Genomic DNA, 287,500 nt, shown 5'->3' on the forward strand with positions numbered 1-287,500 from the left:
AGGCTTCAGTGTGTTAGTAGAACAGGTTAGTGAACTCAGGACCAGCTGGATGAGGGGACTGAGGCTTCAGTGTGTTAGTAGAACAGGTTTGTGAACTCAGCCCCAGGACCAGCTGGATGAGGGGACTGAGGCTTCAGTGTGTTAGTAGAACAGGTTTGTGAACTCAGCCCCAGGACCAGCTGGATGAGGGGACTGAGGCTTCAGTGTGTTAGTAGAACAGGTTAGTGAACTCAGCCCCAGGACCAGCTGGATGAGGGGACTGAGGCTTCAGTGTGTTAGTAGAACAGGTTTGTAAACTCAGCCCCAGGACCAGCTGGATGAGGGGACTGAGGCTTCAGTGTGTTAGTAGAACAGGTTTGTGAACTCAGCCCCAGGACCAGCTGGATGAGGGGACTCTTTTCTTTGCTCAGCTCTTGGCATTGCAGGGCTTGGTAATGATATGAGAGGGGGTCACTGTATTTTAGATGCTTCCAAAACTTAATTGCTCTTTTTTGAATTTGTATTATTAGTGGATATTGGCCTAATTCTGCCCTGCATGCATTGTTTGTAGTTTTCCTCTGGACATGTAGGAGAATCTTTTGAATTGGTTCAATGACACATTCAATTAGTTTTATTGTTGTGCAGTACTCTATATATTTTGTACCAATTGAGAACTTTGGTCTAATTCCCTGAGATCTGGATCTTCTCTGGAAAATCATTATTTTAGTCTTTTTGGGGTTTACTGCCAGGGCCCAGGTCTGGCAGTACTGCTCTAGTAGGTCCAGGTTCTGTTGTAGGCCATGTGCTGTGGGGGTTTACTGCCAGGGCCCAGGTCTGGCAGTACTGCTCTTGTAGGTCCAGGTTCTGTTGTAGGCCATGTGCTGTGGGGGTTTACTGCCAGGGCCCAGGTCTGGCAGTACTGCTCTAGTAGGTCCAGGTTCTGCTGTAGGCCATGTGCTGTGGGTGACAGCGGGCATAGGTCATCTGCGAAGAGTAGGCATTTAACCTCTGAATTGTGGAGACTAACACCATCTCTCTATCTCTCTCTCTCTCTATATTTCTCTCTCTATCTCTCTCTGTCTCTGTCTCTCTGTCTCTGTCTCTCTATCTCTCTCTGTCTCTGTCTCTGTCTCTGTCTGTCTCTGTCTCTCTCTCCTCTCTGTCTCTCTCTCTCTTTCTCTCTCTGTCTCTCTGTCTATCTCTGTCTCTCTCTCTCTCTCTCTCTCTCTCTCTCTCTGTCTCTCTCTCTCTGTCTCTCTCTCTCTGTCTCTCTCTCTCTCTGTCTCTCTCTCCTCTCTGTCTCTCTCTCTTTCTCTCTCTGTCTCTCTGTCTTTCTCTGTCTCTCTCTCTCTGTGTCTCTCTGTCTCCTCTCTCTCTCCTCTCTCTCTCTGTCTCTCTCTCCTCTCTGTCTCTCTGTCTCTCTCTCTCTCTCTGTCTCTCTCTCTCTGTCTCTCTCTCTCTGTCTCTCTCTCTCTCTGTCTCTCTCTCTCTCTCTGTCTCTCTCTCCTCTCTGTCTCTCTCTCTCTTTCTCTCTCTGTCTCTCTGTCTTTCTCTGTCTCTCTCTCTCTGTGTCTCTCTGTCTCCTCTCTCTCTCCTCTCTCTCTCTGTCTCTCTCTCCTCTGTCTCTCTCTCCTCTCTGTCTCTCTCTCTCTCTCTCTCTCTCTCTCTCTCTCTCTCTGTCTCTCTCTCTCTCTCTCTCTCTCTCTGTCTCTCTCTCTCTCTCTCTCTCTCTCTCTGTCTCTCTCTCTCTCTGTCTCTCTCTCTCTCTCTCTCTCTCTCTCTCTCTCTCTCTCTCTCTCTCTCTCTCTCTCTCTCTCTCTCTGTCTCTCTCTCTCTCTCTCTGTCTCTCTCTGTCTCTCTCTCTCTGTCTCTCTGTCTCTCTCTCTCCCCTCTCTCTCTCTCTCTCTCTGTCTCTCTCTCTCTCTGTCTCTCTCTCTCTCTCTCTCTCTCTCTGTCTCTCTCTCTCTCTCTGTCTCTCTCTCTCTCTGTCTCTCTGTCTCTCTCTCTCTCTCTCTCTCTGTCTCTCTCTCTCTCTGTCTCTCTCTCTCTCTCTCTCTCTGTCTCTCTCTCTCTCTGTCTCTCTGTCTCTCTCTCTCCCCTCTCTCTCTCTCTCTCTCTCTCTCTCTGTCTCTCTCTCTCTGTCTCTCTCTCTCTGTCTCTCTGTCTCTCTCTCTCCCCTCTCTCTCTCTCTCTCTCTGTCTCTCTCTCTCTCTCTCTCTCTCTCTCTCTCTCTCTCTCTCTCTCTCTCTCTCTGTCTCTCTCTCTCTCTCTCTCAAGTCACCTGAGCCTTGTGTATTCAAATACACTTCTAACTGCCATCTTTGAAATCTATTGTTCTCTTTTTCATTCTTTACAATCTCTCTCTTTCACAAAATAAATTTCCTCCCTCACAATTTATAATAATGCTTCTCTATTACTCTGTCTCGTTCTCCCTCCTCCTTCCACCTTGTCTTCTTTGTCTCCATTCTGACTGCGTTTGTCAGGCTTTTCTAGTCCAGTGTGGTCTGTCATCAGTCATCGGTGTCCTAGTGAACTGCACACTCTCACCCCCCAAAAAAAGCTCTACATTCTCTTTATTCAGATGATGCACCTGCTCCTCAACGTCTCAGAGGGCATCGTCCCAGCACCAGATTGGGACGTGTTCGTACCAGATCACCGGGCCCCCCGGGTCTTTAGCTGTATCAACAATAGAAGCTTTAGAGGAGACGGGGTTTTGAAATATTAATGTGTGATGACGTCATCGTTCCCAGACGGTACCTTTACATCCAGACAACATACAGTTTGTCATCATGTTAGGCTTTTTAGCTCACCAGGATAGCACAGTCTTTTGGTGCACAGTAGACCTGTGTTGAATCCCATTGGGGTACATTGGGCCACACAGCTGTAGGATCTTAATTTGATCACCCAGGGAAATATAAAACTTGTCGTGTATTTGAGGTTTGAAAAGGGTTCTGAAGTTTGTAATTTCAGACTTGATTTGCCCTCACAACAAATGTAGCAGAAAATGTCAGTTGATTATACTCCACACAATTACATCACATTTGCTGTTGCTGCAGGATTGTTTTCCTTCTGCAGCAAATCCGGATCAAATTAAGATCCTACACCTGTAGCCAATGTTATGACAGTGATTGAGAGATTTAGTTTTTTTAGTGGACAAATTGTTTACAGAAAGCGTAGGCCGTATGTGTGTATAGGGCTTCTGTATATCTATCAACACACACTCACAACATTCCAGCCCCTTAACAGTACAATAAGCTCACAACACTGGATTGGTTCTAAACCAGGGTGTTTATAGTCCTAGTTTATATAATCAGTTGACAGGGGATTTGGTTTATGTTTACCCAGAGACGGGTTCCCTTCCCTGGGCAGGACAGGAAAGCCCGGTGGTCTCCACTCATCCCCTCATACGTACATCAGTCTCAGTGTTAGTCAATGCGGATGTTGCCATATTTACCCAGGGTTCTCTGTTCAAACCTCTCAGCTTCAGCTCCTCCCACAGTGTCTGATGTCTAAAGGCGACCATTCGTTAAGAATGGGGCGGCAGGGTAGCCTAGTGGCTAGAGCGTTGGACTAGTAACCGAAAGGTTGCAAGTTCAAATCCCCGAGCTGACAAGGTACAAATCTGTCGTTCTGCCCCTGAACAGGCAGTTAACCCACTGTTCCTAGGTGGTCATTGAAAATAAGAATGTGTTCTTAACTGACTTGCCTAGTTAAATAAAGGTCAAATAAATTTAAAAAAAGTGTGTGACAAGACTATACTATACATAATTGTGGTTGTTTGCCCTTGTAATTGTGTATGATCACTGTTGAACCTCTGCACGTACGGTCATTATCCAATGTAGTACTTTCAATGTAACTGCCTACTTTTTGAATGTAAATGACGTTGAAATGAAACCCTTGTAAAATAAGCTGCTCGGCCTCCTTCCCACGCCCGCCCTCCCTCTCCAGCGAGGTGTGCTCGTCAGTGCTACCTGTCAGACTGGCTGTGGTGCCTCTGTGACTCTCTGTTCTACCAGCTTTGGATGGATTACACTTTACTCAGCCTGCCCAGCCTGTCTGGTGAGCGTGCAGCAACAAGGGGCAATAGTGATAGCATCATTCTCCATTAGTTTCTATTTGTAGGAGGCTAATGCTTATGCTAGCCAGATTAAGTATAGAACTGTGTGTGTGTGTGTGTGTGTGTGTGTGTGCGTGTGTGTGTGTGTGTGTGTGTGTGTGTGTGTGTGTGTGTGTGTGTGTGTGTGTGTGTGTGTGTGTGTGTGTGTGTGTGTGTGTGTGTGTGTGTGTGTGTGTGTGTGTGTGTGTGTGTGTGTGTATGATACAGACCTCTATAGGAACTCTGTCTTCCCCCAGCAGTCTCATTGAGAATAGCAGAACTACTCACCTGTGCAGGTACTTAAGGTGTATAAGCAGAGGAGTGATTAAGGACCATAAAAACCCCAGTCACTCTGTGAAGAAGTACTGCCTCATGTACAGCAGTAGCAGCCTGGTCCGATCACTGCATTCTGTCAGAGTGTAGGACGTTATCATTGGTGCCGGCTGGTGTATTTACGGACATATTCATTCTCCTCCCATCCCAGGCTGTTGTACCCACATGCTCCAAAACCCTGACAAACTTTTACAGATGCACAATCGAGAGCATCCTGTCGGGCTGTATCACCGCCTGGTACGACAACTGCACCGCCCTCAACCGTAAGGCTCTCCAGAGGGTAGTGAGGTCTGCACAACGCATCACCGGGGGCAAACTACCTGCCCTCCAGGACACCTACCCCACCCGATGTTACAGGAAGGCCATAAAGATCATCAAGGACAACAACCACCCGAGCCACTGCCTGTTCACCCCGCTACCATCCAGAAAGCGAGGTCAGTACAGGTGCATCAAAGCTGGGACCGAGAGACAGAAAAACAGCTTCTATCTCAAGGCCATCAGACTGTTAAACAGCCATCACTAACATAGAGAGGCTGCTGCCTACATACAGACTCAAATCACTGGACACTTTAATAAATGGATCACGAGTCACTTTAAACAATGCCACTTTAATCATGTTTAGATATCTTACATTACTCATATCACATGTATATACTGTATTTTATACCATCAATTGTACCTTGCCTATTCCGCTCTGCCATCACTCATCCATATATTTATATGTTCAGTGGGGCAAAAAAGTATTTAGTCAGCCACCAATTGTGCAAGTTCTCCCACTTAAAAAGATGAGAGAGGCCTGTAATTTTCATCATAGGTACACTTCAACTATGACAGACAAAATGAGAAGAAAAAATCCAGAAAATCACATTGTAGGATTTTTAATGAATTTATTTGCAAATTATGGTGGAAAATAAGTATTAAGTGAGTCATTTAGCAGACTCTCTTATCCAGAGAGACTACAGTAGTGAGTCATTTAGCAGACTCTTTTATCCAGAGAGACTTACAATAGTGAGTCTTTTAGCAGACTCTCTTATCCAGAGACACTACAGTAGAGAGACTTACCGAAGCAATTAGGGTAAAGTGCCTTGCTCAAGGGCACATCAACTGATTTTTCACTCGTCTCGGGATTCGAACCAGTGACCTTTAAGTTACTGGCCCAATACTCTTAAACGCTAGGATACCCGCTGCCCCTGTGCACTGGTAAAGGAGTCTCCTTCTGTCTAGACACTACAGCTTCCCAGCTTTGACCTGTGGGCTCTCTCCCTCTCTCTATTTCTCTCTCTCTCTCTCTCTCTATTTCTCTCTCTCTATTTCTCTCTCTCTCTCATATATATATATTTCTCTCTCTCTCTCTCTCTCTCTCTCTCTCTCTCTCATATATATATTTTTCTCTCTCTCTCTCTCTATTTCTCTCTCTCTATTTCTCTCTCTCTCTCTATTTCTCTCTCTCTCTCTATTTCTCTCTCTCTCTCTATTTCTCTCTCTCTCTCTCTCTCTCTCTATTTCTCTCTATTTCTCTCTCTGTCACTCTCTCTCTCTATTTCTCTCTCTCTCTCATATATATATTTTTTTCTCTCTCTCTCTCAATTCAAATTCAATTCATGTGCTTTATTGGCATGGGAAACGTGTTAACATTGTCAAAGCAAGTAAGGTAGATAACATATATAAAGTGAATATATAAAGTGAAAAACAATAAAAATTAACAGTAAACATTACACATACAGAAGTTTCAAAACAATAAAGACATTATAAATGTCATATTATATATATACAGTGTTTTTACAATGTACAAATGGTTAAAGGACACAAAATATATAAGCATACATATGGGTTGTATTTACAATGGTGTTTGTTCTTCACTGGTTGCCCTTTTCTTGTGGCAACAGGTCACAAATCTTGCTGCTGTGATGGCACACTGTGGTATTGAACCCAATAGATATGGGAGTTAATCAAAATTGGATTTGTTTTCGAATTCTTTGTGGATCTGTGTAATCTGAGGGAAATATGTCTCTCTAATATGGTCATACATTTGGCAGGAGGTTAGGAAGTGCAGCTCAGTTTCCACCTCATTTTGTGGGCAGTGAGCACATAGCCTGTCTTCTCTTGAGGGCCATGTCTGCCTACGGTGGCCTTTCTCAATAGCAAGGCTATGCTCACTGAGTCTGTACATAGTCAAAGCTTTCCTTAATTTTGGGTCAGTCACAGTGGTCAGGTATTCTGCTGCTGTGTACTCTCTGTGTAGGGCCAAATAGCATTCTAGTTTGCTCTGTTTTTTTGTTAATTCTTTCCAATGTGTCAAGTAATTATCTTTTTTCTCTCTCTCTCTCTCTCTGTATAAATCTCTCTCTGTATAACTCTCTCTATGTATAACTCTCTCTCTGTATAACTCTCTCTATGTATAACTCTCTCTATGTATAACTCTCTCTCTGTATAACTCTCTCTCTGTATAACTCTCTCTCTGTATAACTCTCTCTCTGTATAACTCTCTCTCTGTATAACTCTCTCTCTGTATAACTCTCTCTATGTATAACTCTCTCTATGTATAACTCTCTCTCTGTATAACTCTCTCTCTGTATAACTCTCTCTATGTATAACTCTCTCTCTGTATAACTCTCTCTCTGTATAACTCTCTCTATGTATAACTCTCTCTCTGTATAACTCTCTCTCTGTATAACTCTCTCTATGTATAACTCTCTCTCTGTATAACTCTCTCTCTGTATAACTCTCTCTATGTATAACTCTCTCTATGTATAACTCTCTCTATGTATAACTCTCTCTATGTATAACTCTCTCTATGTATAACTCTCTCTATGTATAACTCTCTCTATGTATAACTCTCTCTATGTATAACTCTCTCTATGTATAACTCTCTCTATGTATACCTCTCTCTATGTATAACTGACTGTGTGGTTATGTTCAAGTAAGCTGTATGAGAATGCAAAGAGATCAGACAACAAAGTATTCTATTCAAGTCTAGTCTATTCTGATGACCTGTATTGTATTTAACTTGCCTGCCTGTTGACCATCTGGTGAGATACAAACGAGATATTATTATACTGGAAGCTCTGGAAAAGTGTCAACTAAATGTACATTTAATAATATAATACAACAAAATACAGAGGCTTTAGATTTTGTCACCTCGCCAATCATGAGAGATGCAGAGACAGAGGGCGTAGGACATGAATCAACCACTGGGATATAGTGTAACAGACTGTAAGACACGAATCACCCAGAGGAATAGGATAGTACTGTCGTAGCCTATGACTAATGACCACTTCATCGAGTCAGTCACAACATGTCATAACCTTTATGAGTCTGTCGTGGGAAAGCCCATTTGTAGCACAAACTAAACCCACCGAGACTAACTCTCTGTGTATCAACAAACGCTCCTGTCAATGTCATCAATGTCTCTCACTGTTGGGAAAAGTGGTGTGTATGTGTGCGTGCGTGCGTGCGTATGTGTGTGTGTGTGTGTGTGTGTGCGTGTGCGTGTGCGCGCGTGCGTGTGCGTGTGTGCGTGCATGCACTAACTTGGAACAATGTCGGTTGTTTTGGTGGTGGCATCATGTCCTCACTTGCCCTTGCGCCACTTATCTAACGTGTGTCTTCTGTTTGTCACAACACACACACACACACATCCCCCAGTGTGAGAACATCACCCCCACCTGATTCCCAGACAAGGACACTCCCAATCTGGGATCTTCCAGCCAATCAGTTTTTCTCTGTCACAGGTATAGAGCTTTACTGTCCTGTCACAATAGCTCCCTATCCTCATCTCCTCATCACCTTTCCTTCATGACCTCTGGTTGAAATGGACAAGATGACTGAAATAGAAAACCATGGCGTAAAAGTGTGACCTTTGACCTACAGTAGCAGTGGTCATGGGAAGAACAAACGTCAAGGAAAGAAGTCCATTTCTGTAGTTTGGGAGAATTTGACATATAACATGGAGAACAATGGTGCTGCACAGACAACTGTTGATAACACAGTGGGAGGAGTCTTTCTCCTCATCAACAGCAATCAGTGTGTATCTGACACCTAGGTGATGATGAAGCAATGACCATCTGGTGTCAGGCTCTGGACAGAACACTCTCTCTCTCTCTGTCTCTCTCTCTCTGTCTCTCTCTGTCTCTCTGTCTCTCTCTGTCTCTCTCTGTCTCTCTCTGTCTCTCTCTCTCTCTCTCTTTCTCGCTCTCTCTGTCTCTCTCTCTCTCTCTCTCTCTCTCTCTCTCTGTCTCTCTCTCTCTGTCTCTCTCTCTGTCTCTCTCTCTGTCTCTCTCTCTCTCTCTCTCTGTCTCTCTCTTTCTCTCTCTCTCTGTCTCTCTCTCTTTCTCTCTCTTTCTCTCTCTGTGTCTCTCTCTCTTTCTCCAATTCCAATTCCAATTCAAGGGGCTTTATTGGCATGGGAAACATGTGTTAACATTGCCAAAGCAAGTAAGGTATATAATATATAAAGTGAAATAAACAATAAAAATTAACAGTAGACATCACACATACAGAAGTTTCAAAACAATAAAGACATTACAAATGTCATATTATATATATATACAGTGTTTTTACAATGTGCAAATGGTAAAGGACACAAGATAAAATAAATAAGCATAGATATGTGTTGTATTTACAATGGTGCGTGTTCTTCACTGGTTGCCCTTTTCTCGTGGCAACAGGTCACAAATCTTGCTGCTCTGATGGCACACTGTGGAATTTCACCCAGTAGATATGGGAGTTTTTCAAAATTGGATTTGTTTTCGAACTCTTTGTGGATCTGTGTAATCTGAGGGAAATATGTCTCTCTAATATGGTCATACATTGGGCAGGAGGTTAGGAAGTGCAGCTCAGTTTCCACCTCATTTTGTGGGCAGTGAGCACATAGCCTGTCTTCCCTTGCTCTCTCTGTGTCTCTCTCTCTGTGTCTCTCTCTCTGTGTCTCTCTCTCTGTGTCTCTCTCTCTGTGTCTCTCTCTCTGTGTCTCTCTCTCTCTATCTCTCTCTCTCTCTCTCTCTCTTTCTCTCTTTCTCTCTGTCTCTCTGTCTCTCTGTCTCTCTGTCTCTCTGTCTCTCTGTCTCTCTCTCTCTCTCTCTCTCTCTCATCACAATGTCAGTATTTACATTCAAACTCTGTTCACACGTCAGACTCCACTCCATCTGTTGTTAGAACAATATCTCTGTCCACACAGACGGAGACGGGCGTTCTTAGAGCTGGGTTTGTCTCTGACTCTCACACCTCGCTTTCTGAAGTGTCCGTAAGTCAACAATGACAACGATCGTTAATCAGTGATCTGCTCTGTAAAACATGTCGAGTGGTTTAAATGCGTCCTCTGGATTGGCTGATAGTAAAGGTGGTAATAATGGCGCTGCTTTGTATTCACCATATGTAACCATAACACTAAGGGATTCTCATCGTTATGTACTACCTGTTGTACATTGGACACATAGCACTGTACCATAGCATTATACCATAGCACTATACCATAGCACTATACCATAGCACTATACCATAGCACTATACCATAGCACTATACCATAGCACTATACCATAGCACTATACCATAGCACTATACCATAGCATTATACCATAGCACTATACCATAGCATTATACCATAGCACTATACCATAGCACTATACCATAGCATTATACCATAGCACTATACCATAGCATTATACCATACTACTATACCATAGCATTATACCATAGCATTATACCATAGCACTATACCATAGCACTATACCATAGCACTATACCATAGCACTATACCATAACACTGTACCATAGCATTATACCATAGCATTATACCATAGCACTATACCATAGCACTATACCATAGCACTATACCATAGCATTATACCATAGCATTATACCATACTACTATACCATAGCATTATACCATAGCATTATACCATAGCACTATACCATAGCACTATACCATAGCACTATACCATAGCACTATACCATAGCACTATACCATAGCACTATACCATAGCATTATACCATAGCATTATACCATAACATTATACCATAGCATTATACCATAGCACTATACCATAGCACTATACCATAGCATTATACCATAGCACTATACCATAGCATTATACCATAGCACTATACCATAGCACTATACCATAGCACTATACCATAGCACTATACCATAGCATTATACCATAGCATTATACCATAACATTATACCATAGCATTATACCATAGCACTATACCATAGCACTATACCATAGCATTATACCATAGCACTATACCATAGCATTATACCATAGCACTATACCATAGCACTATACCATAGCACTATACCATAGCACTATACCATAGCACTATACCATAGCACTATACCATAGCATTATACCATAGCATTATACCATAACATTATACCATAGCACTATACCATAGCATTATAATATCCATCCAAAATATATTCAAGTTGTTATTGTTAACCTAATATGTTCTGATGAGGGCTGCAGCAGACTGTCTGTGTATAGTACTGTAGTAGTCTGTCTGTATATAGTACTGGTGTATAGTACAGTAGTAGGCTGTCTGTATATAGTATTGGTGTATAGTACTGTAGTAGCCTGTCTGTATATAGTACTGTAGTAGTCTGTATGTGTATAGTACTGCAGCAGCCTGTCTGTGTATAGTACTGTAGTAGTCTGTATGTGTATAGTACTGTAGTAGTCTGTCTGTATATAGTACTGTAGTAGCCTGTCTGTATATAGTACTGGTGTATAGTACTGTAGTAGCCTGTCTGTATATAGTACTGTAGTAGTCTGTCTGTATATAGTACTGGTGAATAGTACTGCAGTAGCCTGTCTGTATATAGTATTGGTGTATAGTTCTGTAGTAGTCTGTCTGTGTATAGTACTGTAGTAGTCTGTCTGTATATAGTACTGGTGTATAGTACTGTAGTAGTCTGTCTGTATATAGTACTGTAGTATACTGTCTGTGTATAGTACTGTAGTAGCCTGTCTGTGTATAGTACTGTAGTGTCCTGTCTGTGTATAGTACTGTAGCAGTCTGTCTGTATATAGTACTGTTGTAGCCTGTCTGTATATAGTACTGTTGTAGTCTCTCTGTATATAGTACTGTAGTAGCCTGTCTGTATATAGTACTGTTGTAGTCTCTCTGTATATCGTACTGTATCAGTCTCTCTGTATATAGTACTGTATCAGTCTGTATGTATATAGTCCTGTAGCAGTCTGTCTGTATATAGTACTGTTGTAGTCTCTCTGTATATCGTACTGTATCAGTCTCTCTGTATATAGTACTGTATCAGTCTGTATGTATATAGTCCTGTAGCAGTCTGTCTGTATATAATACTGTAGTAGCCTGTCTGTGTATAGTACTGTAGTGTCCTGTCTGTGTATAGTACTGTATCAGTCTGTATGTATATAGTCCTGTAGCAGTCTGTCTGTATATAATACTGTAGTAGACTGTCTGTGTATAGTACTGTAGTAGACTGTCTGTATATAGTACTGTAGTAGCCTGTCTGTATATAGTACTGTAGTAGCCTGTCTGTATATAGTACTGGTGTATTGTACTGTAGTAGCCTGTCTGTGTATATTACTGTAGTAGCCTGTCTGTGTATAGTACTGTAGTAGCCTGTCTGTATATAGTACTGTAGTAGCCTGTCTGTATATAGTACTGTAGTAGCCTGTCTGTGTATAGTACTGTAGCAGTCTGTTTGTATATAGTACTGTAGTAGTCTGTCTGTATATAGTACTGTAGTAGTCTGTCTGTATATAGTACTATAGTGGCCTGTCTGTATATAGTACTGTAGTAGTCTGTCTGTTTATATTACTGTTGCAGTCTGTCTGTATGTAGTACTGTATCAGTCTGTCTGTATATAGTACTGTAGTAGCCTGTCTGTGTATAGTACTGTAGTAGCCTGTCTGTGTATAGTGCTGTAGTAGCCTGTCTCTTTATAGTACTGTAGTAGTCTGTCTGTGTATAGTACTGTAGTAGCCTGTCTGTATATAGTACTGTAGTAGCCAGGCTGTATATAGTACTGTAGTAGCCTGTCTGTGTATAGTACTGTAGTAGCCTGTCTGTATATAGTACTGTTGCAGTCTGTCTGTATATAGTACTGTAGTGGCCTGTATGTATATAGTACTGGTGTATAGTACTGTAGTAGCCTGTCTGTGTATAGTACTGTAGTAGCCTGTCTGTATATAGTACTCTACTGGCCTGTCTGTATATAGTACTGTAGTAGCCTGTCTGTGTATAGTACTGTATCAATCTGTCTGTATATAGTACTGTAGTAGCCTGTCTGTATATAGTACTGGTGTATTGTACTGTAGTAGCCTGTCTGTGTATAGTACTGTAGTAGTCTGTCTGTATATAGTACTGTAGTTGTCTGTCTGTATATAGTACTGTAGTAGCCTGTCTGTGTATAGTACTGTAGTAGCCTGTCTGTGTATAGTACTGTAGTAGTCTGTCGCTTTATAGTACTGTAGTAGCCTGTCTGTATATAGTACTGTAGTAGTCTGTCTGTATATAGTACTGTACTAGCCTGTCTGTATATAGTACTGTAGTAGCCTGTCTGTGTATAGTACTGTAGTAGCCTGTCTGTATATAGTACTGTAGTAGACTGTCTGTATATAGTACTGTAGTATACTGTCTGTGTATAGTACTGTAGTAGCCTGTCTGTATATAGTACTGTAGTATACTGTCTGTGTATAGTACTGTAGTAGTCTGTCTGTATATAGTACTGTAGTATACTGTCTGTGTATAGTACTGTAGTAGCCTGTCTCTTTATAGTACTGTAGTGGCCTGTCTGTATATAGTACTGGTGTGTAGTACTGTAGTAGACTGTCTGTATATAGTACTGTCGTAGCCTGTCTGTATATAGTATTGGAGTAGTCTGTCTGTATATAGTATTGGAGTAGTCTGTCTGTATATAGTACTGTAGTAGCCTGTCTGTATATAGTACTGTATCAGTCTGTCTGTATATAGTACTGCAGTATTCTGTCTGTATATAGTACTACAGTTGTCTGTCTGTGTATAGTACTGCAGGTTAATTTCATCACCTGGTAGCAGTATATACTTTATTTATTCCCTAAACGATGTCCTTCACAGCACCCTGTCCAAAACTATGATGAGTCGTGAAGTGCTGTGTGTGTGTGTGTGTGTGTGTGTGTGTGTGTGTGTGTGTGTGTGTGTGTGTGTGTGTGTGTGTGTGTGTGTGTGTGTGTGTGTGTGTGTGTGTGTGTGTGTGTGTGTTTCTGCGTGCCTCGTGAAGGGTTGATGTTGTCCTGAGTCCAGGCCAGGGTCGTCAGTGAGTGTGTGTAATGACTCTCTGATTGGTTGTTTGAAGTGGTAATCAGCTCATCAGCCTCTAGGTGTTAAATGTACTATAGGCAATCTTGGTTGGTGCCATACTTAGAATTACTCTAACACTCCAGCACGACTCTGTTAAATGGCCAAGTATATAGCTTAGATGGCGTAAATAACAAGATGACAGTCTAGCATGATTTTGATGGGCGGGGGGTGATTTGGGGGGGGGGGGGGTGATGATTCGAGGAAGGTGTTCCTAATGTTAGGTAAGGTCAGTGTATATTCCTCAACATTTTTAGAGTTGAGGGGAGATCTAAAGATGAAATAACTAGCGTGGGATGCTAATATAACTGAGACAAATCCTTTGGCTGCTGGACAACGAAATAAAAGTTGAAAGAAAACAATAGAACGTATAGGAGGAGGTCTTTGTGGAATATTTCCCTTGACATTTCTACGAAATGTGTGTGTGTGTGTGTGCGTGTGCGTGTGCGTGTGTGTGTGTGTGTTTGCCTGTGTGTGTGATTGTGATTTTGGCTTCAGGCTACTTTGAAGGCTACTTTCAGGCTACTTTTTTATTTAACTAGGCAAGTCAGTTAAGAACAAATTCTTATTTTCAATGACGGCCTAGGAACAGTGGGTAAACTGGTCTAGGAACAGTGGGTTAACTGGTCTAGGAACAGTGGGTTAACTGGTCTAGGAACAGTGGGTTAACTGGTCTAGGAACAGTGGGTTAACTGGTCTAGGAACAGTGGGTGAACTTGTGTAGGAACAGTGGGTTAACTGGTCTTGGAACAGTGGGTTAACTGGTCTAGGAACAGTGGGTTAACTGGTCTAGGAACAGTGGGTTAACTGGTCTAGGAACAGTGGGTTAACTGGTCTAGGAACAGTGGGTTAACTGGTCTAGGAACAGTGGGTTAACTGGTCTAGGAACAGTGGGTGAACTGGTCTAGGAACAGTGGGTTAACTGGTCTAGGAACAGTGGGGTTAACTGGTCTAGGAACAGTGGGTGAACTGGTCTAGGAACAGTGGGTCAACTGGTCTAGGAACAGTGGGTTAACTGGTCTAGGAACAGGGGGTTAACTGGTCTAGGAACAGTGGGTTAACTGCCTGTTCAGGGGCAGAACGACAGATTTGTATGCCTCATGATATGAAGAAAAATGGTCCAGGTTTCAAACAATATAGCTTTGGTAATGACCTAACTGTCTTCTGGTAGATGGAAAGGCTTTCCCAAAAACATTCTCTATTAGATGTTAACCAGCTAAAAAGTAGCCTATCAGATTGACCTGTCAGAATGATATCATGAATGATATCATCAATCCAGTGGCCTTTTGTTCTCATGTGTGTTACAGAAACACTGCTAACCCAACAACAGTACTAGGTGCCAGTACTACAGAAACACTGCTTACCCAACAACAGTACTAGGTGCCTGTACTACAGAAACACTGCTAACCCAACAACAGTACTAGGTCCCTGTACTACAGAAACACTGTTAACCCAACAACAGTACTAGGTGCCTGTACTACAGAAATACAGCTAACCCAACAACAGTACTCAAATCATGTAAAATCACACCCACTGACCTTGTTTATCACTTATCCAGAGTTCATGTGTGCATCATCCAAGTGTTGTGTCATCAATGTGTTATGTATGCTAGATTGAGATTTACATTTCATTGTTTTGTTTTGTTCGCATTAATCACACACACAAAAACTGTTCCCAGGTATTCATTCAAAGACACCACTTCAAAGACAACAGAAAACAACCGTTTTAAACCACACCACCCTCTGTCGAAACTCGGGTTCTGTTCATCACAGAGTGAGAGGGAGAGAGAGACAGAGGGAGAGAGAGACAGAGGGAGAGAGAGACAGAGGGAGAGAGAGACAGAGGGAGAGAGAGAGAGAGGGAGAGAGAGACAGAGGGAGAGAGAGAGAGAGGGAGAGAGAGAGAGGGAGAGAGAGAGAGGGAGAGAGAGACAGAGGGAGAGAGAGACAGAGGGAGAGAGAGAGAGAGAGAGAGAGAGAGAGACGTGTGTGGGAAAATAATGAGAAGTTATTGCCTTCACAGTATGTAGCAGTATGTCTTCAGTATGTAGCAGTATGTAGCAGTATGTCTTCAGTATGTAGCAGTATGTCTTCAGCATGTAGCAGTATGTCTTCAGTATGTAGCAGTATGTCTTCAGTATGTAGCAGTATGTCTTCAGTATGTAGCAGTATGTCTTCAGTATGTAGCAGTATGTCTTCAGTATGTAGCAGTATGTCTTCAGCATGTAGCAGTATGTCTTCAGTATGTAGCAGTATGTCTTCAGTATGTCTTCAGTATGTAGCAGTATGTAGCAGTATGTCTTCAGTATGTAGCAGTATGTCTTCAGTATGTAGCAGTATGTCTTCAGTATGTAGCAGTATGTCTTCAGTATGTAGCAGTATGTAGCAGTATGTCTTCAGTATGTAGCAGTATGTCTTCAGCATGTAGCAGTATGTCTTCAGTATGTAGCAGTATGTCTTCAGTATGTAGCAGTATGTCTTCAGTATGTAGCAGTATGTCTTCAGTATGTAGCAGTATGTCTTCAGTATGTAGCAGTATGTCTTCAGTATGTAGCAGTATGTCTTCAGTATGTAGCAGTATGTCTTCAGCATGTAGCAGTATGTCTTCAGTATGTAGCAGTATGTCTTCAGTATGTCTTCAGTATGTAGCAGTATGTAGCAGTATGTCTTCAGTATGTAGCAGTATGTCTTCAGTATGTAGCAGTATGTCTTCAGTATGTAGCAGTATGTCTTCAGTATGTCTTCAGTATGTCTTCAGTATGTCTTCAGCATGTAGCAGTATGTCTTCAGTATGTAGCAGTATGTCTTCAGTATGTAGCAGTATGTCTTCAGCATGTCTTCAGTATGTAGCAGTATGTCTTCAGTATGTCTTCAGTATGTAGCAGTATGTCTTCAGTATGTCTTCAGTATGTAGCAGTATGTCTTCAGTATGTAGCAGTATGTCTTCAGTATGTAGCAGTATGTCTTCAGTATGTAGCAGTATGTCTTCAGCATGTAGCAGTATGTCTTCAGTATGTAGCAGTATGTCTTCAGTATGTAGCAGTATGTCTTCAGCATGTAGCAGTATGTCTTCAGTATGTAGCAGTATGTCTTCAGTATGTAGCAGTATGTCTTCAGTATGTAGCAGTATGTCTTCAGTATGTAGCAGTATGTCTTCAGTATGTCTTCAGTATGTCTTCAGTATGTAGCAGTATGTCTTCAGTATGTAGCAGTATGTCTTCAGTATGTAGCAGTATGTCTTCAGTATGTCTTCAGTATGTAGCAGTATGTCTTCAGTATGTAGCAGTATGTCTTCAATATGTAGCAGTATGTCTTCAGTATGTAGCAGTATGTCATCAGTATGTAGCAGTATGTCTTCTGTATGTCTTCAGCATGTAGCAGTATGTCTTCAGTATGTAGCAGTATGTCTTCAGTATGTAGGAGTATGTCTTCAGTATGTAGCAGTATGTCTTCAGTATGTAGCAGTATGTCTTCAGTATGTAGCAGTATGTCTTCAGCATGTAGCAGTATGTCTTCAGTATGTCTTCAGTATGTCTTCAGTATGTCTTCAGTATGTAGCAGTATGTCTTCAGTATGTAGCAGTATGTCTTCAGTATGTCTTCAGTATGTAGCAGTATGTCTTCAGCATGTAGCAGTATGTCTTCAGTATGTCTTCAGCATGTAGCAGTATGTCTTCAGTATGTAGCAGTATGTCTTCAGTATGTAGCAGTATGTCTTCAGTATGTCTTCAGTATGTAGCAGTATGTCTTCAGTATGTAGCAGTATGTCTTCAGTATGTAGCACTATGTCTTCAGTATGTAGCAGTATGTCTTCAGTATGTAGCAGTATGTCTTCAGTATGTCTTCAGTATGTAGCAGTATGTCTTCAGAATGTAGCAGTATGTCTTCAGTATGTAGCAGTATGTCTTCAGTATGTCTTCAGTATGTAGCAGTATGTCTTCAGCATGTAGCAGTATGTCTTCAGCATGTAGCAGTATGTCTTCAGTATGTAGCAGTATGTCTTCAGTATGTCTTCAGTATGTAGCAGTATGTCTTCAGCATGTAGCAGTATGTCTTCAGTATGTAGCAGTATGTCTTCAGCATGTAGCAGTATGTCTTCAGCATGTAGCAGTATGTAGCAGTATGTCTTCAGTATGTAGCAGTATGTCTTCAGTATGTCTTCAGTATGTAGCAGTATGTCTTCAGTATGTAGCAGTATGTCTTCAGTATGTCTTCAGTATGTCTTCAGTATGTAGCAGTATGTCTTCAGTATGTAGCAGTATGTCTTCAGTATGTCTTCAGTATGTCTTCAGTATGTAGCAGTATGTAGCAGTATGTCTTCAGTATGTAGCAGTATGTCTTCAGTATGTAGCAGTATGTCTTCAGTATGTAGCAGTATGTCTTCAGTATGTAGCAGTATGTCTTCAGTATGTCTTCAGTATGTAGCATAATATAATAATATATAATAATATATAATATATCCCATTTAGCAGACGCTTTTGTCCAAAGCGACTTACAAGTCGGCTGGGGCCACTACTTTTTTTACATATGGGTGGCCCTAGCGGGAAGCGAACCCACGACGCTTGGCGTTGCAAGCACCATGCTCTACCGACTGAGCCACACAGGACCCTTCAGCATGTAGCAGTATGTCTTCAGTATGTAGCAGTATGTCTTCAGCATGTAGCAGTATGTCTTCAGTATGTAGCAGTATGTCTTCAGTATGTCTTCAGTATGTAGCAGTATGTCTTCAGTATGTCTTCAGTATGTCTTCAGTATGTAGCAGTATGTCTTCAGTATGTAGCAGTATGTCTTCAGTATGTCTTCAGTATGTAGCAGTATGTCTTCAGTATGTCTTCAGCATGTAGCAGTATGTCTTCAGTATGTAGCAGTATGTCTTCAGCATGTAGCAGTATGTCTTCAGTATGTAGCAGTATGTCTTCAGTATGTCTTCAGTATGTAGCAGTATGTCTTCAGTATGTAGCAGTATGTCTTCAGCATGTAGCAGTATGTCTTCAGTATGTCTTCAGTATGTAGCAGTATGTCTTCAGTATGTAGCAGTATGTCTTCAGTATGTCTTCAGTATGTAGCAGTATGTCTTCAGCATGTAGCAGTATGTCTTCAGTATGTAGCAGTATGTCTTCAGTATGTCTTCAGTATGTAGCAGTATGTCTTCAGCATGTAGCAGTATGTCTTCAGTATGTAGCAGTATGTCTTCAGTATGTAGCAGTATGTCTTCAGTATGTAGCAGTATGTCTTCAGCATGTAGCAGTATGTCTTCAGTATGTAGCAGTATGTCTTCAGTATGTCTTCAGTATGTAGCAGTATGTCTTCAGTATGTAGCAGTATGTCTTCAGTATGTCTTCAGTATGTAGCAGTATGTCTTCAGTAGGTAGCAGTATGTCTTCAGTATGTAGCAGTATGTCTTCAGTAGTTAGCAGTATGTCTTCAGTATGTAGCAGTATGTCTTCAGTATGTAGCAGTATGTCTTCAGTAGGTAGCAGTATGTCTTCAGTATGTAGCAGTATGTCTTCAGTATGTAGCAGTATGTCTTCAGTAGGTAGCAGTATGTCTTCAGTATGTAGCAGTATGTCTTCAGTAGGTAGCAGTATGTCTTCAGTATGTAGCAGTATGTCTTCCCATTGGGCAATTAGTCAGAGAGACAAAACTGACGGTTTACAGTTGACTCGTCTTCACGTTGCTACTACTGTAGATACAACAGATAGGATGGCTTGTTTTACGTCTTTGTTTGTTTGTTTTCCTGAAATAAAACTCTGGTGCAAATTTGAGTACATTTCAGATGTCTTTTTATAAGAATAGACACCTTTGTAACTTCCTAACATATCCCGTAGAGGTAACGTAACTGCACAGAAATGGCCCGAAACCTATCTCTACATCTGGGCAGGTAAACGTTCCACCCAAATTAGCAGTGAACCACTGTGGTCCCCTCCTCCCCTCAGTTAACGACACAAACAGTTACATCTTGCCAAAAAAAACAACAACATTGCAACGTCGGTTCGTTCGGTGTCTCTTTGTGAGAAAGTGACATTATAGGTGACAGCTAATGCCATGTCAAGTCAAGTCAAAACAGTGTCTATAGGGCATAACTGTAACGGTGGATTTGGACAGCTGGGTAGTGGTTTAGGTAAGAGGTATGAGCCAATCATCTGAAGCCATCTTTACATGTACTTGTTGTCTGGCAGACGATGACTGGAGTGAAACTAGAGTTTCACACACACATGCACACGAGTGAAACTGGCGTGTGGCCAGAGGATGCAATGAGCCCTGGGAATAGGAGAAAGAAGGATGGCCTCCCCTTGAGAAAGAGGGAGAGACTCATGGGAACGTAAAACCTGTCAGACTTGGCCTTGATTGCTCAATGCATATATGTCTGTAATAGTATTGTTACCGTCAACATTAAAGTATGAGTGTCATTATCAGAGTTGATATCTTATCAGTGTTGATATCTTCTCTGGAAAACTGTTGACCTACACTGACTATTCAACACATTAAGAACCACTGCTCTTTCCATGACACAGACTGACCAGGTGAATCCAGGTGAAAGATATGATCCCTCATTGATGTCACCTGTTAAATCCACTTCAATCAGTGTAGATGAAGGGGAGGAGAATTGAACACATGAATTGTGTATGTCTGCCATTCAGAGGGAGAATGGGCAAGACAAAATATTTGAGGGGTATGGTAGTAGGTGCCAGGCGCACCAGTTTGTTTCAAGAACTGCAAAGCTGCAGGATTTGTTTTGCATTCAACAGTTTCCCGTGTGTATTAAGGATGGTCCACCACCCAAAGGACATCCGGCCAACTTGACAGAACTGTAAGAAGTATTGGAGTCAACATGGACATACCCAGAAGGTGTTCCTAATGTTTTTGTATACTCCGTGTATGTTGTGTGTATGTTCTGTAGACGTGTGTCATTTCTGAACTGTGATTTGCAGCTGCGGTCCACTGGTCTTCTGTCTCTCCGTGACTCAGGGAACCTTTACTTTGTGTTTTGTATTTAATATCCTCTTCCCCTCCCTCCAAGAACCATTCAGCGGGACATCATTTACCCTCTCACCCCCTTCAGACAACAGGACATAGCTGTGCTACAATATCATTTACCCTCTCATCCTCTTCAGACAACAGGACATAGCTGTGCTACAATATCATTTACCCTCTCATCCTCTTCAGACAACAGGACATAGCTGTGCTACAATATCATTTACCCTCTCATCCTCTTCAGACAACAGGATATAGCTGTGCTACAATATCATTTACCCTCTCATCCTCTTCAGACAACAGGACATAGCTGTGCTACAATATCATTTACCCTCTCACCCCCTTCAGACAACAGGACATAGCTGTGCTACAATATCATTTACCCTCTCATCCCCTTCAGACAACAGGACATAGCTGTGCTACAATATCATTTACCCTCTCATCCTCTTCAGACAACAGGACATAGCTGTGCTACAATATCATTTACCCTCTCATCCTCTTCAGACAATAGACAATAGGATATAGCTGTGCTACAATATCATTTACCCTCTCATCCCCTTCAGACAATAGACAATAGGATATAGCTGTGCTACAATATCATTTACCCTCTCATCCCCTTCAGACAATAGACAATAGGATATAGCTGTGCTACAATATCATTTACCCTCTCATCCCCTTCAGACAATAGACAATAGGATATAGCTGTGCTACAATATCATTTACCCTCTCATCCCCTTCAGACAATAGACAATAGGATATAGCTGTGCTACAATATCATTTACCCTCTCATCCCCTTCAGACAATAGACAATAGGATATAGCTGTGCTACAATATCATTTACCCTCTCATCCCCTTCAGACAATAGACAATAGGATATAGCTGTGCTACAATATCATTTACCCTCTCATCCTCTTCAGACAACAGGACATAGCTGTGCTACAATATCATTTACCCTCTCATCCTCTTCAGACAACAGGACATAGCTGTGCTACAATATCATTTACCCTCTCATCCTCTTCAGACAACAGGACATAGCTGTGCTACAATATCATTTACCCTCTCATCCTCTTCAGACAATAGACAATAGGATATAGCTGTGCTACAATATCATTTACCCTCTCATCCCCTTCAGACAATAGACAATAGGATATAGCTGTGCTACAATATCATTTACCCTCTCATCCTCTTCAGACAACAGGACATAGCTGTGCTACAATATCATTTACCCTCTCATCCTCTTCAGACAACAGGACATAGCTGTGCTACAATATCATTTACCCTCTCATCCTCTTCAGACAACAGGACATAGCTGTGCTACAATATCATTTACCCTCTCATCCTCTTCAGACAACAGGACATAGCTGTGCTACAATATCATTTACCCTCTCATCCTCTTCAGACAACAGGACATAGCTGTGCTACAATATCATTTACCCTCTCATCCTCTTCAGACAATAGACAACAGGACATAGCTATGCTACAATATCATTTACCCTCTCATCCCCTTCAGACAACAGGACATAGCTGTCAGGGCTCCAGGCATAAACGACATCAATTACAATTGTATTTGTCAGGTGTGCTGAATACAACATGTGTAGACCTTAATTAACCAACAATGCAGTTCAAGAAATAGAAAATATTTACAAAATGAAATAAAAGTAACACAATAAAAGAACAATAATATACAGTGGGAAAAGGTGCCGAGTCAGTGTGCGGGTGTACAGGTTAGTCAAGGTACTGTGTACATGTAGGTGGGGGTGAAGTGACTTTGCATAGATAATAAACAGCGAGTAGCAGCAGTGTAAAAACAAAGGGGGGGGGGGGGGGGCAGGCAATGTAAATTTTCCAGGTGGTCATATGATTAGTTCTTCAGTTCGTCAGTCTTATGGCTGGGGGGGTAGAAGCTGTTAAGGAGCCTTTTGGTCCTCGACTTGGCTCTCCAGTACCGCTTGCCGTGCAGTTGGGGTGGCAGGGTAGCCTAGTGGTTAGAGCGTTGGACTAGTAACCGCAAGGTTGCAAGTTCAAATCCCTGAGCTGACAAGGTACAAATCTGTCGTTCTGCCCCTGAACAGGCAGTTAACCCACTGTTCCTAGGCCGTCATTGAAAATAAGAATTTGTTCTTAACTGACTTGCCTAGTTAAATAAAGGTAAAATAAAAAAAGTAGCAGAGAGAACAGTCTTTGACTTGGGTGACTGGAGTCTTTGACAATATTTTGGGCCTTCCTCTGACACCACCTAGTATAGAGGTCCTGGATGGCAATTAGCTTGGCCCTAATGATGTACTGGGGCCGTATGCACAACCCTCTGTAGCGCCTTACGGTTGGATGATGAGCGGTTGCCATACCAGGCGATGAGGAAACTGGTCAGGATGCTCTCGATGGTGGAGCTGTAGAACTTTTGAAGGATCTGGGGACCCATGCCATGACCCTTCAGTCATGGTCTCTTCACAACTGTCTTGGAGTGTTTGGACCATGATAGTTTGTTGGTCATGTGGACACCAAGGAACTACAGCCCCGTCGATGTGAATGAGGGAGTGTTTGGCCCTCCTTTTCCTGTAGTCCATGATTAGCTCTTGCTCACGTTGAGGGAGAGGTTGTTGTCCTGGCACCACACGGACAGGTCTCTGACCTCCTCCCTATAGGCTGTTTCATCATTTTTTTTCGGTGATCAGGCCTACCACTGTTGTGTCGTCAGCAAACGTAATGATGGTGTTGGAGTCGTGCTTGTCCACGCAATCGTGGGTTAACAGGGAGTACAGGAGGGGACTCAGCAAGCACCCCTGAGGGGTCCCCGTGTTGAGGATCAGCGTGCCAGATGTGTTGTTACCTACTCTTACCACCTGGGGGCGGCCCGTCAGGAAGTCCAGGATCCATTTGCAGAGGGAGGTGTCAGGTCTCAGGGTCCTTAGCTTAGTGATGAGCTTTGTGGGCACTGTGTTGAACGCTGAGCTGTAGTCAAATGAACAGCACTGTCACATAGGTGTTCCTTTTGTCCAGGTGAGAAAGGGCAGTGTGGAGTCTGTTGGAGGCGGTATGTGAATTGGAGTGGGTTTAGGATTTCTGGGATGATGGTGTTGATGTGAGCCATAACCAGCCTTTCAAAGCAGTTCATGGCTAACAACATGAGTGCTACAGGGCGATAGTCATTTAGACAGGTTACCTTCGCTTTCTTGGGCACAGGGACTATGGTGGTCTGCTTTAAACATGTAGTTATTACAGACTCGGTCAGGGAGAGGTTGAAAATGTCAGTGAAGATACTTGCCAGTTGGCCCCCACATGCTCTGAGTACATGTCCTGGTAATCCGTCTGGCCCTGTGGTCTTGTGAATGTTGACCTGTTTAAAGGTCATGCTCACATAAGCTACGGTGAGTGTGATCGCACAGTCATCCGGAACAGCTGGTGCTCTCATGCATGCTTCAGTGTTGCTTGCCTTGAAATGAGCATTAAAGGCATTTAGCTTGTCTGGTAGGCTAGCATCACTGGGCATCTCGCGGCTAGGTTTCCTTTTGTAGTCCGTAATAGTTTGCAAGCCCTGCCACATCCGACGAGTGTCAGAGCCAGTGTAGTAGGATTCAATCTTCAGTCCTGTATTGGCGCTTTGCCTGTTTGATGGACGGCTCCAAAAAATATAGATTAAAACTCTCTTGGTAGATAAGTGTGTTCGACAGCTTATCATCGTACTCTACCCCAGGCGAGACTTCCTTAAAATAATATTAGACATGGCGCACCAGCTAGCTGTTCTGTCCTGCCGATGTACGGAACCCAGCCAACTGTACATTATCCATGTCGTCATTCAGCCATGACACGGTGAAACAAGTTATTACAGTTTTTAATGTCCCGTTGGTAGGATAGTCTTGAACGGAGATCATCCCGTTTATTCTCCAGTGATTCCAAGTTGGCCAATAGAACGGATGGTAGAGGCGCGCGACCCACTCGCCCACAAGGCACCCCTAACTCCGCCCCTTGCATTTCCATCTTTTCTTCACGCGAATGACTGGGATTTGGGTCTTGTAGAAGCAGTATATATCCTTTATGTCTCATTAAAGAGAAAATCCTTGGTGAGTTCTGTTCTGATATCCAGAAGATCTTTTCGGTCTTAAGAGACGGTAGCAAGTACAGTTGGTTAGGAGCCCGTAAAATGGCAGCCATCCCCTCTGGCGCCATTATAAACATACACAGTTGATTAGGGTCCCTGACACCCACCCCCCCAAAAAAACAACCCTACTTTTACATTTTTATTTTTATTTTAGGAACTGTTGAGAGTAACAATAGTAGAATACAAGTTAAAAATATTGTTGTGCATCAGCAGTTTTTCCTCTTGCTTTGTCACTCGTCTCAGAAGGGTCGTTAAAAACCGGATATTCCGGTTTTCAAGGGAAAGGGAAGAGAGTCTGCGACGTGATTTCCATTTTTGGACGTTAGCGTCTTTTACTCCTCTTCATTTACTGGTTGAACACGAGAGAACCTTCCCCCGACAGAATGTGGATCTAGTTTCAGGTGTTTATTTTATGATTAGGTCACTGACAGTAACTCAATTAGCGATGTCAGCTAACAACATTTTTTTTTTTTATTGGTAAGGTAGTCTAGCCACTTTTCAAAATTTGTAGTAATCATATACGAATACTGACCCGGTGTGCAGGGCACATGCCCAGGGGGCCTGACGTCCAGGGTGGCCCTCATTTGATTTTGTTAGTCACTCTCAGATTTCATTAACATGGCAAACATACAGTACCAGTCAAAAGTTTGGACACACCTACTCATTCAAGGGTTTTTCTTTATTTTACATTGTAGAATAATAGTGAAGACATCAAAACTATGAAAAAACACATATGGAGTCATGTAGTAACCACAAAAGTGTTAAACAAATCTGTCAGAATCGTGTGTATAGGTGGCAGAGAAGTCAAGTGCAGGAGAATCAAACTGAATGAAATGGAGTTGTTTATTGACTGTAAACAAAACTCCAAAACTAAGAAAAATAATAAGACAAAGTGGGTACGAGGACCCGTCGCCCAGCAACACAAACAACCTCTGACAAAGACATGAGGGGAAACAGAGGGTTAAATACACAACAGGTAATGAATGGGATTGAAACCAGGTGTGTGGGAAGACAAGACAAAACCAATGGAAAATGAAAAATGGATCAATGATGGCTAGAAGACCGGTGACGTCTTCCGCCGAGCACCGCCCGAACAAGGAGAGGCAACGACTTCGGTAGAAGTCGTGACACAAATCAACATATATTTTACATTTGAAATTCTTCAAATAGCCACCCTTTGCCTTGGTGACAGCTTTGCACACTCTTGGCATTCTCTCAACAAGCATAATGAGGTAGTTACAATTAACAGGTGTGCCTTGTTAAAAGTTAATTTGTGGAATTTCTTTGCGTTTGAGCCAATCCGCTGTGTTGTGAAAAAGTGAAAAAAATATCTCAATTGAATACATTGTAAATTCAGGTTGTAACTTCAAGCAAAATGTGGAAAAGGTCAAGGGGTGTGAATACTTTCTGAAGGCTCTGTATCTCTCCATAAAATTCCCCCGAAGTTGTTTTTACAGTCTTATCTCCAACAATAAAAAAATACAATTCTTTAAAAACAAATTTTCATCAGAACTTCAGGTCCAAATAAAAGTGGCCCGCGGGCCACCAGTTGGGGAACCCTGTCCTAAGGTAATGTGATGGTCCAGGTATAAGGAATCTGGGGTGTTGGTACACAATACTCAGAACCCCCCAATGCTAAAAGCCCATCAGACTCCAGTAGGGTTCTCCCTAAACAGACCTTCATATCATTCAGAGGTGCAAGACATGGTTTTAAGAGTCTCTGGAGCCACACAATGGAATGTCAATATACATTTATTTTTTATTCAAATATATCAGTGATAAATGACAAAATAACATACATTTGGATTTGTTTAAATCATTTATTTCCATTGCTTCATTCCAACACAGTATGAAAAAGCAAAGTATTGACAGAGGGTTTGGTTAAAAAGATTAGTGACAGAAATATGTGATTCCCCAAAGGTGAACTGTTCACAGCTTTCAGAAGCATTATGGTGAAAATTCCTTGTAACCTGTAACATTGCAGACAAATAAAAAAAACGTTCAATGAACTGTTTAAAACAAACAGAAATATATCAAATTCACATTAGCTCTTCCACGAGAAGCATAACCAGCATATAGCCTGGATGCCAACCCTCATCTCTATAAACAAGCTAGGACTGACAGTCACCATCGGTCTGGCAATAACATCCCTGTCCAATAAACCACAGAGCTAGACGGGCACCCAGGCTATTTAAAGTGAGTGTTAACATTTAAGCAGGAGCTATTTAGCTTTACTATAATGTACACAGTGTATTCTATAGAGCAGTAGGGTTGAATCGGCTGGAGATAGAGTGAGGAGTACAATCAGACAGAGACAAGAGGGGTGTTTCATTCACTGGAGGTTAACGGAGCTGGGCGGTCTTGGGGTTTCTATTGCCTGGGGTTTTCTAGTCTCACTACCGATGTAAACAAACAAAGGCTAAAACAGAGACAGTGTGCTGGGGATTTCTCCTGGGCCAGGGTATGGTTGGATTACTCTCTAGCTTCTCTACCCTGCCTGCTGGCTTTACACTGACCAAGATGGGGGGGGGGGGAGATCTGGTTAAGAGGCATCTGCATGCTTCCCATCCGAAACAGTTTCTGCGTATACTATATTATGATGCCATTTTTTTGTCACGTTTTGATTATTTTTGGTCTTTGGCAATGTTTTTTTCCGTCTGTTCGTGCACACAACATTTTTCTTGAGGCAAGCCGAAGTTCGGTGGCCGAAGTCTACTCCTTTTTGTCGGTGATTGGTCAACAGTAGGGATTCTTCGATGTAGTGATGGTTGTCATTCAATGAGACGACTCATTTTCACATTAATTTCCTAGAGAAATACTGAACCAAACATCTTAGTTAAATGCAAAATTGCGTGACTCTAAGACCCCCCTCTGAAAAAAAAACCTGTCAATTTATTACAGATTTCTTCAATTAATTCTGATTATTTTGAGGAAGTATATACTGGATACGGTGTCTCAAGAGGGACAAAGAGTACTATTGCAGTTTTTCAAGAAAAGGTATTTTAAGGGAGTATGCGAGGCACAGTGGAGATCTGTTAGGCTGCAAACCCAACAGAACATTCTGCAGAGGCATTTAGGCTGCAAACCCAACAGAACATTCTGCAGAGGCATTTAGGCTGCAAACCCAACCGAACATTCTGCAGAGGCATTTAGGCTGCAAACCCAACAGAACATTCTGCAGAGGCATTTAGGCTGCAAACCCAACAGAACATTCTGCAGAGGCATTTAGGCTGCAAACCCAACAGAACATTCTGCAGAGGCATTTAGGCTGCAAACCCAACAGAACATTCTGCAGAGGCATTTAGGCTGCAAACCCAACAGAACATTCTGCAGAGGCATTTAGGCTGCAAACCCAACAGAACATTCTGCAGAGGCATTTAGGCTGCAAACCCAACAGAACATTCTGCAGAGGCATTTAGGCTGCAAACCCAACAGAACATTCTGCAGAGGCATTTAGGTTGCAAACCCAACAGAACATTCTGCAGAGGCATTTAGGCTGCAAACCCAACAGAACATTCTGCAGAGGCATTTAGGCTGCAAACCCAACAGAACATTCTGCAGAGGCATTTAGGCTGCAAACCCAACAGAACATTCTGCAGAGGCATTTAGGCTGCAAACCCAACAGAACATTCTGCAGAGGCATTTAGGCTGCAAACCCAACAGAACATTCTGCAGAGGCATTTAGGCTGCAAACCCAACAGAACATTCTGCAGAGGCATTTAGGCTGCAAACCCAACAGAACATTCTGCAGAGGCATTTAGGCTGCAAACCCAACAGAACATTCTGCAGAGGCATTTAGGCTGCAAACCCAACAGAACATTCTACAGAGGCATTTAGGCTGCAAACCCAACAGAACATTCTGCAGAGGCATTTAGGCTGCAAACCCAACCGAACATTCTGCAGAGGCATTTAGGCTGCAAACCCAACCGAACATTCTGCAGAGGCATTTAGGCTGCAAACCCAACAGAACATTCTGCAGAGGCATTTAGGCTGCAAACCCAACAGAACATTCTGCAGAGGCATTTAGGCTGCAAACCCAACAGAACATTCTGCAGAGGCATTTAGGCTGCAAGATAAGATGCCGCCTAAAGATAGAGCAGCCGCGCTTTTAGCACCTAAGCAACTTTGCAGAATTTTGTTCTTTTAATGTTATAATTATTTTATTTTTTTAAGCATTTCGCGACACCAGCAATAACATCTAGTAAACATGTGTATGTGACCAATAACATCTGCTAACCATGTGTATGTGACCAATAACATCTGCTAACCATGTGTATGTGATCATAAGATTTGATTTGAAGCCTCACACCTCAGGCTGGCGGATTATTATACTGTATACAATCATTACATTGAAAATATGTTTCCCAAGTTGCCTCAAGATTTATCATAGTTAAAGAATGAATCGACCAAATTCTTATTTTCAATGACGGCCTAGGAACAGCGGGTTAACTGCCTGTTTAGGGGCAGAACGACAGATTTTTACCTTGTCAGCTCGGGGGTTTGAACTTGCAACCTTCCGGTTACTAGTCCAACTCTCTAACCACTCGGCTACCCTGCCGCCCCGGCATCAAAGCTTAATAATTGAACTCATTAATTTGGTGGGGTGTTTATATTTGTCCTGTTTCCTATTAGTCCTATGTGGGTTTTTGGCACATCCCAACTCCCCCTGAGACACCCTCGGAGAGTGGGGTCGCGACCCTGGAGCAATTATGGCCTATTTATTGCCTTACCTCCTCACACCATTTGCACACACTGTATATAGACTTTTCTATTGTATTATTGACTGTACGCTTGTTTATTCCAGGTGTAACTCTGTTGTTTGTGTTGCACTGCTTTTGCTTTATCTTGGCCAGGTCCCAGTTGTAAATGACAACTTGTTCTCAACTGGCCTACCTGGTTAAATAAAGGCATTCTCAACTGCCCTACCTGGTTAAATAAAGGCATTCTCAACTGCCCTACCTGGTTAAATAAAGGCATTCTCAACTGGCCTACCTGGTTAAATAAAGGTGTTCTCAACTGGCCTACCTGGTTAAATAAAGGTGTTCTCAACTGGCCTACCTGGTTAAATAAAGGTGTTCTCAACTGGCCTACCTGGTTAAATAAAGGCGTTCTCAACTGGCCTACCTGGTTAAATAAAGGCGTTCTCAACTGGCCTACCTGGTTAAATAAAGGCGTTCTCAACTGGCCTACCTGGTTAAATAAAGGCGTTCTCAACTGGCCTACCTGGTTAAATAAAGGCGTTCTCAACTGGCCTACCTGGTTAAATAAACCGCTAGGCTACGTGCCGCCCTAACCGCTAGGATACGTGCCGCCCTAACCGCTGGGCTACGTGCCGCCCTCACCGCTAGGATACGTGCCGCCCTCACCGCTAGGATACGTGCCGCCCTCACCGCTAGGATACGTGCCGCCCTCACCGCTAGGCTACGTGCCGCCCTCACCGCTAGGATACGTGCCGCCCTCACCGCTAGGATACGTGCCGCCGTCACCGCTAGGATACGTGCCGCCCTAACCGCTAGGATACGTGCCGCCCTAACCACTAGGATACGTGCCGCCCTAACCGCTAGGATACGTGCCGCCCTAACCGCTAGGATACGTGCCGCCCTCACCGCTAGGCTACGTGCCGCCCTAACCGCTAGGCTACGTGCCACCCTCACCGCTAGGCTTCGTGCCGCCCTCACCAACACAATGGCCTGTGGACGCCATTCCCAGGTCACACACAGGTAAGAAGGTAGCACCTAGCCTAGCGCTGTGACTTCAGCCTACATACACTGTTGAATATGAATAGGCCTTGTTTTGTGTGGCTGGGCAGCAAAAATGCAAATGAGAAAAAGCTAACAACCAACACCTGACGACCTAAAAAATATCCTTCTCTCTCACAACCCACTGACTCTCTGACTATCACACAGAGGCAGCGCAGTAAGCTCTCGGGTTGGAGAAGGCACCAATCCAGACCATGCAAAGGAATTCACACCATTACCATGACAGCCTTGTCCCACTGACAAGATGTACTCAATGTCCTTGGTTTTGATTTTCTCTTGTCTTTATTACGCTTCAGTACCCGTTCTTACTTGGTTACCTGCAAGGGCTTGTGAAGTACGCTATACCACTGTCTTCAGTCCAGGACTACCAGTAGAACTCAGTTCATTTACCAATTCTGGGATGATTCCAAAGCTACAAGTTCTTAGTAAGTCTTCATAAGTTAATAAATAAAAATAGTCATTATTCTGTCCAGGACCCATGGAATCTCATCTCAGATAAAACAGAATAACTTCTTCCAGCTGCATTTAGAGAAGGCCTTGCTGCGTCTGTCCGACAGCTGCCTCTTCTCCTTCCTGGCCTTGTGTTTGATGGCAGCAAAGATGGCCGCGTCGAACGCCTCTTTTAAGTTCTTCTGTGTCAACGAAGAACATTCCACATAGTCCGCCGCTCTGATCTTCACCGCCACGCTCCGCGCCCGATTGGTCAGCACTGGTTTGACCCCGCAGCGGGCCAGGTTGATCAGGACGTTGACGTCCAGCAGGAGGTCGGACTGGGTGCCCACGAGGATGATGGGAGCTGAGGGGTTGCAGGCTCGGATCTCTGGGATCCACTTGTGGGTGACATTGTGGAAGGAGGTGGGGTTGACCACACTGAAGCAGAGCAGGAAGACATCCGTGTGGGAGTAGGAGAGGGAGCGGAAATCGTCAAACACCTCCTGGAAATGTCAAGGTAGAGAGAGAGAGGGGAGGGGCGGGGTAGGGGGCAAAGAGAAAGAGAGAGAGGGGTCAGCTTAGCTGATTCAGCAGTGTGTGAATGCTGTCTGGGGGCCTGAACAACAACAACAATGGACGCCGGTGACAGAGAGAGACGATGACTCACACAGTATGACATGTAGTGGCCTACCAAACTACTGCTGCTACATGTGAAAGACTGAATGCTTTCCTGTCAGCTACATATTTTTTTTTGTCACGTTTGTGACAGATTCTACAAAGCAGACGTGTCTAATTAATTTCAAAATTACATCCCAACATGTTTCAAACTGTTGTCATTGAATTGGACTGAAGAGATTCAAGAATAGACTATTCATTATGGATGATATAATGTTCATATATATATATATATATATATATATATTATTTTAAAGAGTCTGATATTGTTACCTGTCCAGCTGTGTCCAGTAGTTGTATTCTGACTGAGGCTCCTCCTACTTGGACCTGACCTGTTGAAGAAAACACAAGAATACAATTATTTCATAACTCAAGTTTGTTAATAGTTTGGGTTTGTAAATCAACAATACATGTAGTTGTTTAATTCTTATAAATAAGGATATTATACGGCTATAAACTTAGGCTATACAGTTATTTTTCTGAAATGTATTTCCAGTAATTGAAAGGTTCTCACCTGAAAAGACATCAAAGCCGGTCTGTTTGTATTCCGTGGGGTATCCATTGCTGGTGTAACTGACTATCATGCTTGTCTTTCCCACCGCCCCGTCCCCCACCAGCATACAGCTGATAGCCGCTGGCTCCCTCTCCAACCCCGGCGCTGACTCCCTGTCCAACCCCGGCGCTGACTCCCTGTCCAACCCCGGCGCGAACTCCCTCTCCAACCCCGGCGCTGACTCCCTCTCCAACCCCGGCGCGAACTCCCTCTCCAACCCGGCCTCTTCGTTTATCAATCCGCATGAAGAGGGGACGCGGGATTCTTCACGATAATAATCCATTTGAGGTGGCATGTCCGACGATTAAAGTTGAAGAGTAGTAACTTTCCCGTGCATAAAAGCTCAGTCTTATTTTAGGCTATTCCGAAGTGCGATTCTCTAGAAGAGTTTTTCTTCATTAATAAGCGATGTGTTCTGTAGTCTCACTTTGTCGGGTTGTGAATGACAGTGGCGTGAATCGGTTTTGAGGCAACTTTCCGCTCAGTCATGTTGTGATTTGCATAGCCCCGCCTCCACCAGCTGAAGGAAAGATGTGAACTATTTGCGGAGGATTGGCAGACACTATATATAGTAAGACCCTTGAATGGTTGGTTGTGTTCCTACATTGCAGGCTGTTTTGACATGTAAGCCACTTCCCAAAATATTTGCTGTGATGTTGTTATTTTTTTTGATAGTGACAATAATACAATTATTTATTTTATTAACTTTTTAGTGTTTGCATTGTCTCTATTATGCAACGAATCAGACGTGCAATAAATGATTTCCAGTTGTGTATTTTGACAACAGACAATTATAGGAAATATAATTAACGAAGGTCTTGTATTGGCCCTAAAAATGGTCAAAGACTCCAGCCACCTGTAGACTGTTCTCTCTACCACCGCACGGCAAACTGTACCAAAGTCTAGGTCCAAACGGCTCCTTAACAGCTTCTGCCCCCAAGCCATAAGACCGCTAAACAGTTAATAAAACGGCTACCCGGACTATTTGCATTGACCTCGTTTTTTTACGCTGCTGCTGCTGGCTATTTGTTATCTACGTATAGTTACTTTACCCCTACTTATGTATACTGAATAAAAATATAAACGCAACATGCAACAATTTAAAAGATTTTACTGAGTTACTGTTCATAAAAGGAAACCAATCAATTGAAATACATTCATTAGACCCTAATCTATAAATTTCACATGACTGGGCAGAGGAGCAGCCATGGGTGGGCCTGGGGGCATAGGCCCCCCACTGGGGAGCCAGGTCCAGCCAATCAGAATGAGTTTTTCCCCACAAAAGGGCTTTATTACAGACAAAAATAGTCCTCAGCTTTTTGTGCGTATGGAAAATGTCTGGGATATTTTTGTCAAGTATACATATTACCTTAATTACCTCGATTAACCTGAACCCTCACATGGACTCATTATTGGTACCCCCTGTATAAAGCCTCGTTATTGTTATTTGATTGTTACTTTGTCTCTTAATTATTATACATTTTTTATTAGCAAATATTTTCTTATTGTATTGTTGGTTCAGGGCTTACAAATAATAATTTACTTACAAGCGCATTATACCCTGATGAAGACAGCTTGTCTGTCGAAACGTTGGATATTAGCTTATTCAATTATTGCATGTAAGGTCCTAGTGTGCAGCTCTCGTTTTTCTTTTCGTTGCATTTGGCGCATGTGACAAATACAATTTGATATATTGTTTTGGGGAAGTGTATTTATTAGCCTCACATAAAAATAAATGTCAGTCGCTGTTTGAAAATTGGACAAAGTGCGCCTTCTCGTGCCAGACTATAGAACTACAATATTCTTCTCATCACGTGATTTTGGAACCAAGATCACCTGACTACACACGGGTCCTTTCCCTTTTTTTTGTGCGTTTGTAAATGTTCGGGGAAGTTGCACACAATTAGCATGTTTTGACTGTTTTTTATATGGCTTAGAGAATGCCGTTTTCTATCATGTAGAGTACGCTTCAGTTCCGAATCCTTTCTGACGAGACGCACGCAACAGAATGGGCTCCTTGTCGACTCCAGAAATCTAGCGGTACCTTGTTAGCTCATAGCCAGTCATTATGCCACCGCATGATCCGACCTTGTAGCAGTTCGCTGTTAGTTAGTTCCTCTGCTGTAGATCACCGCTACGTTTGGCAATGTCTTCTATCCTGGATGAATATGAAGACTCGCAGAACAGCAGGCACCCTGTGCAACATAGTAGCCGCCTGTCTGCTGCCAACATCGGCATAACGCATTCAGGTACTGGGGCAAGGCTATGGGCCTTTCAAATGGGTCTGTTTATACTAAGGCTCTATTGTTGGGACTATCTATATTGTTGAATTTATGCACCACATTACTTCAATATAGCTAGTAGAATTATATGTATTAATGTTCCTCTTGATACCGATTTGATAGAATGGAATTGACTGTAACCCATTCATAGACGCTAACTAGCGAACTCCCTCTAGCGCCTAATATTGACGAGTTTCCTCTGGCCTGGCCCTTGATCATGACTCTGAGATCCATTACGTTACACATACGATGTGCGTCTTCTGTTTTGGGGAGTTTGGTTTAGAGGGATATTTTATATCTGCGTCTCTGAACACTTGTGTGTAAACGGAAGTCGGATGCCACAAACGTGTTGCCATTAAAAAGTACTGTCTGTAACTGTGTTAAAACAATTATATTTTGCATTTGTTACATTATTTTGATGTGATATAAAAGTAGAGGACTTTATGTTTCTAGAACCGTACCGCAATAATATTGTCTGTTGTGGCTGCCATTGCCAATTCAAATCAAACTTTATTTGTCACCACGCCCCGAATACAAGTGTAAACCTTATGATGAAATGCTTATTTTACAAGCCCTTAACCAACAGTGCAGTTCAAGAAGAGTTAAAAAAATATTTACTAAATAGACTAAAATGAAAAGTAACACTGTACAGTGCTGGGGTACGGGTTAGTTAGGGGGTACTGAGTCATTGTGCTGGGGTGACGGGTTAGGGGGTACTGGTACTGAGTCATTGTGCTGGGGTACGGGTTAGTTAGGGGGTACTGAGTCATTGTGCTGGGGTACGGGTTAGTTAGGGGGTACTGAGTCATTGTGCTGGGGTACGGGTTAGTTAAGGTAATGTGTGCATGTAGGTAGAGGTGACTTCTCCTCTGAACAGAACATCCTTGGACTATAAGGAGTAACGTTAGGCTCTTTTAGTCCATTGGACTAGCGATGATGATGATGATTGACATGATAAGTGATTATATTAATGGTTGCTTCTGATCCGTTGCAGGGTTTGTGAATGTGCGACTCGAAGAGGAGAAGCCGATATTCAACAAACAGAGGATTGATTTCTCACCCCCAGAGAAGATCAACCACTTTGCTGTGTGCAACAATCAGCTATGCATGAGTTTAGGGAAGGACACTCTCCTGAGGTAAGGAGACACTTTTGAAATCTGCGATTTCATGGTGTTGTGAATAGCCCTTTCTGATGTTCCCTCTAAGCTGCGTGTGTGTGTGGCAGTCTTGGCTCCGGAGACGCACCAGGTTGAATTTCACTGAGTTCACCCTGTTAGTTTACTCTACATATTTATATCAACGTTTCCCTTCTGTGGGACTTGTGATCAAATCAACATAGTATCACCCTCCTTTGAATACGAAAAAAAATCTACCTTTGCATGATTGAGTTAGTGATTTTGCTGGAGGCATTGCACACCCAGAGAGGTGAAAGCGAGAGGCCAATATCTGTCCAAAAATAAGACCAATGCATTTCTATGGGCTTATATTGGACCTCAGCTTGTCGACTGCCTTTCTGCCTTTGGGACAACGACTCCTATTGTTAAGGCGACGACATGAGCAATTCCTAATTATATACAGACGTCTGGCGCGACGGAGGAGAATTTGCACCGGTAGCCTACAAGTGGGCTTTTTCCGGTGGTGTTTATCAGATCAAAGTGCGGAGTGGCGCGTTCACATTTGTTGATATTCTTTTTCTGAGTTATTAGCCCAGATATAATTAGCTATATAGCTAATTATTAGTCAGCAATGGGAGAGTGATTGTGTCCCACAAGAGGACATAACTTGTAGGCTAACATTTCTAGCATTGGGCCAGTAACCGAAAGGTTGCTGGATTGAATCCCCGAGCTGACAAGGTAACGATCTGTCATTCTGCCCCTGAACAAGGCAGTTAACCCGCTGTTCCCCTGTAGGCCGTAATTGTAAATAAGAATTTGTTCTTAACTAACTTGCCTAGTTAAATAAAGGTTATATTTAAAATGTAAAAATATCTGTCTGGTAAATAATTTTTAAAGGGGCAGTGTTGTATGTTGAGAGGCTGGAATGTGCAAAGAAACCAAAATGGCCGACATCTTTGTCTGATTCACTGCATGGTGATAATAATTTATTTTGTAAATCGATTTCTTGCATCAACACAACTTAATAAAATGCCTTTTTCAGGCTTCTATTTGACTCATGGTGTTAGACCAGTGAAGCATCAGTCCTCTATATTTGACTCATGGTGTTGCAGAACAGTGAAACATCAGGCCTCTATTTGACTCATGGTGTTACAGACCAGTGAAACATCAGGCCTCTATTTGACTCATGGTGTTACAGACCAGTGAAACATCAGGCCTAGATAAAGTGTATACAAGGTTCATATCCAGCCCCTCACGTGTTTAGAAAGTCTACATTTCATGAACCTTTCATTGAACACCATGTAGACTATATACTGTAGACTATATACTGTAGACTATATACTGTAGACTATATACTGTAGACTGTAGACTATATACTGTAGGCTGTAGGCTGTAGTGGTTTTGTTGGTAGGCCTCTACATTATGCTATATACTGTAGACTGTAGACTGTATGCTATATACTGTAGAACGTAGGCTGTAGTGGTTTTGTTGGTAGGCCTCTACATTATGCTATATACTGTAGACTGTAGACTATATACTGTAGGCTGTATTGGTTTTGTTGGTAGGCCTCTACATTATGCTATATACTGTAGACTATATACTGTAGACTGTAGGCTGTAGTGGTTTTGTTGGTAGGCCTCTACATTATGCTATATACTGTAGAACGTAGGCTGTATTGGTTTTGTTGGTAGGCCTCTACATTATGCTATATACTGTAGACTGTAGACTGTATGCTATATACTGTAGAACGTAGGCTGTAGTGGTTTTGTTGGTAGGCCTCTACATTATGCTATATACTGTAGACTGTAGACTATATACTGTAGGCTGTATTGGTTTTGTTGGTAGGCCTCTACATTATGCTATATACTGTAGACTATATACTGTAGACTGTAGGCTGTAGTGGTTTTGTTGGTAGGCCTCTACATTATGCTATATACTGTAGAACGTAGGCTGTATTGGTTTTGTTGGTAGGCCTCTACATTATGCTATATACTGTAGAACGTAGGCTGTATTGGTTTTGTTGGTAGGCCTCTACATTATGCTATATACTGTAGACTGTAGACTGTATGCTATATACTGTAGAACGTAGGCTGTAGTGGTTTTGTTGGTAGGCCTCTACATTATGCTATATACTGTAGACTGTAGACTGTATACTGTAGAACGTAGGCTGTATTGGTTTTGTTGGTAGGCCTCTACATTATGTTATATACTGTAGACTATATACTGTAGACTGTAGGCTGTATTGGTTTTGTTGGTAGGCCTCTACATTATGCTATATACTGTAGACTATATACTGTAGACTGTAGGCTGTAGTGGTTTTGTTGGTAGGCCTCTACATTATGCTATATACTGTAGAACGTAGGCTGTATTGGTTTTGTTGGTAGGCCTCTACATTATGCTATATACTGTAGACTATATACTGTAGACTGTAGGCTGTATTGGTTTTGTTGGTAGGCCTCTACATTATGCTATATACTGTAGACTATATACTGTAGGCTGTAGTGGTTTTGTTGGTGGGCCTCTACATTATGCTATATACTGTAGACTGTAGGCTGTAGTGGTTTTGTTGGTAGGCCTCTACATTATGCTATATACTGTAGGCTGTATTGGTTTTGTTGGTAGGCCACTCTACATTATGCTATATACTGTAGACTATATACTGTAGAACGTAGGCTGTAGTGGTTTTGTTGGTAGGCCTCTACATTATGCTATATACTGTAGACTGTAGGCTGTAGTGGTTTTGTTGGTAGGCCTCTACATTATGCTATATACTGTAGGCTGTATTGGTTTTGTTGGTAGGCCACTCTACATTATGCTATATACTGTAGACTATATACTGTAGAACGTAGGCTGTAGTGGTTTTGTTGGTAGGCCTCTACATTATGCTATATACTGTAGACTATATACTGTAGACTGTAGGCTGTATTGGTTTTGTTGGTAGGCCTCTACATTATGCTATATACTGTAGACTGTAGGCTGTAGTGGTTTTGTTGGTAGGCCTCTACATTATGCTATATACTGTAGAACGTAGGCTGTATTGGTTTTGTTGGTAGGCCTCTACATTATGCTATATACTGTAGACTATATACTGTAGAACGTAGGCTGTAGTGGTTTTGTTGGTAGGCCTCTACTTTATGCTATAGACTGTAGACTATAGACTGTATCATATTGTTTTGTTGGTAGGCCTCTACATTATGCTATATACTGTAGAACGTAGGCTGTATTGGTTTTGTTGGTAGGCCTCTACATTATGCTATATACTGTAGACTGTAGACTGTATCATATTTTTTTGTTGGTAGGCCTCTACATTATGCTATATACTGTAGAACGTAGGCTGTAGTGGTTTTGTTGGTAGGCCTCTACATTATGCTATAGACTGTAGACTGTATCATATTGTTTTGTTGGTAGGCCTCTACATTATGCTATATACTGTAGACTGTAGACTGTATTGGTTTTGTTGGTAGGCCTCTACATTATGCTATATACTGTAGAACGTAGGCTGTATCATATTGTTTTGTTGGTAGGCCTCTACATTATGCTATATACTGTAGACTGTAGACTAGACTGTATCATATTGTTTTGTTGGTAGGCCTCTACATTCTGCTCAAATATCCACAGGAGCCTATTTGGCCAGACTATAATAGTGTTTACTTCAGTGTTCACAGTAAACACGCGCTGGAAGTTGCTACAGAATACTCATAAGGTGAATTCACCAATTTGTATGTCGCTCTGGATAAGAGCGTCTGCCAAATGACTTAAATGTAAATGTGTAAATGTACTCACAACGTTCAAGTTTACGCCTCACAAGACCTGAAAATTTGCTCGGTGCCCCCAAAACATGTTGAAGGAGCAATTGGCCTTATCACCCATGCCTGTCCAAGCCTATCTGTGTGAGAAGAACCAAACGTGTGAATGGTGCAGTTTGGATCTTGATGTGATGGGATTTAAGGGGTAAGGGTTGATCTCAGCAGTCATTCAGGGTGATCTGGAAAGGACTATGATGGTATTGATTTGAATGCCTACTGTATAACATTGGATTGGTACAATGGTAATGATAATAAGCATGAATATTTCATGTCTTGTAAAAATAATAATTGTAAAATATATTCTGAAGTTGTGTGTTTGTGTGTTGCGTTTTCACATCAGATTGCATCTACCATATTGGTGTCTAAGATGAGTAAATTTGACTTTATAAAGGAGTTTATTAAGATTTCTCCTGTATGTTGTTCCAGGATTGACCTTGCCAAGCCAGACCGGCCCAACCAGATAGAACTGGGGAGGAAGGAGGACAGCAGAGTACACAAGCTCTTCCTGGACCCCACAGGTGAGAACGGTGGAGCTCTTCCTGGACCCCACAGGTGAGAACCGGGGAGCTCTTCCTGGACCCCACAGGTGAGAACCGGGGAGCTCTTCCTGGACCCCACAGGTGAGAACCGGGGAGCTCTTCCTGGACCCCACAGGTGAGAACCGGGGAGCTCTTCCTGGACCCCACAGGTGAGAACCGGGGAGCTCTTCCTGGACCCCACAGGTGAGAACCGGGAGCTCTTCCTGGACCCCACAGGTGAGAACCGGGAGCTCTTCCTGGACCCCACAGGTGAGAACCGGGAGCTCTTCCTGGACCCCACAGGTGAGAACCGGGGAGCTCTTCCTGGACCCCACAGGTGAGAACCGGGAGCTCTTCCTGGACCCCACAGGTGAGAACCGGGAGCTCTTCCTGGACCCCACAGGTGAGAACCGGGAGCTCTTCCTGGACCCCACAGGTGAGAACCGGGAGCTCTTCCTGGACCCCACAGGTGAGAACGGTGGAGCTCTTCCTGGACCCCACAGGTGAGAACCGGGAGCTCTTCCTGGACCCCACAGGTGAGAACCGGGGAGCTCTTCCTGGACCCCACAGGTGAGAACCGGGAGCTCTTCCTGGACCCCACAGGTGAGAACCGGGGAGCTCTTCCTGGACCCCACAGGTGAGTAACCGGGAGCTCTTCCTGGACCCCACAGGTGAGAACCGGGGAGCTCTTCCTGGACCCCACAGGTGAGAACGGGGGAGCTCTTCCTGGACCCCACAGGTGAGAACGGTGGAGCTCTTCCTGGACCCCACAGGTGAGAACGGTGGAGCTCTTCCTGGACCCCACAGGTGAGAACCGGGGAGCTCTTCCTGGACCCCACAGGTGAGAACCGGGGAGCTCTTCCTGGACCCCACAGGTGAGAACCGGGGAGCTCTTCCTGGACCCCACAGGTGAGAACGGTGGAGCTCTTCCTGGACCCCACAGGTGAGAACCGGGAGCTCTTCCTGGACCCCACAGGTGAGAACCGGGAGCTCTTCCTGGACCCCACAGGTGAGAACGGTGGAGCTCTTCCTGGACCCCACAGGTGAGAACCGGGAGCTCTTCCTGGACCCCACAGGTGAGAACGGTGGAGCTCTTCCTGGACCCCACAGGTGAGAACGGTGGAGCTCTTCCTGGACCCCACAGGTGAGAACGGTGGAGCTCTTCCTGGACCCCACAGGTGAGAACCGGGGAGCTCTTCCTGGACCCCACAGGTGAGAACCGGGGAGCTCTTCCTGGACCCCACAGGTGAGAACGGGGGAGCTCTTCCTGGACCCCACAGGTGAGAACCGGGGAGCTCTTCCTGGACCCCACAGGTGAGAACCGGGGAGCTCTTCCTGGACCCCACAGGTGAGAACGGTGGAGCTCTTCCTGGACCCCACAGGTGAGAACCGGGAGCTCTTCCTGGACCCCACAGGTGAGAACCGGGAGCTCTTCCTGGACCCCACAGGTGAGAACCGGGGAGCTCTTCCTGGACCCCACAGGTGAGAACCGGGGAGCTCTTCCTGGACCCCACAGGTGAGAACCGGGGAGCTCTTCCTGGACCCCACAGGTGAGAACCGGGAGCTCTTCCTGGACCCCACAGGTGAGAACCGGGAGCTCTTCCTGGACCCCACAGGTGAGAACCGGGAGCTCTTCCTGGACCCCACAGGTGAGAACCGGGGAGCCCTTCCTGGACCCCACAGGTGAGAACCGGGGAGCCCTTCCTGGACCCCACAGGTGAGAACCGGGGAGCCCTTCCTGGACCCCACAGGTGAGAACCGGGGAGCCCTTCCTGGACCCCACAGGTGAGAACCGGGAGCCCTTCCTGGACCCCACAGGTGAGAACCGGGAGCTCTTCCTGGACCCCACAGGTGAGAACCGGGGAGCTCTTCCTGGACCCCACAGGTGAGAACCGGGAGCTCTTCCTGGACCCCACAGGTGAGAACCGGGAGCTCTTCCTGGACCCCACAGGTGAGAACCGGGAGCTCTTCCTGGACCCCACAGGTGAGAACCGGGAGCTCTTCCTGGACCCCACAGGTGAGAACCGGGAGCTCTTCCTGGACCCCACAGGTGAGAACCGGGAGCTCTTCCTGGACCCCACAGGTGAGAACCGGGAGCTCTTCCTGGACCCCACAGGTGAGAACCGGGGAGCTCTTCCTGGACCCCACAGGTGAGAACCGGGGAGCTCTTCCTGGACCCCACAGGTGAGAACCGGGGAGCTCTTCCTGGACCCCACAGGTGAGAACCGGGGAGCTCTTCCTGGACCCCACAGGTGAGAACGGTGGAGCTCTTCCTGGACCCCACAGGTGAGAACCGGGGAGCTCTTCCTGGACCCCACAGGTGAGAACGGTGGAGCTCTTCCTGGACCCCACAGGTGAGAACGGTGGAGCTCTTCCTGGACCCCACAGGTGAGAACGGTGGAGCTCTTCCTGGACCCCACAGGTGAGAACGGTGGAGCTCTTCCTGGACCCCACAGCTGAGAACCGGGGAGCTCTTCCTGGACCCCACAGGTGAGAACGGTGGAGCTCTTCCTGGACCCCACAGGTGAGAACGGTGGAGCTCTTCCTGGACCCCACAGGTGAGAACGGTGGAGCTCTTCCTGGACCCCACAGGTGAGAACCGGGGAGCTTTTCCTGGACCCCACAGGTGAGAACCGGGGAGCTCTTCACAGGTGAGAAGTACTCCAAGAGATGGAATGGCATCAGGATCCTCCAATTCATTCATGTTTTACCTCATTGTCAGATTAGTATTTGTGCAAACTGATACATTTTCCATTGGGGTACTTCTCAGGTAAATTATCAACAGAGTTTGCCGTTTTAATTCATAACTAGTTAATGTGAGTAATCGGGGCAGCAGGGTAGCCTAGGTAGCCTTGGGGCAGCAGGGTAGCCTAGTGGTTAGAGCGTTGGACTAGTAACCGGAAGGTTGCAAGTTCAAATCCCCGAGCTGACGAGGTACAACTCTGTCGTTCTGCCCCTGAACAGGCAGTTAACCCACTGTTCCTCGGCTGTCATTGTAAATAAGAATTTGTTCTTAACTGACTTGCTTAGTTAAATAAAGGTAAAAAAAAAACCCCATTATGGTTAATCTAATTACTACCCCAAAGTAACAACAGTTAAGTCTGTACCAATTCAATTCCCAATATTCTTAGTTATTTTATTTTGGTGCATATTGAAATAGGCTGAATCTCAAACCGAGCACTCGATATGCTTGCTCACTCGTCAATCTCAAACACTAGTTGTCGAGTCATCGAGGGCTCCACTGCGTCCTTCGCAGGCCTAGTTTTATTGAGTGGCATCCTGTGCCGACGCCTTGCCCTTAGCAACGAGTTCTTCCCATGAATCTGTGTTACCAAGCAACAACATAGTTATTACTACTTCGCCCTAAAAAAAAATAATAAATCAATAAATGAGAAACTAATTTAGACGTTTGGCCGAGGAGGTCATTTTCCATCTAGCTAAGGAGTTTAGTGCCTGAAGAAGTTGTATTTCTGATGTTTCATAATGAGCATGGAGCCCTGTCCAGCATTATCTGGTTAGCATGAAGCCCTGTCCAGCATTATCTGTTTAGCATGAAGCCCTGTCCAGCATTATCTGGTTAGCATGAAGCCCTGTCCAGCATTATCTGTTTAGCATGAAGCCCTGTCCAGCATTATCTGGTTAGCATGAAGCCCTGTCCAGCATTATCTGGTTAGCATGAAGCCCTGTCCAGCATTATCTGGTTAGCATGAAGCCCTGTCCAGCATTATCTGGTTAGCATGAAGCCCTGTCCAGCATTATCTGGTTAGCATGAAGCCCTGCCCAGCATTATCTGGTTAGCATGAAGCCCTGCCTAGCATTATCCGGCTAGCATGAAGCCCTGCCCAGCATTATCCGGCTAGCATGAAGCCCTGCCCAGCATTATCTGTTTAGCTCTAAGCCTCAGCCAGTCATTAATATGAAGCCCTTTCCAGCATTATCTGGTAAGCCTGAAGCCCTGTCCAGCATTATCTGGTTAGCATGAAGCCCTGTCCAGAATGATCTGGTTAGCGTGAAGCCCTGTCCAGAATGATCTGGTTAGCGTGAAGCCCTGTCCAGAATGATCTGGTTAGCGTGAAGCCCTGTCCAGAATGATCTGGTTAGCGTGAAGCCCTGTCCAGAATGATCTGGTTAGCGTGAAGCCCTGTCCAGAATGATCTGGTTAGCGTGAAGCCCTGTCCAGAATGATCTGGTTAGCGTGAAGCCCTGTCCAGAATGATCTGGTTAGCGTGAAGCCCTGTCCAGAATGATCTGGTTAGCGTGAAGCCCTGTCCAGAATGATCTGGTTAGCGTGAAGCCCTGTCCAGAATGATCTGGTTAGCGTGAAGCCCTGTCCAGAATGATCTGGTTAGCGTGAAGCCCTGTCCAGAATGATCTGGTTAGCGTGAAGCCCTGTCCAGAATGATCTGGTTAGCGTGAAGCCCTGTCCAGAATGATCTGGTTAGCGTGAAGCCCTGTCCAGAATGATCTGGTTAGCGTGAAGCCCTGCCCAGAATGATCTGGTTAGCGTGAAGCCCTGCCCAGAATGATCTGGTTAGCGTGAAGCCCTGCCCAGAATGATCTGGTTAGCGTGAAGCCCTGCCCAGAATGATCTGGTTAGCGTGAAGCCCTGCCCAGAATGATCTGGTTAGCGTGAAGCCCTGCCCAGAATGATCTGGTTAGCGTGAAGCCCTGCCCAGAATGATCTGGTTAGCGTGAAGCCCTGCCCAGAATGATCTGGTTAGCGTGAAGCCCTGCCCAGAATGATCTGGTTAGCGTGAAGCCCTGCCCAGAATGATCTGGTTAGCGTGAAGCCCTGCCCAGAATGATCTGGTTAGCGTGAAGCCCTGCCCAGAATGATCTGGTTAGCGTGAAGCCCTGCCCAGAATGATCTGGTTAGCGTGAAGCCCTGCCCAGAATGATCTGGTTAGCGTGAAGCCCTGCCCAGAATGATCTGGTTAGCGTGAAGCCCTGCCCAGAATGATCTGGTTAGCGTGAAGCCCTGCCCAGAATGATCTGGTTAGCGTGAAGCCCTGCCCAGAATGATCTGGTTAGCGTGAAGCCCTGCCCAGAATGATCTGGTTAGCGTGAAGCCCTGCCCAGCATGATCTGGTTAGCGTGAAGCCCTGCCCAGCATGATCTGGTTAGCGTGAAGCCCTGCCCAGCATGATCTGGTTAGCGTGAAGCCCTGCCCAGCATGATCTGGTTAGCGTGAAGCCCTGCCCAGCATGATCTGGTTAGCGTGAAGCCCTGCCCAGCATGATCTGGTTAGCGTGAAGCCCTGCCCAGCATGATCTGGTTAGCGTGAAGCCCTGCCCAGCATGATCTGGTTAGCGTGAAGCCCTGCCCAGCATGATCTGGTTAGCGTGAAGCCCTGCCCAGCATGATCTGGTTAGCGTGAAGCCCTGCCCAGCATGATCTGGTTAGCGTGAAGCCCTGCCCAGCATGATCTGGTTAGCGTGAAGCCCTGCCCAGCATGATCTGGTTAGCGTGAAGCCCTGCCCAGCATGATCTGGTTAGCGTGAAGCCCTGCCCAGCATGATCTGGTTAGCGTGAAGCCCTGCCCAGCATGATCTGGTTAGCGTGAAGCCCTGCCCAGCATGATCTGGTTAGCGTGAAGCCCTGCCCAGCATGATCTGGTTAGCGTGAAGCCCTGCTCAGCATGATCTGGTTAGCGTGAAGCCCTGCCCAGCATGATCTGGTTAGCGTGAAGCCCTGCTCAGCATGATCTGGTTAGCGTTAAGCGCTGCCCAGCATGATCTGGTTAGCGTGAAGCCCTGCTCAGCATGATCTGGTTAGCATGAAGCCTCAGCCAGTCATTTATATGATGCGAAAGAGAAGCTTACCAACCAGCTAATGCAACAATCAATGCAATGCTCTTTTCATAAGCTAGTGCAACTAATAAGATATCTCTGTATTTCTGATTATTCAATAGTATTACAATGATTAAACACTGATCTGCCCTCTCGTCCCTCGCAGGGTCCCACCTGGTGATTTCTCTCAGTACCAGCGAGTGTCTGTATCTGAACAGAAACACCCAGAAGGTGAGGTCTCTGTCCCGCTGGAGAGGACACCTCATAGAGAGTGTAGGCTGGAACAAGCTGCTGGGGACAGAGACCAACACTGGGCCCATCCTAGTGGGAACCAGCCAGGGAATTATCTTCGAGGCTGAGATCTCCGCTTCAGAGGGAAGCCTGTTTAACACCAACCCTGACCAGTACTTCAAACAGGTGAGAACACACACACACAGTAGGCTACTTCAAACAGGTCAGTGATGGGATCTGAAAATAAACATTGAGTGACAAAATACAACATCTTGACATTCAAACTAATTCATGCTGATTTGGTTACTACTAGGGATGCACGATATATCGGAATCGGACGATATTAGCTCAAAAATTGCCAACATCGGCTCTACGTCTAGTTTAACGCCGCTGTCAAAGCTGACGTGCATAACCTGTATAATTTAGATAGGTGACGTAATGACGCCACGAATGAGACCGCTCTACACGTGCAAAGCAGCATTCCTAACCTGGCCCACAATGTCTACTGAGTGGATCTATTTTGAAGTTTCAAAGGAAGATAACGAAAAAGTCCATATGCAACATTTGTGCTGCTATTTATTTCCCGAGGGAGAAAGTGAAATCTTTCAATAGCACAAACCCTAATTCCTCAAAAGTGCATCACCCCCCCCCCCCCCCCAAGACGTTCAGTGACTTAGAACAAAAGAAGAAGAAAAAACTAAACAAGTTTAAGTTGAGCAGTCATCTGAAAGAGCAAGAACATTTCAGCGAGACAACTCAAAGACGAAATCTATTAACGCCAAGATAACGGAATTCATTTATTTATTTTTTATTTAACCTTTATTAAACGAGGCAAGTCAGTTAATTAAGAACATTCTTATTTTCAATGACTGCCTCAGAACAGTGGGTTAACTGCCTTGTTAAGGGGCAGAACGACAGATTTGTACCTTGTCAACTCGGGAATTCGATCTTACAACTTTTCGGTTACTAATCCAAAGCTCTAACCACTAGGCTACACTGCCGCCCCTATATCATTGCCCTTGACAACCAACCATTCTCCGCCGTGGATGATGTTGGCTTTTGCCGACTGGTCGAGCACCTCGAGCCCCGGTACACATTACCAAGTAGTCGCTATTTTTCAGATGTTGCCCTACCGGAGTTACAAAGTATTGTTGAAAAGCACATCCATGAGCTACTTGTTATGGGCGTCACTGCTATTAGCTTCACGACTGACATTTGGACCAGCGACGTCAGCCCCATGAGCATGCTGAGTCTGACAGCACAGTGGGGCGATGAGGATTTCGTACTGAGGAAAGCCATATTGCGTTGCTCAAGAATATGCTGGTTCTCATACCGCTGCAGCCATTTCAATGGCATTTGAGAACACGTTTGAAAGTTGGAAATTCCCCAAGGACAAAGTAGACACTGTGGAACGTGATAATGCACGGAACACGACAAAGGCTTTGGAAGAATACGGAGACGCCAGTTTGTGAACGAAGGTGTTTTGGCCCGACGCAGTGTAACAGTATAACTTTAGACCGTCCCCTCGTCCCATACCCGGGCGCGAACCAGGGACCCTCTGCACACATCACCGACAGTCACCCACGAAGCATCGTTACCCATCGCTCCACAAAAGCCGCGGCCCTTGCAGAGCAAGGGGAACCAACTACTTCAAGGTCTCAGAGCAAGTGACGTCTCCGATTGAAACGCTATTTAGCGCGCACCGCTAACTAAGCTAGCCGTTTCACATCCGTTACAGCAGCATATCTGACACAGTGGCAACAGGTAGGAAGATAGTGGGTCATTTTAAACACTGACAACATACAGCTTGGAGTGAAAACGAAAAGGCGTTAAGCAAGATGTTTCCACCAGATGGAACAGTACTTTTTATATGATGTAGAACCTGCCGGAACAAAAACGAGTGCTTGACGCGTACGCAGCGACAATCAGTACAAACCGGTGAACTATCATTGAAAACATGAACACACTCCTCGCTCCATTCGAAACAACTGACTGGAGAAATAAGCTCTTCAACTGTGTCTGCAGCAAGACGTGATTACCCTTCTGTCATGGCAAGATTGGATAGTCGGAAGAGCCACCTTTTTTAAGCATCTTTGTAATGCGGGGCAGCTAAAATATTTTGTCATGAATATCTGTCGTGCGATTTCAAATACATGCATGGATTTTATAAGTTTATTAAACAATCTGTTCCTCACTGAACAAATGAACATATGACACACTTTCACCTATTTAACTGAACTAGAATCCTTAAGGCCGCTCATATTTTTTCATATCGATTAGCGATATCCGTGTCGGGTTTTTTTGGCAAGGAAAATATTGGATATCTGTCATATCGCTGCATCCCTAGTTACTGTGCATCCCTAGTTACTGTGCATCCCCCGTTACTGTGCATCCCCCGTTACTGTGCATCCCCCGTTACTGTGCATCCCCCGTTACTGTGCATCCCCCGTTACTGTGCATCCCTAGTTACTGTGCATCCCTAGTTACTGTGCATCCCTAGTTACTGTGCATCCCCCGTTACTGTGCATCCCCAGTTACTGTGCATCCCCAGTTACTGTGCATCCCCAGTTACTGTGCATCCCCCGTTACTGTGCATCCCCGTTACTGTGCATCCCCGTTACTGTGCATCCCCGTTACTGTGCATCCGCCGTTACTGTGCATCCCCCGTTACTGTGCATCCCCCGTTACTGTGCATCCCCCGTTACTGTGCATCCCCCGTTACTGTGCATCCCCCGTTACTGTGCATCCCCCGTTACTGTGCATCCCCCGTTACTGTGCATCCCCAGTTACTGTGCATTCCTAGTTACTGTGCATCCCTAGTTACTGTGCATTCCTAGTTACTGTGCATTCCTAGTTACTGTGCATCCCTAGTTACTGTGCATCCCTAGTTACTGTGCATTCCTAGTTACTGTGCATCCCCCGTTACTGTGCATCCCCCGTTACTGTGCATCCCCCGTTACTGTGCATCCCCGTTACTGTGCATCCCCCGTTACTGTGCATCCCCCGTTACTGTGCATCCCCCGTTACTGTGCATTCCCCGTTACTGTGCATCCCCAGTTACTGTGCATCCCTAGTTACTGTGCATCCCCCGTTACTGTGCATCCCCCGTTACTGTGCATCCCCAGTTACTGTGCATCCCCAGTTACTGTGCATCCCCAGTTACTGTGCATTCCTAGCTACTGTGCATTCCCCGTTACTGTGCATCCCTAGTTACTGTGCATCCCCCGTTACTGTGCATTCCCCGTTACTGTGCATTCCCAGTTACTGTGCATCCCTAGTTACTGTGCATTCCCCGTTACTGTGCATCCCTAGTTACTGTGCATCCCCCGTTACTGTGCATCCCCCGTTACTGTGCATCCCCCGTTACTGTGCATCCCCCGTTACTGTGCATCCCCGTTACTGTGCATCCCCAGTTACTGTGCATCCCTAGTTACTGTGCATTCCCGTTACTGTGCATCCCCAGTTACTGTGCATCCCCGTTACTGTGCATCCCCCGTTACTGTGCATCCCCCGTTACTGTGCATCCCCCGTTACTGTGCATCCCCCGTTACTGTGCATCCCCCGTTACTGTGCATCCCCCGTTACTGTGCATCCCCGTTACTGTGCATCCCCGTTACTGTGCATCCCCGTTACTGTGCATCCCCGTTACTGTGCATCCCCGTTACTGTGCATCCCCCGTTACTGTGCATCCCCGTTACTGTGCATCCCCCGTTACTGTGCATTCCCCGTTACTGTGCATCCCCCGTTACTGTGCATCCCCGTTACTGTGCATCCCCCGTTACTGTGCATCCCCCGTTACTGTGCATCCCCAGTTACTGTGCATTCCCCGTTACTGTGCATCCCCAGTTACTGTGCATCCCCAGTTACTGTGCATTCCCCGTTACTGTGCATCCCCCGTTACTGTGCATCCCCCGTTACTGTGCATCCCCCGTTACTGTGCATTCCCCGTTACTGTGCATCCCCCGTTACTGTGCATTCCCCGTTACTGTGCATCCCTAGTTACTGTGCATCCCTAGTTACTGTGCATTCCCCGTTACTGTGCATCCCTAGTTACTGTGCATCCCTAGTTACTGTGCATTCATGTGAACTTATCCGCAGGCTACCAGCTTCTGTGACTGTATTTGATTTTAGCATTTTAAATTTGTATTTTTTTCTACCAAACCAGTCCCTATTATAATGTGTAATGTATGTAATTGAAACACAGGTCCACTCCCTGGAGGAGGACGGGAGGCCTGCTCCTGTGTGCTGTATAGAGGTGGAGAGAGGTCCGGAGTCGAAAGTCGTCATCATCGCCACCACCAGGAAGCGTTTGTTCCAGTTCGTAGGTCGTGTGGCGGAGGGATCCGAGCAGCAAGGCTTCAGCTCCGTCTTCTCACAGAACCAGGTCTGTTTGCAGCGGCTTTTTTTAAACAACAGGGCAAATGGCAACCTATTTACTATATAGTACATTTACACTCCCTACCTATTTACTATATAGTACATTTATACTCCCTACCTATTTACTATATAGTACATTTACACTCCCTACCTATTTACTATGTAGTACATTTACACTCCCTACCTATTTACTATGTAGTGTATTTATACTCCCTATTTACTATGTAGTGTATTTATACTCCCTATTTACTATGTAGTGCATTTACACTCCCTATTTACTATGTAGTGCATTTACACTCCCTCCCTATTTACTATGTAGTGCATTTACACTCCCGACCTATTTACTATGTAGTGCATTTACACTCCCTCCCTATTTACTATGTAGTGCATTTACACTCCCGACCTATTTACTATGTAGTGTATTTACACTCCCGACCTATTTACTATGTAGTGCATTTACACTCCCGACCTATTTACTATGTAGTGCATTTACACTCCCGACCTATTTACTATGTAGTGCATTTACACTCCCGACCTATTTACTATGTAGTGCATTTACACTCCCGACCTATTTACTATGTAGTGCATTTACACTCCCGACCTATTTACTATGTAGTGCATTTACACTCCCGACCTATTTACTATGTAGTGTATTTACACTCCCTATTTACTATGTAGTACATTTACACTCCCTATTTACTATGTAGTGCATTTACACTCCCTATTTACTATGTAGTGCATTTACACTCCCTATTTACTATGTAGTGTATTTATACTCCCTATTTACTATGTAGTACATTTACACTCCCTATTTACTATGTAGTACATTTATACTCCCTATTTACTATGTAGTACATTTATACTCCCTATTTACTATGTAGTGCATTTACACTCCCTATTTACTATGTAGTGCATTTACACTCCCTATTTACTATGTAGTGCATTTACACTCCCTATTTACTATGTAGTGCATTTACACTCCCGACCTATTTACTATGTACTGCATTTACACTCCCGACCTATTTACTATGTACTGCATTTACCCGACCTATTTACTATGTAGTACATTTACACTCCCTATTTACTTATGTAGTACATTTACACTCCCTATTTACTTATGTAGTACATTTACACTCCCTATTTACTTATGTAGTACATTTACACTCCCTATTTACTATGTAGTACATTTACACTCCCTATTTACTATGTAGTGCATTTACACTCCCTATTTACTATGTAGTGCATTTACACTCCCGACCTATTTACTATGTAGTGTATTTACACTCCCTATTTACTATGTAGTACATTTACACTCCCTATTTACTTATGTAGTACATTTACACTCCCTATTTACTTATGTAGTACATTTACACTCCCTATTTACTATGTAGTACATTTACACTCCCTATTTACTATGTAGTGTATTTACACTCCCTATTTACTATGTAGTGTATTTACACTCCCTATTTACTATGTAGTGTATTTACACTCCCTATTTACTATGTAGTACATTTACACTCCCTATTTACTATGTAGTACATTTACACTCCCTATTTACTATGTAGTACATTTACACTCCCTATTTACTATGTAGTACATTTACACTCCCTATTTACTATGTAGTGCATTTACACTCCCGACCTATTTACTATGTAGTGCATTTACACTCCCGACCTATTTACTATGTAGTGTATTTATACTCCCTATTTACTATGTAGTGTATTTATACTCCCTATTTACTATGTAGTGTATTTATACTCCCTATTTACTATGTAGTGTATTTACACTCCCTACCTATTTACTATGTAGTGTATTTACACTCCCTATTTACTATGTAGTACATTTACACTCCCTATTTACTATGTAGTGCATTTACACTCCCTATTTACTATGTAGTGCATTTACACTCCCGACCTATTTACTATGTAGTGCATTTACACTCCCGACCTATTTACTATGTAGTGCATTTACACTCCCGACCTATTTACTATGTAGTGCATTTACACTCCCGACCTATTTACTATGTAGTGCATTTACACTCCCGACCTATTTACTATGTAGTGCATTTACACTCCCGACCTATTTACTATGTAGTGCATTTACACTCCCGACCTATTTACTATGTAGTGCATTTACACTCCCGACCTATTTACTATGTAGTGCATTTACACTCCCGACCTATTTACTATGTAGTGTATTTACACTCCCTATTTACTATGTAGTACATTTACACTCCCTATTTACTTATGTAGTACATTTACACTCCCTATTTACTATGTAGTACATTTACACTCCCTATTTACTATGTAGTACATTTACACTCCCTATTTACTATGTAGTACATTTACACTCCCTATTTACTATGTAGTGCATTTACACTCCCTATTTACTATGTAGTGCATTTACACTCCCTATTTACTATGTAGTGCATTTACACCCCCTATTTACTATGTAGTGTATTTACACTCCCTATTTACTATGTAGTACATTTACACTCCCTGTTTACTATGTAGTACATTTACACTCCCTATTTACTATGTAGTGCATTTACACTCCCTATTTACTATGTAGTGCATTTACACTCCCTATTTACTATGTAGTGCATTTACACTCCCTATTTACTATGTAGTGCATTTACACTCCCTATTTACTATGTAGTGCATTTACACTCCCTATTTACTATGTAGTGCATTTACACTCCCTATTTACTATGTAGTGCATTTACACTCCCTATTTACTATGTAGTGCATTTACACTCCCTATTTACTATGTAGTGCATTTACACTCCCGACCTATTTACTATGTAGTGTATTTACACTCCCTATTTACTTATGTAGTACATTTACACTCCCTATTTACTTATGTAGTACATTTACACTCCCTATTTACTATGTAGTACATTTACACTCCCTATTTACTATGTAGTGCATTTACACTCCCGACCTATTTACTATGTAGTGTATTTACACTCCCTATTTACTATGTAGTACATTTACACTCCCTATTTACTTATGTAGTACATTTACACTCCCTATTTACTATGTAGTACATTTACACTCCCTATTTACTATGTAGTGTATTTACACTCCCTATTTACTTTGTAGTGTATTTACACTCCCTATTTACTATGTAGTGCATTTACACTCCCTATTTACTATGTAGTGCATTTACACTCCCTATTTACTATGTAGTGCATTTACACTCCCTATTTACTATGTAGTGCATTTACACTCCCTATTTACTATGTAGTGCATTTACACTCCCGACCTATTTACTATGTAGTGCATTTACACTCCCGACCTATTTACTATGTAGTGCATTTACACTCCCGACCTATTTACTATGTAGTGCATTTACACTCCCGACCTATTTACTATGTAGTGCATTTACACTCCCGACCTATTTACTATGTAGTGCATTTACACTCCCGACCTATTTACTATGTAGTGCATTTACACTCCCGACCTATTTACTATGTAGTGCATTTACACTCCCGACCTATTTACTATGTAGTGCATTTACACTCCCGACCTATTTACTATGTAGTGCATTTACACTCCCGACCTATTTACTATGTAGTGCATTTACACTCCCGACCTATTTACTATGTAGTGCATTTACACTCCCGACCTATTTACTATGTAGTGTATTTACACTCCCTATTTACTATGTAGTACATTTACACTCCCTATTTACTATGTAGTACATTTACACTCCCTATTTACTATGTAGTGCATTTACACTCCCTATTTACTATGTAGTGTATTTACACTCCCTATTTACTATGTAGTACATTTACACTCCCTATTTACTATGTAGTACATTTATACTCCCTATTTACTATGTAGTACATTTATACTCCCTATTTACTATGTAGTGCATTTACACTCCCTATTTACTATGTAGTGCATTTACACTCCCTATTTACTATGTAGTGCATTTACACTCCCTATTTACTATGTAGTGCATTTACACTCCCTATTTACTATGTAGTGCATTTACACTCCCTATTTACTATGTAGTGCATTTACACTCCCGACCTATTTACTATGTAGTACATTTACACTCCCTATTTACTTATGTAGTACATTTACACTCCCTATTTACTTATGTAGTACATTTACACTCCCTATTTACTTATGTAGTACATTTACACTCCCTATTTACTATGTAGTACATTTACACTCCCTATTTACTATGTAGTGCATTTACACTCCCTATTTACTATGTAGTGCATTTACACTCCCGACCTATTTACTATGTAGTGCATTTACACTCCCTATTTACTATGTAGTGCATTTACACTCCCTATTTACTTATGTAGTACATTTACACTCCCTATTTACTTATGTAGTACATTTACACTCCCTATTTACTTATGTAGTACATTTACACTCCCTATTTACTATGTAGTACATTTACACTCCCTATTTACTATGTAGTGTATTTACACTCCCTATTTACTATGTAGTGTATTTATACTCCCTATTTACTATGTAGTGTATTTACACTCCCTATTTACTATGTAGTGTATTTACACTCCCTATTTACTATGTAGTACATTTACACTCCCTATTTACTATGTAGTACATTTACACTCCCTATTTACTATGTAGTGCATTTACACTCCCGACCTATTTACTATGTAGTGCATTTACACTCCCGACCTATTTACTATGTAGTGTATTTATACTCCCTATTTACTATGTAGTGTATTTATACTCCCTATTTACTATGTAGTGTATTTATACTCCCTATTTACTATGTAGTGTATTTACACTCCCTACCTATTTACTATGTAGTGTATTTACACTCCCTATTTACTATGTAGTGCATTTACACTCCCTATTTACTATGTAGTGCATTTACACTCCCTATTTACTATGTAGTGCATTTACACTCCCTATTTACTATGTAGTGCATTTACACTCCCTATTTACTATGTAGTGCATTTACACTCCCGACCTATTTACTATGTAGTGCATTTACACTCCCGACCTATTTACTATGTAGTGCATTTACACTCCCGACCTATTTACTATGTAGTGCATTTACACTCCCGACCTATTTACTATGTAGTGCATTTACACTCCCGACCTATTTACTATGTAGTGTATTTACACTCCCTATTTACTATGTAGTACATTTACACTCCCTATTTACTTATGTAGTACATTTACACTCCCTATTTACTTATGTAGTACATTTACACTCCCTATTTACTATGTAGTACATTTACACTCCCTATTTACTATGTAGTGCATTTACACTCCCTATTTACTATGTAGTGCATTTACACCCCCTATTTACTATGTAGTGCATTTACACTCCCTATTTACTATGTAGTGTATTTACACTCCCTATTTACTATGTAGTACATTTACACTCCCTGTTTACTATGTAGTACATTTACACTCCCTATTTACTATGTAGTGCATTTACACTCCCTATTTACTATGTAGTGCATTTACACTCCCTATTTACTATGTAGTGCATTTACACTCCCTATTTACTATGTAGTGCATTTACACTCCCTATTTACTATGTACTGCATTTACACTCCCGACCTATTTACTATGTAGTGTATTTACACTCCCTATTTACTATGTAGTACATTTACACTCCCTATTTACTTATGTAGTACATTTACACTCCCTATTTACTTATGTAGTACATTTACACTCCCTATTTACTTATGTAGTACATTTACACTCCCTATTTACTATGTAGTGCATTTACACTCCCTATTTACTATGTAGTGCATTTACACTCCCTATTTACTATGTACTGCATTTACACTCCCGACCTATTTACTATGTAGTGCATTTACACTCCCGACCTATTTACTATGTAGTGTATTTACACTCCCTATTTACTATGTAGTACATTTACACTCCCTATTTACTTATGTAGTACATTTACACTCCCTATTTACTTATGTAGTACATTTACACTCCCTATTTACTATGTAGTACATTTACACTCCCTATTTACTATGTAGTGCATTTACACTCCCTATTTACTATGTAGTGCATTTACACCCCCTATTTACTATGTAGTGCATTTACACTCCCTATTTACTATGTAGTACATTTACACTCCCTATTTACTATGTAGTGCATTTACACTCCCTATTTACTATGTAGTGCATTTACACTCCCTATTTACTATGTACTGCATTTACACTCCCGACCTATTTACTATGTAGTGCATTTACACTCCCGACCTATTTACTATGTAGTGTATTTACACTCCCTATTTACTATGTAGTACATTTACACTCCCTATTTACTTATGTAGTACATTTACACTCCCTATTTACTTATGTAGTACATTTACACTCCCTATTTACTATGTAGTACATTTACACTCCCTATTTACTATGTAGTGCATTTACACTCCCTATTTACTATGTAGTGCATTTACACCCCCTATTTACTATGTAGTGCATTTACACTCCCTATTTACTATGTAGTACATTTACACTCCCTATTTACTATGTAGTACATTTACACTCCCTATTTACTATGTAGTACATTTACACTCCCTATTTACTATGTAGTGCATTTACACTCCCTATTTACTATGTAGTGCATTTACACCCCCTATTTACTATGTAGTGCATTTACACTCCCTATTTACTATGTAGTGTATTTACACTCCCTATTTACTATGTAGTACATTTACACTCCCTATTTACTTATGTAGTACATTTACACTCCCTATTTACTATGTAGTACATTTACACTCCCTATTTACTATGTAGTGCATTTACACTCCCTATTTACTATGTAGTGCATTTACACCCCCTATTTACTATGTAGTGCATTTACACTCCCTATTTACTATGTAGTGTATTTACACTCCCTATTTACTATGTAGTACATTTACACTCCCTGTTTACTATGTAGTACATTTACACTCCCTATTTACTATGTAGTGCATTTACACTCCCTATTTACTATGTAGTGCATTTACACTCCCTATTTACTTATGTAGTACATTTACACTCCCTATTTACTATGTAGTACATTTACACTCCCTATTTACTATGTAGTGTATTTACACTCCCTATTTACTATGTAGTGTATTTATACTCCCTATTTACTATGTAGTGTATTTACACTCCCTATTTACTTTGTAGTGTATTTATACTCCCTATTTACTATGTAGTGCATTTACACTCCCTATTTACTATGTAGTGCATTTACACTCCCTATTTACTATGTAGTGCATTTACACTCCCGACCTATTTACTATGTAGTGCATTTACACTCCCGACCTATTTACTATGTAGTGCATTTACACTCCCGACCTATTTACTATGTAGTGCATTTACACTCCCGACCTATTTACTATGTAGTGCATTTACACTCCCGACCTATTTACTATGTAGTGCATTTACACTCCCGACCTATTTACTATGTAGTGCATTTACACTCCCGACCTATTTACTATGTAGTGCATTTACACTCCCGACCTATTTACTATGTAGTGCATTTACACTCCCGACCTATTTACTATGTAGTGCATTTACACTCCCGACCTATTTACTATGTAGTGCATTTACACTCCCGACCTATTTACTATGTAGTGCATTTACACTCCCGACCTATTTACTATGTAGTGTATTTACACTCCCGACCTATTTACTATGTAGTGTATTTACACTCCCTATTTACTATGTAGTACATTTACACTCCCTATTTACTATGTAGTACATTTACACTCTATACTATATCTGAATATTTACACACTATATCTGAATATTTACACTCCATGCTATATCTGAATATTTACACATGCACTTTTCTCACTTCTCTAATGACCTCTAGCAACTATGCCATTTTTTTGTTATATTTGTTGTTTAGCTTGTTTTATAAACTGGGTGGTTCAAGCCCTGAATACTGATTGGCTGACAGAATCTTCATTTTTACTGCTCTAATTAAGTTGTTAACCAGTTTTATAATAGCAATGAGGCACATCGGGGGTTTGTGGTATATGTCCAATATACCATGGCTAAGGGCTGTATCCAGGCACTCAGCGTTGTGTCGTACATAAGAACAGCCCTTAGCCGTGGTATATTGTCCATATACCCCCCCCCTCGGGCCTTATTGCTTAAATATTAAGCTGCTGCCAAGTTTCCAGTATAAGGATTTATAATTTGTTATAAGCATGTATAAGCCTTTTAGAATATCTTATGACAATGCTTATAAGAGGTTATGCCTTTATTACTACTAGGAGCTGCTGCCCAGCTTCCAGGAGTTTCCGTTTAACATGGGCTACAGTGAGATCACCTTCTACACCTCCAAGCTCAGGTCCTGCCCCAAGGCCTTCGCATGGATGATGGGTAATGGAGTTCTCTACGGTCAGCTGGACTACATCAGGCCTGACTCAGTGCTCAGTGATGTGCAGGTACTGTTGTTATGCTATTATATAGTGCTTAGTATTTAGGCTGGTGTACTTTCAGGTTTGATGTGTTGTAGAGGTAAGCTCCCTTAAATACATTTTGTCAGTGGTCTTTCAAAATAATTATATTGTACTGAAATTCATATAGCTGAAGCACTGATAAATAAATAAAATGATACACTCTTCTCTCTCTCCATCAGGTGTGGGATTATACCCCAGACATAGACTTCAGTTTCAACAAGCCCATCTCCATCGTGTTGACTCAGTTCCACTTTCTACTCCTCCTCCCTGACCGCGTCAAGGCCATCTGCACCCTCAACGGACAGGTGGGGTCACACACGTACGCGCACACACGTACGCACGCACACGCACGCACACGTACGGACAGGTGGGCCTCTTGACTGCATCTGCTTAGTCTTTGGTTACAGGTCACTGTAAAAGGTGTAGGCCAGGTTACTGTAAAAGGTGTAGGCCAGGTTACTGTAAAAGGTGTAGGCCAGGTTACTGTAAAAGGTGTAGGCCAGGTTACTGTAAAAGGTGTAGGCCAGGTTACTGTAAAAGGTGTAGGCCAGGTTACTGTAAAAGGTGTAGGCCAGGTTACTGTAAAAGGTGTAGGCCAGGTTACTGTAAAAGGTGTAGGCCAGGTTACTGTAAAAGGTGTAGGCCAGGTCACTGTAAAAGGTGTAGGCCAGGTTACTGTAAAAGCATGTTTGTGAAAACTGCTGATGTAAAACAAAATGTTTTTTTAAACCATTGAAATCTTCCAAAATAGCGCCCTATTCCTCATTATTGTGCCTCTATCGCCCCGTAACACTATGAAGTACTGCACTACGATGAACTCTTGGTCTGACCAATCGGAATCTATGCTTCAAGATTGTTTTGATCACACGGGACAGGGATATGTTCCGGGTTGCCTCTGAGAATAGTATTGATGTTGGCATAGAGAATAGTGATGCACCGATATGACGTTTTTGGCCGATACTGATATCCGATATTTTCCTTGCCCCCCCCCCCCCCCCAAAAAAAAACGATACCGAAATGTAACATTTTTGCGGCCTTTTAAGCATTCTAATACAGTTAAATAGTTAACACACACACACATGGACGCAGTGCAAGAGGCGTCACTACAGTCCCTGGTTCAAATCCAAGCTGTATCACATCTGGCCGTGATTGGGATTCCCATAGGGCGGTGCACAGTTGGCCCAGCGTCGTCCGGGCCGTCATTGTAAATAAGAATTTGTTCTTAACTGACTTGCACACACACACAAGTTATTTTGTTGGCATTTAAGTATGTTCCCATTACCAGTAAAACATCATCAAAACCTATTTCTTTCATTTAGTTGCTGTGCTGTTTCGTTGTCAAGTCGTTTCATTCTCAACCAGGATTTCAATGGAACGCCATTTGTGTCTTTGTGTGTCAAAAAAGATACACGTTAAATAACACTATTTGATGTGTCATATAACACGACATAATCTGTTTCACTAGCTAACTTCATAGCTAGGTGTCATCATCTAAATTCACCCAATTTATAATACAATTCTTATTTGGTCGGACCCATCTATGTGAAGCTAGCCACAATAAGGATTAGCCACAATAGTGGACTTTTGGGTTCGCCTTCAAAATTAAAGTAAGGCATAATTCTACTATTTCTATTCAATTGCTTCACTGTCAATGACATATTTTACTTTGAAGCCAAACTGCAAATTCCACTACTGTATCTAATCCTTATTGTGGCTAGCTTCACAACACATAACCTGGTCCGGGTGTGCCTCAATAGCCAGATGAAGCTAGCTGGCTGCTTATAACGTTAGCTTTGGGCAACAGGGTTCAGTAGCTGGCTACCTATTGACGTTCAATTTCAATAGACGAACAACAAGTGTCAACCTAGCTAATACTTACTCACAAGGATTCCTAAATCATTGCGAAGAATAATGAAAATGACAGCAGTTTCTACTGATCATTGCTTTCAGGCTGGTTGTATTGGTGCTAGCTAGATACCAAGCTAAAGCTAGCGACCCCAGAAGTTGTGGTCAAACTTTGCTTTATTACCAAAGCGGTATTGTAAACACATCGTTCGTGGCCGCTGTAATGCTTGTTTGTAGACTTTTTTGTACAGCTTTGACATTGCTACTGTGTCTTTTTTGACACACCAAGACCCAAACGGCGTTCCATAGTATGTAAGTCATGAAGCTAATAGCAGTGACGCTATTACGTGTAACTCCATTAGGGCAACATCTGAACAACTACGCACTTGGTGGTGTTGTCCCGGTGCTCGACCAGTCGGCGACAGAGAACGGTTGATTGTCAAGGGCAATGAATACCATTATCTTGGCGTTAATCGATTTCGCCTTTTGAGTTGTCTCTCTGAAATGTTCTTACTCTTTCAAATGACTGCTGCACTTGTTGACTGCTCGATCCACACAGCAGACGTTGTGGACGAGGTTCGGAATGCTGTGTTGCACGTATAGCGCAACATTTTACGTGGCGTCATTACATCAAGTTCCTACATTATTTAAGCATGGTAAAGCTTGGTAGCTTTGACATCGATTTTTAACATTGCCGTTAAACTATACATCGGGCCGATACCGATGTTGACTTTTTTAGCGAATATCATCCGATTACGATACGTTCATCGATATATCGTGCATCCCTAATAGAGAATGTTGTTCCCACTGAGAAGATTAGGACTTATCCTTACCAAAAACTGTGACGGATGGAAATATTAGCATAAAACTGAAACAACCACATTTAACCACTGCAAGGTGACTGGGAACATGGATATGTACAAACAGCTATGACCTCGATAAGGCAATCAGTGGCAAAACAACAGTTCAGAAAAGTGCAGTCGCAATTCAACTGTTCAGACACGAGACGATTGTGGCAGGGACTCCAGACCAATGTTCCCTCTGAGCTGCGGGCGTGCGCAGCTCCCATTGGACTCTTTCCCTCTATCTCTCTCTCGCTCTCTTTCCCTCTCTCACTGCACCAAAATACATCTACTTTCTAGCCCAGTACACAGCCAGCAGGGCATGCTACTCATTTCTGCCGCAAATGTCTTCCTGGGAACTCAGAACATTGTGGTGAGCAATTCCCGACGAGCCCATGAAAGGGCAGAGAGCATTAAGTGTGTGAGATTGAACTTCACTTTTAGTTAACATACTCAACGTTTCCCTTTTACAGTGGGAATTGTGCTCGAATCAACGTATTATTAGCCACTTTCAATGTAACCTACCGAAACAAAACAAACTGTGCAGGACTCTGTATGCAAAACTAACTGCAAGAGGTTTTTGTTGTAGGCAGAACACATCAGAGTAGGATTCTATTGCATTGACAGATACTACTCAGGCCCATACTCTACACAATCCGTTGCGCCATAACCAATCATTTGTAGTCAACAATGGGGAGTGGTCACTTCCTACGAGAGTACAAACTCTGTACAGCTTTTCATGTCTTAAAGGGGCAGTGTTGGATTTTGAGACGGTCTTGAATATGCTAAGTAGCCAATAGGCAGAGGGTAGCATAATTTGTCTGTCTGTAATATTTGTTTTTTATTTTTATTTTTTATTTCACCTTTATTTAACCAGGTAGGCTAGTTGAGAACAAGTTCTCATTTACAATTGCGACCTGACCAAGATAAAGCATAGCAATTTGACACATACAACAACACAGAGTTACACATGGAATAAACAAAACAGTCAATAATACAGTGAGTGCAAATGAGGTGCGATAAGGGAGGTAAAGGCAATAAATAGGCCATGGTGGCGAAGTAATAACAATATAGCAATTAAACACTGGAATGGTAGATGTGCAGAAGATTAATGTGCAAGTAGAGATACTGGGGTGCAAAGGAGCTAGATAAATAAATAAATAGATACTGTATGGGGATGAGGGAGGTAGATAGATGGGCTGTTTACAGATGGGCTATGTACAGGTGCTGTAATCTGTGAGCTGCTCTGACAGCTGGTGCTTAAAGCTAGTGAGGGAGACATGAGTCTCCAGCTTCAGTGATTTTTGCTGTTCGTTCCAGTCATTGGCAGCAGAGAACTGGAAGGAAAGACGACCAAAGGAGGAATTGGCTTTGGGGGTGACCAGTGAGATATACCTGCTGTAGCGTGTGCTACGAGTGGGTGCTGAGATAAGGTGGGGCTTTACCTAGCAGGGACTTGTAGATAACCTGTAGCCAGTGGGTTTGGCGACGAGTATGAAGCGAGGGCCAACCAATGAGAGCGTACAGGTCGCAATGGTGGGTAGTATATGGGGCTTTGGTGACAAAACGAATGGCACTGTGATAGACTGCATCCAGTTTGTTGAGTAGAGTGTTGGAGGCTATTTTCTAGATGACATCACCGAAGTCAAGGATCGGTAGGATGGTCAGTTTTACGAGGGTATGTTTGGCAGCACGAGTGAAGGATGCTTTGTTGCGATATAGGAAGCCAATTCTAGATTAAATTTTGGATTGGAGATGCTTAATGTGAGTCTGGAAGGAGAGTTTACAGTCTAACCAAACACCTAGGTATTTAGTTGTCCACGTATTCTAAGTCCGAGCCGTCAAGAGTAGTGAAGCTGGACGGGCGAGTAGGTACGGTCAGTGATCGGTTGAATAGCATGCATTTAGTTTTACTTGCGTTTAAGAGCAGTTGGAGGCCACGGAAAGAGAGTTGTATGGCATTGAAGCTCGTCTTGAGGTTAGCTAACACAGTGTCCAAAGAGGGGCCAGAAGTATACAGAATGGTGTCGTCTGCGTAGAGGTGGATCAGAGACTCAACAGCAGCAAGAGCGACATCATCGATGTATACAGAGAAGAGTCGGCCCATGAATTGAACCCTGTGGCACCCCCATAGAGAGTGTCAGAGGTCCGGACAACAGGCCCTCCGATTTGACACACTGAACTCTATCAGAGAAGGAGTTGGTAAACCAGGCGAGGCAATCATTTGAGAAACCAAGGCTGTCCAGTCTGCCAATAAGAATGTTGTGATTGACAGAGTCGAAATCCTTGGCCAGGTCGATGAATACGGCTGCACAGTAATGTCTCTTATCGATGGCGGTTATGATGTCGTTTAGAACCTTGAACGTGGCTGAGGTGCACCCATGACCAGCTCTGAAACCAGATTCAAAATGGTCGGTAATCTGTTTGTTAACTTGGCTTTCGAAGACCTTAGAAAGACAGGGTAGGATAGATATAGGTCTGTAGCAGTTTGGGTCTCGAGTGTCACCCCCTTTGAAGAGGGAGATGACCGTGGCAGCTTTCCAATCTTTGGGAATCTCAGACGACATGAAAGAGGTTGAACAGGCTAGTAATAGGGGTTGCAACAATTTCGGCAGATAATTTTAGAAAGAGAGGGTCCAGATTGTCTAGCCCGGCTGATTTGTTGGGGTCCAGATTTTGCAGCTCTTTCAGAACATCAGCTATCTGGATTTGGGTGAAGGAGAAATGGTGGGGGCTTTGGCGGGTTGCTGTGGAGGGTGCCGGGCAGTTGACCCGGGTGGGGGCAGCCAGGTGGAAAACATGGCCAGCCGTAGAGAAATGCTTATTGAAATTCTCAATTATAGTGGATTTATCGGTGTGTTTCCTAGCCTCAGAGTAGTGGGCAGCTGGGAGGAGGTGCTCTTATTCTCCATGGATTTTAGTGTCCCAGAACTCTTGAGTTCGTACTACAGGGTACAAATTTATGTTTGAAAAAGCTAGACTTAGCTTTCCTAACTGCCTGTGTATATTTGTTCCTAACTTCCCTGAAAAGTTGCATTTCACGGGGGCTATTTGATGCTAATGCAGAACACCACAGGATGTTTTTGTGCTGGTCAAGGGCAGACCGGTCTGGAGTGAACCAAGGACTGTATCTAATTCCTAGTTCTAAATAATGGTATGGGAATAATAATTAATTTTGTAAAGTGGTTTCTTGCATCAAACAACACAACATTTTCAGTCACCTCCTTGTCTGAAGGACAATTGGATAAACAGGTTGAAGTCACACGCTGCATGTGTTCACAGTAACTTAAAGCAGGTACAGGCTCCGTGTTCACAGTAACTTAGTGGGTACAGGCTCAGTGTTCACAGTAACTTAGTGGGTACAGGCTCAGTGTTCACAGTAACTTAGTGGGTACAGGCTCAGTGTTCACAGTAACTTAGTGGGTACAGGCTCCGTGTTCACAGTAACTTAGTGGGTACAGGCTCAGTGTTCACAGTAACTTAGTGGGTACAGGCTCAGTGTTCACAGTAACTTAGTGGGTACAGGCTCAGTGTTCACAGTAACTTAGTGGGTACAGGCTCAGTGTTCACAGTAACTTAGTGGGTACAGGCTCCGTGTTCACAGTAACTTAGTGGGTACAGGCTCCGTGTTCACAGTAACTTAGTGGGTACAGGCTCCGTGTTCACAGTAACTTAGTGGGTACAGGCTCAGTGTTCACAGTAACTTAGTGGGTACAGTCTCAGTGTTCACAGTAAACGCGTGCCAGAAGTTGCACAGAATTGCACACAATGTTCCAGTTTGCGCTCAGCAGACCAGAAATATGCTCGGTGCTGAAAACAATTGGAGGGAACAATGTTCCAGACAATCCCGGATTATATAAAAAAAAACAGCCTCGGACACCTTTCTCCCGGCTAAACTAAACACCTTTGCCATCTTCAAGCAAAAAGGCCACCATCGCTCCCGAGGACTGTGAGCTCTCGTTCTCCATGAGTATCACATTTAAGTGTGTTAACCCTCGCAACGCTGCCGGCACAGACAGCGTCCCCAGCCATGTCCTCAGAGCATGTCCAGACCAGCTAGCTGGAGTGTTTATGGACATATTCAATCTGTCCCTATCCCAGTCTGTTGTCCCCACTTGCTTCAAGATGTCCACCATTGTTTCTGTACCTAAGAAAGCAAAGGTAACGGAACTAAATGACTATTGCCCCGTAGCACTCACTTAGGTCATCATGAAGTGCTTTGAGAGGCTAGTTAAGGAGCATACTGCCCCAACAGATCCACGGAAGACGCAATTGTCATCACACTGCACACTGCCCTATCCCATTTGGACAAGAGGAATACCTGTGTAAAAATGTTGTTCATCGAATACAGCTCATGATTCAACACCATAGCACCCTCCAAGCTCATCATTAAGCTTGAGGCCCTGGGTCTGAACCTTGCAAATGGGTCCTGGAGAGGTGGTCAGCCCAGCGCACCACCGGGGGCAAACTACCTGCCCTCCAGGACATCTATAGCACCCGGTGTCACAGGAAGGCCAAGATCATCAAGGACCTCAGCCACCAGAGCCAAGGCCTGTTCACCCCACTGCCATCTAGATTCTAGAAGGTTGAGACAGTACAGGTGCCTCAAAGCTGAGACTCAGAGACTGAAAAACAGCTTCCATCTCCAGGCCATCAGACTGTTAAACAGTCACCACTAGCGTCACAGGAAGACCAAGAATATCCTTTATGGTCAGCTACCCGAGCCACGGTTCACCCCGCTACCATCTAGAAGGCAGAGACGGTACAGGTGTATCAAAGCTGTGACCGACAAACTGAGAAACCGCTTCTATCTCCAGGCTGAATGTTAAATAGTCAAAACTAGCTGGCCTCCACCCAGTACCCTGCCCTGAACCTTAGAGACTACTGCCCTATGTACATAGTCATTGAACACTGGTCACTCGAATGTTTACATACAGATTTACCCACTTCATGTATATACTGTATTCTAGTCAAGGCTCATCCTATAGAACTACTGCTATACACACCTTTTATATTCATATACTGTCCATACTGTGTATACACAACATTATTTATATATATTAGTGCCTTCAGAAAAGTATTCAGACCCCTTGACTTTTCCCCCATTTTGTTAGGTTACAGCCTTATTCTAAAATTGATTAAATAGTTTTCTCCCCCTCCAATCGACACACAATACCCCTTAATGACAAAGCAAAAAGAGGTTTTTATAAATGTTTGCTAATTTATACTTATACGTAAAAATAAAAATATTCACACCCTTTGCTTAGTATGTTATTGAAGCACCTTTGGCAGCGATGACAGCCTAGAGTGTTCTTGGGTATGACACTACAAGCTTGGCACACCTGAATTTGGGGAGATTGTCCCATTATTTTCTGCAGATCCTCTCAAGCTCTGTCCGGTTGGATGGGGAGCATTGCTGCACAGCTATTTTCAGGTCTCTCCAGAGATGTTCGATTGGGTTCAAGTCCGAGCTCTGGCTGGGCCACTCAAGGACATTCAGAGACTTGTCCCGAAGTCACTCCTGGGTTGTCTTGGCTGTGTGCTTGGCATTGTTGTCCTGTTGGAAGGTGAACCTTCGCCCCAGTCTGAGAACCTGATCCAGAGCACTCAGGACTTCATCAAAGATCTCTCTGTGCTTGGCTTTGTTCGTCTTTCCCTCCATCCTGACTAGTCTCCCAGTCCCTGCTGCTGAAAAACATCCCCACAGCATAATGCTGCCACCACCATGCTTCACTGTAGGGACGGTGCCTGGTTTTCTCCAGACGGGACGCTTGGCATTCAGGCCAAAGAGTTCAATCTTGGTTTAATCAGACCAGAGAATCTTGTTTCTTATGGTCTGAGAGTCTTTAGATGCCTTTTGGCAAACTTCAAGAGGGCTGTCATCTGCCTTTTACTGAAGAGTGGCTTCCGTCTGGCCTTTCTCCCATAAAGGCCTGATTGGTGGGGTGCTGCAGAGATGGTTGTACTTCTCCACAGAGGAGCTCTGTCAGAGTGACCATCAGGTTTTTGGTCACCTCCCTAACCAAGGCCATTCTCCTCCGATTGCTTAGTTTGGCTGGGAGGCCAGCTCTAGGAAGAGTCTTGGTGGTTCCAAACTTCTTCCATTTAAGAATGATGGAGGCCATTGTGTTCTTGGGGACCTTCAATGTTGCAGAAATGTTTTGGTACCTTCCCCAGATCTGTGCCTCGACACAATCCTGTTTCGGAGCTCTACGGACAATTCCTTCAACCTCATGGCTTAGTTTTTTCTCTGACATGCACTGTCAACTGTGGGACCTTATATAGACAGGTGTGTTCCTTTCCTAATAAATTAAAACATTTTATATAACCTTTTTTTAAATCAGTGGAGTCAGTTAAGAACAAATTCTTATTTACAATGACCTTGGCAAACCCTGGATGTCGCTTGGCCAATTGTGTGCCGCCCTAATTGTGTATCACAGCCGGATGTGATACAGCTGGGATTCGAACCAGGGACTGTAGTGATGCCTCTTGCACTGAGATGGATTGCCTTAGCCCGCTGCGCCACTCGGGAGCATAAGCATGTCCAATCAATTGAATTTACCACAGGTGGGCTCCAGTGAAGTTGTAGAAACATCTCAAGAATGATCAATGGAAACAGAATGCCCCTGATCTCAATTTCGAGTCTCATAGCAAAGGGTCTGAATACTTATGGTAAATAAGGTATTTCTGTTTTTTATTTTTAATACATTTGCACAATTTTCTTAACCTGTTTTCACTTTGTCATTATGGGGTATTGGTGAGGATTTTTTATTTTGTATTAATACATTTATGAATAAGGCTGTAACGTAACAAAATGTGGAAAAAGTCAAGGAGCCTTTCTGAAGGCCGGTCAGAAGTTTTAGAACTGTAGAACCTAATCATTCAAGGGTTGTTCTTTATTTTGACTATTTTCTTCATATTAGAATAATAGTGAAGACATCAAAACTATGGAATCATGTTGTAACCAAAAAAAGTGTTAAACAAATCAAAATATATTTTAGATTTTAGATTCTTCAAAGTAGCCGCCCTTTGCCTTGATGACAGCTTTGCACACTCTTGGCATTCTCTCAACCAGCTTCACCTGGAATGCTTTCCAACAGTCTTGAAGAAGTTCCCACATATTCTGAGCACGTGTTGACTGCTTTTCCTTCACTCTGCGAATTATAGTCCCACTAAGCCCAAATCAGATGGGATGGCGTATCGCTGCAGTATGCTGTCGTAGCCATGCTGGTTAAGTGTGCCTTGCATTCTAAATAAATCACTGACAGTGTTACCAGCAAAGCACCATCACACCTCCTCCATGCTTCACGGTGGGAAATACATGCGGAGATCATCCCTTCATCTACTCAGCGTCTCAAAGAAACGGCAGTTGGAACCAAAAATCTCAAAATTGTACTCATCAGACCAAAGGACAGATTTTGACCAGTCTAATGTCCATTGCTTGTGTTTCTTGGCCCAAGTCTCTTCTTATTATTGGTGTCCTTTAGTAGTGGTTTCTTTGCAGCAATTCAACCTTGAAGGCCTGATTCACACAGTCTCTGAACAGTTGATGTTGATGTGTCTGTTACTTGAACTGCAATTTCTGAGACTGGTAACTCTAATGAACTTGTCCTCGGCAGCAGAGGTAACTCTGGGTCTTCCATTCCTGTGGCGGTCCTCATGAGAGACAGTTTCATTATAGCGCTTGGTTTTTGCGACTGCAAAAGATGAAACTTTAAATGTGAGGTATTGACAGATCTTCATGTCTTAAAGTTACGATGGACTGTCGTTTCTCTTTGCTTATTTGAGCTGTTCTTGCCATAATATGGACTTGGGTCTTTTACCAAAAATAGGCTATTTTCTGTATTGTGTGTGTGTATATATACCTTGTCACAACACAACTAAGTCTCAAACGCATTAAGAAGGAATGAAATTCCACAAATTAACTTTTAAGGTACACCTGTTAATTGAAATGCATTCCAGGTGACTACCTCATGAAACTGGTTGAGAGAATGCCAAGAGTGTGCAAAGCTGTCAAGGTAAAGTGTGGCTATTTGAAGAATCTCAAATATAAAATATATTTTGATTTTAATTTTTTTTTTAGTTACTACATGATTCCATATGAGTTATTTCATGGTTTTGATGTCTTCGCTATTATTATACAATGTAGAAAATAATAAAAAATAAATTACAACTCTTGAATGAGTCGGTGTGTACAGACTGATGGGTACTGTGTGTGTGTGTGTGTGTGTACACACACACACATCAGAACGAGCAATTTCAGAGTATGTAATATATATGTATATATCGTTCTGATAGGTCTTCATTTCTTTATTTTATATTTTGGGACTTGTTTGTATTGTTAGGTATTACTGCACTGTTGGAGCTAGAAAAATAAGCATTTCGCTGCCCCTGCGATAACATATGCAAAATATGTTTACGGGACCAATAAAATGTAGTATGATTTAGTGCACTGCTTTTGACTGAGCCCCCTTCTTTATGAATAGATGAAATGGATGGATTGATTGATTGATTGATTGATTGACAGGTGGTGTACGAGGATGTGTTCCCTGATAAGTTCGGCACTCTGAAGAAGATGATCAAAGACCCGGCAGGAGGCCTGGTGTGGATCTATACTGAGAAGGCTGTCTTCAGGTTCGTTTACATGACATTTAGTTTTTTAGTCATTTAACAGACACTCGTGCCCAGAGAGACTTACAGTTAGTGCATTCAATCAAGATCGACAAAATTTTCATCTGGCAGTCTTTGTTTAATTTTTTTTTTTACAATCGCCACAAATCTGTGGAATCAGACTAGCTCTGCTATTAGTGGCTGAACAAGGTTTAACTGTCATCTGTGGAATCAGACTAGCTCTGCTATTAGTGGCTGAACAAGGTTTAACTGTCATCTGTGGAATCCGACTACAAAGAACAGACAAAGTGAGTGTGACGGTAAGTATTTTTTTTTCCTCTTTTTTGTTTCTTCCTCAATCCAGATACCACATCCAGAGAGAAGCCAGGGATGTGTGGCAGATGTACATGAGCATGAACAAGTTTGACCTGGCTAAAGAGTACTGCCGGGACCGGCCAGAGTGCATGGACATGGTCCTGGCTAAGGAGGCAGAACACTGCTTCCAGAACAAACGCTACTTGGAGAGCGCTAAATGCTACGCTCTGACCCAGAACTACTTTGAAGAGATTGCTTTGAAGTTTATCGAGGCAAAACAGGACGAGGCTCTGAAAGAGTTCCTGCTGAAGAAACTCAATCATTTAAAACAGGTATATGATGCATTTTGTGACCTAAGTTTACAATTCAAAACCATACAACTTTATTGTCTGTAACAGTGAGCAACGGAAGCTTGTCTTCTGCTCACTTCTCAACCTGTTTGTCTTTTGTATGGTCTGTTTTCAACATATTTTATACTTTTCTTCATCATGTTACCCCTGTTTGCAAAGTAACATTTCTTCTGGGGACAATAAAGATTGATTGATTGATTGATTGAAACAGAGTGAGAAGACCCAGATCACCCTACTGGTCACTTGGCTGACTGAGCTTTACCTGAACCACCTGGGGCTTCTAGAATCAGACGAGGGGAAACATGGGGTGTTCCAGGAGACGCGTGATGAGTTCCGGAAGTTCCTCAGTAGTTCCAAACACAAGGAGTGTCTCTATAACAACCGAACGACCATCTATGACCTGCTGGCTAGCCACGGCAACGTGGACGACATGGTCTACTTCTCTGTCATCATGCAGGTATCTGTTGATGCTCTTTATCCAGGCTTGGGGCTAATTCATTTCCAGACAATTCAGAAATTGTCTGACAAATTCCAAATTCCAATTCAAAATGTTCCTAATTTAAAAAGCATTGAAGAGAATCGGAATTGGAATTTCAGTGTACTTCCTGAATTGTCTGCAATTGAAATACAATTGACCCCAGCCCTGCTATTCATGCGTGGTATTGTATTGTGCCATTTAGAGTGGTCTCTTTTGGTGGTCTCTAATGATGTGGCATGTTTAGGCCCCTTCATGGCTGCTGACTTTATTTTCAGTTTTCTAAAGTATGTATTTTTATCTGCTGCTGTTTGACATGAAAGAATCTGTCTATTTATCTCTCTAGGACTATGAGAGGGTGATCTCCCACCACTGTCAGCATGATGACTATAGCGCCGCCCTGGAGGTGCTCTCTAAGCACTGCGACGAGAAGCTCTTCTATAAGTTCTCCCCCATCCTCATGCAACACATACCTAAGAAGGTGATGCAATGATTTTATCTGCTTGCATTGAAATGTTTTTTTTTGTTGTTGTCTGTGTTCAAGTACATAACAATTTGTTCCTAACTGACTTGCCTAGTTAAAGTATTGTATTTTTTAAATTCAGTTTGATCGATTGTACATTTTTATGGCATGTGAAGTGCCTATGTGTATTTTTGAATGAATAATACATATTATTGCCAAGTTAAATAAAGGTTAAATAAAATGTAAATAAAATATAAATATACTTCAATCATTAGGTGGTGGACGCCTGGATCCAGATGGGATCCAGGCTGGAACCTAAGAAGCTGATCCCAGCCCTGGTCAACTACAGTCAGATGGGTTCAACACAACAGGTCAACGAGACCATCCGTTACATGGAGTTCTGTGTCTACCAGCTCACTGTGACGGAAGAGGCCATACACAACTACCTGCTGTCCCTCTACGCCAAGTACAAACCTGATAGTCTCTTGTTGTACCTGGAACGGGTAGGTTCAAGGCTGACTGTCCCAAATGGAATCCTGTTCCCTCTATAGTACACTACTGTTGACCAGGGCCCATAGGGACTCAGACCAAATGTTGATTGATAATTGTATAATATACAATTATTTTTAGTAATGTCACGTTTTGCCCTATATTTGCTGTTGTATACTTAGTTTCCTCTGGTAAGTGTTCTTGGGTATCTTGATCAAATATGCATGAATTGATAATTTATTATTATTTTATTTTTTAATGTTGTTTTTATTATTATTGACAGGCTGGTACCCACGCGTCATACATCCACTATGACTTAAAGTACACCCTGAGGCTGTGTGCTGAACATGGTTACCTCCAGGCCTGCGTCCTGGTCTATAAGATCATGGAGCTGTATGAGGAAGCTGTCGATCTGGCCCTACAAGTGAGGATCTTGGCTGGTGTTTTCATGAATACGTAGCTAATTGTTGACGATGTAATATTGGCAGGATGTTGTAACAGCCACACATGCAAGATTTAAAGTGGAAGTGAAAATAGTGAGCTTACCCCCCTCCCCCCTCCCCCCCCCTTATGCGTCATCTGAGAGTCAAAGTGCTAGTAGACAAAACAGTAGGGATACCTTCCTAAAATGGAGCCGCACCCCTTTCTGCCCTCTGAAAACCCTTGATTTCGTCGAGGCATGGAGTCTACAAGGTGTCGAAAGCGTTCCACAGAGATGCTGGCCCCATGTTGACTCCAAGGCTTCCACACAGTTGTGGATTTCTCTGATACAGAGCCGAATTCATGATTCCTTCTATTAAGGCAAGTCGTCCAGGTCCTGAGGCAGCAAAACATCCCCAAACCATCACACTACCACCACCGTGCTGGACCGTGCTGGACCGTGCTTGACTGTGCTTGACTGTGCTTGACTGTGCTTGACCGTGCTTGACCGTGCTTGACCGTGCTTGACCTTTGGTATAAGGTTCTTACTGTGGAATGCAGCATTAGGTTGTTTTTTTTTGCCAGGCATAATGGGACTCATGTCATCCAATGTTTGAGGGGTTATTTGTAAACTCAGGTCCCATGTATCTAATATTTGGTTTTGGTTGAAAATCTGATAACATTCAGTATTAAAAATGTGCAAAAATAGAGAAAATTAGAAGGGGGGGGGGGGGGCAAATCCTTTTTCAAGGCACTGTATGTTAAATCAGGGTCTGAAAGTGCATCTATGAAGCGTGCATGTTGTTATTTTGGCTACGTACAGTGGGGGGGGGGGGACAAAACCTTCCTAAACCAGCTGGTGTAACTTTCCTCCTGTGCTTTCCCTCTCCCAGCTGTGATGTGGAGATTCAAGATATATTTCCCGAAAGAGACACAGTAAATAATAATAATAATTTAATTTAACCTTTATTTTACTAGGCAAGTCAGTTAAGACTGCCGAGGGAACAGTGGGTTAACTGCCTGTTCAGGGGCAGAATGACAGATTTGTACCTTGTCAGCTCGGGGATTTGAACTTGCAACCTTTCGGTTACCAGTCCAACGCTCTAACCACTAGGCCACCCTGCCGCCTCTACACTCTAACCACTAGGCCACCCTGCCGCCTCTACACTCTAACCACTAGGCTACCCTGCCGCCTCTACACTCTAACCACTAGGCCACCCTGTCGACCCTCCACTCTAACCACTAGGCTACCCTGCCGCCTCTACACTCTAACCACTAGGCCACCCTGCCGCCCCTCCACTCTAACCACTAGGCTGCCCTGCCGCCCCTCCACTCTAACCACTAGGCTACCCTGCCGCCCCTCCACTCTAACCACTAGGCTACCCTGCCGCCCCTCCACTCTAACCACTAGGCTGCCCTGCCGCCCCTCCACTCTAACCACTAGGCCGCCCTGCCGCCCCTCCACTCTAACCACTAGGCCGCCCTGCCGCCCCTCCACTCTAACCACTAGGCCGCCCTGCCGCCCCTCCACTCTAACCACTAGGCCACCCTGCCGCCTCTACACTCTAACCACTAGGCTACCCTGCCGCCCCTCCACTCTAACCACTAGGCCACCCTGCCGCCTCTCCACTCTAACCACTAGGCTACCCTGCCGCCTCTACACTCTAACCACTAGGCTACCCTGCCGCCTCTACACTCTAACCACTAGGCTACCCTGCCGCCTCTACACTCTAACCACTAGGCCACCCTGCCGCCTCTACACTCTAACCACTAGGCCACCCTGCCGCCTCTACACTCTAACCACTAGGCTACCCTGCCGCCTCTACACTCTAACCACTAGGCCACCCTGCCGCCTCTACACTCTAACCACTAGGCCACCCTGCCGCCTCTACACTCTAACCACTAGGCCACCCTGTCGACCCTTAATTATTATTATTCCAGGTGGATGTGGACCTGGCCAAGTCATGTGCTGACCTGCCTGAGGATGACGAGGAGTTGAGGAAGAAGTTGTGGCTGAAGATCGCTCGTCACGTGGTGCAAGAGGAGAAGGACGTGAAGAAGGCCATGAACTGTCTGTCCAGCTGTAACCTGCTCAAGATCGAAGACATCCTGCCCTTCTTCCCGGACTTCGTCACCATAGACCACTTCAAGGTTGTAGTGTTTCTTAAGCCCAAAGAAACTTCTACACACAACAGAGTAGTAATCAGACCTTGGTCTAGTATACTACCTAGGTTATATACTTAAGTTCAGTGTTTTTTTGAGGTGTGTTTCATTTACCTCGGAGCACTTTTGTGACTTCCATTGGTTTCATTGTACCAGGCAAATCAAACGTATCACTAGCATATGTGTATATGATGAGTTGGAACCAAATGAATATCCCCATGTAGGAAAATGTTAAGTTGACAAAGCTATATGTCCTCCCTCCCTGCAGGAGGCTATCTGCAGCTCTTTAGAGGAGTACAACCAGCATATAGACGAGCTGAAGCAGGAGATGCAGGAGGCGACGGAGAGCGCCAAGCGGATCAGAGAGGACATCCAGGAGATGAGGAACAAGTACGGGGTGGTGGAGAACCAGGAGAAATGTGCTGCCTGCGACTTCCCCCTCCTCAACAGACCCTTCTATCTGTTCCTCTGTGGTCACATGTTCCACTACGACTGCCTCTTCCTGGAGGTCAGTGTGCAAATCTGTTTTATTTGACCCTTGACCCTATTTCATGAACAGTTGCCTAAAGATATATATATATACCAGTAGGTCAGTAGCACACCATTTTACCTTAACCTTTGACCCTATTTCATAAAGAGATGGCTAACAATGCAAACAAGAGTCATTGGGTAATTACTACATATATTTGTAAATTATGTACACTACATACAGAAGGAAAATTAGTTAGAGGGGGTATCCCCAAAAAACATCTTCTCTATCTATCTCTTCAGGAGATTCAATAGTTTAAATACCCATTTTATTATTCACCACCATATATGGAGCTCACATACTGTAACGGTGGATCTTTCCTCAGGTGTCTCCTCACCTGTCCACCTACAAGCAGACTAAACTGGGTGAGCTGCAGAAGAAGTTGGCTGCAGCCACTCAGACCTCCAAGTCTCGCCACCGCCCCGCCCCCAAGGAGAAGGAGGAGGGGGGCGACACCGCCAGCCTGGGCAAAGAGAGTGCTGGAGTCAGCCGTGAGCAAATCAAGTCAGACATCGATGACATCATCGCGTTTGAATGCGTGTACTGCGGCGAGCTGATGATCAAGTCGATCGACAAGCCGTTCATTGATCCACAGAAGTTGGAGGAGGAGAAGTCCAGCTGGCTCTGAGTTAAATGGTTGGCAGCAGGGAGCTGAAATGAGCTTGGTCTGAAATGGACTGCCTGATATGAGGTGGGAAAATTTGACTGAAAAAGGTCTGAAATTAGTGAAATGCGCTTTAACTGTCTGAACCGATGAGAGGTGAAATAGACTTGTGTGAAATGACTGAAATGTGCAGCGTGTGCTGTCTGAAATGGAACCGACCAGTGTGTACACTGTAGGCCAGGAAATCACCTGTTATTCTCTTTGATAATGGGATGTACAGCCACAGCTGCACAGTGCCGGGCGATGGATACTCACAGGAGTGGGGAAGAATGCAGGCGCTCATATATAAGCCCTATAAGTGTCTCTGTAACATGATATATTCTACAGACTGTCTCTCTGCGAAGTTTAGAAAAACTGCACTATGTCAGGATCACACACCTTGGTTTATTTAAACATTACAAGATCAGTTCACTATCTTTTACACTCATCTGTCTAAATTAACAAATTAACTTGTGAAATGTTCTCTGAAATTGAATGCCTATTTATAAATCTTCACTGGTATTAGTTAGTTCCACTGGCTATTGACATGAATAGGTCTATAAAAGGTATGTAAAAAAAAAACTACAGTTTTTGTTATTAGTGTCCTTTATGACATCATGAGAACTTTCTTCACACCCGTTTCATTGGCTGACAGTTTATTATGTTGTGACATCTGAGATCAGGTCAATGTAACCCACTTTGGTTTGCAAAATGCACCTATGAAAATTAAACACATCTTTAATTCTGTCTTTTGGAATTGTTATTTCAAGTGTTTTGAATGTTATGATGAATGTTATGATGAATGTTATGATGAATGTTATGATGAATGTTATGATGAATGTTATGAATTCCTCTGATGGGTTCCTGAGTGGCGTAGCAGTCTCAGTGCAAGAGGCGTCACTACAGTCCCTGGTTCGAATCCAGGCTGTATCACATCCGGCTGTGATTGGGAGTCCCATAGGGCGATGCACAATTGGCCCAGCATTGTCTGGGTTTGGCCGAAGCAGAACGTCGTTGAAAACAATCATTTATTTTTTTACTGACTTGCCTTGTTAAATAAAATGAGTCTTAGAATCTGAAAGCTGGGCTGGTGAATATGAAAATACAAAGTTACCGCGGCTAAGACACCTGGATGATTTTATTGTGGGTTAGGGGATTGAGTGAGATGCCTTCCTCTCATAAATATGCATAAACTGACAAGGACTGGCCAAGTAATTCAATGTTTACACTCATCAATGCATAGTAATCTATGAGATTGAAATATGAAGTTTGTTTGGGATAAAGTAAAGCATCATATGCACACAAGGCTTCTTAAGGAGGACCAGGATCGGGTACATATTGATTATGCTCTAACTTCTAAACAGTTCCATTGTAACACCTGTGTATTGTTTGCCATTTTTAGCTCATATCAAATCAGTCATGAAATCTACACAATTTTCCGGAAAATGTAACAGGCTCGCGATACTCGTAACGACTTTCCCCCCTGTGAGTGACGTAACATGTAGCTCGGTAATCTTCGGGATTAACAGACTCCACCAATGGAGTTCGGATCGCAAACGATAATATCGCATAAATCATTTGAACTACTACTTATGGGCAACTCTCGCCAGAACTGACTCTAAAATACTTGTTACAATGTTTGTGTTGCTATATTTCCGCAGCGATTCCTTTGAGGGGCAGATACGAAATCGTCACTCTCTCTGCATTCGATTAGTTTGCCTGTTCCCTGCTCTATCCTCGCCATGGCGCCGTGTCCCTGCTCCCTCAGTTACAGAAAGTGGCCGCCTCTCTGCTGCTGTCGACCCAAAGCTCACAGACTCACTCGTTGCCTAGACCCGCCATCTTGGAGTCAGAGAACTGAGAGTCGGCAGCAGCTACGAGAGAGCGCAAAAGGGGGACACGGGGCCAAGGTGAGAAAGTGTTTCGGAGGTAATATGGTGAGGGAGCAATGGGGTAAGATGGCCGGGAGGGAGAAAGAATTAGATCGCGGGGATCCGAGAACAGAGGCTTCTGACACGACCCTCGTGTCTATTCAAGGGGACGGATAGGTACTGGAAAGATTCCTAGGCCTCTCGCTGTAAACAAGCCAAAGTTGTGTATCACTCAAATGAATTGTATTACTAAAATACTCATATGTCCAGAGAAGGTTGGTAGCCTTAAAGGGGCAGAACCCATTTGAATAACTCAAAAAGAGTGAGTGGGAACTTCATACCTAATTAATTCAAAAATGATCAGAAACGTATCAAGATTGACAGTTAGCCATTCAAATGTAACAAAGGCCGGGTTAGCAGACAGTCAAACATGTCAAAGTTAACCTGCTCTTTGAATAGGAATTCAGCTGGCCAATGCCTGTTCTAACCACAACATATAATTACCTTGCTAACGTAGCTGCATACCTTGACCCTTGATATACATGTCATATCGTGTGTTGTGTAGGTAGCTAGCTAACGTTAGCCAGCTAGCTAACATGTCATACGAGGTTAGCTGGCCCACACAGCTAATGCTAAGTGCTAACAGGCTAAGGCTAGTAAGCTAAATTATGGTAGCATCGCAACTTGGAGGCTAAACGTTCATTTTAGCCTTAACTAGCCAGCTAATTCCCCGTTCAGTTAGACAGCAAGCTAGCTAATTTAGCTGAACATTCATTCATCAGTTGTGCTTTGCTCTGAGTGTTTTCTGGCAGGCTAGCAACATTGTAACTCAGGTTAGCTAGATTGTAGTACAGTGGCTTGATTCACTTTGCAGACACCTGATCTCATTATCACTCAATCATCTCTATGATTGAACCAGCCTACATAAGCCTACATTTTCCCACACCTGCAATAGACATACAAAGGATCTCTCTGAATAAAATATGTTTCTGTTTATAGAAGTTACCTAAAAGTCCCCATTTCTTTTTACAGGTTAGTGGGAATCAAAGTATTTACATCCAGATTGGTGTTATGTGGCGTGAATGTCATACTCCTGTGGACATTTCAAACGAGTTGTGACCATTTAACCCTTATTTCACTTTGGCAAGTCAGTTCTTATTTACAATGACGCCGGGCCAATTGTGATCCACCTTATTGTGAGCCACCAATCACGGCCGGTTGTGATACAGCCTGGATTCGAACCAGGGTGTCTGTAGTGACGCTTCTAGCACTGGGCACTCTAGCAGAGCCCTAGACCGCTGCGTCACCATTAATTAATGAGTCCATAGGTTTAGGTTCAGGATTGGGGTCATAGGTTAGGTTCAGGATTGGGGTCATAGGTTAGGTTCAGGATTGGGGTCAAAGAGCACCCCTAAGACTTTTCCCCAACCTCTGACTTAAGGTCTTGAAACATTAAAAACAAAACATGCCTGTACATACCTATTCAAGCATATTTAGACTCAATTTCCTCTATCGACAGTTCAACAAATGTTTATCAGTTCAACATAAGCTCTTTCAATCTGATACATGAAAGTGCTTGAAGGTCCACAGCTGGAATACGCTCATTAGTCCATTTTGACAGCTGTGATTGGTGTGGTGCAGTGTGTGACTTGTGGCTCTTTCTCTCTGTTTCAGGCCTTTCACATCTTCTGAACTGACAGTTGTGATTGGAGATAATGAGGATATCCATATCCCACATTAGAAAGGTTCCATTGTTTTGTTAATTTCTGCACAAACACATGTCAGTGTTATGTTGCATGCGGAGACTAGCTGTCAGGGAGACGACATGGAGGTCCTGACTGAAAAACACACAATCTTTAGCTGTAATATTACAACTTCTGCTCTACCCTCCACATTGGTTGCTTTCTCTTATCACTCTCTCTCTCTCCATCTAAACTCCGACCTCTCTCTTCCTCTCCCTCTCTCCCCCTTTCTCTTTTTGCCCTCCCCTTCTCTCGCCCAGTGAGTATCCCTACCTAGTAGGGCCTACAGGTCTCAGTCCTCCATGGCGTCTGGGGCTGGGCAGGCAGAGGCCGACGATGGGGCAGCATGGTCGTCATCAGGCCTGGCCAAGCCTCTTCACCTTCAGCACCTGGAGAGATCCCTACGCCTTGACAGCTTCCTCCGCCAGACCGCCTCAGTCTTCAACAGAGACCTATCCAGGTAAAGTACAGTTATAGAGCCCCACTCTGGAGTTGTCATGACTCATAGTTATGGTACTCTTATTTATAATGAACAGATACATATTCAGGTAATATACCAGTACCATTTTCGACAGACACACTTGGATACTCATGGATACCATTTGTATGTCTCTGCATGCGTTTTAAAGGCATACTGAGCACAAATATGAATGCAACACAGCATGCAGCAATTTAAAAGATTTTTTACTGAGTTACATTTCAAAGAAGGAACTCAATCAATTGAAATAAATAAATTAGGTCCTAATTTATGGATTTACAAAATGAGTGGGCAGGGGTGTAGCCATGGGTGGGCCTGGGAGGGCATAGGGGGAGTTCCTTACTAACTAGCGTTAGCACAATGACTGGTAGTCTATGGGAACAGCTAGCTGTTAGCAATTGCACTAAGTATAGTTAGCAACTTCATTCAAACTTAATGCAGAGACATACATTGTATCCATGAGTTCATCTGACTCTTAAAGCTGCAATATGTCACTTTATTTGGACGACTCATCCTAATTCACATAGAAATGTGAGCTATAGATCTGTCATTATTATTGAAAGCAAGTCGAAGAAGCGGTAGAGCTGTTCTATGTGCACTACTTCTATAGTTCGCGGTACGTTTCGTTTTTTGGTTCTTTTACTTTCGGTTTTGGTACAACAGCTGAAAATGCAATGATTCTCTACACCCCTCACACTCGAAGCCAGTTCCACTTCTTTATTTTTTTCTTTGTTCCCCTCTAATCAGGGTCTGATTTTAGATCTGGGAACCGGGTGGGTGCAATTAATTATCAGGTATAACAGAACCTGCAGGTGCCGGACCTCGTAGGGCAGGGATGTCACTCATTCCATGGAGAGACTGGTGTCTGCTGGTTTTTCCTTTCAGTTAAGACCTAGACAACCAGGTGAGGGGAGTTCCTTACTGAGACCTAGACAACCAGGTGAGGGGCGTTCCTTACTGAGACCTAGACAACCAGGTGAGGGGAGTTCCTTACTGAGACCTAGACAACCAGGTGAGGGGAGTTCCTTACTGAGACCTAGACAACCAGGTGAGGGGAGTTCCTTACTGAGACTGAGACAACCAGGTGAGGGGCGTTCCTTACTGAGACCTAGACAACCAGGTGAGGGGAGTTCCTTACTGAGACCTAGACAACCAGGTGAGGAGAGTTCCTTACTGAGACCTAGACAACCAGGTGAGGAGAGTTCCTTACTGAGACCTAGACAACCAGGTGAGGGGAGGTCCTTACTGAGACCTAGACAACCAGGTGAGGGGAGTTCCTTACTGAGACCTAGACAACCAGGTGAGGGGAGTTCCTTACTGAGACCTAGACAACCAGGTGAGGGGAGTTCCTTACTGAGACCTAGACAACCAGGTGAGGGGAGTTCCTTACTAATCGGGGACCTTCATCAATCAAGTACAAGGGAGGAGCGAAAACCAGCAGACACTCTGCCCATTGTGAACGTGTTTGACACGTGTTGTAGGGAAGGTTTTTCCTAAACTCGGTCCTGGGGGTCCTCCCTTGGTGAACCGTTTGTTTTTTTTGCACTAGCACCACACAGCTGATTCAAATAACCAACTCATCAAGCTCCACTCATTATTTGAATCAGCTGTGTAGTGCTAGCGCAAATTTGAAATGTAAACCAACTGTGGGCCCCAGGCCCCTGCTCTCTACTGTACTTGCATGTATTGTCACATAAACTGAAATTTGGCGAACTATTAGAATTTTAGCCACCTGGAAATGGCGGATTTGATTTGGTTTTGCATATTTCATCATTTTAATTGCCAAAATCTTGCACTAAACCTTTCTTTGTTAGAGAGTTACAACTTATATTTGTAGCAAACAGTGAGCAGTTGTGTGAATGAGAGCCACGGGCGCACAGCCACCACTTGTGCCTTATCAATAATAAAAAATAAAATAAAAGCCTGGAGTAGATGTCTGTTCTTTATGACGTGACTGGGATGACTCTGGGCTCATGTGTACATGTTTGTCATATCACAGTGATGACAGCGACGATGGCGGATTAGGGGAGGGGCCTTCTCTGAGGCCGGTCAATCAGCACGCAGCCTTGGCGATAAAAGAGGAGTCATGTGACCTGGATGAGGAGGGGCTTGTTACCGAGGGCACCACCCTCAACGGAACTCCATCACAAGGTGAAGGGGAGCTTAGGGAGAGTTTGCCTGCAACATTCGAATAGTTGCATGCACCTTTAACAGTGGTGTTCGCTCCCAGCTGTTGTGTATATATTCGGGTCTGGATTCCAAGGTCTTGGATTAATGTCCAACATTGACTCCATACCAAGTGCAATATCCTGGATCCATATACAAAATCTCACCCAGATCTTTATTCAAAGACCTTTGATTTTCCTTCACGCTCATTTTAATTCTCCACAGAACACAAGGAAGACAAAGCCAGTCTATACAACTTCTCCAAACTGAAGAAGAGCAGGAAATGGCTCAAGGTATTTTTCATTGATTCATGATTTAGTGTATTAACGTTCAGGACTACAAAGCCTAGTCCTGAACCGAAACAAATGATCATGTTTTTTTTAGTCCAGAACTAGACATAATCTGTGTCCAGGAAGCCAGTCTGTAGTGGTGAATATAGAGAGACAGCACCCCACTATATCTGAATTGACCCCCCCCCCCCCCCCCCATAGAGTATCCTGTTGAGCGACGACACCAGTGAGTCAGACACAGAGGACTCTGACTTCAGTCTGTCCAGAGAAGAGCTACAGGACATGCTCAGACTGCACCAGTTCACCAGGGAGCACCAGAACAAGTTCCACAACGACAGAGAGGTACACACACACACACGTCGAGACACACACACACACACACACACACACACACACACACACACACACGTCGAGACACACACACACACACACGTCGAGACACACACACACACGTCGAGACACACACACACACACACGTCGAGACACACACACACACACACACACACACACACACGTCGAGACACACACACACACGTCGAGACACACACACACACACGTCGAGACACACACACACACACACACACACACGTCGAGACATACACACACACACACACGTCGAGACACACACACACACACACGTCGAGACACACAAACACACACACAGGCATTCATGCGTGTGCATAACACTATGTTATTTGTTGATGTATAGTGACGACCACTGCAGCCACACGACCGTCACTACTATTGTGCTCGTTGTGATGGCATTGACTGAACAACGATGACTCTATAGCGATGCGTTTCGATTTGTTTTTGCATGGACATTACCATTGAGGACTTCCACTATTTTAAAGTAGTCAACTGGTTGGGAGGGATCAGCCAATGGGCAGAGCTTGAGAGGAGAAGAGAATATGGAGGACTACATCTATTATTGGAAACCAATGTGACATTTTTGGGACAGCAGGTAGCCTAGTGGTTGGAGGCAGGCGGCCTAGTGGTTGGAGGCAGGCGGCCTGGTGGTTGGAGGCAGGCGGCCTGGTGGTTGGAGGCAGGCGGCCTGGTGGTTGGAGGCAGGCGGCCTGGTGGTTGGAGGCAGGCGGCCTGGTGGTTGGAGGCAGGCGGCCTGGTGGTTGGAGGCAGGCGGCCTGGTGGTTGGAGGCAGGCGGCCTGGTGGTTGGCGCGTTGGGCCAGTAACTGAGAGGTTACTAGATCGAATCTCCGAGATGACATGGTACAAATCTGTCGTTCTGCCCCTGAACGAGGCAGTTAACCCACTGATCCTCGGCCAGTTAACCCACTGATCCTCGGCCGGCATTGAAAATAAGAACGTGTTCTTATTAACTGACTTGCCTAGTTAAATAAAGGTTAAATTAAAAATAGAAGAAAAAAAGTATGTTGTCTTCAAATTGGTTTGCTTAGTTTGTAAATTGGCATGTCTTAATTACCGCCATCTATTGGCCACAATAGATAAATGACATTCAAGACTCCAGACCTATTAGTGTTTTCAAACATCAAAAGAAGGAGAAAATTGACTACTTTTTTAAAAATGGCAATAGCCTGAATGGCACTGCCCATGTTGTCACAGTCACCACAAAGGCACAGATACAAACTTGACATCTCTACACGTCAGCTCCTCTAAATGCCAGTTTGTAACCCTTCCTCTCCTCTCAGCTGCAGCAGTATCAGTACTATAGTACTGGACTGCTCTCCTCCCATGACCCTTTCCACGAACAACAGCGCCACCTGCTGGGCCCCAAGAAGAAGAAGATCAAGGAGGAGAAGAAATTCAAGGGTAAGAAACGCAGTTTATTTACTTATTTCGGTCTTTCTTCGCTTTGTTTGAATGTGTCGTTTTTTTATGGATGATTGTTCCCACAAACCTATATAAAAAATTCTAGAGGGAATCGTATAGATTTTTAATACTGCTACTAGTGAACAGGTTTACTTACGTCCTGGAAAATGTCACGTTGGTCTCCAATAATGAATGTACCTGTCCATATTCCCTAATCTTCTCAGGCAAGTTGAAGAAGGGCAAGAGGAAAAAGAAGAGAGGGGAGGGGGAGTTCTCAGGCGAGGGGCGGCCGCATGTCACCAAGATCTTCGCCAAGTTTTCCCATGACGCCCCTCTTCCCATGTTGAAGAAGAAACACCTGACCGTAGAGCAGCTGAACGCACGACGACGCAAAGTCTGGCTCACCATCGCCAAGAAGGAGTGCCCCAAGGTACGCTGGGTAGTGTAGTCTGAGAGGTCTACAGGAGTCCGAATGGTAACTGTAGGAGTGGATGAATATCTTTGTAAATATGTGAGTTGTTGTTGTGAACTGAGTTCCCTTATCCATAAAGCGTCTCAGAGTAGGAGTGCTGATCTGGGATCAGTTTAGCCTTTTACATCATAGTGAATGAGATTATATGGACAGATCCTAGATCAGAATCAATATGATTATATGGACAGATCCTAGATCAGAATCAATAGGATTATATGGACAGATCCTAGATCAGAATCAATAGGGTTATATGGACAGATCCTAGATCAGAATCAATAGGGTTATATGGACAGATCCTAGATCAGAATCAATAGGATTATATGGACAGATCCTAGATCAGAATCAATAGGGTGATATGGACAGATCCTAGATCAGAATCAATAGGATTATATGGACAGATCCTAGATCAGAATCAATAGGATTGTATGGACAGATCCTAGATCAGAATCAATAGGATTGTATGGACAGATCCTAGATCAGAATCAATAGGATTCTATGGACAGATCCTAGATCAGAATCAATAGGATTATATGGACAGATCCAAGGGGCTCCCGAGTGGCGCAGCGGGTCTAAGGCACTGCATCTCGGTGCGAGAGGCGTCACTACAGACCCTGGTTCGATTCCAGGCTGAATCACTAGCGGTGGTGATTGCGAGTCCCATAAGGCGGCGCACAATTCATGGGTGTGAAGTGATGTATTCATCATCAGGGTTTGTCCGGTGTAGGCCGTCATTGTAAATGAGAATTTGTTCATAACCGAGTTGCCTAGTTAAATAAAATATACAATAAATCTTAGATCAGCACATGCACTTTGAGCTGCTTTGTTCTGCTCTGATCTCTGATTGAAGGATATCTGAGAGGGGCTAAAGTTGATAATGTGATTGGGTATGAAGTGACGTATTCGCGTGAATGGGTATGAAGTGATGTATTCATGGGTATGAAGTGATGTATTCACGTGAATGGGTATGAAGTGATGTATTCATGGGTATGAAGTGATGTATTCATGGGTATGAAGTGATGTATTCATGGGTATGAAGTGATGTATTCATGGGTATGAAGTGACGTATTCATGGGTATGAAGTGACGTATTCGAGTGAATGGGTATGAAGTGATGTATTTATGGGTATGAAGTGACGTATTTATGGGTATGAAGTGACGTATTCATGGGTATGAAGTGACGTATTCATGGGTATGAAGTGATGTATTCATGGGTATGAAGTGATGTATTCATGGGTATGCAGTGATGTATTCATGGGTATGAAGTGATGTATTCATGGGTATGAAGTGATGTATTTATGGGTATGAAGTGACGTATTCATGGGTATGAAGTGATGTATTCATGGGTATGAAGTGATGTATTCATGGGTATGCAGTGATGTATTCATGGGTATGAAGTGATGTATTCATGGGTATGAAGTGATGTATTCATGGGTATGAAGTGATGTATTCATGGGTATGAAGTGACGTATTCGCGTGAATGGGTATGAAGTGATGTATTCATGGGTATGAAGTGACGTATTCATGGGTATGAAGTGACGTATTCATGGGTATGCAGTGATGTATTCATGGGTATGAAGTGATGTATTCATGGGTATGAAGTGATGTATTCATGGGTATGAAGTGATGTATTCATGGGTATGAAGTGATGTATTCATGGGTATGAAGTGACGTATTCACGTGAATGGGTATGAAGTGACGTATTCATGGGTATGAAGTGATGTATTCACGTGAATGGGTATGAAGTGACGTATTCATGGGTATGAAGTGACGTATTCATGGGTATGAAGTGACGTATTCATGGGTATGAAGTGATGTATTCACGTGAATGGGTATGAAGTGATGTATTCATGGGTATGAAGTGACGTATTCATGGGTATGAAGTGATGTATTCACGTGAATGGGAATGAAGTGATATATTCATAATTACATAATCTTTCTTTAGGCATTCAAGCAAAAAGCATCAGCCAAGAACTTGGTCCTTACCAATGCCAAAAAGGTAAACTGGTTTTAAGCCTTTCCTGACCTATTAAAAGCTAGTCTGTTGGTGTCGATGTTTGAAAGAGTATCCCTGTGTAAAAGTTTCTGTGTTTTACCTGAGACAAATTCTGTGTCTAGTTTTTCTGTATATTTTACTTCAAACTAAATGTCTGTATGTGTTCTGTTTTCTTTGTGTGTGTGTGTTCTCGTCTCCAGCTGGCCCACCAGTGTATCTGTTATCTCTTCCTCGTCTCCAGCTGGCCCACCAGTGTCTGTCTGATCTTAACTCAGTACCATCTCATTAATCTGTTATCTCTTCCTCGTCTCCAGCTGGCCCACCAGTGTATCTGTTATCTCTTCCTCGTCTCCAGCTGGCCCACCAGTGTCTGTCTGATCTTAACTCAGTACCATCTCATTAATCTGTTATCTCTTCCTCGTCTCCAGCTGGCCCACCAGTGTATCTGTTATCTCTTCCTCGTCTCCAGCTGGCCCACCAGTGTCTGTCTGACCTTAACTCAGTACCATCTCATTAATCTGTTATCTCTTCCTCGTCTCCAGCTGGCCCACCAGTGTATCTGTTATCTCTTCCTCGTCTCCAGCTGGCCCACCAGTGTCTGTCTGACCTTAACTCAGTACCATCTCATTAATCTGTTATCTCTTCCTCGTCTCCAGCTGGCCCACCAGTGTCTGTCTGACCTTAACTCAGTACCATCTCATTAATCTGTTATCTCTTCCTCGTCTCCAGCTGGCCCACCAGTGTCTGTCTGACCTTAACTCAGTACCATCTCATTAATCTGTTATCTCTTCCTCGTCTCCAGCTGGCCCACCAGTGTATCTGTTATCTCTTCCTTGTCTCCAGCTGGCCCACCAGTGTCTGTCTGACCTTAACTCAGTACCATCTCATTAATCTGTTATCTCTTCCTCGTCTCCAGCTGGCCCACCAGTGTATGCGTGAAGTGCGCAGGGCGGCCATCCAAGCCCAGAAGAATTGTAAAGAAACCCTTCCCCGGGCCAGGAGATTGACCAAGGAGATGACGCTCTACTGGAAGAAATATGAGAAGGTGGAGAAGGAGCACAGGAAGAGAGCCGAGAAAGAGGCTCTGGAGCAACGCAAACTGGACGAGGAGCTGAGAGAGGTGAGACTGGGGATCACACACTGCTGTACCATCAGAAACATGATGAGAGAGGTGAGACTGGGGATCACACACTGCTGTACCATCAGAAACATGATGAGAGAGGTGAGACTGGGGATCACACACTGCTGTACCATCAGAAACATGAGGAGAGGTGAGACTGGGGATCACACACTGCTGAACCATCAGAAACATGATGAGGAGATGAGAGGTGAGACTGGGGATCACACACTGCTGAACCATCAGAAACATGACGAGGAGATGAGAGAGGTGAGACTGGGGATCACACACTGCTGAACCATCAGAAACATGATGAGAGGTGAGACTGGGGATCACACACTGCTGTACCATCAGAAACATGAGGAGAGGTGAGAGGTGAGACTGGGGATCACACACTGCTGTACCATCAGAAACATGATGAGAGGTGAGAGAGGTGAGACTGGGGATCACACACTGCTGTACCATCAGAAACATGATGAGGAGATGAGAGAGGTGAGACTGGGGATCACACACTGCTGAACCATCAGAAACATGATGAGAGGTGAGACTGGGGATCACACACTGCTGTACCATCAGAAACATGAGGAGAGGTGAGAGGTGAGACTGGGGATCACACACTGCTGTACCATCAGAAACATGATGAGAGGTGAGAGGTGAGACTGGGGATCACACACTGCTGTACCATCAGAAACATGATGAGGAGCTGAGAGAGGTGAGACTGGGGATCACACACTGCTGTACCATCAGAAACATGACGAGGAGATGAGAGAGGTGAGACTGAGGATCACACACTGCTGTACCATCAGAAACATGATGAGAGGTGAGAGAGGTGAGACTGGGGATCACACACTGCTGTACCATCAGAAACATGACGAGGAGATGAGAGAGGTGAGACTGAGGATCACACACTGCTGTACCATCAGAAACATGATGAGAGATGAGAGAGGTGAGACTGAGGATCACACACTGCTGTACCATCAGAAACATGATGAGAGGTGAGAGAGGTGAGACTGAGGATCACACACTGCTGTACCATCAGAAACATGATGAGAGGTGAGACTGGGGATCACACACTGCTGTACCATCAGAAACATGATGAGAGGTGAGAGGTGAGACTGGGGATCACACACTGCTGTACCATCAGAAACATGATGAGGAGATGAGACTGGGGATCACACACTGCTGTACCATCAGAAACATGATGAGAGGTGAGAGGTGAGACTGGGGATCACACACTGCTGTACCATCAGAAACATGATGAGAGGTGAGACTGAGGATCACACACTGCTGAACCATCAGAAACATGATGAGAGGTGAGACTGGGGATCACACACTGCTGTACCATCAGAAACATGATGAGAGGTGAGAGAGGTGAGACTGGGGATCACACACTGCTGAACCATCAGAAACATGATGAGAGAGGTGAGACTGAGGATCATACACTGCTGTACCATCAGAAACATGACGAGGAGATGAGAGAGGTGAGACTGGGGATCACACACTGCTGTACCATCAGAAACATGATGAGGAGCTGAGAGAGGTGAGACTGGGGATCACACACTGCTGTACCATCAGAAACATGATGAGGAGATGAGAGAGGTGAGACTGGGGATCACACACTGCTGTACCATCAGAAACATGACGAGGAGATGAGAGAGGTGAGACTGGGGATCACACACTGCTGTACCATCAGAAACATGATGAGAGAGGTGAGACTGGGGATCACACACTGCTGTACCATCAGAAACATGATGAGAGGTGAGACTGAGGATCACACACTGCTGTACCATCAGAAACATGATGAGAGAGGTGAGACTGGGGATCACACACTGCTGTACCATCAGAAACATGATGAGAGAGGTGAGACTGGGGATCACACACTGCTGTACCATCAGAAACATGATGAGGAGCTGAGAGAGGTGAGACTGGGGATCACACACTGCTGTACCATCAGAAACATGATGAGAGAGGTGAGAGGTGAGACTGGGGATCACACACTGCTGTACCATCAGAAACATGATGAGGAGCTGAGAGAGGTGAGACTGGGGATCACACACTGCTGTACCATCAGAAACATGATGAGGAGAGGTGAGAGGTGAGACTGAGGATCACACACTGCTGTACCATCAGAAACATGATGAGAGAGGTGAGAGAGGTGAGACTGGGCATCACACACTGCTGAACCGTCAGAAACATGATGAGAGAGGTGAGACTGGGGATCACACACTGCTGTACCATCAGAAACATGATGAGAGGTGAGACTGAGGATCACACACTGCTGTACCATCAGAAACATGATGAGAGGTGAGACTGGGGATCACACACTGCTGTACCATCAGAAACATGAGGAGAGGTGAGAGGTGAGACTGGGGATCACACACTGCTGTACCATCAGAAACATGAGGAGAGGTGAGAGGTGAGACTGGGGATCACACACTGCTGTACCATCAGATACATGAGGAGGAGATGAGAGAGGTGAGAGGTGAGACTGGGGATCACACACTGCTGTACCGTCAGAAACATGATGAGAGGTGAGAGAGGTGAGACTGGGGATCACACACTGCTGTACCATCAGAAACATGAGGAGAGGTGAGAGGTGAGACTGGGGATCACACACTGCTGTACCATCAGAAACATGATGAGGAGAGGTGAGAGGTGAGACTGGGGATCACACACTGCTGAACCATCAGAAACATGAGGAGGAGATGAGAGAGGTGAGACTGAGGATCACACACTGCTGTACCGTCAGAAACATGATGAGAGGTGAGAGAGGTGAGACTGGGGATCACACACTGCTGTACCATCAGAAACATGAGGAGAGGTGAGAGGTGAGACTGGGGATCACACACTGCTGTACCATCAGAAACATGATGAGAGGTGAGACTGGGGATCACACACTGCTGTACCATCAGAAACATGATGAGTTACCTTCCTGCCGTATAGTGCTCTGATGTCACACGCCTGATTCTACTTGTCACTTGGTTCGCTGAATCCAGTGTGTTACAGTAAAGTTGGAGTAAAAGCTTGCACATCCAGAAGCTCTCCAGTAGGGTTGGTCGCCCCTCCACCACGTAAACAAACGTCAAGGGATCTCCCTAAAATGAATTCAGATTATAAACAGATCAAAACGAATGCTGAAACTCTGTCAAGGATTTAACGCTCTCTCTCTCTACCTGTCTCTCTCTCTCTACCTGTCTCTCTCTCTCTACCTGTCTCTCTCTCTCTACCTGTCTCTCTCTCTCTACCTGTCTCTCTCTCTACCTGTCTCTCTCTCTCTACCTGTCTCTCTCTACCTGTCTCTCTCTCTACCTGTCTCTCTCTCTCTCTCTACCTGTCTCTCTCTCCCTGTCTCTCTCTCTACCTCTCTCCCTGTCTCTCTCTCTACCTGTCTCGATCTCTCTCTCTACCTGTCACTCTCTCTCTACCTGTCTCTCTCTCTCTCTACCTGTCTCTCTCTCTCTCTCTCTCTCTCTCTCTACCTGTCTCTCTCTCTCTCTACCTGTCTCTCTCTCTCTCTACCTGTCTCTCTCTCTCTCTACCTGTCTCTCTCTCTCTCTACCTCTCTCTCTCTACCTGTCTCTCTCTCTCTACATGTCTCTATCTCTTCCTGTCTCTCTACCTGTCTCTACCTGTCTCTCTCTCTACCTGTCTCGCTCTACCTCTCTCTCTCTACCTGTCTCTCTCTCTACCTTGTCTCGCTCTCTCTCTCTACCTTGTCTCGCTCTCTCTCTCTACCTGTCTCTCTCTCTCTCTACCTGTCTCTCTCTCTCTACCTCTCTCTCTCTCTACCTACCTCTCTCTACCTACCTGTGTCTCTCTCTCTCTCTCTCTACCTCTCTCTCTCTCTCTCTACCTCTCTCTCTCTCTCTCTACCTGTCTGTCTCTCTCTCTCTCTCTCTCTCTACCTGTCTCTCTCTCTCTCTCTCTACCTCTCTCTCTCTACCTCTCTCTCTCTCTCTACCTCTCTCTCTCTCTACCTCTCTCTCTCTCTCTCTCTTTACCTGTCTCTCTCTCCTAGGCGAAGCGTCAGCAGCGTAAGCTGAACTTCCTGATCACCCAGACAGAGCTGTACGCCCACTTCATGGGGGGCAAGGGTCCTGGGGAGGAGGATGGGGGAGAGGAGGACATTCTCAACAAGCTGGACGACACCAACTCTCACAGGCAGATGACCATCGGGGGAGGGCTGGCGGTCAACGTTGGACAGGAGGACTATGGTAATGGATGTTACTATACATATTCCGGTTACTTCATTTTAAATCTCAATCGCCAAATCCAATCGTGATTGATTATTGATTGGATCTCAAGCGTTTCCTCCTTTCTTTCTTTTTGCACTTGATTATGAAGAGAGGAACATTACCATTTTTTGTGCAGTTGTAACAGTGTTGAATTGTTGTTTGTCTCAGATAGTGAATACTACAAGTCTCAGGCCTTAAGGAAAGCTAAAGAAGCCTACGAGATACACCAGGCCAGAGTAAGTACCAGAAATACCTCCAGATATACCTCCAGATTTACCTCCAGATATACCTCACCTCCAGATTTACCTCCAGATATACCTCCAGATATACCATACCTCCAGAAATACTTCCAGATTTACCATACCTCCAGATATACCTCCAGATATACCATACCTCCAGAAATACTTCCAGATTTACCATACCTCCAGATATACCTCCAGATATACCATACCTCCAGATATACCTCCAGATTTACCTCCAGATATACCTCCAGATATACCATACCTCCAGATATACCTCCAGATATACCTCCAGATATACCTCCAGATATACCATACCTCCAGATATACCTCCAGATATACCTCCAGATATACCATACCTCCAGAAATACTTCCAGATTTACCATACCTCCAGATATACCTCCAGATATACCATACCTCCAGATATACCTCCAGATATACCTCCAGATATACCATACCTCCAGAAATACTTCCAGATTTACCATACCTCCAGATATACCATACCTCCAGAAATACCTCCAGATATACCATACCTCCAGATATACCATACCTACAGAAATACCTCCAGATATACCATACCTCCAGATATACCTCCAGATATACCATACCTCCAGATATACCTCCAGATTTACCATACCTCCAGATATACCATACCTACAGAAATACCTCCAGATATACCATACCTCCAGATATACCTCCAGATATACCATACCTCCAGAAATACCTCCAGATATACCATACCTCCAGATATACCATACCTACAGAAATACCTCCAGATATACCATACCTCCAGAAATACCTCCAGAAATACCTCCAGATTTACCATACCTCCAGATATACCTCCAGATATACCTACAGAAATACCTCCACATATACCATACCTCCAGATATACCTCCAGATTTACCTCCAGATATACCTCCAGATATACCATACCTCCAGATATACCATACCTCCAGATATACCATACCTCCAGATATACCTCCAGATATACCATACCTCCAGATATACCTCCAGATATACCATACCTCCAGATATACCATACCTCCAGATTTACCTCCAGATATACCTCCCCTCCAGATATACCATACCTCCAGATATACCTCCAGATTTACCATACCTCCAGATATACCTCCAGATATACCATACCTCCAGATTTACCTCCAGATATACCATACCTCCAGATATACCTCCAGATTTACCTCCAGATATACCTCCAGATATACCTCCAGATATACCTCCAGATATACCTCCAGATATACCTCCAGATATACCTCCAGATATACCATACCTCCAGATATACCATACCTCCAGATATACCATACCTCCAGATATACCTCCAGATTTACCATACCTCCAGATTTACCTCCAGATATACCTCCAGATTTACCTCCAGATATACCATACCTCCAGATATACCTCCAGATATACCATACCTCCAGATATACCTCCAGATTTACCTCCAGATATACCTCCAGATATACCTCCAGATATACCTCCAGATATACCATACCTCCAGATATACCTCCAGATATACCATACCTCCAGATATACCTCCAGATATACCATACCTCCAGATATACCTCCAGATTTACCATACCTCCAGATATACCTCCAGATATACCTCCAGATATACCATACCTCCAGATATACCTCCAGATATACCATACCTCCAGATATACCATACCTCCAGATATACCTCCAGATATACCATACCTCCAGATATACCTCCAGATATACCTCCAGATATACCTCCAGATATACCTCCAGATATACCATACCTCCAGATATACCTCCAGATATACCATACCTCCAGATATACCATACCTCCAGATTTACCTCCAGATATACCATACCTCCAGATATACCTCCAGATTTACCATACCTCCAGATATACCTCCAGATATACCATACCTCCAGATTTACCTCCAGATATACCTCCAGATATACCTCCAGATATACCTCCAGATATACCTCCAGATATACCTCCAGATATACCATACCTCCAGATATACCTCCAGATATACCTCACCTCCAGATATACCTCCAGATATACCTCCAGATATATCATACCTCCAGATATACCTCCAGATATACCTCCAGATATACCATACCTCCAGATTTACCTCCAGATATACCTCCAGATATACCTCCAGATATACCTCCAGATTTACCTCCAGATATACCTCGTGATATACCATACCTCCAGATATACCTCCAGATATACCTCCAGATATACCTCCAGATATACCATACCTCCAGATTTACCTCCAGATATACCATACCTCCAGATATACCTCCAGATATACCTCCAGATATACCATACCTCCAGATTTACCTCCAGATATACCTCCAGATATACCTCCAGATATACCTCCAGATATACCTCCAGATATACCTCCAGATATACCTCCAGATATACCTCCAGATTTACCTCCAGATATACCATACCTCCAGATATACCTCCAGATATACCTCCAGATATACCTCCAGATATACCTCCAGATATACCTCCAGATATACCATACCTACAGAAATACCTCCAGATATACCTCCAGATATACCTCCAGATATACCATACCTCCAGATATACCTCCAGATTTACCTCCAGATATACCATACCTCCAGATATACCATACCTCCAGATATACCATACCTCCAGATATACCTCCAGATTTACCTCCAGATATACCTCCCCTCCAGATATACCTCCAGAAATACCTCCAGAAATACCTCCAGCACCAATACCAATACCTCCAACACCCAGAGAGACATGTAGACTCAACATGGAACAATGATTCGATTCCCATCGTTCTCAAAATAAGACAGTCCACTTTTCCTCCCCCTCCCTTTAGACACGTCTCTTTGACGAGGAGGCTAAGGACAGTCGCTGTGCTTCCCTGCACCAGGCCAGTGGGGGGTCGGGGTCAGGGTTCGGGGAGAGCTACAGCCTGTCTAACCCTTCTATCCAGGCCGGAGAGGACATCCCCCAGCCAACCATCTTCAACGGGAAATTGAAGGGATACCAGTTGAAAGGCATGAACTGGCTGGCTAACCTCTACGAACAGGTAAACGCAAGCTTCAAAAGATCAACTTTTCATTGATTGCTGGTCTGTGCTGCTCCCTCCCACCCCCCTACCCCCTACCCCCCCGTATCACACACCTGTTATGGTCCCAGTACTGTCACATCCCGTCCTGTCTCCCTCTCTGTAGGGTATCAATGGTATCCTAGCAGATGAGATGGGCCTGGGGAAGACTGTTCAGAGCATCGCTCTGCTGGGTCACCTGGCTGAGGTAAGCAGCACACCTGAGTCAAATACTTGTTTTAGTTTACCTGGTCTCTTCCAAACCTTTGTACTTGGCATGCAGAAGTTGTAAAGTTTAATTGTCAAAGTCAAAAAATGTGTTTTATTATTGTAGTTTTTTTATTACGGGGGGCGATTGTTGATGAATCATGTGAATGGGAACAGTCCAGCTGTATCCATGAACCCCAAGGTGTTTTAAGTGACAAGGAGGGGAAATGGCAATTGTGTTTTGGGGATTTGAAGCCCTCTCTCTAGAACACCATGTCCCACAGGAAGACATGTTTCACAGCTTAGTGTTTCCTGTTTTTCACACACACACACACACACACACACACACACACACACACACACACACACACACACACACACACACACACACACTGTCTGTACAGCTGAACTTTTGGGGGGACACAATTCAGTCCCATTCCCTAACCCATACTCTTACCATCACACTATCCTTAACCTAACCCTAGCTACTAAACCTTAACCTAACCGTAGCTCTTAACCTAACCTCAGCTCTTAACCTAACCTTAGCTCTTAACCTAACCTTAGCTCTTAACCTAACCTTAGCTCTTAACCCTGTCTCCTAACCCTAGCTCCTAACCCTAGCTCCTAAACCCAACCCTAGCTCCTGAACCTAAGCCCCTAGAAATTGAATTTGACCTCGTGGGGACTAACAAAATGTCCCCAGTTTGTCGAATGTTTGTTAGTTTACTGTTGTTTTGGGTACTTCTGGTCCCCACAAGAATAGTTAAACACGTCCACAAGCATACATACCTGTCGTGATGACTGACTGACTGTGTGTCTCTGTCCTGTCTTCTGCAGCGGGACAACATCTGGGGTCCGTTCCTCATCATCTCTCCAGCCTCCACACTGAATAACTGGCACCAGGAGTTTACACGCTTTGTCCCCAAATTCAAGGTGAGACATCAGGATCCTACTGTTGCTCTGACACCGTCAGCTGTTCGGTCCGTCAGCTGTTCTGTCCATCAGCTGTTCTGTTCCATCAGCTGTTCCATCAGCTGTTCTGTTCCATCAGCTGTTCCATTAGCTGTTCTGTCCGTCAGCTGTTCGGTCCGTCAGCTGTTCCATCAGCTGTTCTGTCCATCAGCTGTTCCATCAGCTGTTCTGTCCATCAGCTGTTCTGTCCATCAGCTGTTCCATCAGCTTTTCTGTTCCATCAGCTGTTCCATCAGCTGTTCTGTTCCACCAGCTGTTCCATTAGCTGTTCTGTCCGTCAGCTGTTCGGTCCGTCAGCTGTTCGGTCCGTCAGCTGTTCGGTCCGTCAGCTGTTCTGTCCGTCAGCTGTTCTGTCCGTCAGCTGTTCGGTCCGTCAGCTGTTCGGTCCGTCAGCTGTTCGGTCCGTCAGCTGTTCTGTCCGTCAGCTGTTCTGTCCATCAGCTGTTCTGTCCATCAGCTGTTCCATCAGCTTTTCTGTTCCATCAGCTGTTCCATCAGCTGTTCCATCAGCTGTTCCATCAGCTGTTCTGTTCCACCAGCTGTTCCATTAGCTGTTCTGTCCGTCAGCTGTTCGGTCCGTCAGCTGTTCGGTCCGTCAGCTGTTCTGTCCGTCAGCTGTTCTGTCCGTCAGCTGTTCTGTCCATCAGCTGTTCTGTCCGTCAGCTGTTCGGTCCGTCAGCTGTTCGGTCCGTCAGCTGTTCGGTCCATCAGCTGTTCTGTCCATCAGCTGTTCTGTCCATCAGCTGTTCTGTCCATCAGCTGTTCTGTCCGTCAGCTGTTCTCTCCAGCTCTCTCCTTTCGTTAAACTTTTCAGCCTATTGGTTCTGCCTCTGTCTTAATTGACTGTATATATTGACTGTATATGCTCTATTGTTGTGTGAGGAGAAAATGCATCACAAATCAAATCAAATGTATTTATATTGCCCTTCGTACATCAGCTGATATCTCAAAGTGCTGTACAGAAACCCAGCCTAAAACCCCAAACAGCAAGCAATGCAGGTGTAGAAGCACGGTGGCTAGGAAAAACTCCCTAGAAACACCCTGTATAGTCTGTAGGTCTGAAGGTGTGAGAACCAGTGGTTGCTTAGGTGCCTTATTCCGATTGTCCTTTAGGGGGCAGCATAGTATTATATGACTTATGGTAACTATGAATCAGAGGCATGGTATTTCACAACACACACACACACACACACACACACACACACACACACACACACACACACACACACACACACACACACACACACACACACACACACACACACACACACCCTCCTCCATATACACCGACTTTTGCTGCAAAACCATCATTGTTGGACGTTTTTCAGAAGACAGTAAATCAACTGTTTCACCATGGCGATGAGGCGTTAACAAGCATCTGATAAGTATCAGTTCCCGAGGAACGAGACAGGCGGAGAAACTGACCCGGCAACAATGGACGACACACACACACAATGGAGCCTCAGCCAGCATTTGTGTTGAGGGATTCATTATGGTCCCGTCACATAGTTTAACCTAACGTCTCATATCAACAATCCATGGAGTCAAGAGTTGAAATGTTTTCTCACTTAAAACAATGACTTTTTTTTTTTAAAGAAAGTGACTTAAGTGTTCCTTTCTACTGGGAAAAAGTCAGAAGGTTAAATTTTTTTTACTTTCTGTTGTGATAAAATAACTATATTATATTAGAAACTAGAAGTTCTACACAGACTAAGTATCTAAACTTCTTTTTAGATCTGACTCAATGATTACTAGACCTCCCTTGAGAAAATAAACTTGAGCAGATTCACATATTATATTCATTTATTAACCCTTTGTGCCGTTTGTCCCTCAGGTTCTGCCGTACTGGGGGAACCCTCACGACCGCAAAGTGATCAGGAAGTTCTGGAGCCAGAAAACCCTGTACACCCAGAATGCTCCGTTCCACGTGGTGATCACCAGTTACCAGCTGGTTGTTCAGGATGTCAAGTACTTCCAGAGGGTCAAGTGGCAGTACATGGTTCTAGATGAAGCCCAGGCCCTAAAGAGCAGCACCAGGTAAACCCTGACCCCTAGACCAGGAATCATCAACTCGTCAGTCACTGGACAATTGTTTTATCGAGTGCTTGGTAAACAACAGGTGAAAAGGTGACTCCCCAACAATGCAGAGAGAAACAATGAGAGAAATAATAACACAAGGAATAAATATACAATGAGTAACATTAACTTGGCTATATACACAGGGTACAGTACTGAGTCAATGTGCAGGGGTACCAGTACTGAGTCAATGATAACTATATACACAGGGTTACCAGTACCGAGTCAATGATAACTATATACACGGGGTACCAGTACCGAGTCAATGATAACTTGGCTATATACACGGGGTACCAGTACTGAGTCAATGATAACTTGGCTATATACACGGGGTACCAGTACTGAGTCAATGATAACTATATACACGGGGTACCAGTACCGAGTCAATGATAACTATATACACAGGGTACCAGTACTGAGTCAATGATAACTATATACACGGGGTACCAGTACTGAGTCAATGATAACTATATACACGGGGTACCAGTACTGAGTCAATGATAACTATATACACGGGGCACCAGTACTGAGTCAATGATAACTATATACACGGGGCACCAGTACTGAGTCAATGATAACTTGGCTATATACACGGGGTACCAGTACTGAGTCAATGATAACTTGGCTATATACACGGGGTACCAGTACTGAGTCAATGATAACTATATACACAGGGTACAGTACTGAGTCAATGATAACTTGGCTATATACATGGGGTACCAGTACTGAGTCCATGATAACTTGGCTATATACATGGGGTACCAGTACTGAGTCAATGATAACTTGGCTATATACACAGGGTACCAGTACTGAGTCCATGATAACTTGGCTATATACATGGGGTACCAGTACTGAGTCAATGATAACTTGGCTATATACACTGGGTACCAGTACTGAGTCCATGATAACTATATACACGGGGTACCAGTACTGAGTCAATGATAACTATATACACAGGGTTCCAGTACTGAGTCAATGATAACTTGGCTATATACACGGGGTACCAGTACAGAGTCAATGATAACTTGGCTATATACACCGGGTACCAGTACTGAGTCAATGTGCAGGAGTACCAGTACCGAGTCAATGTGCACTTATATGTAGGGGTAAATTGACAAGGCAGCAGGATAGATAATAAACAGTGGCAGCAGCCTACAAACTATGCAGACAGTCTGGGTAGCTATTGGTTAACTAGTAGTGTTTATGGCTTTGGGTTAGAAGCTGTTCAGTGTCCTGTTGGTTCCAGACTTGCTGTGCGGTAGCAGAGAGAACAGTCTATGAGGAGTCTTAAATTAACATTTTTAGGACCTTCCTCTGACACCGCCTGGTATAGAGATCCTGGCAAGGAGCTCGGCCCCGGTGTTACACTGGGTTTTATGTATTATCCTCTGTAGCACCTTGTGTTTGGATGCCAAGCAGTGGTCATAGCAAACGGTGATGCAGCCAGTCAAGATGCTCTCGATGGTGCAGCTGTAGAACTTTATGAAGATTTGCAGGCCCGTGTCGAGTCTTTTCAGCCTCCCGAGGGGAAAGAGGTTTTGTCGTGCCTTCGTCACGACTGTGTTGGTGTGTGTAGACCATGATAATTCCTTAGTGATGTGGACACCAACAAACTTTTAAGTTTTTCGTTCCCGTGGACGTGCCCTCCGTTTCCTGTAGTCCATAATCAACTATTTTGTCTTGCGATTTGCGCTCCAGCTGTTGTTCACAAAGAGACACACCTCCCTACTTAACCTTACCAAAAGCTACCATTCGGTCTTGACGATATAGAAAAAAACAGCTAGTTGTCCTTGTTCAGCCATGACTCCGAGAAACACATAGGATATTAAAGTTCTTCAGGTCCCGTTGATAGGACGGTCTCGAACGGAGCTCGTCCTGTTTGTTCTCCAGTGACTGTACGTTCGCCAATAGAATGGATGGTAGAGGCAGTTTATTTGCTCGTCTCTCCCTTTCTATCCCGGGGATAAAGGCCTGCTCCGAGGTGAGCTGTCGTTTCGGAAATACAATTCTTCATCCAAAAACAAGGTTAGTGATCACTGTTCTGATGTTCCGGTGCGGCTTTCGGTCATAGGAAATGATGGAATATATATATATATAAAAACAGAAAATAGCCCTTAAGACGGCAGCGATCCATCTCAGTTCAGAGGGTCAAGTGAGCAACGTGGTGAACAGTAGCAGCTAGAGTTGCTCTTTCACTTGTCTCAAATGAGACCCAAATTATTATTTTTTTTATTTTTTTCCCATCCAATGCATTCGATGATGATGTATATGTCATGTAGACCATTAAGTTTGCATTGTGTCTCTGTGTTGACAGTGTTCGTTGGAAGATCTTGCTGCAGTTTCAGTGTAGAAACAGACTGTTGCTCACTGGAACGCCCATACAGAACACTATGGCAGAGGTGAGCGGTCATTCTGTCTGTCTGTGTCTCTCTGTCTCTCTCTTTGTCGCTCTCTTTCCTTTCTCTGGCTGTCTCTCTCTCTCTCTCTGGCTGTCTCTCTCTCTCTGGCTGTCTCTCTCTCTCTGGCTGTCTCTCTCTCTCTGGCTGTCTCTCTCTCTCTCTGGCTGTCTCTCTCTCTCTCTGGCTGTCTCTCTCTCTCTCTGGCTGTCTCTCTCTCTCTCTGGCTGTCTCTCTCTCTGGCTGTCTCTCTCTCTCTCTGGCTGTCTCTCTCTCTCTCTGGCTGTCTCTCTCTCTCTCTGGCTGTCTCTCTCTCTCTCTGGCTGTCTCTCTCTCTCTCTGGCTGTCTCTCTCTCTCTCTGGCTGTCTCTCTCTCTCTGGCTGTCTCTCTCTCTCTGGCTGTCTCTCTCTCTGGCTGTCTCTCTCTCTCTGGCTGTCTCTCTCTCTCTGGCTGTCTCTCTCTCTCTCTGGCTGTCTCTCTCTCTCTCTGGCTGTCTCTCTCTCTCTCTGGCTGTCTCTCTCTCTCTCTCTGGCTGTCTCTCTCTCTCTGGCTGTCTCTCTCTCTCTCTCTGGCTCTCTCTCTCTCTCTCTGGCTCTCTCTCTCTCTCTCTCTGGCTGTCTTTCTCTCTCTCTCTGGCTGTCTCTCTCTCTCTCTCTGTCTGTCTCTCTCTCTGGCTGTCTCTCTCTCTCTCTCTGGCTGTGTCTCTCTCTCTCTCTGGCTGTCTCTCTCTCTCTGGCTGTCTCTCTCTCTCTGGCTGTGTCTCTCTCTCTCTGGCTGTGTCTCTCTCTCTCTCTGGCTGTCTCTCTCTCTCTCTCTCTGGCTGTCTCTCTCTCTCTCTCTGGCTGTCTCTCTCTCTCTCTCTGGCTGTCTCTCTCTATTTAATAAATGCTTTATGTCATGGATAGGTGGTTACCACTGTTGCTAAATCAATGTACAATATATGTAGTATTACATAAATTATCAATATGTTTGAGCAACAATAATCATATATTTATCAACCAAAACAATTATACATAGTAAATAATATACACGAGAAAACAAACGGCAACATTTGAGAATATACCAAATTGAATCGACTCTCTCTCTCTCTCTCTCTCTCTCTCTCTCTCTCTCTCTCTCCCTCCCTCCTCATACTCTATCGCTCTCCAATTCTCCCTCCCGCTCACAGTTCAATTCAAAAAAGCTTTATTGACATGGGAAATGTATGTTTCCATTGTCAAAGCAAGTGAGACAGATAATAAACAATAAAATATCAACAGTAAACATTACACTCGCAAAGGTTCCGAAGGAATAGACATTTAAAATGTCATAAGTCTATATACGGTAACAATGTGCAAATAGTTAAACTACAAAGGGGTAAATAAACAAACTTATATGGGTATAATACTTATTTTCCACCATAGTTGAAGTGTACCTATGATGAAAATTACAGGCCTCTCATCTTTTTAAGTGGGAGAACTTGCACAGTTGGTGGCTGACTAAATACTTTTTTGCCCAACTGTGTGTATGTTTGAGTTTGTGTTGCAGGAAGCAAATTTCTGCTTGAAAAAGCTAGAATTATTTGTGACCTGTTGCCACAAGGTCAACCAGTGAAGAACAAACACCATCGTAAATACATACACACACTGATATACATACATACATACATACATACATACATACATACATACATACATACATACATACATACATACATACATACATACATACATACATACTGTACATACATACATACATACATACATACATACATACATACATACATACATACATACATACATACATACATACATACATACATACATACATACATACATACATACATACATACATACATACATACATACGTATGTATGTATGTATGTATGTATATGGATCAGATCAAGCATCTGTTTCCACCTCAGCTTGGGTTTGCGTTCTCTTGAGAGCCAGGTATCCATATGGCGGCCTTTCTCAATAGCAAGGCTATGCTCACGGAGTCTGTACATAGTCAAAACTTTCCATAACTTTGGGTCAGTCACAGTGGTCAGGTATTCTGCCACTGTGTACTCTCTGTTTAGGGCCAAATAGCATTCTAGTTTGCGCAGTTTTTTTTGTTAAATTCTTTTGACTTCTTTCTCCCTATCTATATCTCTCAGCCTGTATGTATGTGCTGTATTGGGCCTTCAGAAAGTATTCATACCCCTTGACTTATTCCACATTTTGCTGTGTTACAACCTGAATTAAACATTTATAAAAAAATATATATATATTTACCCCAAAAAAGTCAATACATCTTAGAATCTGCTTTGGCGGTGATTTCAGCCGAGTGTCTTTCTGGGTAAGTCTCTAACAGCTTTGCACACCTGGATTTTATAGTATTTGCATGTTATTCTTTTAAAAAATCTTCGAGCTCTGTCAAGTTGGGTGTTGATCGTTGCTAGACAGCCATTCTCAAGTCTTGCTATAGATTTTCAAGACGATTTAAGTCAAAACTTGAACGAGGTCACTTGGGAACATTTCAATGTCATCTTGGTAAGCAACTCCGAGTATATTTGGCTTTGTGTTTTATCTCCCAGTCTCTGTTGGAAAAGCAGACTGAACCAGGTTTTCATCTAGGATTTTGCCTGTTCTTAGCTCTATGCCGTTTCTTTTTATCTCAAAAAAAACTTGCTTGTCCTTGCCGATGACAAGTATACCCATAACATATTGCAGCCACCACCATGCTTTAAAATATGAAGAGTGGTACTCAGTGATGTTTTGTGTTGGATTTGCCCCAAACATAACGGTTTGCATGATTTTTATAAATATTTTTACTCTGTACAGTCTTCCTTTTCAGTAACGTTAGTATCACTTATGTAATTTACGTATTGTGGAGTAACCTCATCATTCCTCAGTTTTCTCCAATCACAGCCATCTGTCTTAAAGTCAGCATAGGCCTCATGTTGAAATCCTCTCTCTCTCTCTCTCTCTCTCTCTCTCTCTCTCTCTCAATTCAAATCTCTCTCTCTCTCAATTCAAATCTCTCTCTCTCTCTCAATTCAAATCTCTCTCAATTCAATTCAATTCAATTCAAGGGGCTTTATTGGCATGGGAAACATGTGTTAACATTGCCAAAGCAAGTAAGGTATATAATATATAAAGTGAAATAAACAATAAAAATCTCTCTCTCTCTCTCTCTCTCAATTCAAATATCTCTTTCTCTCTCTCAATTCAAATATCTCTTTCTCTCTGTCTTTCTGTCTCTGTCTTTGCATTTCTCTCTGTCTGTTTGGTACTGACTGTTATTATTTCCTGTCTCAGTTGTGGGCCCTGCTCCATTTCATCATGCCTACGTTGTTTGACTCTCACGAGGAGTTTAATGAATGGTTCTCTAAAGACATCGAGAGCCATGCAGAGAACAAGTCTGCCATCGACGAGAGTGAGTACACTACACAAACTTTCTTCGGAGATTTCATTTCAGACTTGTTGATTTTTAAATATCTACTTTAGAAGTACTCTCATCATTTCTGTTTCTTATGAAGTGATTGATTTGTAGCTGACATTTGTTGTTGTTGTTGTTTAGACCGGCTGACTGTGGTGGTGTTGTTTAGACCGGCTGACTGTGGTGGTGGTGTTGTTTAGACCGGCTGACTGTGGTGGTGTTGTTGTTTAGATCGGCTGACTGTGGTGTTGGTGTTGTTGTTTAGATCGGCTGACTGTGGTGGTGGTGTTGTTGTTTAGATCGGCTGACTGTGGTGGTGTTGTTTAGATCGGCTGACTGTGGTGGTGTTGTTTAGATCGGCTGACTGTGGTGGTGGTGGTGTTGTTTAGACCGGCTGACTGTGGTGTTGTTTAGATCGGCTGACTGTGGTGGTGTTGTTGTTGTTGTTTAGACCGGCTGACTGTGGTGGTGGTGTTGTTTAGATCGGCTGACTGTGGTGTTGTTGTTTAGATCGGCTGACTGTGGTGGTGTTGTTGTTTAGATCGGCTGACTGTGGTGGTGTTGTTGTTTAGACCGGCTGACTGTGGTGGTGTTGTTGTTTAGACCGGCTGACCCTATTCCAACTAAACTACTGAAAGAGCTGCTTCCTGTGCTTGGCCCTCCTATGTTGAACATAATAAACGGCTCTCTATCCACCGGATGTGTACCAAACTCACTAAAAGTGGCAGTAATAAAGCCTCTCTTGAAAAAGCCAAACCTTGACCCAGAAAATATAAAAAACTATCGGCCTATATCGAATCTTCCATTCCTCTCAAAAATCTTAGAAAAGGCTGTTGCTCAGCAACTCACTGCCTTCCTGAAGACAAACAATGTATATGAAATGCTTCAGTCTGGTTTTAGACCCCATCATAGCACTGAGACGGCACTTGTGAAGGTGGTAAATGACATTTTAATGGCATCGGTGCTCTGCATCTGTCCTCGTGCTCCTAGACCTTAGTGCTGCTTTTGATACCATCGATCACCACATTCTTTTGGAGAGATTGGGTGGTCTACACGGTCAAGTTCTGGCCTGGTTTAGATCTTATCTGTCGGAAAGATATCAGTTTGTCTCTGTGGATGGTTTGTCCTCTGACAAATCAACTGTCGGTGTTCCTCAAGGTTCCGTTTAGGACCGCTGTTGTTTTCACTATATATTTTACCTCTTGGGGATGTTATTCGAAAACATAATGTTAACTTTCACTGCTATGCGGATGATACACAGCTGTACATTTCAATGAAACATGGTGAAGCCCCAAAATTGCCCTCGCTAGAAGCATGTGTTTCAGACATAAGGAAGTGGATGGCAGCAAACTTTCTACTTTTTAAACTCGGATAAAACAGAGATGCTTGTTCTAGGTCCCAAGAAACAAAGAGATCTTCTGTTGAATCTGACAATTAATCTTAATGGTTGTACAGTCATCTCAAATAAAACTGTGAAGGACCTGCGTTACTCTGGACCCTGATCTCTCTTTTGAAGAACATATCAAGACCATTTCAAGGACAGCTTTTTTCCATCTACGTAACATTGCAAAAATCAGAAACTTTCTGTCCAAAAATGATGCAGAAAAATTAATCCATGCTTGTGTCACTTCTAGGTTAGACTACCCGGATAAAGCACTAAATAAACTTCAGTTAGTGCTAAATACGGCTGCTAGAATCCTGACTAGAACCAAAAAATTTGATCATATTACTCCAGTGCTAGCCTCCCTACACTGGCTTCCTGTCAAAGCAAGGGCTGATTTCAAGGTTTTACTGCTAACCTACAAAGCATTGCATGGGCTTGCTCCTACCTATCTCTCTGATTTGGTCCTGTACATACCTACACGTACGCTACGGTCACAAGACGCAGGCCTCCTAATTGTCCCTGAATTTCTAAGCAAACAGCTGGAGGCAGGGCTTTCTCCTATAGAGCTCCATTTTTATGGAACGGTCTGTACCCATGTCAGAGAGCAAACTCGGTCTCAACCTTTAAGTCTTTACTGAAGACTCATCTCTTCAGTGGGTCATATGATTGAGGTAGTCTGGCCCAGGAGTGGGAAGGTGAACGGAAAGGCTCTGGAGAACCACCCTTGCTGTCTCTGCCTGGCCGGTTCCCCTCTTTCCACTGGGATTCTCTGCCTCTAACCCTATTACAGGGGCTGAGTCACTGGCTTGCTGGGGCTCTCTCATGCCGTCCCTGAGGGGGTGCGTCACCTGAGTGGGTTGATTCACTGATGTGGTCATCCTGTCTGTTGGCGTGGGTTGTGCCGTGGCGGAGATCTTTGCGGGCTATACTCAGCTTTGTCTCAGGATGGTAAGTTGGTGGTTGAAGATATCCCTCCAGTGGTGTGGGGGCTGTGCTTTGGCATAGTGGGTGGGGTTATATCCTTCCTGTTTGGCCCTGTCCGGGGGTGTCCTCGGGTTGTCTCCTGACCCCTCCTGTCTCAGCCTTCAGTATTTATGCTGCAGTAGTTTATGGTCGGGGGCTGGGGTCAGTTTGTTATATCTGGAGTACTTCTCCTGTCCAATTCGGTGTCCTGTGTGAATCTAAGTGTGCGTTCTCTAATTCTCTCCTTCTCTCTCTCGGAGGACCTGAGTAGGACCATGCCCCAGGACTACCTGACATGATGACTCCTTGCTGTCCCCAGTCCACCTGGCCGTGCTGCTGCTCCAGTTTCAACTGAACCGCGGCCCTAGGACCATGCCCCAGGACTACTTGACATGATGACTCCTTGCTGTCCCCAGTCCACCTGGCCGTGCTGCTGCTCCAGTTTCAACTGTTCTGCCTTATTATTATTCGACCATGCTGGTCATTTATGAACATTTGAACATCTTGGCCATGTTCTGTTATAATCTCTACCCGGCACAGCCAGAAGAGGACTGGCCACCCCACATAGCCTGGTTCCTCTCTAGGTTTCTTCCTAGGTTTTGGCTTTTCTAGGGAGTTTTTCCTAGCCACCGTGCTTCTACACCTGCATTGCTTGCTGTTTGGGGTTTTAGGCTGGGTTTCTGTACAGCACTTTGAGATATCAGCTGATGTACGAAGGGCTATATAAATAAATTTGATTTGATTTGATTTGATTTGGTGGTGTTGTTTAGATCGGCTGACTGTGGTGTTGTTTAAATCGGCTGACTGTGGTGTTGTTTAGACCGGCTGACTGTGGTGTTGTTTAGACCGGCTGACTGTGGTGTTGTTGTTTAGATCGGCTGACTGTGGTGTTGTCGTTTAGATCGGCTGACTGTGGTGGTGTCGTTTAGATCGGCTGACTGTGGTGGTGGTGTTGTTGTTTAGACCGGCTGACTGTGGTGGTGTTGTTGTTTAGATCGGCTGACTGTGGTGGTGTTGTTGTTTAGACCGGCTGACTGTGGTGGTGGTGGTGGTGGTGGTGGTGTTTAGACCGGCTGACTGTGGTGGTGTTGTTGTTTAGATCGGCTGACTGTGGTGGTGTTGTTGTTTAGACCGGCTGACTGTGGTGGTGTTGTTGTTTAGATTGGCTGACTGTGGTGTTGTTCGGCTGACTGTGGTGTTGTTGTTGTTTAGATCGGCTGACTGTGGTGTTGTTGTTTAGATCGGCTGACTGTGGTGGTGGTGGTGTTGTTTAGACCGGCTGACTGTGGTGTTGTTGTTTAGATCAGCTGACTGTGGTGGTGGTGTTGTTGTTTAGATCGGCTGACTGTGGTGTTGTTCGGCTGACTGTGGTGTTGTTGTTCGGCTGACTGTGGTGGTGTTGTTGTTTAGATCGGCTGACTGTAGTGTTGTTGTTGTTGTTGTTTAGACCGGCTGACTATGGTGGTGGTGTTGTTGTTTAGACCGGCTGACTGTGGTGTTGTTGTTTAGATTGGCTGACTGTGGTGGTGTTGTTGTTTAGATCGGCTGACTGTGGTGTTGTTCGGCTGACTGTGGTGTTGTTGTTCGGCTGACTGTGGTGGTGTTGTTGTTTAGATCGGCTGACTGTAGTGTTGTTGTTGTTTAGACCGGCTGACTATGGTGGTGGTGTTGTTGTTTAGACCGGCTGACTGTGGTGTTGTTGTTTAGATCGGCTGACTGTGTTGGTGGTGTTGTTGTTTAGATCGGCTGACTGTGGTGGTGTTTAGATTGGCTGACTGTGTTGTTGTTGTTTAGACCGGCTGACTGTGGTGGGGTTGTTGTTTAGACCGTCTGACTGTGGTGGTGTTGTTGTTTAGACCGGCTGACTGTGGTGGTGTTGTTGTTTAGATCGGCTGACTGTAGTGTTGTTGTTGTTGTAGTTTAGATCGGCTGACTGTGGTGGTGGTGTTGTTTAGACCGGCTGACTGTGGTGGTGTTGTTGTTTAGATCGGCTGACTGTGGTGGTGTTGTTGTTGTTGTTTAGACCGGCTGACTGTGGTGGTGGTGTTGTTTAGATCGGCTGACTGTGGTGGTGTTGTTGTTGTTGTTTAGACCGGCTGACTGTGGTGGTGTTGTTGTTTAGATCGGCTGACTGTGGTGGTGTTGTTGTTGTTGTTTAGACCGGCTGACTGTGGTGGTGGTGTTGTTTAGATCGGCTGACTGTGGTGTTGTTTAGACCGGCTGACTGTGGTGGTGGTGTTGTTTAGATCGGCTGACTGTGGTGGTGTTGTTGTTGTTTAGATCAGCTGTCCAGGCTCCATATGATCCTGAAACCCTTCATGTTGAGGAGGATCAAGAAGGACGTGGAGAACGAGCTCTCTGACAAGGTACTGATGACCAATTACACACAAGTTATATATCACTTTAGAGGTCCTGTCCTGTCTCTCTGTTCTTCGGTATCCTCTCTATCGTCTCTCTGTTCTTCAGTGTCCTCTCTATCGTCTCTCTGTTCTTCAGTGTCCTCTCTATCGTCTCTCTGTTCTTCAGTGTCCTCTCTATCGTCTCTCTGTTCTTCAGTGTCCTCTCTATCGTCTCTCTGTTTTTCGGCATCCTCTCTCTCTCGTCTCTCTGTTCTTCGGTATCCTCTCTATCGTCTCTCTGTTCTTCAGTGTCCTCTCTATCGTCTCTCTGTTCTTCAGTATCCTCTCTATCGTCTCTCTGTTTTTCGGCATCCTCTCTCTCTCGTCTCTCTGTTCTTCGGTATCCTCTCTATCGTCTCTCTGTTCTTCAGTGTCCTCTCTATCGTCTCTCTGTTCTTCGGTATCCTCTCTATCGTCTCTCTGTTCTTCAGTGTCCTCTATCGTCTCTCTGTTCTTCGGCATCCTCTCTCTCTATCGTCTCTCTGTTCTTCAGCATCCTCTCTCTCTATCGTCTCTCTGTTCTTCGACATCCTCTCTCTCTATCGTCTCTCTGTTCTTCGGCATCCTCTCTCTCTATCGTCTCTCTGTTCTTCGGCATCCTCTCTCTCTATCGTCTCTCTGTTCTTCGGCATCCTCTCTCTATCGTCTCTCTGTTCTTCAGCATCCTCTCTCTCTATCGTCTCTCTGTTCTTCAGTGTCCTCTATCGTCTCTCTGTTCTTCGGCATCCTCTCTCTCTATCGTCTCTCTGTTCTTCGGCATCCTCTCTCTCTATCGTCTCTCTGTTCTTCGGTATCCTCTCTCTCTATCGTCTCTCTGTTCTTCGACATCCTCTCTCTCTATCGTCTCTCTGTTCTTCGGCATCCTCTCTCTCTATCGTCTCTCTGTTCTTCGGCATCCTCTCTCTCTATCGTCTCTCTGTTCTTCGGCATCCTCTCTCTCTATCGTCTCTCTGTTCTTCAGCATCCTCTCTCTCTATCGTCTCTCTGTTCTTCGGCATCCTCTCTCTCTATCGTCTCTCTGTTCTTCGGCATCCTCTCTCTCTATCGTCTCTCTGTTCTTCAGCATCCTCTCTCTCTATCGTCTCTCTGTTCTTCAGTGTCCTCTCTATCGTCTCTCTGTTCTTCAGTGTCCTCTCTATCGTCTCTCTGTTCTTCGGTATCCTCTCTATCGTCTCTCTGTTCTTCAGTGTCCTCTATCGTCTCTCTGTTCTTCGGCATCCTCTCTCTCTATCGTCTCTCTGTTCTTCAGCATCCTCTCTCTCTATCGTCTCTCTGTTCTTCGGCATCCTCTCTCTCTATCGTCTCTCTGTTCTTCGGCATCCTCTCTCTCTATCGTCTCTCTGTTCTTCAGCATCCTCTCTCTCTATCGTCTCTCTGTTCTTCGGCATCCTCTCTCTCTATCGTCTCTCTGTTCTTCGGCATCCTCTCTCTATCGTCTCTCTGTTCTTCAGCATCCTCTCTCTCTATCGTCTCTCTGTTCTTCGACTTCCTCTCTCTCTATCGTCTCTCTGTTCTTCGGCATCCTCTCTCTCTATCGTCTCTCTGTTCTTCGGCATCCTCTCTCTCTATCGTCTCTCTGTTCTTCGGTATCCCTCTCTCTATCGTCTCTCTGTTCTTCGACATCCTCTCTCTCTATCGTCTCTCTGTTCTTCGGCATCCTCTCTCTCTATCGTCTCTCTGTTCTTCGGCATCCTCTCTCTCTATCGTCTCTCTGTTCTTCAGCATCCTCTCTCTCTATCGTCTCTCTGTTCTTCGGCATCCTCTCTCTCTATCGTCTCTCTGTTCTTCGGCATCCTCTCTCTCTATCGTCTCTCTGTTCTTCGGCATCCTCTCTCTCTATCGTCTCTGTTCTTCGGCATCCTCTCTCTCTATCGTCTCTCCTTTCCTACCTCAGCATCCTCTCTCTATCGTCTCTCCTTTCCTACCTGAGCATCCTCTCTCTATCGTCTCTCCTTTCCTACCTCAGTATCCTACACTATTTATTCCCCCAGGCAGGCGTTTCTGCTTTCATCACCCTCGTCCTCGGGCACCCACATCTGTCTCCTTTCCTACCTCAGCATCCTCTCTCTATCGTCTCTCCTTTCCTACCTGAGCATCCTCTCTCTATCGTCTCTCCTTTCCTACCTCAGTATCCTACACTATTTATTCCCCCAGGCAGGCGTCTCGGCTTTCATCACCCTCGTCCTCGGGCACCCACATCTGTCTCCTTTCCTTCCTTCCATACGTAGACCAGCAGCTGCCAGATGTTTCCAGATGGTTTTGACAAGTATCTGTATTTCACCTCCTCTCCCTCTCTTCCTCCTCTGACTCTTCTTCCTCTGATAGATAAGGATGGTTACTGTTTCTCTAACTAACTACACCCTCTCTTCCTCTGATAGATAAGGATGGTTACTGTTTCTCTAACTAACTATACCCTCTCTTCCTCTGATAGATAAGGATGGTTACTGTTTCTCTAACTAACTACACCCTCTCTTCCTCTGATAGATAAGGATGGTTACTGGGTTTCTCTAACTAACTATACCCTCTCTTCCTCTGATCGATAAGGATGGTTACTGTGTTTCTCTAACTAACTATACCCTCTCTTCCTCTGATAGATAAGGATGGTTACTGGGTTTCTCTAACTAACTATACCCTCTCTTCCTCTGATCGATAAGGATGGTTACTGTGTTTCTCTAACTAACTATACCCTCTCTTCCTCTGATAGATAAGGATGGTTACTGGGTTTCTCTAACTAACTATACCCTCTCTTCCTCTGATAGATAAGGATGGTTACTGTTTCTCTAACTAACTATACCCTCTCTTCCTCTGATAGATAAGGATGGTTACTGGGTTTCTCTAACTAACTATACCCTCTCTTCCTCTGATAGGTAAGGATGGTTACTGGGTTTCTCTAACTAACTACACCCTCTCTTCCTCTGATAGATAAGGATGGTTACTGGGTTTCTCTAACTAACTATACCCTCTCTTCCTCTGATAGATAAGGATGGTTACTGGGTTTCTCTAACTAACTACACCCTCTCTTCCTCTGATAAGGATGGTTACTGTTTCTCTAACTAACTATACCCTCTCTTCCTCTGATCGATAAGGATGGTTACTGTGTTTCTCTAACTAACTATACCCTCTCTTCCTCTGATAGATAAGGATGGTTACTGGGTTTCTCTAACTAACTATACCCTCTCTTCCTCTGATCGATAAGGATGGTTACTGTGTTTCTCTAACTAACTATACCCTCTCTTCCTCTGATAGATAAGGATGGTTACTGGGTTTCTCTAACTAACTATACCCTCTCTTCCTCTGATAGATAAGGATGGTTACTGTTTCTCTAACTAACTATACCCTCTCTTCCTCTGATAGATAAGGATGGTTACTGGGTTTCTCTAACTAACTATACCCTCTCTTCCTCTGATAGGTAAGGATGGTTACTGGGTTTCTCTAACTAACTACACCCTCTCTTCCTCTGATAGATAAGGATGGTTACTGGGTTTCTCTAACTAACTATACCCTCTCTTCCTCTGATAGATAAGGATGGTTACTGGGTTTCTCTAACTAACTACACCCTCTCTTCCTCTGATAAGGATGGTTACTGTTTCTCTAACTAACTATACCCTCTCTTCCTCTGATAGATAAGGATGGTTACTGGGTTTCTCTAACTAACTATACCCTCTCTTCCTCTGATAAGGATGGTTACTGTTTCTCTAACTAACTATACCCTCTCTTCCTCTGATAGATAAGGATGGTTACTGTTTCTCTAACTAACTATACCCTCTCTTCCTCTGATAAGGATGGTTACTGTTTCTCTAACTAACTATACCCTCTCTTCCTCTGATAGATAAGGATGGTTACTGGGTTTCTCTAACTAACTATACCCTCTCTTCCTCTGATAGATAAGGATGGTTACTGGGTTTCTCTAACTAACTATACCCTCTCTTCCTCTGATAAGGATGGTTACTGTTTCTCTAACTAACTATACCCTCTCTTCCTCTGATAGATAATGATGGTTACTGTTTCTCTAACTAACTACACCCTCTCTTCCTCTGATAAGGATGGTTACTGTTTCTCTAACTAACTATACCCTCTCTTCCTCTGATAGATAAGGATGGTTACTGTGTTTCTCTAACTAACTACACCCTCTCTTCCTCTGATAAGGATGGTTACTGTGTTTCTCTAACTAACTATACCCTCTCTTCCTCTGATAGATAAGGATGGTTACTGTGTTTCTCTAACTAACTACACCTCTCTTCCTCTGATAGATAAGGATGGTTACTGGGTTTCTCTAACTAACTATACCCTCTCTTCCTCTGATAGATAAGGATGGTTACTGTTTCTCTAACTAACTATACCCTCTCTTCCTCTGATAGATAAGGATGGTTACTGTTTCTCTAACTAACTATACCCTCTCTTCCTCTGATAAGGATGGTTACTGTTTCTCTAACTAACTATACCCTCTCTTCCTCTGATAGATAAGGATGGTTACTGTGTTTCTCTAACTAACTATACCCTCTCTTCCTCTGATAAGGATGGTTACTGTGTTTCTCTAACTAACTATACCCTCTCTTCCTCTGATAGATAAGGATGGTTACTGTGTTTCTCTAACTAACTATACCCTCTCTTCCTCTGATAAGGATGGTTACTGGGTTTCTCTAACTAACTATACCCTCTCTTCCTCTGATAGATAAGGATGGTTACTGTGTTTCTCTAACTAACTATACCCTCTCTTCCTCTGATAGATAAGGATGGTTACTGTGTTTCTCTAACTAACTATACCCTCTCTTCCTCTGATAAGGATGGTTACTGTGTTTCTCTAACTAACTACACCCTCTCTTCCTCTGATAGATAAGGATGGTTACTGGGTTTCTCTAACTAACTATACCCTCTCTTCCTCTGATAGATAAGGATGGTTACTGGGTTTCTCTAACTAACTACACCCTCTCTTCCTCTGATAGATAAGGATGGTTACTGTTTCTCTAACTAACTATACCCTCTCTTCCTCTGATAGATAAGGATGGTTACTGTTTCTCTAACTAACTATACCCTCTCTTCCTCTGATAGATAAGGATGGTTACTGTTTCTCTAACTAACTATACCCTCTCTTCCTCTGATAGATAAGGATGGTTACTGTGTTTCTCTAACTAACTATACCCTCTCCTCCTCTGATAGATAAGGATGGTTACTGGGTTTCTCTAACTAACTATACCCTCTCTTCCTCTGATAGATAAGGATGGTTACTGTTTCTCTAACTAACTATACCCTCTCTTCCTCTGATAGATAAGGATGGTTACTGTTTCTCTAACTAACTATACCCTCTCTTCCTCTGATAGATAAGGATGGTTACTGTGTTTCTCTAACTAACTATACCCTCTCTTCCTCTGATAGATAAGGATGGTTACTGTTTCTCTAACTAACTATACCCTCTCTTCCTCTGATGGATAAGGATGGTTACTGGGTTTCTCTAACTAACTATACCCTCTCTTCCTCTGATAGATAAGGATGGTTACTGTTTCTCTAACTAACTATACCCTCTCTTCCTCTGATAGATAAGGATGGTTACTGTTTCTCTAACTAACTATACCCTCTCTTCCTCTGATAGATAAGGATGGTTACTGTGTTTCTCTAACTAACTATACCCTCTCTTCCTCTGATAGATAAGGATGGTTACTGTTTCTCTAACTAACTATACCCTCTCTTCCTCTGATAGATAAGGATGGTTACTGTTTCTCTAACTAACTACACCCTCTCTTCCTCTGATAGATAAGGATGGTTACTGGGTTTCTCTAACTAACTATACCCTCTCTTCCTCTGATCGATAAGGATGGTTACTGTGTTTCTCTAACTAACTATACCCTCTCTTCCTCTGATAGATAAGGATGGTTACTGGGTTTCTCTAACTAACTATACCCTCTCTTCCTCTGATCGATAAGGATGGTTACTGTGTTTCTCTAACTAACTATACCCTCTCTTCCTCTGATAGATAAGGATGGTTACTGGGTTTCTCTAACTAACTATACCCTCTCTTCCTCTGATAGATAAGGATGGTTACTGTTTCTCTAACTAACTATACCCTCTCTTCCTCTGATAAGGATGGTTACTGGGTTTCTCTAACTAACTATACCCTCTCTTCCTCTGATAGATAAGGATGGTTACTGGGTTTCTCTAACTAACTATACCCTCTCTTCCTCTGATAAGGATGGTTACTGTTTCTCTAACTAACTATACCCTCTCTTCCTCTGATAGATAATGATGGTTACTGTTTCTCTAACTAACTACACCCTCTCTTCCTCTGATAAGGATGGTTACTGTTTCTCTAACTAACTATACCCTCTCTTCCTCTGATAGATAAGGATGGTTACTGTGTTTCTCTAACTAACTACACCCTCTCTTCCTCTGATAAGGATGGTTACTGTGTTTCTCTAACTAACTATACCCTCTCTTCCTCTGATAGATAAGGATGGTTACTGTGTTTCTCTAACTAACTACACCCTCTCTTCCTCTGATAGATAAGGATGGTTACTGGGTTTCTCTAACTAACTATACCCTCTCTTCCTCTGATAGATAAGGATGGTTACTGGGTTTCTCTAACTAACTATACCCTCTCTTCCTCTGATAGATAAGGATGGTTACTGTTTCTCTAACTAACTATACCCTCTCTTCCTCTGATAGATAAGGATGGTTACTGTTTCTCTAACTAACTATACCCTCTCTTCCTCTGATAAGGATGGTTACTGTTTCTCTAACTAACTATACCCTCTCTTCCTCTGATAGATAAGGATGGTTACTGTGTTTCTCTAACTAACTATACCCTCTCTTCCTCTGATAAGGATGGTTACTGTGTTTCTCTAACTAACTATACCCTCTCTTCCTCTGATAGATAAGGATGGTTACTGTGTTTCTCTAACTAACTATACCCTCTCTTCCTCTGATAAGGATGGTTACTGGGTTTCTCTAACTAACTATACCCTCTCTTCCTCTGATAGATAAGGATGGTTACTGTGTTTCTCTAACTAACTATACCCTCTCTTCCTCTGATAAGGATGGTTACTGTGTTTCTCTAACTAACTACACCCTCTCTTCCTCTGATAGATAAGGATGGTTACTGGGTTTCTCTAACTAACTATACCCTCTCTTCCTCTGATAGATAAGGATGGTTACTGGGTTTCTCTAACTAACTACACCCTCTCTTCCTCTGATAGATAAGGATGGTTACTGTTTCTCTAACTAACTATACCCTCTCTTCCTCTGATAGATAAGGATGGTTACTGTTTCTCTAACTAACTATACCCTCTCTTCCTCTGATAGATAAGGATGGTTACTGTTTCTCTAACTAACTATACCCTCTCTTCCTCTGATAGATAAGGATGGTTACTGTGTTTCTCTAACTAACTATACCCTCTCTTCCTCTGATAGATAAGGATGGTTACTGTTTCTCTAACTAACTATACCCTCTCTTCCTCTGATAGATAAGGATGGTTACTGTTTCTCTAACTAACTATACCCTCTCTTCCTCTGATAGATAAGGATGGTTACTGTGTTTCTCTAACTAACTATACCCTCTCTTCCTCTGATAGATAAGGATGGTTACTGTTTCTCTAACTAACTATACCCTCTCTTCCTCTGATAGATAAGGATGGTTACTGGGTTTCTCTAACTAACTATACCCTCTCTTCCTCTGATCGATAAGGATGGTTACTGTGTTTCTCTAACTAACTATACCCTCTCTTCCTCTGATAGATAAGGATGGTTACTGGGTTTCTCTAACTAACTATACCCTCTCTTCCTCTGATCGATAAGGATGGTTACTGTGTTTCTCTAACTAACTATACCCTCTCTTCCTCTGATAGATAAGGATGGTTACTGGGTTTCTCTAACTAACTATACCCTCTCTTCCTCTGATAGATAAGGATGGTTACTGTTTCTCTAACTAACTATACCCTCTCTTCCTCTGATAAGGATGGTTACTGGGTTTCTCTAACTAACTATACCCTCTCTTCCTCTGATAGGTAAGGATGGTTACTGGGTTTCTCTAACTAACTACACCCTCTCTTCCTCTGATAGATAAGGATGGTTACTGGGTTTCTCTAACTAACTATACCCTCTCTTCCTCTGATAGATAAGGATGGTTACTGGGTTTCTCTAACTAACTACACCCTCTCTTCCTCTGATAAGGATGGTTACTGTTTCTCTAACTAACTATACCCTCTCTTCCTCTGATCGATAAGGATGGTTACTGTGTTTCTCTAACTAACTATACCCTCTCTTCCTCTGATAGATAAGGATGGTTACTGGGTTTCTCTAACTAACTATACCCTCTCTTCCTCTGATCGATAAGGATGGTTACTGTGTTTCTCTAACTAACTATACCCTCTCTTCCTCTGATAGATAAGGATGGTTACTGGGTTTCTCTAACTAACTATACCCTCTCTTCCTCTGATAGATAAGGATGGTTACTGTTTCTCTAACTAACTATACCCTCTCTTCCTCTGATAGATAAGGATGGTTACTGGGTTTCTCTAACTAACTATACCCTCTCTTCCTCTGATAGGTAAGGATGGTTACTGGGTTTCTCTAACTAACTACACCCTCTCTTCCTCTGATAGATAAGGATGGTTACTGGGTTTCTCTAACTAACTATACCCTCTCTTCCTCTGATAGATAAGGATGGTTACTGGGTTTCTCTAACTAACTACACCCTCTCTTCCTCTGATAAGGATGGTTACTGTTTCTCTAACTAACTATACCCTCTCTTCCTCTGATAGATAAGGATGGTTACTGTTTCTCTAACTAACTATACCCTCTCTTCCTCTGATAGATAAGGATGGTTACTGGGTTTCTCTAACTAACTATACCCTCTCTTCCTCTGATAAGGATGGTTACTGTTTCTCTAACTAACTATACCCTCTCTTCCTCTGATAGATAAGGATGGTTACTGTTTCTCTAACTAACTATACCCTCTCTTCCTCTGATAAGGATGGTTACTGTTTCTCTAACTAACTATACCCTCTCTTCCTCTGATAGATAAGGATGGTTACTGGGTTTCTCTAACTAACTATACCCTCTCTTCCTCTGATAGATAAGGATGGTTACTGGGTTTCTCTAACTAACTATACCCTCTCTTCCTCTGATAAGGATGGTTACTGTTTCTCTAACTAACTATACCCTCTCTTCCTCTGATAGATAATGATGGTTACTGTTTCTCTAACTAACTACACCCTCTCTTCCTCTGATAAGGATGGTTACTGTTTCTCTAACTAACTATACCCTCTCTTCCTCTGATAGATAAGGATGGTTACTGTGTTTCTCTAACTAACTACACCCTCTCTTCCTCTGATAAGGATGGTTACTGTGTTTCTCTAACTAACTATACCCTCTCTTCCTCTGATAGATAAGGATGGTTACTGTGTTTCTCTAACTAACTACACCCTCTCTTCCTCTGATAGATAAGGATGGTTACTGGGTTTCTCTAACTAACTATACCCTCTCTTCCTCTGATAGATAAGGATGGTTACTGGGTTTCTCTAACTAACTATACCCTCTCTTCCTCTGATAGATAAGGATGGTTACTGTTTCTCTAACTAACTATACCCTCTCTTCCTCTGATAGATAAGGATGGTTACTGTTTCTCTAACTAACTATACCCTCTCTTCCTCTGATAAGGATGGTTACTGTTTCTCTAACTAACTATACCCTCTCTTCCTCTGATAGATAAGGATGGTTACTGTGTTTCTCTAACTAACTATACCCTCTCTTCCTCTGATAAGGATGGTTACTGTGTTTCTCTAACTAACTATACCCTCTCTTCCTCTGATAGATAAGGATGGTTACTGTGTTTCTCTAACTAACTATACCCTCTCTTCCTCTGATAAGGATGGTTACTGGGTTTCTCTAACTAACTATACCCTCTCTTCCTCTGATAGATAAGGATGGTTACTGTGTTTCTCTAACTAACTATACCCTCTCTTCCTCTGATAGATAAGGATGGTTACTGTGTTTCTCTAACTAACTATACCCTCTCTTCCTCTGATAAGGATGGTTACTGTGTTTCTCTAACTAACTACACCCTCTCTTCCTCTGATAGATAAGGATGGTTACTGGGTTTCTCTAACTAACTATACCCTCTCTTCCTCTGATAGATAAGGATGGTTACTGGGTTTCTCTAACTAACTACACCCTCTCTTCCTCTGATAGATAAGGATGGTTACTGTTTCTCTAACTAACTATACCCTCTCTTCCTCTGATAGATAAGGATGGTTACTGTTTCTCTAACTAACTATACCCTCTCTTCCTCTGATAGATAAGGATGGTTACTGTTTCTCTAACTAACTATACCCTCTCTTCCTCTGATAGATAAGGATGGTTACTGTGTTTCTCTAACTAACTATACCCTCTCCTCCTCTGATAGATAAGGATGGTTACTGGGTTTCTCTAACTAACTATACCCTCTCTTCCTCTGATAGATAAGGATGGTTACTGTTTCTCTAACTAACTATACCCTCTCTTCCTCTGATAGATAAGGATGGTTACTGTTTCTCTAACTAACTATACCCTCTCTTCCTCTGATAGATAAGGATGGTTACTGTGTTTCTCTAACTAACTATACCCTCTCTTCCTCTGATAGATAAGGATGGTTACTGTTTCTCTAACTAACTATACCCTCTCTTCCTCTGATGGATAAGGATGGTTACTGGGTTTCTCTAACTAACTATACCCTCTCTTCCTCTGATAGATAAGGATGGTTACTGTTTCTCTAACTAACTATACCCTCTCTTCCTCTGATAGATAAGGATGGTTACTGTTTCTCTAACTAACTATACCCTCTCTTCCTCTGATAGATAAGGATGGTTACTGTGTTTCTCTAACTAACTATACCCTCTCTTCCTCTGATAGATAAGGATGGTTACTGTTTCTCTAACTAACTATACCCTCTCTTCCTCTGATAAGGATGGTTACTGTTTCTCTAACTAACTACACCCTCTCTTCCTCTGATAGATAAGGATGGTTACTGGGTTTCTCTAACTAACTATACCCTCTCTTCCTCTGATAAGGATGGTTACTGGGTTTCTCTAACTAACTATACCCTCTCTTCCTCTGATAGATAAGGATGGTTACTGGGTTTCTCTAACTAACTATACCCTCTCTTCCTCTGATAGATAAGGATGGTTACTGTTTCTCTAACTAACTATACCCTCTCTTCCTCTGATAGATAAGGATGGTTACTGGGTTTCTCTAACTAACTATACCCTCTCTTCCTCTGATAAGGATGGTTACTGTTTCTCTAACTAACTACACCCTCTCTTCCTCTGATAGATAAGGATGGTTACTGTTTCTCTAACTAACTATACCCTCTCTTCCTCTGATAAGGATGGTTACTGTTTCTCTAACTAACTACACCCTCTCTTCCTCTGATAGATAAGGATGGTTACTGGGTTTCTCTAACTAACTATACCCTCTCTTCCTCTGATAAGGATGGTTACTGTTTCTCTAACTAACTATACCCTCTCTTCCTCTGATAGATAAGGATGGTTACTGTTTCTCTAACTAACTATACCCTCTCTTCCTCTGATAAGGATGGTTACTGTTTCTCTAACTAACTACACCCTCTCTTCCTCTGATAGATAAGGATGGTTACTGTTTCTCTAACTAACTATACCCTCTCTTCCTCTGATAGATAAGGATGGTTACTGGGTTTCTCTAACTAACTATACCCTCTCTTCCTCTGATAGATAAGGATGGTTACTGTTTCTCTAACTAACTACACCCTCTCTTCCTCTGATAGATAAGGATGGTTACTGGGTTTCTCTAACTAACTATACCCTCTCTTCCTCTGATAGATAAGGATGGTTACTGTTTCTCTAACTAACTATACCCTCTCTTCCTCTGATAGATAAGGATGGTTACTGGGTTTCTCTAACTAACTATACCCTCTCTTCCTCTGATAGATAAGGATGGTTACTGTTTCTCTAACTAACTACACCCTCTCTTCCTCTGATAGATAAGGATGGTTACTGTTTCTCTAACTAACTATACCCTCTCTTCCTCTGATAGATAAGGATGGTTACTGGGTTTCTCTAACTAACTATACCCTCTCCTCCTCTGATAGATAAGGATGGTTACTGTTTCTCTAACTAACTATACCCTCTCTTCCTCTGATAGATAAGGATGGTTACTGTTTCTCTAACTAACTATACCCTCTCTTCCTCTGATAGATAAGGATGGTTACTGGGTTTCTCTAACTAACTATACCCTCTCTTCCTCTGATAGATAAGGATGGTTACTGTTTCTCTAACTAACTACACCCTCTCTTCCTCTGATAAGGATGGTTACTGTGTTTCTCTAACTAACTATACCCTCTCTTCCTCTGATAAGGATGGTTACTGTTTCTCTAACTAACTATACCCTCTCTTCCTCTGATAAGGATGGTTACTGTTTCTCTAACTAACTACACCCTCTCTTCCTCTGATAGATAATGATGGTTACTGTTTCTCTAACTAACTACACCCTCTCTTCCTCTGATAGATAAGGATGGTTACTGTTTCTCTAACTAACTACACCCTCTCTTCCTCTGATAAGGATGGTTACTGTGTTTCTCTAACTAACTATACCCTCTCTTCCTCTGATAAGGATGGTTACTGTGTTTCTCTAACTAACTATACCCTCTCTTCCTCTGATAGATAAGGATGGTTACTGGGTTTCTCTAACTAACTATACCCTCTCTTCCTCTGATAGATAAGGATGGTTACTGTTTCTCTAACTAACTACACCCTCTCTTCCTCTGATAAGGATGGTTACTGTGTTTCTCTAACTAACTATACCCTCTCTTCCTCTGATAGATAAGGATGGTTACTGTTTCTCTAACTAACTATACCCTCTCTTCCTCTGATAAGGATGGTTACTGTTTCTCTAACTAACTATACCCTCTCTTCCTCTGATAGATAAGGATGGTTACTGGGTTTCTCTAACTAACTATACCCTCTCTTCCTCTGATAGATAAGGATGGTTACTGGGTTTCTCTAACTAACTACACCCTCTCTCTTACAGATTGAGATCCTAACATACTGCCAGTTGACGTGTAGACAGAGGCTGCTCTACAGAGCTCTGAGGAACAAGATCTCCATCGAGGATCTTCTCCAGTCGTCTATGGGCTCATCGCAGCAGGCTCACAGTACTACCTCATCCCTTATGAACCTAGTCATGCAGTTCAGAAAGGTACCAATCATCTTCTTAGTACCAGGCTATATCACAACATGTGTTCCATACAGCATGTTTAATACCAGGCTATATCACAACATATGTTCCATACAGCAGGTTTAGTACCAGGCTATATCACAACATATGTTCGATACAGCAGGTTTAGTACCAGGCTATATCACAACATATGTTCCATACAGCAGGTTTAGTACCAGGCTATATCACAACATATATTCCATACAGCAGGTTTAGTACCAGTCTATATCACAACATATGTTCAATACAGCATGTTTAATACCAGGCTATATCACAACATGTTTAATACCAGGCTATATCACAACATATCTTCCATACAGCAGGTTTAGTACCAGGCTATATCACAACATGTGTTCCATACAGCATGTTTAATACCAGGCTATATTACAACATGTTTAATACCAGGCTATATCACAACATGTTTAATACCAGGCTATATCACAACATATGTTCCATACAGCAGGTTTAGTACCAGGCTATATCACAACATATGTTCCATACAGCAGGTTTAATACCAGGCTATATCACAACATATGTTCCATACAGCAGGTTTAGTACCAGGCTATATCACAACATGTTTAATACCAGGCTATATCACAACATATTTTCCATACAGCTGGTTTAGTACCAGGCTATATCACAACATGTTTAATACTATACTATAATGTTTAGTACTATAATTATAGACTGGTATCATCACAGTCCTAGTTAGTACTATAATTATAGACTGGTATCATCACAGTCCTAGTTAGTACTATAATTATAGACTGGTATCATCACAGCCCTAGTTAGTACTATAATTATAGACTGGTATCATCAAAGCCCTAGTTAGTACTATAATTATAGACTGGTATGTATCTAGTATTATAGACTGGGTGGTTCTAGCCCTGAATGCTGATTGGCTGACAGTAATGATGTATCTAGTATTATAGACTGGTTGGTTCTAGTCCTGAATGCTGATTGGCTGACAGTAATGATGTATCTAGTATTATAGACTGGGTGGTTCTATTCCTGAATGCTGATTGGCTGACAGTACTATAACAGTAATGATGTATCTAGTATTATAGACTGGGTGGTTCTAGCCCTGAATGCTGATTGGCTGACAGTAATGATGTATCTAGTATTATAGACTGGTTGGTTCTAGTCCTGAATGCTGATTGGCTGACAGTAATGATGTATCTAGTATTATAGACTGGGTGGTTCTATTCCTGAATGCTGATTGGCTGACAGTACTATAACAGTAATGATGTATCTAGTATTATAGACTGGGTGGTTCTAGCCCTGAATGCTGATTGGCTGACAGTAATTATGTATCTAGTATTATAGACTGGGTGGTTCTATTCCTGAATGCTGATTGGCTGACAATACTATAACTGTGATGATGTAGCCTGTAGTTTAATATTATTTTGATATTATACATCCTTTGGCCTCCCGAGTGGTGCAGCGGTCTTAGGCACTGTATCACAGTGCTTGAGGCGTCACTACAGACACCCTGGTTCGAATCCAGGCTGTATCACAACCCGGACGTGATTGGGAGTCCCATAGGGCGGCTGCACAGTTGGTCCAGTGTTGGCCGGGTTCGGCCGGGGGAAGAGACCGTCATTGTAAATAAGAATGTTAGATCAAGGTTAAATTTTAACAAAAAAAAACTGTGTTTTTAAATCTTATCCATGACATCCCCAGTACTGCTGGTTTTCTGTTCAACCTGGTCATGAACCTGGTGTCCCAGGTCAACCTGGTCATGAACCTGGTGTCCCAGGTCAACATGGTCATGAACCTGGTGTCCCAGGTCAACATGGTCATGAACCTGGTGTCCCAGGTCAACCTGGTCATGAACCTGGTGTCCCAGGTCAACCTGGTCATGAACCTGGTGTCCCAGGTCAACCTGGTCATGAACCTGGTGTCCCAGGTCAACCTGGTCATGAACCTGGTGTCCCAGGTCTAAATGGTCATGAACCTGGTGTCCCAGGTCAACATGGTCATGAACCTGGTCATGAACCTGGTGTCCCAGGTCTAAATGGAGAGGAAGCAGTGGGAAGATTTTGTCATTTGAGGGCCCTAATAAGGACAAGTGTTGTTATCTGAAGCCTGGTTCCTCTGGAGGTTTCTTCCTGCTCTAGGTGGTTCAGTATGAGTAGTGTGTTTTCTACTTCCTGTAGGTCTGTAACCACCCGGACCTGTTTGAGCGCCAGGAGACTCGTTCTCCCTTCCACATGTCGCTGAGACCCTACGTCATGTCCAAGTTCCTCTACCGCCACGGACTCACACACACCACCACACACACACACAGCAGGAACAAGTGAGTAACATTAGTAAAATCAGTGCTTTGTCCAATGGGACGGTAATGGCTGGTGGTGTTGAATTGTTATATTATGATGTAGAAGACAATGAGAGCATTTGAGGAGTTTATTTGTTGTTCTCGGGACAACCATGTTCATAGAAGGATTCTCTCTGCCTCTCTCTCTGTCTCTCTTTGCCTCTCTCTGCCTCTCTCTCTCTGCCTCTCTCTGCCTCTCTCTCTCTGCCTCTCTCTGCCTCTCTCTCTCTGCCTGTCTCTCTCTGCCTCTCTCTCTGCCTCTCTCTCTGCCTCTCTCTCTGCCTCTCTCTCTGCCTCGCTCTCTCTCTTCCTGTCTCTCTCTGCCTGTCTCTCTCTGCCTCTCTCTCTCTGCCTGCCTCTCTCTGCCTCTCTCTCTCTCTGCCTCTCTCTCTCTCTCTGCCTCTCTCTCTCTCTCTCTGCCTCTCTCTCTCTGCCTCTCTCTCTCTCTGCCTATCTCTCTCCCTGTGTCTCTCTGTCTGTCTCTCTGTCTGTCTCTCTGTCTGTCTCTCTGTCTGTCTCTCTGTCTGTCTCTCTGTCTGTGTGTCTCCCCCTCTCTGTGTGTCTCCCCTCTCTGTGTGTCTCCCCTCTCTGTGTGTCTCCCCTTCTCTTTGTGTCTCCCCTTCTCTGTGTGTCTCCCCTTCTCTGTGTGTCTCCCCTTCTCTGTGTGTCTCCCCTCTCTCTGTGTGTCTCCCCCTCTCTCTGTGTGTCTCCCTCTTTCTCCTCTCTCAGGGTGCTCCAGGTTCTACTGTCTCCCTTCTCTCCTGATCATATTCACCAGTCCCTCTTCCACAGGAAAGGTAAGTGACTTCCCTCTTCATTCTTTCACATCAGTATAGATGAAGGAAACGGGAATAAGCTTCTTAGACTTTATTGTTTAGAGCCCTCTGCCTCCTCGTCCGTCTAAAAACCACTGTTTATCCTCCTCAAGGTGATCAGGAAGGAAGTTGTTTCTCCTTCCTGCGTTTCATCGACGTTTCGCCGGCAGAGATGTTTAACGTCATGCTGCAGGGCACTCTGGTCAGGTAGGTGTCCATGGGACACGAGCGCTTGACAACGCAGTTTGTCAACAGGGTCTGTGGATGTTGAAAAATGTCCCCCACAAACGTCAACCGTTCTGGAATGAACTATGAAGCTAATTGCCATCTACATTATGTTTTGTTTTTGAAGTTGTTTTAATCACTCTCCTCTCTCTCTCCTGTTCCAGGTGGTTAGCTCTGTTTCTCTCCCTGAAGGCAGCGTACCGGCTCTACCAGAGACGCATGTGGGGCCTGGAAGAGGAGGAGGGTGGAGGGAGGATAGGAGGAGGAGGAGGAGGAGGAGAGGAGGAAGGGAGCGGGAGGCCCAGGAGTCAGTGTCTCTCTCGGAGGGGTCTGATCCTCTGGCTGGACCGACCTACTGCTTTCCCCAACACACACACAAGCACAGTGTTACAGGTGAGACATACACACACCTCAAGTCTTTCCTCTGCCTCTACTTTGTGCCAGTCAGCCTCCCCTCTTTCCTCTCTCTCTGCCTCTACTTTGTGCCAGACAGCCTCCCCTCTTTCCTCTCTCTCTGCCTCTACTTTGTGCCAGACAGCCTCCCCTCTTTCCTCTCTCTCTGCCTCTACTTTGTGCCAGACAGCCTCCCCTCTTTCCTCTCTCTCTGCCTCTACTTTGTGCCAGACAGCCTCCCCTCTTTCCTCTCTCTCTGCCTCTACTTTGTGCCAGACAGCCTCCCCTCTTTCCTCTCTCTCTGCCTCTACTTTGTGCCAGACAGCCTCCACTCTTTCCTCTCTCTTTGCCTCTACTTTGTGCCAGTCAGCCTCCACTCTTTCCTCTCTCTCTGCCTCTCTACTTTCTACCAGTCAGCCTCCACTCTTTCCTCTCTCTCTGCCTCTACTTTGTGCCAGACAGCCTCTACTCTTTCCTCCCTCTACCTCTCTACTTTCTACCAGTCAGCCTCCACTCTTTCCTCTCTCTGCCTCTCTACTTTGTGCCAGACAGCCTCCCCTCTTTCCTCTCTCTCTGCCTCTACTTTGTGCCAGACAGCCTCCACTCTTTCCTCTCTCTCTGCCTCTACTTTGTGCCAGACAGCCTCCACTCTTTCCTCTCTCTACCCCTCTACTTTCTACCAGTCAGCCTCCACTCTTTCCTCTCTCTCTGCCTCTCTACTTTCTACCAGTCAGCCTCCACTCTTTCCTCTCTCTCTGCCTCTACTTTGTGCCAGACAGCCTCTACTCTTTCCTCCCTCTACCTCTCTACTTTCTACCAGTCAGCCTCCACTCTTTCCTCTCTCTGCCTCTACTTTGTGCCAGACAGCCTCCATTCTTTCCTCTCTCTGCCTCTCTACTTTGTGCCAGACAGCCTCCCCTCTTTCCTCTCTCTCTGCCTCTACTTTGTGCCAGACAGCCTCCACTCTTTCCTCTCTCTCTGCCTCTACTTTGTGCCAGACAGCCTCTACTCTTACCTCTCTCTGCCTCTACTTTGTGCCAGACAGCCTCCACTCTTTCCTCTCTCTGCCTCTACTTTGTGCCAGACAGCCTCCACTCTTTCCTCTCTCTGCCTCTACTTTGTGCCAGTCAGCCTCCACTCTTTCCTCTCTCTGTCTCTCTACTTTGTGCCAGACAGCCTCCACTCTTTCCTCTCTCTCTGCCTCTCTACTTTGTGCCAGACAGCCTCCACTCTTTCTCCCCTCTCCCCTAACAACCTCAGTCTCATCCTACCATCCCCTGGTCTCCCCTAACAACCTCAGTCTCATCCTACCATCCCCAGGTCTCCCCTAACAACCTCAGTCTCATCCTACCTACCCCAGGTCTCCCCTAACAACCTCAGTCTCATCCTACCATCCCCAGGTCTCCCCTAACAACCTCAGTCTCATCCTACCTACCCCAGGTCTCCCCTAACAACCTCAGTCTCATGCTACCATCCCCAGGTCTCCCCTAACAACCTCAGTCTCATCCTACCATCCCCAGGTCTCCCTAACAACCTCAGTCTCATCCTACCATCCCCTGGTCTCCCCTAACAACCTCAGTCTCATCCTACCATCCCCAGGTCTCCCCTAACAACCTCAGTCTCATCCTACCTACCCCAGGTCTCCCCTAACAACCTCAGTCTCATCCTACCAACCCCTGGTCTCCCCTAACAACCTCAGTCTCATCCTACCATCCCCAGGTCTCCCCTAACAACCTCAGTCTCATCCTACCATCCCCTGGTCTCCCCTAACAACCTCAGTCTCATCCTACCATCCCCAGGTCTCCCCTAACAACCTCAGTCTCATCCTACCTACCCCAGGTCTCCCTAACAACCTCAGTCTCATCCTACCAACCCCTGGTCTCCCCTAACAACCTCAGTCTCATCCTACCATCCCCAGGTCTCCCCTAACAACCTCAGTCTCATCCTACCATCCCCAGGTCTCCCCTAACAACCTCAGTCTCATCCTACCTACCCCAGGTCTCCCCTAACAACCTCAGTCTCATCCTACCTACCCCAGGTCTCCCCTAACAACCTCAGTCTCATCCTACCAACCCCTGGTCTCCCCTAACAACCTCAGTCTCATCCTACCTACCCCAGGTCTCCCCTAACAACCTCAGTCTCATCCTACCATCCCCTGGTCTCCCCTAACAACCTCAGTCTCATCCTACCATCCCCAGGTCTCCCCTAACAACCTCAGTCTCATCCTACCATCCCCAGGTCTCCCCTAACAACCTCAGTCTCATCCTACCATCCCCAGGTCTCCCCTAACAACCTCAGTCTCATCCTACCATCCCCAGGTCTCCCCTAACAACCTCAGTCTCATCCTACCATCCCCAGGTCTCCCCTAACAACCTCAGTCTCATCCTACCATCCCCTGGTCTCCCCTAACAACCTCAGTCTCATCCTACCATCCCCAGGTCTCCCCTAACAACCTCAGTCTCATCCTACCATCCCCAGGTCTCCCCTAACAACCTCAGTCTCAGGTCTCCTACCTACCCCAGGTCTCCCCTAACATCCTACCTACCCCAGGTCTCCCCTAACAACCTCAGTCTCATCCTACCATCCCCAGGTCTCCCCTAACAACCTCAGTCTCATCCTACCATCCCCAGGTCTCCCCTAACAACCTCAGTCTCATCCTACCATCCCCAGGTCTCCCCTAACAACCTCAGTCTCATCCTACCATCCCCAGGTCTCCCTAACAACCTCAGTCTCATCCTACCATCCCCAGGTCTCCCTAACAACCTCAGTCTCATCCTACCTACCCCAGGTCTCCCCTAACAACCTCAGTCTCATCCTACCATCCCCTGGTCTCCCCTAACAACCTCAGTCTCATCCTACCATCCCCAGGTCTCCCCTAACAACCTCAGTCTCATCCTACCATCCACAGGTCTCCCCTAACAACCTCAGTCTCATCCTACCATCCCCAGGTCTCCCCTAACAACCTCAGTCTCATCCTACCATCCCCAGGTCTCCCCTAACAACCTCAGTCTCATCCTACCAACCCCTGGTCTCCCCTAACAACCTCAGTCTCATCCTACCATCCCCAGGTCTCCCCTAACAACCTCAGTCTCATCCTACCTACCCCAGGTCTCCCCTAACAACCTCAGTCTCATCCTACCATCCCCTGGTCTCCCCTAACAACCTCAGTCTCATCCTACCATCCCCAGGTCTCCCCTAACAACCTCAGTCTCATCCTACCATCCCCAGGTCTCCCCTAACAACCTCAGCCTCATCCTACCATCCCCAGATCTCCCCTAACAACCTCAGTCTCATCCTACCATCCCCTGGTCTCCCCTAACAACCTCAGTCTCATCCTACCATCCCCAGGTCTCCCCTAACAACCTCAGTCTCATCCTACCATCCCCAGGTCTCCCCTAACAACCTCAGCCTCATCCTACCATCCCCAGATCTCCCCTAACAACCTCAGTCTCATCCTACCATCCCCTGGTCTCCCCTAACAACCTCAGTCTCATCCTACCATCCCCTGGTCTCCCCTAACAACCTCAGTCTCATCCTACCATCCCCAGGTCTCCCCTAACAACCTCAGTCTCATCCTACCATCCCCAGGTCTCCCCTAACAACCTCAGTCTCATCCTACCATCCCCAGGTCTCCCCTAACAACCTCAGTCTCATCCTACCATCCCCAGGTCTCCCCTAACAACCTCAGTCTCATCCTACCATCCCCAGGTCTCCCCTAACAACCTCAGTCTCATCCTACCATCCCCTGGTCTCCCCTAACAACCTCAGTCTCATCCTACCATCCCCAGGTCTCCCCTAACAACCTCAGTCTCATCCTACCATCCCCTGGTCTCCCCTAACAACCTCAGTCTCATCCTACCATCCCCTGGTCTCCCCTAACAACCTCAGTCTCATCCTACCATCCCCAGGTCTCCCCTAACAACCTCAGTCTCATCCTACCATCCCCAGGTCTCCCCTAACAACCTCAGTCTCATCCTACCATCCCCAGGTCTCCCCTAACAACCTCAGTCTCATCCTACCATCCCCAGGTCTCCCCTAACAACCTCAGTCTCATCCTACCATCCCCAGGTCTCCCCTAACAACCTCAGTCTCATCCTACCATCCCCAGGTCTCCCCTAACAACCTCAGTCTCATCCTACCATCCCCAGGTCTCCCCTAACAACCTCAGTCTCATCCTACCATCCCCAGGTCTCCCCTAACAACCTCAGTCTCATCCTACCATCCCCAGGTCTCCCCTAACAACCTCAGTCTCATCCTACCATCCCCTGGTCTCCCCTAACAACCTCAGTCTCATCCTACCATCCCCAGGTCTCCCCTAACAACCTCAGTCTCATCCTACCATCCCCAGGTCTCCCCTAACAACCTCAGTCTCATCCTACCATCCCCAGGTCTCCCCTAACAACCTCAGTCTCATCCTACCATCCCCAGGTCTCCCCTAACAACCTCAGTCTCATCCTACCATCCCCAGGTCTCCCCTAACAACCTCAGTCTCATCCTACCATCCCCAGGTCTCCCCTAACAACCTCAGTCTCATCCTACCATCCCCTGGTCTCCCCTAACAACCTCAGTCTCATCCTACCATCCCCAGGTCTCCCCTAACAACCTCAGTCTCATCCTACCATCCCCAGGTCTCCCCTAACAACCTCAGTCTCATCCTACCATCCCCAGGTCTCCCCTAACAACCTCAGTCTCATCCTACCATCCCCTGGTCTCCCCTAACAACCTCAGTCTCATCCTACCATCCCCTGGTCTCCCCTAACAACCTCAGTCTCATCCTACCATCCCCAGGTCTCCCCTAACAACCTCAGTCTCATCCTACCATCCCCAGGTCTCCCCTAACAACCTCAGTCTCATCCTACCATCCCCAGGTCTCCCCTAACAACCTCAGTCTCATCCTACCATCCCCAGGTCTCCCCTAACAACCTCAGTCTCATCCTACCATCCCCAGGTCTCCCCTAACAACCTCAGTCTCATCCTACCATCCCCAGGTCTCCCCTAACAACCTCAGTCTCATCCTACCATCCCCTGGTCTCCCCTAACAACCTCAGTCTCATCCTACCATCCCCTGGTCTCCCCTAACAACCTCAGTCTCATCCTACCATCCCCAGGTCTCCCCTAACAACCTCAGTCTCATCCTACCATCCCCAGGTCTCCCCTAACAACCTCAGTCTCATCCTACCATCCCCAGGTCTCCCCTAACAACCTCAGTCTCATCCTACCATCCCCAGGTCTCCCCTAACAACCTCAGTCTCATCCTACCATCCCCTGGTCTCCCCTAACAACCTCAGTCTCATCCTACCATCCCCAGGTCTCCCCTAACAACCTCAGTCTCATCCTACCATCCCCAGGTCTCCCCTAACAACCTCAGTCTCATCCTACCATCCCCAGGTCTCCCCTAACAACCTCAGTCTCATCCTACCATCCCCAGGTCTCCCCTAACAACCTCAGTCTCATCCTACCATCCCCAGGTCTCCCCTAACAACCTCAGTCTCATCCTACCATCCCCAGATCTCCCCTAACAACCTCAGTCTCATCCTACCATCCCCAGGTCTCCCCTAACAACCTCAGTCTCATCCTACCATCCCCAGGTCTCCCCTAACAACCTCAGTCTCATCCTACCATCCCCAGATCTCCCCTAACAACCTCAGTCTCATCCTACCATCCCCAGATCTCCCCTAACAACCTCAGTCTCATCCTACCATCCCCAGATCTCCCCTAACAACCTCAGTCTCATCCTACCATCCCCAGGTCTCCCCTAACAACCTCAGTCTCATCCTACCATCCCCAGGTCTCCCCTAACAACCTCAGTCTCATCCTACCATCCCCAGGTCTCCCCTAACAACCTCAGTCTCATCCTACCATCCCCTGGTCTCCCCTAACAACCTCAGTCTCATCCTACCATCCCCAGGTCTCCCCTAACAACCTCAGTCTCATCCTACCATCCCCAGGTCTCCCCTAACAACCTCAGTCTCATCCTACCATCCCCAGGTCTCCCCTAACAACCTCAGTCTCATCCTACCATCCCCAGGTCTCCCCTAACAACCTCAGTCTCATCCTACCATCCCCAGGTCTCCCCTAACAACCTCAGTCTCATCCTACCATCCCCAGGTCTCCCCTAACAACCTCAGTCTCATCCTACCATCCCCAGGTCTCCCCTAACAACCTCAGTCTCATCCTACCATCCCCAGGTCTCCCCTAACAACCTCAGTCTCATCCTACCATCCCCAGGTCTCCCCTAACAACCTCAGTCTCATCCTACCTACCCCAGGTCTCCCCTAACAACCTCAGTCTCATCCTACCATCCCCAGGTCTCCCCTAACAACCTCAGTCTCATCCTACCATCCCCAGGTCTCCCCTAACAACCTCAGTCTCATCCTACCATCCCCTGGTCTCCCTAACAACCTCAGTCTCATCCTACCTACCCCAGGTCTCCCCTAACAACCTCAGTCTCATCCTACCTACCCCAGGTCTCCCCTAACAACCTCAGTCTCATCCTACCATCCCCTGGTCTCCCCTAACAACCTCAGTCTCATCCTACCATCCCCAGGTCTCCCCTAACAACCTCAGTCTCATCCTACCATCCCCAGGTCTCCCCTAACAACCTCAGTCTCATCCTACCATCCCCTGGTCTCCCCTAACAACCTCAGTCTCATCCTACCATCCCCAGGTCTCCCCTAACAACCTCAGTCTCATCCTACCTACCCCAGGTCTCCCCTAACAACCTCAGTCTCATCCTACCATCCCCAGGTCTCCCCTAACAACCTCAGTCTCATCCTACCTACCCCAGGTCTCCCCTAACAACCTCAGTCTCATCCTACCTACCCCAGGTCTCCCCTAACAACCTCAGTCTCATCCTACCATCCCCTGGTCTCCCTAACAACCTCAGTCTCATCCTACCATCCCCAGGTCTCCCCTAACAACCTCAGTCTCATCCTACCATCCCCAGGTCTCCCCTAACAACCTCAGTCTCATCCTACCATCCCCTGGTCTCCCCTAACAACCTCAGTCTCATCCTACCATCCCCAGGTCTCCCCTAACAACCTCAATCTCATCCTACCATCCCCTGGTCTCCCCTAACAACCTCAGTCTCATCCTACCATCCCCAGGCTAATTCAAACAGTATCAGTCAGATATTCTTCATCGTATGTTTCCCCTCTGGAATGGCTTCTCTAAGGAAGACAGAGATCCAGAGGGAGACAGAGATCCACAGCTTCAGACACCCGGAGAACTGTTATTAACAAGGCCTAGCCTTGCCAAATAATGATCCACATCACTGCCTAGCCTTGCCAAATAATGATCCACATCACTGCCTAGCCTTGCCAAATAATGATCCACATCACTGCCTAGCCTTGCCAAATAATGAATCACATCACTGCCTAGTCTTGCCAAATAATGATCCACATCACTGCCTAGCCTTGCCAAATAATGAATCACATCACTGCTAAGCCTTGCCAAATAATGATCCACATCACTGCCTAGACTTGCCAAATAATGATCCACATCACTGCCTAGCCTTGCCAAATAATGATCCACATCACTGCCTAGCCTTGCCAAATAATGATCCACATCACTGCCTAGCCTTGCCAAATAATGAATCACATCACTGCCTAGTCTTGCCAAATAATGATCCACATCACTGCCTAGCCTTGCCAAATAATGATCCACATCACTGCCTAGCCTTGCCAAATAATGATCCACATCACTGCCTAGCCTTGCCAAATAATGATCCACATCACTGCCTAGCCTTGCCAAATAATGATCCACATCACTGCCTAGCCTTGCCAAATAATGATCCACATCACTGCCTAGCCTTGCCAAATAATGATCCACATCACTGCCTAGCCTTGCCTAACTCAGGCACTCAGCCAGCCACGCCCAGAGAGACCCAGACACTCAGCCAGCCACGCCCAGAGAGACTCAGGCACTCAGCCAGCCACGCCCAGAGAGACCCAGACACTCAGCCAGCCACGCCTAGAGAGACCCAGACACTCAGACAGCCACGCCTAGAGAGACAGACACTCAGCCAGCCACGCCTAGAGAGACTCAGACACTCAGCCAGCCACGCCTAGAGAGACCCAGACACTCAGCCAGCCACGCCCAGAGAGACAGACACTCAGCCAGCCACGCCTAGAGAGACCCAGACACTCAGCCAGCCACGCCCAGAGAGACCCAGACACTCAGCCAGCCACGCCCAGAGAGACAGACACTCAGTCAGCCACGCCCAGAGAGACCCAGACACTCAGCCAGCCACGCCCAGAGAGACAGACACTCAGCCAGCCACGCCCAGAGAGACCCAGACACTCAGCCAGCCACGCCCAGAGAGACCCAGACACTCAGCCAGCCACGCCCAGAGAGACCCAGACACTCAGTCAGCCACGCCCAGAGAGACCCAGACACTCAGTCAGCCACGCCCAGAGAGACAGACACTCAGCCAGCCACGCCCAGAGAGACAGACACTCAGCCAGCCACGCCCAGAGAGACTCAGACACTCAGCCAGCCACGCCCAGAGAGACCCAGACACTCAGCCAGCCACGCCCAGAGAGACTCAGACACTCAGCCAGCCACGCCCAGAGAGACTCAGACACTCAGCCAGCCACGCCCAGAGAGACAGACACTCAGCCAGCCACGCCCAGAGAGACTCAGACACTCAGCCAGCCACGCCCAGAGAGACCCAGACACTCAGCCAGCCACGCCCAGAGAGACCCAGACACTCAGCCAGCCATGCCCAGAGAGACTCAGACACTCAGCCAGCCACGCCTAGAGAGACAGACACTCAGCCAGCCACGCCCAGAGAGACCCAGACACTCAGCCAGCCACGCCTAGAGAGACAGACACTCAGCCAGCCACGCCCAGAGAGACCCAGACACTCAGCCAGCCACGCCCAGAGAGACTCAGACACTCAGCCAGCCACGCCTAGAGAGACAGACACTCAGCCAGCCACGCCTAGAGAGACAGACACTCAGCCAGCCACGCCCAGAGAGACTCAGACACTCAGCCAGCCACGCCCAGAGAGACTCAGACACTCAGCCAGCCACGCCTAGAGAGACAGACACTCAGCCAGCCACGCCTAGACACACTCAGCCAGCCACGCCTAGAGAGACAGACACTCAGCCAGCCACGCCTAGAGAGACAGACACTCATCTAGCCACGCCCAGAGAGACCCAGACACTCAGCCAGCCACGCCCAGAGAGACCCAGACACTCAGCCAGCCACGCCCAGAGAGACCCAGACACTCAGCCAGCCACGCCCAGAGAGACTCAGACACTCAGCCAGCCACGCCTAGAGAGACAGACACTCAGCCAGCCACGCCTAGACACACTCAGCCAGCCACGCCTAGACACACTCAGGATCTTTCCAACATCAGTCTGTCCCAATGTGATGGCTCTTTCCCTTCATTTGGAGCTCAACTCTCAGCTGACCACCAAGCCCCACCTCACCACTGTTACCAATACACCCTGGTTAGCCATGTTTTTACACCTGCTATAGTCTGCTTAGACGTAACCACTAGGATTTCAACATTCTGTTGGTTAAAGGACTGTCTTGGCCAAAATGGGGTCATATTTGGGGTTTGGTCGACGAACTACCGCAGATCTCAGGCCCTGGAATGGAGAGAAGGGTGGTCGGTTGCTGTTCAGAACCGCTAGATGGCGCTGTGGGTCTGCCCATGTCTCTTATTTTTACATCTGGTTTTATTTTCACTCTTTCCGTGCTTTTAGTTTAAGTCTCGAGTTTGGAATTTTGTTTCTTTACAGAGAGAATTGTGGTTGTCACATTTTAGCCGTTGACTACAATGCGTTATGACAATGTATCTAAAGCTTGTTAGAGAATACTCCAAACCAACTCGTAATTACCTCAGAATCGTTCTGAAGGATGTGTTCTGCACTAAAAATACTATTTTATTTTGTTCTACTGTCCCAGAAATCCATATATGCGCCTTGTTGTTTTTGTTGTAAACAACATCATTAAAAACATGGATTTATGGCACAGCGGAAATTCTTTCAAAAAATATTTAGTGCAGAGATGAAATTATAATATATAATATAATATGCCTTGGACATATTTGCATATTGCATTCTCTCTTTAACAAAACAAAATGTCACTAAACAGTTTTGGGTGAGGGTGGGGGGGGTCACACGCAGGACGAGGAAAATACGGCCCCCTTTAACAGCGCTTGAGTATTCACTGTGAATGAAGCCGATGTTGCATGACTCTCTCTCTCTCACACACACACAGACACACAGACACACACACAGACACACACAGACACAGACACACACAGACACACACACACAGACATAGACACACACACAGACACAGACACACACACACAGACATACACAGAACACACACACACAGAACACACATACACACACAAAACACACATACACACACAGAACACACAGACAGACACAGACACAGACACACACACACACACACACGCGCGTGTTCTTTGAAGGTCATCATATACACTTTAAACTGCCAAAAGGAATGTGATATTTTTGGGTTTGAGTACTTGATCAATCTAGTCTCCTTCTCCTTTCTCTCTCTTCTCCTCTCTCTCTCTCTCTCTCTCTCTCCAGAACCTGGTATTCACCCGTCACAGCCCAGGTCTGATGGGTCACTGTGATGTTCTGGTCCACAGTCGATGCTCTGCCAACTCCACTACCCTACGACCAGGCCAACCCACACAACCACCCAAGTTCCTGCTCACCGCTGTGCCAAGGGTAAGGCCCCAGTGTGTGTGTGTGTCTATGTCTGTGTGTGTGTGTGTGTGTGTGTGTGAGAGAGGAAGGTAAATACATCTGTGGTCCACGAGACGTTTTTTAGAAGTTACTGTTTGTTTAGAGTGCAGCTTGAAGCCACCACAGGGGGTCTCTTCACACACAGAGAACGTACACACACACATTCCCAAGCGCGCACACACACACACACACACACACACACACACACACACACACACACAGAACACGAATACACACACAGAGAATACACACACACACACACACAGAACACACACAGAACACACAGAACACACATACACACACACAGAACACACACACACACACAAAACACATGTTAGGCAGATAATGCTGCTCATTGTTTAATGTTTCCAAAGACAACACATCCTCCTCCCCCGTCCCTTTTCTCGCTCGACCACCCAACCTGCTGCACTGTCTCTCTCTCACACACACACACACACACACACACACACACACACACACACACACACACACACACACACACACACACACACACACACACACACACACACACACACACACACACACACACACACAGAGACATCCTGCTGATTCACCGATCATAGCTTCCACATTTACAAAGAGACCAAGAAACACTGCTCCTTTTCCCCTCATCCATCTCTCTTTCCCTCCCCCTTGTTCCATCCATCTCTTTTTCCCTCCCCCTTGTTCCATCCATCTCTCTTCCCCTCTCTCCCTCTTTCCCTCTATCCATCTCTCTTTCCCTCTCTCTCTCTTTCCCTCTATCCATCTCTCTTTCCCTCTCTCCCTCTTTCCCTCTATCCATCTCTCTTTCCCTCTCTCCCTTGTTCCATCCATCTATCTTTCCCTCTCTCCCTCTTTCCCTCTATCCATCTCTCTTTCCCTCTCTCCCTTGTTCCATCCATCTATCTTCCCCTCTCTCCCTCTTTCCCTCTATCCATCTCTCTTTCCCCCTCTCCCTCTTTCCCTCCATCCATCTCTCTTTCCCCCTCTCCCTCTTTCCCTCCATCCATCTCTCTTTCCCCCTCTCCCTCTTTCCCTCCATCCATCTCTCTCTCCCTCTTTCCCTCCATCCATCTCTCTCTCCCTCTTTCCCTCCCTCTATCTCTCTTTCCCTCCCTCTTTCCCTCCATCCATTTCTCTTTCCCTCCCTCTTTCCCTCCATCCATCTCTCTTTCCCTCCCTCTTTCCCTCCATCCATCTCTCTTTCCCTCCCTCTTTCCCTCCATCCATCTCTCTTTCCCTCCATCCATCTCTCTTTCCCTCCATCCATCTCTCTTTCCCTCCCTCTTTCCCTCTATCCATTTCTCTTTCCCTCCCTCTTTCCCTCTATCCATTTCTCTTTCCCTCCCTCTTTCCCTCCATCCATTTCTCTTTCCCTCCCTCTTTCCCTCTATCCATCTCTCTTTCCCTCCCTCTTTCCCTCCATCCATCTCTCTTTCCCTCCCTCTTTCCCTCCATCCATCTCTCTCTTTATCCTCCTTGGAATAACCAACCAGGGGTCAACTCAACTGTGGTCCGTTCGGCCTGTGGTCCGTTCCGTTCGGTCTGTGGTCCGTTCCGTTCGGCCTGTGGTCCGTTCCGTTCGGCCTGTGGTCCGTTCCGTTCGGCCTGTGGTCCGTTCCGTTCGGCCTGTGGACCGTTCCGTTCGGCCTGTGGACCGTTCCGTTCGGCCTGTGGACCGTTCCGTTCGGCCTGTGGACCGTTCCGTTCGGCCTGTGGACCGTTCCGTTCGGCCTGTGGTCCGGTCCGTTCGGCCTGTGGACCGTTCCGTTCGGCCTGTGGTCCGTTCCGTTCGGCCTGTGGACCGGTCCGTTCGGCCTGTGGACCGGTCCGTTCGGCCTGTGGTCCGTTCTGGTTTCATTAGTTGGGACATAAGATCAAAGTATCCTCTCTATCACTGTGTATCAGCTGGTATTTGCAGCCCTTCTCCTTTCAGCTCGTGCCCACCGCTCTTTAGAGTTGGATTTCCCACATGGAGCAGAGACCATTATTTATTATCCTGTAGAACGGACCCCCGGTTTACCGTTGGACCTGTGACCCCCGGTTTACCGTTGGACCTGTGACCCCCGGTTTACCGTTGGACCTGTGACCCCCGGTTTACCGTTGGACCTGTGACCCCCGGTTTACCGTTGGACCTGTGACCCCCGGTTTACCGTTGGACCTGTGACCCCGGTTTACCGTTGGACCTGTGACCCCGGTTTACCGTTGGACCTGTGACCCCGGTTTACCGTTGGACCGGTGACCCCGGTTTACCGTTGGACCTGTGACCCCCGGTTTACCGTTGGACCTGTGACCCCCGGTTTACCGTTGGACCTGTGACCCCCGGTTTACCGTTGGACCGGTGACCCCCGGTTTACCGTTGGACCTGTGACCCCCGGTTTACCGTTGGCCCTGTGACCCCCGGTTTACCGTTGGACCTGTGACCCCCGGTTTACCGTTGGACCGGTGACCCCCGGTTTACCGTTGGACCTGTGACCCCCGGTTTACCGTTGGACCGGTGACCCCCGGTTTACCGTTGGACCGGTGACCCCCGGTTTACCATTGTGCCATAGCTTGCCTCTCGGTGCCAAACCCCTGGTGCGTTTTACCGGCCAAACCCCTGGTGCGTTTTACCTGTGATAAGGGGGAATGGAAGGAAAATCGGGGGATGGGGGTGAACACTGATCAGTATGAATCACCCCAAACCCCTGGTGCCGAGGGGGAGGGGGGGGTGAACACCCCAACAGGAAATAGTGTGAGCAATATTCAGAGGTGGGAACTTGCCGTGGGAATTAACGGGAATATATGGGAATTAACGGGAATATATGGGAATTAACGGGAATATATGGGAATTAACGGGAATATATGGGAATTAACGGGAATATATGGGAATTAACGGAAATATATGGGAATTAACAGGAATATATGGGAATTTACGGAAATATATGGGAATTAACGGAAATATATGGGAATTTACGGAAATATATGGGAATTAACGGAAATATATGGGAATTAACGGAAATATATGCACATTAATATTAATACCATTTAAATGTAGATGTTTTTTGCATTGTATACATCTATCATATCATATGGAGACAAACGTAAACCTTTTACCATATCATATGGAGACAAACATAAACCTTTTACCTCATAAGTAGACATAATTGCAAATGATTCAATCCTTCCATTAGAAATGTTAAAAAAATATTTAGTTACAAATTTAACTTTAATTAAATGAGTTGACTCTACACATGGGATAATTTCACTGGACAACAAAAGGAAGGGATTATAGAATGATGCCCAAGGATCCATCACATCGCCCAGAAACGTTAGTAGTCTAGAAACTAAAGCTTTGGTTGTCTTCCTCTCAGGCGTCCATGTCTTCTCCATGGACCTCGTCAATGTCCACCTTTTTGAACATCAGACTCTGAGGCTTCCGCTTCACTGTCACTTTCCAACCTAGTTGTGGATGACTCGTTGTCAGGCTCAAAAAGCCTCACATTTGTCCGACTGGCCACCAATTTTTCAACCCTTGTATTGGTCAGCCTGTTGCGTGCTTTGATGTGTGTTCCCAAACAAGGAGCAGTTGTGCTCTGAGACGGCTGTTGTTGGTGGGATTTGGAGGATGATGGAGGCAACAGGGGAAAGTGCCTCAGATCCACAAAGTCCCTTCCACCAGGTGGCTGATGAGATGCTGGCATGACTGGCATATTGCATCTCCATCCCAAAGCCCTTGCTTGGAAGTGTACTTCTCCAGACTGCCAAGAACCTTGCCCTCATCCAGGCCAAGGCGGCGAGACACGGTAGTGATGACACCATAGGCCTTGTTGATCTCTGCACCAGACAGGATTCTCTTACCAGCAGACTTGGGGTCCAACATGTATGTTGTGGCGTTTACGGGCTTCAGGTAGAAGTCTTCACGCTTTTTAGAACTGCTGTTCGCTCTGCTTGGAGCACCAGTGAAGTTGGCAGGGCAGTATGGATTTCTTCTCTTACATCTATAAGCAGAGTCTGAACATCAGACAGGATGGCATCGTCTCCCTCAATCTGTGCAATGGCTACTGCTATAGGTTTCAGGCTGCTTACCACTCTCTCCCAAAATACACCATCCAGGAGGATCCTCTTGATGGGGCTGTCCATTTTGGCAGACTGTGACATAGCCATTTCTTGGAGAGACTTCTTCCCCTCCAGGAGACAGTCAAACATGATGACAACATCACCCCAATGGGTGTTGCTGGGCAGCTTCAATGTGGTGTTTTTATTCTTCTCACTTTACTTGGTGAGGCAGATTGCTGCTCTAACTTGATGACTCTTCACATACCTATCCATTTTCTTGGCTCTCATTGTAGAGTATATCCATTGTTTTCAGTGCCCTGTTGTCCTTGAGGAGCAGATTCAATGCATGAGCAGCACAGACAATGGGTGTGATGTAAGGGTAGGACTCCACTTTAGACCAAGCAGCCTTCATGTTCGCAGCATTGTCTGTCATCAGTGCAAATACCTTCTGTGGTCCAAGGTCATTGATGAATGCCTTCAGCTCATCTGCAATGTAGAGACCAGTGTGTCTGTTGTTCCTTGTGTTTGTGCTCTTGTTGAATACTGGTTGAGGGATGGAGATGTAGTTAGTTATTCCTTGCCAACAAACATTCGACCACCCATCAGAGATGATTGCAATACAGTCTGCTTTCTCTATGATTTTCTTGACCTTCATTTGAACTCTGTTGACCTCTGCATCCAGCAAATGAGTAGATAAAGCATGTCTGGTTGGAGGGGTGCATGCTGGGCAAAGAATATTCAGAAATCTCTTCCAACACACATTGTCTGTGAACATCAGAGGTGAACCAGTTGCATACACAGCTCGAACAAGACATTCATCAGCATTTCTCTGACTACATTCCTCCATTGAGTCATAAAACCTTCTGATTCCAGGAGGACCCTGAGCTGTTGCTATCGATAAGGTGTCTGATTCATCATTTTCACCTCTTCACTTCTATTCGAGGTGAAAATGATGATTCAGAGGGACCTTTGTCAGAGGTTGCTTGTTGTGAGCGCTGAGGGAACTTTATGCACTTGGCCAGATGATTCTGCATCTTTGTTGCATTCTTCACATATGATTTGGCACAGTATTTGCAAATGTACAAAGCTTTTCCCTTCTACATTAGCTGCAGTGAAATGTCTCCATACATCTGATAGTGTCCATGGCATTGTCCTGTAAAGATTAGAAAAAAAAAGTTAAAAAAGACAATTGCATGTACAGATAAATAGTTAAGCAGTTATATTAAACAACTCCTTTGTAAGGTAAATGTTTTAAAGTGAAACGTGTATGGAAACAGGTGAATTAACACTCCTCACTTAGCTGGCTCAAGCAAGCTAAAACCCACATGGTAGCAAAAACTAACTAGCGGAAATTGTTAACAAGTTTGCTGTAGGCTACTATCTACTAGTTAGCGAGAAATAACATACAGTGGGGCAAAAAAAGTATTTAGTCAGCCACCAATTGTGCAAGTTCTCCCACTTAAAAAGATGAGAGGCCTGTAATTTTCATCATAGGTACACTTCAACTATGACAGACAAAATTAGAAAAAAAAATCCAGAAAATCACATTGTAGGATTTTTAATGAATTTATTTGCAAATTATGGTGGAAAATAAGTATTTGGTCACCTACAAACAAGCAAGATTTCTGGCTCTCACAGACCTGTAACTTCTTCTTTAAGAGGCTCCTCTGTCCTCCACTCGTTACCTGTATTAATGGCACCTGTTTGAACTTGCTATCAGTATAAAAGACACCTGTCCACAACCTCAAACAGTCTCACTCCAAACTCCACTATGGCCAAGACCAAAGAGCTGTCAAAGGACACCAGCAATAAAATTGTAGACCTGCACCAGGCTGGGAAGACTGAATCTGCAATAGGTAAGCAGCTTGGCTTGAAGAAATCAACTGTGGGAGCAATTATTAGGAAATGGAAGACATACAAGACCACTGATAATCTCCCTCGATCTGGGGCTCCATGCAAGATCTCACCCCGTGGGGTCAAAATGATCACAAGAACGGTGAGCAAAAATCCCAGAACCACACGGGGGGACCTAGTGAATGACCTGCAGAGAGCTGGGACAAAAGTAACAAAGCCTACCATCAGTAACACACTACGCCGCCAGGGACTCCAATCCTGCTGTGCCAGACGTGTCCCCCTGCTTCGGCCAGTACATGTCCAGGCCCGTCAGAAGTTTGCTAGAGAGCATTTGGATGATCCAGAAGAAGATTGGGAGAATGTCGTATTGTCAGATGAAACCAAAATATAACTTTTTGATTAAAAACTCAACTCGTGGGCTCAATAGCATCTCCTTATAGTGTGCAAGATCCTGAGAATCAGCTGTACATGTGATGGAAGAATACACTGTGCATGCAGAGGGTTACAATTCCATTGAATTGGGGATAGTTTAACCAAAATATGCCACAAGACCTAGAATTGCCTTACATTTATCCCACAAAAAAGGTTCACTGCGTTTTGGTTGAATTTAAGCAAATTCCAAAAATTCCTGTTCCCATGGAAAATGTGTGTAAAAAAAAAAAAAAGATTCTGACCCTTTGCAACCCTAGCCATGAGACCGGGCCTGGAGTCGGCTGGAGTCACGAGACCCGACCTGGGGTGTGGGGTCAGCTGGTGTCTTGAGACCCGACACGAGACCCGACCTGGGGTTGTTGGGTCGGCTGGAGTCACGAGACCCGACCTGGGGTGGTGGGGTCGGCTGGAGTCACGAGACCCGACCTGGGGTCGTTGGGTCGGCTGGAGTCACGAGACCCGACCTGGGGTGGTGGGGTCGGCTGGAGTCACGAGACCCGACCTGGCGTGGTGGGGTCGGCTGGAGTCACGAGACACGACCTGGGGTTGTGGGGTCGGCTGGCAGTTGGAATGAAACTTTCTCAAATCAACATTGGAATACTTCATCAGAATGACAATTGTTAATTTTGTGTTGCTTCCTAGGTTACGGCGGTTCCCATGGAGCGGTACTGTGACGACCGCAGCGCTGAGTACGAGTGGCAGGAGACGAGGGCCGGAGGGGGCATGGCCGCCAAGCACTGCTTCCTGTACGGCTCCCTAGATCTGGCCTCTGATTGGATGTCCCGAGCCAACACTTTCTACCCACGATGCCCTGGGGGAGTGATGGCGCTCTACCCCCGGCATGGCTGGTCCTACATCAGAATACCAGGTATGGAAACGCTCCTCTGTTCCCTACTCCTGTAGGGGGTGGAACCCTCCTCTGTTCCCTACTCCTGTAGGGGTTTAGCCCTCCTCTGTTCCCTACTCCTGTAGGGGGGGAGCCCTCCTCTGTTCCCTACTCCTGTAGGGGGGGAGCCCTCCTCTGTTCCCTACTCCTGTAGGGGGGGAGCCCTCCTCTGTTCCCTACTCCTGTAGTGTGTGTCTGTTCCCTACTCCTGTAGTGTGTGGTAGGGGGGGAGCCCTCCTCTGTTCCCTACTCCTGTAGTGTGTGGTAGGGGGGGAGCCCTCCTCTGTTCCCTACTCCTGTAGTGTGTGGTAGGGGGGAGCCCTCCTCTGTTCCCTACTCCTGTAGTGTGTGGTGGGGGGGAACCCTCCTCTGTTCCCTACTCCTGTAGTGTGTGGTAGGGGGGGAACCCTCCTCTGTTCCCTACTCCTGTAGTGTGTGGTAGGGGGGGAACCCTCCTCTGTTCCCTACTCCTGTAGTGTGTGGTAGGGGGAGCCCTCCTCTGTTCCCTACTCCTGTAGTGTGTGGTAGGGGGGAGCCCTCCTCTGTTCCCTACTCCTGTAGGGGGGGGGGACCCTCCTCTGTTCCCTACTCCTGTAGTGTGTGGTAGGGGGGGAGCCCTCCTCTGTTCCCTACTCCTGTAGGGGGGACCCTCCTCTGTTCCCTACTCCTGTAGTGTGTGGTAGGGGGGGAGCCCTCCTCTGTTCCCTACTCCTGTAGTGTGTGGTAGGGGGAGCCCTCCTCTGTTCCCTACTCCTGTAGGGGGGGGGACCCTCCTCTGTTCCCTACTCCTGTAGTGTGTGGTAGGGGGGAGCCCTCCTCTGTTCTCTACTCCTGTAGGGGGGGGGACCCTCCTCTGTTCCCTACTCCTGTAGTGTGTGGTAGGGGGGGGGCCCTCCTCTGTTCCCTACTCCTGTAGGGGGGGGGGGCCTCCTCTGTTCCCTACTCCTGTAGGGGGGGGGGACCCTCCTCTGTTCCCTACTCCTGTAGTGTGTGGTAGGGGGGGAGCCCTCCTCTGTTCCCTACTCCTGTAGTGTGTGGTAGGGGGGGGCCCTCCTCTGTTCCCTACTCCTGTAGGGGGGGAGCCCTCCTCTGTTCCCTACTCCTGTAGTGTGTGTCTGTTCCCTACTCCTGTTGTGTGTGGTAGGGGGGGAGCCCTCCTCTGTTCCCTACTCCTGTAGTGTGTGGTAGGGGGGGAACCCTCCTCTGTTCCCTACTCCTGTAGTGTGTGGTAGGGGGGGAGCCCTCCTCTGTTCCCTACTCCTGTAGTGTGTGGTAGGGGGGGAGCCCTCCTCTGTTCCCTACTCCTGTAGTGTGTGGTAGGGGGGGAGCCCTCCTCTGTTCCCTACTCCTGTAGTGTGTGGTAGGGGGGGAGCCCTCCTCTGTTCCCTACTCCTGTAGTGTGTGGTAGGGGGAGCCCTCCTCTGTTCCCTACTCCTGTAGTGTGTGGTAGGGGGGGAGCCCTCCTCTGTTCCCTACTCCTGTAGTGTGTGGTAGGGGGGGAGCCCTCCTCTGTTCCCTACTCCTGTAGTGTGTGGTAGGGGGGGAGCCCTCCTCTGTTCCCTACTCCTGAAGTGTGTGGTAGGGGGGAGCCCTCCTCTGTTCCCTACTCCTGTAGTGTGTGGTAGGGGGGGAGCCCTCCTCTGTTCCCTACTCCTGTAGTGTGTGGTAGGGGGGGAGCCCTCCTCTGTTCCCTACTCCTGTAGTGTGTGGTAGGGGGGGAGCCCTCCTCTGTTCCCTACTCCTGTAGTGTGTGGTAGGGGGGGAACCCTCCTCTGTTCCCTACTCCTGTAGTGTGTGTCTGTTCCCTACTCCTGTAGTGTGTGGTAGGGGGGGGGGGGGGACCCTCCTCTGTTCCCTACTCCTGTAGTGTGTGTTTGTTGCCTGTGGTAGGGGGGGAACCCTCCTCTGTTCCCTATTGACCAGGGAGAGTAAAGACCGTGGGAGGACCACAGCGAAGCAGGAGAGGGATAACCTGGGTCAGGGGTTGAGACAGAACTGATATAGAACCATCGTGTCACAGTCCTGTCACTGCTCAACCTCAGCCTCGTGATGAAAACGCGTAGAGGATAGTGAGAGACCTGCTACGCTGTGCGTCTTTATGACAGAGCTGCTTCTGGAGGTCGGAGAGGTCAGAGAGGTCACATGACTGATGTGAAGTGAGGGCTAAAGGTTTACTTCCACTCTCACAGACCTGGCAACCCTGCACTTTATATCATGATGATGTCTCACTTTTGCTGTGGACTCCTATTGCTTTTATCTGACTGTCTTTGGCCGTGGGAATGGTGTGTGTGTGTGTGTGTGTGTGTGTGTGTGTGTGTGTGTGTGTGTGTGTGTGTGTGTGTGTGTGTGTGTGTGTGTGTGTGTGTGTGTGTGTGTGTGTGTGTGTGTGTGTGTGTGTGTGTGTGTGTGTTTGAACAGTCGAAGAGCTTGTGAAGTTTTCGGGAAAAAGGACAAAGCGAGGAAGTTTGAAGTTTGACCATTGGTCATTGTTCCAGTGCTTAGGTAATGGTAATCTACTGTACAGTACTGTGTGTTTGTGGCTCAGAACAGTGTCCTTCACAAAGCAGCACTGTATTCAGACTCGTAGTGATGTCTTCTCACCTTGCGCAGAAAGTCTCTCTCTCTCACCTCTCTATCTATCTCACCCCTATCTCTCTCTCACCTCTCTCTCTCTCACCTCTCTCTCACCTCTCTCTCTCTCTCTCTCTCTCTCTCTCTCTCTCCTCTCTCACCTCTCTCTCTCTCTCACCTCTCTCTCACCTCTCTCTCTCACCTCTCTCTCTCTCACCTCGCTCTCTCACCTCTCTCTCTCACCTCTCTCTCTCTCTCTCCTCTCTCTCACCTCTCTCTCTCTCACCTCTCCCAGCTCTCTCTCACCTCTCTCTCCCAGCTCTCTCTCACCTCTCTCTCTCTCACCTCTCCCAGCTCTCTCTCACCTCTCTCTCCCAGCTCTCTCTCTCACCTCTCCCAGCTATCTCTCTCCTCCCTCTCCCAGCTCTCTCTCCCACCTCTCCCAGCTCTCTCTCCCACCTCTCCCAGCTCTCTCTCCCACCTCTCCCAGCTCTCTCTCTCACCTCTCTCTCTCACCTCTCCCAGCTCTCTCTCTCACCTCTCCCAGCTCTCTCTCCCACCTCTCCCAGCTCTCTTTCCCACCTCTCTCTCCCACCTCTCTCTCCCACCTCTCTCTCCCAGCTCTCTCTCCCAGCTCTCTCTCCCAGCTCTCTCTCCCAGCTCTCTCTCCCAGCTCTCTCTCCCACCTCTCTCTCCCACCTCTCCCAGCTCTCTCTCTCACCTCTCTCCCTGCCTCTCCTCTCTTCCAGCCCCACACCTTTTAGAACTAATGACTGCTATGATGAATGTTTGTTTGAGCATGACGTGAGCCACTTACCAGTATCGGTCAAGAAATGTAGTCATGTAGCGTTCGGTTGGACAAAACAAAGACGCCAATGGCTTGAGTTGTTGATGATGATTTGATGGAATAGTTTTGATCATAAAATGAAAGACTTGTTTGGTGAACAATAGGCCTGGTGTCAAAGGTCACGTCTTTGTACTGTCTATCTCTGTGTACTCTTACCTGTTGAGGGACATGAACGAGGCGAGGCTTCATTATTTACTATTCATTTATAAACCGAGTCATGTGACCCTAAAGGGCGATTAAAAATTGTCCCCACAGCTGATGCTGGAAAGCACCAGAAAGAAACATTTCTGTGCAACGTTCCTAACGAGGACCTGGCTAAAACACCCTGTTGTTGTCTGTGTGGCGTCTGTCACGGTGAGTTCGGAGGAACAATGCTTCCTAAATGACTGGTCTCTCACTATAGCTTCTGTTTATTGTGGGAGCCTGCGCTGTAAGCTAGGGGGCAAGTGTGTGTATGTGTGTGTCTTTCTGTGAGGGCTGTGGGAAACAGTATTGTCTTCCTGTCCCTTCAAGAATCTCCGCTCTCCACTAAAAAGACAGGAAACCTCCCTGGCCTTCTGAGAAAGACACACACACACCGAGAGAGAGGCAGAAACAACACCGTCAGACAGCTAGCCTAGCGCTGTTAGCTACATCATTGTTTACTGTCTGACTGGCTGGAGGGCTGTACTTGATGCTAACTTTAGTTCCATCCTACATGCTGGCTTATCCAGGTCCTATTAGTTAGTAAAACCAGGTGTTTCGGAAAAGGGTTGAAACAGAATCCAGCAGGAGGCCAGCTCAGCGAGGTTTGGCCACCCCTGAAGCCCCATTTGCTCCTCATCAGGCCTACAGGGGGCGACCTTACCCACATTATGCCTGTCTGGCCCACTGGGTCTGGATTTGGGATCTGAAGGGAAAACGCATAGTGTATGTCTCTGTCTCTTCACCAGAGTTGGGCCTGACTTGACAAAGACCTGCCTGTGTGTAATATATCTTAAGGACAGGCTTCACAGTGTGCTGTTCCGCTCTGCTCTGTTCTGCTCCGCTCTGTTCTGCTCCGCTCTGTTCCGCTCCGCTCTGTTCCCTTCCGCTCTGTTCCGCTCTGTTCCGCTCTGTTCTGCTCCGCTCTGTTCCGCTCCGCTCTGTTCCCTTCCGCTCTGTTCTGTTCTGTTCCGCTCCGCTCTGGTCTGTTCCGCTCTGTTCTGCTCCGCTCTGTTCTGTTCCGCTCTGTTCTGTTCCGCTCTGTTCTGTTCCGCTCCGTTCCGCTCTGTTCTGTTCCGCTCTGTTCTGTTCCGCTCTGTTCCGCTCCGCTCTGTTCTGCTCCGCTCTGTTCTGCTCTGTTCTACTCCGCTCTGTTCTACTCCGCTCTGTTCTGTTCCGCTCTGTTCTGCTCCGCTCTGTTCCGCTCTGTTCTGCTCCGCTCTGTTCTGCTCCGCTCTGTTCCGCTCTGTTCTACTCCGCTCTGTTCTACTCCACTCTGTTCTGTTCCGCTCTGTTCTGCTCCGCTCTGTTCCGCTCCGCTCTGTTCCGCTCCGCTCTGTTCTGCTCCGCTCTGTTCCGCTCTGTTCTACTCCGCTCTGTTCTACTCCGCTCTGTTCTGTTCCGCTCTGTTCTGCTCCGCTCTGTTCTGCTCCGCTCTGTTCTGCTCCGCTCTGTTCTGCTCCGCTCTGTTCCGCTCTGTTCTGTTCCGCTCTGTTCTGCTCCGCTCTGTTCCGCTCCGCTCTGTTCCCTTCCGCTCTGTTCTGTTCTGTTCCGCTCCGTTCCGCTCTGGTCTGTTCCGCTCTGTTCTGCTCCGCTCTGTTCTGTTCCGCTCTGTTCTGTTCCGCTCTGTTCTGTTCCGCTCCGTTCCGCTCTGTTCTGTTCCGCTCTGTTCTGTTCCGCTCTGTTCTGCTCTGTTCTGCTCTGTTCTACTCCGCTCTGTTCTACTCCGCTCTGTTCTACTCCGCTCTGTTCTGTTCCGCTCTGTTCTGCTCCGCTCTGTTCTGCTCCGCTCTGTTCTGCTCCGCTCTGTTCCGCTCTGTTCTACTCCGCTCTGTTCTGTTCCGCTCTGTTCTGCTCCGCTCTGTTCTGCTCCGCTCTGTTCTGCTCCGCTCTGTTCTGCTCCGCTCTGTTCCGCTCTGTTCTGCTCCGCTCTGTTCTGCTCCGCTCTGTTCTGCTCCGCTCTGTTCTGTTCCGCTCTGTTCTGCTCCGCTCTGTTCTGTTCCGCTCTGTTCTGCTCCGCTCTGTTCTGCTCCGCTCTGTTCCGCTCTGTTCTGCTCCGCTCTGTTCTGCTCCGCTCTGTTCTGCTCCGCTCTGTTCTGCTCCGCTCTGTTCTGCTCCGCTCTGTTCCGCTCCGCTCTGTTCCGCTCCGCTCTGTTCCGCTCCGCTCTGTTCTGTTCCGCTCTGTTCTGCTCCGCTCTGTTCTGTTCCGCTCTGCTCCGCTCTGTTCTGTTCCGCTCTGTTCTGTTCCGCTCTGTTCTGCTCCGCTCTGTTCTGTTCCGCTCTGTTCCGCTCTGCTCCGCTCTGTTCTGCTCCGCTCTGTTCTGTTCCGCTCTGTTCTGTTCCGCTCTGTTCTGCTCCGCTCTGTTCTACTCCGCTCTGTTCTGCTCCGCTCTGTTCCGCTCCGCTCTGTTCTGCTCCGCTCTGTTCTACTCCGCTCTGTTCTGCTCCGCTCTGTTCCGCTCCGCTCTGTTCTGCTCCGCTCTGTTCTGCTCCGCTCTGTTCTGTTCCCGCTCTGTTCTGCTCCTCTCCCTTTGTGACTTACTGACATGTGACCTACTCGTTGTGTGTCTGTCCTGACATGTATGTGAAACTAATAGATGTTTTAAATGTATATCAGTGTTTTGTCTGTAATTACTTTTTTGTGATGTGTGGGACTCCAGTAAGAGTAGTTGTCGGCTAATGGAATCCTAATGTATCAAATATCTGTTCTGTTCCTCTCTGCTCTGTGGTGAGACCAGACCACTGTGGTGAGACCAGACCACTGTGTTGAGACCAGACCACTGTGGTGTATTGCCCACTAAACACAGAGTATAACAGACAACTGTCTTATTCAGAGAGCCAGGGTCATAATTAGACTGTCTCCCCTCTCTCTCTCGCGCCCCCCCCCCCCTTCCTGTCTGGTTTCTGGAGACGTATTCTCCAAAATGTCCCAAATGGCCTGCACTGCAAAGGAAAGGTGCCCTGTGTGTACAATTGTGACCCTCTGAAGGACCTAAAATGATCAATCCCATATTGGTCTATAAACAGACAGGCCAACCCAAGATGTACTGTGCAGGTCAGCTAATAGTAGGACTAGTGCACCTGGTACTGTTGTTGGGTTAGCTGTGTTTCTGTAGTACAGGTACCTAGCACTGTTGTTGGGTTAGCTGTGTTTCTGTAGTACAGGGACCTAGTACTGTTGTTGGGTTAACAGTGTTTCTGTAGTACAGGTACCTAGCACTGTTGTTGGGTTAACAGTGTTTCTGTAGTACAGGTAACTAGTACTGTTGTTGGGTTAGCAGTGTTTCTGTAGTACAGGCACCTAGTACTGTTGTTGGGTTAACAGTGTTTCTGTAGTACAGACACCTAGTACTGTTGTTGGGTTAACAGTGTTTCTGTAGTACAGGTACCTAGTACTGTTGTTGGGTTAACAGTGTTTCTGTAGTACAGACACCTAGTACTGTTGTTGGGTTAACAGTGTTTCTGTAGTACAGGGACCTAGTACTGTTGTTGGGTTAACAGTGTTTCTGTAGTACAGGCACCTAGTACTGTTGTTGGGTTAACAGTGTTTCTGTAGTACAGGCACCTAGTACTGTTGTTGGGTTAGCAGTGTTTCTGTAGTACAGGCACCTAGTACTGTTGTTGGGTTAGCAGTGTTTCTGTAGTACAGGCACCTAGTACTGTTGTTGGGTTAGCAGTGTTTCTGTAGTACAGGCACCTAGTACTGTTGTTGGGTTAGCAGTGTTTCTGTAGTACAGGCACCTAGTACTGTTGTTGGGTTAACAGTGTTTCTGTAGTACAGGGACCTAGTACTGTTGTTGGGTTAACAGTGTTTCTGTAGTACAGGAGGTGGAGTTTGCCAAACCAGAAGGCAACTGAATTGATATTCTTTCTTTAGTTTTCTTTCAACTTTTATTTCGTTGTCCAGCAGCCAAAGGCATGATCTTAGTCATATTAGCATCCCACGCTAGTTATTTCATCTTTAGATCTCCCCTCTTTCTACATTTTCTAACACCTATCTCCATATTTGTTACTTTCCCTGTAAATTTGCATTTTGGAGCATTGACGCGTAGGCCTCCTGCCGTGTTCACATTGCTGCGCCTAAAATGTGAAGAAACCATAGTTTTTCAACATTTGGATCCTAACATTCTGATCTGTTCCATCAGCCTTTTGAATTGATACAGCAAATACCTCCACTATACTACTTTGATACACATCAGTGGGTGTATTGGAAGGGTACGGGTGCTGGGGGGGACGCAGCACCCAGTGGAAAAGTCTAAATAATAATACAACATTTAAAAAATGAGGAAATCAAACTTTACTAGTCCTGTATTAGCAGACCGATATAGCTGTGGGTAACTCTGAGGAGGGTTGGAGAGGGTAGTGAGGAGGTAATGGAGAGGGTAGTGGGGAGGTAATGGAGAGGGTACTGGGGAGGTAATGAAGAGGGTTGGATAGGGTAGTGAGGAGGTAATGGATAGGGTAGTGAGGAGGTAATGGAGAGGGTTGGATAGGGTAGTGAGGAGGTAATGGAGAGGGTTGGATAGGGTAGTGAGGAGGTAATGGAGAGGGTTGGATAGGGTAGTGAGGAGGTAATGGCGTGCGTTGGATAGGGTAGTGAGGAGGTAACGGAGAGGGTTGGATAGGGTAGTGGGGAGGTAATGGAGTGGGTTGGATAGGGTAGTGGGGAGGTAACGGAGAGGGTTGGATAGGGTAGTGAGGATGTAATGGATAGGGTAGTGAGGAGGTAATGGAGAGGGTTGGATAGGGTAGTGAGGAGGTAATGGAGAGGGTTGGATAGGGTAGTGAGGAGGTAATGACGTGCGTTGGATAGGGTAGTGAGGAGGTAACGGAGAGGGTTGGATAGGGTAGTGGGGAGGTAATGGATAGGGTAGTGGGGAGGTAATGTAGAGGGTTGAACAGGGTAGTGAGGAGGTAACGGAGAGGGTTGAACAGGGTAGTGAGAAGGTAACGGAGAGGGTTGAACAGGGTAGTGAGGAGGTAATGGAGAGGGTTGAACAGGGTAGTGAGGAGGTAATGGATAGGGTAGTGAGGAGGTAATGGAGAGGGTTGGATAGGGTAGTGGGGAGGTAACGGAGAGGGTAGTGGGGAGGTAATGGATAGGGTAGTGAGGAGGTAACGGAGAGGGTTGGATAGGGTAGTGAGGAGGTAATGGATAGGGTAGTGGGGAGGTAATGGATAGGGTAGTGAGGAGGTAACGGATAGGGTTGGATAGGGTAGTGGGGAGGTAATGGGGAGGTAATGGATAGGGTAGTGAGGAGGTAATGGATAGGGTAGTGAGGAGGTAATGGATAGGGTAGTGAGGAGGTAACGGAGAGGGTTGGATAGGGTAGTGGGGAGGTATGGATAGGGTAGTCGGGAGGTAATGGATAGGGTAGTGAGGATGTAATGGATAGGGTAGTGAGGAGGTAACGGAGAGGGTTGGATAGGGTAGTGAGGAGGTAATGGATAGGGTAGTGGGGAGGTAATGGATAGGGTAGTGAGGAGGTAACGGATAGGGTTGGATAGGGTAGTGGGGAGGTAATGGATAGGGTAGTGGGGAGGTAATGGATAGGGTAGTGAGGAGGTAATGGATAGGGTAGTGAGGAGGTAATGGATAGGGTAGTGGGGAGGTAACGGAGAGGGTTGGATAGGGTAGTGGGGAGGTAATGGATAGGGTAGTGGGGAGGTAATGGATAGGGTAGTGAGGAGGTAATGGATAGGGTAGTGGGGAGGTAATGGATAGGGTAGTGGGGAGGTAATGGATAGGGTAGTGGGGAGGTAATGAATAGGGTAGTGGGGAGGTAATGGATAGGGTAGTGAGGATGTAATGGATAGGGTAGTGAGGAGGTAACGGAGAGGGTTGGATAGGGTAGTGGGGAGGTAATGGATAGGGTAGTGGGGAGGTAACGGAGAGGGTTGGATAGGGTAGTGGGGAGGTATGGATAGGGTAGTCGGGAGGTAATGGATAGGGTAGTGAGGATGTAATGGATAGGGTAGTGAGGAGGTAACGGAGAGGGTTGGATAGGGTAGTGAGGAGGTAATGGATAGGGTAGTGGGGAGGTAATGGATAGGGTAGTGAGGAGGTAACGGATAGGGTTGGATAGGGTAGTGGGGAGGTAATGGATAGGGTAGTGGGGAGGTAATGGATAGGGTAGTGAGGAGGTAATGGATAGGGTAGTGGGGAGGTAATGGATAGGGTAGTGAGGAGGTAACGGAGAGGGTTGGATAGGGTAGTGGGGAGGTAATGGATAGGGTAGTGGGGAGGTAATGGATAGGGTAGTGAGGAGGTAATGGATAGGGTCGTGGGGAGGTAATGGATAGGGTAGTGGGGAGGTAATGGATAGGGTAGTGGGGAGGTAATGGATAGGGTAGTGAGGATGTAATGGATAGGGTAGTGAGGAGGTAACGGAGAGGGTTGGATAGGGTAGTGAGGAGGTAATGGATAGGGTAGTGAGGAGGTAACGGAGAGGGTTGGATAGGGTAGTGAGGAGGTAATGGATAGGGTAGTGAGGAGGTAATGGATAGGGTAGTGAGGATGTAATGGATAGGGTAGTGAGGAGGTAACGGAGAGGGTTGGATAGGGTAGTGAGGAGGTAATGGATAGGGTAGTGAGGAGGTAACGGAGAGGGTTGGATAGGGTAGTGAGGAGGTAATGGATAGGGTAGTGGGGAGGTAATGGATAGGGTAGTGAGGAGGTAATGGATATTGTAGTGGGGAGGTAATGGATAGGGTAGTGAGGAGGTAACGGAGAGGGTTGGATAGGGTAGTGGGGAGGTAATGGATAGGGTAGTGAGGATGTAATGGATAGGGTAGTGGGGAGGTAATGGATAGTGTAGTGAGGAGGTAATGGATAGGGTGGTGGGGAGGTAATGGATAGGGTAGTGGGGAGGTAATGGATAGGGTAGTGGGGAGGTAATGGATAGGGTAGTGAGGATGTAATGGATAGGGTAGTGGGGAGGTAATGGATAGTGTAGTGAGGAGGTAATGGATAGGGTGGTGGGAGGTAACGGATAGGGTGGTGGGAGGTAATGGATAGGGTGGTGGGAGGTAACGGAGAGGGTACTGAGGAGGTAACGGAGAGGGTAGTGAGGAGGTAATGGATAGGGTACTGAGGAGGTAATGGAGAGGGTACTGAGGAGGTAATGGATAGGGTACTGAGGAGGTAATGGATAGGGTACTGTGGAGGTAATGGAGAGGGTAGTGAGGAGGTAATGGATAGGGTAGTGAGGAGGTAATGGATAGGGTGGTGGGAGGTAACGGAGAGGGTACTGAGGAGGTAATGGAGAGGGTACTGAGGAGGTAATGGAGAGGGTACTGAGGAGGTAATGGATAGGGTAGTGAGGATGTAATGGATAGGGTAGTGGGGAGGTAATGGATAGGGTAGTGAGGAGGTAATGGATAGGGTGGTGGGAGGTAACGGAGAGGGTACTGAGGAGGTAATGGATCGGGTACTGAGGAGGTAATGGAGAGGGTAGTGAGGAGGTAATGGATAGGGTACTGAGGAGGTAACGGAGAGGGTTGGATAGGGTAGTGGGGAGGTAATGGATAAGGTAGTGGGGAGGTAATGGATATTGTAGTGGGGAGGTAATGGATAGGGTAGTGAGGAGGTAACGGAGAGGGTTGGATAGGGTAGTGGGGAGGTAATGGATAGGGTAGTGAGGATGTAATGGATAGGGTAGTGGGGAGGTAATGGATAGTGTAGTGAGGAGGTAATGGATAGGGTGGTGGGAGGTAACGGAGAGGGTACTGAGGAGGTAACGGAGAGGGTAGTGAGGAGGTAATGGATAGGGTACTGAGGAGGTAATGGAGAGGGTACTGAGGAGGTAATGGATAGGGTACTGAGGAGGTAATGGATAGGGTACTGTGGAGGTAATGGAGAGGGTAGTGAGGAGGTAATGGATAGGGTAGTGAGGAGGTAATGGATAGGGTGGTGGGAGGTAACGGAGAGGGTACTGAGGAGGTAATGGAGAGGGTACTGAGGAGGTAATGGAGAGGGTACTGAGGAGGTAATGGATAGGGTAGTGAGGATGTAATGGATAGGGTAGTGGGGAGGTAATGGATAGGGTAGTGAGGAGGTAATGGATAGGGTGGTGGGAGGTAACGGAGAGGGTACTGAGGAGGTAATGGATCGGGTACTGAGGAGGTAATGGAGAGGGTAGTGAGGAGGTAATGGATAGGGTACTGAGGAGGTAATGGATAGGGTTGGATAGGGTAGTGAGGAGGTAATGGATAGGGTAGTGGGGAAGTAATGGATAGGGTAGTGAGGAGGTAACGGAGAGGGTTGGATAGGGTAGTGGGGAGGTAATGGATAAGGTAGTGGGGAGGTAATGGATATTGTAGTGGGGAGGTAATGGATAGGGTAGTGAGGAGGTAACGGAGAGGGTTGGATAGGGTAGTGGGGAGGTAATGGATAGGGTAGTGGGGAGGTAATGGATAGGGTAGTGGGGAGGTAATGGATAGGGTAGTGGGGAGGTAATGGATAGGGTAGTGAGGATGTAATGGATAGGGTAGTGGGGAGGTAATGGATAGTGTAGTGAGGAGGTAATGGATAGGGTGGTGGGAGGTAACGGATAGGGTGGTGGGAGGTAACGGAGAGGGTAGTGAGGAGGTAATGGATAGGGTACTGAGGAGGTAATGGAGAGGGTACTGAGGAGGTAATGGATAGGGTACTGAGGAGGTAATGGATAGGGTACTGTGGAGGTAATGGAGAGGGTAGTGAGGAGGTAATGGATAGGGTAGTGAGGAGGTAATGGATAGGGTGGGGGGAGGTAATGGATAGGGTAGTGGGGAGGTAATGGATAGGGTAGTGGGGAGGTAATGGATAGGGTAGTGAGGAGGTAATGGATAGGGTAGTGAGGAGGTAATGGATAGGGTAGTGAGGATGTAATGGATAGGGTAGTGAGGAGGTAACGGAGAGGGTTGGATAGGGTAGTGGGGAGGTAATGGATAGGGTAGTGGGGAGGTAACGGAGAGGGTTGGATAGGGTAGTGAGGAGGTAATGGATAGGGTAGTGAGGAGGTAACGGAGAGGGTTGGATAGGGTAGTGAGGAGGTAACGGAGAGGGTTGGATAGGGTAGTGGGGAGGTAATGGATAAGGTAGTGGGGAGGTAATGGATATTGTAGTGGGGAGGTAATGGATAGGGTAGTGAGGAGGTAACGGAGAGGGTTGGATAGGGTAGTGGGGAGGTAATGGATAGGGTAGTGAGGATGTAATGGATAGGGTAGTGGGGAGGTAATGGATAGTGTAGTGAGGAGGTAATGGATAGGGTGGTGGGAGGTAACGGAGAGGGTACTGAGGAGGTAACGGAGAGGGTAGTGAGGAGGTAATGGAGAGGGTACTGAGGAGGTAATGGATAGGGTACTGAGGAGGTAATGGATAGGGTACTGTGGAGGTAATGGAGAGGGTAGTGAGGAGGTAATGGATAGGGTAGTGAGGAGGTAATGGATAGGGTGGTGGGAGGTAACGGAGAGGGTACTGAGGAGGTAATGGAGAGGGTACTGAGGAGGTAATGGAGAGGGTACTGAGGAGGTAATGGATAGGGTAGTGAGGATGTAATGGATAGGGTAGTGGGGAGGTAATGGATAGGGTAGTGAGGAGGTAATGGATAGGGTGGTGGGAGGTAACGGAGAGGGTACTGAGGAGGTAATGGATCGGGTACTGAGGAGGTAATGGAGAGGGTAGTGAGGAGGTAATGGATAGGGTACTGAGGAGGTAATGGATAGGGTACTGAGGAGGTAATGGAGAGGGTACTGAGGAGGTAATGGAGAGGGTACTGGGGAGGTAATGGAGAGGGTAGTGAGGAGGTAATGGATAGGGTAGTGAGGAGGTAACGGATAGGGTGGTGGGAGGTAACGGAGAGGGTAGTGAGGAGGTAATGGATAGGGTAGTGAGGAGGTAATGGATAGGGTAGTGAGGAGGTAATGGATAGGGTACTGAGGAGGTAATGGAGAGGGTACTGAGGAGGTAATGGAGAGGGTACTGAGGAGGTAATGGATATGGTACTGAGGAGGTAATGGATAGGGTAGTGTGGAGGTAATGGATAGGGTAGTGAGGAGGTAATGGAGAGGGTACTGAGGAGGTAATGGAGATTGTACTGAGGAGGTAATGGATAGGGTAGTGGGAGGTAATGGATAGGGTGGTGGGAGGTAACGGAGAGGGTACTGAGGAGGTAATGGAGAGGGTAGTGAGGAGGTAATGGAGAGGGTACTGAGGAGGTAATGGAGAGGGTAGTGAGGAGGTAATGGAGAGGGTAGTGAGGAGGTAATGGAGAGGGTAGTGAGGAGGTAATGGAGAGGGTAGTGAGGAGGTAATGGAGAGGGTAGTGAGGAGGTAACGGATAGGGTACTGAGGAGGTAACGGATAGGGTACTGAGGAGGTAACGGATAGGGTAGTGAGGAGGTAATGGATAGGGTAGTGGGGAGGTAATGGATAGGGTAGTGGGGAGGTAATGGATAGGGTACTGAGGAGGTAATGGATAGGGTAGTGAGGATGTAATGGAGAGGGTACTGAGGAGGTAATGGATAGGGTAGTGGGGAGGTAATGGATAGGGTACTGATGAGGTAATGAAGAGGGTACTGAGGAGGTAATGGATAGGGTACTGAGGAGGTAATGGATAGGGTACTGAGGAGGTAATGAAGAGGGTTGGATAGGGTAGTGGGGAGGTAATGGATAGGGTAGTGGGAGGTAATGGATAGGGTGGTGGGAGGTAATGGATAGGGTAGTGGGGAGGTAATGGATAGGGTAGTGGGGAGGTAATGGATAGGGTGGTGGGAGGTAACGGAGAGGGTACTGAGGAGGTAATGGATAGGGTAGTGGGAGGTAATGGATAGGGTGGTGGGAGGTAATGGATAGGGTAGTGGGGAGGTAATGGATAGGGTGGTGGGGAGGTAATGGATAGGGTAGTGGGGAGGTAATGGATAGGGTGGTGGGAGGTAACGGAGAGGGTACTGAGGAGGTAATGGATAGGGTAGTGGGAGGTAATGGATAGGGTGGTGGGAGGTAATGGATAGGGTAGTGGGGAGGTAATGGATAGGGTGGTGGGGAGGTAATGGATAGGGTAGTGGGGAGGTAATGGATAGGGTAGTGGGGAGGTAATGGAAGGGGGTTGGATAGGGTACTGAGGAGGTAATGAAGAGGGTAGAGCACAATGCTTGTTGGTACATTTGGTATCCATAGTGACATCAGTGTGTGTGCGGCCTATCCCATTTGTACTGTAGTGCATTTTCTCTGATAGCGGCCATACGAGGAAGTAACCTGAACTAACCCTTTAAACCCTTTAAATCCTCGTCCACGTTATTATTTCATGGCCTCACTTTCTTTTTTTGTTCCCAATTTGCTAACCAGCCATTTTGCATTATGCTGAAAAAACAAACAAACATGTATTTATATAATATAAAGCTATTTGTGTTGTTTTGGAAGGAGGTCGACAACCATAGTCCTCTGTCATTTCAACAACAACAACAAAGTCCATCCTGTTTTTATTTGAATCACTCCCTCCTCTTCAGAAGTGGTAGTTTAAAATAACACTTCCAGATACAGCTCTGTGTTTGGTGAGGCTGAGGCCTCTGGGGTTTTGCCAAAGTGGCTGTTAGAAATGCTTCTGTGGTGAGTGAAAGTGAAGTGTTGCTCTGTTGTTTGGATGCAACGTGAAGGTCAAACACGGCAGACAAATAACAACTCCCTCTTTTGGCAGCAAATTGTTTCACCCTTCTTGCTTAACAAAGTTGCAAAAACTCTCGACTGTGTTTTATTGAAGGTAATGGAAATGTTTGTTTGCTGAAGTAGAATGGTTCTGGGCAGTACCCTGGTCTGTTGGTTCTGGGCAGTACCCTGGTCTGTTGGGTCTGGGCTGTACCCTGGTCTGTTGGGTCTGGGCAGTACCCTGGTCTGTTGGGTCTGGGCAGTACCCTGGTCTGTTGGTTCTGGGCAGTACCCTAGTCTGTTGGTTCTGGGCATTACCCTGGTCTTTTGGGTCTGGGCTGGGCAGTACCCTGGTCTGTTGGGTCTGGGCTGGGCAGTACCCTGGTCTGTTGGGTCTGGGCTGGGCAGTACCCTGGTCTGTTGGGTCTGGGCTGGGCAGTACCCTGGTCTGTTGGGTCTGGGCAGTACCCTGGTCTGTTGGGTCTGGGCTGGGCAGTGGTCTGGGCATTACCCTGGTCTTTTGGGTCTGGGCTGGGCAGTACCCTGGTCTGTTGGTTCTGGGCAGTACCCTGCTCTGTTGGGTCTGGGCTGGGCAGTACCCTGGTCTGTTGGGTCTGGGCGGGGCAGTACCCTGGTCTGTTGGATCTGGGCTGGGCAGTACCCTGGTCTGTTGGGTATGGGTGGTTCTGTACCCTGGTCTGGGTGGTTCTGTACCCTGGTCTGTTGGGTCTGGGTGGTTCTGTACCCTGGTCTGTTGGGTCTGGGGAGTACCCTGGTCTGTTGGGTTTGGGCGGTTCTGTACCCTGGCCTGAGCAGTACCCTGGTCTGTTGGGTCTGGGCAGTACCCTGGACTGTTGGTTCTGGGCAGTACCCTGGTCTGTAGGTTCTGGGCGGTTCTCTACCCTAGTCTGTTGGGTATGGGTGGTTCTGTACCTTGGTCTGTTGGGTCTGGGCAGTGCCCTGGTCTGTTGGGTATGGGCAGTACCCTGGTCTGTAGGTTCTGGGCGGTTCTCTACCCTGGTCTGTTGGGTATGGGTGGTTCTGTACCTTGGTCTGTTGGGTCTGGGCAGTGCCCTGGTCTGTTGGGTATGGGTGGCTCTGTACCCTGGTCTGTTGGGTCTCGGTGGTTCTGTACCCTGGTCTGTTGGGTCTGGGCAGTACCCTGGTCTGGGGTGTATCCTGGTCTGTTGGGTCTGAGCGGTTCTGTACCCTGGTCTGAGCAGTACCCTGGTCTGGGTGGGGCAGTACCCTGGTCTGGGTGGGGCAGTACCCTGGTCTGTTGGGTCTGGGGTGTACCCTGGTCTGTTGGGTCTGGGCAGTTCTGTACCCTGGTCTGAGCAGTACCCTGGTCTGGGTGGGGCAGTACCCTGGTCTGGGTGGGGCAGTACCCTGGTCTGTTGGTTCTGGGTGGGGCAGTACCCTGGTCTGGGTGGGGCAGTACCCTGGTCTGGGTGGGGCAGTACCCTGGTCTGGGTGGGGCAGTACCCTGGTCTGTTGGGTCTGGGTGGGGAAGTACCCTGGTCTGTTGGGTCTGGGGTGTACCCTGGTCTGTTGGGTCTGGGCAGTTCTGTACCCTGGTCTGAGCAGTACCCTGGTCTGGGTGGGGCAGTACCCTGGTCTGGGTGGGGCAGTACCCTGGTCTGTTGGTTCTGGGTGGGGAAGTACCCTGGTCTGTTGGGTCTGGGTGGGGCAGTACCCTGGTCTGTTGGGTCTGGGTGGGGCAGTACCCTGGTCTGTTGGGTCTGGGTGATCTCTCTTTCATCTCACTCCTTCCATCCTGTGTCTCTCTCCGCCTGTCTCTCCCTCTGTCTCCCCCTCTGTCTCCCCCTCTGTCTCCCCCTCTGTCTCCCCCTCTGTCTCGCCCTCTGTCTCTCCCTCTCTGTCTCCCTCTCTGTCTCCCCCTCTGTCTCCCCCTCTGTCTCCCCCTCTGTCTCCCCCTCTGTCTCCCACTCTCTGTCTCCCACTCTCTGTCTCCCCCTCTCTGTCTCCCCCTCTCTGTCTCCCCCTCTCTGTCTCCCCCTCTCTGTCTCCCCCTCTCTGTCTCCCCCTCTCTCTCCCTCTGTCTCTCCCTCTGTCTCTCCCTCTGTCTCCCCCTCTCTTTCTCCCTCTCTCTCTCCCTCTGTCTCCCCCTCTGTCTCCCCCTCTGTCTCCCCCTCTCTGTCTCCCACTCTCTGTCTCCCACTCTCTGTCTCCCACTCTCTGTCTCCCCCTCTCTGTCTCCCCCTCTCTGTCTCCCCCTCTCTGTCTCCCCCTCTCTGTCTCCCCCTCTCTGTCTCCCCCTCTCTCTCCCTCTGTCTCTCCCTCTGTCTCTCCCTCTGTCTCCCCCTCTCTTTCTCCCTCTCTCTCTCCCTCTCTCTCTCCCACTGTCTCTCCCTCTGTCTCCCCCTCTGTCTCTCCCTCTTTCTCCCTCTGTCTCTCCCTCTGCCTCTCTGTCTTCCTCTCTGTCTGCCTCTGTCTCTGCCTCCCTGTCTGTCTGTCTGCCGCCCTCCTTCACTTCCCCATACGATGCGATAGCACTGTGTCCTCTGTGGATGTGATAGCACTGTGTCCTCTGTTGATGCGATAGCACTGTGTCCTCTGTTGATGCGATAGCACTGTGTCCTCTATTGATGTGATAGCACTGTGTCCTCTATTGATGTGATAGCACTGTGTCCTCTATTGATGTGATAGCACTGTGTCCTCTATTGATATGATAGCACTGTGTCCTCTATTGATGTGATAGCACTGTGTCCTCTGTTGATACGATAGCACTGTGTCCTCTATTGATGTGATAGCACTGTGTCCTCTGATATGATAGCACTGTGTCCTCTGTTGATACGATAGCACTGTGTCCTCTGTTGATGCGATAGCACTGTGTCCTCTATTGATGTGATAGCACTGTGTCCTCTATTGATGTGATAGCACTGTGTCCTCTATTGATGTGATAGCACTGTGTCCTCTATTGTTGCGATAGCACTGTGTCCTCTATTGATGCGATAGCACTGTGTCCTCTATTGATGTGATAGCACTGTGTCCTCTATTGATGTGATAGCACTGTGTCCTCTGTGGATGCGATAGCACTGGTTGCTTTTTCAGATTTAAGCTCATCAATAGCTTTCAAGTTATTATGTCGATGTCCTGGAACATGTGGCCAAACATCCTCCAAAACAATCACAGTTACTGGTTCAAATCAACAAGACCTCAGAACAAAAGTAATCTTGCTGTTCCCAAAAGCAAATGTGTTATTTCTGATCCTAAAAGTGAATTTAAGATGCTCAACATGTAGGCCTTTCTGCCCTCTGTGTTTCAGACAAGGAGACCCTGATCACTGACAGTGGGAAGCTGCACACTCTGGATCTACTGCTTTGTCGCCTGAAGACTCAGGGACACCGCGTCCTCATCTACTCCCAGATGACTCGCATGATCGACCTGCTGGAGGTGAGTGCAGAGTAGGGTGGACTCAAGGGTCACTCATCTACTGTTAGGCGACACCACGGTCATCAGAGTGAGAGACGTCCACAGAAACAGTGCGGTTGGCCTGTGATTATAATGCAACTCAGAGTAGCTCCCCCCCCCCCCCCCCCCCCCCAAACTGATCCTAGACTGGGACGCTTTATGAATAGTGGCCTTGACGTTGGGAAAAAACGAAGCTAAACTATATATACACGAAGTATGTGGACACCCCTTCAAATTAGTGGATTCAGCCACACCTGTTGCTGACAGGGGTGTAAAATCGAGCGCACAGCCGTTCAATCTCCGTAGACAAACATTTGCAGTATAACTGAAGAGGTCAGTGACTTTCAACGTGGCCCCGTCATAGGATGCCACCCGTTGTTGTGGAGTGGGAATGTCTAGGAGCAACAACGGCTCAGCCGCGAAGTGGTAAGCCATACAAGCTCACAGAGACGGACCGTCGAGTACTGAAGCAGGTACAAATTGTCTGTCCTTGGTTGCAACACTCACTACTGAGTTCCAAACTGCCTCTGGAAGCAACGTCAGCACAGAAAACTGTTCGTCGGGAGCTTCATGAAATGGCTTTCCATGGCCGAGCAGCCGCACACAAGCCTAAGATCACCATGCGCAATGCCAAGTGTCGTCTGGAGTGGTGTAAAGTTCGCCGCCATTGGACTGACGCAGTGGAAACATGTTCTCTGGAGTGATGAATCACGCTTCACCATCTGTCAGTCCGACGGACGAATCTAAGTTTGGCGAATGCCAAGAAAACGCTACCCGCCCCAATGCATAGTGCCAACTGTAAAGTTTGGTGGAGTTGGAATAATGTTCTGGGGCTGTTTTTCGTGGTTTGGGTCCCTTAGTTCGAGTGAAGGGAAATCTTAACGCTACAGCATACAATGACATTCTAGATGATTCTGTGCTTCCAACTTTGTGGCAACAGTTTGGGGAAGGCCCTTTCCTGTTTCGACATGACAATGACCCCATGCACAAAGTGAGGTCCATACATTAATGGTTTGTTGAGATCGGTATGGAAGAACTTGACTGGCCTGCACAGAACCCTGACCTCAACTCCATCGAACACCTTTGGGATGAATTGGAACGCCGACTGCGAGCCATACCTAATTGCCCAACGTCAGTGCTCGACCTCACTAATGCTCTTGTGGCTGAATGGATGCAAGTCTCTGCAGCAATGCTCCAACATCTACTGGAAAGCCTTCCCAGAAGAGTGGAGGCTGTTATAGCAGCAAAGGGGGGGACCAACTCCATATTAATGCCCATAATTTTGGAACGAGATGTTCGACGAGCAGGTGTCCACATACTTTTGTTCATGTAGTGTAGATCTCTCTCCACTAGGGGGACACAGGTACCACTGGTTGCTCTGATTATCCTGTACCTCGTTGTAGAGAGACTACCTCTTGGAGGGGGAGGGGATGAGTGGGCTATGGGCTTGAGTGAGGGAAAATAGATGCATGGAGAAAACCAAAAGCACTTGTTTGTGGCATGTGGAAAGGTCTCTTGTTGAGCTGAAAGCATGGGAACAGCCAGGGTGCTTCCAGTGTTACAGCATTCTGACCCCTGTACAACAATAGCACTGTCATTTCTGGTCCTAGCTCTGTATAGCTCTATTGTTGCCCTATAGACACAAACACACAGGCACCTCCGTGGCGTGAAGTCATCGTACCAGGAACTCCTCCATTCTCTCATGGTTGGTCTTGTTCCGTAGTGAGGTAGTGTGTTCCGTCGTGAGGTAGGGTTTTCCGTAGTGAGGTAGGGTGTTCCGTAGTGAGGTAGGGTGTTCCGTAGTGAGGTAGGGTGTTCCGTAGTGAGGTAGTGTGTTCCGTAGTGAGGTAGGGTGTTCCGTAGTGAGGTAGGGTGTTCCGTAGTGAGGTAGGGTGTTCCGTAGTGAGGTAGGGTGTTCCGTAGTGAGGTAGGGTGTTCCGTAGTGAGGTAGGGTGTTCCGTAGTGAGGTAGTGTGTTCCGTAGTGAGGTAGTGTGTTCCGTCGTGAGGTAGTGTGTTCCGTCGTGAGGTAGTGTGTTCCGTCGTGAGGTAGTGTGTTCCGTCGTGAGGTAGGGTGTTCCGTCGTGAGGTAGGGTGTTCCGTCGTGAGGTAGGGTGTTCCGTCGTGAGGTAGGGTGTTCCGTCGTGAGGTAGGGTGTTCCGTCGTGAGGTAGGGTGTTCCGTCGTGAGGTAGGGTGTTCCGTCGTGAGGTAGGGTGTTCCGTCGTGAGGTAGGGTGTTCCGTAGTGAGGTAGGGTGTTCCGTAGTGAGGTAGTGTGTTCCGTAGTGAGGTAGTGTGTTCATGGTGAGGTAGTGCGTTCCGTGGTGAGGTAGGGCGTTCAGTGGTTCTTCGTGTGGTAGTGCGTTCTGTTCTGCATGAGGTAGTGCGTTCATGGTGAGGTAGTGGGTTCTGTGGATGGGTAGTGTTTGATGGCTAAACTGTACTGTTTTCATGAGGTCTTTGATGGCTGGTGACTGGCTACGTGTTCCTCCTGTCTGTTGGGTAACATGGCTGGCAGACATCTCATTGGCTGGGCATGGGGCAAATGCCAGTGGTGGGAAAATAGGCCAAAAACTAAATAATGTGGTCTATACTAGGTCTTCAAAAGAGATGATTGGTGGGTGCTGACACACTATATATATATATATATATATATAGTCTTTAGTCGTTGGGCAGGGGGGGATAAATGCAAATGGTAATGACACAAAAACAAGGTGATCTGTGATCAATGACAGTACTGAATAAATACACTTTGACTCGTACTCATCAATAGACAGTGATTTATTTCTTCTGAAGTTGAATTGAGTCGTTCATAGATGAAGTCGAACTCCCCTCGTCTATCTCCCCTTTCGCTCTCCAATATGATCTCTCTCCAGCTGGAGTTGATTTTCCGTCCCCTCTGTCAGTTCTTTTTTTTGGGGGGGGAACAAAACCACAGAGATTGTAATCTGTGTCATCAGCGTGATTGTTTTTTTGTCTCCAGTCGGCGTGGCGATCTACGGCGCCGTGTAACATCGCAGATCTTCTCTAGTTCCGAGGCCAGATGGATGACAATGACGTCGTCAGCTGTTCTGTCAGGGCGGAGCGTTGCCAAGTCTCTCTGTTTCTCGTTTGCATGGGTTAACCACACTCTGTCACCAAACACACACACACACACACAGTTCCAGAAATGTTACGATGGGGTCTTTGCTGCTGTACATCGTTCAATCAGATTTGTCTGCGGTCTTTATGTATTGTTCCTCTACACCAAGGCTCTTGGATCAGGAAACCACCGCATTGCGTCTGCTGCATATATTACGAGAACAGCAGGCAAGACCACTCACTGAAAAATGCAAGAGCCATTCTGATGGGGGCTATGCTGCTCTAAACGATCCAATTTGGATTTTGTAGTGACTCGCCTTTATTCATTGCTATTGTTTGACTCATTATTCATTCATTCATTATCTAGGTGGTTCATGTGGTCCAGGTCTGTCTCAGTCACGACCAGGACGCTGGAGACTCAAGTCAAGCGTACAGCCGTGGCCAAACGTTTTGAGAATGACACATATTAATTTCCACAATGTTTGCTGCTTCAGTGTTTTTAGATATTTTTGTCAGATGTTACTATGGAATACTGAAGTATAATTACAAGCATTTCATGTGTCAAGCGATTTATTAACAATTACATGAAGTTGATGCAGAGTCAATATTTGCAGTGTTGACCCTTCTTTTTCAAGACCTCTGCAATCCATCCTGGCATGCTGTCAATTAACTTCTGGGCCACATCCTGACTGATGGCAGCCCATTCTTGCATAATCAAAGCTTGGAGTTTGTTAAAATTTGTGGGTTTTTGTTTGTCCACCCGTCTCTTAAGGATTGACCACAAGTTCTCAATGGGATTAAGGTCTGGGGAGTTTCCTGGCCATGGACTCAAAATATTGATGTTTCGTTCCCCAAGCCACTTGGTTATCACTTTTGCCTTATGGCAAGGTGCTCCATCATGCTGGAAAAGGCATTGTTCGTCAACAAACTGTTCCTGGATGGTTGGGAGAAATTGCTCTCGGAGGATGTGTTGATACCATTCTTTATTCACGGCTGTGTTCTTAGGCAAAATTTTGAGTGAGCCCACTCCCTTAGCTGAGAAGCAACCCCACACATGAATGGTCTCAGGATGCTTTACTGTTGGCATGACACAGGACTGATGCTAGCTCTCACCTTGTCTTATCCGGACAAGCTTTTTCCGGATGCCCCAAACAATCAGAAAGGGGATTCATCAGAGAATATATGACTTTACCCCAGTCCTCAGCAGTCCAATCCCTGTACCTTCTGCAGAATATCAGTCAGTCCCTGATGTTTTTCCTGAAGAGAAGTGGCTTCTTTGCCTCACTTCTTGACACCAGGCCATCCTCCAAAAGTCTTTGCCTCACTGTGCGTGCAGATGCACTCACACCTGTCTGCTGCCATTCCTGAGCAAGCTCTGTACTGGTGGTGCCCCGATCCCGCAGCTGAATCAACTTTAGTAGAAGGTCCTGGCGCTTGCTGGACTTTCTTGGGTGCCCTGAAGCCGCCTTCACAACATTTGAACCGCTCGCCTTGAAGTTCTTGATGATCCGATAAATGGTTGATTTAGGTGCAATCTTACTGGCAGCAATATCCTTGCCTGTGAAGCCCATTTTGTGCAAAGCAATGATGACGGCACGTGTTTCCTTGCAGGTAACCATGGTAGACAGAGGAAGAACAATGATTCCAAGCACCACCCTCCTTTTGAAGCTTCCAGTCTGTTATTCGAACTCAATCAGCATGACAGAGTGATCTCCAGCCTTGTCCTCGTCAACACTCACACCTGTGTTAACGAGAGAATCACTGACATGATGTCAGCTGGTCCTTTTGTGGCAGGGCTGAAATGCAGTGGAAATGTTTTTGGGGTATTCAGTTCATTTGAATGGCAAAGAAGGACTTTGCAATCAATTGCAAACCGGATGTGTTGTGGGAACCGGGGTCAGATGTGTTGTGGGAACCGGGGCCGGATGTGTTGTGGGAACCGGGGACCGGATGTGTTGTGGGAACCGGGGCCAGATGTGTTGTGGGAACCGGGGACCGGATGTGTTGTGGGAACCGGGGCCAGATGTGTTGTGGGAACCGGGGACCGGATGTGTTGTGGGAACCGGGGCCAGATGTGTTGTGGGAACCGGGGACCGGATGTGTTGTGGGAACCGGGGCCAGATGTGTTGTGGGAACCGGGGACCGGATGTGTTGTGGGAACCGGGGCCAGATGTGTTGTGGGAACCGGATGTGTTGTAAGAACCGGATGTGTTGTGGGAACCGGGGCCAGATGTGTTGTGGGAACCGGGGCCCGGATGTGTTGTGGGAACCGGGGACCGGATGTGTTGTGGGAACCGGGGACCGGATGTGTTGTGGGAACCGGGGCCGGATGTGTTGTGGGAACCGGGGACCGGATGTGTTGTGGGAACCGGGGACCGGATGCGTTGTGGGAACCAGGGACCGGATGCGTTGTGGGAACCGGGGACCGGATGCGTTGTGGGAACCGGGGTCAGATGCGTTGTGGGAACCGGGGTCAGATGCGTTGTGGGAACCGGATGTGTTGTGGGAACCGGGGACGGATGTGTTGTGGGAACCGGGGCCAGATGTGTTGTGGGACACTTCAAGCCAACCGAGTTTTCCTGTGACTCAACATGAGCCAGGAATAAGCTGGTATCTTAAACCCCTTTATTCCCCCCCCCTCCAGGAGTACATGGTGTATCGTAAACACACCTACATGCGTCTGGACGGCTCCTCCAAGATCTCAGAACGCAGAGACATGGTGGCTGACTTCCAGAGCAGGTGAGTCTGTCTCTCTTAGTTCAACTGTTTTCATCCTCCTCCAGGCTATTGGCTGTGGACGGCTTTGGCTCACTACTGTTTGTCTCTGTGTATTCTGGTTTGTCTCTGTGTATTCTGGTTTGTCTCTGTGTATTCTGGTTTGTCTCTGTGTATTCTGGTCTCTATGGGCCTTGGGCGCTCTGCTTCTAGTTGTGGTGAATGTGTGATACATTGTAAACCATCTCTCTGGCTATACAATCTGCTGACGAGCATACCACCCTGCATCGCACTGCTGGCCAGATGCTGCTAGAAGTGGTGTTTGACTGCCAGTAGGAAGCACTCTTTCATCTGGTCCAAAAAATATCCCAAAGCCCCAGGGCAGTGATTGGGGACATTGCCCTGTGTGTGGTGTTTGGTATGGGAATGTTTTTAACAGGTGTCCTGACACTGTGGTCACTAAAGATCCCATGGCACTTATCGTAAGAGTAGAGGTGTTATCCCTGGTGTCCTGGATAAATTGACCCAATCTGGTCCTCATACCATCATGGCCAACTAATCATCCCCAGCTTCCACTTGGCTCATTCATCCCCCCCTCCTCTCCCATATAACTGTTCCCCAGGGCGTTGCTGTATATGAGTCATCTTACCTGGTAAAATAAGGGTCATTAACAATAATGTTCTTTCTCTTTCCTCCCTTCGTCTCTCAGGACTGACATCTTTGTGTTCCTCCTGAGTACGAGGGCTGGAGGTCTGGGCATCAACCTGACTGCTGCTGACACTGTGAGGAACTGTCTATCTCTCTCTCTCTCTCTGTCTCTCTCTCTCTCTGTCTCTCTCTCTCTCTCTCTCTCTCTCTCTCTGTCTCTGTCTCTGTCTCTGTCTCTGTCTCTGTCTCTCTCTCTCTCTCTCTCTCTCTCTCTCTCTCTCTCTCTCTCTCTGTCTCTCTCTCTCTCTCTCTCTCTCTCTCTCTCTCTCTCTCTCTCTCTCTCTCTGTCTCTCTGTCTCTCTGTCTCTCTCTCTCTCTCTCTCTCTGTCTCTGTCTCTGTCTCTGTCTCTGTCTCTCTCTGTCTCTCTCTCTCTACCGCTCTGTCTCTCTCTCTCTCTCTCTCTCTCTCTCTCTCTCTCTCTCTGTCTCTGTCTCTGTCTCTCTCTGTCTCTCTGTCTCTGTCTCTCTCTCTCTCTCTCTCTCTGTCTCTCTCTCTCTCTCTCTCTCTCTCTCTGTCTCTCTCTCTCTCTCTCTCTCTCTGTCTCTGTCTCTGTCTCTCTCTGTCTCTCTGTCTCTCTCTCTCGTCCCCCTCTCTGTCTCTCTCTCTCTCATCCCCCTCTCTGTCTCTCTCTCTCTCATCCCCCTCTCTTTCTCTTTCTCATCCCCCTCTCTCTCTCTCATCCCCCTCTCTCTTTCTCTCTCTCACCTACCTCGCTCTCTCTCATCCCCCACTCTCTCTGTCTCTCTCATCCCCCTCTGTCTCTCTCTCGTCCCCCTCTCTCTCTGTCTCTCATCCCCCTCTCTCTGTCTCTCATCCCCCTCTCTCTCTGTCTCTCATCCCCCTCTCTCTGTCTCTCTGTTTCTCTCCCTTAAAGTGATATGGATGTCTAAATGTCTAAATAAGCTTCTGTAAATGTTTCTCAAAACAACCACATACACCATACACCAAACACCATACACCATACACCATATACCATATACCATATACCAAACACCATACACCATATACCATACACCAAACCATACACCATACCATACACCATATACCATACACCAAACCATACACCAAACACCATACACCATATACCATATACCATATACCATACACCATATACCATACACCATATACCATACACCATACCATATACCAAACCATACACCACACCATACACTACACCAAACCATACACCATATACCATACTCCATACCATATACCATACACCATATACCATACACCATACCATACTCCATACCATATACCATACACCATACCATACACCAAACCATACACCATATACCATACACCATACACCATACACCAAACCATACACCGTACACCAAACCATATACCATACACCAAACCATATACCATACCATACACCAAACCATATACCATACCATACACCAAACCGTACACCATACCATACACCAAACCATACACATACCGTACACCATACCATACACCAAACCATATACCATACACCAAACCATACACCATATACCATACACCAAACCATATACCATACAATATACCATACACCACACACCATACCATACACCATACCATACACCAAACCATACACCATACCATACACCATATACCATACACCAAACCATACACCATACCATACACCATACCATACACCTTATACCAAACCATACACCAAACCATACACCTAACTATACACCTAACCATATACCATACACCACACACCAAACCATACACCATACCATACACCATATACCAAACCATACACCATACCATATACCAAACTACAGTATAACTACCATACATGTAACTACAGTATAACTACAGTATAACTACCATACATGTAACTACAGTATAACTACCATACATGTAACTACAGTGTAACTACAGTATAACTACAGTATAACTACAGTATAACTACAGTATAACTACCATACATGTAACTACAGTGTAACTACAGTATAACTACAGTATAACTACAGTATAACTACAGTATAACTACAGTATATCTACAGTATAACTACCATACGTATAACTACAGTATAACTGCCATACATGTGTGTAACTACAGTGTAACTACAGTGTAACTACAGTATAACTACCATACATGTAACTACAGTGTAACTACAGTACAACTACAGTACAACTACAGTACCATATGGTACCATATAACTACCATATAACTACAGTATTTTTTTATATATATATTTTTTATATATATTTTTTACCTTTATTTAATCAGGCAAGTCAGTTAAGAACAAATTCTTATTTTCAATGACTGCCTAGGAACAGTGGGTTAACTGCCTGTTCAGGGGCAGAACGACAGATTTTGTACCTTGTCAGCTCGGGGGTTTGAACCCGCCCCAAGTATAACGACAGTATAACTACCATACAACTACAGTACAACTACAGTATAACTGCCGTACAACTACAGTATAACTACCATACAACTACAGTATAACTACAGTATAATTACCATACATGTAACTACAGTATAACTACATGCATGTAACTACAGTATAACTACAGTATAACTACCATACAACCACAGTTTAACTACAGTATAACTACCATACATGTAACTACAGTATAACTACCATACATGTAACTACAGTATAACTACCATACATGTAACTACAGTATAACTACCATACATGTAACTACAGTATAACTACAGTATAATTACCATACATGTAACTACAGTATAACTACAGTATAACTACCGTACAACTACAGTATAACTACAGTATAACTACAGTAACTACCATATAACTACCATATAACTACCGTATAACTACAGTATAACTACCGTATAACTACAGTATTACTACAGTATAACTACCATACATGTAACTACAGTATAACTACAGTATAACTACCATACAACTACAGTATAACTACCATACAACTACAGTATAACTACAGTAACTACCATATAACTACCGTATAACTACAGTATAACTACCATACAACTACAGTATTACTACAGTATAACTACCATACATGTAACTACAGTATAACTACCATACATGTAACTACAGTTTAACTACCATACATGTAACTACAGTATAACTACAGTATAACTACCATACAACTACAGTATAACTACAGTATAACTACAGTATAATTACCATACATGTAACTACAGTATAACTACCGTACAACTACAGTATAACTACCATACAACTACAGTATAACTACAGTATAATTACCATACATGTAACTACAGTATAACTACAGTATAACTACCGTACAACTACCGTACAACTACAGTATAACTACCATATAACTACAGTAACTACAGTATAACTACCATGCATGTAACTACAGTATAACTACCATGCATGTAACTACAGTATAACTACCATACGACTACAGTATAACTACAGTATAACTACCATATAACTACAGTATAACTACCATACATGTAACTACAGTGTAACTACAGTGTAACTACAGTGTAACTACAGTGCAACTACCATACAACTACAGTATAACTACAGTATAACTACAGTGTAATTACCATACATGTAACTACAGTATAACTACAGTATAACTACCGTACAACTACAGTATAACTACCATATAACTACAGTATAACTACCATATAACTACAGTAACTACAGTATAACTACCATGCATGTAACTACAGTATAACTACAGTATAACTACAGTATAACTACCATGCATGTAACTACAGTATAACTACCATGCATGTAACTACAGTATAAATACAGTATAACTACCATACGACTACAGTATAACTACAGTATATCTACCATATAACTACAGTATAACTACAGTATAATTACCATATGTATAACTACAGTATAACTACCGTATATCTACCATATAACTACAGTATAACTACAGTATAATTACCATACGTGTAACTACAGTGTAACTACAGTGTAACCATACATAAAACTACAGTATAACTACAGTGTGGCTGGTATAACTGGTATAACTGCAGTGTGGCTGGTATAACTGGTATAACTGCAGTGTGGAAAGTATAACTGGTATAACTGCAGTGTGGAAGGTATAACTGCAGTGTGGAAGGTATAACTGCAGTGTGGAAGGTATAACTGCAGTGTGGAAGGTATAACTGCAGTGTGGAAGGTATAACTGCAGTGTGGAAGGTATAACTGCAGTGTGGAAGTATAACTGGTATAACTGCAGTGTGGAAGGTATAACTGCAGTGTGGCTGGTATAACTGCAGTGTGGAAGGTATAACTGGTATAACTGCAGTGTGGAAGGTATAACTGGTATAACTGCGGTGTGGAAGGTATAACTGGTATAACTGCAGTGTGGCTAGTATAACTGGTATAACTGCAGCGTGGAAGGTATAACTGGTATGACTGCAGTGTGGAAGGTATAACTGCAGTGTGACTGGTATAACTGGTATAAATGCAGTGTGGAAGGTATAACAGCAGTGTGGAAGGTATAACTGGTATAACTGCAGTGTGGCTGGTATAACTGGTATAACTGCGGTGTGGAAGGTATAACTGGTATAACTGCAGTGTGGCTAGTATAACTGGTATAACTGCAGCGTGGAAGGTATAACTGGTATGACTGCAGTGTGGAAGGTATAACTGCAGTGTGACTGGTATAACTGGTATAAATGCAGTGTGGAAGGTATAACTGCAGTGTGGCTGGTATAACTGGGGTAACTGCAGTGTGGCTGGTATAACTGCTATAACTGCAGTGTTGCTGGTATAACTGCTATAACTGCAGTGTTGCTGGTATAACTGGTATAACTGCAGTGTGGCTGGTATAACTGCTCTTACTGCAGTGTTGCTGGTGTAACTGGTATAACTGCAGTGTGGCTGGTATAACTGGTGTAACTGCAGTGTGGCTGGTATAACTGCTATAACTGCAGTGTTGCTGGTATAACTGCTATAACTGCAGTGTTGCTGGTATAACTGCACTGTGGCTGGTATAACTGCTCTAACTGCAGTGTTGCTGGTGTAACTGGTATAACTGCAGTGTGGCTGGTATAACTGGGGTAACTGCAGTGTGGCTGGTATAACTGCTATAACTGCAGTGTTGCTGGTATAACTGGTATAACTGCAGTGTGGCTGGTATAACTGCTATAACTGCAGTGTTGCTGGTATAACTGGTATAACTGCAGTGTGGCTGGTATAACTGCTATAACTGCAGTGTTGCTGGTATAACTGCTATAACTGCAGTGTGGCTGGTGTAACTGGTATAACTGCAGTGGGGCTGGTATAACTGCTATAACTGCAGTGTGGCTGGTATAACTGCTATAACTGCAGTGTGGCTGGTGTAACTGGTATAACTGCAGTGTGGCTGGTATAACTGCTATAACTGCAGTGTTGCTGGTATAACTGCACTGTGGCTGGTATAACTGGTATAACTGCAGTGTGGCTGGTATAACTGCTATAACTGCAGTGTTGCTGGTATAACTGCTATAACTGCAGTGTGGCTGGTATAACTGCTATAACTGCAGTGTTGCTGGTATAACTGCTATAACTGCAGTGTGGCTGGTATAACTGCTATAACTGCAGTGTTGCTGGTATAACTGGTATAACTGCAGTGTGGCTGGTATAACTGGTATAACTAACTGTTTTCACCAGCTGGTCTTCTCGGTGGCTGTGAGTAATTTGCTTCTCTCCATCTTGTTCGCGCCTGCTCTCTCTCTCTCGCTTTCACTCTCTCTCGCTTTCTCTCTCTCTCTCTCGCTTTCACTCTCTCGCTTTCACTCTCTCTCTCTCGCTTTCACTCTCTCTCTCGCTTTCACTCTCTCTCGCTTTCACTCTCTCTCGCTTTCACTCTCTCTCGCTTTCACTCTCTCTCTCTCTCTCGCTTTCACTCTCTCTCGCTTTCACTCTCTCTCTCTCGCTTTCACTCTCTCTCTCGCTTTCACTCTCTCTCGCTTTCACTCTCTCTCGCTTTCACTCTCTCTCTCTCGCTTTCACTCTCTCTCGCTTTCACTCTCTCTCGCTTTCACTCTCTCTCGCTTTCACTCTCTCGCTTTCACTCTCTCTCGCTTTCACTCTCTCGCTTTCACTCTCTCTCTTTCTCTCGCTTTCACTCTCTCTCGCTTTCACTCTCTCTCTCTCGCTTTCACTCTCTCTCGCTTTCACTCTCTCTCGCTTTCACTCTCTCTCGCTTTCACTCTCTCTCGCTTTCACTCTCTCTCGCTTTCACTCTCTCTCGCTTTCACTCTCTCTCTCGCTTTCACTCTCTCTCTCGCTTTCAATCTCTCTCTCTCTCGCTTTCACTCTCTCTCGCTTTCACTCTCTCTCTCTCGCTTTCACTCTCTCTCTCTCGCTTTCACTCTCTCTCTCTCTCGCTTTCACTCTCTCTCTCTCTCTCGCTTTCACTCTCTCTCTCTCTCTCGCTTTCACTCTCTCTCTCTCTCGCTTTCACTCTCTCTCGCTTTCACTCTCTCTCGCTTTCACTCTCTCTCTCGCTTTCACTCTCTCTCTCGCTTTCACTCTCTCTCTCGCTTTCAATCTCTCTCTCTCTCGCTTTCGCTCTCTCTCGCTTTCACTCTCTCTCGCTTTCACTCTCTCTCTCTCTCGCTTTCACTCTCTCTCTCTCTCGCTTTCACTCTCTCTCTCTCTCTCTCGCTTTCACTCTCTCCTCTCCCCCTGTCGCTCTCCCTCTCATGCTCCCTCACTAGGTGATCTTCTATGACAGTGACTGGAACCCTACAGTGGACCAGCAGGCTATGGACAGAGCTCACCGCCTGGGTCAGACCAAGCAGGTCACTGTGTACCGTCTGATCTGTCAGCTCACTATAGAGGAGAGGATACTGCAGAGGGCCAAGGAGAAGAGTGAGGTGAGACACTACTTTAGGTCAAGAAGAAGATGGAGCTCACTACTGACATCCTACCGGGTTTAATACGATGAACTGAACACTACTGACATCCTACCGGGTTGAATACGATGAACTGAACACTACTGACATCCTACCGGGTTTAATACGATGAACTGAACACTACTGACATCCTACCGGGTTTAATACGATGAACTGAACACTACTGACATCCTACCAGGGTTTAATACGATGAACTGAACACTACTGACATCCTACCAGGTTTAATACGATGAACTGAACACTACTGACATCCTACCAGGGTTTAATACGATGAACTGAACACTACTGACATCCTACCAGGTTTAATACGATGAACTGAACACTACTGACATCCTACCAGGGTTTAATACGACGCTCTGCACTGTACCGACATCCTACCAGGGTTTAATACGACGCTCCGAACATTTTCTATTTCCTCACAGCTTTCTACTTAATTTTGGAGAGAGACCCTAAAGGCCTTGGTCCTAGTTAACCCTTTGTATCCATGTGTCCTGCTCTCTCTCTCCTCTCCATCAGATCCAGAGGATGGTGATCTCTGGGGGGAACTTTAAACCAGACACCCTGAAGCCTAAAGAGGTGGTCAGTCTGCTGCTGGACGACGAGGAGCTGGAGAAGAGACGTGAGGGGACTTGTGATTGGTTCCTGTTGTTCCTGTGTGAGAAAACCCGTTTACTGATTTGTCTGCTACCTCTGTATTGTGTCCCGCAGTGCGCGTTCGTCAGGAAGAGAAGACACAACAGGAGGAGTGCAGCAAGATGAAGGACCGCAGGAGAAAGAGAGAGAAATACGCTGACAAGGTACAACCTTATGTCACGCCTTTTTAAACAATACTTTTAAGTTTCTGACCCCCGTTTCCACGTTTTGTTATGTTACAGCCTTATTCTAAAATCGATTAAATATTTTCCCCCCCCTCATTAATCTACACAGTATCCATTAATGACAAAGCAAAGACAGTTATAAATTATTATTATTTATTTTTTACATTTGCTAATTTATACAAAAAAAATTAAAACCGATGAAAAACATTCCCACAGCATGATGCTGCTGCCACCACCATGCTTCACCGTAGGGATGGTGCCAGGTTTCCTCCAGACCCTTGGCATTCAGAATCTTGTTTCTCATGGTCTGAGAGTCCTTCAGGTGTCTTTTTGGCAAACTCCAAGAGGGCTGTCATGTGCCTTTTACTGAGGAGTGGCTTCTGTCTGGCCACTCTACCATAAAGGCCTGATTGGTGGAGTGCTGTGGAGATGGTTGTCCTTCTGGAAGGTTCTCTCATCTCCACAGAGGAACTCTGGAGCTCTATCAGAGTAACCATCGGGTTCTTGGTCACCTCCCTGATCAAGGCCCTTCTCCCCCGATTGCTCAGTTTGGGCGGGTGGCCAGCTCTAGGAAGAGTCTTGGTGGTTCCAAACTTCTTCCATTTAAGAATGATGAAGGACACTGTGTTCTTGGGGACCTTCAATGTTGCAGAAATGTTTTGGTACCCTTCCCCAGATCTGTGCCTCGACACAATCCTGTCTTGGAGCTCTATGGACAATTCCTTCGACCTCATGGCTTGGTTTTTGCTCTGACATGCACTGTCAACTGTGGGAACTTATATAGACAGGTGTTTGCCTTTACAAATCATGTCCAATCAAATTGAATTTACTACAAGTGGACTCCAATCAAGTTGTAGAAACATCTCAAGGATGATCAATAGAAACAAAATGCACCTGAGCTCAATTTTGAGTCTCATAGCAAAGGGTCTGAATACTTATGTAAATAAGGTATTTTGTTTTTTTTAAATCTGTTTTTGCTTTGTCTGTATGGGGTACTATGGGGTACTGTGATGTCATTATGGGGTACTGTCATGTCATTATGGGGTATTGTGATGTCACTATGGGGTATTGTGTGTAGATTGAGGATTCTTTATTTATTTAATCCATTTTATTATAAGGCTGTAACATACCTAAATGTGGAAGAAGTCAGGGGTCCGAATACTTTCCACTGTGTATGACATATTATTGTTCTCCACACCACCACAAACACTTTAAGCCACCGTTGGCCTTCATATATGGAGATAAGGCCATGTGCATCCTGACCACTATGGCCCTGTGCAGCTGGTTGGCGGCCATATTGGAAATGGCCACTGGGGACATCGGCAATGGCACTTAGCTAAAAAATAAAAAATAAACCCTTCTGTCCCAGCTGTGTGAAATTTTGTGCCTCACAAATGTCAATGACACAAATCTGGAGAAGAAAAAAAAATATATATATATAATGCCTATTTATTAGTTAGAGAGGAACATTGTGGCTTTTAATCCCACTACTCACATCAAAGAGCATTATTGCATGGTGCCTCCCTTACAAAGGGAAGAGCAGTAAGCCACTGAAGGTGCTGTGGTGATGGCGTTGCCCACTGGAGCTGCTGCTTCTTGTGTTTAGCTGATAGGAGTGGAACCCGGTGTGGTCGTCTGCTGTAATAAACCCATCCCCGACAAGGACAGATGAGTTGTGTGTTCCGAGATGCCGTTCTGCACACCACTGTTGTACCGCGCTGTTATTTGTCTGTTTGTGGTCCGCCTGTTAGCTTCCACGATTCTTGCCATTCTCCTTGGACCTCTTCTTCTTCTCATCAACGAGCAGTTTTCACCCACAGGACTTCGCCTGACTGGATGTCTGTTTGTTTGTCGCACCGTTCTCAATTAACCCTTGACACTGTCATGCGTGAAAAACCCCAGGAGGCCGTCCGGTTATGAGGTATAGGAACCGGTGCGCCTGGCACGAATGATCATACCACGCTCAGTCACTTAAGTCACTCGTTTAGTCCATTCTAACGTTCAGTCGAACAGTAACTGAATGCCTTGATACCTGTCTGCCTGCTTTTTATATCAAGCCACGGCCATGTGTGACTCTGTCTGTAGGAGCTATCCATTTTCATGAACGGTGTACCCAATATAGTGTATATGGCATGGTGTTAGTGTGGTCAGGACCTGTAGTTCTGCTGTAGGCCTTGCCGATGTTCCTGAGGACTGTAGTCAAGACCACTGTAGTTTCCTACACACCCGGAATCAGTCAAACCAGCAGAAAAGGCCACCATTGGCTGTGAACACAACAGACAAAAAATTGTGCTTTCTGATGAGTGTAAAGTCGGCATTCTAATTTACGCTAGCATTAATCATGTTACACAATCAAAGATAAAATCCCACATATTTTTCCTGTCTGGAATAGTAATAACCTTTCAGTTGGTTTACTTGTATTCTCTCTCTGCAGCTCCTCCACCTCCCTCTCTCTAAAACAAAAAGAAAAGGAGAAAAACAAATACCAGAAGTTACTGTCAGTTCACTAAAATGTTACCCGGCTTAAACTTTAACTCTTTTATTACCATCATTTCTGTCTCTTCAGCTCCTCCGTCTCACCAGCACCTGGCCTCAACTGTTTACAGGCACAAATCAAATCAAATGTATTTATAAAGCCCTTCGTACATCAGCTGATATCTCAAAGTGCTGTACAGAAACACAGCCTAAAACCCCAAACAGCAAGCAATGCAGGTGTAGAAGCACGTTGGCTAGGAAAAACTCCCTAGAAAGGCCAGAACCTAGGAAGAAACCTAGAGAGGAACCAGGCTATGAGGGGTTGCCAGTCCTCTTCTGGCTGTGCCAGGTGGAGATTATAACAGAACATGGCCAAGATGTTCAAATGTTCATAAATGACCAGCATGGTAAAATAACAGGTCTGGGACAGGTAGCACGTCCAGTGAACAGGTCAGGATTCCATAGCCGCAGGCAGAACAGTTGAAACTGGAGCAGCAGCACGGCCAGGTGGACTGGGGACAGCAAGGAGTCATCAGGCCAGGTAGTCCTGAGGCAAGGTCCTAAGTCTCAGGTCCCCTGAGAGAGAGAAAGAAAGAGAGAATTAGAGGGAGCATACTTAAATTCACACAGGACACCGGATAGGACAGGAAAAGTACTCCAGATATAACAAACTGACCCTAGCCCCGCGGCACAAACTACCGCAGCATAAATACGGGAGGCTGAGATAGGTGGGGTCAGGAGACACTGTGGCCCCATCCGATGATACCCCCGGACAGGGCCAAACAGGAAGGATATAACCCCACTCACTTTGCCAAAGCACAGCCTCCACACCACTAGAGGGAATATATTCAACCACCAACTTACCATCCTGAGACAAGGCCGAGTATAGCCCACAAAGATCTCTGCCACTGCACAACCCAGGGGGGGGGGGCGCAAACCCAGACAGGAAGATCACATCAGTGACTCAACCCACTCAAGTGACGCACCCCTCCTAGGGACGGCATGAAAGAGCACCAGTAAGCCAGTGACTCAGCCCCTGTAGTAGGGTTAGAGGCAGAGAATCCCAGTGGAAAGAGGGGAACCGGCCAGGCAGAGACATCAAGGGCGGTTCGTTGCTCCAGAGCCTTTCCGTTCACCTTCACCCTCCTGGGCCAGACTACACTCAATCATATGACCCACTGAAGAGATGAGTCTTCAGTAAAGACTTAAAGGTTGAGACCGAGTTTGCGTCTCTGACATGGGTAGGCGGACCGTTCCATAAAAATGGAGCTCTATAGGAGAAAGCCCTGCCTCCAGCTGTTTGCTTAGAAATTCTAGGGACAATTAGGAGGCCTGCGTCTTGTGACCGTAGCGTACGTGTAAGTATGCACGGCAGGACCAAATCATTGCTCAGATACATGAGCAAAGTTAAAACCGTAACTTGACGCTTGTCGTCTTGTTTATTACCTGTGTTCCCAACACTCACTGACCGCCACTCTTTCCTCCAACACTAAAATCTCAGTATCTCACTATCGGCTTCACCTGCCAGGTCCTCCGTATCCTTCTGTCTGACCTCCATGTCCCTCAGCCTTGGAGCAGCTCTCTGTTCCACCACTATGTCTCTGAGCTCCTTCAGCCCAGTCAAGATGTCTGGGCTGGTGGTGGTCTGGCCAGTCGTCTGTTTGTGGGTCGTCTCTGTAGCTTCAGTACCTTGGCTCTCGATCAAACTCTCTCTCTGAGTCAGCCAATGTGGGAGAATTTGACATATTTAACAAAGCTAAGGTCTGTGGTAAAGCTGACCACCTAGCGTGCCATTGTAATCTGATGCTGAAAACGTCTGTGGGAAAATAGCCTGTTATGTAGGTGAAGGTCTTCATCTTCATTAAATCTGTTGAGATTTTTGTTTCCACGCTTGTCACTGAAACACAGCCAAGTGCTTTATTAAAAGAAGGTGTTTTGACTTGTGATCTATTTGTCTTTTACGACCCAAGTCCATTCAGATCTGAGAGGAGTTCTTTCATATAACACCATCCCTATAACTCTCGCTCTCTCTCCCCCTCTCGCTCTCTCTCTCTCCCCCTCTCGCTCTCTCTCTCTCCCCCTCTCGCTCGCTCTCTCTCCCCCTCTCGCTCGCTCTCTCTCCCCCTCTCGCTCGCTCTCTCTCCCCCTCTCGCTCGCTCTCTCTCCCCCTCTCGCTCGCTCTCTCTCCCCCTCTCGCTCGCTCTCTCTCTCCCCCGCTCGCTCTCTCTCCCCCTCTCGCTCTCTCTCCCCCTCTCGCTCTCTCCCCCTCTCGCTCTCTCCCCCTCTCGCTCTCTCCCCTCTCGCTCGCCCCCTCCCTCTCGCTCTCTCCCTCTCGCTCTCCCTCTCGCTCTCCCTCTCGCTCTCCCCCTCCCTCTCGCTCTCCCCCTCTCGCTCTCTGTCTCCCCCTCTCGCTCTCTGTCTCCCCCTCTCTGTCTCCCTCCCCCTCGCTCTCTCCCCCCTCTCGCTCTGCCCCCCCCCCCCTCGCTCTGTCCCCCCTCTCGCTCTCTCCCCCTCGCTCTCCCCCCTCTCGCTCTGTCCCCCCCCTCTCGCTCCCCCCCCTCGCTCCCCCCCCTCGCTCTGTCCCCCCCTCTTGCTCTGCCCCCCTCTCGCTCTGTCCCCCCTCTCGCTCTGTCCCCCCCTCTTGCTCTGTCCCCCCCCTCTTGCTCTGTCCCCCCCCTCTCGCTCTGTCTCCCCCTCTCGCTCTGTCTCCCCCCCTCTCGCTCTGTCTCCCCCCTCTCGCTCTGTCTCCCCCCCCCTCTCGCTCTGTCTCCCCCTCTCGGTCTCTCCCCCCCTCTCGCTCTGCCCCCCTCCCTCGCTCTGTCCCCCCCCCCTCTCGCTCTGTCCCCCCCTCTCGCTCTGCCTCCCCCTCTCGCTCTGCCCCCCCCTCTCGCTCTGCCCCCCCTCTCGCTCTCTGTCTCCATACAGAGAAAGAAGGATGATGAGGACCCTAAGGATCCTAAGAGGAGGAAAGACGTGAACCTGGTCATCCCTTACAACCTGTCTGCAGACAACTCTAACCTCTCAGCCGACGGAGACGATTCATTCATCAGTGTGGACATGGACGACTCTGCCATGCCTAGTCCCTTCAGTGAGGTGAGAGAGGGAGGAGAGGGAGGGAGCTTTGACCGGAGTGTCTGCAACCTCTGAACTTACTGACTTACTCTTCAACCTTCTATTGGTCTTTCTCTGGGTTGTTCTTCCCTCTATCTTTTGGACACTGCTATTCCCTTTCACCTCATACTTGTATCCCGTCTTCTCTCTCCACCTCCTTTGTGCCCCATTCTTGGCATTCCTGGCCCCTCACCCGGCACCTTCTTCCTCCTCCTGTTCTTCCTCCTCTTCCTCACCTTAACCCCCAGGTGTGTGCATCTTTCCTGTCTCTCCCTGGTCAGATCTCTCTGAGTAGTGAGCTCCAGCCCAGCTCCCTACCTCCAGACCAGGACCCAGACCAGGACCCAGATCCAGACCAGGATGAGAGCAGTAGTGACATGCTAGTCATCGTAGACGACCCTGTGTCTTCAGCACCACAGTCCAGGGCCACCAACTCGCCTGTCAGCGTGTCCGGATCTATGTCGGACAACATGAACGGTAAGACAATGATAGTTAATCAATCGTCAGGCAATCAATTAGAGAATCAGTCCGTCAGTCAGTTTAGGCAATCAATGAACACAGGACTGATTGATCAGTCAATCCATCCATCAATACATTTGTCAATCAATGAACATCTGAGTGATTGTAGCACTTGAAGCTATCCTGTACAATGTGGGTGGTCCAACGTGGGTGGTCCAACGTGGGTGGTCCAACGTGGGTGGTCCAACATGGGTGGTCCAACGTGGGTGGTCCAACGTGGGTGGTCCAACGTGGGTGGTCCAACGTGGGTGGTCCAACATGGGTGGTCCAACGTGGGTGGTCCAACATGGGTGGTCCAACGTGGGTGGTCCAACGTGGGTGGTCCGTGTTTTGTGATTGGGTCATATGTGTTCAACTCGAAGACAAAGGTTCTTCAAAGGTCAAGTAATGAATCATGCATTATCATCTACTCTGGCACCTGGTGAGTAGCTTTTGAGCTCGCACAGTAGTAGCATCAAAATCTCTGACAGGTTTGACACACCGTTGAGATCAACGACACGACATAGTGGTGACGAGGTCAACGACACGACATAGTGGTGACGAAGTCAACGACACGACATAGTGGTGACGAGGTCAACGACACGACATGGTGGTGACGAGGTCAACGACACGACATAGTGGTGACGAGGTCAACGACACGACATAGTGGTGACGAGGTCAACGACACGACATAGTGGTGACGAGGTCAACGACACGACATGGTGGTGACGAGGTCAACGACACGACATGGTGGTGACGAGGTCAACGACACGACGAGGTCAACGACACGACATGGTGGTGACGAGGTCAACGACACGACGAGGTCAACGACACGACATGGTGGTGACGAGGTCAACGACACGACATGGTGGTGACGGGGTCAACGACACGACATGGTGGTGATGGGGTCAACGACACGACATGGTGGTGACGGGGTCAACGACACGACATGGTGGTGACGGGGTCAACGACACGACATGGTGGTGACGAGGTCAACGACACGACATGGTGGCGACGAGGTCAACGACACGACATGGTGGCGACGAGGTCAACGACACGACATGGTGGCGACGAGGTCAACGACACGACATGGTGGCGACGAGGTCAACGACACGACATGGTGGCGACGAGGTCAACGACACGACATGGTGGCGACGAGGTCAACGACACGACAATGGTGGCGACGAGGTCAACGACACGACATGGTGGCGACGAGGTCAACGACACGACATGGTGGCGACGAGGTCAACGACACGACATGGTGGCGACGAGGTCAACGACACGACATGGTAGTGACTAGGTCAACGACACGACATGGTGGTGACGAGGTCAGTCAGGAGAGGTAGGCCCTAATCAGTGTGACTGGATAACTGAAGGTGATGATCTCCTCTTTATTTAGATCATAGTAGTATTATCTCTGAGTGAGTATGTTCCCTGATATGTATGCAATACCTGATTATTTGAGCCTGTGCCATTTTGAATTTGCTGAACGCTATCAATAATAACTCAGAAATGTGATTTACGGTGCTCACAGTTTGCTATTAGGTACATTATGGCCCTAGGTCTATGTTCCTCTTAGCTTGTGTTTTTTGTCCAATGGTTTCTTGGAAGAATTAGGTCAATTTAAAATCTGACCCCTCTGACGTACTTTCAAAGTGATAAAATGAACAATATTTCAAACTAGCATGAATGATTTAGCTGCTTTAGTTCTGGCCCAGGAGAATCTAGCGAAATCCAATCGTCCTTTTGGGAAACTGTACATTCAGAACCAGTCCCAGAATAACACATTCTAGAAAATAAAGTTGTTGGAATTGTCATGGTGATGTGTTTGTGCCAATAGAATGAGTGATGACTCTGTGCTAATGAGAAGAGGGATGTAGTTTAGTCGACTGGGCTGGGGGTTGGAGGGTTGATGGTTAGGGACTAGTGGAGGGATGTAGTTTAGTCGACTGGGCTGGGGGTTGGAGGGTTGATGGTTAGGGACTAGATGAGGGATGTAGTGTAGTCGACTGGGCTGGGGGTTGATGGTTAGGGACTAGATGAGGGCTGTAGTTTCGTCGGCTGGGGCTGGAGGGTTGAGGTTAGGGACTAGATGAGGGATGTAGTTGACTGGCCCGGGGGTTGGAGAGTTGATGGTTAGGGACTAGATGAGGGCTGTAGTGTAGTTGACCGGGTTGGAGGGTTGATGGTTAGGGACTAGATGAGGGCTGTAGTGTAGTTGACCGGGTTGGAGGGTTGATGGTTAGGGACTAGATGAGGGATGTAGTCGACTGGGCTGGGGTTGGAGGGTTGATGGTTAGGGACTAGTGGAGGGATGTAGTTTAGTCGACTGGGCTGGGGGTTGGAGGGTTGATGGTTAGGGACTAGATGAGGGATGTAGTCGACTGGGCTGGGGTTGGAGGGTTGATGGTTAGGGACTAGTGGAGGGATGTAGTTTCGTCAACCGGGTTGGAGGGTTGATGGTTAGGGACTAGATGAGGGCTGTAGTTTCGTCGGCTGGGGTAGGAGGGTTGATGGTTAGGGACTAGATGAGGGATGTAGTGTAGTCGACTGGGCTGGGGGTTGATGGTTAGGGACTAGATGAGGGCTGTAGTTTCGTCGGCTGGGGCTGGAGGGTTGAGGTTAGGGACTAGATGAGGGATGTAGTCGACTGGCCCGGGGGTTGGAGGGTTGATGGTTAGGGACTAGATGAGGGATGTAGTGTAGTTGACCGGGTTGGAGGGTTGATGGTTAGGGACTAGATGAGGGATGTAGTCGACTGGCCCGGGGTTGGAGGGTTGATGGTTAGGGACTAGATGAGGGATGTAGTGTAGTTGACTGGGCTGGGGACTAGAGGATTACACTAAAGAGGGAGATTGTAGCATGTATATATACTATATCATGCAGAAAGCAGGGTGAGGGAAGAGGGAGATGAGATCCAGGATGGAGGGAGAGTTGAGAAGATTGGAGGGAGATGAGATGGAGTAAGGGAGGAATGCATACTCTGAGTGGAGAAGTTGTGGTATATTACAGTCTGTCATGGGGAAAGAGGGAGAGGAGGAGGGTGATGTCTGAACCACAGCGTCTAGATCAGAACCCAGAGATTAAGAAATGATTTGGGCTGCAACCTCAGAGAAAAGGAGGAGAGGAGAGAATTGGGCCAATCATCAGACCGGAACACACTGGAAAAGGAGATCGTCTGCCACGGTTGTATGGAGTACTTGTTAAAGTCTTAGAAAGATGATGTAACAGGGTTGACTATATGTTATCGTAGATGTGAAGCGTTAGTCAATCAATGAAATGTATTTATAAAGCCCTTTTTACATCAGCCAATGTCACAAAGTGCTGTACAGAAACCCAGCCTAAAACCCCAAACAGAAAGCAATGCAGGTGTAGAAGCACCGTGGCTAGGAAAAACTCCCTAGAGAGGAACCAGGCTCTGATGGGTGGCTAGTCCTCTTCTGGTTGTGCCAGGTGGAGATTATAACAGAACATGGCCAAGATGTTCAAACGTTCATAGATGACCTGCAGGATCAGATAATAATAATCACAGTGGTTATCGAGGGTGCAACAGGTCAGCACCTCAGGAGTAAATGTCAGTTGGCTGTTCGTAGCCGATCATTCAGAGTTAGAGACAGCAGGTGTGGTAGAGAGAGGGTCCAAAACAGCAGGTCCAGGACAAGGTAGCAACGTCCAGTGATCAGGTCAGGGTTCCATAGCCGCAGGCAGAACAGTTGAAACTGCTGGAGCAGCAGCATGACCAGGTGGACTGGGGAAAGCAAGGAGTCATCAGGCCAGGTAGTCCTGAGGCATGGTCCTAGTGCTCAGGTACTCAGAGAGAGCAGCATAAATACTGGAGGCTGAGACAGGAGGTGTTGGGAGACACCGTGGCCCTGGCCGATGATACCCCCGGACAGGGCCAAACAGGCAGGATATAACCCCACCCACTTTGCCAAATACAGCCCCCACACCACTAGAGGGATATCTTCAACCACCAACTTACCATCCTGAGACAAGGCCGAGTATAGCCTACGAAGATCTCCCTCACGGCACTAACCCGAGGGGGGCACCAACCCGGATAGGAAAATCATGTCAGTGACTCAACCCACTCAAGTGACGCACCCCTCCTAGGGACGGCATGGAAGAGCACCAGTAAGCCAGTGACTCAGCCCCCGTAACAGGGTTAGAGGCAGAGAATCACAGTGGAGAGAGGGGAACCAGCCAGGCAGAGACAGTAAGGGAGGTTCGTCGCTCCAGTGCCTTTCCGTTCACCTTCACACCCCTGGGCCAGACTACACTCAATCATATTACCTACTGAAGAGATGAGTCTTCAATAAAGACTTAAAGGTCGAGACCGAGTCTGCATCTCTCACATGGATAGGCAGACCATTCCATAAAAATTGAGCTCTATAGGAGAAAGCCCTGCCTCCAGCTGTTTGCTTAGAAATTATAGGGACAGTAAGGAGGCAGGTATGTATGGCAGGACCAAATTGGAAAGATAGGTAGGAGGAAGCCCATGTAATGCTTTGTAGGTTAGCAGTAAAACCTTGAAATCAGGCCTAGCCTTAACAGGAAGCAAGTGTAGAGAGGCTAGCACTGGAGTAATGTGATCAAATGTTTTGGGTTCTAGTCAAGATTCTAGTGCTTTATCCGGGTAGCCGGAAAGTAGAGCATTGCAGTAGTGTAATGAAGAAGTGACAGAAGCATGGAGGAATTTTACAGCATCTTTGGACAGAAAGTTTCTGATTTTTGCAATGTTACGAAGATGGAAAAAAGCTGTCCTTGAAATAGTCTTGATATGTTCGTCAAAAGAGAGATCAGGGTCCAGAGTAACACCGAGGTCCATCACAATTTTATTTAAGTTGACTGTACAACCATCAAGATGAATTGTCAGATGCAACAGAAGATCTCTTTCTTTGGACCGAGAACAAGCATCTCTGATATGTCCGAGTTTAAAAAGTGAAACATTTGCCCCTATCCACTTCCTTACGTCTGAAACATAGGCTTCCACGGAGGGCTATTTTGGGGCTTCACCGTGATTCATCTAAATGTACTGCTGTGTATCGTCTGTATAGCAGTGAGAGTTAACATTGTGTTTCCGAATGACATCACCAAGAGTTAAAATATACAGTGAAAACAATAGTGGTCCTAAAACAGAACCTTGAGGAACACTGAAATGTCAGAAGACAAACCATCCACAGGGACAAACTGATATCTTTCTGACAGATAAGATCTAAACCTGGCCAGAACATGGCCTGGTTTATTTGGGTTTGGGCCAATTTGTGGTCTGTGGGTCTGTGAACATTTCCATGTGAATATTAAAGTCACCAAAGATTAGAATATTTTCTGCCATGACTACATGGTCCGATAGGAATTCAGGGAACTCAATGAGAAACACTGTATATGGTCCAGGTGATTGAGTAGGCTGCATAGATTTCATGACTAGAAAATGTTTCTTTTTTTTTGTAAATTGAAATTTGCTATCGTAAATGTTAATGTTAGCAACACCTCCGCCTTTGCGGGATGCGCGGGGGATATGGTCGCTAGTGTAACCAGGAGGTGTGGCCTCATTTAACACAGTAAATTCATCAGGCTTAAGCCATGTTTCAGTCAGGCCAATCACATCAAGATTATGATCAGTGATTAGTTAATTGACTATAACTGCTTTTGAAGTAAGGGATCTAACATTAAGTAGCTCTATTTTGAGATGTGAGATATCACGATCTCTTTCAATAATGACAGGAATGGAGGTGGTCTTTATTCTAGTGAGATTGTTAAGGTGAACACCGCCATGTTAAGTTTTGCCTAACCTAGGTCGAGGCACAGACACGGTCTCAATGGGTATAGCTGAGCTGACTACACTGCCAGTGACAGATTTTAAACCGTTCTTTCTCTCTCTCTCCCCCCTCTCCCTGGGAAATTCCATTCCTCAACTCTCCTCTCCGTGACCCGGAAACCGAAAAGTGGCCGCTGTATGTAGGAGTGTTAATAGGCGAACGGAGGCGTGTAGAATGTGACTGTCCCTTTGAATCAGCTGTTTTCTCCGAGGAGAAAACCACACATTTCAAACGATACGCTACTTGTCTTTTTATATATAAAAGGTCTCGCACAAAAAGGGTAAATAGATTTTTTTTTACAAGTTTATGCATGTTCCTCTGTAAACGTAATTTGTCTGACGTGCTAGTGGAGGAAAATTATTTCATACTAGCGCATTTGTTTCCACGTTCCCTCTCTTTGCCACTTCTCCTCGATTACCTTAGATTTTTCAAAAGGAGGTGAGGACGGAGGAGAGGACTCGAGGTGTCGAGGAAAACCAAGACATTAAACCAGTAGATAGTGATAGCTCAATTGCCTCTCCTTTCCAGGTGTGTCTAATCAGGACACGTCCAGTCCGGGGCGGGGAAGGTCTGGTAGGAGCCGGGGACGACCCAAAGGCTCTGGGTCCAGTTCTGGAGGCGGAGCCAAGTCTGCAGGGAAGGGGCGTGTCAGGAAGTCGACAGCGGGCAGCGCAGCCGCCATGGCAGGAGCGATGGCCGGAGCTGCAGCAGCCTCAGCAGCCTACGGATACAGTGTGACTAAAGGTGCTGTTATGTTAATGAGTTGAATGTTTCATTAAAGGTGGTGTTATGTTAATGAGTTGAAGGTTTCATTAAAGGTGGTGTTATGTTAATGAGTTGAAGGTTTCATTCAAGGTGCTGTTATGTTAATGAGTTAAAGGTTTCGTTCAAGGTGTTATGTTAATGAGTTGAAGGTTTCATTAAAGGTGCTGTTATGTTAATGAGTTAAAGGTTTCGTTCAAGGTGTTATGTTAATGAGTTGAAGGTTTCATTCAAGGTGGTGTTATGTTAATGAGTTGAAGGTTTCATTTAAGGTGTTATGTTAATGAGTTGAAGGTTACATTCAAGGTGGTGTTATGTTAATGAGTTGAAGGTTTCATTTAAGGTGTTATGTTAATGAGTTGAAGGTTACATTCAAGGTGGTGTTATGTTAATGAGTTGAAGGTTTCATTTAAGGTGGTGTTATGTTAATGAGTTGAAGGTTTCATTTAAGGTGTTATGTTAATGAGTTGAAGGTTACATTCAAGGTGGTGTTATGTTAATGAGTTGAAGGTTTCATTAAAGGTGGTGTTATGTTAATGAGTTGAAGGTTTCATTCAGGGTGGTGTCATGTTAATGAGTTGAAGGTTTCATTAAAGGTGGTGTTATGTTAATGCGTTGAAGATTTCATTCAAGGTGTTATGTTAATGAGTTGAAGGTTTCATTCAAGGTGTTATGTTAATGAGTTGAAAGTTTCATTAAAGGTGGTGTTATGTTAATGAGTTGAAGGTTTCATTCAAAGTGTTATGTTAATGAGTTGAAGGTTTCATTCAGAGTGTGTAGTTGCTTGTGTCGTTGAAATATTAGCAGGAAAGCTGATAAAGCTCAGGTTTTCTATGAAATGGCAAAACACACTTACAGTTTAATGTAAGGTCTGGCATGCAAGCAGCAAACAGACTTTGACCCTGTTTTCATTGTTTTGTCTCTAGAGCCACAGTTGGAGGTTAATGTATTTATTTATTTTATCAAACCAGGTCAACTAAGATTTTTTTTAAAACCTTTTTTGTATCACTCTTGTGATTTAATCATCTGTATTTACCTTCTCCTCCTATCTCCTCCCTCGCCCCCTTCCCGACCCTCTCCCTCCTCTTCCCTCTCCCCTGGCTGTTCCACCTCTCTAGCGGGTCTCCCTGCAGCCTCCCCCCTTCAGCCGTCTCTGGGTCGGTCAGGGACGGCCCCAGCCTTCTCCCCCAGCAGAAGTTCCTCTCCCAAGGGGAAAGGTGGCACTGTGGCCCCCAGCCAGAGTAACCCCCAGCAGAAACAACCAGGACATAGCCACCACCACAGTCATGTGACAGGAAGGAAGGGCAAGGGACCTGGCGCACCTGGCGCTCGATAGCATGTAGAGATGATGGACATCAACACAGTATACACACACACAGTCCTAAGGATCTGATAGAGACCAGGATGGTCCAGCCCTTCTGCTATTGTGGGGAGTCTTCTGTGTTTTAAACAAACACATCTGCTGCACTGACCAGCTTCAACTGTGAGCCCATGTGACCTGCTCCACAACCAATCAACCCAGGGGTGAGATGTTCCTTAACCAATCACATACCTCACTGCCTGGAGGACCATGCTATCCCGGGAAGGCGTAGCGACGGAACAAATGAGCACTGTCGGGCATGATGGACACTAAACTATTCTGTGTGTATACACACACACACACACACACACACACACACACACACCATCATCGCAAGGTCCAAAAGACACCCTCATCGCTTCCACCAATCACCTCGTCCTTCCCTTCCAACAATCACCTCGTCCTTCCCTTCCAACAATCACCTCGTCCTTCCCTTCCAACAATCACCTCGTCCTTCCCTTCCAACAATCACCTCGTCCTTCCCTTCCAACAATCACCTCGTCCTTCCCTTCCACCAATCACCTCGTCCTTCCCTTCCACCAATCAACTCGTCCTTCCCTTCCACCAATCACCTCGTCCTTCCCTTCCACCAATCACCTCGTCCTTCCCTTCCACCAATCACCTCGTCCTTCCCTTCCAACAATCACCTCTTCCTTCCATTAGTACCCACCTCAGTGGACAGCCTCCAGTGTGTGTGTGTGTTGTGACCAAGAGTATTAGAGTATTTCAAAGTGGTTTCTCTGTGACGAAAATAGACTTTGTTTTCTGTCTAAATACGGAGAAGCGACAAGCCTGAGCAGCAACCTGTCGGTGCTGTATTGAGAACTCCTTTGAGTGGGTTTGCAATAAAACACCAGCAGACAGACGGGCGCTCGGGCTTTAAGGCAACACCTTACAGCAACAATGCATCCACGCATTTAAGGGTTTCTGACACAGACTGCTCTCTCCACTGAGCCATCTCATCCGTTAGATAAAACACGTGTTTAGGGTTAGGTCGGGAATGCTTGCGTCAAACGTTAGGTTTATGTCATATGTTTAAAACACGTAATAATGCTGGAACTACTTTTCTCTGCATTTCAACAACAGAATGTAAATTCGTACCAAACAACTAAAAACGGACTGCTTTTTTAATTATAGCTCTTATTTTTATATTTATAGACCAACCGATGTTGTCATAGCGACCCATATCAAAACGGCAAATTTCGTTTTGAAAAAAAGCCTCTCTCTCTCCTTTCTCCATAGAGTTTATCCCATCACAATGAGAAATGAAGGAATTATAATATATATTTTTTTTCTGATGAGAACTGATTGAAGGGGTATTTTGTGGTAAATTGAATTCCAAAGTGGTGATCACTGCTTAATAAAGATGTGTTGCTGATCTGTTTCTGATCTGTTTGTGTACAACTCTCCTCTGCTTCTGAAATGACACCCTGTTCACTGTACCGTGCCCTACTTCTTGATTCAACTCTGGCCAAAAGTAGTACACTATTTCAGGAATAGGATGCCATTTCGGTTGCAACCTAATATGGGTGTCCTTTAAAACTTAACATGGATTGTAATATGTACCATAGAACTGAAGTTAATTTAAAAGTTGGTAATAATTTATCAGAATTCATGTCAACATTGTAAAAAAAAAAAAAAAAAAAAAAAAATGTATTGATGCCATTTTTATTTTTAAAAACAGAAAGAGAAAAAAAAAAGTTATACTTCTGATCAGAGTCTTTGTCTTTGTGATGTCATTCAGTGATGTTTTGGGGTGTGTTGACTCGTGTTAATTAAAAGTTGTTGAACTCGGGTTGCCAAATCCTGGTAACTTTTCCACATTTCCCCGATTTTTTTTATTTTTTTTATTTATTTTATTTTCCCCCAGAAGTACCGGTTGGAGGGTTCTCTGAATTTCTGCTTTGTCATTCCCTCGTAAGGATTTCTAGAAAAACGGGGAATTTTGGGAAAGTTAGTGTAATTGTGCAACCCTATGTGGAACCAAGCACTATGTCTAGTTTTGACCGTTTGTTCTGTGTTGGATACTATAGTGTGATGATGAAATCTCTTCTCCTATAACATGTAAATAAAAATTGAGGGTGACGTGTTGACCCCTGGTTGGTTCTTCCCCCAGTTTGCCTGTCTATTTTTATAGGTCATGTGTAAATATGAATACAAAGCTGTCATTTTACTAACCGGAGAAGCCAATTCAAAATAAAAGATTTGATTAATCAACTTGTGTTGTGATGATGCGTTTAGCGGCATAGATGCACTGGACATGTACAGTAGGCCTACTGTAAAACAACATTTCTTAGGTCAGAAAAGGTCAGAAATATTCAAACAGTTTACTACAGATGCGAGCTTAGACGCACTTCAACCAAGGAGCGTTTGAATGAATACCTCGGATCACCGTGCTCTTTCAGCTGCTCTTGACTTTCACATATTACACAACCCATCTACTGCTATGTATCTCATATAGCCCTGCAGAGGTTTTGTTTTTAGTCGTACAGTCTGTTCCCGTGGGAGTGTTGGCTGTCATCTTGGTAGCAGGTTTTTGTAAAGTCAGCTAGTGCAGCACTGTGATCCTACGGTCTATAGCCAAGCTGAGAGTCCAAAATGACACAATATTCTGAATGTAGTGCACTACTTTGAACCAGATCCCTAAAAGCCCTGGTCAAGATTAGTGCACTATAAAGGAATAGGGTACTGTTTTGGATGTGAAGCCAGAGCAGATTGTACTGGACATATTATGTAATGCAGTCGTCTGACCTTTTGGGTGTTAATGTCCAGGGTAAGAGACAAAGTACAGTAGCTTTTCTCTTGGTAATGTTATTGAACTCCATCCTTTCAGAGGAGTAGAAGGGTTTGTCCACTGTGTCATATTCATGCATGATTGCAATTTTTGATATTGAGGATACCAGTTATCTAAACTGGAATGTTATGAAACCCCCAAGATTGGTCAATTCCAAAATCCTTTAAGCTATGAGGATTTCCTCAATGTTTACCTGTTACCCTGAGACAGTTCAGTTCCTGCCTCCTTCCGTTGTAACTCGAAATGACAATTCTTCTGAAGAGAGAAATTCCCATCTAAGGTGTTCTAGAACCAGTATGAGGTTCCCTCTGTTCTACTAGAGTATTGGCCTCAGGTGCTGTCGATGCGTCTCCATTTCCTTCCTGATGCTTTAACCTATCAGAGCTGCAGATTCTAACCACAGGATTTCCAGGGAACCACTGTCACCCCCGGTAGGTAACAGGTTACCGAAGCCTGGACCGAGATAGTCTGATTTGAGTCACAGCCAAAAGGACACCGTGTGCCAGCCAATGTTAGAGAGCACTGTGTGTTTGTGTTCAGCAGCCAAGGAGAGTGCTTTGTAAATATGCATTTGGTCAACGCCTCGTAATAAGTACTGTATGTTCCCTCAGCTGGCATCCAGCAGCAGCATGGGGTAGTTTGTTTATCCAAACATGGCGCCAATGGGTTCCTCACCTGATCTTGTCCTATTTTACAGTCTACTGCCGTGGTTGTATAGGAGTGCTGGTATCGGCCTCATACAACGTTGACGCTATAATATGGATGGTGGTAGATCGGACCACTGCCTACTCACAGCCAGGGACCATGATTAGGAATGAAAACAGCAACACAAAGGATGTTTGGACCATTTAATTGGCGGGATCAGCCAGTCAACTGGATGTAACTTTGCTAAAAAGCAACCTTTTACAACAAAGGTGTATGTAACGTCAGCCAGTTAGTTGGTTAATGAGTGACAATAGTTGAAATAAAAATGAACACCAGTATTTCATTCATGGACATGACACTGAGAACCGTTAAAGCAGTGCCCCATTGAAACGATTTAAACACAGGAGTGCCTAAAACAGAACTGAATAGATAGAACCATTTGTTCAACAGTGACATTAGTATAGATTCCCCTGTCTGGCTTGACAAAGTAACTTCACACCAACTAAATATTCGTGCTTGGGTAAAAAAAAAGTAATAATAAGGCAGGCACTCCTCAACTCAAAAGTGCATGCTTCCCTTTGTACCTCAAGTCGGGCCTTTATGGCATCAGCTTAACAGTGGATGGGAAGAGACAAGCTACACCATTACAGGTTTTACAAAGACACAAAGGACTGGAACACATCTGTTTTTATGAATTTAGAGACTGACTGGGCTAGCCTGTTACAGATAACACGTTTACATTAAGGCTTGTATCTCAAATGGCACCCTGTTCCCTACATCAGACATTACTTCATATGTACTAGGGTAACAATAGGAGAGCCCCTAATCGTAGTGTAGATGGAAGGGTATGTATGGGCTACTGGGCCCCTAGCAGGTATGGCACTAGGGCCAGAGCAGCAGCCTCGATGGAGAACAGGTGTGGGTCGTCCACGTGAGGGCAGCTCCTCCTCATGAACTCAGCCAGGCGGAGAAGATACTCCAGGTTGTGACCCGTCTTGCCCTGCCTGGTGGCGATCTGGTGCCCTATCACCTCAGGGCTGGCGGGCCCCAGGAAGAGTGGGTTGTCTGGGGTAGCAATGTAGAGGAGAGCCTGTTGGGTCTGGTTGGATCGGTCATCCTCGGGGATGAAGTCTACGAGCTTGGTGATGTAACCACCGCACACAGCCTCGCGCACATTCAAATACTTAAGGGACTCCTGGACCTGGGAACCGGTCACCTCGAAGGCCACGCCCCAGGTCGTTGCCTATTGGAAGCAAGATGACAGACACTTCATTCAAGCTGTGACATTTTGTTTAGAGGAACGAACAGCTAGAGATGTCTGTTAAACAAGTCATTCAAAGACAAAACAAGTGGATGTGTGGCATTAATAAATATGGAAATGAGTGATAAGGTTTGAGTTATGTTGTGTGGAAAGTATATAACTAAACCCTAAAAAAAAAGGCATAATTTAGGAAGTCCCACTTACGTCATCATCCTCAATCAGCGTCACCACTCTTCCGGGCTGCGTAGGAAAGAAAAATAGGTCAGCAACAACAAGACGAAAGCAATAGTTATGTAGCCAAGTTGTACAGCGGCCACATCAGGGCGTGGTATCAAATTATACATGCAACAAACAATACTTTATGGTAATAGTAACCAAAATATTGATATTTATCTTACTAGGTCATCATTTCCACGATGGAAGTTGTCTCCGTGCCAGAAGCGTCTCTTGTAGCCGTGGATGTATCCGACCTGGCTTCTCTTGTATTTGAAGTCCGGCTTCCACACCAGAGATCCGTATCCGAAGATCCACAGACTAGTCAGGCTAGTCTTACCGGCGATGATATCTTTAGGCTTCATTATGGTCGGTAACGAGTTTTGATTTTCAAATGAAGCGATAGTAAAACAAATAATTATATAATAAGAATACAATTGGGTTGATGATTCAATTTATTAGCCAACTAGGTAATGTTAGCTTCCTTCGATCAAGGAGGAGTGGTATAGGTTGGCTCACAGTGATACCGCGGACGGAATTTGAGCCCAACTGCTTGGCAGTTGTGAAGATGGAGTATCGGAGTCCGTTTTGCTTTGCACGATGCATGCCGATGCATTAGTTTCGCCGCATACTGACTTAAAAATCCATAGTAGCCGCTTGGCTAGCTTTTCGTATCAAAATAAAAACAGGAACAACAAAAAAACACCCCCCCGTTTGGCTAGCTATCCAAGCCAAGTCGGTAGTTTACGACGAATACAGAAATTATTTATAAAACCGTTTTAAAGGAGTTGAGCTTGATGTTTCTTCGGAGAAAGCTTTACGCTCAGTCGTGTATTCGTTCTCTTGATAGCAAATGGCGTTTTCTCATGGTACATTTATAGCCAAGAGTCAAAATGGGTTTGACATTATGACTTTGTTTTCAACCAATTATATCTCAGAGAGGCTGATCTTCATGGGGTGGTAGCGAATCAGAGATGCGTTTCCCAAATACGTAGGGATTTCCAAACCAAGCTTAAAATTCTATTGGCGTTGAGGCTAGAACTAAAACACGCCCATGCCTTGCAGCGATTAGCTTGTGAAAGCATCAATTATAACAGAAAAGCCTCTGATTGGGTACTTTTATACTGTCACGCCAGACAACTACGCATCTCATTATCCATGACTGGCTGATGCAATTTCCTTCAGCATTTCAGGCCAGTCAATAGCCCGAGACATTGCATCAGATTCGTAGTAGATACCAAGCCTCTCAAAAATGGGGGAGTTGAACATCTTATCTTTTAACATGGAAAATATACAAATAAAGTCAAGTGGACAAATAGTGGAAGGTTTAAACCTAAATTACATTTTGAATGATTGGAGGCCTATCTCTAGAATATAAGGAATGAGCCAAATCAGAGTGTTCTTGAGGGACTTGTTTGGATCATGTGTATGGTAGACTATACATGGGGGGTTATTCATGTGCCTGTGACATCAGAGTGCGCTTCCTCTGCGTCATGCATATTGGTTTTACACCGGGACCACGGGGCAGTACTGTAACCTAGCCTACTGTATACTCAGCTCAAATATCCAATGGCACCAACCAAGGCCAACACCACATACTTGTATCCTCCTTCCCTCTTTCCTGTTTCACTCAGCCAGGTGTAAAAGCCATGTTGCACTCCAAATATATAAGTCTATGGTTCACTCTAGTCTGTGGGCTAGACATTGTTCAAACCTGCCTAGACAAGTAGCCTATCGGTCTACTCTAATGTACAGGATGTGCCTTTTTTCACACTGTACTATACATCATTGCTGCAAGCACCATGAAACTGATGAGAATAACTGTCAATACTCGGTCAAGACTAGGTCTGGACTCGGTCAAGACTAGGTCTGGACTCGGTCAAGACTAGGTCTGGACTCGGTCAAGACTAGCTTAAATGAAAACAAATGCCATGTTAGTTACTATAGTCGATCCATGGGTTGTATCAAGCAGGAGAATCTTAATACTAGATTATATATAAATAGCTTGGCATTAGCTGGTGTGATACGATTCAGACCTCTGTGTAAGCTGTTTATTATAAGTCTACTGTGTACAAGCCTTTCCTCTGACCAGTGTCAGAGATTTACACCGAGTGGACAAATCATTAAGGACACCTGGTCTTTCCGTGCCATAGACTGACCAGGTGAATCCAGGTGAAAGCTATGATCCCTTATTCATGGCACTTGTTAAATCCACTTCACTCAGTGTAGATGAAGGGGAGGAGACAGGTTAAATAAGGATTTTAAAGCACTGAGACATGGATTGTCTAAAATATTGAAGTGCCTTTGAACGGGGTATAGTAGTAGTTGCCAGGCGCATCGGTTTGTGTCAAGAACTGCAACACTGCTAGGTTTTTCATGCTCAATAGTTTTCTGTGTGTATCAAGAATGGTCCACCACCCAAAGGACGTTCAAGCCAACTTGACACGACTGTGGGAAGCTTTGGAGTCAACATGGACCAGCATCCCTGTGGAACACTTTCCACACCTCGTTTTGTACACTCAATGTAAATCTCCTATCAATCACACCAGTCATGCCTTTCAAGGAATTGAGTCAGATCCATCCACTTCCTCTCAATGTCCTGTATATGCCTAGTTCAGGGCTGGTTTGACGATTTCGGTCTTTACAAAGGTCCACACTTTAAACGTATTATATTTTTGCGCCAACAAAATAGTCCATGGCCTGACTGTCTAGCTTTCATTGACCGTCATCATGCTGGACAGAGTAAAGAGACTGTAAATGTAGGTTCATTGTAATTTCTACTCCATTTTGATTGGGTTTTAATGTCAAATTGAGATTGTTCCCACCCAATATTTTTTGTCGTCCCCCCCCCCCCCCAATTAAGTTCACATAGTAATGCCTACCTAATGAAGGAATATTAAATCAAAGAATATTCCTTGAATATTTATTGATTCAATTATTTTCTTAGTGTTTCAGATACATACAGTGCATTTGGAAAGTATTCCGACGCCTTGACTTTTTCCACATTTTGTTACGTTACAGCCTTATTCTAAAATTAAATTTAATAGTTTTCCCCCTCATCAATCTACACACAATTCCCCATAAGCAAAAAAATGGTTTTTAGAAATGTTTGCAAATGTATAAAAAATAAACAACTGAACTATCACATTTACATAATTATTCAAACCACTTTATTCAGTACTTTGTTAAAGCACCAAATAGAGCCGTGAGTCTTTTTTCTCCCATTCTTCTCTGCAGATCCTCTCAAGCTCTGTCAGTTTGGATGAGGAGATGTTCAATCAGGTTAAAGTCCGGGCTTTGGCTGGGCCACTCAAGGACATTCAGAGACTTATCTTGAAGCCACTCCTGCGTTGTCTTGGCTGTGTGCTTAGGGTTGTTGTCCTGTTGGAAGGTGAACCTTCACCCCCCAATCTGAGTTCCTGAGCCAGCTGTAACAGGTTTTCATCAAGGATCTCTCTGTACTTTGTTCCGTTCATCTTTCCCTCGATCCTGACTAGTCTCCCAGTCCCTGCCGCTGAAAAACATCCCCACAGCATGATGCTGCCACCACCATGCTTCGCCGTAGGGACGGTGCCAGGTTTCCTCCAGTCGTGACAATTGGCATTCAGGCCAAAGATTGCAATCTTGGTTTCATCCGAACAAAGAAAATTTTGTTTCTCATCTTCTGAGAGTCTTTGGGTGCCCTTTGGTAAACTCCAATCGGGCTGTCATGTGCCTTTTAATGAGGAGTGGCTTCTGTCTGGCCACTCTACCATAAAGGCCTGGTGGAGTGCTGCAGAGATGGTTGTCCTTCTGGAAGGCTCTTCCATGTCCAGAGAGGAACTCTAGAGCTCTGTCAGCGTGACCATCGAGTTCTTGGTCACCTCCCTGACCAAGGCCCTTCTCCCCTGATTGCTCAGTAGGAAGAGGCTTGGTGGTTCCAAACTTCTTCCATTTAGGAATGATGGAGGCCACTGTGTTCTTGGGGACCTTCCCTGCTGCAGACATTTTTTGGTACCCTTCTCCAGATTGGTGCCTCGACACAATCCTGTTTGGGAGCTCTACGGACAATTCTTTTGAACTCATGGCTTTTTTTTGCTCTGACATGCACTGTCAACTGTGGGACCTTATATAGACAGGTGTGTACCTTTCCAAATGTTGTCCAATCAATTGAATTTACCACAGGTGGACTCCAATCAAGTTGAAGAAACATCTGAAGGATGATCAATGGAAACAGGATGCACCTGAGCTCATAACAAAGGATCTGAAAACTTATGTAAATGAGGTATTTCTGTTTAAAAATATATATAAAATAGCAAAAATGTCTAAAAACCTGTTTTTATTTTGTCATTATGGGGTATTGTGTGTAGAATGAAGAGGGGAAAAATGTATTGAATCCATTTTAGAATAAGGCTGTAACGTAGCAAAATGTGGAAAGGGGGAAGGGGTCTGAATAGTTTCTGAATGCACGATAAATGTGAATGTCTCCCTCTTAATCCCACTATTATGTTGTTATTCAGTTAAGTTGATAAGGGCCAGGAACACTGATGTAAACTTGAAAGCTGAAGGCGAGAGAGAGAGAGAGAGAGAGAGAGAGAGAGAGAGAGAGAGAGAGAGAGAGAGAGAGAGAGAGAGAGAGAGAGAGAGAGAGAGAGAGAGAGAGAGTATTCTTGTCAGTAGAATACACTGTTACTCATGACTTGGAAAAGTTAACCAAAGCAACACAAGGTACCTTGAGCTCATCAAGCCCTGGTTAGAACAATTCCCATTGGTTGGCCTATTTCCATGTTTATCAGTCATTGGAGATTTGTAACATATTGTAATCTGCAATGCTTTATGCACACTAAGCATTCCCTACTGCTGGCCCACTTTAAGAGCAAAGTCAAGCAACACTTGACCACTCTAAACCAGGAAAGGCTACGATTGCTGTCTCCTTTAGGATCTGTCCTGGGTCAAGGTCAGGGGTCAGTGGGACAGAGCAGAGCAATGTAGGGGGACCAACAGTGGATCAACAGGACCAACAGTGGGCACGAATCCAGGTGGACCTCACATGCACATCGCTGAACTGTATGATATTTCTCCATAGTATTTTTTAAAAAGACAACAGTTGCTGTCTCGTTTAGGGGTCTGGTCTGACCAAAACATTCCTTGCTGCTTCACAGTGTTGGGTTAGTAGGACAGCACCAAGTGGCATAGGATCCAGATGGCCTCAACTCACTGATATTGCAAACTACTTTAATGACTTTTTTATTGGCAAGATAAGCAAACTTAGGGATGACATGCCAGCAACAAACGCTGACACTACACATCCAAGTATATCGGACCAAATTATGAAAGACAAGAATTGTACTTTTGAATTCTGTAAAGTCAGTGTGGAAGAGGTGAAAAAATGATTGCAGTCTATCCACAATGACAAGCCACCTGGGTCTGACAATTTGGATGGAAAATGACTGAGGATAATAGTGGATGACATTGCCAATCCTATTTGTCACATCTTCCATTTAAGCCTACGAGAGCGTTTGCCCTCAGGCCTGGACGGAGGCTCAAGTCATTCTCCTACCCAAGAATAGTAAAGACCCCTTTACTGGCTCAAATAGCCGACCAATCAGCCTGTTACCAACCCTTAGTAAACCAGATACAATGCTATTTCACAGTAAACAAATTGACAACAGACTTTCAGCACGCATAGAGAAGGACACTCAACAAGCACAGCACTTCTACAAATGGCTGATGATTGACTGAGAGAAATTGATGATAAAATGATTGTGGGGGCTGTCTTGTTAGACTTCAGTGCAGTTTTTGACATTATCGACCATAGTCTGCTACTGGAAAAACATATGTGTTATGGCTTTACAACCCCCTGCTATAATGTGGATAAAGAGTTGCCTGTCGAACAGAACACAGAGGGTGTTCTTTAATGGAAGCCTCTCAAACATAAGGAATTCCCCAGGGCAGCTGTTTAGGCCCCTTGCTGTCTATGTATGCGGACGACTCAACACTACACACGTCAGCTACTACAGCGACTGAAATGACTGCAACACTTAACAAAGAGCTGCAGTTAGTTTCAGAGTGGTTGGCAAGGAATAAGTCAGTCATAAATATTTTCTAAACTAAAACCATTGTGTTTGGGACAAATCATTCACTAAACCCTAAACCTCAACTACATCTCGTAATGAATAATGTGCAAATTGAGCAAGTTGAGGTGACTGAACTGCTTGGAGTAACTGTCATGGTCAAAACATATTGATTCAACAGTAGTTAAGATGGGAGAAGTCTGTCCATAATAATGCGCTGGTCTACCTTCTGAACAACACTATCAACAAGGCATGTCCTACAGGCCCTAGTTTTGTCACACCTGGACTACCGTTCAGTCGTGTGGTCAGGACCCATAAAGAGGGACTTAGGAAAATTGCTGTTGGCATTGAACAGGGCAGCACAACTGGCCCTTAAATATACACAGAGAGCTAACATTAATGACATGCATGTCAATCTCTCCTGGCTCAAAGTGGAGGAGAGATTGATTTCATCACTACTTGTTTTCGTAAGAAGTGTTTACAAGATGAAGGTACCGAGCTGTCTGTTTAAACGACTAGCACACAGCTCTGACACCCATACAGTACATACCCCACAAGACATGCCACCAGAGGACTCTTCACAGTCCCCAAGTCCAGAACTGACTATGGGAGGTGCACAGTCCTACATAGAGCCATGACTATATTCCACATCATGCAACTGATGCAAGCTGTAGAATCAGATTTTTTTTTAACTGGTAAAAAAATACATCTTATGGACCAGCAGAGACTGTGAAGCAACACAAACAGGCACATACACATGGATTATGTGTTGTGGAGTAGGGGCCTGAGGGCCACATACTTAGTGTGTTGCATTATGTAATGAATGTATTGTAATGTTTTTAAAATGTAATAAATGCCTTAATTCTGCCAGACCCCACGAAGAGTAGCTGCTGCTTTGGCAGGAACTGATGGGGATCCATAATAAATACAAATACAAAACTCACCTGTTGTATCCCTGGTATGGTGTTTCTCGTAGGATTCAGACGGCCTCACCTGTTGTATCCCTGGTATGGTGTTTCTCGTAGGATTCCGACGGCCTCACCTGTTGTATCCCTGGTATGGTGTTTCTCGTAGGATTCAGACGGCCTCACCTGTTGTATCCCTGGTATGGTGTTTCTCGTAGGATTCCGACGGCCTCACCTGTTGTATCCCTGGTATGGTGTTTCTCGTAGGATCCAGACGCCTCACCTGTTGTATCCCTGGTATGGTGTTTCTCGTAGGATTCCGACGGCCTCACCTGTTGTATCCCTGGTATGGTGTTTCTCGTAGGATTCCGACGGCCTCACCTGTTGTATCCCTGGTATGGTGTTTCTCGTAGGATTCCGACGGCCTCACCTGTTGTATCCCTGGTATGGTGTTTCTCGTAGGATTCCGACGGCCTCACCTGTTGTATCCCTGGTATGGTGTTTCTCGTAGGATTCCGACGGCCTCACCTGTTGTATCCCTGGTATGGTGTTTCTCGTAGGATCCAGACGGCCTCACCTGTTGTATCCCTGGTATGGTGTTTCTCGTAGGATTCAGACGGCCTCACCTGTTGTATCCCTGGTATGGTGTTTCTCGTAGGATTCAGACGGCCTCACCTGTTGTATCCCTGGTATGGTGTTTCTCGTAGGATCCAGACGGCCTCACCTGTTGTATCCCTGGTATGGTGTTTCTCGTAGGATCCAGACGGCCTCACCTGTTGTATCCCTGGTATGGTGTTTCTCGTAGGATCCAGACGGCCTCACCTGTTGTATCCCTGGTATGGTGTTTCTCGTAGGATTCAGACGGCCTCACCTGTTGTATCCCTGGTATGGTGTTTCTCGTAGGATTCCGACGGCCTCACCTGTTGTATCCCTGGTATGGTGTTTCTCGTAGGATCCAGACGGCCTCACCTGTTGTATCCCTGGTATGGTGTTTCTCGTAGGATTCAGACGGCCTCACCTGTTGTATCCCTGGTATGGTGTTTCTCGTAGGATTCAGACGGCCTCACCTGTTGTATCCCTGGTATGGTGTTTCTCGTAGGATTCAGACGGCCTCACCTGTTGTATCCCTGGTATGGTGTTTCTCGTAGGATTCAGACGGCCTCACCTGTTGTATTCCTGGTATGGTGTTTCTCGTAGGATTCCGACGGCCTCACCTGTTGTATCCCTGGTATGGTGTTTCTCGTAGGATTCCGACGGCCTCACCTGTTGTATCCCTGGTATGGTGTTTCTCGTAGGATTCAGACGGCCTCACCTGTTGTATTCCTGGTATGGTGTTTCTCGTAGGATTCAGACGGCCTCACCTGTTGTATCCCTGGTATGGTGTTTCTCGTAGGATTCAGACGGCCTCACCTGTTGTATCCCTGGTATGGTGTTTCTCGTAGGATTCAGACGGCCTCACCTGTTGTATCCCTGGTATGGTGTTTCTCGTAGGATTCAGACGGCCTCACCTGTTGTATTCCTGGGATGTAATGTGACTGAACTGGTCATTTATTACACCGTTCATTTCAGAGATAAAGATCTGAAATAGAAATCTCTCCTCTATGATGTAAAACCCAACTTTAAGACTATTGAAGCAATAAAATAGCATATGCATATTCTGTTTCTTGATAGAAAACAACACTGAACCATAAGGAATAAGTTCATCACCTGTGCACAACACAGTTGCTTGACTGTACTGGCTCCAGTGACTGACAGTCAGGGAGCGTTTTACTGACACCTAGTGTTAATTAGTGGAACTACAACCACAGATTAGGAGGGCCAGCTGAATGCACCTGGGCCCGATTCAGATTTAGGAAACTACACCTTTCTTATACATGCCTTTCCTATGCATTTCTCAGTAGTTGGTATTTAGACTTATCTTATGCTGGTGCATAACGAGTGCTGCAGGCGTGGTTCTCTTGCGAGCGCTAAATAAATGTAATTCAACAGCTGAAAACCCTCTCACTTAATGGCCACACAGATTTTCTCGTGGAGTTTTTCATTGAATATGGTTTTCAGTACACTTATCTTAAGCCATTCCTTTAAATACAATGTAGCTTTAATTTGAATTTTGTCGACAGACTAGAATACATCGAGAGAGAACACGGATTCAGAAAATAGGGATCAATTAAAGAAACAGTTATATATATATATATATATATATATATATGTATATTTGAAATATATGTTTCAACACCAACTGGTGGATAATAAAAACACCCTGATCTTGTAGATTGTTGTGTTCATGAAAGTATGTATGAATCAGAAAAAAATAAACATTTTGTAGAGGCTTTAAATAAATATATTGATGAATCAAAAATACATTTGGTTTTTATTCATTCACAAAAATGTCCACATTCAGTTCTGTACCCATGGCAACGTTGGAAGATTAGTGTACATAGAATTATACTTGGGAGAATAGTGTACACTTGTAGGCTATGCCCTCGTCTGTTGCCTGCGCTAACCATGGAACTGTGTGATGACATGGCTAAGTGTTGGCGCCATGCGTCGGGTTTGAACTGTTACAGCTTGTTCTGCGCTCCCCTACATTCCCTTTGTATGCAACTTAACTCCGGTAGGAATCAGGGCCCAGCTGCCCGGGAGAAGAAGGCACTCAATGGGCAACACACTGCACGGCACTGTGAGACATGGGCAACACACTGCACTGCACTGCACTGTGAGACATGGGCAACACACTGCACGGCACTGTGAGACATGGGCAACACACTGCACTGCACTGTGAGACATGGGCAACACACTGCACTGCACTATGAGACATGGGCAACACACTGCACTGTGAGACATGGGCAACACACTACACTGCACTGTGAGACATGGGCAACACACTGCACTGCACTGTGAGACACGGGCAACACACTGCACTGCACTGTGAGACATGGGCAACACACTGCACTGCACTGTGAGACATGGGCAACACACTGCACTGTGAGACATTTCTACGTATTTATGTTTGATATTTCTAGAACGAGTAGTGTTTTTCTTTCAGTCATACCATTACATGCCTTTGTGCTTTTGTCAAAACATTTTATTTTCCTTATTGTTCTGTTTTAGCGGTTTGTTACTTGGCTTTTGTACTTGTTGTGTTAACCATTGTTTATGACTGTGTCTAAACAGAATCGCTTCAATGAGCAAGACAATATTGGCAACGGAATTTCAATCCATGTATGGGGATCTCTTGAGAATATGACATGCCACATATTTAGGGTTACGTAAAGAGATAGAACAGGAGATTGTCAGAGACCATGCTTCCTCATTCCCAACCAATGACATCAACACAAAGATCTCCCTGTTTTCCCGTAACAGAATAAATCGAGTTGATTAGGAATGTTTGTTTCCCTGTCCCGTATTTAGTTTCCTGAAAAGCCCATGTTTCCACCCCGCAACGCCAGAAGAGTACAGAGCTGACTGCAAATCACAGGACTTCCAAATGGAGTGTGTTCCACTACTTTAGACCAGAGCCCTATTCCCTATATAGTGCACTACTATAGACCAGAGCCCTATTCCCTATATAGTGCACTACTATAGACCAGAGCCCTATTCCCTATATAGTGCACTACTATAGACCAGAGCCCTATTCCCTATATAGTGCACTACTATAGACCAGAGCCCTATTCCCTATATAGTGCACTACTATAGACCAGAGCCCTATTCCCTATATAGTGCACTACTATAGACCAGAGCCCTATTCCCTATATAGTGCACTATTATTGACCTGAGCCCTATTCCCTATATAGTGCACTACTATTGACCAGAGCCCTATTCCCTATATAGTGCACTACTATAGACCAGAGCCCTAATCCCTATATAGTACACTACTATAGACCAGAGCCCTATTCCCTATATAGTGCACTACTATAGACCAGAGCCCTATTCCCTATATAGTGCACTACTATAGACCAGAGCCCTATTCCCTATATAGTGCACTACTATAGACCAGAGCCCTATTCCCTATATAGTGCACTACTATAGACCAGAGCCCTATTCCCTATATAGTGCACTACTATAGACCAGAGCCCTATTCCCTATATAGTGCACTACTATAGACCAGAGCCCTATTCCCTATATAGTGCACTACTATAGACCAGAGCCCTATTCCCTATATAGTGCACTACTATAGACCAGAGCCCTATTCCCTATATAGTGCACTACTATAGACCAGAGCCCTATTCCCTATATAGTGCACTACTATAGACCAGAGCCCTATTCCCTATATAGTGCACTACTATAGACCAGAGCCCTATTCCCTATATAGTGCACTACTATAGACCAGAGCCCTATTCCCTATATAGTGCACTACTATAGACCAGAGCCCTATTCCCTATATAGTGCACTACTATAGACCAGAGCCCTATTCCCTATATAGTGCACTACTATAGACCAGAGCCCTATTCCCTATATAGTGCACTACTATAGACCAGAGCCCTATTCCCTATATAGTGCACTACTATAGACTAGAGCCCTATTCCCTATATAGTGCACTACTATAGACTAGAGCCCTATTCCCTATATAGTGCACTACTATAGACCACAGCCCTATTCCCTATATAGTGCACTACTTTAGACCAGAGCCCTGTGGAACCCTATTCCCTATATAGTGCACTACTTTAGACCAGAGCTCTGTGGAACCCTATTCCCTATATAGTGCACTACTTTAGACCAGAGCTCTGTGGAACCCTATTCCCTATATAGTGCACTACTTTAGACCAGAGCCCTGTGCGCAGTATAAGTCAATATGGTGCCATTTGGAATTCAGATCTGGGATCTCAGGGAGAGATGCGTGAGAAAAGCGATTGGCCTCCGACGGCATGTTCTGCATTTGTTTTAATCAGGCAGGAAGTAGGAAGTGATGTCACTAGGTCACAAACAGGATGCTGTGATTATAATACAATGAGAATGTTTGGCCACATTATGGAGACCCAGAGGCCAGAGGCCAGAGGCCAAGTCCTTTTAGTACACTGTGACTGTGTGTGTACTGTGTGTGTGTCTACTGTGTGTGTACTGTGTGTGTGTCTACTGTGTGTACTGTGTGTGTGTACTGTGTGTGTGTGTGCCTGAGCGTTCGAGTGTGCATATGAGAGAGAGAAAAACTGTTTAGGTGTGTGTGAATACTGCATGTATTGTAAGTGTGTCTATGAGAATGTGTGTGTGTGTGTGTGTGTGTGTGTGTGTGTGTGTGTGTGTGTGTGTGTGTGTGTGTGTGTGTGTGTGTGTGTGTGTGTGTGTGTGTGTGTGAGTAAGTCCGTGTGTGAGAGGAGAAAGGGTTCCACAGTCCCTCGGTGCGGGCGGGCAGTTGTCAGGGTAACAGGTAGAACGCTGTGTGTGAGCAGTAGCAGTGGAAGGTTTTACCAGATGACTAATGGCTGTGATAGGCGTTTTTCCTCTCAGTCTGGCCAGGGAAACATCCCTCTCTACACCTAGTGGTCCAGGCTGATTCTATTCCATCCTCTTTTCCCACACGTCAACAGGATGTCTGCCTCCCCAATGGCACCCTACTCTCTAGATCAGTGGCTTTCAAAATCCTCTCCGGGCGCCAGACGTTTCACAATTCTGTTGTAGTTCTGAACTAACTCACCTGGTCACAGGCTTGATGATTCGTTGACAATTTGAATCAGGTGTGATAGCCGTGGAATAGTTAAGCGCCTGGGGGTCCCCGAGGAGAGTGTCGTTACTATCATTCAGCTGTGTCGTTACTATCATTCAGCTGTGTCATTACTCTCCATTCAGCTGTGTTGTTACTATCATTCAGCTGTGTCGTTACTATCATTCAGCTGTGTCATTACTATCATTCAGCTGTGTTGTTACTATCATTCAGCTGTGTCGTTACTATCATTCAGCTGTGTCATTACTATCATTCAGCTGTGTCGTTACTATCATTCAGCTGTGTCATTACTCTCCATTCAGCTGTGTTGTTACTATCATTCAGCTGTGTTGTTACTATCATTCAGCTGTGTCATTACTCTCCATTCAGCTGTGTTGTTACTATCATTCAGCTGTGTTGTTACTATCATTCAGCTGTGTTGTTACTATCATTCAGCTGTGTCATTACTCTCCATTCAGCTGTGTTGTTACTATCATTCAGCTGTGTTGTTACTATCATTCAGCTGTGTCATTACTCTCCATTCAGCTGTGTCATTACTCTCCATTCAGCTGTGTCGTTACTCTCCATTCAGCTGTCGTTACTCTCCATTCAGCTGTGTTGTTACTATCATTCAGCTGTGTTGTTACTATCATTCAGCTGTGTCATTACTATCATTCAGCTGTGTCGTTACTATCATTCAGCTGTGTCATTACTCTCCATTCAGCTGTGTCGTTACTATCATTCAGCTGTGTTGTTACTATCATTCAGCTGTGTCATTACTCTCCATTCAGCTGTGTTGTTACTATCATTCAGCTGTGTCATTACTATCATTCAGCTGTGTCGTTACTATCATTCAGCTGTGTCGTTACTACCATTCAGCTGTGTCATTACTCTCCATTCAGCTGTGTTGTTACTATCATTCAGCTGTGTCGTTACTATCATTCAGCTGTGTCATTACTATCATTCAGCTGTGTCGTTACTATCATTCAGCTGTGTCATTACTCTCCATTCAGCTGTGTCGTTACTATCATTCAGCTGTGTTGTTACTATCATTCAGCTGTGTCATTACTCTCCATTCAGCTGTGTTGTTACTATCATTCAGCTGTGTCATTACTATCATTCAGCTGTGTTGTTACTATCATTCAGCTGTGTCATTACTCTCCATTCAGCTGTGTTGTTACTATCATTCAGCTGTGTCATTACTATCATTCAGCTGTGTTGTTACTATCATTCAGCTGTGTCATTACTCTCCATTCAGCTGTGTTGTTACTATCATTCAGCTGTGTTGTTACTATCATTCAGCTGTGTCATTACTCTCCATTCAGCTGTGTCATTACTCTCCATTCAGCTGTGTCGTTACTCTCCATTCAGCTGTCGTTACTCTCCATTCAGCTGTGTTGTTACTATCATTCAGCTGTATTGTTACTATCATTCAGCTGTGTCATTACTATCATTCAGCTGTGTCGTTACTATCATTCAGCTGTGTCATTACTCTCCATTCAGCTGTGTCGTTACTGTCATTCAGCTGTGTTGTTACTATCATTCAGCTGTGTCATTACTATCATTCAGCTGTGTCATTACTCTCCATTCAGCTGTGTCGTTACTGTCATTCAGCTGTGTTGTTACTATCATTCAGCTGTGTTGTTACTATCATTCAGCTGTGTCATTACTCTCCATTCAGCTGTGTTGTTACTATCATTCAGCTGTGTCGTTACTATCATTCAGCTGTGTCGTTACTCTCCATTCAGCTGTCGTTACTCTCCATTCAGCTGTGTTGTTACTATCATTCAGCTGTATTGTTACTATCATTCAGCTGTGTCATTACTATCATTCAGCTGTGTCGTTACTATCATTCAGCTGTGTCATTACTCTCCATTCAGCTGTGTCGTTACTGTCATTCAGCTGTGTTGTTACTATCATTCAGCTGTGTCGTTACTATCATTCAGCTGTGTCATTACTCTCCATTCAGCTGTGTCGTTACTGTCATTCAGCTGTGTTGTTACTATCATTCAGCTGTGTTGTTACTATCATTCAGCTGTGTCATTACTCTCCATTCAGCTGTGTTGTTACTATCATTCAGCTGTGTCGTTACTATCATTCAGCTGTGTCATTACTCTCCATTCAGCTGTGTCATTACTCTCCATTCAGATGTGTTGTTACTATCATTCAGCTGTGTTGTTACTATCATTCAGCTGTGTCATTACTCTCCATTCAGCTGTGTCATTACTCTCCATTCAGCTGTGTCATTACTCTCCATTCAGCTGTGTCGTTACTCTCCATTCAGCTGTGTCATTACTCTCCATTCAGATGTGTTGTTACTATCATTCAGCTGTGTCGTTACTATCATTCAGCTGTGTCATTACTCTCCATTCAGCTGTGTCGTTACTCTCCATTCTGCTGTGTCATTACTCTCCATTCAGCTGTGTCATTACTCTCCATTCAGCTGTGTCATTACTCTCCATTCAGGGCCAACTCTGAACTACCTCGAGATCTATTCGTCTGAACTTTTCCTACAAATCTCCCATTGACAACATCTGAACATGATTTATAATGAGAGACTGCATGAGTTAATCCAAGTTATATGAACACGGATCTCGAAGTCTCCAAAAGCCATGATGTTAGCCAGCTGAATGAGCTGTCGCATGAGGAGAGGATGCCAACTTCACTCTCTCAACGTCCCAACCCCTTGACTTGCTTGAAAGGTGAGGCCAATTTTACTCTCCCAGACTCTCGATTCACAGACTCTCGAGTTAATTTGATGAAGTCAATTAACCTTTGAATGTTAATCTCTTCTCTGGCCATTTATATCCCAAATGGCACCCTATTCCCTAAATAGTGCACTACTTTCAACCAGAGACCAATGGGCCATGGTCAAACGTAGTGCCCTAAATAGGGAATATGGTGCCATTTGGGATGCATGCTATGTTTGCAAACATTTGGCACAATGGGGGCTAGCAAGCTATAATGTGTAACCTCTCTCTGGGATCACCTTTAACCTCTGACCCTTGACCTATAAGGTGTAACCTCTCTCTGGGATCACCTTTAATCTCTGACCCCTGACCTATAAATGGTGACCTCTGGGCTTCTCCTGATGTTCCTCCACGGTTCCTGTATATGTGTGTGTGTGTGTGTGTGGCTGTGTGCGTATGTGAGACCCAGGCAATACCAGGCATGAGCCCCACAGAGGAGCCAGATTGTGCACTCTGACAGGTCCATAATTTTTTTTGACGTAGTGCCCAAGGCAAGGCAGGGGGATTTTTTAATGATATTTCTCTTTATAGCGAACTTAACCTACTGCCTTCCATCTGGGCTGCTCCCCCTCCCTAAACACATTCACAGCCCCAAAACCAGGCCTTCTACATGAAGGGCTTTTTTTAGGACGTCTGTGTGTGTGTGTGGTGTGTGTGTGTGTGTGTGTGGAGGGGGTGTGAGGTAGATAGGTTGACCTTAACCCTGAAGGGGAGTCGGTGGCCTATGGCTGCCTGAAAGTGTGTGTGTTTTAATGGGCTCTGTGGTCTTGTCTGCTCTGTGTGTGTGTGTGTGTGTGTGCTGCGTAGTGCATGCAGGGCAAGAGGCTTGGCATATGCCACTGTTTTTATGGCAGAGCAGGGTCTCACCCCGCAAACCGCGGCATCTGCTTGGCTGAGCTCTTTGTTTGGGAGGGTGTGTGTGTGTGTGTGTGTGTTCGGCTGAGCGCTCTCTGTTAGGGCGGGTGTGTGTGTGTTTGGCTGAGCTCTTTCTATTAGGGAGGGTGTGTTTGTGTGTTTGGCTGAGCTCTCTCTCTCTTAGGGAGGGTGTGTGTGTGTGGAGGTGTAAGGGGGTCTTTTCAGCCCCTTGGCTGTTGTTGTTTCACCATTGACAGCTCGAGGGGGTAACCGTGGAAACAGACTTGAATTTCAAGCCAATTTAGGAGAACAAAAGAGATAGGAGGGAGGGGTCAGGTGGAGCAGCTTGTGTATGTGTACTTGTGTGGGGTTGGGGGAGCTTGAGGGGGGTTTCATATAGCCAGCTCCATATCTGGTTAAGTTACTGTACATAGCCAGCTCCATAAGTTATTGTATATAGCCAGCTCCATATCTAGATAAGTTAATGTATATAGCCAGCTCCATATCTGGTTAAGTTACTGTATATAGCCAGCTCCATATCTAGATACGTTACTGTAAATAGCCAGCTCCATAAGTTACTGTAAACAGCCAGGTCCATAACTTACTGTAAATAGCCAGCTCCATATCTGGTTAAGTTAATGTATATAGCCAACTCCATATCTAAATAAGTTGCTGTATATAGCCAGCTCTATGTCTAGATAAGTTACTGTATATAGCCAGCTCCACATCTAGATACGTTACTGTAAATAGCCAGCTCCATAAGTTACTGTAAACAGCCAGGTCCATAACTTACTGTAAATAGCCAGCTCCATATCTGGTTAAGTTAATGTATATAGCCAACTCCATATCTAAATAAGTTGCTGTAAATATCCAGCTCCATATCTAGATAAGTTACTGTAAATAGCCAGCTCCATATCTGGTTAAGTTAATGTATATAGCCAGCACTATGTCTAGATAAGTTACTGTATATAGCCAGCTCCATATCTAGATACGTTACTGTAAACAGCCAGGTCCATAACTTACTGTAAATAGCCAGCTCCATATCTGGTTAAGTTAATGTATATAGCCAACTCCATATCTAAATAAGTTGCTGTATATAGCCAGCTCTATGTCTAGATAAGTTACTGTATATAGCCAGCTCCACATCTAGATACGTTACTGTAAATAGCCAGCTCCATAAGTTACTGTAAACAGCCAGGTCCATAACTTACTGTAAATAGCCAGCTCCATATCTGGTTAAGTTAATGTATATAGCCAACTCCATATCTAAATAAGTTGCTGTAAATATCCAGCTCCATATCTAGATAAGTTACTGTAAATAGCCAGCTCCATATCTGGTTAAGTTAATGTATATAGCCAGCACTATGTCTAGATAAGTTACTGTATATAGCCAGCTCCATATCTAGATACGTTACTGTAAATAGCCAGCTCCATAAGTTACTGTAAACAGCCAGGTCCATAACTTACTGTAAATAGCCAGCTCCATATCTGGTTAAGTTAATGTATATAGCCAGCACTATGTCTAGATAAGTTACTGTATATAGCCAGCTCCATAAGTTACTGTAAATAGCCAGCTCCATAAGTTACTGTAAATATCCAGCTCCATATCTGGTTAAGTTAATGTATATAGCCAGCTCCATATCTAGATAAGTTACTGTAAATAGCCAGCTCCATATCTAGATACGTTACTGTAAATAGCCAGCTCCATAAGTTACTGTAAACAGCCAGGTCCATAACTTACTGTAAATAGCCAGCTCCATATCTGGTTAAGTTAATGTATATAGCCAACTCCATATCTAAATAAGTTGCTGTATATAGCCAGCTCTATGTCTAGATAAGTTACTGTATATAGCCAGCTCCATATCTAGATACGTTACTGTAAATAGCCAGCTCCATAAGTTACTGTAAAAAGCCAGCTCCATAAGTTACTGTAAATAGCCAGCTCCATGTGTTGGTAAGTTACTTTCTAGAATCAGCGTTTAGTTGTTGTCACGTTTGGTAAGGTTGTTGACTGTGTGTTTCAGATGCGTTAGAGAATGTAGGTTTTGTGTATGGTCAAGTCTAACAGTTTGGATCGTTCTATCCATAGAGTTACATATTAGAAATGGAATGTACTCTGTGATGTAATAGGATGTCTGTGGTCCTACCGCTCCCTTTAATCAAATGTATAATCACTTTGGTGAAAAACAATGGAAGAAACAGCATCAGTAATATTTTCTTCATTGTTAAAAAAAAAACACCACAAAAAAAAAATCTAACTTTTCATTCACTGGCATAGAAATTATTAACAAGGAATTAAAATGTTTTATTCTTCAGAAATTCGGTCCTTATATACAAAATAATATTATAAAACATATAAAGAGCAGTTGTAGCATTCGTCAATATTTAAATTAATCTCTGGAAATAATCATCATTTAATTTTTTTTTTTTTTTTTTTACATTATTGGTTCTGTAATTTCAGAAAGTCATTATAGGCAGGCAGTGGTATGACCGTGTCTTTTAAGTATCCCTTTGTGTCTCTTTAGTGCAGGGCTGTTATTTTCTATGTCCCAAATTACACCCTACGTCCTTACTTAGTGCACTACTTTTGACCAGAGCTCGTAAGCCTCTGGTCAAAAGTAGTGCGCTACTATATAGGAAATAGAGTGCCATTTGGGATGGAGATTATTGTAAATATAAACTTATCTGTCGGTTCCCTTCCTGTTTTCTTGGACTACTGCTGGCACAGAACTGAGTATTACGCTTCTGTGATTTATTTGTCGCGTCTTAAATGAATATATCCTATTTAGTGCACGCAACCTCCAAATTACTGTTGATTCAAAAAGTGTATTTTCCACCTCTGTTTTTATTTTTGTAGGTCAAATGCTCCATGAAGAGACAAGGGTTTCGTTTTTTAGCATCCAAACACACCTCTTTTAGGCTTCTAGTAAATTTTGGACATACAATCTTTTCACCATCTTGCATGAAATGGAAAAGTCCGGAAAAGTCCAACCAAGTATTTTTTGTTTCTAGAGATTGAATGATGAGACGTTTGATTGTTTGTTTGTTCAGTCAAGAGATTCATCGTTCTCATTGTGTTTGTTGTGGTTGTGGTTTCGACTGCTGGTCGGTCGTGGCAGTCAGTGGGTGATCTTCATTGAGTTAGCTCCACCCTGGACCCTGCATAGCAGGTCAATGATGCTGGCTAGGGGTTAAAGATCAGTCTAATCTCAAGCACCTCCATTTTGATTAGTTGGCTGTCGTGAGTCACCACGATTACCCTTGGAGATAAGTCAAGGGTCAACTGAGGGATCAGGGTTCAACTACGAGCTACGGACATTTTTCCTGTTTCACCTACTCTCTCCTCCAATCGCTGCCAAGGACAGATGAGTTCAGTTCAGGTTCATTGTTTTTGCTTAATAATGACACTCTACCAGTCCCCTACACACCCAGTGCAGTTCAGTCAGTCATTTAACAGTTCATTTAACCATTTGTTCCCAGAAGTTAATAGGTCCATGACTGTGAACTGTACACATTTTGTATACCTACACTCGGTCAATGTTAAAGTTCAGTAAAGTTCCGTCTAGAGTGTTCATTTTTTCATTTTTCACCGAGGTGAGATTTCACTCTCTTCTCTGCCTCTCTGTTTTTCTCCATGGTCCGTCTCTCTAGTGCTCCAGAGCAGCAGTGACATCAGAAATAGATCTTCAGTCTCTCCTCAGGTTCTTTGTAAACAATCCAGAAAAAATATTTTCTGCCTTTGATTGCCTTTCTCCTCTGCCTTCTTGCTCCCTCGCTTTTCTACCTCACACAGCTTTATACCTGGGAGGAAGAGAAGATGAAAAGGTTAGAGGTCAGCTGTGAGGACTGGGGAAAACAGTGAGCTGTCATTCCCATTTTCTCTATGAACTGGGAAACTGCACACATGTCCCATGACAACAACACTCATATAAGCCAATCACAAAAGTTATGTAATCTATTCTTGCTGGTATACTATCGCCATTGTGTTTTGCTTGGCAACATCCTTCCTCAATCACACTCAGCACCTCAGTGTTAAAAGTCCAATATGCAGCCATTTTTATGGCTTAATGTGATTGTTTTCAATTAAAATGGCCAAAAAAAAAATAGCTTCTTAGCAAAGGGAAATTTCTCAAGCAAGAACTTAGCTAGAATTGTCTGGGAGTGGTCTGAGTGGAAACAGGAAAAACCCTAGAAATGAGCTCTTATTGGCAGAGAGGTTTGAAACTTTTACATTTTTTTAAATCTTATTGGTCTATTAACTAGTTTACCGCCTGGTGTTGTCACCAGACAGGCCAAAACTTCCTCCCACTGAAACAAGCAGAAACCTTAGGTGGTCTTTTCAAACAGCTCGTACACTAAAAGAGTAGTATCATAATTTTCACTATTTCACTGTATTATTCCAAACTCATAGTGTGGAAATATACATAAAACACAGAGAAGTCACATGTTTGACTCCACTGGGCCTTTAAGACATAGGGTTTGAGAGACACTGTAAAGTTGAAAAGGGATCAAAGCCATATTCCTGTACTTGAACCAAAACGTATCCCTTTCTTAGACCATCACATTTTTCAGTTTGAAGGATAGTGATTTGATACCCTTTTCTAGTTTAGAGAGAGCATTATACGATTACTCCACCTATACTGACTTGGCAGACAGTCCTATCAGAAAGTATTCATACCCCTTGACTTTTACACATTTTGTTGTGTTACAGCCTGAATTCAAAATGGATTAAATTGTTTTTGTGTTTTTTTTTGTCACTGTAGGGTGCCGTCTTTCAGATGCGACGTTAAACGGGTGTCCTGACTCTCTGTGGTCACTAAATATCCCATGGCACTTATCGTAAAATGAGGGGTGTTCCCCCGGTGTCCTGGCTAAAATCCCAATCTGGTCCTCATACCATCATGGCCAACTAATCATCCCCAGCTTCCAATTGCCTCATTCACCCCCCCCCCCCCCTCCTCTCCCGTGTAACTATTCCCCAGGTCGTTGCTGTAAATGAGAATGAATCTCAGTCAACTTACCTGGTAAAATAAGCGTTTAAATAAAACAAAAATCTCACCCACCTACACACAATACCCCACAATGACTAAATTAAAATATGTTTTTTTTTTTAAAGACAAAATAAGTAAATACAGAAATATTTGCCCGTTACTCTTTTCTAAATTCTTCAAGCTCTGTCAAATTGGTTGTTGGATCATTGCTAGACAACAATTTTCCAGTCTTGCAATAGATTTTCAAGTAGATTTAAGTCAAAACTTTAATTCACCTGACAGCTCTGTCAAATTGGTTGTTGGATCATAGCTAGACAACAATTTTCAGGTCTTGCAATAGATTTTCAAGTAGATTTAAGTCAAAACTTTAATTCACCTGACAGCAGGACAATAACCTAAAACACAAGGTCAAATATACAGTGGAATTGCTTACCATGAAGACAGTGAATGTTCCTGAGTGGCCAAGTTAATCTCATAGTGTCTGGTGGAAAGTAGAGTGAACCAGGTTTTCCATTAGGATTTTTCCTGTGACATTAGTTTTTTTTATTCTGAAAAACTCCCCAGTCCTTAACAAGCAAACCCATAACACGATGCAGCAACCACTATGCTTGAAAATATGGATATTGCTACTCAGTAATGTGTTCTATTGGACTTGCCCCAAACATAACACTTTGTATTCAAGACAAAAAGTTAATTGCTTTGCCACATTTTTGCAGTATTACTTTAGTGCTTGTTGCAAACAGGATGCATGTTTTGGAATATTTGTATTCTGTACAGGCTTTCTTCTTTTCACTCTGTCATTTTGGTTAGTATTGTGGAGTAACTACAATATTGTTGATACATCCTCAGTTTTCTCCTATCACAGCCATTAAACTCTGTAACCGTTTTAAAGTCACCATTGGCCTTATGGTGAAATCCCTGAGATGTTTCCTTCCTCTCCGGCAACTGAGTTAGGAAGTACGCCTGTATCTTTGTAGTGACTGGGTGTATTGATACACCATCCAAAGTGTCATTAATAACTTCACCATGCTCAAAGTGATATTCAATGTCTGCTTTTTTTTGCCCATCTACCAATAGGTGCCCTTCTTTGCGAGACATTGGAAAACCTCCCTGGTCTTTGTGGTTGAATCTGTATTTGAAATTCACTGCTCGACTGAGGGACCTTACAGATAATTGTATGTGTGGGGGTACAGAGATGTAATAATTCCACTTTGACTTTATAGGGTATTGTGTGGAGGCCAGTGACACAAAATCTCAATTGAACCCATTTTAAATTCAGGCTGTAAGACAACACAATGTGGAGAATGTCAAGCGGTGTGAATGCTTTCTGAAGTCCCTGCTATATAGGCCTACAGTATCTCGCCCTGTCTTATTTTGATGTAAAATAATATGTGTAACAAAAATATGTGTAAACAAAGTGTAAAAAAAAAATGTGTACAAAAAATGTGTAAAAAAAATATTATGTGTAAAAAAAAAAAAAGAAACATCACCAACCATAAATATCATTGATACTATTTTTTGTTGCTGTTGTATTTTTCTTGTCTTACCTCTGTTGCTATGACGCACTCCCTCTTCTCTTCTCCTATAACAAAGACAGACTGGTAGATCTGAGAGTCTCGAGGGGAACATATTGTTGATATCCTACACTCCTCCTTTTCACTGCAAAACACACAAGTCAACACACACTGTTAGCCTACCTTAACGACACAAGTCAACACACACTGTTAGCCTACCTTAACGACACAAGTCAGCACACACTGTTAGCCTACCTTAACGACACAAGTCAACACACACTGTTAGCCTACCTTAACGACACAAGTCAACACACACTGTTAGCCTACCTTAACGACACAAGTCAACACACACTGTTAGCCTACCTTAACGACACAAGTCAACACACACTGTTAGCCTACCTTAACGACACACAAGTCAACACACACTGTTAGCCTACTTTAACGACACAAAGTAGAAGCATATGGCTAAACTGTGTCTGTGTGTGTGTGTGTGTGTGTGTGTGTGTGTGTGTGTGTGTGTGTGTGTGTGTGTGTGTGTGTGTGTGTGTGTGTGTGTGTGTGTGTGTGTGCCTGGAGGTGTACGTGTGTATACAGTATGGGTACAGATGTAGGATCTTAATTAATCCTGCAGCGACAGGAAATGTGGATTGTTATGTGGATTATATTTAATGGACATTTTTGTTGTTGAGGCTGATACATTTTTTGTTAGGGTGACTCAAGTCTGAAATGTCAAAGTGGAAGGGACAAACATTTGCAAGTTTGCATTTCCTGCAATTCTCAGCAACATATGAGTGATCAAATTAAGATCCGACATCTGTATGGGGTTGTCACGTCTACTCCCGCTCCTTCCCTCCTGCGTTCGATGTCGCCGGGATACTAACCACCGGTCCTGGCAATCATCATTACGCGCACCTGGCATCATCATTATGCGCACCTGACATCATCATTAAACGCACCCGAGCTTCATCATTACGCACACCTGGCATCATCATTACACGCACCCAAGCTTCATCATTACGCGCACCCAAGCTTCATCATTACGCGCACCCAAGCTTCATCATTTCGCGCACCTGAGCTTCATCATTACGCGCACCTGAGCTTCATCATTACACGCACCTGAGCTTCATCATTACGCGCACCTGAGCTTCATCATTACATGCACCTGAGCTTCATCATTACACGTACCTGGCATCATCATTACACGCACCTGCGCTTCATCGTTACACGCACCTGAGCTTCATCGTTACGCGCACCTGATTTTCATCATTATGCGCACCTGAGCTTCATCATTACACGCACCTGAGCTTCATCATTACGCGCACCTGAGCTTCATCATTACGCGCACCTGAGCTTCATCATTATGCGCACCTGGCATCATCATTACACGCACCTGAGCTTCATCGTTATGCGCACCTGAGCTTCATCGTTATGCGCACCTGATCTTCATCATTACGCGCACCTGGGATTCATCATTACGCGCACCTAAGCTTCATCATTACATCACACCTCGACTCCATTACCTCCCCTTTATCTGACACCCCCCCTTAGGTTCCTTCCCCAGGCAGTATTGTTTCTGTTTGTTCATATCTAGACGCTACTTCTATGTTGTATCGTTCCATGTTCTTTGTGATTTTAAACTGCTTCTCGACTCCCAGCGTCTATGTTACAGGGGGGAGAGTAAGTGGCAGGGTTTAAACCGTTGCATTCAGGTCCTGGTGCGACTTACAAAATGAACGAGACCGTTTTTCCCTCTCACAGTAAACAGAACAGACTTACAGCCTATAGAAATAATATCCAGAACGCATGACCTTTCACCTTTCACACATGTACGGAAACAGTTTCCTGGAGTGTTAGTGTAGCAATGGCACCAGGCGGTTTGTAGATCAAGATAGAAACCTTAATTTATAGAAACATGTACATTCTTTTACCTGTACATTCCAATCATCGGTATTTTCTCTTCTAAACACTTGTCGTAGATGTGATTTAGTCTTTTATCCTCTTGCGACTTATCATCCTTGAACTCCTTCGACTTTGCGTTACTATAGTCCAAGTGGTAGTTCTTGTGGATAAAATTTGACTTCTCTGATTCGCAGTCCACCTCCAGTGCAACCTTCTGATTGGTGTTCTTCAGCTGGGAGGCGGGGATAAGGTTATCCTTCTGCACGTCTGATAGGTTGTTCATGGTCTCCCGGTCTCCTCTGTCCCTGCCCATCTGCCTGTGGATATGTCTTAGAGCCAGCCCCACCATGCATAGCAGCACCAGAAACGCAACCAGCCCTACAGCCAGGGAAACTGCCGCCCACTGGAAGCCATCTTGGCTCTCTCCGTTGATCCTCTCACCACCGACTGGCAGGGTCACTGCAAAGAACTGACAGCGGGGTCCAGTGAAGCCAGCGGGACAGATACAGGTGGTGGGGGATTTCCCCGGTCCCCCTTCCCCGGTGCAGAGTCCTCCGTTGAGACAGGGGTGCATGGAGCACTCGTCCAGGACGCGGTCACAGTTTCGGCCGGCGTACCCCGGGGGGCAGGCACAGGTGTAGTCGTTGATGCGGTCCAGGCAGGTCCCTCCGTTGGCGCAGGGGTTACTGGCACACTCGTTGATGTTGATCTCGCAGCGCTGGCCTGTGAAACCGGAGCGACAGCTACACAGACGCACGCCACCGTGGATCAAACACAGACCACCTGGAGAGAGAGACACAGGGGTTCAGGGGTTTAGGGGTTAGGGTTCAGGGGTCGGAGTTCAGGAGTTAGAGTTCAGGGGTTAGGGTTCAGAGGTCAGGGGCTTACGCATAGGGTTCAGGGGTTAGGGTTCAGAGGTCAGGGTCTTACGCATGGGGGAGAGCACACAGTTTGCCATTATAGGCCCTGACCGGAAACAACCCCTGGACGCTTGTGGAGGATTTGATAAGTTTAAACAATATTGTAATTGCTCCATCTTGCCCTCTTATAGGCTAGGTGGAATTTTCGCTATTGCTTACACATCTCTAATCGTCACACTACATTTTGAAGTCTCAGTAACCATCACATGGAGCAGAAGAACAAATCATACCATCCCCTTCATCACTAAACCACCATAATGAGCTGTAATGCTTATCCAAAAGGTCGACCTGACCCCAAACACAGCCAATGTGCTTATCCAAAAGGTCGACCTGACCCCAAACACAGGCCAATGTGCTTATCCAAAAGGTCGACCTGACCCAAAACCCTAAACACAGGCCAATGAGCTTATCCAAAAGGTCGACCTGACCCCAAACACAGCCAATGTGCTTATCCAAAAGGTCGACCTGACCCCAAACACAGGCCAATGTGAATGTGATTGTGATATTTATTTGTCACCTTATTTTCCTTTCTACTCAGTACAGCCAACAGTAAAGCTAACAGTACAGCCAACAGTACAGCTAACAGTACAGCCAACAGTACAGCCAACAGTACAGCTAACAGTAAAGCTAACAGTACAGCTAACAGTAAAGCTAACAGTACAGCCAACAGTAAAGCTAACAGTACAGCCAACAGTAAAGCTAACAGTACAGCCAACAGTAAAGCCAACAGTACAGCCAACAGTACAGCCAACAGTACAGCCAACAGTACAGCCAACAGTACAGCTAACAGTAAAGCTAACAGTACAGCTAACAGTAAAGCTAACAGTACAGCTAACAGTAAAGCCAACAGTACAGCCAACAGTACAGCCAACAGTACAGCTAACAGTATAGCTAACAGTACAGCCAACAGTAAAGCCAACAGTACAGCCAACAGTACAGCCAACAGTAAAGCTAACAGTACAGCTAACAGTAAAGCTAACAGTACAGCCAACAGTAAAGCTAACAGTACAGCCAACAGTAAAGCTAACAGTACAGCTAACAGTACAGCCAACAGTAAAGCTAACAGTACAGCTAACAGTACAGCCAACAGTAAAGCTAACAGTACAGCTAACAGTACAGCCAACAGTACAGCTAACAGTACAGCCAACAGTACAGCCAACAGTACAGCTAACAGTACAGCTAACAGTAAAGCTAACAGTACAGCTAACAGTAAAGCCAACAGTACAGCCAACAGTACAGCCAACAGTACAGCTAACAGTAAAGCTAACAGTACAGCCAACAGTAAAGCCAACAGTACAGCCAACAGTACAGCCAACAGTACAGCCAACAGTAAAGCTAACAGTACAGCCAACAGTAAAGCTAACAGTACAGCCAACAGTAAAGCTAACAGTACAGCTAACAGTACAGCCAACAGTAAAGCTAACAGTACAGCCAACAGTAAAGCTAACAGTACAGCCAACAGTACAGCCAACAGTACAGCCAACAGTAAAGCTAACAGTACAGCTAACAGTAAAGCTAACAGTACAGCTAACAGTACAGCTAACAGTAAAGCCAACAGTACAGCCAACAGTACAGCTAACAGTAAAGCTAACAGTACAGCTAACAGTAAAGCTAACAGTACAGCTAACAGTACAGCCAACAGTAAAGCCAACAGTAAATCCAATAGTACAGCTAACAGTACAGCCAACAGTAAAGCCAACAGTAAATCCAACAGTAAATCCAATAGTACAGCTAACAGTACAGCCAACAGTAAAGCCAACAGTAAATCCAATAGTACAGCCACCAGTACAGCTAACAGTACAGCTAACAGTAAAGCTAACAGTACAGCTAACAGTACAGCCAACAGTAAAGCCAACAGTAAATCCAATAGTACAGCTAACAGTACAGCTAACAGTACAGCTAACAGTACAGCTAACAGTAAAGCTAACAGTACAGCTAAAAGTACAGCTAACAGTACAGCTAACAGTACAGCTAAAAGTACAGCTAACAGTAAAGCTAACAGTACAGCTAACAGTACAGCTAATAGTACAGCTAACAGTACAGTGATGCAGGTTTGGGGTCAATTCGATTTCAAATCTAGTCAATTCAGGAAGTACACTGACATCCCAATTCCAATTGCAATTTTCTTCAATTAGGAAAATATTGAATTGGAATGTACTTTCTGAATTGACTGCAATTAAAATGTAATTGAACCCAACCCTGCAGTGTTGGGTGACATTCCTGGAAGCTGACAAGAAGTCACCACATGTTTACATCCAGGACAATAGACACACAGTTCCCACAGATTCCTGTTGTTCCATAACACTTCCAGCCTACCGAACCCCAGGGGAATTCAGGGAAGAGAGAGTACAGGAGTTCTCCCACACTTTCAACCTGCCTGAGGAATTCAGGGGAAGAGAGAGGAGAGGGGGGAAGAGGGGGGAATAGGGGAGAAGGGAGGCGGGAAGAGGGGGGAGGAGAGAGGAGAGGGGGGGAAGAGGGGGGAATAGGGGAGAAGGGAGGCGGGAAGAGGGGGGAGGAGAGAGGAGAGGGGGGGAAGAGGGGAGTAGTGAGAACCGGACTTGAGGGGGGTAAAGAGGGGAAAGTGAGTGTAGCCTACCGTTGGCGCAGGGAAGGGACGTGCACTTGTCCACTCTTTTCTCACAGTTGAGTCCTGTGTATCCGGGAGGACACTCGCAGGTGTAGCTGCGACCGCTGTCCTTCTGATGGCACTGTCCGCTGTGGAAGCAGGGGGAGTCTGCACACGTCAGCAGGCTGTGTTCACAGTGGGAACCCTCGAAACCTTGCAGACACGAACACCTGTAGCCAACATCCAGGTTCTGGTGGAGGAGAGAGAGAGAGAAAGACAAGGAAATGATTTCAGATCTAACAGAGACCGTTGGGAAAATGTCGATATGGAGCCTTCCCAGTAAACGGAGGAAGAAGGGGATGCAGTATTTATTAAAGCAGCATTCAAATAGAGCCAGCGAGAGTTGTTGGTCAGAGGGTCCTACTTTCTCCAACCAATAGCTCATACTTTTTCTTGCTCATACATTCTGACCAGACTGGTATCATACATCCCTACTAGTCTGGTATCTAGTGACTCTTGAGATCCACTGCTACAACTCTTATAACCTGTCCATCTTGCTACTACTACTACTACTGCTACTGTTACTACTACTGGAACTACTACTACTACTACTACTACTGCTGTTTCTACTACTACTACTACTGGAACTACTACTACTACTACTACTACTACTACTACTACTGCAACTACTACTACTACTACTACTCCTGCTGTTACTACTACTACTGCTACTACTGGAACTACTACTACTGGAACTACTACTACTACTACTACTGCTGCTACTGCTACTACTCCTGTTACTACTACTGGAACTACTACTACTACTACTAGTACTACTACTGGAACTACTACTACTACTGTTACTACTACTACTACTGCTACTGCTACTACTACTACTACTACTACTGGAACTAATACTGCTACTGGAACTACTACTACTGGAACTACTACTACTACTGGAACTACTACTACTACTGGAACTACTACTACTACTGGAACTACTACTACTACTGCTACTGCTACTACTACTACTGGAACTACTACTACTACTGGAACTACTACTACTACTGGAACTACTACTACTACTGGAACTACTACTACTACTGCTACTGCTACTACTACTACTGGAACTACTACTACTACTGGAACTACTACTACTACTGGAACTACTACTACTACTGCTACTGCTACTACTACTACTACTGCTACTACAGGAACTACTACTACTACTACTGGAACTACTACTACTGCTACTACTACTACTACTGGAACTACAACTACTGCTACTACTACTACTACTGCTACTACTAATACTACTGCTACTACTACTGGAACTACTACTACTACTGCTACTACTACTACTACTGCTGCTACTAATACTACTGCTACTACTACTACTACTACTACTACTACTACTGCTACTGTTGCTGCTGCTACTAATACTACTGCTACTGGTACTAATACTACTACTGCTGCTACTGCTACTATTGCTACTACTACTGCTGCTACTACTGCTACTACTAGTACTACTATTACTACTACTACTATAAACTGACCGTGTGGAGTCCTCCGTTCCTACAGGGGATGTTACTTATAACCTGTCTCTCTACAGATGTAGGATCTTAATTTGAACACTTTTGTTGCTGAGAATTTTCCTTCACAGTAGGAAATGCAATGTTGATGTGTATTTTGTTTCAGGAGAGTCGAAGGTTGAGAGCCATGCATCCCCTGAAACAAGCCTCACTGCCTGCTTAACCCGGAAGCCAGCCGCACCAATGTGTTTGAGGAAACACCGTTCAGCTGGCGACCGTAGTCAGCTTGCAGGTGCCCGGGCCACCACAAGAAGTCGCTAGAGTGCGATGGGACAAGGTAATTCCATCCGGCCAAACCATTCAGTGTTTCAAAAAGGCTTCCGAAGTTCCAATTTGAAATGTCAGACTTGATTTGCCCAAACGTAAAATCTATCAATCCCTACCAAAAATGTCCATTATTCATAATCCACATAATAATGAACATTTCCTGTTGCTGCAGGATTATTTTCCTGCTGTAGAAAACTGGCTCAAATTAAGATCCAATATCTGTAGCTACTACTACTACGACTGTTCCTTCTAACATGGTGATCCAGCGACTTCTGAGGGGCTCACTACTCACCGTGCAGAGTCCTCCGTACCTGCAGGGGTTGCTGTCACATTCCTGCAGCTCCAGCTCACAGTTTAACCCAGTGAACCCAGGGGGACAGGTACAGGTGAAGCTGCCCTGGCCTGTGTTCATACAGGTCGCCCCGTTCACACACGGCCGGTGGTGCGTGCAGAAGTTCAAGTCTGGAAGGGAGCAACAGAGGGGTCAAAGGTCGAATAAAGGAAAAATATAGGCTTATATATCAGGTCAAGGTCAACTACTAAAAGTATAAATCATAGTTCACAGACTCTGAGACACGATCGCCCGTATTAAGTTGAATGTGTCGACAGCTGGAGAAATTGTTTGAGCTGCGCTGAGAATTCTAAAAGTATGACAGCCAACATTCTAATATTCCAGAACACTGCTGTGTGTACGTGGACACATTCTGTACTCTGATAGACCCTTCAGGCAAATAGATGTGTCAACTAACATCCTTTCGACCCATTAAACAAAGGAGTGTGAAAGCCAATCCTGATAAGATTATAAGTGAGAGGAACATCTTCATCTTTTTGGAGATTATTTTAGGGTCAGTATTGTAATTATATATATTTTTAAATTGCAGATATTTTCTTATATGTTACAGTCAGATGGCCCCTTTCTCTGTGCAACTACAATGCTGATGATGATGCGTTCTTACCCTGGTCACAGAAGAGCCCTCCCCAGCCCTCCTTACAGTTACACTGCCAAGGCTGTTGGCAGGTGCCATGTTTACACGCTGGGTACTTCTTACACTCATCACAGAACGGACCCTGCCAACCTTCTCTGCACCTGGAGACACAGGAAGGGTAATTCAGGTTCAACGTTTCTTCAACAAAACCACACCTTTATCAAAACATCATTGATTTACTAACTGTGTGATGAATTGATTGATTGGTTGAGTGATTAAGAATAGCTACAACCAACCATGTTGTAAAACATTGTGCAGGCAACCGGACTAATAGTTGTATAACTACATGGACCCAATTTATCCCTTAACGCAGAAAACCCCCTGTATAAAAATATCCAAATAGAGTCGATTCTTACTGCTTTTTTTTTTTTTGTTTCATACTTTTTTCGAATGCATAGACCATCATTTAATGACCACACAGTCCACAGTACCAAACTATACAATGAATTTCCAGAGAGAGAGAGAGAGAGAGAGAGAGAGAGAGAGAGAGAGAGAGAGAGAGAGAGAGAGAGAGAGAGAGAGAGAGAGAGAGAGAGAGAAGGAGAGAGAAGGAGAGAGAAGGAGAGAGAGAGAGAGAGAGAGAGAGAGAGAGAGAGAGAGAGAGAGAGAGAGAGAGAATGAATATATTGTGTCTGGAAGGGAGAGAAATAGGATTAAGAGGTGTTTCTTACAGAAAGTGAGTGAGAGGAAAGAGAAAGACTGTTTTAGAGTTATAGAGAGAGAGGGGTAGAAAATGAGAGAGAGAAAGAAAGAAATAGAGAGAGAGAGAGACGGTAGATTACATCCCACTGGTGACATCACATGGAATATTAGAGTGGCTTGGAGAAATATCAACACACACAGACACACACACAGACACACACACAGACACACACACAGACACACATACACACACACACGTTTCAGTGCCCTTACACATTTTCATAATTGCAGTATTACTCACACACACTCGCCAGGACTGGAGCAGTTTCCATTCCCTTCACTGCATCCCACCAGGCAGATGGCTGGAACACACAGAGATCAGCAGATATCCAGGGGTTAGTTATAGGGTAGGTTATAGGGGTTAGATATAGGGTAGGTTATAGGGGTTAGTTATAGGGTAGGTTATAGGGGTTAGTTATAGTGGAGGTTATAGGGTAGGTTATAGGGGGTAGTTATAGGGTAGGTTATAGGGGTTAGATATAGTGTAGGTTATAGTGGAGGTTATAGGGTAGGTTATAGGGGTTAGTTATAGGGTAGGTTATAGGGGTTAGTTATAGGGTAGGTTATAGGGGTTAGATATAGTGTAGGTTATAGTGGAGGTTATAGGGTAGGTTATAGGGGTTAGTTATAGGGTAGGTTATAGGGGTTAGATATAGGGTAGGTTATAGGGGTTAGTTAGAGTGTAGGTTATAGGGGTTAGTTATAGGGTAGGTTATAGGGGTTAGTTAGAGTGTAGGTTATAGTGGAGGTTATAGGGTAGGTTATAGGGGTTAGTTATAGGGTAGGTTATAGGGGTTAGATATAGGGTAGGTTATAGGGGTTAGATATAGGGTAGGTTATAGGGGTTAGTTATAGTGGAGGGGTTAATTATAGTGTAGGTTATAGGGGTTAGTTAGAGTGTAGGTTATAGTGGTTAGTTATAGGGTAGGTTATAGGGGTTAGTTATAGGGTAGGATATAGGGGTTAGTTATAGTGTAGGTTATAGGGATTAGATATAGGGTAGGTTATAGGGGTTAGATATAGGGTAGGTTATAGGGGTTAGTTATAGTGGAGGTTATAGGGTAGGTTATAGGGGGTAGTTATAGGGTAGGTTATAGGGGTTAGATATAGTGTAGGTTATAGTGGAGGTTATAGGGTAGGTTATAGGGGTTAGTTATAGGGTAGGTTATAGGGGTTAGTTATAGGGTAGGTTATAGGGGTTAGATATAGTGTAGGTTATAGTGGAGGTTATAGGGTAGGTTATAGGGGTTAGTTATAGGGTAGGTTATAGGGGTTAGATATAGGGTAGGTTATAGGGGTTAGTTAGAGTGTAGGTTATAGGGGTTAGTTATAGGGTAGGTTATAGGGGTTAGTTAGAGTGTAGGTTATAGTGGAGGTTATAGGGTAGGTTATAGGGGTTAGTTATAGGGTAGGTTATAGGGGTTAGATATAGGGTAGGTTATAGGGGTTAGATATAGGGTAGGTTATAGGGGTTAGTTATAGTGGAGGGGTTAATTATAGTGTAGGTTATAGGGGTTAGTTAGAGTGTAGGTTATAGTGGTTAGTTATAGGGTAGGTTATAGGGGTTAGTTATAGGGTAGGATATAGGGGTTAGTTATAGTGTAGGTTATAGGGATTAGATATAGGGTAGGTTATAGGGGTTAGATATAGGGTAGGTTATAGGGGTTAGTTATAGGGTAGGTTATAGGGATTAGATATAGGGTAGGTTATAGGGGTTAGATATAGGGTAGGTTATAGGGGTTAGTTATAGGGTAGGTTATAGGGGTTAGTTATAGTGTAGGTGTTAATTATAGTGTCGGTTATAGGGGTTAGTTATAGGGGTTAGTTATAGGGTAGGTTATAGGGACAGAGAGAGGGGGCGAGAGACAGAGAAAGAGAGACAGAGAGAGGGGGCGAGAGACAGAGACAGAGAAAGAGAGACAGAGAGAGGGGGCGAGAGACAGAGAAAGAGAAAGAGAGACAGAGAGAGGGGGCGAGAGACAGAGAGAGAGGGTGAGAGACAGAGAGAGGGGGCGAGAGACAGAGAGAGAGGGCGAGAGGAGTACGTAACGTGATCGAAGCCCCTGATCAGGATTTGATTCCACAGTCAGAATAGAACTACACCTGACAGAAGTCATGAAGATGACAGATGCCTTGTCACACTGCTGTTACCTTCTAACTCTGGCACATGATGAACAACAACACATGAACAATGATGTTTTTAACAATGTTTTCGCTGCAATCTTTGAGTAATTTGTTTTGGTGAAAGAGGCACAACACATCAACCTCTTGACTAGTAATGAGTATGAGTCCTACTGCCGATTGGTTCATTCAATTCTGGTCCAAAACATAGCGAGAACAGATTTTTTGTTGTGTTTTTTTGTGGTCGTAGTGAACTAACACTGTGTTTAGGCATATTGTGGGTTTTAGATAAACTACTGTGCTTGTCCACAAGCTCAGTGCAGTCGGCCTTCTCTAACAGAAACAACCATCTCTTTTTACCCTGTAGGACCTAAACACAGAATTACAACTTCCTATACAGGGGGCCAAAATCTCCCTCTCTCTTTCTCTCTCTGTCTCTCTCTCTCTGTGTGCGTCTCTCTGTGTGTGTCTGTGTCTCTCTCTCTCTCTGTCTGTGTCTCTCTCGCCAGCCCCAAATGCATCAGGACAAGATATTAACAAAAACCTGATATAAACTGTGGCATCATCTCGCTGCTGCCACCAACGCGGCGATTGAGGAGGAACAATCAAAGCAAGCTTGAACCAGTGACCCTACAGTTGCAGGGTAAGTCAACTCCCTCATCTCTCAGAACCAAACCTCTTAGCAGAGGTCACAGACTCCCTATATACAAGGAAGCTACAGCTCCTCCTCTCACTGAAAACCCATGTACCAGCACCACAAGCTCTAAAAAAGTGTTGAAGAAGCAGAGTAGCCTAAGTGCATCAAAAACAACAACCTATAAGTCTACCAAGCTAGAATAAAAACGTAATCATTGAAGACATGGTGATTGTATATAACATATTGGTAAAAGACATGTGACATGGATGGAGATCTCTGATAGGTCAGTGGGGGTTGAGTTGTGGTTCCGTGTGGTTGTGGTTTGGTAACGAGTGGTTAATCTCGGTTTGCTTACGTTCTTCGCAGTATTCCCCCTTCCAGCCGGGCAGACAGGACAACTGGCCATCGCGGTCGCAGGTGTAGTGGCCAAAACGGTCGTCCCTCGGCGTGCATATTTTGGAACAACTTTCTCCGTAGTAATTGTCATTGCAGATGAAGCGGTAAGAATACCTTAACTCCGTCTGTCGGACGCTCTCAATGTTCTGAGACCAGGCGGTCCCTACACCCAGCTGTCTCTGGATGGCAAAGAAACTAATCAACATCTCTGGGTTGCTGGTGTCTGCAAGGGAAGGACAGAGAGAAAACACAATAGATCCAGAGAGAGAGAGAGAGAGAAAGAGAGAAGACAAGGGGTTTAGAGAGAGAGACAGAGAGAGAGAGAGAGAGAGAGACAGAGACATAGACAGAGACAGAGAGAGAGAGAGACAGAGACAGAGACAGAGAAAAGACAAGGGGTTTAGAGAGAGAGAAGACAAGGGGTTTAGAGAGAGATAGAGACACACAGAGAGAGAGAAGACAAGGGGTTTAGAGAGAGATAGAGAGAGAGACAGAGACAGAGAAAAGACAAGGGGTTTAGAGAGAGAGAAGACAAGCGGTTTAGAGAGAGAGAGAGACACACAGAGAGAGAGAAGACAAGGGGTTTAGAGAGAGATAGAGACACACAGAGAGAGAGAAGACAAGGGGTTTAGAGAGAGATAGAGAGAGAGACAGAGAAAGAGAAAAGACAAGGGGTTTAGAGAGAGAGAAGACAAGGGGTTTAGAGAGAGAGAAGACAAGGGGTTTAGAGAGAGAGAAGACAAGGGGTTTAGAGAGAGAGAAGACAAGGGGTTTAGAGAGAGAGAAGACAAGGGGTTTAGAGAGAGAGAAGACAAGGGGTTTAGAGAGAGAGAAGACAAGGGTTTTAGAGAGAGAAGACTAAATACATGAGGTACAGTGGGTGTGGTTGCTGTCGGTCAGTTTTATTACAGACATGTCAGAAACATGTAGTCGTCTGCATTACAAACATGTTCCATTATTATCAATAATTACCATGGTCTAAGGACACCTGTTACGGTATTCTCTATCGTCCATTGTACTAACATTGAATATTTTATCTGGTGTCACATCTCACATCATATGATTGAAATATGCCTGCCAAGCCGCCCGGCCTTACGCAGATGGCTTCTAATCCACTCACATATTAACAACCATATTGGTTCAGATGGAGAATAAACTCAGATTGAAATGTCCTCTTCCTTTCTGTCAGCGAAACCCTTCCAATGGGCGGAACAGAGCAAGGTGTAAAATACAGGAAGATGTCGTCACATAGCCTTGGCAGCCTCTGTGTGTTCTCACCAAAGCCCTCAACTCGTTCCCATGGCAGAAACGCACCGCAGGAAGTCACATTGTGTTGGAGCACAAGAATGAAAAAAAAGGTGTTTTGCAGCCGAGCAACAAAAGTTGAGTTTGAGGGAACAAATCAACTATTGGGAGGCAATGAATCTCTAATAGTGAGATGATACTGATTATTGATAAGGTTTGACCTTTTTAGGTGTTTGTTAAAAAGTGTGTCAGTTAAAGGGGACCTATTGGTGAAATGTGCATAAAGGGCGCCCTCTTGTGGCGTTGAATAGATCGACTTACCTACAGGTAGATCCGCTGAAGGTGAATACCAGGCTTCAATTATCATTGAAAACGATCCCTAAGAGTACAACGCATTCAGCCGTTAGAAATATGTTTTGAAAACACATTTCATAAAAAGGCAAAAATGTCTAACGACATGCATCATCACACTTTAAATGGAACGCAATTTCAATACACACTGGTTTAATCAACGTTGTTTCCACGTCACTGAAATGATATTACGTTGAAACAACGTTGAATAGACGTTGAATTGACTGACATCTATGCCCAGTGGGTACTTTCACTCAACTAACCGTGGGTCTGTTTCTGAATGGCTATATGATTTAGGATTCTAAAATGTACGTCATACAGAGGCAAAGGTGTTATAGACCTAGTAAACTTTATTTAAAAAAAAAAGTTGTACAGTCAGTTAAGAACAAATTCGTATTTACAATGACGGCCTACCCCGGACCAATTGTGCGCCGATCTATGGGACTCCCAATCAGTTGTGATACAGCCTGGGATCTAAGCAGGGTCTGTAGTGACCCCTCTAGCACTGAGATGCAGTGCCTTAGACCTCTGCGCCACTAGAGAGCGGGAGTGGTATGGTGCATTTTAAAATAAACAACGTTGTGTGTCAATCCACTATCTGCTGATATATAAGGGCCTGCATTACCTAGTGATGGATAATCGAATGTTATAGAATGTTGTAGTGTCATGTAAATGCATCATAATGCAGAAACCTCCGTGTTCTAACTCTCTAAATACATGGCTCTTGCATTAGGCTACCGGGATGGTTTATCTCATCACCAATATCTGGTGCGCTCTCTCTCTCTGCAAACCAATCACAACTCTCCTGCCCGCCCGCCTGCACAACAACACATGGACCTTGGTATGGCATACATTAAACTAATAATATGGACTGCATCTAGGCTCCGTCTTACCGGCCATCCAAAGTTGAAAGGCAGTCGGATGGGTCTGCCAAAAGTGCCCCCGTTCTTCACGCTAAACGAGTTGGTCCCCAGGACCGGTGTCACGGCGCTCCCAAAGATACAGTCACCTGGCGACACTACAGCCTGGTAGTTTTTGAGACAGACTCGAAAGAAAGTCCTACAGTTGAGCCTGCAAGAGTTGCCATTCGCCAGAAATCCTTTGCTGTTTGTAAATTCATGTAGATCGAGCTCAAAAACCCCGGATCCAAATACCTAAAAAGAAGAGAAGAGATGGTTTTAAAACACCATTACGCACACGGTAAAGTCAAAAGACCCCTTGCTTGGAATTGGCTATTTTGAGTGATCATTCTCCTGCGGGGTGTCTATCGAATTCCTCTTTACCTGTGTCAGTATCGTGGTGCTGAATGCGATGATAAACGTGAACCAAACTGCCATCCTTCTCGCTTGTCCTGGGTAACCGCGTCACCCGCCAATATATCCCCTTTATTCCAAAGCCCCCTATTCCAAAGTGTTGGGGGGGGGGGGTATAAAAAAGAAAGAACAAAATATAAATCCTTCTTCGAGTTCCACTTCGTTGTTCTTCCGTTTTTAGAACCCTTGTGGGATGTTCCAAACCGCCAAAGGAACCGTTTTTAGAACCCTTGTGGGATGTTCCAAACCGCCAAAGGAACCGTTTTTAGAACCCTTGTGGGATGTTCCAAACCGCCAAAGGAACCGTTTTTAGAACCCTTGTGGGATGTTCCAAACCGCCAAAGGAACCGTTTTTAGAACCCTTGTGGGATGTTCCAAACCGCCAAATGAACCGTTTTTAGAACCCTTGAGGGATGTTCCAAACCGCCAAAGGAACAGTTTTAGTATCCTCAGGTTATCCAAAGAGATGAAGGTTTACCATCAAAATCCAATATCTGTACCTATCTCTCTCTTTGTGCTCGGGCTGCTGTCTTCCTCGCTCTCCACAGTAGGACAGTACCGCACTCCACAAAGGCTGTGAGCGTGGAGGACGATGCCACACCATTGACTTGTTTTGGTGCTTAACTTTTGCGCTGCGCTCGTGGATCTCTGTACACCATTCGTCTTATTACTCGTGAACGAACACTTGGAGTGACGTCTCCCCCAATTTATAGACTCGCGCTGCGTTGCTCATTACATAAACTGTCAATCAAGACTAAACACCGCCCACTATTCACCCCCTTCTCCTCCCTCCTCCTCTCTTCAACAACAATGATATCCAGATTGTAATACCCACAAGTCCAGCGCTGCGCCATGCTGACTGGCTGACTGTCGGACTGACTGGCTGGCTGACTGTCTGACTGACTGGCTGGCTGGCTGACGGAACGACCACCAAAGGAGCAAGCGACTATTAAAAAGACAAGGCATCCGTTGACGTATTTGTAGCGCAAGAGGAGGAGAGGTTGCATATGGCACTTCTGTACACACAAATGTTTCCCCAATGTTATCATTGACAGGAAAGCTGAAACTGTATAATGAAAAGCAGAAATTCAATTACTGCCCCTAACCTCCATCCACCCGGTTTCCCATAGGTCCGGTCCCACTCAATTTCACGGTTAATTGTGTTACACCTAATTGTCAGGGTGCGCGTGCATGCACCAAAGGCTCGAGGGGTAGACCTAAGCGTTCTGTGTTCTCATCGTGCATTTAAAAGGCGGTTAATTGTGTTACAGCTAATTGTCAGGGTGCGCGTGCATGCACCAAAGGCTCGAGGGGTAGACCTAAGCGTTCTGTGTTCTCATCGTGCATATAAAAGGTCCAGAGGCAATACAAAAAAATGAGTTATTTCGTTATAAACACATTATAGAATTGGTCCATAACTTTAGGACTAGACCATAATAATGTTTTGTTAGGTGATTTGATTTGATTGGATCTGTAAGCATACGACAGCATAGCTCTCCAAAGGACCATTTCTTTATTGCTTATGTTACAGGCAAGAAATTCAATGTTTATTTTGAAATCATAATTCTACAGGCACCCTAACTGCACCGGTTCATTGTACGCACATTAACATTTAGCACACAGGGCCTATAGTGCTTTCTGTATAGGCCTATATCTTTACAACAACAACAATCAATTCAAGACCAAAGTAAATATATTTGTTTGCCTTACGAGTTTGATTTTGTTCTATTCTCCGTGGCGCGTGCCGGCCTGCCAGCCCGGTGTTTTTTACAACTCAACCGCAGCGTGCCTCCTATTGTTGGGACGCGTGCCCTCGAGCCCATGCGGGTAGCGTAACTATTCAGCTGTATGCTAATGAGCTCTCTCTCTGTCTCTCTCTGTCTCTCTCTGTCTCTCTCTCCGTCTCTCTGTCTCTCTCTCTCTCTCTCTCTCCGAGTCTTCAGCACCCGTAAAATTGGTTTATTTCTCAATGCCCTTTACAACCGACTCTCCCACGATAGGATAGGACTAATACCTCACCGCATAAATGTGATGGCCTAAATGCAAAATTCAAGGGTGACGCCGAAAATATGAAGAATAATATAATTCCTAAGTACTCCCTTTCCAAATTGCCAAGTCATTATTTCACTTGGCACGCATCCCAAAATGTAGACATTTTTGTTATAGCAAATTAGGCCTACACATAAAACATTACTGAACAACCATAAAAAACATCTAGGCTACGTTAAGTAATATTATTTATATATTTATTATACAGGCCTATTATACACATACAACATAAGCCTCACATTTTTTTTAAATGTCCCCTTTGCAAGAAGCCAAGAATGCAGAAATAAGAGTGCAAAGCTAGTGCCAAAATATTTGTTATTCGAAACTTATTATATATTCTTGAAATAAGCATAATCAAAACAAAATAATGTAGTCCTAAATAATGTGAGAAAATGCCTCGTGTTTTATAACAAACTGAAGTGTGTACGTGTGTGTTTACGTGCGTTTGTGCATGCTTGTATGCGTGCGCACACGGAGGATACTTCGGAGTGTATCTAGTCTAGAGGCTGTTTTCAACACTTGTCCGACTATTAATTGTAGTCGATGTTTTGCCAATAGCCAAAGATGTGATCATCTGATTGGTCCACTGCGCTGCGCTCATGGCTTTCCCCATGAACCATCTGGCGGAAGATGGAGACGGACTTCCATGGCCTGTTCACGGTTAGGGGAGGTTATCTCTTTCATTTAAACCTATTAACATTTGGCACAGTTGGTAATAATGGTTTGAAAAAGTAAAGGCATGTAAACGTTAATTGCGTTATAATGATGTAGCATGATTAATAATTATTCCAACAAAATCTCTCTGTGGCACACTTTGCATGCACACACACACACACACGCACGCGCGCACACACATGCACGCACACATGTACGCACGCACATGCATGCGCGCGCGCACACACACACACACACACACACACACACACACACACACACACACACACACACACACACACACACACACACACACACACACACACAGAGAGAGAGAGAGAGAGGTTGGCCATTCTTCATACTATTCTCACTGACCAAGTTAGTTTTATAATGAAGAAACACCCCAACCTTCCTCTGCCTCCACAGTTATGGAAACACAAAGAAAGCAGCATATAATCTCTAATGGTTCTATTATATCCTAAAGGAGAAAGAAAGACACTGTTGTTCCTGCTTTGTATTTTATAACAGCTCATTATGCTCTCACAGGGGTTTTTCAAACCGGTTTAAGAGTAAAATGCTCTCACAGGGGTTTTTCAAACTGGTTTAAGAGTAAAATGCTCCCACGGGGGTTTTTCAAACCAGTTTAAGAGTAAAATGCTCTCATAGGGGTTTTTCAAACTGGTTTAAGAGTAAAATGCTCTCACAGGGGTTTTTCAAACTGGTTTAAGAGTAAAATGCTCTCACAGGGGTTTTTCAAACTGGTTTAAGAGTAAAATGCTCTCACAGGGGTTTTTCAAACTGGTTTAAGAGTAAAATGCTCTCACAGGGGTTTTTCAAACTGCTTTAAGAGTAAAATGCTCTCACAGGGGTTTTTCAAACTGGTTTAAGAGTAAAATGCTCTCACAGGGGTTTTTCCAAACTGGTTTAAGAGTAAAATGCTCTCACAGGGGTTTTTCAAACTGGTTTAAGAGTAAAATGCTCTGTGTGGAAACTAGCTGACTGTGGGGTTTCAATAGATGTAATAGTAAACCAATCACCAAAACTAGAAAGGCTTTCAGAGGTCCTCATGTTTTCCATTTTCAGCAGCTCCATTTTCAACACAAAGGGATTTCTTGCAATATCAATCAGAAAGTTATAGTTTTGGATTCTTGAATTTTAGTTTGAAGTTTGAATTGATAGGATTCGATTTGTACAATAGTCTTTTCTATGAGGCAGTATACCAACATTCTATTTTTCTTCTTTACGGTTTTCTGTTCAATCTATTCTCTTCTCTTTCAGACAGTAGCTGTGTGTGTCTGTGTGTTGCAGAGAGTACTGATACTGGTGAGCACACAGTATTTGTGTAGATAGTGTTTACAGGGAGCCAAGGCATGGCGAATTTGAATTCCCTCTCTGCACATGATATATTGACACACCTGTCTGGCCTGTAAAGACACACAAAACTCAAAGCTCAGAACGCGTGGGTGTCATGACAATCTCTCTCTCTCTGTGTCTATTTGCCTAACTCTGATATCCACGACCGTCTTTTTCATCACAATATAGGTTATGGTTAATTTATCGTTTCCTATTATGATAAATTTGGCTGCAAAAAAATAATAGTGTTGTCCCGTCAAAAGTGTCTATCCTGTACAGTTGATTTTACGTGTCTAACTTATTCCACTTTGTCTCCGCTGTAGCAACCTGTTTAATGCTTTGTTGATTTGTGTTTGCTAGTTATACCCCCCCCCCACCCCCTTCCCTCCAACAATATGGTGTTGTTGACCATTACTGTGACTATGGTTTGCAGTCTTTATAGCGAGGTCTGTTGTATAATGGTCATTATGTTCTCCTGTGGCAAATATCACCCTCTCTTATCTGCCTCTCTGGCCATATGTCTCCAATCCAGCCCACATAAAAATGGCATAAAAAGTGTGACAGCTTATAGGGGAAGGTTTAACAAGTGAGCCCAACTGATAACAGTAAATTGTCCCGCTTGAGTCTGCTAGGCAGCTGAAACAACCCCGAGGCCAGATATGGTTTATTATGTAGAGTACGTCCCAAATGGCATCCGATTCCTTACGTAGTGCACTACTTTTGACCAGAGGGAGCCCATATGGAGCAAGGGAGGGATCATAGGACTCTGGTCAAAACTAGTGCACTACGTAAGGAATAGGGCACCATTTGGGATACAGTTTATTATATTCTTGTCAGGGTCTGTTACCACGGCCTATGGGGTTCTGTCTGTTACCATGGACTATGGGGTTCTGTCTGTTACCACGGCCTATGGGGTTCTGTCTGTTACCATGGACTATGGGGTTCTGTCTGTTACCATGGACTATGGGGTTCTGTCTGTTACCACGGCCTATGGGGTTCTGTCTGTTACCATGGACTATGGGGTTCTGTCTGTTACCATGGACTATGGGGTTCTGTCTGTTACCATGGACTATGGGGTTCTGTCTGTTACCACGGACTATGGGGTTCTGTCTGTTACCATGGACTATGGGGTTCTGTCTGTTACCACGGCCTATGGGGTTCTGTCTGTTACCATGGACTATGGGGTTCTGGCTGTTACCACGGCCTATGGGGTTCTGTCTGTTACCATGGCCTATGGGGTTCTGTCTGTTACCACGGCCTATGGGGTTCTGTCTGTTACCACGGCCTATGGGGTTCTGTCTGTTACCATGGCCTATGGGGTTCTGTCTGTTACCACGGACTATGGGGTTCTGTCTGTTACCATGGACTATGGGGTTCTGTCTGTTACCACGGCCTATGGGGTTCTGTCTGTTACCATGGACTATGGGGTTCTGGCTGTTACCACGGCCTATGGGGTTCTGTCTGTTACCATGGACTATGGGGTTCTGTCTGTTACCACGGCCTATGGGGTTCTGTCTGTTACCATGGCCTATGGGGTTCTGTCTGTTACCACGGCCTATGGGGTTCTGTCTGTTACCATGGACTATGGGGTTCTGTCTGTTACCACGGCCTATGGGGTTCTGTCTGTTACCACGGCCTATGGGGTTCTGTCTGTTACCATGGACTATGGGGTTCTGGCTGTTACCACGGCCTATGGGGTTCTGTCTGTTACCACGGCCTATGGGGTTCTGTCTGTTACCATGGACTATGGGGTTCTGTCTGTTACCACGGCCTATGGGGTTCTGTCTGTTACCACGGCCTATGGGGTTCTGTCTGTTACCACGGCCTATGGGGTTCTGTCTGTTACCACGGCCTATGGGGTTCTGTCTGTTACCACGGCCTATGGGGTTCTGTCTGTTACCACGGCCTATGGGGTTCTGTCTGTTACCACGGCCTATGGGGTTCTGTCTGTTACCACGGACTATGGGGTTCTGTCTGTTACCACGGACTATGGGGTTCTGTCTGTTACCATGGACTATGGGGTTCTGTCTGTTACCACGGCCTATGGGGTTCTGTCTGTTACCATGGACTATGGGGTTCTGTCTGTTACCATGGACTATGGGGTTCTGTCTGTTACCACGGCCTATGGGGTTCTGTCTGTTACCACGGCCTATGGGGTTCTGTCTGTTACCATGGACTATGGGGTTCTGGCTGTTACCACGGCCTATGGGGTTCTGTCTGTTACCACGGCCTATGGGGTTCTGTCTGTTACCATGGACTATGGGGTTCTGTCTGTTACCACGGCCTATGGGGTTCTGTCTGTTACCACGGCCTATGGGGTTCTGTCTGTTACCACGGCCTATGGGGTTCTGTCTGTTACCATGGCCTATGGGGTTCTGTCTGTTACCACGGCCTATGGGGTTCTGTCTGTTACCATGGCCTATAAGGTTCTGGCTGTTACCATGGCCTATGGGGTTCTGTCTGTTACCACGGCCTATGGGGTTCTGTCTGTTACCATGGCCTATGGGGTTCTGTCTGTTACCATGGTTACCAGCTCATCATTGTTTCATGTAGGTATTAGTTGTGTATTTGTATTGAATAACTGTTATGTTTTATAAGGTCCAGACACTTACTGGGAAATGCCTGTATGTCCACCCTAACAAACACCACCAAAGGGGAGATGTTGATTACCTTTCAACACATGTTCTGTCTTGTTCTATTGCATTCTGTTTGTAATTACATGTACGGACACAGTATTCTATCATTACAGTGTTACGCAACTTGACGATAGCAATTGGAACCAAAATAAACCCAGTGTTCATGCCAAGGCTCTATCTGGACCTCCACCACCAAACCACAGACTCTAGTATTCTATGTAGAGAGAGAGAGAGAAATAGAGAATGAGAGAGAAAGAGAGAGAGAGACAAAAAGAGAGAGAGAATGAGAGAGAAAGAGAGAGAGGGAGAGAGAAAAAGAGAGAGAGAAAACGAGAGAGAGAAATTGAGAATGAGAGCGAGAGATAGAAAGAGAGAGAGGAAAAAGAGAGAGCGAGAGAGGGAAAGAGAGTGCGAGAGAAAGTGCGAGAGAGAGAGAGAGTGAGAGAGAGAAAGAGAGAGAGAGTTATCTATTGTTCCTGTATGGATTGAAACCTCCGATCAAAGTTGTCCTTTCCATCAAGGACACACACACAAACACACCACCTCTTCCCATCATCACAGCAGGGTTTCTCTCTAACCAGACTTCAGTTCCTGGTGGACTTCCTCTGGTCTTCTGTTGGCTTGCAGTAGAAGGGGAGTAGAGGGGAAACGAGGGGAAACGAGGGGAGATGAGGGGGAGAGGGGAGAAGAGGGGAGAAGAGGGGAGAGGGGAGATGAGGGGGAGAGGAGAGATGAGGGGAGAAGAGGAGAGAGTGGAGATGAGGGGGTAGAGGGGAGATGAGGGGAGATGGGGAGAGGGGAGACAGGGGGAGAGGGGAGATGAGAGGAGATGGGGAGATAGGGGGTAGAGGGGAGATGAGAGGAGATGGGAGACAGGGGGTAGAGGGGAGATGAGAGGAGATGGGGAGACAGGGGGAGAGGGGAGATGAGAGGAGATGGGGAGACAGAGGGTAGAGGGGAGATGAGAGGAGATGGGGAGACAGAGGGTAGAGGGGAGATGAGAGGAGATGGGGAGACAGGGGGTAGAGGGGAGATGAGAGGAGATGGGGAGACAGGGGGTAGAGGGGAGATGAGAGGAGATGGGGAGACAGGGGGTAGAGGGGAGATGAGAGGAGATGGGGAGACAGGGGGAGAGGGGAGATGAGAGGAGATGGGGAGACAGAGGGTAGAGGGGAGATGAGAGGAGATGGGGAGACAGAGGGTAGAGGGGAGATGAGAGGAGATGGGGAGACAGGGGGTAGAGGGGAGATGAGAGGAGATGGGGAGACAGGGGGTAGAGGGGAGATGAGAGGAGATGGGGAGACAGGGGGTAGAGGGGAGATGAGAGGAGATGGGGAGACAGGGGGAGAGGGAGATGAGAGGAGATGGGGAGACAGAGGGTAGAGGGGAGATGAGAGGAGATGGGGAGACAGGGGGTAGAGGGGAGATGAGAGGAGATGGGGAGACAGGGGGTAGAGGGGAGATGAGATGAGATGGGGAGACAGAGGGTAGAGGGGAGATGAGAGGAGATGGAGAGACAGAGGGTAGAGGGGAGATGAGAGGAGATGGGGAGACAGGGGGTAGAGGGGAGATGAGATGAGATGGGGAGACAGAGGGTAGAGGGGAGATGAGAGGAGATGGGGAGACAGGGGGAGAGGGGGAGATGAGAGGAGATGGGGAGACAGAGGGTAGAGGGGAGATGAGATGAGATGGGGAGACAGAGGGTAGAGGGGAGATGAGAGGAGATGGGGAGACGGGGAGAGGGGAGATGAGAGGAGATGGGGAGACAGAGGGTAGAGGGGAGATGAGAGGAGATGGGGAGACAGGGGGGAGAGGGGAGATGAGAGGAGATGGGGAGACAGAGGGTAGAGGGAGATGAGAGGAGATGGGGAGACAGAGGGTAGAGGGGAGATGAGAGGAGATGGGGAGGCAGGGGGTAGAGGGGAGATGAGAGGAGATGGGGAGACAGAGGGTAGAGGGGAGATGAGAGGAGATGGGGAGACAGGGGAGAGGGGAGATGAGAGGAGATGGGGAGACAGGGGGTAGAGGGGAGATGAGAGGAGATGGGGAGGCAGGGGGTAGAGGGGAGATGAGAGGAGATGGGGAGACAGGGGGTAGAGGGGAGATGAGAGGAGATGGGGAGACAGGGGGTAGAGGGGAGATGAGAGGAGATGGGGAGACAGGGGGTAGAGGGGAGATGAGAGGAGATGGGGAGGCAGGGGGTAGAGGGGAGATGAGAGGAGATGGGGAGACAGGGGGTAGAGGGGAGATGAGAGGAGATGGGGAGACAGAGGGTAGAGGGGAGATGAGAGGAGATGGGGAGACAGGGGGTAGAGGGGAGATGAGAGGAGATGGGGAGACAGGGGGTAGAGGGGAGATGAGAGGAGATGGGGAGACAGGGGGTAGAGGGGAGATGAGAGGAGATGGGGAGACAGAGGGTAGAGGGGAGATGAGAGGAGATGGGGAGGCAGGGGGTAGAGGGGAGATGAGAGGAGATGGGGAGACAGGGGGTAGAGGGGAGATGAGAGGAGATGGGGAGACAGAGGGTAGAGGGGAGATGAGAGGAGATGGGGAGACAGGGGGTAGAGGGGAGATGAGAGGAGATGGGGAGACAGGGGGGAGAGGGGAGATGAGAGGAGATGGGGAGACAGAGGGTAGAGGGGAGATGAGAGGAGATGGGGAGACAGGGGGTAGAGGGGAGATGAGAGGAGATGGGGAGGCAGAGGGTAGAGGGGAGATGAGAGGAGATGGGGAGACAGAGGGTAGAGGGGAGATGAGAGGAGATGGGGAGGCAGGGGGTAGAGGGGAGACGGGGGAGGATGGGGGAAGACAGGGAGAAATTGCAGCAAGCATAGACCCTCCGTGTCTGTTCCAGTTCCCCTTGTACATATATCCCGCCTCCTCTTGCTCCTGTGTCAGAGACTCACAGACAGTCGTCTTGAAATAAGAAGCTCTAAGAAAAGACAGAAGAAATAACCAGAACCAGAACAAAGGCTCTGTGTCCTGCCCCGTCCAGGCTGTTCCAGATATAGTGCACTACTTTTTCACAAGTGCCCTAGTGTACTACATAGGAAATAGACAGCCATTTGGGATGCATAGGGACAGTAGAATATCTATTGTTGTCAGAGATATGCGTGGAAATGCTGCAGAAATTAAACAATAGGCCACATGTCATGTTGCTTTTCTTCCACGAAGGGGGAAGAACTTATATAAAACATGATTGTAGAGAGAATAATTATTAGAATCGTTTATTAGTCAGATATCATCTATATTGTATATTGACGACGATCATTGTCTACCCAATGTCGACACTTGACTGGATCGGCTTCTATTCGTGATAGACCACCTGTTACATTGATCAGGCCATATTTGCTCTCTGTGGCTTCTCCCGCTCATTGTGTGTGTGTGTGTGTGTGTGCGACCCCCCTGTGTGTGTCCGTGCTTGTGTCCATGTCCAGATGGACCCGGTCGTAAAAGTATAGTAAATCTTGATTTAAGCGAGGGGAGGCCAACATGTTGGATGTTGGAGCAGATTGACACTGATGTTGGAGATAGAAGTCTGGTTGACGGATTTACGACGTGGCTCTCAGACCCAGCGGTAACAGGTTCAGACGGGTTTAACACCTCTGGTTTCAAACCCCTGACTTTAGACGTTCACTGTCCCTCTGGGGCCACCGTATGTAAAGGAGTTCCTTTAACTAAACGCAATATTGACCTCCATAGAAAGAGATTAAGCGCAGGTCTAAAATCCATCCCATTTGCCTACAGGCCGATAAATGTGTCATTCACAGGACAACTTAGCACTTTATGGTATTTATCTTTCCATGGTCATACTGTTAAGAATCAGTCGGGAAGCCCTGTCTCTCCGCAGGCTGATTGCTGGCCTGAATAGTCTGTATACCGTCTGTACCTGTTCTGGAACTTTCCTACCTCTCTGTGCGTTGTGTTTAGTGTCAACAGCAGTAGTGCCAGCTGAGTTCTTTGGTGTTTCTCCTTCACTAGAACACTGGCAACACGAACAGTCTTCCTCCTTCACTAGAACACTGGCAACACGAACAGTCTTCCTCCTTCACTAGAACACTGGCAACACGAACAGTCTTCCTCCTTCACTAGAACACTGGCAACACGAACAGTCTTCCTCCTTCACTAGAACACTGGCAACACGAACAGTCTTCCTCCTTCACTAGAACACTGGCAACACGAACAGTCTCTCTCCTTCACTAGAACACTGGTATCATGAACAGTCTTCCTCCTTCACTAGAACACTGGTAACATGAACAGTCTTTCTCCTTCACTAGAACACTGGTAACATGAACAGTCTTCCTCCTTCACTAGAACACTGGTATCATGAACAGTCTTCCTCCTTCACTAGAACACTGGTAACATGAACAGTCTTTCTCCTTCACTAGAACACTGGTAACATGAACAGTCTTCCTCCTTCACTAGAACACTGGTAACATGAACAGTCTTCCTCCTTCACTAGAACACTGGCAACATGAACAGTCTTTCTCCTTCACTAGAACACTGGTAACATGAACAGTCTTTATCCTTCACTAAAACACTGGTAACACGAACAGTCTTCCTCCTTCACTAGAACACTGGTAACATGAACAGTCTCTCTCCTTCACTAGAACACTGGTATCATGAACAGTCTTCCTCCTTCACTAGAACACTGGCAACACGAACAGTCTTTCTCCTTCACTAGAACACTGGCAACACGAACAGTCTTCCTCCTTCACTAGAACACTGGCAACACGAACAGTCTTCCTCCTTCACACTAGAACACTGGTAACATGAACAGTCTTCCTCCTTCACTAGAACACTGGTAACATGAACAGTCTTTCTCCTTCACTAGAACACTGGCAACACGAACAGTCTTCCTCCTTCACTAGAACACTGGCAACACGAACAGTCTTCCTCCTTCACTAGAACACTGGCAACACGAACAGTCTTCCTCCTTCACTAGAACACTGGCAACACAAACTGTCTTCCTCCTTCACTAGAACACTGGCAACACGAACAGTCTTCCTCCTTCACCAGAACACTGGTAACATGAACAGTCTTCCTCCTTCACTAGAACACTGGCAACATGAACAGTCTTTCTCCTTCACTAGAACACTGGCAACACGAACAGTCTTCCTCCTTCATTAGAACACTGGGAACACGAACAGTCTTCCTCCTTCATTAGAACACTGGCAACACGAACAGTCTTTCTCCTTCACTAGAACACTGGCAACACGAACAGTCTTCCTCCTTCACCAGAACACTGGTAACATGAACAGTCTTCCTCCTTCACTAGAACACTGGTAACATGAACAGTCTTCCTCCTTCACTAGAACACTGGCAACACGAACAGTCTTTCTCCTTCACTAGAACACTGGCAACACGAACAGTCTTCCTCCTTCACTAGAACACTGGCAACACGAACAGTCTTCCTCCTTCACACTAGAACACTGGTAACATGAACAGTCTTCCTCCTTCACTAGAACACTGGTAACATGAACAGTCTTTCTCCTTCACTAGAACACTGGCAACACAAACAGTCTTCCTCCTTCACTAGAACACTGGCAACACGAACAGTCTTCCTCCTTCACTAGAACACTGGCAACACGAACAGTCTTTCTCCTTCACTAGAACACTGGCAACACAAACTGTCTTCCTCCTTCACTAGAACACTGGCAACACGAACAGTCTTCCTCCTTCACCAGAACACTGGTAACATGAACAGTCTTCCTCCTTCACTAGAACACTGGCAACATGAACAGTCTTTCTCCTTCACTAGAACACTGGCAACACGAACAGTCTTCCTCCTTCACTAGAACACTGGGAACACGAACAGTCTTCCTCCTTCATTAGAACACTGGCAACACGAACAGTCTTTCTCCTTCACTAGAACACTGGCAACACGAACAGTCTTCCTCCTTCACTAGAACACTGGCAACACGAACAGTCTTCCTCCTTCACACTAGAACACTGGTAACATGAACAGTCTTCCTCCTTCACTAGAACACTGGTAACATGAACAGTCTTCCTCCTTCACTAGAACACTGGCAACACGAACAGTCTTTCTCCTTCACTAGAACACTGGCGACACGAACAGTCTTCCTCTTTCACTAGAACACTGGCAACACGAACAGTCTTCCTCCTTCACCAGAACACTGGTCACATGAACAGTCTTCCTCCTTCACTAGAACACTGGTAACATGAACAGTCTTTCTCCTTCACTAGAACACTGGCAACACGAACAGTCTTCCTCCTTCACTAGAACACTGGCAACACGAACAGTCTTCCTCCTTCACTAGAACACTGGCAACACGAACAGTCTTTCTCCTTCACTAGAACACTGGCAACACGAACAGTCTTCCTCCTTCACTAGAACACTGGCAACACGAACAGTCTTCCTCCTTCACACTAGAACACTGGCAACACGAACAGTCTTTCTCCTTCACACTAGAACACTGGCAACACGAACCGTCTTTCCTCCTTCACACTAGAACACTGGCAACATGAACAGTCTTCCTCCTTCACTAGAACACTGGCAACACGAACAGTCTTCCTCCTTCACACTAGAACACTGGCAACATGAACAGTCTTCCTCCTTCACTAGAACACTGGCAACATGAACAGTCTTCCTCCTTCACTAGAACACTGGTAACACGAACAGTCTTCCTCCTTCACTAGAACACTGGTAACACGAACAGTCTTCCTCCTTCACTAGAACACTGGCAACATGAATAGTCTTCCTCCTTCACTAGAACACTGGCAACATGAACAGTCTTCCTCCTTCACTAGAACACTGGCAACATGAACAGTCTTCCTCCTTCACTAGAACACTTGCAACACGAACAGTCTTCCTCCTTCACTAGAACATTGGCAACACGAACAGTCTTCCTCCTTCACGAGAACACTGGCAACATGAACAGTCTTCCTCCTTCACTAGAACACTGGCAACATGAACAGTCTTCCTACTTCACTAGAACACTGGTAACACGAACAGTCTTCCTCCTTCACTAGAACACTGGCAACATGAATAGTCTTCCTCCTTCACTAGAACACTGGCAACATGAACAGTCTTCCTCCTTCAATAGAACACTGGCAACACGAACAGTCTTCCTTCTTCACTAGAACACTGGCAACACGAACAGTCTAGGGGGGTAGCGTGAGGTCCAGTGGAGACTCCCGAGGGGAGGACAGCTCATAAAAATGTCTGGAATGAAGTAAATGGAATGGTATCAAATATATAGTTTCCATATGGTTGAAACCATTCCATTGACTCCATCCCAGCCGTTACTATGACCGTCCTCCCCTCTGGAGTCTCCACTGGTGAGGTCATAATCACCACTAACCAGCCCTTAAACCCCACCTTCTGACAGAACTGATAAACCCATGTAGCTCTTTAGCTATGCATCTTAGCTAAAAGATAAAACAACAAACGATTGCTTTGTGTCACTGATACACATACAAAAAAGTTGGGCCACCAACAATAAGGAGAGTGCTTAAATGGGTTATTTACAGAACAGAACCAGACAGAACCAAGTAATTACTCAGTACTTGGTTCCTTAGCTATGGATCTTAAAAAGTGAGGTTAGTCGTACTGTGTAAAATGTACATGACATCAAAGAGTGGAATGGACCACCAACAAAAACAATGGATCAAATGCCTCCTAATGAGGGCAATTGTTTGTTTTTTGGAAAAGATTTTCATAAATTGGTCACAGAAATACATTGGAAACAATTGGAAATGAGATCCTATTTTAACATTTTGAGTAGAGTTTCACTGCCATTCTCACTTTCCAAAGAGCAGTAAAGGTGGCATACATTTCACTGGCTCATTAGAGCACTCGACACCGGTAACTATGGAAACACATATTAGTCTTCTACTTGTATAGGCTGAAGATTCTCGGCTTCGAGAATAGAACCACCCGAACGGGATAAAAAAGTGCTAAATTAGAGCTACTACGGCCATCCTACCATGTTAACGTTCTTGAAACACAGGCTGCAATTGAAATGGCATCCTATCTATATTCCCTGTATATATATATAGTGCATTACTTTTGACCAAAACCCTAGTGGCCCTCGTCAAGATACCCAAAAAATTCATTTCAGACACAACCACAGTTTATTAACACTGTTTGGTAATGCTCCCAGATTGAATTAATGAAACATGCTGGAAATGGAGAATGCAGATTAGTGGAGATCTCCTGGGGTTTTATAAGATGTTAAATAACTACATGATGTTTGAAAGATGGCATACCACTATAGACGCTCAACCTAAACCAGCAACACATGTTTATTACAACACATTCTATAGACGCTCAACCTAAACCAGCAACACATGTTTATTACAAAACATTCTATAGACGCTCTACCTAAACCAGCAACACATGTTTATTACAAAACATTCTATAGACGCTCTACCTAAACCAGCAACACATGTTTATTACAAAACATTCTATAGACGCTCTACCTAAACCAGCAACACATGTTTATTACAAAACATTCTATAGACGCTCTACCTAAACCAGCAACACATGTTTATTACAAAACATTCTATAGACGCTCTACCTAAACCAGCAACACATGTTTATTACAAAACATTCTATAGACGCTCAACCTAAACCAGCAACACATTCTATAGACGCTCAACCTAAACCAGCAACACATTATATAGACGCTCAACCTAAACCAGCAACACATTCTATAGACGCTCAACCTAAACCAACAACACATTCTACAGACACTCAACCTAAACCAGCAACACATTCTATAGATGTTCAACCTAAACCAGCAACACATTCTGTAGAAGCTCAACCTAAACCAGCAACACATTCTATAGACGCTCAACCTAAACCAGCAACACATGTTTATTACAAAACATTCTATAGACGCTCAACCTAAATCAGCAACACATTCTATAGACGCTCAACCTAAACCAGCAACACATTCTATAGACGCTCAACCTAAACCAGCAACACATTCTATAGACGCTCAACCTAAACCAGCAACACATTCTATAGACGCTCAACCTAAACCAGCAACACATTCTATAGACGCTCAACCTATACCAGCAACACATTCTATAGACGCTCAACCTAAACCAGCAACACATTCTATAGACGCTCAACCTAAACCAGCAACACATTCTATAGACGCTCAACCTAAACCGGCAACACATTCTATAGACGCTCAACCTAAACCAGCAACACATGTTTATTACAAAACATTATATAGACGCTCAACCTAAACCAGCAACACATTCTATAGACGCTCAACCTAAACCAGCAACACATTCTATAGACGCTCAACCTAAACCAGCAACACATTCTATAGACGCTCAACCTAAACCAGCAACACATTCTTTGTTTCCGGTTCCGGTTGGAGCGAGCGGCCGCATCTACACTTCGGTCCGCAGGTAGTATAACTTTTTATAACTTTTCATTACATTTCGTTATAGTACAACGGTTTGATTTGTCTAATCTTAGCAATTTCTTCTTAGCCAGCTACATAGCCGTCTTTGTATCAACGACAATTGCATAATTATCGTATTTCGTCGTCCTAACGTATCTGCCCAGCAGCTAGCTAAGCAGCTAGCTAAGCAGCTAAGCAGCTAGCTAACATCCACTGTCCACTAGCACTGTAGAAACTATTACACTCAACTGAACGACTCGATTAGCGTAGTGTCAGCTAGCTACATAGTTGTCTTCGTATCCAAGATAATTGTGCAGTTTAGAGTGTGTAGACTTAGAGTGATTATCTTAATTTACCGAGGTTAGCTAGCCAGCTATTTGTCGTCCTTAACGTAGGAAATGCTGCTAGCTAGCTAGCCAACAGCTAGCCAACCTCTACCGAATTGAACTCCAACTACCCGGTCAACATTCGCGTCGTTCCACAGGTAGTATCACATTTTCATTTCACTTCATTACAGTACAACGGTTTGATTTGTTTGATCGTAGCTAGCCAGCTACATAGCCGTCTTTGTATCTAAGACAATTGTGTAGTCTAGAGCGATTTTCTAGGTTAGCTGGCCAGCTATTGTCGTTCTTCTAACGTAGCTAGCCAGCTAGCCCCCGAATAGCAGCACTGTAGTAACTATTACAGTACAACGGTTTGTTTTGTTTGATCGTAGCTAGCTAGCTACATAGCCGTCTTTGTATCTAAGACAATTGTGTAGCCTAGAGCGATTTTCTAGGTTAGCCAGCCAGCTATTGTCGTTCTTTTAAGTAACGGAACGCAATCAACCTTGCTAGCTAGCCAGCTAGCCCCGAATAGCAGCACTGTAGAAACTATTACACTCGACGGAACGACTTGATTAGTGTAGTGTCAACATCGCAGCCACTACCAGCTAGCCTACTCCAGCAGTACTGTTTCATTTCAATCATTTTAGTCAATAAGATTCTTGCTACGTAAGCTTAACTTTCTGAACATTCGAGACGTGTAGTCCACTTGTCATTCCAATCTCCTTTGCATTAGCGTAGCCTCTTCTGTACCCTGTTAACTATGTGTCTATCTATCCCTGTTCTCTCCTCTCTGCACAGACCATACAAACGCTCCACACCGCGTGGCCGCGGCCACCCTAATCTGGTGGTCCCAGCGCGCACGACCCACGTGGAGTTCCTGGTCTCCGGTAGCCTCTGGAACTGCCGATCTGCGGCCAACAAGGCAGAGTTCATCTCAGCCTATGCCTCCCTCCAGTCCCTCGACTTCCTGGCACTGACGGAAACATGGATCACCACAGATAACACTGCTACTCCTACTGCTCTCTCTTCGTCCGCCCACGTGTTCTCGCACACCCGAGAGCTTCTGGTCAGCGGGGTGGTGGCACCGGGATCCTCATCTCTCCCAAGTGGTCATTCTCTCTCTCTCCCCTTACCCATCTATCTATCGCCTCCTTTGAATTCCATGCTGTCACAGTTACCAGCCCTTTCAAGCTTAACATTCTTATCATTTATCGCCCTCCAGGTTCCTCGGAGAGTTCATCAATGAGCTTGATGCCTTGATAAGCTCCTTTCCTGAGGACGGCTCACCTCTCACAGTCCTGGGCGACTTTAACCTCCCCACGTCTACCTTTGACTCATTCCTCTCTGCCTCCTTCTTTCCACTCCTCTCCTCTTTTGACCTCACCCTCTCACCTTCCCCCCTACTCACAAGGCAGGCAATACGCTCGACCTCATCTTTACTAGATGCTGTTCTTCCACTAACCTCACTGCAACTCCCCTCCAAGTCTCCGACCACTACCTTGTATCCTTTTCCCTCTCGCTCTCATCCAACACTTCCCACACTGCCCCTACTCGGATGGTATCGCGCCGTCCCAACCTTCGCTCTCTCTCCCCCGCTACTCTTTCCTCTTCCATCCTTTCATCTCTTCCCTCTGCTCATACCTTCTCCAACCTTTCTCCTGACTCTGCCTCCTCAACCCTCCTCTCTTCCCTTTCTGCATCCTTTGACTCTCTATGTCCCCTATCCTCCAGGCCGGCTCGGTCCTCCCCTCCCGCTCCGTGGCTCGATGACTCATTGCGAGCTCACAGAACAGAGCTCCGGGCAGCCGAGCGGAAATGGAGGAAAACTCGCCTCCCTGCGGACCTGGCATCCTTTCACTCCCTCCTCTCTACATTTTCCTCCTCTGTCTCTGCTGCTAAAGCCACTTTCTACCACTCTAAATTCCAAGCATCTGCCTCTAACCCTAGGAAGCTCTTTGCCACCTTCTCCTCCCTCCTGAATCCTCCTCCCCCTCCCCCCTCCTCCCTCTCTGCAGATGACTTCGTCAACCATTTTGAAAAGAAGGTCGACGACATCCGATCCTCGTTTGCTAAGTCAAACGACACCGCTGGTTCTGCTCACACTGCCCTACCCTGTGCTCTGACCTCTTTCTCCCTCTCTCTCCAGATGAAATCTCGCTTCTTGTGACGGCCGGCCGCCCAACAACCTGCCCGCTCGACCCTATCCCCTCCTCTCTCCTCCAGACCATTTCCGGGGACCTTCTCCCTTACCTCACCTCGCTCATCAACTCATCCCTGACCGCTGGCTACGTCCCTTCCGTCTTCAAGAGAGCGAGAGTTGCACCCCTTCTGAAGAAACCTACACTCGATCCCTCCGATGTCAACAACTACAGACCAGTATCCCTTCTTTCTTTTCTCTCCAAAACTCTTGAACGTGCCGTCCTTGGCCAGCTCTCCCTCTATCTCTCTCAGAATGACCTTCTTGATCCAAATCAGTCAGGTTTCAAGACTAGTCATTCAACTGAGACTGCTCTTCTCTGCATCACGGAGGCGCTCCGCACTGCTAAAGCTAACTCTCTCTCCTCTGCTCTCATCCTTCTAGACCTATCGGCTGCCTTCGATACTGTGAACCATCAGATCCTCCTCTCCACCCTCTCCGAGTTGGGCATCTCCGGCGCGGCCCACGCTTGGATTGCGTCCTACCTGACAGGTCGCTCCTACCAGGTGGCGTGGCGAGAATCTGTCTCCTCGCCACGCGCTCTCACCACTGGTGTCCCCCAGGGCTCTGTTCTAGGCCCTCTCCTATTCTCGCTATACACCAAGTCACTTGGCTCTGTCATAACCTCACATGGTCTCTCCTATCATTGCTATGCAGACGACACACAATTAATCTTCTCCTTTCCCCTTCTGATGACCAGGTGGCGAATCGCATCTCTGCATGTCTGGCAGACATATCAGTGTGGATGACGGATCACCACCTCAAGCTGAACCTCGGCAAGACGGAGCTGCTCTTCCTCCCGGGGAAGGACTGCCCGTTCCATGATCTCGCCATCACGGTTGACAACTCCATTGTGTCCTCCTCCCAGAGCGCTAAGAACCTTGGCGTGATCCTGGACAACACCCTGTCGTTCTCAACCAACATCATGGCGGTGGCCCGTTCCTGTAGGTTCATGCTCTACAACATCCGCAGAGTACGACCCTGCCTCACACAGGAAGCGGCGCAGGTCCTAATCCAGGCACTTGTCATCTCCCGTCTGGATTACTGCAACTCGCTGTTGGCTGGGCTCCCTGCCTGTGCCATTAAACCCCTACAACTCATCCAGAACGCCGCAGCCCGTCTGGTGTTCAACCTTCCCAAGTTCTCTCACGTCACCCCGCTCCTCCGCTCTCTCCACTGGCTTCCAGTTGAAGCTCGCATCCGCTACAAGACCATGGTGCTTGCCTACGGAGCTGTGAGGGGAACGGCACCGCAGTACCTCCAGGCTCTGATCAGGCCCTACACCCAAGCAAGGGCACTGCGTTCATCCACCTCTGGCCTGCTCGCCTCCCTACCATTGAGGAAGTACAGTTCCCGCTCAGCCCAGTCAAAACTGTTCGCTGCTCTGGCCCCCCAATGGTGGAACAAACTCCCTCACGACGCCAGGACAGCGGAGTCAATCACCACCTTCCGGAGACACCTGAAACCCCACCTCTTCAAGGAATACCTAGGATAGGATAAGTAATCCTTCTCACCCCCCCCCCCTTAATGACTTAGATGCACTATTGTAAGGTGGCTGTTCCACTGGATGTCAGAAGGTGAATTCACCAATTTGTAAGTCGCTCTGGATAAGAGCGTCTGCTAAATGACTTAAATGTAAATGTAAATGTAATTCTATAGACGCTCAACCTAAACCGGCAACACATGTTTATTACAAAACATTCTATAGACGCTTACCTCAAACCCAAACCCAACGCTTAAGACAAAACTACGAGTGTGTTTTGTTTGACATTAATAAACAATAGGCTGTTCAATAATGTATCTTAATTCCCTGTTAGATGTCCTTATTGTGATCAGTGATATCAACCTTCTCCTGGTACAGGACACAGCAAGGTTTAACTATTACACTATTTACACGGTTACTTCATCACCCACAAGCTGAGCAGTGGGCGTGGTTACCACATCAACCACAAGCTGAGCAGTGGGTGTGGTTACCACATCAACCACAAGCTGAACAGTGGGCGTGGTTACTACATCAACCACAAGCTGAGCAGTGGGCGAGGTTACTACATCACCCACAAGCTGAGCAGTGGGCGTGGTTACTACATCACCCACAAGCTGAGCAGTGGGCGTGGTTACCACATCACCCACAAGTTGAACAGTGGGCGTGGTTACCACATCACCCACAAGCTGAGCAGGCGTGGTTACTACATCACCCACAAGCTGAGCAGGTGTGGTTACTACATCACCCACAAGCTGAGCAGGCGTGGTTACTACATCACCCACAAGCTGAGCAGGCGTGGTTACTACATCACCCACAAGCTGAGCAGGCGTGGTTACCACATCACCCACAAGCTGAGCAGTGGGCGTGGTTACTACCTCACCCACAAGCTGAGCAGGCGTGGTTACCACATCACCCACAAGCTGAGCAGGCGTGGTTACTACATCACCCACAAGCTGAGCAGGCATGGTTACCACATCACCCACAAGCTGAGCAGGCGTGGTTACTACATCACCCACAAGCTGAGCAGTGGGCGTGGTTACTACATCACCCACAAGCTGAGCAGGCGTGGTTACCACATCACCCACAAGCTGAGCAGTGGGCGTGGTTACTACATCACCCACAAGCTGAGCAGGCGTGGTTACTACATCACCCACAAGCTGAGCAGTGGGCGTGGTTACCACATCACCCACAAGCTGAGCTGGCGTGGTTACTACATCACCCACAAGCTGAGCAGTAGGCGTGGTTACCACATCACCCACAAGCTGAGCAGTGGGCGTGGTTACTACATCACCCACAAGCTGAGCTGGCGTGGTTACCACATCACCCACAAGCTGAGCTGGCGTGGTTACTACATCACCCACAAGCTGAGCAGTGGGCGTGGTTACCACATCACCCACAAGCTGAGCAGTGGGCGTGGTTACCACATCACCCACAAGTTGAGCAGGCGTGGTTACCACATCACCCACAAGCTGAGCAGGCGTGGTTACCACATCGGAGGCACTTCATCTCAGTGCTAGACGGGTCACCACAGACCCTGGTTTGATTCCAGGCCGTATCCTAACCGGCCGTCCCATAGGGCGGCACACAGTTTTCCCAGAGTCCTCCACACAGTTTTCCCAGAGTCCTCCCCACAGTTTTCCCAGAGTCCTCCCCACAGTTTTCCCAGAGTCCTCCCCACAGTTTTCCCAGAGTCCTCCCCACAGTTTTCCCAGAGTCCTCCCCACAGTTTTCCCAGAGTCCTCCCCACAGTTTTCCCAGAGTCCTCCCCACAGTTTTCCCAGAGTCCTCCCCACAGTTTTCCCAGAGTCCTCCCCACAGTTTTCCCAGAGTCCTCCACACAGTTTTCCCAGAGTCCTCCACACAGTTTTCCCAGGGTCCTCCACACAGTTTTCCCAGAGTCCTCCCCACAGTTTTCCCAGAGTCCTCCCCACAGTTTTCCCAGAGTCCTCCCCACAGTTTTCCCAGAGTCCTCCCCACAGTTTTCCCAGAGTCCTCCCCACAGTTTTCCTAGTGTCCTCCCCACAGTTTTCCCAGAGTCCTCCACACAGTTTTCCCAGAGTCCTCCCCACAGTTTTCCCAGAGTCCTCCCCACAGTTTTCCTAGAGAGAGAAAGAGAGAGAGAGCCCCCCCCCCCGTCTGCTGCCCCCTCCTTCCCCTTATGTGTCTGGAGGTATATCGCTTGTGTTTTCTCTTTGTTTCCTTGTGTTGGTGGTTTTCCTTTTTCTAAGCATGTTTAAATAAAAATGTTATAGAATTAGGTATATTGTTTGTCTTGTTGGAATTGCCCTGGTTTTCGTGGGGATGGGGACCCACATGGGGACGCTGTCCCTGTCACTTCTGCACGGCCTCAGGTGTGTTACTGGAGCTACTGTCACCGTGGAGGAGTTTCTGGTCGCCGTAGGAGAGAAGGCAGGATATGAAAATGTTGTTTATGAGTCACGGATTAATAAAGAGGTGGTGGTTTTTCTTAAAGAAGAGTGTCTTGTAGATCGTATGGTTGAGCATGGTGTACTTCTTAAAGAAGAGTGTCTGGTTGATCGGATGGTTGAGCATGGTGTACTTCTTAAAGAAGAGCGTCTGGTTGATCGTATGGTTCTTTTTCTCCGTCAACGAGGGTTACGATTTCAAATGTACCGCCTTTTACTCCCAATGAGCTCCTGGAGAGCAATTTATTGCGGTATGAGAAGTTTTGAGGTTCAAATAAAATTGTCCAGCTGGGTTTCAATCACCCAGCTCTGAAACAGGTGATGTCGTTTCAATCACCCAGCTCTGAAACAGGTGATGTCGTTTCAATCACCCAGCTCTGAAACAGGTGATGTCGTTTCAATCACCCAGCTCTGAAACAGGTGATGTCGTTTCAATCACCCAGCTCTGAAACAGGTGATGTCGTTTCAATCACCCAGCTCTGAAACAGGTGATGTCTTTTCAATCACCCAGCTCTGAAACAGGTGATGTCGTTTCAATCACCCAGCTCTGAAACAGGTGACGTTGTTTCAAACACCCGGCTCTGAAACAGGTGATATCGTTTCGGCGTCAGGTGTTTATGTTTTTGGACACACCAGAGCAGTCTTCGTAGTTATTGTTTAAAGTCAAGTATGACAACAGACTGTATTTGACTTATGCCGACAGTGGTAGATCAGCCACAAGAACCCGTTGCTGAGGAAGAAGTTGTTTGTGTTGAGGGTACTGAGTTGCAGCTTGTACCAGAGGGGAACATAGTGTCTGATGTGCAGCAGAAACATATTGTTGTAGGACGTAAGGATGGATGTGGGGAGCCGTTTCACCAGACGGGTGAGGAGATGCCCAGTACAAGAAATGGGGAACGGGGGGTTCAGGTGGGGATATAGTGTCCCAGGCAGTGGAGGAGATGTCCATTACGAGTGATGGGGTTCGGGGGGTTCAGGTGGGGATATAGTGTCCCAGGCAGTGGAGGAGATGTCCATTACGAGTGATGGGGTTCGGGGGGTTCAGGTGGGGATATAGTGTCCCAGGCAGTGGAGGGGATGTACGAGTGATGGGGTACGGGGGGTTCAGGTGGGGATATAGTGTCCCAGGCAGTGGAGGGGATGTCCATTATGAGTGATGGGGTTCGGGGGGGTTCAGGTGGGGATATAGTGTCCCAGGCAGTGGAGGAGATGTCCATTATGAGTGATGGGGTACGGGGGGGTTCAGGTGGGGATATAGTGTCCCAGGCAGTGGAGGGGATGTACGAGTGATGGGGTACGGGGGGGTTCAGGTGGGGATATAGTGTCCCAGGCAGTGGAGGGGATGTCCATTACGAGGGATGTGGAAGAGGGAAGTCAGAGGTCTGTGGCCTCAGTTGAGGAGGATCAGGAGAAGAATATGTACATTTCTGATATCCCTGTTGATATGATAGCATCTGGCGACGACTCAATTTACAATCTAGATGAGGTACACGGGTTCCCGGGTCAGACTTCTGGGAAATATGTTAAATTGGCAGATTTGTTTTGGTATGATGACAAGTTTGTGATGTCAGCTGTGGTGTTACAGAAGACAGTGGGGCTAGTGTCCCAGGCAGTGGAGGAGATGTCCATTACGAGTGATGGGGTGCAAGTGGGGAGTGTGGAGAGGGATGTGGAAGAGGGGAGTCAGTTTGTGATGTCAGCTGTGGTGTTGCAGAAGACAGTGGGGCTAGTGTCCCAGGCAGTGGAGGAGATGTCCATCACGAGTGATGGGTACGGGGGGGGGGGGGGGGTTCAGGTGGGGCTAGTGTCCCAGGCAGTGGAGGAGATGTCCATTACGAGTGATGGGGTACGGGGGGGGGGTTCAGGTGGGGCTAGTGTCCCAGGCAGTGGAGGAGATGTCCATTACGAGTGATGGGGTACGGGGGGGGGGGGGGTTCAGGTGGGGCTAGTGTCCCAGGCAGTGGAGGAGATGTCCATTACGAGTGATGGGGTGCAAGTCGGGAGTGTTGAGAGGGATGTGGAAGAGGGGAGTCAGTTTGTGATGTCAGCTGTGGTGTTACAGAAGACAGTGGGGCTAGTGTCCCAGGCAGTGGAGGAGATGTCCATTACGAGTGATGGGGTACGGGGGGGGGGGGGGGGGGTTCAGGTGGGGCTAGTGTCCCAGGCAGTGGAGGAGATGTCCATTACGAGTGATGGGGTGCAAGTCGGGAGTGTTGAGAGGGATGTGGAAGAGGGGAGTCAGTATGTGATGTCAGCTGTGGTGACATCACAGTGGGGTTTGACCAGTTGAGTGAGAAGAAGCATTTCCGCTTGAGGAAATGTGTTACTGTTGTCACGGCAACAAAAAGGTGGTTGGGAAACGTGGTCAGGTTCAGAGAAAATTAAAACAATGATGATGCCTCATAGGGTGTGTTTTTTTTTCTCTCTTTGTCTGGTTTCTCTGTGGATTCTTTTGCTTTTCCTTTCTCTTTTCTACATGGAGGTACTAAGGGGAGGTTCTCTCAATAGTAATGGGGGAAGGGACAGGAATAAGAGAGCTTGGGTGTTAGAAGTAATTAAACAGAAAAAGCTTAATGTCGTTTTTCTACAGGAGACACATAGTGACGAGGCTAATGAGGTTGACTGGGGTATGTGGTGGGAGGGGCAGCATGTACTCAGTCATGGTACTAATTTCAGTGCTGGGATGGCAATTTTGTTTTCCTCATGCTTGGGGGTGACTGTGGTATCTACAACAGAGATTGTCAAGGGTTTTATTGGTCAAGGCAGATGTTTAAAAAAAAAAATGTTTATGCTCCTAACGAGGGTACAGAGTATATTGCTGTATTTAATCAAATAAAGGAATCCTTAAGACAGTGTGGGTTTTGGGGGGGGGGGGTAATGGAACTGTACAGTGTATTTGACTGTTGATCGCACTACTGAAGAACCTCACTTGTGGTCAGTTACTTGTCAGTCTGGTCTATTAACTTAGAATGAGTTTTTTTAGTTAGATATACAGATGTTAGGCGGAATAATGATAATTAACATAAAAGTTAATGAAGGTCGTGTCCGTGCAGCAAGGTTTGAATGTACAGTGTCTTAAGGAAAGTATTCAGACAACCTTAATCTAAAATTGATTAAATTTATTTTTTCCTCATCAATCTACACACAATATACATAATGACAAAATCGAAAAACAGTAATAAAAAGTGTGATATTACTCCTGTGGGTTTCTCTGATCATCATAATGTGTCTGTTGATATTCACTTGTCCACGAAGGTCATCCATCACCTTACTGGTATTTCACTGTTAAGCTATTACATGACACCATGTTTTGTGAAAAGTTTTAGTTGCTTTGGGAAAAAGTCAGGGTTATTAAATGGAATTTTGAGTCCTTGAGATAATGGTGGGAGTTTGGGAAGGCCCAAATACGAGTGTTTTGCCAACAATATACCGCTCTGTTTAGTATTGATCTCAAAGAGACTATCAGGGCCCTTGAACAGGACATCAAATCTATTGAATAGAAGTTGCTCACTCAGAATGACCCCGGACTAGGCATGAATTTACAGGAGAAGAGACATGAAATGAGGGCATTTTTTACATGAAAGAGTGAAGGGTGCCTTGATTAGGTCTCGTTTTGCTAACCTCAAGGATATGGATGCTCCTAGCATTTAAAAAAAAAAAACCTCGGATAGTTGACATTTCAACGCAAACAGATGGTCTGCCTTCGTCTCCCTGATGGGAAGGTGACCACGGATGACAGTGAAATGCGCCAACATGCCGTGGATTTCTACTCTGCCCTCTATAAGGCGGAGGATTGTGATCCTCTGTGTACTGAACAGTTGTTATAGGGTAGCCTAGTGGTTAGAGCGTTGGACTTGTAGACTAGTAACTGAAAGGTTGCAAGTTCAAACCCCCCGAGCTGACAAGATACAAATCTGTCGTTCTGCCCCTGAACAGGCAGATAACCCACTGTTCCTAGGCCGTCATTGAAAATAAGAATTTGTTCTTAACTGACTTGCCTAGTTAAATAAAGGTAAAATAAATAAAAAACATGGACTTCCTCAATTGGGCCCTGAACAGAGAGCTACTCTGGACTCTGACATTACTCTTCAAGAGCTGTCCAATGCAGTTATGCAGCTCTCAACAGGCCGAGCCCCTGGCATCGATGGTTTACCATCTGACTTCTATAAGCACTTTTGGGGGTCTATTGGGGGGGATTTTTATGATGTGGTGTGACGAGTGCTTTAACGAGTGCTTTCATTGTTGCCAAAAAAGGGGGATTTGGCTCTTTAAAAAAACTGGTGACCTGTTGCATTGCTGTGTGCAGAATATAAAATTATATCTATGTGTCTCTCAAATAGGTTGAAAGAATATATGGGACCAATCTTACTGTTTACATTTTTTTATTTTTTATTTATTTCACCTATTTAACCAGGTAGGCCAGTTGAGAACAAGTTCTCATCTACAATCGCGACCTGGCCAAGATAAAGTAAAGCAGTGAGACACAGACAACAACACAGAGTTACACATAAACAAATGTACAGTCAGTGCAGATGTGCAGATGATGACGTGCAAGTGGAGATACTGGGATGCAAAAGAGCAAAGAGATGAATACAAATATGGGGATGAGGTAGTTGGGTGGGCTATTTACAGATTGACTGTGTACAGGCACAGTGATTGGTAAGCTGCACTGACAGCTGGTGCTTAAAGTTAGAGACGCCAGGACAGCGGAGTCAATCACCACCTTCCGGAGACACCTGAAACCCCACCTCTTCAAGGAATACCTAGGATAGGATAAGTAATCCTGCTCACCCCCCCCCTCCCCCTTAATGATTTAGATGCACTATTGTAAAGTGGCTGTTCCACTGGATGTCAGAAGGTGAATTCACCAATTTGTAAGTCGCTCTGGATAAGAGCGTCTGCTAAATGACTTAAATGTAAATGTAATGTGAAATATATAAGTCTCCAGCTTCAGTGATTTTTGCAGTTTGTTTCAGTCACTGGCAGCAGAGAACTGGAAGAAAAGGCAGCCAAAGTAGGTGTTGGCTTTGGGGATGACCAGTGAAATATACCTGCTGGAGCGCGTGCTACGGGTGGGTGTTGCTATGGTGACCAGTGAGCTGAGACAAGGCGGGGCTTTCCCTAGCAAAGACTTATTGATGACCTGGATCCAGTGGATTTGGCAACGAAAATGTAGCGAGGGACAGCCAACGAGAGCATACAGGTCGCAGTGGTGGGTAGTATATGGGGCTTTGGTGACAAAACAGATGGCACTGTGATAGACTGCATCCAGTTTGCTGAGTAGAGTGTTGGAGGCTATTTTGTAAATGACATCGCCAAAGTCAAGGATCGGTAGGATAGTCAGTTTTACAAGGGTATGTTTGGCAGCATGAGTGAAGGAGGCTTTGTTGTGAAATAGGAAGCCGATTTAATTTTGGATTGGAGATGTTTAATGTGAGTCTGGAAGGAGAGTTTACAGTCTAACCAGACACCTAGGTATTTGTAGTTGTCCACATATTCTTTGTCAGAAGCGTGATGCTAGTTGGGTGGACGTGTGCGGGCAGCAATCGGTTGAAGAGCATGCATTTAGTTTTACTAGCATTTAAAAGCAGTTGGAGGCCACGGAAGGAGTGTTGTATGGCATTGAAGCTCGTTTGGAGGTTAGCTAACACAGTGACCAAAGAAGGTCCAGATGTATACAGAATGGTGTCGTCTGCGTAGAGGTGGACCAGAGACTCACCATCAGCAAGAGCGACATTGATATATACAGAGAATAGAGCCGGCCCGAGATTTTAACTTTGTGGCACCCCCATAGAGACTGCCAGTGGTCCGGACAACAGGCCCTCCAAATTGACACACTGAACTCTATCTGAGAAGTAGTTGGTGAACCAGGCGAGGCTATTGAGTCTGCCGATAAGAGTGCAGTGATTGACAGAGTTGAAAGCCTTGGCCAGGTCAATGATGATGGCTGCCATTTTATCGATGGGGGTTATGATATCGTTTAGAACCTTTAGCGTGGCTGAGATGCACCCATGACCAGCTCAGAAACCAGATTGCATAGTGAAGAAGGTACGGTGGGACTCGAAATGGTCGGTGATCTGTTTGTTAACTTGGCTTTCGAAGATTTGAGAAAGGCAGGGCAGGATATAGATCTCTAACAGTTTGGGTCTAGAGTGTCTCCCCCTTTGAAAAGGGGGATGACCGAGGCAGCGTTCCAATCTTTGGGGATCTCAGACAATATGAAAGAGAGGTTGAACAGGCTAGTAATAGGGGTCGCAACAATTTCGGCTGATAATTTTGGAAAGAGAGAGTTCAGATAGTCTAACCCAGGTGATTTGTAGGGATCCAGATTTTGCAGCTCTTTGAGAACATCAGCTGTCTGGATTTGGGTGAAGGAGAAGTGGGGGGGGGGTGGCTTGGGCAAGTTGCTGCAGGGGGTGCAGAGCTGTTGGCCGGGGAAGGGGTATCCAGGTGGAAAGCATGGTCAGCTGTAGCAAAATGCTTATTAATATTATCAATTATCGTTGATTTATCGGTGGTGACAGTGTTTCCTAGCCTCAGTGCAGTGGGCAGCTGGGAGGAGGTGCTCTTATTCTCCATGGACTTTGCAGTGTCCCAAAAGGTTTCAGCCTTAGCTTTCCTAATTGACTGTGTATATTGGTTCCCGACTTCCCTGAAAAGTTGCATATCGCGGGGGCTATTCGATGCTAATGCAGAATGCCACAGGATAATTTTGTGCTGGTCAAGGGCAGTCAAGTCTGTTGTGAACCAAGGGTTATATCTGTTCTTAGTTCTACATTTTTTCAATAGGGCATGCTTATTTAAGATGGTGAGGAAGGCACTTTTAAAGAGCAACCAGGCATCCTCTACTGACGGGATGAGGTCAATATCTTTCCAGGATACCCAGGCCAGGTCGATAAGAAAGGCCTGCTTGCTGAAGTGTTTTAGGGAGCGTTTGATGAGGGGTGGTCGTTTGGCCGCGGACCCATTACAGACGCAGGCAATGAGCCAGTGATCACTGAGATCCGGGTTGAAGACAGCAGAAGTGTATTTAGAGGGCAAGTTGGTCAGGATGATATCTAAGAGTGTGCCCATGGTTATGGATTTAGGGTTGCACCTGGTAGGTTCCTTGATAATTTGTGTGAGATTGAGGGCATCTAGTTTAGATTGTAGGACGGCCGGTGTGTTAAGCATTACCCAGTTTAGGTCACCTAACAGTACGAACTCTGAAGATAGATGGGGGCAATCAATTCACATATGGTGTCCAGGGCACAGCTGGGGGCTGAGGGGGGGTCTATAAGAAGCGGGAACGGTGAGAGACTTGTTTCTGGAAAGGTGCATTTTTAAAAGTAGAAGCTCAAACTGTTTGGGCACAGACCTGGATAGTATGACAGAACTCTGCTATCTCTGCAGTAGATTGCAACTCTGCCCCCTTTGGCAGTTCTATCTTGTCGGAAAATGTTGTAGTTGGGGATGGAAATATCTGAATTTTTGGTGTCCTCTTAAGCCATGATTCAGACATCAGGGTTGGCGGAGTGTGCTAAAGCAGTGAATAAAACAAGCTTTAGGGAGGAGGCTTCTGATGTTAACATGCATGAAACCAAGGCTTTTACGGTACAGAAGTCAACAAATGAGAGAGCATGGGGAATAGGAGTGGTGGTGGGGGCTGCAGGGCCTGGGTTAACCTCTACATCACCAGAGGAACAGAGGAGGAGTAGGATAAGGGTACGGCTAAAGGCTATAAGAACTGGTTGTCTAGAGCGTTCGGAACAGAGAGTAAAAGGAGCAGATTTCTGGGCGTGGAAGAATAGATTCAAGGCATAATGTACAGACAACGGTATGGTAGGATGTGAGTACAGTGTAGGTAAACCTAGGCATTGAGTGATGATGAGAGAGGTGTTGTCTCTAGAGGCACAGGTTAAGCCAGGTGAGGTCACCGCATGTGTGGGGGTTGGGATAAAAAGGCTATTGCTTTCTTTGGATCAGGAGAAGGCTTTTAACCATGTGAACCACCAGGACTTGTTCAAAACAATGAAAGCACAAGGGTGTGCAAGGCGTGGTGGACATTTCTTCTAGGATCATGGCATTCCAGCTTCAAGCTGCCCAGAGACTGTTGTACAGTGACGGTTCTAGCTGGGTCGACACAGCCTATACATTGATGAGGACAGAGGGCTGTCTGGGCTTAGACAAGCACCTCTTCCTCCTAAAGCTAGAGGGTGCTGATTTGGCTGACCTGACTCCATTCTATGAGTCTGTTATGCAGGCTTGGGGAGTTAATCGACATGTCCCGTAGGCCGGCACGCCACCAGGCTTGTGAGTTTTTGAAGAGCCACCGTTTTATAACACCGTCACCCAGTCCTGTGCTGTGGGTCCAGCCAGCATACGTTCATACCTGTTAGGTGTGGGGTCATCTGATGTGGAGCAGGATCGTTGGAGGAGCGGGGAGAAAGAGCCGGGGATACGATCATCTGGCCTACTGAGGAAGGTCGTCGCTGAGGTCTGCGATTCTTTGCCAGTACTTCATCGGCAGTAAAATGTGACTGATTACTTCTAACTCTGATCGGTGGACGGAGGGTCTGGATGATGTGTTCCCTGCGCTGAATGTTAATGCTGCGGAGGCGGCATTAGAGGAGGACGTTGGGATTCTGCTTTCCTTCCGTACTCCGGAGCTGGGGGTGTTCAAGGCGGTGGGAAAGAAGGCCATATACTGTAATAATATGTGTAGAAGTGTCCCGTGCTTCTTCCCTGGAAAGGGTTCAAATCGACGAGGTGGGCGGGTGTGTGTGGTCCAGGTGCTTCTCCAAAAGGCTGTTGGCGGTCTTTCTATAAATTGCCTATTGATAAGAGGACAGCTGACCTCCATTGGAGGATAATACATGGAGCCAAAGCCACCAATATGCATCTGGTACATCTGGATCCTACTGTTGGGGAGGGTTGTCCATTCTGTCTGAAACTCTGCCACATTGGTTTTTCTCAGGTTCTGCCTGTGTTGTACCAAGCTGGTAGACATGCTCTTTAGATGAAGAGGACATAATGACTAACTGCTGGTTGAGCGGGTCAATGTATTTCTCTCTCTCTCTGCTCAAGCTCCTCTCTCGTTGTGCTCAGATGGTCTCTGAGGTCATCATTTGTCTGACTCAGTTTGTCCACTCTGCTTTTTAATTTAGCAATAGATGCTCTGCTTTCCTCCCTGAGCGGTTTCACCTCTTCTTTTAGTTTCTGGACAGTGGCATCCTCCCTATGACCTCTGCTTCGACTAGAGAGAGAGGGTGTTGTGGAAACGTTGCCTAGCAGGTGTTCTTAGTGTTGTAGGCATGTCCTTGACTCTATCTGCAGGTGAGGTAGGTAGAGGGACACTGGTTGGCTTCTTGCTGGGTCACAGAGACCGTTGTGGCCTGCTTTCTCCATCATCTCCCTCCTTGACTTTTTCCTCAGCTTCTGAGATGAGTTCAGCTTCTACTTTCAGGGTAGCAAACATATTCTCTAAAGCCTGGAAGCTTGAATCATTGCCTTGTATCAATACAGTTCCATTATTCTAGAAGTTGACTGTTTGCTCTGGTCTACATCTTCAAAAATGCTGATCTGACTGCCTTGGCCTTTTTCAATAGCAACTCTGGTGTTGTTGGCTGCAATGTTGTAATATAAGCCTACCTTTTCCTACCTGTTGTTTCTTGTATTATTGTCTCTAGTGTCTTTAGTGAACTGTTTTACCTTGATGTCCTTTGCCTTCTGTCCATCTTTTGTCATTTATATTGTGTTGTTAACTAGCGATTTTTTTTGGTTAGCCTGTTAGCTTCATTGAGGAGAGTCACAAGCAACTGATTAGAAACTGGTAAACAATCTAGCTAGCTAAGCTAACTGCACAATTTTTTAAATAAATACTTTTTCTTAATTTGTTGCTTGTTTTGTCTCCCATTCAGTCTTGCAGTTTTCTTTTTTTTTCTTTTCCCCAATGTACTTCACTCTAAAAATGATGTAAATTTCAATATTTGTTTGAGCTCAGCTGCTGCTCTTTAAAGAGGTCCATTTTGGAACCTCTCTCTGACTCTATCTTTCTCCTTCTCTCCTTCTCTCCTTCACTCCGTCTCTCCATCTCTCACTCTCTCTTGCTCCATCCCTCTCTCCCACTCTCTGTCTTATCTCACTCTCTCTCCCATTGGCTCTGGGTAGCAATGGTCACTCGCGGTGGAGGCCACACACACACACACACAAATCCCCCATTCACACTATACCTACGACCACCAGCTTAGTTCAGCGACATGATTCTGACAGCCTATCTGCTTGTATTTACCTTAAAGCAGAGGATATGATTAGAGTAAGACTGCAGCCTTGTTTAAATAAGGACCTTCGATTGGAAATATTTCTCTACACTAAAGCTAATAAACAGATTATACATCCCAAATGGTACCCTGTTCCCTGTATAGTGAACTACTTTTGATCAGGGCTGGTCAAAAAGTAGTGCACTTTATATGGAACAGGGTGCCATTTGGGACCCAAACATAGACTGCTAGTGATGAAGGTCCCACTTGGTAGTGAAAGCAACACATGTTGACAAGGCAATCTGAGAAATGGCCACATCAGCAAAAAATGCAGTTTATACTGTATAATGCTTGTTAAACTCTCCATCCTATACACCCTCAACTTGGCTTTAAAGAAAACAACTACTAGCGTTTGTTTGGATCACTGTTTTCCATTGCCAGGAAGTGTGGACATGCAATTAGAGCTCTGGCACGCTTTTCACTTCCTTTTCACTTTTAAAGATCCAATGCAGCAGTTTTTATTTTTTATTTATTTATTGGTAACAATTAAGTACCTTACTGTGATTGTTTTCAATCAAAATAGTTTAAAAAAATTATCATAAAAAAATTATAATATATAATTTTTACAAAAATGCTAATTCTGAAACCAGAATTTAGCTGGGACTGTCTGGGAGTTGTCTTAGTGAGGGACCTAATTGGAGGAGTCTAATGGGAGGGATATGTAACCTGAAAACTAGCTGCTATTGGCAGAGAAGTTGAAACTATCTTTACTATTGGCCTATTCACTTATACTGCCTGGTGATGTAATTTCAGCCAGACTTTTTAAAACACTTAAAGGGTATTATCATAATTTTCACAATTTCACAGTATTATTTCAACCTCATAGTGTGTAAATATACTGTATATACAGCAGGGGCTCCCAAGTGGCGCAGCGGTCTAAGGCACTGTATCTCAGTGCAAGAGGCATCACTACAGTCCCTGGTTTGAATCCAGGCTGAATCACATTCAGACGTGTTTGGAAGTCCCATTGGGCGGCACACAATTGTCCCAGCGCCGCCGGGGTAGGCCGTCATTGTAAATAGGAATTTGTTCTAATCTGACTTTCCTAGTTAAGTAAAAAGAATGAAAAAGCCATCTCTCAGACTGGCCAATAAAAAGAAAAGATTAAGATGGGCAAAAGAACACAGACACTGGACAGAGGAACTCTGCCTAGAAGGCCAGCATCCCAGAGTTCACTGTTGACTTTGAGACTGGTCTTTTGTGGGTAATATTTAATGAAGCTGCCAGTTGTGCACTTATGAGGCGTCTGTTTCTCAAACTAGACACTAATGTACTTGTCTTCTTGCTCAGTTGTGCACCGGGGCCTCCCACTCCTCTTTCTATTCTGGTTAGAGCCATTTTGCGCTAATCTGTGAAGGGAGTAGTACACAGCGTTGTACGAGATCTTCAGTTTGTTGGCATTTTCTCGCATGGAATAGCCTTCATTTCTCAGAACAAGAATAGACTGATGAGTTTCAGAAGAAAGTTCTTTGTTTCTTGCACCTTTTGAGTTTGTAATCAAACAGAAAAAAAGCTGACGCTCCAGATACTGAACTAGTCTAAAAAATCTGCTGTTTCCAGCTACAATAGTCATTGACAACATTAACAATGTCTACACTGTATTTCTGATCAATTTGATGTTATTTTAATGGACAGAAAATGTTTTTGTTTTTTTCAAAAACAATGACATTTCTAACATTTGAACGGTAGTGTATATACGACACAGGAAATCACGTTTTTGACTGCACTGCCCCTTTAACTTCCTGCACTTCCCCTTTAACCTACTTCACTGCCCCTTTAACTTCCTGCACTTCCCCTTTAACCTCCTTCACTGCCTATTTAACTTCCTGCACTTCCCCTTTAACCTCCTTCACTGCCTCTTTAACTTCCTGCACTTCCTCTTTAACTTCCTGCACTTCCCCTTTAACTTCCTTCACTGCCTCTTTAACTTCCTGCACTTCCCCTTTAACTTCCTTCACTGCCTCTTTAACTTCCTGCATTGCCCCTTTAACGTCCTGCACTTTCCCCTTGAACTTCCTTTAGTATTATGTTTATATTTATTTATTTAGCTTTTATTTAACCCCGGGAGACACATTTAGACCTATGTGTCATTCACAACCCGGGAACAACAGTCACATCAGCACACGCAATTATATATGAAATCATAAAATATACACAATATACACATTAGCCATTATAATCTAATTAAACAAACACATTCATCACAATAAAACATCCTAAACCAATTTCCTGAAATCACCCAGGGACACCAAATGATCCAAATGAAGTGCCAACCGGAGACTATTCCACACATGTGATGCCTGATCAGAAAAAGTACATCTCCCGAACTCTGTGGTTAACAAGGGAGTCATCATCGTTCACCAGCCCTGTCATCTTGCATTATAACTTGAAATTCTACATTTCAACACAGATGTTAATACGTGTGTTAGAAGCTTGTTACAGTAGGTGCTTTATAAACTTCAATTGAAGTTGATGTACAGTATATGTCTTTAAAGAGGTCCAGATAGCTTTTTGGTAAAGGATGCACTGATGAGTATTAAAACTGCCAGATGTAATAAAACAGAATCGAGGGATTTTAGAGTCGGTTGCACTTCGGTCGTTGATGTCACCATAGTCAAGGAAAAGTTGATTGTACATTCACTGCCTGGACTTCCCCTTTAACTTTGAAGTGAACTCCCAGAAATCGTGTTCCGTGTGTGTTTTTAGCTTGTAGGTTTGTCTGTAGACCGTCTAGAGGCACACGGGAAAGATTCAGAATGAAGCTGAAGGTCGAAAGACCGAAGTGTTTGACTATCAAAACGTGGTTGTTCTGTGTGACTTCAGAAGACAGGTTTAGTGAATGATTTTTTCCCCCAAATACAGTGCTTTTAGTTTTAACACAATGGTTTTAGAAATATTTAGGACTAACGTATTCCTTGCCACCCACTCTGAAACTAACTGCAGCTCTTTGTTAAGTGTTGCAGTCATTTTTTTATTTTAGCTTTATGTAGCCAGGCAAGTCTTATTTTCAATGACGGCCTAGGAACAGTGGGTTAACTGCCTGTTCAGGGGCAGAACGACAGATTTGTACCTTGTCAGCTCGGGGGTTTGAACCAATGCTCTAACCACTAGGCTACCTGCCGTCCCTACACTTTAACCACTAGGCTACCTGCCGTCCCTACGCTCTAACCACTAGGCTACCTGCCGTCCCTACGCTCTAACCGCTAGGCTACCTGCCGTCCCTACGCTCTAACCACTAGGCTACCTGCCGTCCCTACGCTCTAACCACTAGGCTACCTGCCGTCCCTACGCTCTAACCACTAGGCTACCTGCCGTCCCTAAGCTCTAACCACTAGGCTACCTGCCGTCCCTACGCTCTAACCACTAGGCTACCTGCCGTCCCTACGTTCTAACCACTAGGCTACCTGCCGTCCGTACGCTCTAACCACTAGGCTACCTGCCGTCCCTACGCTCTAACCACTAGGCTACCTGCCGTCCCTACGCTCTAACCACTAGGCTACCTGCCGTCCGTACGCTCTAACCACTAGGCTACCTGCCGTCCCTACGCTCTAACCACTAGGCTACCTGCCGTCCCTACACTCTAACCACTAGGCTACCCTGTGGTAGCTGACGTGTGTAGTGTTGAGTCATCCGGAACTCTTTGGCATCAACTCAACATCAGAGATAATGATGGCAGGGGATTTTTAACTTGGTGCTGAATCCTTCCAGTGATCGATCTTCCTCTAATAGTAACAACCTCACACAGGCAGCTAAAATGTTAAAAGCAGACATTAAAGATTTTGGACTTTTAGACTTAGGGAGATTTCACAACCAAAGGTTAAAATACATTTTACTCCCGAGTGGCGCACCGGTCTAAGTCACTGCATCTCAGTTGGCCCAGCATTGTCTGGGTTTGGCCGGGGTAGGCCATCGTTGTTAATAAGAATTTGTACTTAACTGACTTGCCTAGTAAAATGTTAAATAATAATAATATATATATATTTTTTCAAATAACTGTCACACCCTGATCTGTTGCACCTGTCTTATGCTTGTCTCCACCCCCCCACTAGGTGTCTCCACCCCCCCACTAGGTGTCTCCACCCCCCCACCAAGTGTCTCCACCCCCCCACCAAGTGTCTCCGCCCCCCACCAGGTGTCTCCGCCCCCCACCAGGTGTCTCCGCCCCCCACCAGGTGTCTCCACCCCCCACCAGGTGTCTTCACCCCCCACCAGGTGTCTCCACCCCCCACCAGGTGTCTCCACCCCCCACCAGGTGTCTTCACCCCCCACCAGGTGTCTTCACCCCCCACCAGGTGTCTCCACCCCCCACCAGGGTGTCTTCACCCCCCACCAGGTGTCTTCACCCCCCACCAGGTGTCTTCACCCCCCACCAGGTGTCTTCACCCCCCACCAGGTGTCTCCCCCCCCCCACCAGGTGTCTCCACCCCCCACCAGGTGTCTTCACCCCCCACCAGGTGTCTCCACCCCCCACCAGGTGTCTCCACCCCCCACCAGGTGTCTTCACCCCCCACCAGGTGTCTTCACCCCCCACCAGGTGTCTTCACCCCCCACCAGGTGTCTCCACCCCCCACCAGGTGTCTCCACCCCCCACCAGGTGTCTCCACCCCCACCAGGGTGTCTCCACCACCCCACCAGGTGTCTCCACCCCCCACCAGGTGTCTTCACCCCCCACCAGGTGTCTTCACCCCCCACCAGGTGTCTTCACCCCCCACCAGGTGTCTCCACCCCCCACCAGGTGTCTTCACCCCCCACCAGGTGTCTTCACCCCCCACCAGGTGTCTTCACCCCCCACCAGGTGTCTTCACCCCCCACCAGGTGTCTTCACCCCCCACCAGGTGTCTCCACCCCCCACCAGGTGTCTTCACCCCCCACCAGGTGTCTTCACCCCCCACCAGGTGTCTTCACCCCCCACCAGGTGTCTCCACCCCCCACCAGGTGTCTCCACCCCCCACCAGGGTGTCTTCACCCCCCACCAGGTGTCTTCACCCCCCACCAGGTGTCTTCACCCCCCACCAGGTGTCTTCACCCCCCACCAGGTGTCTCCACCCCCCCACCAGGTGTCTTCACCCCCACCAGGTGTCTTCACCCCCCACCAGGTGTCTCCACCCCCCACCAGGTGTCTTCACCCCCCCACCAGGTGTCTTCACCCCCACCAGGTGTCTCCACCCCCCACCAGGTGTCTCCACCCCCCCACCAGGTGTCTCCACCCCCCACCAGGTGTCTCCACCCCCCACCAGGTGTCTCCTATTTTTCCCCATTATCCCCTGTTTATTTATACCTGCGTTTTCTGTTTGTCGGTTGCCAGTTTGTCTTGTCTCGTCAAGTTGTCCCAGCGTGTTTCTGTATGTTACCTAGTTTTGTTTTCTAGTCTTCCCGGTTTCCCAACCTTTCTGCCTGCCCTGACCCTGAGCCTGCCTGCCGTTCTGTCCCTTGTTGACTCTTCCTTGGATTGCGAACCTCTGCCTACCCTCGACCTGCCCTTTTTGTTGCCTGCCTCTTTGTGATAATAAATATTCTGAGAACCGAACCATCTGCCTCCTGTGTCTGCATCTGGGTCATATCCTGAGTCGCGCTAATAATAGTTACGCTAGAATCAACATATTTCTTATTCCTGCAGGCAAGGGAAGTTTAACTACTGGTTGGGAGTATTTAACAAGATGTATATCAGATCATTCTGCCCTGCTGGCTTCACTGCCAGTCAGTTTAACACAACTATCATCCAGAAGGTGGAGGTTTGGCACATACTTACTAAATAATCCTACATTTGTAACATTTCTTGAACACTCATATTGACATATTTTTTTGCACCAATAACAATCCCCCTCCCCCCCCTAAATTTTATGGAAAGCTCTCCTTGCATATCTGAGGGGGGGGGGGAATCATTTTGTTTACCTCAGGTGCTCGTAAGATGTGTAAGGTTCAAGTAGGTTCGTTGGAGAAAGAAATTAGAGATCTGGAAAAATGAACATAGTGTAACATTTGACGACTCAACGCTACAAAAGATTAGACTCAAAGCGATTGGACAATTACGCCCCGACGACCCATGAAGCAGAAAACAAAACTCCTACGAACATGGAGATCAAGCAGGAAAGCTGCTTGCTTGGCAGATAAGGTGAGAGGAAGCTGGTAGAGTTACTGGCTCTATTAAGCTGCCCAATAACATAGTTGTTCACAGTCCTGAGGAAATTAATCTCGTCTTTTGGGGAGTTTTATGAAACGTTGTAACAGTCTGAAGCGGATTTCCCTGCCACAATGTAGAAAGTAGTAAAACCCTTGAATGAGTAGGTGTGTCCAGACACTTTAAGATTTATTTTACCTTCATTTAACTAGGCAAGTCAGTTATGACAGATTTGTACCTTGTCAGCTAGGGGGTTTGAACTTGCAACCTTCTGGTTACTAGTCCAATGCTCTAAACACTAGGCTACCCTGCCGCCCCACTTTTGACTAGTGCTGTACACATGAACAAACACCTTTCAATTATAACCCCATTTTACCCAACGCACTGACCGATGTTATCACATGTGCCTGGTTCAACTAAAGGAATTAAACCATTTGATCATCTGAATCGAGAAAGTGAACTACTATCCTTTCAACAACTGGCATCTCCTTTTCAGTGAGATTTCTTCAAGTACCTACAGGTCAGGCACTATATTACCTCCTACCTCCTTGTGCCTTTTGCACACAATGTATATAGACTCTTTTTTTCTTTTTTTTTCTACTGTGTTATTGACTTGTTTATTGTTTACTCCATGTGTAACTCTGTGTTGTTGTCTGTTTACACTGCTATGCTTTATCTTGGCCAGGTCACAGTTGTAAATGAGAACTTGTTCTCAACTAGCCTACCTGGTTAAGTAAAGGTGAAAATAAAATAAAAATAAAAATAAATATTGCCACTCGGCAGGGAGGTAGGATTCAGCCCATAACTGACAAACTGTAGCTGGAGAGGAAAGAGGTAAAAGGTTTAATTTCTTACGTTTCTAGTCTTCAAGCTCTGTTGAGGAACGATGTATCTCTGATGGCTTGCATGAAGTGGCATGATGACCTTGGTTTCATTTTTTCAGGATGAGAAATGGTGGAAAGCTCCTTTTTTTGGGATTCTCAGCATCTTTTATTTAACACAAGACACAAGTTGATGCAATTCAATATTGTACATACTTTACACCATAGAGACTGTTTAAGATACATTCTAAATAATCAAAGGTGTAAAATGGGGCTGGGCACACTGATGCATATGTTTTTGTCCTGCCCTGAACTAGGCAATTGTTGTAAAGACATTATTCAGATCTTTTCACCGTTCACAAATATGACTGTACCACTACATCCTTCCCTTATTCTTCTTGGCGATGACTCTGTTCTAGCAGTTAATATTGGTCGAAAAAAACCCAGATTAATTAAATTGGCAGTCATTGCATAAATAAATAAAATAAAATATTAAATTAAAATGAAAACCCCCAGATTTAATTAAATTGGCAGTCATTGCATAAATAAATAAATAAAATAAAATATTAAATTAAAATGAAACCCCCCAGATTAATTAAATTGGCAGTCATTGCATAAATAAATAAAGAAAATAAAATATTAAATTAAAATGAAAAAAAAACAGATGAATTAAATTGGCAGTCATTGCATAAATAAATAAATAAAATAAAATATTAAATTAAAATGAAAAAACAAACAGATTAATTAAATTGGCAGTCATTGCATCCAATAAATGCACAGCTATTTTATGGAAGACACCCGGCCAAGCAAGCAGATGTGGCTAAAATAACTAACTTCCTTTAACTTCCTATAATTTTCGTAATAAACCCTTTTGAATTTACTGATGTCTGGGGGGACTTTCAGAAGGTTCTAGAGTCGTCACCTTAGCTTCCTCATTATCCTTTTCTTCATTAATGTATTATTATTATTTTGCTTTTGCGTTTAATTATTTATTCTCTAGCATTGTCTGTGAAGGTTATTCTGCTTTGTTTTGTTGTTGTTAATCATTGAAGAGTAGTAGAGGACAGGGATGGGAGTGTTCTTGTGTTGAGGAGGGAAGGGTTTTTGCATGATGTGTCCCCATATAGCCTGCTATTTTGTGTAAGGAATAATGGAGCATTATCTGTGCCATATGTTGATGATGACTGTTAAATTGTAAAAAAAAAAAAAAATGCCATTAAATATATTGTAAAAAATTAAACAAAAAAGGTTTCATCCACAGAGCTGCAATGGTCTCGAAGCCAATTACAGAGGGCTACAAGTGAAATGCAACAGGTCCTAAATCTAGCCATCACTCTGGTTGTAATTCCGATGTTCTCCACACGATGGCAGCAGTGTATGTGCAAAGTTTCAGACGGATAACTTGAAGTATGAGAAAACTACATGACATTTAGTGTGAAGTCACCCAGGTACATTTGGGCAAATCGTGAAGTAGACATTTACATTAACATTTTTCTGCAAGAATATTGTCAAAACTCTATACTTGGACTTTGATTTAGCTTTTCCAGTATTGTAAGTTCAACATTTGCAAAACATCCAGTTTTCATAACTTCATAACTCTCCACATTCTTATAATTTTTGTCCAAATGGAAAATACTTTCTGTCGCACAAGGTTAGCAGTTACATTTTGTGACAGATACGAGGTTTATTCCCGTAAAGCCCAGCTTATTGGCTATCTAGCTAGCTTTGTTTGACCCCGATTGGTGCTTATTTGACAAAGTTACAGTCAATCAAGTGCAGACCGCCCGCGTCATCAGCGCGCCATGAAGGCGTCGCTCTCTGACCAAATTTGGTGTCCTTTAGGATATACTACGATATAGCATATCACTGAGAAGATATCACCTATGGCATATCACCTATTGCATATCACTGAGTAGATATCACCTATGGCATATCACCTATTGCATATCACTGAGTAGGTATCACCTAGAGCATATCACTGAGTAGATATCACCTATGGCATATCACCTATTACATATCACTGAGTAGATATCACCTATTGCATATCACTGAGTAGGTATCAGCTATAGCATATCACTGACTCGATATCCCCCTACAGCATATCACTGACTCGATATCCCCCTACAGCATATCACTGACTAGATGTCACCTGTAGCATATCACTGACTCAATATCACCTATAGCATATCACTGAGTAGATATCACCTATGGCATATCGCCTATTGCATATCACTGAGTAGGTATCACCTATAGCATATCACTGACTAGATGTCACCTGTAGCATATCACTGACTCAATATCACCTATAGCATATCACCTATAGCATATCACTGAGTAGATATCACCTATGGCATATCACTGAGTAGATATCACCTATAGCGTACCACTAACTGCATATCACCTATAGCATATCACAAACTAGGTTTCCCCCTATAGCATATAACTGAGAAGATATTACCTATAGCATATCATATCACTGACTAGATACCCACCGATAGCATATCATATCACTGACTAAATATCATCTTTAGCATATCACTGACCACATATCACCTACATATATCACCTACTAATTGGTTATCCCCTTATAGCATATCACTGAGTAGATATTACCTACAGAATATCACCTACAGTATATCACTGGGTAGATATCACCTAAAGCATATCACCTATAGCCTATCATATCTGACTAGATATCACCTTTAGCGTATCACTGACCATATTTCACCTACATCATATCGCCTATAGCATTTCACTAATTGGTTATCCCCCTATAGCATATCACTGAGTAGATATTACCTATAGCATATTATATCACTGACTATAAGTGATATATAAGTGACACCTGTAGCATATCACCTATATCATGTCACTGACTAGATACCCACCTATAGCATATCACCTATAGCATATCACGTATATTCTATCACTGACTAGATATCACCTATAGCAAAACAAGCTATATTCTATCACTGACTAGATACCCACCTATAGCATATCACCTATAGAATATCACCTATATTCTATCACTGACTAGATACCCACCTATAGCATATCACCTATATTATTTCACTGACTACTAGATACCCACCTATAGCATATCACTGACTAGATACCCGGCTAGATACCCACCTATAGCATATCATTGACTAGATATCACCTATAGCATATCACCTATATTCTATTCCCACCTATAGCATATCCCTGACTAGATACCCACCTATAGCATATCACTGACTAGATACCCGGCTAGATACCCACCTATAGCATATCATTGACTAGATATCACCTATAGCATATCACCTATATTCTATTCCCACCTATAGCATATCCCTGACTAGATACCCACCTATAGCATATCACTGACTAGATACCCGGCTAGATACCCACCTATAGCATATCACTGACTCGATATCCCCCTACAGCATATCACTGACTAGATGTCACCTGTAGCATATCACTGACTCAATATCACCTATAGCATATCACTGAGTAGATATCACCTATGGCATATCGCCTATTGCATATCACTGAGTAGGTATCACCTATAGCATATCACTGACTAGATGTCACCTGTAGCATATCACTGACTCAATATCACCTATAGCATATCACCTATAGCATATCACTGAGTAGATATCACCTATGGCATATTGCCTATTGCATATCAATGAGTAGATATCACCTATGGCATATCACTGAGTAGATATCACCTATAGCGTACCACTAACTGCATATCACCTATAGCATATCACAAACTAGGTTTCCCCCTATAGCATATAACTGAGAAGATATTACCTATAGCATATCATATCACTGACTAGATACCCACCGATAGCATATCATATCACTGACTAAATATCATCTTTAGCATATCACTGACCACATATCACCTACATATATCACCTACTAATTGGTTATCCCCTTATAGCATATCACTGAGTAGATATTACCTACAGAATATCACCTACAGTATATCACTGGGTAGATATCACCTAAAGCATATCACCTATAGCCTATCATATCTGACTAGATATCACCTTTAGCGTATCACTGACCATATTTCACCTACATCATATCGCCTATAGCATTTCACTAATTGGTTATCCCCCTATAGCATATCACTGAGTAGATATTACCTATAGCATATTATATCACTGACTATAAGTGATATATAAGTGACACCTGTAGCATATCACCTATATCATGTCACTGACTAGATACCCACCTATAGCATATCACCTATAGCATATCACGTATATTCTATCACTGACTAGATATCACCTATAGCAAAACAAGCTATATTCTATCACTGACTAGATACCCACCTATAGCATATCACCTATAGCATATCACCTATATTCTATCACTGACTAGATACCCACCTATAGCATATCACCTATATTATTTCACTGACTACTAGATACCCACCTATAGCATATCACTGACTAGATACCCGGCTAGATACCCACCTATAGCATATCATTGACTAGATATCACCTATAGCATATCACCTATATTCTATTCCCACCTATAGCATATCCCTGACTAGATACCCACCTATAGCATATCACTGACTAGATACCCGGCTAGATACCCACCTATAGCATATCATTGACTAGATATCACCTATAGCATATCACCTATATTCTATTCCCACCTATAGCATATCCCTGACTAGATACCCACCTATAGCATATCACCTATAGCATATCACCTATATCATATCACTGATTAGATACCCACCTATAGCATATAACCTATAGCATATCACCTATATTCTATCACTGACTAGATACCCACCTATAGCATATCACTGACTAGATACCCGACTAGATACCCACCTATAGCATATCATTGACTAGATATCACCTATAGCATATCACCTATAGCATATCATTGACTAGATATCACCTATAGCATGTCACCTATAGCATATCATTGACTAGATATCACCTATAGCATATCACCTATAGCATATCACTGACTAGATATCACCTATAGCACATCACCTGTAGCATATCACTGAGTATATATCACCTAATATATATCACTGACTTGATGTCACCTTGAGCATATCCCTGACTAGGTATCACCTATAGCACATCACCTGTAGCATATCACTGAGTATATATCACCTAATATATATCCCTGACTAGGTATCCCCTTTCCCTGAATTGAAAAACGTCTACTCCTCAGATATCGGCTAATTTGGGTACAATAGTTTTTTCCAGGTAAGGTCATAACTTCTGGTGTTATATATTACAATGCTCTAATTTAAACCAGAGCCCATTGTAGTGTATTAAAGGGGATAGGATATTTGTGAAGTGTTTGAAGTACTCTGTAAAGGGGATAGGATGTTTGAGAAGTGCTTGAAGTACTCTGTAAAGGGGATAGGATGTTTGTGAAGTGCTTGAAGTACTCTGTAAAGGGGATAGGATGTTTGTGAAGTCCTTGAAGTACACTGTAAGCGTCATCGGATGTAATTTGAAACGCAGCCTAACTGTGAATCACCACTGGGTGTGTACTCTAGCTGATGTTATGTACTGTGTGTTGGCCTTTAACTCGGGTTTTCTGGCTGTGACTCTTCGTCCGCTGTTTCAATCAGGTATTTTTCCATTGGGGCCAACATCTTATGTGTATCACTGGAGAGTTAGGGTCAGGGTCAGGGTCAGGGTCTGGGTTAGGGTTAGGGTCAGGGTCAGGGTCTGGGTTAGGGTTAGGGTCAGGATCAGGGTTAGGGTCTGGGTTAGGGTTAGGGTCAGGGTCTGGGTTAGGGTTAGGGTCAGGGTCAGGGTTAGGGTTAGGGTCAGGGTTAGGGTTAGGGTTAGGGTTTGGGTCAGGGTCAGGGTCAGGGTCAGGGTTAGGGTCAGGGTTAGGGTCTGGGTTAGGGTCAGGGTCTGGGTTAGGGTTAGGGTTAGGGTCAGGGTCTGGGTTAGTGTCAGGGTTAGGGTCAGGGTCAGGGTCAGGGTTAGGGTCAGGGTCAGGGTTAAGGTCAGGGTTAGTGTTAGGTGAGTAATGTCACTGGAGGGATGGGTGAGTATTGTCACTGGAGGGATAGGTGAGTATTGTCACTGGATGGTTAGGTGAGTATTGTCACTGGAGGGATGGGTGAGTATTGTCACTGGAGGGATAGGTGAGTATTGTCAAGGGAGGGTTAGGTGAGTATTGTCACTGGAGGGTTAGGTGAGTATTGTCACTGGAGGGATAGGTGAGTATTGTCACTGGAGGGTTAGGTGAGTATTGTCACTGGAGGGTTAGGTGAGTATTGTCACTGGAGTGTTAGGTGAGTATTGTCACTGGAGGGATAGGTGAGTATTGTCACTGGAGGGATAGGTGAGTATTGTCACTGGAGGGTTAGGTGATTATTATTATTTTGCTTTTGCGTTTAATTATTCATTTTCTAGCATTGTCTGTGAAGGTTATTCTGCTTTGTTTTGTTGTTGTTGTTAATCATTGAAGAGTAGTAGAGGACAGGGATGGGAGTGTTCTTGTGTTGAGGAGGGAAGGGTTTTTGCATGATGTGTCCCCATATAGCCTGCTATTTTGTGTAAGGAATAATGGAGCATTATCTGTGCCATATGTTGATGATGACTGTTAAATTGTAAAAAAAAAAAAAATGCCATTAAATATATTGTAAAAAATTAAACAAAAAAGGTTTCATCCACAGAGCTGCAATGGTCTCGAAGCCAATTACAGAGGGCTACAAGTGAAATGCAACAGGTCCTAAATCTAGCCATCACTCTGGTTGTAATTCCGATGTTCTCCACACGATGGCAGCAGTGTATGTGCAAAGTTTCAGACGGATAACTTGAAGTATGAGAAAACTACATGACATTTAGTGTGAAGTCACACAGGTACATTTGGGCAAATCGTGAAGTAGACATTTACATTAACATTTTTCTGCAAGAATATTGTCAAAACTCTATACTTGGACTTTGATTTAGCTTTTCCAGTATTGTAAGTTCAACATTTGCAAAACATCCAGTTTTCATAACTTCATAACTCTCCACATTCTTATAATTTTTGTCCAAATGGAAAATACTTTCTGTCGCACAAGGTTAGCAGTTACATTTTGTGACAGATACGAGGTTTATTCCCGTAAAGCCCAGCTTATTGGCTATCTAGCTAGCTTTGTTTGACCCCGATTGGTGCTTATTTGACAAAGTTACAGTCAATCAAGTGCAGACCGCCCGCGCCATCAGCGCGCCATGAAGGCGTCGCTCTCTGACCAAATTTGGTGTCCTTTAGGATATACTACGATATAGCATATCACTGAGAAGATATCACCTATGGCATATCACCTATTGCATATCACTGAGTAGATATCACCTATGGCATATCACCTATTGCATATCACTGAGTAGGTATCACCTAGAGCATATCACTGAGTAGATATCACCTATGGCATATCACCTATTACATATCACTGAGTAGGTATCAGCTATAGCATATCACTGACTCGATATCCCCCTACAGCATATCACTGACTCGATATCCCCCTAGAGCATATCACTGACTAGATGTCACCTGTAGCATATCACTGACTCAATATCACCTATAGCATATCACTGACTCGATATCCCCCTAGAGCATATCACTGACTAGATTTCACCTATAGCATATCACTGAGTAGATATCACCTATAGCATATCACTGAGTAGATATCACCTATGGCATATCGCCTATTGCATATCACTGAGTAGGTATCACCTATAGCATATCACTGACTAGATGTCACCTGTAGCATATCACTGACTCAATATCACCTATAGCATATCACCTATAGCATATCACTGAGTAGATATCACCTATGGCATATTGCCTATTGCATATCACTGAGTAGATATCACCTATGGCATATCACTGAGTAGATATCACCTATAGCGTACCACTAACTGCATATCACCTATAGCATATCACAAACTAGGTTTCCCCCTATAGCATATCACTGACTAGATATCCCCCTATAGCATATAACTGAGAAGATATTACCTATAGCATATCATATTACTGACTAGATACCCACCGATAGCATATCATATCACTGACTAAATATCACCTATATAATATCACTGACTCGATATCATCTTTAGCATATCACTGACCACATATCACCTACATCATATCACCTATAGCATTTCACTAATTGGTTATCCCCTTATAGCATATCACTGAGTAGATATTACCTACAGAATATCACCTACAGTATATCACTGGGTAGATATCACCTAAAGCATATCACCTATAGCCTATCATATCTGACTAGATATCACCTTTAGCGTATCACTGACCATATTTCACCTACATCATATCGCCTATAGCATTTCACTAATTGGTTATCCCCCTATAGCATATCACTGAGTAGATATTACCTATAGCATATTATATCACTGACTATAAGTGATATATAAGTGACACCTGTAGCATATCACCTATATCATGTCACTGACTAGATACCCACCTAAAGCATATCACCTATAGCATATCACGTATATTCTATCACTGACTAGATATCACCTATAGCAAATCAGCTATATTCTATCACTGACTAGATACCCACCTATAGCGTATCACCTATAGCATATCACCTATATCATATCACTGATTAGATACCCACCTATAGCATATCACCTATATTCTATCACTGACTAGATACCCACCTATAGCATATCACCTATAGCATATCACCTATATCATATCACTGACTAGATACCCACCTATAGCATATCACCTATAGCATATCATGTATATTCTATCACTGACTAGATATCACCTATAGCAAATCACCTATATCATATCACTGATTAGATACCCACCTATAGCATATCACCTATATCATTTCACTGACTACTAGATACCCACCTAATATAATAATAATAATAATATATCCCATTTAGCAGACGCTTTTGTCCAAAGCGACTTACAAGTCGGCTGGGGCCACTACTTTTACATATGGGTGGTCCCAGCGGGAATCGAACCCACGACGCTTGGCGTTGCAAGCGCCATGCTCTACCGACTGAGCCACACAGGACCCTATAGCATATCACTGACTAGATACCCGGCTAGATACCCACCTATAGCATATCATTGACTAGATATCACCTATAGCATATCACCTATATTCTATTCCCACCTATAGCATATCCCTGACTAGATACCCACCTATAGCATATCACCTATAGCATATCATTGACTAGATATCACCTATAGCATGTCACCTATAGCATATCATTGACTAGATATCACCTATAGCATATCACCTATAGCATATCACTGACTAGATATCACCTATAGCACATCACCTGTAGCATATCACTGAGTATATATCACCTAATATATATCACTGACTTGATTTCACCTTGAGCATATCCCTGACTAGGTATCACCTATAGCACATCACCTGTAGCATATCACTGAGTATATATCACCTAATATATATCACTGACTTGATGTCACCTTGAGCATATCCCTGACTAGGTATCACCTATAGCACATCACCTGTAGCATATCACTGAGTATATATCACCTATGGCATATCACCTATTACATATCACTGAGTAGGTATCAGCTATAGCATATCACTGACTCGATATCCCCCTACAGCATATCACTGACTCGATATCCCCCTAGAGCATATCACTGACTAGATTTCACCTATAGCATATCACTGAGTAGATATCACCTATAGCATATCACTGAGTAGATATCACCTATGGCATATCGCCTATTGCATATCACTGAGTAGGTATCACCTATAGCATATCACTGACTAGATGTCACCTGTAGCATATCACTGACTCAATATCACCTATAGCATATCACCTATAGCATATCACTGAGTAGATATCACCTATGGCATATTGCCTATTGCATATCACTGAGTAGATATCACCTATGGCATATCACTGAGTAGATATCACCTATAGCGTACCACTAACTGCATATCACCTATAGCATATCACAAACTAGGTTTCCCCCTATAGCATATCACTGACTAGATATCCCCCTATAGCATATAACTGAGAAGATATTACCTATAGCATATCATATTACTGACTAGATACCCACCGATAGCATATCATATCACTGACTAAATATCACCTATATAATATCACTGACTCGATATCATCTTTAGCATATCACTGACCACATATCACCTACATCATATCACCTATAGCATTTCACTAATTGGTTATCCCCTTATAGCATATCACTGAGTAGATATTACCTACAGAATATCACCTACAGTATATCACTGGGTAGATATCACCTAAAGCATATCACCTATAGCCTATCATATCTGACTAGATATCACCTTTAGCGTATCACTGACCATATTTCACCTACATCATATCGCCTATAGCATTTCACTAATTGGTTATCCCCCTATAGCATATCACTGAGTAGATATTACCTATAGCATATTATATCACTGACTATAAGTGATATATAAGTGACACCTGTAGCATATCACCTATATCATGTCACTGACTAGATACCCACCTAAAGCATATCACCTATAGCATATCACGTATATTCTATCACTGACTAGATATCACCTATAGCAAATCAGCTATATTCTATCACTGACTAGATACCCACCTATAGCGTATCACCTATAGCATATCACCTATATCATATCACTGATTAGATACCCACCTATAGCATATCACCTATATTCTATCACTGACTAGATACCCACCTATAGCATATCACCTATAGCATATCACCTATATCATATCACTGACTAGATACCCACCTATAGCATATCACCTATAGCATATCATGTATATTCTATCACTGACTAGATATCACCTATAGCAAATCACCTATATCATATCACTGATTAGATACCCACCTATAGCATATCACCTATATCATTTCACTGACTACTAGATACCCACCTATAGCATATCACTGACTAGATACCCGGCTAGATACCCACCTATAGCATATCATTGACTAGATATCACCTATAGCATATCACCTATATTCTATTCCCACCTATAGCATATCCCTGACTAGATACCCACCTATAGCATATCACCTATAGCATATCATGTATATTCTATCACTGACTAGATACCCACCTATAGCATATCACTGATTAGATACCCACCTATAGCATATCACCTATATTATTTCACTGACTACTAGATACCCACCTATAGCATATCACTGACTAGATACCCGGCTAGATACCCACCTATAGCATATCATTGACTAGATATCACCTATAGCATATCACCTATATTCTATTCCCACCTATAGCATATCCCTGACTAGATACCCACCTATAGCATATCACCTATAGCATATCACCTATATCATATCCCTGACTAGATACCCACCTATAGCATATCACCTATAGCATATCACCTATATCATATAACTGATTAGATACCCACCTATAGCATATAACCTATAGCATATCACCTATATTCTATCACTGACTAGATACCCACCCATAGCATATCACTGACTAGATACCCGACTAGATACCCACCTATAGCATATCATTGACTAGATATCACCTATAGCATATCACCTATAGCATATCATTGACTAGATATCACCTATAGCATGTCACCTATAGCATATCATTGACTAGATATCACCTATAGCATATCACCTATAGCATATCACTGACTAGATATCACCTATAGCACATCACCTGTAGCATATCACTGAGTATATATCACCTAATATATATCACTGACTTGATTTCACCTTGAGCATATCCCTGACTAGGTATCACCTATAGCACATCACCTGTAGCATATCACTGAGTATATATCACCTAATATATATCACTGACTTGATGTCACCTTGAGCATATCCCTGACTAGGTATCACCTATAGCACATCACCTGTAGCATATCACTGAGTATATATCACCTAATATATATCACTGACTTGATGTCACCTTGAGCATATCCCTGACTAGGTATCACCTATAGCACATCACCTGTAGCATATCACTGAGTATATATCACCTAATATATATCACTGACTTGATGTCACCTTGAGCATATCCCTGACTAGGTATCACCTATAGCACATCACCTGTAGCATATCACTGAGTATATATCACCTAATATATATCCCTGACTAGGTATCCCGTTTCCCTGAATTGAAAAACGTCTACTCCTCAGATATCGGCTAATTTCGGTACAATAGTTTTTTCCAGGTAAGGTCATAACTTCTGGTGTTATATATTACAATCCTCTAATTTAAACCAGAGCCCATTGTAGTGTATTAAAGGGGATATGATATTTGTGAAGTGCTTGAAGTACTCTGTAAAGGGGATAGGATGTTTGAGAAGTGCTTGAAGTACTCTGTAAAGGGGATAGGATGTTTGAGAAGTGCTTGAAGTACTCTGTAAAGAGGATAGGATGTTTGTGAAGTCCTTGAAGTACTCTGTAAAGGGGATAGGATGTTTGAGAAGTGCTTGAAGTACTCTGTAAAGGGGATAGGATGTTTGTGAAGTCCTTGAAGTACTCTGTAAAGGGGATAGGATGTTTGTGAAGTCCTTGAAGTACACTGTAAGCGTCATCGGATGTAATTTGAAACGCAGCCTAACTGTGAATCACCACTGGGTGTGTACTCTAGCTGATGTTATGTACTGTGTGTTGGCCTTTAACTCGGGTTTTCTGGCTGTGACTCTTCGTCCGCTGTTTCAATCAGGTATTTTTCCATTGGGGCCAACATCTTATGTGTATCACTGGAGAGTTAGGGTCAGGGTCAGGGTCAGGGTCTGGGTTAGGGTTAGGGTCAGGGTCAGGGTCTGGGTTAGGGTTAGGGTCAGGGTCAGGGTCAGGGTCTGGGATAGGGTTAGGGTTTGGGTCAGGGTCAGGGTTAGGGTTAGGGTCAGGGTCAGGGTTAGGGTCAGGGTCAGGGTTAGGGTCAGGGTTAGGGTTAGGGTCTGGGTTAGGGTCAGGGTCTGGGTTAGGGTTAGGGTCAGGGTCTGGGTTAGGGTTAGTGTCAGGGTTAGGGTCAGGGTCAGGGTCAGGGTCAGGGTCAGGGTTAAGGTCAGGGTTAGTGTTAGGTGAGTAATGTCACTGGAGGGATGGGTGAGTATTGTCACTGGATGGTTAGGTGAGTATTGTCACTGGAGGGATGGGTGAGTATTGTCACTGGAGGGATAGGTGAGTATTGTCACTGGATGGTTAGGTGAGTATTGTCACTGGAGGGTTAGGTGAGTATTGTCACTGGAGGGTTAGGTGAGTATTGTCACTGGAGGGTTAGGTGAGTATTGTCACTGGAGGGTTAGGTGAGTATTGTCACTGGAGGGTTAGGTGAGTATTGTCACCCAGAAGTTCATAAAGCCATGATGACATTGGATCTTATGTCCTATAGATGACAGTTTGGTGACAAAGTCAAACGCCTCAATGGAAAAAAGTTTTTCCATTTTAGAATGGTATATTGACACATCAAAGAAACACAGAAACTGTGCTGTTTTGGTGACAACCTGGTGACAAGCTCAGTTGCCCTGGCAGACAATGGAAAAAGTGGCATTTTTGAGCCCAAAATGACAATTAGTGACAAAGTTAATCATTATTATTTTTTCTTCCCCATTTTGGAAAGGTTTCATTTTCAAATTAAAAGTGAACATTTAGATGTTTCTATTGGTGACAAAACCCCCTAAAAAAACAAAACATACATTAAAAAGACATGGAAATTGTACTGTTTAGGTGACAAACTCAATTTTCCCGACGGACAATGGAAAGAAATGACCCCATTTTTAGGTTCCATAATGACAGAGAGGAGAGGTGGCACTGAGGCTAGGACTGTGTCCCAAATGTTATCCTGTTCCCTATATAGTGCACTACTTTTGACCTTTTGCCTCCTGTTCCCTATATAGTGCACTAATTTTGACCAGAGCCCAATTGACCTTGGTCACAAGTAGTGCACTATGTAGGGAATGACAGCCGTGTGGTCTATTAGGACATCCTAATAGGAGGCCATTGGGAAGGACATTTTATCAATGAGGAAGCAAAGGTCAGGGGTCAGAGGAAATTACCTCCAGGTCAGTGACCTCCTGCCAATCACACACAGGAAGAGCTCTGTCACCACGGTATACCCTGTCATCGTGACGACCACCCTCTGTCACATCACCGTTCGACCCAGTCCCATGGCTGAGGCCAAAATGGCACCCTAATCCCTATGAAAAAAACTACACGTGTTCTTT

The 287,500-nt window shown here is 45.2% G+C and overlaps 5 protein-coding genes and 1 pseudogene across 6 annotated transcripts; 3 read left to right on the forward strand and 3 right to left on the reverse strand.

Moving 5' to 3' along the window:
- Positions 1-26,602: 26,602 nt before the first annotated feature.
- rhov (ras homolog family member V) lies at positions 26,603-32,688 on the reverse strand. Its single transcript, XM_064991683.1, has 3 exons — positions 32,177-32,688; positions 31,936-31,994; positions 26,603-31,490 (listed from the first exon to the last, which is right to left on the reverse strand). Exons 1-3 carry the CDS (start codon positions 32,508-32,510, stop codon positions 31,047-31,049), a joined length of 837 nt encoding a protein of 278 aa, XP_064847755.1. The 5' UTR covers positions 32,511-32,688; the 3' UTR covers positions 26,603-31,046.
- Positions 32,689-34,040: 1,352 nt separating this feature from the next.
- On the forward strand, positions 34,041-76,654 carry LOC135557950 (vacuolar protein sorting-associated protein 18 homolog). The gene is made up of 16 exons (XM_064991682.1): positions 34,041-34,464; positions 35,492-35,633; positions 39,845-39,936; positions 45,892-46,142; positions 50,161-50,340; positions 58,575-58,748; positions 58,943-59,068; positions 69,978-70,084; positions 70,425-70,707; positions 70,937-71,182; positions 71,547-71,681; positions 71,939-72,166; positions 72,436-72,576; positions 74,514-74,723; positions 75,004-75,243; positions 75,590-76,654. The coding sequence occupies exons 1-16, from the start codon at positions 34,362-34,364 to the stop codon at positions 75,890-75,892; spliced, it is 2,961 nt and encodes a 986-aa protein (XP_064847754.1). The 5' UTR covers positions 34,041-34,361; the 3' UTR covers positions 75,893-76,654.
- A 1,002-nt stretch (positions 76,655-77,656) lies between these two features.
- On the forward strand, positions 77,657-193,156 carry ino80 (INO80 complex ATPase subunit). Of its 2 annotated transcripts, none has more exons than XM_064991686.1 (36): positions 77,657-77,817; positions 79,453-79,523; positions 79,781-79,980; positions 81,998-82,149; positions 82,390-82,457; positions 82,656-82,796; positions 84,123-84,243; positions 84,468-84,673; positions 86,657-86,710; positions 87,624-87,827; positions 91,843-92,038; positions 92,228-92,295; positions 95,152-95,364; positions 95,510-95,590; positions 96,427-96,522; positions 98,396-98,598; positions 100,952-101,036; positions 104,317-104,434; positions 109,065-109,150; positions 122,213-122,380; positions 124,558-124,697; positions 125,445-125,512; positions 125,644-125,737; positions 125,920-126,148; positions 136,729-136,872; positions 143,860-144,085; positions 162,617-162,744; positions 168,485-168,579; positions 169,265-169,337; positions 175,902-176,060; positions 176,616-176,718; positions 176,808-176,896; positions 182,318-182,485; positions 182,785-182,980; positions 189,346-189,561; positions 190,698-193,156. In XM_064991686.1, the coding sequence occupies exons 3-36, from the start codon at positions 79,823-79,825 to the stop codon at positions 190,913-190,915; spliced, it is 4,764 nt and encodes a 1,587-aa protein (XP_064847758.1). In that variant the 5' UTR covers positions 77,657-77,817; positions 79,453-79,523; positions 79,781-79,822; the 3' UTR covers positions 190,916-193,156. The 2 variants fall into 2 exon arrangements, with proteins under 2 accessions (XP_064847758.1, XP_064847759.1); XM_064991687.1 differs by lacking the exon at positions 77,657-77,817 and adding an exon at positions 77,839-77,955.
- Positions 193,157-194,567: 1,411 nt separating this feature from the next.
- Positions 194,568-196,721, reverse strand: chac1 (ChaC, cation transport regulator homolog 1 (E. coli)). The gene is made up of 3 exons (XM_064991684.1): positions 196,038-196,721; positions 195,844-195,879; positions 194,568-195,621 (listed from the first exon to the last, which is right to left on the reverse strand). The coding sequence occupies exons 1-3, from the start codon at positions 196,215-196,217 to the stop codon at positions 195,235-195,237; spliced, it is 603 nt and encodes a 200-aa protein (XP_064847756.1). The 5' UTR covers positions 196,218-196,721; the 3' UTR covers positions 194,568-195,234.
- Positions 196,722-214,257: 17,536 nt separating this feature from the next.
- dll4 (delta-like 4 (Drosophila)) lies at positions 214,258-234,226 on the reverse strand. Its single transcript, XM_064991685.1, has 11 exons — positions 233,527-234,226; positions 233,137-233,397; positions 232,214-232,271; positions 230,607-230,870; positions 227,735-227,795; positions 226,762-226,892; positions 226,098-226,267; positions 223,977-224,196; positions 220,487-221,240; positions 218,592-218,703; positions 214,258-215,854 (listed from the first exon to the last, which is right to left on the reverse strand). The coding sequence occupies exons 1-11, from the start codon at positions 233,578-233,580 to the stop codon at positions 215,849-215,851; spliced, it is 2,091 nt and encodes a 696-aa protein (XP_064847757.1). The 5' UTR covers positions 233,581-234,226; the 3' UTR covers positions 214,258-215,848.
- Positions 234,227-238,487: 4,261 nt separating this feature from the next.
- Positions 238,488-255,160, forward strand: LOC135557320 (uncharacterized; annotated as a pseudogene).
- Positions 255,161-287,500: the final 32,340 nt, after the last annotated feature.

This window comes from Oncorhynchus masou, chromosome 16, assembly GCF_036934945.1.
Source record: "Oncorhynchus masou masou isolate Uvic2021 chromosome 16, UVic_Omas_1.1, whole genome shotgun sequence".
In the NCBI taxonomy this organism is placed as follows: Eukaryota; Metazoa; Chordata; class Actinopteri; order Salmoniformes; family Salmonidae; genus Oncorhynchus; species Oncorhynchus masou.

What these genes read in the sequence shown, in the direction of transcription:
- chac1 (XM_064991684.1), bottom strand. Translation starts at nt 196,217, where the DNA reads ATGAAGCCTAAAGATATCATCGCCGGTAAGACTAGCCTGACTAGTCTG. An exon ending in ATCGTGGAAATGATGACCTA is followed by an intron (nt 195,880 to 196,037) that starts GTAAGATAAATA and finishes TTTCCTACGCAG; the next exon opens with CCCGGAAGAGTGGTGACGCT. An exon ending in CGCTGATTGAGGATGATGAC is followed by an intron (nt 195,622 to 195,843) that starts GTAAGTGGGACT and finishes TGCTTCCAATAG; the next exon opens with GCAACGACCTGGGGCGTGGC.
- rhov (XM_064991683.1), bottom strand. Translation starts at nt 32,510, where the DNA reads ATGCCACCTCAAATGGATTATTATCGTGAAGAATCCCGCGTCCCCTCT. An exon ending in CGGCTTTGATGTCTTTTCAG is followed by an intron (nt 31,995 to 32,176) that starts GTGAGAACCTTT and finishes TTTCTTCAACAG; the next exon opens with GTCAGGTCCAAGTAGGAGGA. An exon ending in TACTGGACACAGCTGGACAG is followed by an intron (nt 31,491 to 31,935) that starts GTAACAATATCA and finishes TGACATTTCCAG; the next exon opens with GAGGTGTTTGACGATTTCCG.
- ino80 (XM_064991686.1), top strand. Translation starts at nt 79,823, where the DNA reads ATGGCGTCTGGGGCTGGGCAGGCAGAGGCCGACGATGGGGCAGCATGG. An exon ending in GCTTTGTCCCCAAATTCAAG is followed by an intron (nt 96,523 to 98,395) that starts GTGAGACATCAG and finishes TTTGTCCCTCAG; the next exon opens with GTTCTGCCGTACTGGGGGAA. An exon ending in GTCCCTCTTCCACAGGAAAG is followed by an intron (nt 125,513 to 125,643) that starts GTAAGTGACTTC and finishes ATCCTCCTCAAG; the next exon opens with GTGATCAGGAAGGAAGTTGT.
- dll4 (XM_064991685.1), bottom strand. Translation starts at nt 233,580, where the DNA reads ATGGCAGTTTGGTTCACGTTTATCATCGCATTCAGCACCACGATACTG. An exon ending in GGGGGAATACTGCGAAGAAC is followed by an intron (nt 227,796 to 230,606) that starts GTAAGCAAACCG and finishes TGTGTGTTCCAG; the next exon opens with CCATCTGCCTGGTGGGATGC. An exon ending in GTCCCTTCCCTGCGCCAACG is followed by an intron (nt 221,241 to 223,976) that starts GTAGGCTACACT and finishes CTCTCTCTCCAG; the next exon opens with GTGGTCTGTGTTTGATCCAC.
- LOC135557950 (XM_064991682.1), top strand. Translation starts at nt 34,362, where the DNA reads ATGTCTTCTATCCTGGATGAATATGAAGACTCGCAGAACAGCAGGCAC. An exon ending in ACTGAGAAGGCTGTCTTCAG is followed by an intron (nt 70,085 to 70,424) that starts GTTCGTTTACAT and finishes TCCTCAATCCAG; the next exon opens with ATACCACATCCAGAGAGAAG. An exon ending in TCACCATAGACCACTTCAAG is followed by an intron (nt 74,724 to 75,003) that starts GTTGTAGTGTTT and finishes CCCTCCCTGCAG; the next exon opens with GAGGCTATCTGCAGCTCTTT.